This window comes from Staurois parvus, unplaced genomic scaffold (assembly GCF_062004578.1).
Source record: "Staurois parvus isolate SC_StPar_1 unplaced genomic scaffold, SC_StPar_1.0 ptg000536l, whole genome shotgun sequence".
NCBI classification, from domain to species: domain Eukaryota; kingdom Metazoa; phylum Chordata; class Amphibia; order Anura; family Ranidae; genus Staurois; species Staurois parvus.
Window position 1 is genome coordinate 1,796,885 of NW_028318332.1, and position 245,616 is coordinate 2,042,500.

At 40.3% G+C, this 245,616-nt stretch overlaps 1 long non-coding RNA gene across 2 annotated transcripts; it reads left to right on the top strand.

Annotated features, from left to right (window-relative positions):
- The first annotated feature begins 45,104 nt into the window (after window positions 1-45,104).
- On the top strand, window positions 45,105-242,704 carry LOC149451496 (uncharacterized). Of its 2 annotated transcripts, none has more exons than XR_016315027.1 (2): window positions 45,105-45,183; window positions 242,405-242,704. It is a non-coding gene; the product is annotated as an uncharacterized LOC149451496 (long non-coding RNA). The 2 variants fall into 2 exon arrangements; XR_016315026.1 differs by lacking the exon at window positions 45,105-45,183 and adding an exon at window positions 241,870-241,967.
- Window positions 242,705-245,616: the final 2,912 nt, after the last annotated feature.

Here is a 245,616-nt window from a genome sequence, read left to right on the forward strand (position 1 = left end):
ATGCACACAGTATGTATCAATAGTACCAGGTGAGCAAGCCCATTTATCACTTCCATCTTCTTCTGCTGATTCCTAGCATTGCTATATTATGGAATGTCTACACAGAAAACAAAAGTTAACTCCCACTCATTTACTCATCTGCAAACCACTTGTTGTTTGTGAGTGGAGCCAAGAGCTAAGGTACCCAATGCAGAGGGAGAAACACACATACTGACTGAAGAGAGTGAACAGTTCTTATATTTGTAAGAGTAGTATACAGAAGGGTTACTAAAGTACTTATTGCAGCACAGCTGGTTTATCCAGTCTTTACACTTGCAGCAACAATTCCAGTAATTCTAGTAGTCTGAGCAATTATCCCAGCAGTTCACACAGCACCAACACAGATGTGCAGTATATCTTCAGACACACTAAGGCATGTTATAATAAAGGCCTTTTTATCTGGGTCACATCTGCTGGAGGGGATACTCGTTGGCACTTAGCTGATGGTTCAGGGAGGTTAGGTTGGACGTGGCGGGAGCAGCTGATGCTGGTGCTTGAGGGTTGCACAGAGGTATCCCTAAACTTGCCCTCCTCATACTGGAACCTTTCTCTGGCACTAAATCTCTGACCCAAACAAGCAGGTTCCTGTCCCTGCTTTATCCATTCACGAAATGTATGCCAAGCCCGGCATGGCACTGCTATTTATTAGCATTGTCCCAATCAAGATGGCCATAGAAGGTCATTGGGGATAATAGCGTCCAATCAGACAGCTGCTTTCCCTGTGACACCTATGGAGGCTGCAGAGGAACATCATTCCATTGAGTCTCCACTGTATCCACACAGTGGCCAAACTCCCCATACTGGATCTAGTAGGAGCTATACCAGCTTACATGTTGGTATAACAGTTTCTACAACACAATTAAGAGACATCTAGCTCCCTCCATCAACTTATGGAGGGAAGTTTGGTGCATGCAACTTCAACTTGAGGAGTAGCAAAGGCAAGGGGCAATAGCTGTCTTTCACAGCCCATTTGGACAATTTTGTTAGCACCAGCCACTAGACAATTTTCTTTGCATTTATCAGTGATGTTCAGTATCTGCTGCAACTTATTTTTTTTTTTCTATTAATTGTGCAATTTTCTAGACCAGTCTTTTTCAACCTTGGTGTCCAGGCACCCTCGGGTGCCTTGAGACTTCTTCAGGGGTGCCCTGGCAAAATATCTAAAAATTGCCCAAAACTTGTATACAAGTCAACGGGTGGAACAAGCCTGCCTTTTAATTACACAAAGCCTCAGGTTTTCATTGTGCACCATTATAGCCGTTGGCATCCAACCAATTGATAGTTGATAAGGAGGATGTTGGTTGCCTGCATATCATCCTTGTTTGACTCTCCCCTACCCTCTCTGTCAGTGCTGGGGTCACATTAGCTCAGCGATGGAGAAAAACTGAGGGAAAAAAGAAAAATTGGAATATTAGTCAGTACCAGTGTGCAAAAGTGTATTTGCTTATAATAAATCCCTTCTAATGTTGGGTGTCCTACATGTGTGGATGTTGCTGTGTTATATAAAACTATTTGAATAGTTTTTTACATTTTAGAAGAAGACTGTCCATAATTATAATCTGTGCCTCAGGACTGTTCATAATCTTAGAGGGTGCCTTGACATTGTCCATAATTCAAAATGGTGCCTTGACTGAAAAACGCTTGAGAAACACTGTTCTAGACAATGGTACAACTAATTTGTAGTGTGGGCAAAATTAATTTGTACCAATTCATTCATTAATATTTATGACCAGATTTTTTCTTCTGCCAGTGCTTTCATTGCTCTCTATATGACGTGTGCATCTTTGACATGACCCGCCAGAACTGTAAATGACCAAATTCTATGGGCTATGCATTTAAAATTGCTGAGCTGTGAATAAAGTCACCACACTAAGAGCCATGCTCAATTCACTGTGATTCTGCCCAATACACTGTGAATGGACCTTGCAATGCCCTTGGTTCAAACAGGCAGGATATGATAAATCATCCCTGTGCAGTTCTATTATTGACAGTAAGCCTGTCAGGGTGCTGTATATAATGAGTGTAGTTTAGCTTTTTCAAGTCCCATTCACATGATGAGTATATGGTAATCGTTTGCACAGTCTCAATCAAATGAAATGGAACTGTGAGTTTGACTTGAAACGTTCGGCTATTATTGATAAACGTGTGTATAATAATATACTTCTCTCCTAATAGAATATGAACCTAGCAGTGTACTACTGCCAAAATATGCTAAAATCGTAAACCTGGTTGCTTTGACTTTTACTAAACAGGAGCTCCAGGTAATACAGTTTAGAATTAAGACAGCTGTAAAATAATGGAATCTAGAAAACATCGCAGCTATGTCTAAGACTGATCATTGTTGACACAATAAAAGCAAAAAGTGCTTCTGAGTCTGGCCATTGTTTGCAATTATTAGCTTTTTTCTTTGCGGCAAGAGAATGATAATAAGCTTCTCTGGTGATTAGAGATTCCTTTCTTTGCTCAGGGAAATTTTCCAGCCAATTACGAGCAGTTTGCAATCCTTTACTCGTTTATAAAAAAAACTAAAGCTGGCCATACATTGATAGATTTTTTTTCATCCTGCCCATGGGCTGAACAAAAGAAATCTAATAGGTTCCTCCATCCATGTTAAACAATACAGGTGGACAAATCTGTATCTGATTGGATGTGAGCACTTTTCTGCAGACCGTTTTCCTTTCTTCCAAAGGGGGAGTGGTGGTGACAGGGCTATCCATGAATCGAATGTTGGCTGCTTCATTAGGAACCTCCTGAAATTTGCAATGTATGGACAACTTTAAGATGGGTACTTGCATACAGCTACTATTGTAAACTACCACAGGAAAGCAATTGGTCATGCTGAACTCTAGGCATATATAACTGTCAATTCAAGCTCTGTAATCATTAATACTTTTATTTCTTTCAATACAAGCAGTGTAAGTACCTGAGCTTGAACTGGCATAAGCCTCTTGTAGTCCTTGACTGGAGTGTGAAAGGAAGAAGCAGTACAAGGAGCCAATCAGTTCATGTGCTGACAAGAAGCATGGAAGAGAAAGCAGAGTGACAAAGAGTTGAGCTTTTCACTGTGCTGCTTCTCCTTTCACTGTCCAGTCACTGGCTGGGGTTGATTCAGGATAATCAGAGCCAGTGGCTTCCCTAGGCAGGTGCAGGGGGTGTGCACCACACCGGGCGACACCTATCGCACGGGGGTGACACCGGACCAGCTCCACGAAAAGGTAAGTTTTAAAGCAAGCCAACGATCCCCGCAGGATGGATCGGATCTGCGGATTGAGCATAATGGATCGGAGTTTATCGGGGTTAACTGATCTCTCCACAAGCTCCAGGAAAAGGTAAGTTTTAAAGCAAGTTGACGATCCCCACAGGATGGATCGGATCTTCAGATTGAGCATAAAGGATCGGAGTCCGATCCATTATGTTCCCCATTCCGCAGATCCGATCCATCTTGCAGAATCAGACTCCGATCCATTGTGCTCAATCTGCAGATCTGATCCATCCTGCGGGGATCGTCGGAGGGGTGACAACAAGTGTTACCGCACCAGGTGACACCAACCCTAGGGACACCCCTGATGAGAGCTCAGTGGAAATGGCTTGAATGATGCTGGCCATCAAACTGAGGACATCTAGTGGGAAAAAGTAATGCAGAGGAATTCTGTGACTTAGAGGTACTGTAAATATTGCAGAAAAGCTGTTTCTGTTATTTTACCTGTTAGGCTCAGTTCACACTACTGAAAAGCGCTTTTGATGCAATTTTCAATCCAATCAGGGGCGGACTGACCATTTGGAAACTTGGGCACTGCCCGAGGGCCCGGGGTCAGTAGGGGGCGCCATGAGATGCCCCTAGTACCTTTTTCTTAGGCCTTTTTGAGTTTGGGCAAGGACACAGGGGCCCCATGATGCCCTATTGCCCGGGGGCCCCATGAGTTGTCAGTCCGCCCCTGAATGCAATTATTTAGTGTGATTTTGGATGTGCTTAGTATATTCTATGGTGCCAGACTGCATTGAAATAACACCAAAGTAGCACAGGAACCTTTCCCAAATTGCACCGCACAGAATCACATTGATGTGAACAGGTGAACAAGCACCATTGAAAATAATGCGATTTCTCTTGTCACAAGACTCATGTCGCATCAGTGTGAACCAGCACTGGGCTATTTATTTTCTTATTTTTGGTTGCTATAAAGTACATGTAAACTCAAACACTAAAATTGCATATGCTTTAAAATGTTAATGCGATTAAAAGTCATTTTTAAATCTCCAGCCTTCACTAATATAATACTTATTGAGCCTACCATTAAAGTTATTGTTCTGACACTTCGTCTTAGAGGGTGACGGAAACAACACAGTGACAATGCTCTGTCCCTAAATCAAATACTGGTGAAGCGCTTCCAATATGTAAGAGTCCCATACACCAACCAATCTTCAATAGATATATTGATTCTTGTCAGAACAGCAATATGACTTTCTTCAGCATGAACAAAAACCACCGTGCCCTTCACCACACCTCATGGGTAACTCCGCACCTTATATCATGAACCCCACTGCAAATTGAGGGTCAATTGTGCTCTTATATTAGATACCACAATCTTCTTCAGCATTCACCTGGTCAGGAAGCAAAGAAACATCCAATAGTGCAGACTGCTGGTTTATTTCCATAACAAAGTTAAAATTCCATTCCCATGTTAAAACGTTCATAGAGGCATGTCACAGGCTATTAGCATACTCGACTTTCCAAAATTGCATCTAATCTTCGTCCAGCGTGATGAGGTTACTGCTCGGCTGACGTGTTGCTCCCCAGTCAGCTTTCTTAAACTTTGGGCAGATCTGTCTGTTTTTCAAGGTGGACCCAATTTAATCCTCCAGTCTCCTCTATGGAGCGTTGGGTGTAAATGGACATGTATCTGTTTACACCCGCCTACACCTGATCCTATCTGCTAGAAAACAGATGGATGGGGATATGTTACCTATCCATCTGGAAAAATGGATCGGATGGCAGTCAGGTGTAAACGGACAGGACAACATAGAGGACCAGCCATCTGCCTGCTCAGCGGGGATCAGTGGACACATCCCCTGATGGACATGCAGACTCCAATGGACCCCGTCCCGTGTAGAAAGGGGTCTTAAAGTAGATTTGAATATTTGTATATCAATAGAATACCTTTTGTTTTATATATTGCTTTTTCTTTTTTATCTGCAGCTATCATTTGTTGTTTTTTTTTTTCCGGAACAAACCTCCAAAGTAGCTTTCAGATATACGGTATATTAAATAAACATAAGTACACATTTACCAATAACACATTTTCTGCTCTGTTAATAATTACATTCATACCATAAATAACACAAACAGAAAAAAAAACTGAAAAATAAAAGGGACAGTGGTAAGTTCAATAGAATAAAGTGGTTATTTAAGACACATATGTCTGGCTCCATCGCTGCCTTTCTCTTCAGCGTTTGTCTCCTTTCCAAAGCGAGCATGTTATTCCCTGACGCCATTTGCCTGGAAGAGAAGGTGTCTGAGCTATGAAAATAGGATCACAGGGATAGCTGTGTGCAGGCCCCGGTCATGCTGACGGCAAGGCTGATCGATCAATACTCTGTGTGACACTTTAAGGATTCATTGGAAATGATGCCCTTTTTGAATGACTCTCGCATTTTATCGAGGGCAGACACTGCAGAAAGGCACCAAGTGTGTTTTTATAGATATGTTTTGCTGGTTGTAAAGTTTACTGGGGAGGATCTCAGAGTTGGAAGATATGTTTTCTCCTTTTGAACAAAGCCGAGATTTAATCTTTAAATAGCTTTGCAGTTTGACATTTCGATGCCTGAGCTTGTTCTTGTTTAATAGAGCCCTTGGCCACATGCAAAAAACACTGATCTATTTTAAGTTTGTCTAATCTGCCATGTTACAGAATTTACACAAAGCTGAGTTAAAAAACATATCACATATTTCTTTTTGGAACAATGTTTTATCATCAGCAGCAAGAGTACTGGTTTAATAGGCAATACAGGCAATGGTCCTTGGCCAAATGTAATTTTATTAAAACATTTTCTTTCTTAATCATCATCCTATCCAGTCATACTATCAAACAGCTTTTGTTTTCTTATTACTCCAAATTGTATTACTTCCTTAGGTTTAATTTTTTTTTTTATTGAGACGTATTTATATTTATTATTTCTGGGTTGTTAAAAGAATAAAATCTTGTATCTCTTGGATGATGTTGGCAGAGTTATATACAAAAATGACCCACTTCTTCCATGTTTGCGTGAACAAAAGAATATCATGAAAAGTGCCATTGACATAGTCTTCCACAAAAGCGATATATTTCGCTGTTTTTCACTTTAACCTGTGCTCATTCTTTAGGATGGACCTTTCCTTTTCATCTTGGTAGTGTTACAAAACAAGCAACCTTTTGTTTGGTTTCTTCATCTTTTTCTACCGGATAAATTCTGCACTATAGTGAATTACTTATTTTTATTATAAACAGGAGGCCTTATCAATTGCAGCACTCTTGTCTATAAACACTGGTATCATTTTTCTTTTGCTAAGGACAGAAGAATAAAATTGAGACTTTTCACTTTTCTGAAATTTCAATAAAAATCTAGACATTTCAGTGAAATTTCACCATCTGAAGAAATGCAATAGAGTCAATAAGGAGAGTGAAATTAAAGTGGTTGTAGACCCCTACATGTACCCAGTGAAGTGACTGGCCTCAGGTGACACACAGAGATTAAACAAATCCTTGTACATTAGTTGTACCATATTGTCTGCGGTGTTTTCTTCTCTACATCAGTTCAGAGTGCAGAATTTATAAAGCTTGCCTGAGAGTTTAGAAAAAAGGGTGAGAGCTAAAGTTACAATCTGCAGAGCTCAACGAGGAGAGTTCTGAGAGCTAATTGGACAGAAGAGTCACACCCTCTTCACACAGCTCACAGGAACAGAGCTGAGGCTATCAATCTGCTGAAGATCCCTCCCCGTCACCAATTTTCTCTTGGTGTAACCCCTTAGTGCTCCTAATTGAGACATGTACACACTATAGAGGGTTATGCTTTGTTTCATATTTAACATCCGAGGTTTAATACCCATTTAAGGTGGATTTTGGTATATTTTTAGTGTTCCCCAGGATTATGCAAACCCTTTCAACTATCCTTGACCTTTCCTTGTGCCAAAAAATGCCCCCTGTATTACCTGGAAACACATGGTAGATGTTTAAGTAAGCATGGCATATTGTAATGATTGCCCATTTGCTGTTGTCTGTGTTTCATCATAATAGAGGTGATTGTAGCCATATCATAATTGATTACTTCTTGACTGTGTATTTTCACAATTGCCCTTTTGTTGTCCACATAATTCCACATTGCGTAATGGCACAATTACTTATTTCTTGCCCATGTATTTTCATTATTGCCTGTTTCTTTCCTTCATATTGTAATGATTGCTCTATTTTCCACGTATTTTAATGATTGTTTATTTGTTGCCCATGTATTGTCACAATTGCCCATTTATTGCCCACAAATTGTAATGAGTGCTTGTTTGTTGCCAAAAAATGTTAAAGACAAATGATGGTTTACTCCCAAAAGTCACCCAGCCAAACCGTTATGGCCATTAGGTGTATTTTGAATTGTATAAAAATAAAATGCAGTATATGTACTGATATTTATTTGATTTGATTTTACAGATATTATCTGTTTATCATCCATAAATACTGTCATTATTGCCTGTTTCTTTCCTTCATATTGTAAAGATTGCTCTCTTTTCCACGTATTTTAATGATTGTTTATTTGTTGCCCATGTATTGTCCTAATTGTCCATTTATTGCCCACAAATTGTAATGAGTGCTTGTTTGTTGACAAAAAATGTTAAAGACAAATGAATGTTTATGCCCAAAAGTCACCCAGCCAAACCGTTATGGCCATTAGGAGTATTTTGAATTGTATAAAAATAAATGCAGTATATGTACTGATATTTATTTGATTTGATTTTACAGTTATTATCTGTTTATCATCCATAAATACTTAAAACATTGTTCTCATGTGAAACAGGTCAGTATAATCAAATATGCTCAATATATGTGTATGGAATGCCTTTTATTGCCATGTGAAATGTAGATTTCTTAGAAAGAGTAAAAGTGATAGCATTAAAGGAGTGTGATCATTAGTACTATATCATCTGTCACCTATGGGTGATAATTAGAAAAGAAAGTCAATACAGATAGTACGTTGGACTTCTTTACCAAGCTTTAAACATGTTGTTTTGTTGTTGAACATCTATTGATGAGTTTGAGGTGCCACAGGCTAATGAGTACAAAGAGCAACATTGATGTGAGGTATTTCAGCTTTTCATTATTAATTTGAAGTGGTTTGTTTGTTGATGTTACAAAATATTATTTATAATTTAGTGATATAATGAAATGAATGAAATTGCATCAGTATAATTAGAACATGGCACAAAAGTAGATTACCCTATTGAGGAATAAAACACATTTTGTTGCATTTGTTCTTCAACAATCTTTTTTAAGCGATTACAGAGATTAAACAAAAGATCCATAATAAGGCACATTTGTCATGCAGCTGCCATAAGCCTAGGTTTAAATTATTGTGGGTCCTGCATTGCTTCATTTGCACAGGCACAGCAATGTATTCATTTCAATAGGCTGCTGTACTTGCAGTAAACATGCAGGCATTTCCCTAATTCATGGTACACCAACATAACCAACATTAACCAGATAGTGTTTGGATAAAGAAAATACAGCACTTTAGACACTAAAGGTCCTGAGTAACATAGGGGTAGTCAAAGGGTGGTCAGGTTATTCACTGAAAATGACTGAAGATTGAGAAAGTTAATTTTTGTACTTGAACTCTTGCACCTCTAGGACCTAACACATTATATATAGCCAGGGAAGGGATTCTTCCTTCTCCTCAATAACAGAAAGGAATTATTGGTTATGAGAAGACTTTCCAACATTTTTGCAAATCTATGTCTGTAATAACATAACATAACAAGTACTTAAGATGTGTTGACATAAAAATTCATATATATATATATATATATATAATATATATATAATTAATATATATATATAATATATATATTTGTCTCTGTTTTCAAGTTAGCGCACGAAAATGTAGCCTGTTCTTTATTTGCTCTGAAATACATAGTGATCCTACAAGCTCCTTTTCTTTCCTGATTTATTCTGACCATTCCAAGCACAAAAGCAGATCTGTGCTGATTGGTCAGTTTGCATATATGTTCTTCTTCCTAAGAGTTACAGATACAGTGGCAATGTACAGCATGCCTGTATCTTATATGGTAAATTTAGCCACAACACAACATGGTCAGCCCTGCTGTACAGATTGACAATGACCATGCTGTGGATTGCAAAGCTGACACCCTTCTGGCATACAGTGCATATAGATAGGGAACTTACTTCTCTACTACATGTGACATAATACAATATGAGGAAGATGGACATGAATGAGGCTGTGTGGTTATATGGCCACCAAATAAAACCTAAGAAAAAAGTAAATAACTTTTTTTTAAACAAAATAAATACAATTAGTGTCAAAAATACCCTTTGCTTTACAATGGTCTTTTAAATTAGTGTGTCCATAAATACTGTAGGGCATTGAAAAGTGCTTATTGTTGTTCACCTGAACATGGACCTCAAATTATCACATTTCTTGTATTTCTACACCCAGGTTTGGCTAGCTAAAATTGAAATTGAAGGAATAATTGTAGAAGATGATATTTGGGTAGTTGAAATATTGTTATGCCACCAGCAACATTGTCATGATCGATTGCAAATGTATAAATGTATCAATTAATCACTTCCATATTTAATTAACCATAGCTCTTCCATAAGCATTCATCTTTGCATGTATGCTAACTTGTTGTGTACTTTGCAAAAGTCTTAAACTTTATATAAATTAAGCATGTCTTACAAAAATGCATGTATAGATGCCAAACCTTTCCCATCCTATGTATATTTTAGCTACCCAAATTACAGACCAATACAGAATCTCAGTCATTCATTTATTAACACTAATGTACCTTTAAATGTAATAAAATGGACTGAAAATGGTAAGAAAATTAAATGGAATGGTCAGAAAAATCTTGACATGTTACTGATTTACTAGGCCATAAATTAGGAACCAAACTAATCTTCAGAATAATATTTATTGGCAAATAAGTTAGACAACAAGGAAGCTGGTACATCCAAAAAACCCAATACCCAAACACAAGCAATGTAGTGTACTGTAGTAAGGAATGCAAAAACCTGTACATGTAGGAAACAAAACAATCTCTCAGCAAATGAATGGCCCAACATAGGAGGGCAAAGAGGTGTAAAAGTGTTCATCTACATCATATTCGAACAGCCTCCCATAAACAGGGGTGGGGGCCTTCAACATCATCTGTCTTCTCCATAAATTGACATTTTATATACAATGTATTATATCCTTAATGTAACATGAATAAAACTTTGAATTTTTGAAATTGTTATCTTTAAAACTGAAAAAAGGTTATTCTACTTAGAAGACATATGATGAGTTGTGAAAAAAAAAGATCTGTAGAACTGAGTAATTTTTGTTTCTGCACTGAAATTTGTTGACATGCTTAGAAATCCATCTTATATTAAATGTGCTAGGGATCTGTGAAAGGACTGGAGTTTCCTTATGTCTGGTAAAGACAGTGTGAATTAAAGGTTCTAGAAGATTACGTTAATCCTTGTACATTTGAAGATTCAGCTTGCCATCAAAAGATACTCTTGAGTTGAAGAGATGAAAATAATCTTAGTGCCTGAGCTGTTAAGAGGCCCTTAATAAAATGCTGGAGAGCAAGCTTGAAGAAAATGGATCCAGAATCCTTTCATCTACTGTATTCAGATTTTCTTTTAATCAATCTTCCAAGTCCTGCACATGCTTCTGACAAAAATGAAAAAGGTTCAGCACTGTTGAAGACCACAAACTTTTAATGCACAACATATAGACCTAACATCAGGCTGTCACTTTATATCAGTGCATTGACAAAATCTATAGAAAATGTTTCACCGTATGAAAATGCCATATGCTAATAACATCGATGGACAGATCATTGATTATGTTGGAGAAGAGTTCTTTCTGAAATCACTCAATCAAATGACTCTTTATCTTTGGTAGTGCATACAATACAAGGTCCATAAACATGTTGCACAAACTCTGGTTGCTGCAAAGAATGTTTTAGTTTGGTTTATCATTTAAAAGGATAGGGTTCAGTCATGTAGGATTCACATAAACTTTCAGCATTCCCTGTTTGGCAGATAGGTGAACTAAACAAGGTGTTCATCTGTCTACTGAAGCAAACCTCCAGCTGTCCTTAAAGCCGGCCATACACAGACGAGATCCAAACCAGCCTGCTGGATTTTACATGCAAATATCGCTAGTAGCTATTATAGCCGCTAGAAATAATTATTGTCTTCTCCTGGTGGGGACAACTTTCCCTGCCCCCCACCCCCGACACAGGGAGAGCACAATGGCTAGCCGGGAGAGATTCCCCTGTCAACACTGCCTGGCATCCCGTGGTTGCAGGAAACAAATTTGCACTGTCTATGGCCTGCCTTAGATACAGTTACACTCAATTAGTCTGGCTGAAAAAAGACAAAAGTCCATCCAGTTCAACTATAAAAAAAAATTATAATCCTACACCCACAGTTGATCCAGAGGAAGACAAAAACCAGCAAAGCATGTATCAAGTTGCTCCTGCAAGAGAAAAAAAATAATTTGTGATCCCCTGAGAGGCACTCAGATATTCCCTGGATCAACTTTCTCTATAAATGTTAGTAACTAGTTATATTCTGTGTATCCAAGAAATAATCCAGGCCTTTTTTGTGGCATTACTACTGTTCCTGAAGGACAGCTTGCCCCTGTGGGGGTACAAACTTCTTTAGTTGCTAGGACACAAGCAAGCAGCCATCTGGATCCTAGCAACCGAAGATGATGAGATGATGATCAGTCTAGCAACTTGATGATGTCATTGGTTGCTATGATGCCAGTGGCCACATAGTTATTGGTTGTTACTAGAGATGAGCGAAGTATTCAAAAATTCGATTCGACTGATTCGGCGAATTCGTGGAAAAATTTCGATTCGAGTCGAATATATTCGCTGTGAATTTAACTTAAAAAAGGGTGTTTCTAGGCTTCAGAGAGACTTAATATTAGTGCTGAACACTGTACCTTTAATTTAAATGCCCTTGGAGTCTGCTGGGGAAGAGAAATAATACTGTCAGGCAGTATGACATGCAGATGAGTGCCGTCGATCTTAGAATCACCGCACACTTCACTCATTTGGCCAGTCACGGGGCCAAAACCAGAGTGTGGAGCCACAGTGTGGCGGTGGAGGCAGCAGCAATGGGAGGCCATACAGCACCCTATGACAAAAATGGAAACCACCAGCAGTGTGAGGAGACCTGAAAGTGGCACATGGCAGAGTGTGGCGATAGAGACAGCAGCAATGGGAGGCCGTACAGGGACCCATGACACACTCTGGACCTGGCAGCAGCATGAGGAGGCGGTACAGGGGCCCATGGCAGATTACGGGCCTGGCAGCAGCATGAGGAGTCGGTACGGGGGCCCATGGCAGATTACAGGCCTGGCAGCAGCAATGGGAGGCCGTACAGGGACCCATGACACAATCTGGACCTGGCAGCAGCATGGGGAGGCGGTACAGGGGCCCATGACAGATTACGGGCCTGGCAGCAGCATTTGGAGTCGGTACGGGGGCCCATGACACACTCTGGACCTGGCAGCAGCATGAGGAGGCGGTACAGGGGCGCATGACAGATTACGAGCCTTGCAGCAGCAACTTGGACAGGAGGACGTTCAGTTTCTGCACCGTCTGGTGCGTGCTCGCAAACTGTTGTCTCTTGGAAACGGATTCCAAGAAAGACTGCTGACGGAATCCGTGAAGAGGAGTAGCAGGAGAAGGAGCATCTGAACGAGCGGAATATGCCAACAAGCGACAACAGGGGCCCATGACAGATTACGGGCCTGGCAGCAGCATGAGGAGTCGGTACGGGGGCCCATGGCAGATTAGGGGCCTGGCAGCAGCTATGGGAGGCCCGTAATCTGCCAGCACCCTATGACAAAAAATGGAACCCACCAGCAGTGTGAGGAGACCTGAAAGTGGCACATGGCAGAGTGTGGCGATGGAGACAGCAGCAATGGGAGGCCGTACATGGACCCATGAGAGACTCTGGACCTGGCAGCAGCATGAGGAGGCGGTATAGGGGCCCATGGCAGATTAGGGGCCTGGCAGCAGCTATGGGAGGCCCGTAATCTGCCAGCACCCTATGACAAAAAATGGAATACACCAGCAGTGTGAGGAGACCTGAAAGTGGCACATGGCAGAGTGTGGCGATGGAGACAGCAGCAATGGGAGGTCGTACAGGGACCCATGAGAGACTCTGGACTTGGCAGCAGCATGAGGAGGCGGTATAGGGGCCCATGGCAGATTAGGGGCCTGGCAGCAGCTATGGGAGGCCCGTAATCTGCCAGCACCCTATGACAAAAAATGGAACACACCAGCAGTGTGAGGAGACCTGAAAGTGGCACATGTTTGGGGCATGATTCATGGCGGATTTAGTCAGTTGTGTCAGGAACTGGTGGTTTGAAATCCAGACTAATCCACGCCTGATTCATTTTCACAAACGTCAGTCTCTCCACACTTTGGGTGGACAGTCGTGTCCTCCGCGGAGTTGCAATACCTCCTGCCGCACTAAACACGCGCTCCGATGCCACGCTACTGGCCGGGCATGACAGCCTTTCAAGGGCAAATTCAGCTAGTTGGGGCCAAAGGTCAAGTTTCGTTGCCCAGTAGTCAAGGGGATTGTCTACCTCGGTTGGCAGGGTGCTGTCCAAGTAGGCCTAAGCCTGTTGTTTGAGGTCCTGCTCCAGGTCCGCCTGATGCTGCTGCTGCTGCTGCTGCTGCGGCTGGTTAGTAGTTTCCTCACTGCGCTGGTGAAGAAAGCTACTCATCATCGACTGCAGACTGAGGCAGCCGCTGCTGGTGGAGCTGCCACTGCTCCTACCACCCCACCCCTCCCCTGCTGCCATGGCAGCGGAACGCGAGCGCACAGGGCCCACAGTGTCTGAGGATGGACGTTGGCGCAGACAGGCAGAGACCAGCTGACTACATAGGTGGTTTTTATAGTACGTTATTTTGGCCTCCCTCTCAGCAGGTGTGAAAAAGGCCACCATTTTTGAACGGTAGCGAGGGTCCAACAAGGTGGACAGCCAAAAGTCATCCCTCTGTCTGATGGTTATTATTCGGCTGTCGCTACGCAAGCAACCGAGCATGCTATGGGCCATTTGTGCCAAGGAATGCGAGGGACTCCCTGCCTCCATCTCCACAGCATACTGCCACGGTGCGTCTGGGTCCTCTGTCTCCTCCTCCTCCTCCTCTACCAGATGCTCCTGCTCCTCCACTCCTGTCCGCTGAGTGGAAAAACCACCCATTTCACTCAATAATTCCTGAGCACCAATGTCCTCCTCTACCTCCTCCTCTTCTTCCTGTCCTGCCCCCACAGGGGTCATGTGGCGTTGAGATCTGTGTGCCACGTCTACCGCACCCTGACCAGCCATTGTTAACAGCATTTGTTCCAGGACGTGCAACAGAGGAATGACGTCGTTCATCCCATAGTCCTGCCGACTCACGAATAGCGTGGCCTCCTCAAAGGGCCTGAGCAAGCGCAGGTGTCACGCATGAGCTGCCAATGGCTGACATCTAAGTTACACAGGGAGTACCTTTATCCGCTTTTAACATCAGGAAATCGGTGATGGCCTTTTGCTGTTCGTAAAGGCGGTCTAACATATGTAGGGTTGAATTCCACCTTGTTGCAACGTCACAGCATGAGGAGTCGGTACGGGGGCCCATGGCAGATTACGTGCCTGGCAGCAGCAATGGGAGGCCCGTAATCTGCCAGCACCCTATGTCAAAAAATTCAACACACCAGCAGTGTGAGGAGACCTGAAAGTGGCACATGGCAGAGTGTGGCTATGGAGACAGCAGCAATGGGAGGCCGTACAGGGACCCATGAGAGACTCTGGACTTGGCAGCAGCATGAGGAGGCGGTATAGGGGCCCATGGCAGATTAGGGGCCTGGCAGCAGCAATGGGAGGCCCGTAATCTGCCAGCACCCTATGTCAAAAAATTCTACACACCAGCAGTGTGAGGAGACCTGAAAGTGGCACATGGCAGAGTGTGGCGATGGAGACAGCAGCAATGGGAGGCCGTACAGGGACCCATGACAGACTCTGGACCTGGCAGCAGCATGAGGAGGCGGTATATAGGGGCCTATGGCAGATTAGGGGCCTGGCAGCAGCTATAGGAGGCCCGTAATCTGCCAACACCCTATGTCAAAAAATTCTACACACCAGCAGTGTGAGGAGACCTGAAAGTGGCACATGGCAGAGTGTGGCGATGGAGACAGCAGCAATGGGAGGCCGTACAGGGACCCATGAGAGACTCTGGACCTGGCAGCAGCATGAGGAGGCGGTATATAGGGGCCTATGGCAGATTAGGGGCCTGGCAGCAGCTATGGGAGGCCCGTAATCTGCCAGCACCCTATGTCAAAAAATTCTACACACCAGCAGTGTGAGGAGACCTGAAAGTGGCACATGGCAGAGTGTGGCGATGGAGACAGCAGCAATGGGAGGCCGTACAGGGACCCATGACAGACTCTGGACCTGGCAGCAGCATGAGGAGGCGGTATATAGGGGCCTATGGCAGATTAGGGGCCTGGCAGCAGCTATAGGAGGCCCGTAATCTGCCAGCACCCTATGTCAAAAAATTCTACACACCAGCAGTGTGAGGAGACCTGAAAGTGGCACATGGCAGAGTGTGGCGATGGAGACAGCAGCAATGGGAGGCCGTACAGGGACCCATGACAGACTCTGGACCTGGCAGCAGCATGAGGAGGCGGTATATAGGGGCCTATGGCAGATTAGGGGCCTGGCAGCAGCTATGGGAGGCCCGTAATCTGCCAGCACCCTATGTCAAAAAATTCTACACACCAGCAGTGTGAGGAGACCTGAAAGTGGCACATGGCAGAGTGTGGCGATGGAGACAGCAGCAATGGGAGGCCGTACAGGGACCCATGAGAGACTCTGGACCTGGCAGCAGCATGAGGAGGCGGTATATAGGGGCCTATGGCAGATTAGGGGCCTGGCAGCAGCTATAGGAGGCCCATAATCTGCCAGCACCCTATGTCAAAAAATTCAACACACCAGCAGTGTGAAGAGACCTGAAAGTGGCACATGGCATGAGACACTGTGGACCTGGCAGCAGCATGAGGAGGCGGTATATAGGGGCCCATGGCAGATTAGGGGCCTGGCAGCAGCTATGGGAGGCCCGTAATCTGCCAGCACCCTATGTCAAAAAATTCTACACACCAGCAGTGTGTGAGGAGACCTGAAAGTGGCACATGGCAGAGTGTGGCGATGGAGACAGCAGCAATGGGAGGCCGTACAGGGACCCATGAGAGACTCTGGACCTGGCAGCAGCATGAGGAGGCGGTATATAGGGGCCTATGGCAGATTAGGGGCCTGGCAGCAGCTATGGGAGGCCCGTAATCTGCCAGCACCCTATGTCAAAAAATTCTACACACCAGCAGTGTGTGAGGAGACCTGAAAGTGGCACATGGCAGAGTGTGGCGATGGAGACAGCAGCAATGGGAGGCCGTACAGGGACCCATGAGAGACTCTAGACCTGGCAGCAGCATGAGGAGGCGGTATATAGGGGCCTATGGCAGATTAGGGGCCTGGCAGCAGCTATAGGAGGCCCGTAATCTGCCAGCACCCTATGTCAAAAAATTCTACACACCAGCAGTGTGTGAGGAGACCTGAAAGTGGCACATGGCAGAGTGTGGCGATGGAGACAGCAGCAATGGGAGGCCGTACAGGGACCCATGAGAGACTCTGGACCTGGCAGCAGCATGAGGAGGCGGTATATAGGGGCCTATGGCAGATTAGGGGCCTGGCAGCAGCTATAGGAGGCCCGTAATCTGCCAGCACCCTATGTCAAAAAATTCTACACACCAGCAGTGTGAGGAGACCTGAAAGTGGCACATGGCAGAGTGTGGCGATGGAGACAGCAGCAATGGGAGGCCGTACAGGGACCCATGAGAGACTCTGGACCTGGCAGCAGCATGAGGAGGCGGTATATAGGGGCCTATGGCAGATTAGGGGCCAGGCAGCAGCTATGGGAGGCCCGTAATCTGCCAGCACCCTATGTCAAAACATTCTACACACCAGCAGTGTGTGAGGAGACCTGAAAGTGGCACATGGCAGAGTGTGGCGATGGAGACAGCAGCAATGGGAGGCCGTACAGGGAACCATGAGAGACTCTGGACCTGGCAGCAGCATGAGGAGGCGGTATATAGGGGCCTATGGCAGATTAGGGGCCTGGCAGCAGCTATAGGAGGCCCATAATCTGCCAGCACCCTATGTCAAAAAATTCAACACACCAGCAGTGTGAGGAGACCTGAAAGTGGCACATGGCATGAGACACTGTGGACCTGGCAGCAGCATGAGGAGGCGGTATATAGGGGCCTATGGCAGATTAGGGGCCTGGCAGCAGCAATGGGAGGCCCGTAATCTGCCAGCACCCTATGTCAAAAAATTCTACACACCAGCAGTGTGTGAGGAGACCTGAAAGTGGCACATGGCAGAGTGTGGCGATGGAGACAGCAGCAATGGGAGGCCGTACAGGGACCCATGAGAGACTCTGGACCTGGCAGCAGCATGAGGAGGCGGTATATAGGGGCCTATGGCAGATTAGGGGCCTGGCAGCAGCTATGGGAGGCCCGTAATCTGCCAGCACCCTATGTCAAAAAATTCTACACACCAGCAGTGTGTGAGGAGACCTGAAAGTGGCACATGGCAGAGTGTGGCGATGGAGACAGCAGCAATGGGAGGCCGTACAGGGACCCATGACAGACTCTGGACCTGGCAGCAGCATGAGGAGGCGGTATATAGGGGCCTATGGCAGATTAGGGGCCTGGCAGCAGCAATGGGAGGCCCGTAATCTGCCAGCACCCTATGTCAAAAAATTCAACACACCAGCAGTGTGTGAGGAGACCTGAAAGTGGCACATGGCAGAGTGTGGCGATGGAGACAGCAGCAATGGGAGGCCGTACAGGGACCCATGAGAGACTCTGGACCTGGCAGCAGCATGAGGAGGCGGTATATAGGGGCCTATGGCAGATTAGGGGCCTGGCAGCAGCTATGGGAGGCCCGTAATCTGCCAGCACCCTATGTCAAAAAATTCTACACACCAGCAGTGTGTGAGGAGACCTGAAAGTGGCACATGGCAGAGTGTGGCGATGGAGACAGCAGCAATGGGAGGCCGTACAGGGAACCATGAGAGACTCTGGACCTGGCAGCAGCATGAGGAGGCGGTATATAGGGGCCTATGGCAGATTAGGGGCCTGGCAGCAGCTATAGGAGGCCCATAATCTGCCAGCACCCTATGTCAAAAAATTCAACACACCAGCAGTGTGAGGAGACCTGAAAGTGGCACATGGCATGAGACACTGTGGACCTGGCAGCAGCATGAGGAGGCGGTATATAGGGGCCTATGGCAGATTAGGGGCCTGGCAGCAGCAATGGGAGGCCCGTAATCTGCCAGCACCCTATGTCAAAAAATTCTACACACCAGCAGTGTGTGAGGAGACCTGAAAGTGGCACATGGCAGAGTGTGGCGATGGAGACAGCAGCAATGGGAGGCCGTACAGGGACCCATGAGAGACTCTGGACCTGGCAGCAGCATGAGGAGGCGGTATATAGGGGCCTATGGCAGATTAGGGGCCTGGCAGCAGCTATGGGAGGCCCGTAATCTGCCAGCACCCTATGTCAAAAAATTCTACACACCAGCAGTGTGTGAGGAGACCTGAAAGTGGCACATGGCAGAGTGTGGCGATGGAGACAGCAGCAATGGGAGGCCGTACAGGGACCCATGACAGACTCTGGACCTGGCAGCAGCATGAGGAGGCGGTATATAGGGGCCTATGGCAGATTAGGGGCCTGGCAGCAGCAATGGGAGGCCCGTAATCTGCCAGCACCCTATGTCAAAAAATTCAACACACCAGCAGTGTGTGAGGAGACCTGAAAGTGGCACATGGCAGAGTGTGGCGATGGAGACAGCAGCAATGGGAGGCCGTACAGGGACCCATGAGAGACTCTGGACCTGGCAGCAGCATGAGGAGGCGGTATATAGGGGCCTATGGCAGATTAGGGGCCTGGCAGCAGCTATGGGAGGCCCGTAATCTGCCAGCACCCTATGTCAAAAAATTCTACACACCAGCAGTGTGTGAGGAGACCTGAAAGTGGCACATGGCAGAGTGTGGCGATGGAGACAGCAGCAATGGGAGGCCGTACAGGGACCCATGAGAGACTCTGGACCTGGCAGCAGCATGAGGAGGCGGTATATAGGGGCCTATGGCAGATTAGGGGCCTGGCAGCAGCTATAGGAGGCCCGTAATCTGCCAGCACCCTATGTCAAAAAATTCTACACACCAGCAGTGTGTGAGGAGACCTGAAAGTGGCACATGGCAGAGTGTGGCGATGGAGACAGCAGCAATGGGAGGCCGTACAGGGACCCATGAGAGACTCTGGACCTGGCAGCAGCATGAGGAGGCGGTATATAGGGGCCTATGGCAGATTAGGGGCCTGGCAGCAGCTATGGGAGGCCCGTAATCTGCCAGCACCCTATGTCAAAAAATTCTACACACCAGCAGTGTGTGAGGAGACCTGAAAGTGGCACATGGCAGAGTGTGGCGATGGAGACAGCAGCAATGGGAGGCCGTACAGGGAACCATGAGAGACTCTGGACCTGGCAGCAGCATGAGGAGGCGGTATATAGGGGCCTATGGCAGATTAGGGGCCTGGCAGCAGCTATAGGAGGCCCATAATCTGCCAGCACCCTATGTCAAAAAATTCTACACACCAGCAGTGTGAGGAGACCTGAAAGTGGCACATGGCAGAGTGTGGCGATGGAGACAGCAGCAATGGGAGGCCGTACAGGGACCCATGAGAGACTCTGGACCTGGCAGCAGCATGAGGAGGCGGTATATAGGGGCCTATGGCAGATTAGGGGCCTGGCAGCAGCTATGGGAGGCCCGTAATCTGCCAGCACCCTATGTCAAAAAATTCTACACACCAGCAGTGTGTGAGGAGACCTGAAAGTGGCACATGGCAGAGTGTGGCGATGGAGACAGCAGCAATGGGAGGCCGTACAGGGAACCATGAGAGACTCTGGACCTGGCAGCAGCATGAGGAGGCGGTATATAGGGGCCTATGGCAGATTAGGGGCCTGGCAGCAGCTATAGGAGGCCCATAATCTGCCAGCACCCTATGTCAAAAAATTCAACACACCAGCAGTGTGAGGAGACCTGAAAGTGGCACATGGCATGAGACACTGTGGACCTGGCAGCAGCATGAGGAGGCGGTATATAGGGGCCCATGGCAGATTAGGGGCCTGGCAGCAGCAATGGGAGACCCGTAATCTGCCAACACCCTATGTCAAAAAATTCTACACACCAGCAGTGTGTGAGGAGACCTGAAAGTGGCACATGGCAGAGTGTGGCGATGGAGACAGCAGCAATGGGAGGCCGTACAGGGACCCATGAGAGACTCTGGACCTGGCAGCAGCATGAGGAGGCGGTATATAGGGGCCTATGGCAGATTAGGGGCCTGGCAGCAGCTATGGGAGGCCCGTAATCTGCCAGCACCCTATGTCAAAAAATTCTACACACCAGCAGTGTGTGAGGAGACCTCAAAGTGGCACATGTTTGAGGCATGATTCATGGCGGATTTAGTCAGTTGTGTCAGGAACTGGTGGTTTGAAATCCAGACTAATCCACGCCTGATTCATTTTCACAAACGTGAGTCTCTCCACACTTTGGGTGGACAGTCGTGTCCTCCGCGGAGTTACAATACCTCCTGCCGCACTAAACACGCGCTCCGATGCCACGCTACTGGCCGGGCATGACAGCCTTTCAAGGGCAAATTCAGCTAGTTGGGGCCAAAGGTCAAGTTTCGTTGACCAGTAGTCAAGGGGATTGTCTACCTCGGTTGGCAGGGTGCTGTCCAAGTAGGCCCAAGCCTGTTGTTTGAGCTCCTGCTCCAGGTCCACCTGATGCTGCTGCTGCTGCTGCTGCGGCTGGTTAGTAGTTTCCTCACTGCGCTGGTGAAGAAAGCTACTCATCATCGACTGCAGACTGAGGCAGCCGCTGCTGGTGGAGCTGCCACTGCTCCTACCACCCCACCCCTCCCCTGCTGCCATGGCAGCGGAACGCGAGCGCACAGGGCCCACAGTGTCTGAGGATGGACGTTGGCGCACAAAGGCAGAGACCAACTGACTACATAGGTGGTTTTTATAGTACGTTATTTTGGCCTCCCTCTCAGCAGGTGTGAAAAAGGCCACCATTTTGGAACGGTAGCGAGGGTCCAACAAGGTGGACAGCCAAAAGTCATCCCTCTGTCTGATGGTTATTATTCGGCTGTCGCTACGCAAGCAACCGAGCATGCTATGGGCCATTTGTGCCAAGGAATGCGAGGGACTCCCTGCCTCCATCTCCACAGCATACTGCCACGGTGCGTCTGGGTCCTCTGTCTCCTCCTCCTCCTCCTCTACCAGATGCTCCTGCTCCTCCACTCCTGTCCGCTGAGTGGAAAAACCACCCATTTCACTCAATAATTCCTGAGCACAAATGTCCTCCTCTACCTCCTCCTCTTCTTCCTGTCCTGCCCCCACAGGGGTCATGTGGCGTTGAGATCTGTGCGCCACGTCTACCGCACCCTGACCAGCCATTGTTAACAGCATTTGTTCAAGGACGTGCAACAGAGGAATGACGTCGTTCATCCCATAGTCCTGCCGACTCACGAATAGCGTGGCCTCCTCAAAGGGCCTGAGCAAGCGGCAGGTGTCACGCATGAGCTGCCAATGGCTGACATCGAAGTTACACAGGGGAGTACCTTTATCCGCTTGTAACATCAGGAAATCGGTGATGGCCTTTCGCTGTTCGTAAAGGCGGTCTAACATGTGTAGGGTTGAATTCCACCTTGTTGCAACGTCGCAGATCAGGCGATGCTGTGGAATTCCGTTCTGCCGCTGCAGCTCAAGGAGGGTGTGCTTTGCGGTGTAGGAATGGCTGAAATGCATGCAAAGCTTACGTGACATTTTAAGGATGTCTTGCAGTGGGATGGTGGATTTTAGGAACCGCTTGACAACCAGATTGGACACGTGAGCCATGCATGGCGCATGGCACAACCTTCCTTGACGCAGAGCAGACACCATGTTCTTTCCGTTGTCGGTCAACATGGTTCCGATTTTCAGTTTGCGCGGAGACAGCCATCTGTCGATTTCTCTGTTCATTACACTCAGAAGTTCCTCCCCTGTGTGACTACGTTCGCCAAGGCATACCAGGTGCAGAACAGCGTGACACCGTTGCGCCCTGCACATGTGATATGCCGGTCGGGTAATGGGACTTGGCACGGGGGTGGCGGCTGAGGACACGGCGGAAGAAGAGGTGGTAGAGGCGGACATCTTTGCCGGACCAAGGACGTGCAAACGTGGAGGCAAAAGCGGCGTGACCTGTCCAAGTTGCTGGTGCGGCTGTGACGGCACCACGTTCACCCAGTGGGCCGTAAATGACATGTACTGTCCCTGACCGTAGTTACAGCTCCACACGTCGGCGCTGCCGTGCACTTTGGCAGAGACCGACATGCTCAAAGACTGGCCCACCATGTCTTCTACATGTGAATGCAGGGCTGGCACTGCCTTTTTGGCGAAGAAATGACGGCTTGGCACTCTCCACCGCGGCGCGGCACAAGCCATCATTTCTCTGAAAGGTGCTGAGTCCACCACTTGGAAAGGGAGGGACTGCAGCACCAGCAACTTGGACAGGAGGACGTTCAGCTTTTGCACCGTCGGGTGCGTGCTCGCAAACTGTTGTCTCTTGGAAACAGATTCCAAGAAAGACTGCTGACGGAATCCGTGAAGAGGAGTAGCAGGAGAAGGAGCATCTGAACGAGCGGAAGATGCCAACGAGCGACAACTCCCCTCAGCAGAGGTGTTGGAGCCTTGACTGGCTGATGGAGGGCGATTGACGTCGGGTGACGGAGCAAGTAACGGAGCGGGTGATGGAGCGGGGGCTGGGGCGGGCAGAACCGCCGTATCTTTATCACGGTTTTCCCAGGCCACCAAATGGCGACGCTGCATATGCTGCCGCAACGCTGTAGTCCCAACATGGGCCCCCTGGCCACGCTTGACTTTCTGGCCACATAGTCGACATACGGCTACGTTTACTTCCTCGGGCGGCTTGACGAAAAATTGCCACACCGCCGAGTAGGAAACTTTGCCCCCGATACTCCTCACTGGCTGACTGCTGCTTCCTCCGTGCACACCGGCACCACTACTGGCCGTGGTGGTAGGCTGCAGTGGAGCTGGTGCTCTACTCCGTGGCCGTTTGGCTCCACTGACACTGCTTCCACTGACACTGCTGCGACCCTGCTGCTGTCTCCTGGGCAACCCACCGACTGTTTCGCTCACTGCCAAGCTGCCACCCTCTTCTCCTGATGATGCGGAAGAAATTGCCTGATGACGACGAGGCTGCCAAGTGCGATCAACCTCCTCATCATCAAGTAGGGTCTCCGCCTCACTACTAGCCCCCTCGGCTGCGTCTGGGTCAGGAGACAGACCTGTCTCTAGACCGGCTACCGGGCCACTCTCCTCGCCACTACTTCTTCGCCTAGCTGCTGAAAAGGCGGATGTCTCCCCCCGTTCCTGACCGCCCTCTGTTAGCTCTTCCTCACTGTACAGTGGGGCTGAGCCCACAGCATGCGATACTTCGCTTGGTGAGGGAACACCAAAGGACAGGGGCAGGTAGAGGACACGTGATTTCAGTGGGCTTGGTCCCGGGCCATGCCAACTAACGGTTGTGTCTGACGTACCCACCGACCGTTGGCTGTAGGTGTCAGAGGTGACCTGGGAAGAGGAAGACGACCGAGCCAACCAATCGATGACGGCAGGGTTGTCGGTGGAGACACGACCGCTGGATGACACCGGGAGCACTGGCCTCTGGCTGCGAATAGTGCTGCCTCGACCCCTTCCTCTGCTGCCACGTCTGCTCGCTCCTAAAACATTGCCTCCTCTGCCACTCCTCTGCATGTTGTCTGACATACTCTTTAATTAAACGATTATGTGTCCCTGAGTAACAATTCTGTGTCCCTGAGTAACAATTCTGTGTCTGTGCGAGTAACAATTCTGTGGCCCTAAGTAACAGTTCTGTGGCCCTCAGTAACAATTCTGTGTCCCTGATTAACGTTTCTGTGGCCCCAAGTAACAGTTCTGTGGCCCTCAGTAACAATTCTGTGTCTGTGCGAGTAACAATTCTGTGTCTGTGCGAGAAACAATTCTGTGGCCCTAAGTAACAGTTCTGTGGCCCTCAGTAACAGTTCTGTTTCCCTGAGTAACAATTCTGTGTCTGTGCGAGTAAGAATTCTGTGTCTGTGCGAGTAATAATTCTGTGGCCCTAAGTAACAGTTCTGTGGCCCTCAGTAACAGTTCTGTGTCCCTGAGTAACAATTCTGTGTCTGTGCGAGTAACAATTCTGTGTCTGTGCGAGTAACAATTCTGTCTGTGCGAGTAACAATTCTGTGGCCCTAAGTAACGGTTCTGTGGCCCTCAGTAACAGTTCTGTGTCCCTGTGTAACAATTCTGTGTCTGTGCGAGTAACAATTCTGTGGCCCTAAGTAACAGTTCTGTGGCCCTTAGTAACAATTCTGTGTCCCTGATTAACGTTTCTGTGGCCCCAAGTAACAGTTCTGTGGCCCTCAGTAACAATTCTGTGTCTGTGCGAGTAACAATTCTGTGTCTGTGCGAGTAACAATTCTGTGGCCCTAAGTAACGGTTCTGTGGCCCTCAGTAACAGTTCTGTGTCCCTGTGTAACAATTCTGTGTCTGTGCGAGTAACAATTCTGTGGCCCTAAGTAACAGTTCTGTGGTCCTCAGTAACAATTCTGTGTCTGTGCGAGTAACAATTCTGTGGCCCTAAGTAACAGTTCTGTGGCCCTCAGTAACAATTCTGTGTCTGTCCCTGAGTAACAATTCTGTGGCCCTAATAACGTTTCTGTGGCCCTAAGTAACAATTATCTGGCACTCAGTAACAATTCTGTCTGTCCCTGAGTAACAATTCTCTGGCACTCAGTAACAATTCTGTCTGTCCCTGAGTAAAAATTCTGTGGCCCTAAGTAAAGTTTCTGTGGCCGTGAGTAACAATTCTCTGGCACTCCGTAACAATTCTGTCTGTCCCTGAGTAACAATTCTCTGGCACTCAGTAACAATTCTGTCTGTCCCTGAGTAAAAATTCTGTGGCCCTAAGTAAAGTTTCTGTGGCCCTGAGTAACAATTCTCTGGCACTCCGTAACAATTCTGTCTGTCCCTGAGTAACAATTCTCTGGCACTCAGTAACAATTCTGTCTGTCCCTGAGTAAAAATTCTGTGGCCCTAATTAAAGTTTCTGTGGCCCTAAGTAACAATTCTCTGGCACTCAGTAACAATTCTGTCTGTCCCTGAGTAACAATTCTCTGGCACTCCGTAACAATTCTGTCTGTCCCTGAGTAACAATTCTCTGGCACTCAGTAACAATTCTGTCTGTCCCTGAGTAAAAATTCTGTGGCCCTAAGTAAAGTTTCTGTGGCCCTGAGTAACAATTCTCTGGCACTCCGTAACAATTCTGTCTGTCCCTGAGTATGAATTCTGTGGCCCTAACTAGCGTTTCTTTGTCCCTAAGTAACAGTTCTGTGGCCCTGAGTAACAATTCTGTGTCTGTGCGAGTAACAATTCTGTGGCCCTAAGTAACAGTTCTGTGGCCCTCAGTAACAGTTCTGTGTCTGTGCGAGTAACAATTCTGTGTCTGTGCGAGTAACAATTCTGTGGCCCTAAGTAACAGTTCTGTGGCCTTCAGTAACAATTCTGTGTCTGTGCGAGTAACAATTCTGTGTCTGTGCGAGTAACAATTCTGTGGCCCTAAGTAAAGTTTCTGTGGCCCTAAGTAACAATTCTCTGGCACTCAGTAACAATTCTGTCTGTCCCTGAGTAACAATTCTCTGGCACTCAGTAACAATTCTGTCTGTCCCTGAGTAAAAATTCTGTGGCCCTAAGTAAAGTTTCTGGGGCCCTGAGTAACAATTCTCTGGCACTCAGTAACAATTCTGTCTGTCCCTGAGTAACAATTCTCTGGCACTCAGTAACAATTCTGTCTGTCCCTGAGTAAAAATTCTGTGGCCCTAAGTAAAGTTTCTGTGGCCCTAAGTAACAATTCTCTGGCACTCAGTAACAATTCTGTCTGTCCCTGAGTAACAATTCTCTGGCACTCAGTAACAATTCTGTCTGTCCCTGAGTAAAAATTCTGTGGCCCTAATTAAAGTTTCTGTGGCCCTAAGTAACAATTCTCTGGCACTCAGTAACAATTCTGTCTGTCCCTGAGTAACAATTCTCTGGCACTCAGTAACAATTCTGTCTGTCCCTGAGTAAAAATTCTGTGGCCCTAATAACGTTTCTGTGGCCCTAAGTAACAATTCTCTGGCACTGAGCAACAATTCTGTCTGTCCCTGATTATGAATTCTGTGGCCCTAACTAGCGTTTCTTTGTCCCTAAATAACGATTCTGTGGCCCTCATTAACAAGTCTGTGTCCCTGAGTAATGGTTCTCTGTTCCTAAGTAACTTTTCTCTGTCCCCAATTATCGTTTCTGTGGCCCTAACTCTCTCCCTGTCCCTAGTACAGAGCGGTCTGCCTCTGTTCAATAACTGCAGGCAAATGAAGAATTCCAAAATGGCCGCTATTTATAGCTCGACCATTACACAGTGCTGGCTGGCTGGCTGCTGATTGGCTGATGCGATCACATGTAGTTGAGGAATGCATTATGGGTCAGCGCGCCTTGTCTGCGCGCCTTCCCAGACATCCCCGCTCCGTCGCCGCACATGTCAGCCGCCATTTTCTGAAAAATTTCGATTCGCGCGTCCGAATTAGGCTATTTTTCGGATTCGGCACGAATCGAAATTTTTCCGATATTCGACTCGAATTCCACTTCGGATACTTCGATTCGCTCATCTCTAGTTGTTACTGTGAAATAAACCTACAATAGAACATAGCAGTGATCTATTGCTGCTGGGAGAGGAGAGACAACAGCTTGGTCCTGACTTCTATACTAAATTGGAGTGGCCTGAGGACACTTGTGATGTCACAACACTTCTGATATAAACAGAATGAAGAAGCATTCTGTTTACTGATACGTTTATAGCACACTTCTAAAGAGAAATATTTTCATGCATCAGAAGTCCAGGAGCTATCAGTTCCTGGGATTAGTGCAGCATGCCAGCTGCCACTGGCAGAAGTCAGTTCTGGCCTGTACCCCTGCTGAGACCCACGGGTGTTGTGAGGCCAGGTACCAGTTTAAAATAGCATTGTTACAAATAGCTACTATCCCAGTAACATTTAAAAATTACTTTGGGGACCAAGTGGTAAAAGAATTGGATATTTTAACGTTGGCCTTTAAGCCTTGTTGAAAGGACTGCTCCCGACTAAAGAGCATGTTTTACTTTTATTTTTACATAGATACATGTTTCCTGTGGCAGTGTCCTGCTCCTTGTGCCCTTTCTTTGATAATCTCCTTCCTATTAGCCTTAAAAATGGAAAGAATTGTTTTTCCTGATTTGACTTTTATTGACTTTAATGGGGTTCAAATTAATATTTGCAATCGAACTCAAACAGATTCACTCATCACTAATAATTCACATTACAGAACATCAGGCTTTGTATAACTTTATACAATCAGCCCCGAAGGCACTGCACAACCACAAGAGTTCAATATTTTTAATTAGGAACAATCTATAATTGTTTATTAGATCATTAATGAAGAAACATTCAGTGTAAAAACGAGTGAGTATCGCAAGGATACATTGACATAAACAACAACCAGGTGCAAAAACTATCACCAACTTTAAAAAAAAAAAAATTGCAGGCAAAAGCACAGAAAACTCCTACTTGCAACATTTTACTTTCTGCACTCTATTTTATATTCAATTCAATGTGAATTTGAACTTGCTAGCTAAGCTGACTTCTTTGTGAAGAGTCAAATTCCTAGCACAATTATAGCCCCCTTACTCTCTCAGTGTCATAGCCCTCACTTCTAGGGATGTTTTACTACTTCCTGTGTCAGCTGAGATCCATCCCGCCCCTCACCTCCCTACATAACGCTTATATCCACTTCAGCTCCCGGAAGGTTTTACCCCCTCCAGGACCAGTATTGCTATTTAGCACTACGCTACTTTAACTGGTAATTGCGCAGTCATTCGTTGCTGTACCCAATAAAATGTATCTAATTTTTTTCACACAGATAGAGCTTTTCAAGTGGTATTTGATCACCATTTGTTTTTTTATTTTTTATTATAAAAACAAAAAAAGACCAAAAATTTAAAAAAAGTAACCTCGATATTTTCTACTTTCTTTTATAAAACATATCCAATAAAAAAATAAAAAAATTAAATTTCTACATAAATTTAGGCCAAAATGTATTCTGCTATATGTCTTTGATAAAAAAAATACCAATAAATATGTTGTTTGGTTTGTGTGAAAGTTATAGCATCTGCAAGCGATGGTGTATATACTAGATTTTTTTTTCTTATACTAGTAGTGGCAGTGATCAGCAACTCATAGTGTGGCAGGCACTCTGATACTAATTGACACTGGTTGGAAACTGAATAACTGACACTGACATCATCATTGACACTAATACAGTGATCAGTGATAATACTATACACTGTCACTGTACTAATAATGCTAGCTGGGAAGGAGTTAACATCTTGGGGTAATCAAGGGGTTAAGTGTGTAGCTAACAAATGTTAATGTGTGTAATATGTGCTGCTTTTTACTAAAATCTCTTTGTTCCTTCTCCCAGCTTTGCAGGAAGAAGAAACAAAAAGATTGTTTTCCACTGTACTTTTGTGTTGTTTGTCAACACAGGGCTCTGGGCTGATCAGTAGGTCCCAGCCGTGAATCATTGGCTGGGACCTGCTGAAAAAGTCCTGCTGTGTCTAATCCCAGAGGGAATCAGAGGGCGGGGGAACGCACCCTGTACCCGGAAGAGGCCAGCAACATACAGAAACGTGCCTATAGGAGCTGCCTGTCCACAGTACAATGCGGGAAGGGGGTCCTGAAGTGGATATAGCTGCTAAGGAGAGAACCATAGTGACAGCTCTGAATCTCCTGGGGCTGCTGACATCACTTCCGAGATGATGGCACACAACAGAAGTCTCAGACCTTTTGGATGCCTATACAAGGGAGGCTAGTACAGGCAAATAACATGCATACAATACATTAAATGCCCATATAATCTTATGGGAAGATTGTTGCTGAATTGAAAGGTTTAGTAACAGGTACTTTTTTTTTATTTAAAATGATAACTGCACATACAAATACATTTGCTCCTTTCATTTACTCAGTGGTATCAACTAATTTATAAAAGGTTTTATAGGCTTTTCTTTTCCAATGCTTTGCAAGCTTTCATCAGATGCCCTGGTCACTGTAAACCATGCATATGTTACATTTACCTTGTCTGCATTGTACTGTAGCTGAATGCAATGACAGCTGACAAGAAAGGGGTTTATTGACAACACATTATGATTTTATATTATGCTGCACTCATGTAATCGTTGGAGAAGAAAAATTGCTAGAAGCAGGCAGCCTCCACATAGGTCATGTCATCACAGAGTCACTTTTATATCATAGCACCACCTTGAAAAGAAATGACATACTTACTTTCTGGATGTTCATATATTGATAAGCCACAACTTCTCTGCTCCCCATCAGCTGGAAATACTCAAATGGTTTCATATGTCCAGTACTTGCTCCCCCTAATATATGCTTTGGTTCCACCCATTGGCTCACATGTTCTGTAGTAGCATACAAGTCAGCAGATGGGAGCAAATATTCTACACGCCATGAAGTCTAAAATAAATGCAGCAAAAATTGCATAATGAATAGCCAATATTACTAACCAGCATCCAAAATGTGTAAGTGGGATTTATTCTAAGGCCCTTTTCACACAAGTGTTCAGTCTGGATCCATCTGTCAGTTTTCAGATGGAAAGACAATACATTTCTATGGGCAAGTAGATAGAAACCACTTGAGCTCTGGAAGGTTTTACCCCCTTCATGAACAGGCCATTTTTTGCTACACTGCGCTGTGCTACTTTAACTGGTATTTGTGCAGTCCAGCAATGCTGTATCCAAATGAAATTTATATCTTTTTTCACACAAATAGAGCTTTATTTTGGTGGTATTTGATCACCACTGGGTTTTTTTATTTTTTGAAAAAAAAACAATATTTTTATTTTTTCACCAGTGACATTAATACAGTGACCAGTGATAATATTATACACTGTGACTGTACTAGTGACACTAGCTGCGAAGGGGTAACATATAAGGCAATCAATGGGTTAAATGTGTGCCAAAGTATTTTTAAAAATTGAATTTATTTATAAATTTATTACAAAATGTATTCTGCTACATGTGTTTGATAAAGGAAATCCCAATAAGTGCATATTGATTACTTTACATGAAAGTTATAGCACCTACAAACTATGGTATATATGCTGGAATTTTTTTTTACTAATAGAGGTGGATCAGTGGCTTATATGGGGCTGTGATAGTGCGGTAGGAAATCTGACACTAACTGATGCTGAGGGGAACATAAAAAGATGTAAACTGATGTTGTTCATGTCTTGCTTTTGCAAAAAATACATGTATTTTTGTTTATTTTTCATGTATGTACAAAACAAGTGTGAAAAATAGATGTAAACTCGTGCAAACTAAGCTGAACATACTGAACTGAACAGACATTAGATGTGAAAACTGATGCTATCTGATGTAAATTGATTAAGTATTTATCGTTTTTTTAACAGGGCTGAACTGATGATGCTCCTTTAAAAGGAACCTGATTTCTATACTTGTTTATACAGTATGTCAGTTAACAAATCTTATATTAGCAATTTGCAGAATGATTGTCATCAATAAAATCTACTGACCGAAATCATCAAAATAATTTAATGCAACTACACATCAATTTATGTTACATGTACACCTTTTTTTGTTTTATGGACCTGTAGACATTACAAATAGTGACATAGTAATGTGAATTATGGGTTGTGCATTGACATTTTTCAATCAGCAAATGTAGCACCGATCCAGACATACTCCTGAGAAAAGAAATAGATGCATGTAAAAATTATGTTTTACGTCTGTGTGTTTCATTTGACATCATAAAACACTTGAAGTGTGTAGGGTCACAATGGGACCAGACTCTGCTTTTATCAGCATTTATTAAACAAAAATCTCTTTAAAGCTGAATTCCAGGCTCCCCTGTCCCCCTAACCCCCATAAAGCTGGCCATACACAGTTCAGTTTTTTTCGTTAAACCAGCAGACTGAGCAAAAAAGAAACTGAACCAACTCCCCACACATTCGAGATGGCTGCATGAATCCTTCCCCACTATCAGAATACACTAATAAGCACTGAATAGATTGGCTGCAAGTGCTGATCACATGGAAATTTTCCAGCAGGACCATTCACGAGAAGGTGTCAGAAAAGGATAAGTTTGCCTTTGGAACATGTTACATGTTCCACCAGTTTAGGGCGGAACATGTAACATGTTTCCATAGCTGAAGCCATGTCCGCCACCCTACCTCCCTCTGACAGATGGCACGGGTAGAAGTTTCCCCCTACTATCTGTCAGATAGTCACGGTGGTCTATGAATGAGTGCCTACAAGTCCCAGCATCCTTAGCGGCTGTCAGCTTGTACTTTTCAATGAACTACCACAGTGCTGTGGAGCGCTATGTAGGATGGGATATACCACCAATATAAGGTGACACAGTGACCACCAAAGTAAGGGGACACACTGAGCATTGACCACAAAGATAGGATGGGATGCTGAACACTGACCACTAATGTAATAGTCTACACTGAGCGCTGACCATCGATATTAGGATACATGTTGTTACTGACCAGTTAAGTAAGGGTGCACACTGAGCATTGACTACCAATGTAAGAGTGCACGCTGAGCACTGATCCCCAGTGTAAGGGGGCATGCAGAGTACTGATCCCCAGTGTAAAGAGGCACACTGAGCACTGATCCCCAGTGTAAGGGGGGCATGCTGAGCACTGATCCCCAGTGTAAGGGGGCATGCTGAGTACTGATCCCCAGTGTAAGGGGGGCATGCTGAGCACTTATCCCCAGAGTAAAGGGGCATGCTAAGCACTGATCCCCAGTGTAAAGAGGCACGCTGAGCACTGATCCCCAGTGTAAGGGGGGCATGCTGAGCACTGATCCCCAGTGTAAGGGGGCATGCTGAGCACTGATCCCCCGAGTAAGGGGGCATGCTAAGCACTGATCCCCAATGTAAAGGGGCACGCTGAGCACTGATCCCCAGTGTAAGGGGGGCATGCTGAGCACTGATCCCCAGTGTAAGGGGGCACGCTGGGCACTGATCCCCAGTGTAAGGGGGCATGCTGAGCACTGATCCCCAGTGTAAAGGGGCACGCTGAGCACTGATCCCCAGTGTAAAGGGGCATGCTGAGCACTGATCCCCAGTTTAAGGGGGCATGCTGAGTACTGATCCCCAGTGTAAGGGGACATGCTAAGCACTGATCCCCAGTGTAAGGGGGCATGCTGAGTACTGATCCCCAGTGTAAGGGGGCATGCTGAGCAATGATCCCCAGTGTAAGGGGGCATGCTGAGCACTGATCTCCAGTGTAAAGGGGCACACTGAGCACTGATCCCCAGTGTAAGGTGGTATGCTGAGCACTGATCTCCAGTGTAAGGGGGCATGCTGAGTACTGATCCCCAATGCAAGGGGGCATGCTGAGCACTGATCCCCAGTGTAAGGGGGCATGCTGAGCACTGATCCCCAGTGTAAAGGGGCACGCTGAGCACTGATTCCCAGTGTAAGGGGACATGCTGAGTTCTGTTCCCCAGTGTCAGGGGGCATGCTGAGTACTGATCCCCAGTGTAAGGGTGGATGCTGAGTAGTGATCCCCAGTGTAAGGGTGCATGCTGAGCACTGATTCCCAGTGTAAGGGGGCATGCTGAGTACTGATCCCCAGTGTAAGGGGACATGCTGAGTTCTGATCCCCAGTGTAAGGGGGCATGCTGAGTACTGATCCCCAGTGTAAGGGGGAATGTTGAGTACTGATAACCAGTGTAAGGGGCATGATGAGTACTGATCCCCAGTGTAAGGGGGCATGCTGAATACTGATCCCCAGTGTAAGGGTACATGCTGAGTTCTGATCCCCAATGTAAGGGGACATGCTGAGTACTGATCCCCAATGTAAGGGGACATGCTGAGTACTGATCCCCAGTGTAAGAAACTACACAGAGCACTGGCCACAACTGTAAGGGTTCACATTGAGCACTGACTGCCAGTGGAAGTGCTAACTACTAGTTTAAGGGGGTACACGGACCACTTGTGTAAGAGAGCGCACTGAACACTAAGAAAACAAGGTCGCTTACTCCTGTACCCACTGTGCAAGCTGTTCTGTGCGGGGGCAGACTTACCATTTGGAAACTCAGGCACTGCCCGAGGGCCCGGGGTCAGTAGGGGGCCCCATGAGATGCCCCTGGTACCTTTTTCATAAGCTTTTTTGAGTTTGGACAAGAACACAGGGGCCCCATGATCCCTTATTGCCCATGAGTTGTCAGTCCGCCCCTGGTCCTGACCCTTACACTCTGAAAGTTATACTATCTAGGCTTTACTATACATTATATAGTCTTAGATGCTTCACTGTATACTTTAAAGAGTCATGGTTGCTGCACTAGTCATGTACTGCATTGTACTTTTAATGCTACATTGCATACTTCTGAAGAAGGCACTCTATGCGCTTTGTTGTGTATTACATAAGCCTGGCCACTGTACTCTGCAGGTTGTGTTGTGTATTACATAGTCCTTATCACTCTCTCTGTATGTTGTATGTTGCATAGTCCTGACTGCCATACTGTATACTCTAGATAGTCCTGACCACAACTGCTTTGTTGTACCTTATGTTGCTTATAAGCCTGAATGCTACACTTTATATGCTACATTATATGCTACAGTGCTTATTTCGCTGTTGGCTTTTTTTTTTTTATCTTTTACAATGAGCTTAGTTTACAAACAGCAATCTCATTCATTTCTGTTGAAAGAAAAAAGCTTCTTTTAGGGCTTCTTTCAGGTAATTTTGGCATGCTTTTTTTATAGACCTGCTTTTACCATATGTTTGCTGTCCTTGCTTTGCTGGTTACTGACCAATTTATATTAATAGGACTTAAGTGATCACACATATTACAGTAATGTAAAATTGGCCAGCTGTAGGATATTGAGGGACAATTCACACCTCAAAAACGTACTCTGGATGAGTTCCAGATACGTTTTTGCTTACAGTTCACACCACACTCCATTCCAGTGTGGTTTTTATGTGTTTTGCTATGTTCCAGTATAGTTCTGTGCAGAAAAATGCAGCATGTTCTACTTTTTTTTTCTACACCAAAGACTGACTGGAACTGACTGCACTGGTGTGAACTAGGGTCATTGGAATACATGGAAAACACTATGCATGCATTTTTCTATGCAGAAAAAAATGCACTGGACTGCATCTGGTGTGAACCAGCCCTTAGGGAGAATTGTCCAAAATGTACTAGATAAAAAGAGTACAGGCAGGCAGAGTACAGGCAGGTGTTTTTACAGGATCAAGGAACAGCAGACCCAAATACTTCTGACCTTAAGGATGGGTTCAATGAAGATTATGACCACATTGCGGATGTCCTGGAATGTGCACTCCTTGCTGCCTTCAGAGGACTGGGTAAGTCCAAATGTACTGAATAGAGAAATAGCAAACAGAGGGCGCACCAGCCTAGTGCATTACCTAAAAGCATTTCTTCAAGTGATAAAAGTAGGTATTGTACTCACAAATGACAATACAGTCAAAGGCACATCATAAAAGAACAGCTCTGTCCAATCCACACTATGTGTAGAACCACAATGGGAACCCTGGACTTCCAACAGGCTACCACGTTTCGAGGACTTGCCTCTTCCTCAGAGCCCACAAATGACACAGTAATATAAAACTGGCTAGCAGTAGGATCATATTAAATTGCAAGGCAAAAAGGATCAGGACAAACGACCTGGACTTTACCATAAAGATACTGCAGGAGGTACATCATTGTAAAACAATGGAAACTCCTGATTCCTGCAGCTGTTTCTATCACCTGTACATGGCTAGCTGACAAGCCCTCTACAATTCAATGACATGTTGGTGGTGGATCCAGCTATCCGTGGCTGTCTGCCCAGCCAGCGATTACCTACTGGATGCACTTTGTGTGCTTGAAGTGTAGAAGGCTTGGTGGCCACAGTTAGCCACTCACAGGTGGCAGAAACAGCTGTAGGAATCAGGAGATTCCTGCTGTTGTAATTCGCATTGCTGCTGGTCACTGGTGCAAATGTAGCCTACTAAGAATAAAGAAAACAATTTTCAGTATAGGGGAAGCTTGCCCAAAGAGCTAGCAATCAGGATAAAAGTACAGTTTCCTAACTGCCTTAATCTCCCCCTATTGAGTTGGCCAGATTTCCCTACAGCAGTTTTTATTACACTGACACAATGACAGTTCTGTGCCCCCCCCTTTTATAGTGAAGGTACTGGCCTAATAAAAGGCCCCCTTATTGGCCCTTCTGTGCATGCTGTCCATAGTTCAAAGGCCATGTGGTGCATTATGTTAAAAAGTCTCCTGGAAGAATCTGCACATAAATTTGACAGGGCCCCGAATCTGAAACCTCAAACCAAGGACCAACCCAAACCTGATCCATAATAGTAGACACAGCTATAAAATGCCATGTGGACTGACATACTTGAAGAATCCTAAGAACAGGATGTGATATCATTTATATCATGGGCAATCACAGGATCTTCCCACTGTTGTCACATATCACATCTGCTCCAAATGTAATCACACAGCCAAGGGAGCACTGATTCTTTCTTTAACTTCTGGTTTATTTTTGTTGCCATATTACTTTGTAAGCTTCAGTGAACAGTTAAACAGAATAGTTTTAAAAATTTATATTTTAGCAACTTAGTGAGAGGCCAAAGTCCTTAAGGCAGAACTAGTTGTGCAGATTTCTGTTTCTATTAGATAAGGGCTACTACACCTAGAGGCCTTCCTCATTATATTTAATTTTCCAATTCATAATTCCAGGTCCTGTAGTGCAGAGGTGTCTAGTTAACCATGTCCTCAGGTCCTGGAGGGAGAGGGTGCAGCTGGACAAGAAGAGCTTTTTGGCTCAGGCTGATTATGTGACCTGTCCGAAATAGGCTCATGGGACCTCTGCTGTTCAGCAAATTAGAGTGCTCCTGGTCTAAAAGTCAATAGCCATTCTCTAGTAATCAGTTCAGCCATCCAAGCCCTTAGCCCTGGAGATGCAGCCTAATAGCAAAATATTTCTTCTCATAGAAAAGCTTTTTAAAAACTATTGATGCCAAGTCCTAAAAATAATATGTAAAGTCTCTCATGTGACGTAATTTCTTTTCACTAGACACCAGATCAGCTGAAATCTCTACTCATAAAATATGAAACAGTTATTTCATATTATATGGTGTATTAATGTCCTGGGGTTATACATAATTATAAGAAACCTGGCATTAATATGAGCAATCCATTTGTCATTTTGATCCCAATCCACGTGACACTGTTTCCAAACACACAGAAGCTTTTCTAACCAGCAAGAAGAAGAAGAAAATAGGCAATTGTTAGTAGTAAAACTAGTAGCACACATGGGAAAGTCATTACTGAACTGCATTTCTGTATCTGCTCCATGCAGATTTTCCTTAAAGAGAACCAGGCATTGACACCTCCAGGCAAAATAACAAGTTCACTTTAACCACTTGCCCTCTGGAAGATTTACCCCCCTTCCTAACCAGGCCATTTTTTGCGATACGGCACTGCATTACTTTAACTGACAATTGCACGGTCATGTAACACTGCACCCAAATAAAATTGATGTCATTTTTTCCCCCAAATAGACCTTTCTTTTGGTGGTATTTGATCACCACTGCATTTATTATTTTTTGCGCTATAAACAAAAAATGACAAACAATTGAAAAAAAAAACAATATTTTTTCATTTCTGCTATAAAACATATCCAATTTAAAAAAATTAATTCATATTTTTGGTAAAAAAAATCCCAATAAGCATATATGGAATGGTTTGCGCAAAAGTTATAGCATCTACAAATTATGGTATATAATATATATATATATATATATACTGTATAGTTTATTTATTTATTTTTATACTAGTAATGGCAGAGTGACTTATAGCGGGACTGCAATATTGCGGCAGACAATCTAACACTATCTGACTCTTTGTGGGAACCAGTGACACTAATACAGTGATCATTGTATTAATGACACTGGCTGGGAAGGGGTTAAACATCTAGGGTGATCAAAGGGTTATCTATGTGCCTAGCCAGTGTTTTATGTACAGAGTAATGTGATTTTACTAGGCAATCTGCCTACAGTAGCACGTCCAAACTTTATGTGTATGCCCTTGTTAACTTTGCCAAATACAGTTACCAAACCCAACCAGAGATCACCCAAAGGTACAAAAAGTCTATATCTAAAGTCCTATTACTTTTTCTGCTGAGGACACATATAGCAATCATAGCAACCTCACAGCTAGTAACTAATGTTTTGCATAAAGCATGCATGATATAATGTGGATGTGTTTTATTGTCTTTATCTTTTATTAATCTTTAAAGTGATTGTAAAGGGTTCCTTTTTTAAGTAATAAACAAGTTATACTTAACTGTTCTGTGCAATTTTATTGCGATCCTCCTCTTCTGGTGTCCTACGCTGACTCTCTAGGCAGGACATCTAGAGTACCTCACAATCTAAAAAGGAGGATCAATTGATACAAAAAGTAATAACTGTCGGGATGAGCTGATGAAGAAAATAAATAGGTTTTCAGGGATTGTCTAAATGTAGACAGAGTAGGACACAGTTGGACAGATTGGGGTAGGGAATTTCATAGAATGGGAAAGACTCGGGAAAGTCCTGGAGGCGAGCATGGAAAGAAGTGACAAGGGAGCTAGAGCGCAGGAGGTCTTGGGAGGAACGAAGAGAATGATTTAACTGGTATTTTGAGACTAGAGTAGTGATGTAGCTGGGTGCCAAGTTGTGAATGGCTTTGTAAGTTGTTGTTAGTATTTTGAATTGAATTTGTTGGATGAGTGGAAGCCAGTGGAGGGATTGGTAGAGAGGAGTAGCAGAGTCTGAACAGTTGGTAAGGTGTATGAGTCTGGCAGCAGCACTCATGATGGACTGAAGAGGGGATAGCCCATGTAAAGGTAATCCAATGAGGACATATTTGCAGTAGTCAAGGCAAAAGATGACCAGGAAGTGAATTAGAAGCTTTGCGGTTTCATTGGTTATGAAGGGTGTATTTTGGAGATGTTGCATAGGTTGAAGCGGCAAGCTTTGTACAGTGACTGAATGTGGGGCCAAAAGGATGGTTCAGAGTCCATGATAACACCTAGCACTTTTCATTGCGGGGATGGGTTGATTGTTGTACTTTCAATCTTGATAGAGAAGTCAGGGGAAGAGGCACGTGGGTTATTATGAGGTCAGTTTTGGATAGATGGAGTTTGAGGAAGTGGTGTGACATCCAGGCTGATATGTCTGTTAGTAGATTAGTGATGCATGTGCAGACTGATGGCGCGAACTGTGGGGTAGAGAGATAAATTTGGGTGTCAGTGTAAAAATTGTATTGGAAGCCATGAGAGGTTATCAACTGACCCAGGGAGGAGGTATGGATCGAGAACAGGAGAGGTCCCAGAACAGAACCTTGAGGGACTCCGACTGGCAAAGGAAGAGGCAAGGAGGAAGTGAGATTGTAATTGACTTTGACTCCAATGGAGTGGAGTTTGTTGACGAGGAGGGTGTGGTCCACTGTAGCAACAGCAGAGAGGTCCATGAGTATCAGTACAGAATAGTATCCATTGGTTTTAGCCATTAGTAGATCGCTTGTGAGTTTTAGAACAGTTTCTGTGCAGTGCTGAAAGCGAAATACAGAATGAAAGGGATCAAGAAGGTTATTTTCAGTGAGATGGTCCTGCAGTTGGTTGTAGACTAGACACTCAAGAAGTTTGGAGGAAAAGGGGAGCAAGAAGATGCGGCATAGGGTAGGACTGGTGGAGTCCAGTGAGGGCTTTTTAAGAATGAGGGGGACTAGTGCATATTTTAGAGAGTTGGGGAAGATGCCAAAAGAGAGGGAGTGATTGAAAATGTGAGTTAGAGGCTTTACGATAGAGCCAGGGGGTGATTGTAGCATTTGCAAGGGAACAGGGTCCAGGGGGCAAGCGGTTAAATGGGCATTAGAAAAATGTTTAGCAACCTCGTCTATAGTAGCGGGGTTGAATAAGGGAAGTAATGAGTGTACCTGTAGACATGGAGTGATAAGGGGAAGATGTCTGTATAGTGGAGATCTCATAATGAATGGTATCGATCTTATTTTTTAAGTGATTGGCATTCTCCTGGGCAGTGACTGAGGTAGTGAGTGGAGGCAGTGGAGGATGAAGTAGAGAGTCGGAGGTAGAGAAGAGTTAATGGGGACTGGATGAGAAGGTGTTAATGAGAGTGATGAAATAGGTCTGCTTGGCAAGAATAGTCTTTTTGAAGGACAGATCTATATTGGTTGAAATGTTGCTGGGACTTAGTCTTGTGCCACAGGAACTCAAGAGCACAGCTCCATTTTTTCAGATGTCTAGTGTTATCTGTTTGCCAAGGTTGTAGGGGTTGGGGCCTTATTTTGTGTGTAGTGAGGGGGGCAATTGTGTCTAGGACAGACGACCATAAACTATTGTAGACAGAAGTGGCTAGGTTGGGGCAGGACAGGGGTGAGATTTTGGTCAGTACCAGAGTAAAGAAGAGAAGGGTTAAGGTCGTGGAGGTTTCTGTGAGTAACTGTTAGGCAGTTGGAGGGAGAAGAGGAAGAAAACACGAAGACAGCAAAACTAATAAGGTAATGATCAGACAGAGGGAAAGGATTGTTGGTGAGGTTGCACAGAGTGCATAGGTAGGAGAAAACAAGGTCAAGGGTGTTGCCGTCAGAGTGAGTAGAAGCATGTATCCATTGCATCAGGTAAAAAGAGAAAATTTAGAAGTAGCAGCAGTGTTTGCATTCACAGGGATGTTAAAATCTCCAAGAATAATTGTGGGAATTTTAGTAAGGCAGCCAGGCAGACAAGACATCAAGCAAGGTTGATACCGATCCAGGAAGCTGGTAGACCACAGCAATTCAAGAAACTGGAGAAAATAAATGAATGCAATGTGCCTCAAATGAAGAGTGTGACAGAGAGGGAGGAATGTGAAGTTCCTGAAAGGTGCCGTGTGGGAATAGAAGGATTCCCACTCCACCTCGCTCCGTCCACTGGGTCTAGGGGAGTGAGTCCAGAGAAGGCTGCCGTGGAAGAGGGAAGCAGGAGTAGTGTCAGAATCATAAAGCCAGGTTTCAGTGATGACAAGAAGATTAAAGGAGTTGGTGATAAAGAGGTTGTGGAGAGAGGTGTGTTGGGGCAGTTTTAACTGCTTCAAAATGCTTCCGACAGTCTTCAGTGTACTGGCCATGCCTGTGCAGTAGCTTTTCATAGAGTTTTATGGGGCCTTCTTATGAACATCTCTATGGGATCTCAGGAGAAGGCCCTATAGAACTCTATATAATAAGCTCACAGATATGGCCCCTGCACTGCTGACAGGCCTTCTGGACTGTAAACAAATAACAGAGGCCGTGGGTATGTGCAAGGTAAGTATGCATCTGAGGAGTAGAACAGTGGGCTAAGTTATCTCAGTGAAGGGGGGCTTTAGTTATCATTCAAATATTGTCTATATTTGTGGATCTTTTAACCCCACTGGTGATGAACACACTACAAAGTAAATCACAACTTAGAATCCAGGAGAATTTTATTTATTGGGCTTTCAATCACAAGCTTTAAAAATATAAGGTTGTTTCAACTGGAAGGCATTATGTCTGAAATGGTTATGTTAGTTTTTGGATAACATCTTTCATTCTTGAGAGCAAATTTATCATTTTTGTCAAAACAGCCTGAGTACACAAATCCATTTTGTGATCTTTTTTGCCTAGGGGCTTAAAATTAGGTGGGAAGGATTTATTAGTCTTGCTGCACGTGTCTCGAGCAGTGGTATTTTTACTTTTCTCAAGGCTACAATGTATATATATTAAACAAAAGCACGATTAGAGACTTTTTTAGGATGGATGTTGAAGAAGGTAATTTACAATGTACAATAAAATATAATATTTAAATACTGTGCAGCAAGAGTATGAATTGGGTGGGATTTGAAAGGGAAAATTTTGTATATTTTCAGTGAGTACACCTTTTGAGTTGTTACATTAAACTTATTTTTAATTTGGTTTGGGGGTTTTTACATACATCCTTCAGCTGCACCAAACTTCTGTATTTTCCTTACAGGAGATATCAGTATTTCACAGCAGAGATAGACAGTAGCAGCAACAATCTTTACTGCAGCTACTGCCTCCAGATAAAAAGAATTACATAGTTACATAGTTGGTAAGGTTGAATAACGACACTAATCCATCCAGTGCAGCCTGTATGGTTGTGTTTGTGTTCATGTCAACAATCATATCCTATATCCCTGTATATTGTGTTCGCTAAGATGCCCATACAAGAGTTTTTTTAAACTATCAATATTTCCCGCAGACACCACCGATTGTGGAAGCGAGATCCACATCCCTACTGCTCTAACAGTGAAAAAAACCCCTACGCAGTTTAAGATTAAACCGCTTCTCCTCCAATTCCCATAAGTGGACCCTTGTCTTCTTATACTCCCTGAGACTGAATAGTTTTTTCCCTATGTTAGAATCACCATTGAGGTATATGTATATTGCTATCATATCTCCTCTCAAGCATTTCTTCTCCAGAAAGAATAAGTTTAATGTTTGTATTCTTTCCTCATAAATGAGGTCCTCCAGTCCCCTTATTTACTTTGTTGCCATTCTCTGGACTTTCTCCAGCTCAAGCACATCCTTCCTGAGGACTGGTGTCCAGAACTGGACGGCATACTCCAGTGGTGACCAGAGTTTTAGAAGAATTGAAGATATTTCCAGGAAAAGTTTACATAGACTTGGTACACTGGCTAGGCTTCAGTATCATAGTCTTGATGCTCTTAACAGTATAAAATACAGTAACTGCAATTCTACTACAGGGATCAGTTTTTTCTGTCTGTTTAGTCTCTGATATTGCTATCATTCACAGATTTTCTGGCCTGGTATACTGTAACTTGAGTGCACTCATTGTTCGCTTCCAAAATGTCTGCTGCTATGGAGGTCTTCCAAGGCCATCTTCCACATCAAAGGCTAGAACATACTGTTTAAGTCCCCATGTATAACCACTGTTTCAGTGAGCGTTTAAATGGACTCCCCTACTATAATATTGCCCCACTAAGGTCCTTTCCTTACTGGACAAAGCTTCAGTAGACAGTAGAGAACATTTATGAGGGAGAATGTTTTTATTTCACAAAATGTTTTGTGAAAATGTTGGCACATTTTTTCAATTTTGGCAAAAAGTATTGGAGTCAATGGGGAATGGAATTTTTTTTTGCAGTTTTTAAGGGTATATAAACAGCTCCTGAGGATTTCAAAAGCTCATTTCATCTATTCTGCATTGGTTTTTGAGTCAAAAAAGTTCCATCATTCGTTGAATTACTTTTTTTTTTCACAGAAGAAACGGTGCAAAAATTAAAGACAAATGACTAAACAAAAATAAATCACAGCATATGTAATGAGTTAACATGGCTGTCCCCATGTGCATAAGCATATCTATAAGATGATCTTATAGAATATCTATAATAAGGCTCGGCAAATTCTTTAGTGTGATTTAGGTGTGAAGTCACAGTGGGATTCTTCTGTACCAAGTGTGATACTAATGCGAATTTGTGAGGTGATTGCTCACAGGTGCCATTTTATGTCTGGCCAAATTATGTAAAAATCTAGAAAAAAAGCTGGATTTGCAGTAATGTGAATGGGGGAATTCAAATTAAGGTGTCCGTTTATGAACCAGCGGTAATAGATCGCTGCTCAGTTCTCCAGCATTCTCAGAGAACACAGTTCTCCTGTGAATGCAGTTTATGAAGCAGTTCTCCGAACAAAGGGAGAACGGTCTTCACACGTTGGAGAACGGTCTACAAACTCTGGAAAACGGCTGATTTTACTATAATCTCGCGAGATTACAGTAAAAGATCAGTTTACTAAGCAGAGGTAAATTATCTCTGCTTAGTTTGCGGTCCCTCTGATTCTCCAGCTCTGGGCTGGAGAATCTGGAGGGAGAACACAGATCTCCAGTGAAGGGCTGACATGATCTCCTGAGTGTTATAAACTGTGAATGACCAGAGAATAGCTGAGATCCGTTGTATCACAGCTATTCTCTGTGTCATAAACGGACACCATAATCCAGTCCTATTGAGGTCTATGGAGCTGAATTTGCACCACACTGGATCAAACTCGCACTTGACCCTTTTTTTTGGCACATCAGAATCACACTGCATCGATGTGAACAGCCTTCATTGACAGCAATGTTATTCCTGATGAAATGTGAATCTATGCATTCGCATTAGGTCATAATTGCATCAGAATTCGCATCAGTGTGCCTGAGGGGTGATAGTTGATTAGAACCAGGCTTATATTTAAAGCCCTGGACTAGAAAAAAAATCAGACTGTAGAAGATATATAGATAGATAGATAGATAGATAGATAGATAGATAGATAGATAGATAGATAGATAGATAGAGTATTATTTTTGGTAAGTCTTTAATCGCTTGCTGTTGTAACCAAGGAAGCCACTAAAGATGCAAAAGATTCACCAAAAGTAATACACGTCTCTTGATAAAAAGGATTTGGATACTTTCATTTGGAATTATCATATATTAATTATCAGGACTTTTTAAACTATTATTGTATGCATATTTTATTTTGTTTTATTTATAGCTCACTAGTTTGTACAGTGTATTTTATAGCACTTTTTATACTTGCTGGCACTTTTACAGTTTAAGACATTTTTAACCTTTCACTTTTACTTTGAATGACTTATCGGTGGTTGGGTAATATAATGGAAGTGCTGGCTGGCCCACTTAAAACTAGAGATAGATAGATAGATAGATAGATAGATAGATAGATAGATAGATAGATGATAGATAGATAGATAGATAGATAGATAGATAGATAGATAGATAGATAGATAGAGTATTCCTTTTAGTGAATCATCTTTAGTGTCTTACTGTTGTAATACATACCCAGGAAGTCAATAAAGATGCTAAAGAATTACCAAAACTAATACACATCTCTTAACAAAAAGGATTTGGATACTTTCATTTGAAATTATCATATATTGATTATCTGGACTTTTTAAGCTATTATTGTATGAAAATGTTATTTTATTTATAACTCACTGGTTTACATGGTGTACTTTATAGCATTTTTGTACTTTTTTTGCACTTTCACAATTTAAGATTTTGTTTTCTCAATAAGGTGTTTATTGAAATTTTCGGAAAAGAAAATATACCTGTTTAACAAGTATATTAAGAAAAGAGTTTCAACAAAATAAAACCTAGTTATCAATAACAAGAATTAATGGCAGACATTATTAACATAGACATAGATCATTTAAAAAATCTTTAACACTGTGCTGATTCTTTGAATTAATCCGTGGTTAGGTAATACATTGGAGTGCTGGCTGGCCCACTTTAAATTAGATAGATAGATACCTGCAGATAAGCATGCAAATCTCTTTGTAGCATGAATCTCTGCCAAAGCAGTTGGGGAAAGCCGCTATATAAATACTTGATCCATCCCACACATGATTATTCTAATGAAAAGTTGATTGATTCTTAAAGAATAATGTGAGATGTAGCAGAGCTGCTGAGCCTTCTCTGGCTAACATTTCTCTGACGGAGCTGCTCACAGAGACACTGAATTCTGTGTTGGAAAGGACTAAAGGGAGAAAATGGTAGGTTTGAGATGCATGGGTAGGGCAGCGATCAGTCTATGGTCTCTGTGTGATGTTGGAGAGTGTGCGGTCTCTTCTATTTGACTTTGCTGTAAGGCAGGCAGAGTGCTTACAGGTCATCTGTTTTTGTTAGATTAATTTGATTCAGCATTTAGAAAGAGAAGGCTGATGCTGTGCACGCTAATGGCTCACTGCAGGTGACATTGCAGTTGGTCAATGCATGCTCCCACCCCTCCATTAAAAATATAAAAAAAAAAATCCCAAGCTTTCATCTCGTTTTAAAAGAGTATCCTTTTCCTCTGTTATTACATGTTATTCTGACTCCCCATGTGAGACAGTCACCAGGGCTTCCTGCTAAAGCACCACTATAATAGAGAGATATTTGAAATAATTTAATTGTAAAACCTACTGCTTACAGCAAGGTCAGGGTGCCTAGGCAGTACTATGCTAAGTGGCTCATATGGCGACAACATTCTTTTTAGAGTATGTGACAAAAATGTGGCAATTCAGGTGCAGCTCTAGTGCAACTATATAGAAAACAGCTATCCAATATTAAGAGTGTCTATAAATCTTTTTTTAACTCACATTTTTCTTGTTTTTTTGTATATTTTATGACTGTCTGTATATTTAACTTTGTAGATTCTTGGCGCATACCAAGTAGTGTAATTATGCATCCTTGCTGAACAACAGCTGCACTAAAAACAGATAGCCACACAGAGATCCCACTGTTTTCAGTCACTCTGGGGTAGATTTACTAAAACTGGTGCACTCAGAATCTGGTGCAGCTGTGCATAATAACCAATCAGCTTCTAACTTAAGCTTTGATAGAAAAAAAATGGAAGCTGATTGGTTTCTATGCAGGGCTGCACCCGATTTTGCACCCTCCAGTAAATCAACCCCTTTGATACATTTGGCTGTCTATATGTAAAAGTCAGCATGAAGCTTAGAGAGCTTGTTCAGTTAAGCTTTAGCAATAAAACCTGGAAGCTGATTGGGTTCTATACAGAGCTGCACCAGATTTAGTAAATAAACCTCTCTTTGTTCGCTGATAGACTCTCACTGAAGTCACATTAATTGAAGCTGATTTAATAAAGGAGATAAGAATCTTTACTCAATCAATTGTGTGAAGACTCACTTTAGTCATCCAGTCATAAAACATGCATTCCTATTTATTTTATCTGCACAGGATTATATAGTTGGAGTGAATTTTTCAGTTTTTTGAGTGAAGATTCTCAGCTCCTTTAGTAAATCAGCCTCATTAGGTAGCATGCCATACCTTATGCAGGCCATAGACGTGGGGAAAATTGGCCGTTTTTTTTTTTTTTAAAAGTCATAAATCGGTCGTTCAGACGGCCGACGTTGCCACTAATTAAAAAAAAAAGTCGGCGGGTTTTAGTCCCGTCTACGGCTGTTAATTAATATAATAGCGGTGTCCCTGCATAGAGACCCGCTATTATATTTGACAGAAGAAATAGATTATGCAGAAGAAGAAGAAGAAGAGAAACAACATTGTATCGATTTGTACTTGAATAGAAACATCGGTATCCGAAATGCATACAAATAGATACAATGTTGCAACTTTTTTTCTTCTCCGTCTTCTTCTGCAAAATCTATTTCATCTCCTTTTTTCTTCTATTCTTCTTCTTGATATTCTATTTCTTCTTCTCCTGCAAAATCTATTTCTTCTATTTCTTCTTTTTCTTTTTTTCTAGTCAATTTATTGTCAAATCGGCCAGAAGAACGGCCGATTTGACCATAAATTACCGCGAAAATCGTCCGATCTAACAAATCGTCCCAGGGTTTTCTAGCTTGGACGATTTTCAAAATCTCTTAAAATTAAGAAAAACGGCCAACATTTTTCCCCACTAAGGGTACGAATATCAGGCGATTTTTTTATCGGCCGGTAATTCGGCAAGAAAATCGGAAATCTATGGCTTCCTTTAGTCTGTATGTTTACACTAAGGTCAATTAAGGAGGTGATGTAGGAGCTGGTCAGGGGAACCACAGATCTCATCAAGACCATGAATCCAACATTCCTAGTTTGGCTTGATTCTGAAAATTCTTTGGGAGGCAGACATTCATTATGTAATTATGTGATCACTAATTAAAGCTTTGGACCCATTTTGGAGGTCCATGATGTGCTGGAGACATTCATTCGCTCTGTCTTCAGTTCTAGCCGATAGTCACTGCAGCACCAATTTACACACACAGCCATTGCTCCTGGAACGTATGCATTGGGAATAATATCCACTTAAGGACCAAGCTTTTTCTCGCACTTTTTGTTTAAATGTAACAATCAGGGTTTTTTTGCTAGAAAATTACTTAGAACCCCCAAGCATTGCATTTTTTTAAAGCAGAGGCCCTAGGGAAAAAATTAGTGGGATTTTACATTTTGTATGTCACAAGATATTTGCGCAGCAGTTTTTCAAATGCAATTTTTTTGGAAAACATACATTACTTTGAATTTTAATGCAAAAAAAAAACAAAATGCATAACCCAATTTCTTTGTAAAACATAAAATATGATGTTACACTGAATATATAGATACCAAACATGTAATACTTTAAAATGTGTGCAATGACAACAAATGACGTAAAATTTACTGTCCATAGGCGATACTTTAAAAGCGTTTACAGGATACCACTTTAGATTGACAGAGCAGGTCTGGTACTAGAATTACTACCTATGATCTGACATTTGTGGTGATACCTCACATGTGTGGGATGATTGCTGTTTGCCTGCATGCCGGACTGACACATGCGTTTGCCTTTGCACACAAGCATGGGGTAAAAGGGGCACTTTATTTTTTATTATACTGTCAAAAATCACTTTTATTGCTGTCACAAAGAATTTAAATATCCCTTGTGACAGCAATAGGCCTGTGACAGGTTCTCTTTATGGAAGGATCTGGGGTTCAACAAGACCCTAAATTCCTCCTCTGCCCTTAAAAGCATTCAATCACACCAAGATCAGTGTGATTGAATACTTTTATTTTTTTTTAAATGGCACTGTGTATATCTAAGTAAACAGGGAGTGATGTCAAGTCATTGTTTCCAGTTTGCTATTTAAGAAAGCCGAACAAAGCTGATCCAGCTGGTCAACTGGGACTCCCGGTGGAATGGGAGATCCCTTTAAAGCAGTGGAAGGCTGCGGGGTGTCAATCGACTAGTTAGTGGCTCCAATTTCTATTACGAGAAACCTAATCGTTGGCACTAAATGACAGTATCTGGGCGATGCCTGCAGCTACAGGCATTATCCCAGTACAGCCACTGGTGTGGAAGACTGGTGATGTGCCAGGTACATGACTGGTCAGCAAGTAGATATACTGTTATCTTTATAAATGGCACACAGCAATAAGGTATTTCAAACTTACACATTTTAATAAGATTGTTTACCTTAAAGTGACTCTATCACTGAAATAAATATGTAAAATCAAGTCCCCCCTGCATAGAAGATACTCATCTTTCCCATGGCCCATGATGCTATACTCTGTTGTAATGAAAAGAAACCACCACCTTATGGATCTGACATTTCTGGGTGTGTTGAATTGCTGGTCCCCCGCTGTGCTCAGCAGTTTGATCCACTATGTCACTACTGTGTCTAGAGGTGATGTAGGGGCTGGTCAGAGGAACCACAGAGCTCATCATGAGACCAGGAATCCAACATTCCTAGCAGTGCTCAATTCTGTGAATTCTTTGGAAAGCAGTTACTCATTATTACAGGAAAGCTAGGCAGCATGGGTAGCAGGAGAGGTGTTTTTCTATCTTATTTGCAGAAAGGATGTTATTTTATACATTTATGTGGGTCCAGCTTAGAAGATCCTAACAAACAGCTCAGCAGCTTCATTGATAATATCTAGTTGGTTTAAAGGAGAAGAATGGCCAAAGTTCTTTTGGATCTACTTCTCCTGTGGATCACAGGAGTGCACTTTGTTCTGCACTCCTGTGACCCATTTTCAGCCGACAGCAGGCTAAAGCCTGCTGTCGGCTGACATCACAGAGCTGGTCCAGTGTCTAGAAAGATTTTGACATTGGGATCCACCAAGATACCTGATCAGCAGCTGGTTCTGCCTTTCAGCATGCCGCTGAGAGTCTGAGTCAGCCACTCCCCAACCCCCCCCCCCCTGCACAGCCCGGAGCTCAAGTGAGCACTGGAGAGGCAGAGTGTAGAGCCAGTCACTGACAGTCACCGGCTCTCTGCTCACTGAAAACCAAGAACTGAGCGATCATCGGTGATTGATGTCTCAATTTGTAGTCTTAGAAGCAGCGGAAGACAGATGCAGCGCTGGACCAATGCTGCATCCACCCAGGTGAGCATGAATTGTTTTTTTTTTTACAATCCTGAATGTATTGTTTAAGGGTAGGTAAGTTTAATATTTTTATGGGGAATATTGGACAGTACAATATAAGTTTAACATTTTAATGGCTATGTCCTTACCCTATGTGGCAGAACTGGTGTCTGGTGATTGGCCACACCAGTGCACCCAGTAGTGCATCATACCAGGAAGTGAACTGAACTGCATGGTCTCTGTACCTGGAAGTAGTATTTCTTTTCATTGCTGGTGGCCAAAGAGTGGTGAGGGAATGAATGGAAGGTATGTATGCAACTGGAGAAAGCAGCAATAGCAGCCTGCACAGGCAAACCACAGGTTCCCATAGAAATTAACATTTTCATCCTTGCTAAAGCTTCAAAACTAACAAAAGGTGTCTGTTTTTTTGTTGACCCCCTTCAATGCTCTATTGAAGATCTTCAACATATTCTCTCTGTAAGGCCTATACTTTTCTGACTGGGTCCGAAGCTAAGCCCAATGCACCTGCTATACTGCTGTCCAAAAATGGTGTCATTATTGGTTGCTGTAGTGGATGGTGGGATCATGCTGGATGGGTCTCTTGCAGACGGGGCATTGCTCCCTTTGAAAATAGAGGCCTTACAAACAGAGTACGCCAGGTAGCTACTGTCAGTCTGCTGAAGAGTCAGTTTAAAAGAACTTATGATAGATTCATACAATTATTGTTAATTTCTTTATCTAAAATTTCTAGTTGCTTTATGTCTGTGCTGATGGCTTTAATACTTTTTGCTAAGCCAACCCAGAGCAAATATCCAATTCAGGGCTTCTGACTTCTTACCAACTATACCTGCTATATACTTGTTCTGAGCCATTGACTGATGTCCAATACAAAACCTGGCAATTAGCATTTTCATTGAAGGCTAGCAATGGTAGCCTACACGTTTTTAAATTGTCTTTTAGTTCTCATGTTGCAGAAAGCAAACACCTTTTGTTTCATCTTGTTTTTCAGTCTGCTTAACACTGGACATACCTCACTACTTTACAATCTCTTCTTTTAAGCGCTTTTCATATATCTTTATGGTTATATTGTAGATATTTTACATTTTTGCAGTGTTTAACCTAACTTTTTTTGAGATTTTGTAAATTGTGAAAACTGATTTTAACATGTCAGCTTAAAGTATATGTAACCACAAATCTATTTTACAGCATATCTGGCATCATTTCTCAATGTATTCAGTTTTCTTAACCACCTCAATAAGGTGTACGTATATATACGGCCTCATATTGAGGTGTTTACACCAAGATCATGGCTGCAGCTACAGTCTTGGTTCTGGTATGTTTGTTAGAACTGGAGATTCTCTATCTCTTATCCAGCTATACAGCTGCTTGATCGCTTTTACAGGTAGTAGAAGGGCCCCCGACCACCACTCGCTGCCTTTACCGGGCTCTCCTGTCCCACCACAGAGCCCTGTACCAACATGGTATCAGATGCACTGCACAAAGTGAGAGTAACCTCCATTGTTCCTCTCCCTCTGTGACATCAGAAGCTGGAAGCAACAAGAATTTTGTCCATTCCAGTTTCAGTTTGTTTATTTACAAGCAGTAAAAATACATTTAAATAAAATAAATAATAAAATATATATTTTTAAAAATTTTAAGCACCCCTGTCCCCCCATTCTTACATGCAAACTCGAAAGCGCACATAGGTAAACGGAAATAGCACCACATAGGTATCACTGCAAATTTCAGAGCAACAGCAATACTTCTAGCACTAGACCTACTGTGTAACTCTAAACTGGAACCTTGTAAATGCTTTTAAAGCATAGCCTATGGATAATTTAATGTACAATGCCATGGGCGTACGCAATTTTAAAGCATGAGATGTATGTTATCTATTTACTCAGGATAATCTTTTATTGGGTTTTATATTATGTTTGTGATCACTAAGATTCATTAAAGTGCATTTTTTCCTGAAAATGTGCTTTTGATAAACTGAGCAAATATTGCTTGACATAAAAAATTTCAACACCCACCATTTTATTGTCCATGGACTTTTCTTTTGGAAAATATATACTATTGTTTGGGGGTTCAAAGTAATTTTCTGTCAAAAAAGGCAGCTATTTATTTGTATGTGAGAAATATCAGAAGTGTTACGATTTTGAAATGATTAAGCAAATAATTTTTGTTGATCTATTACAACGTTTCTTATCTGGAGATACTGTGTCACAGCCACTAGCAGCAGTGTTGTAAACCTGCAGAGTCACCTGCTTTGATTGGCTATTGGGCTGCCTTTCAAGTCCATATAGGCAGCCCAACAGCCAACTAAAGGAGCTCACTTGGCAGGTTGATAACACCTAATGCTAATTGAAAGGCAGTAGATTAGTGTTGTCAGCCTGGAAGTGCAGTTATTGGCAGCATTTCCAGGCAAGAAACTTAGCAACAAATTCACAAAAAATAATTTGCTTAAGAAAACTATATACATGAAACACTGCATGCAAGACAAAGATATGTTTTGGAAAATCCATTTATTGACCAATTTTTAAAGCAGGAGATATTTTTCAAAATAACTCTCTAAGCTTCCTGCTGACTCTTATATATAGACAGCCACATGTATCAAATGGGTTGATTGACTAAAACTGGATGGCGCAAAATCGGATGCAGCCCTGCATAGAAACCAATCAGCTGCTATTTTTTTTATCAAAGCTTAATTGAACAAGCTGAAGTTAGAAGCTGATTGGCTACCATTTACAGCTGCATCAGATTTTGAACTCAGTTTTAGTAAATCAACCCCATAGTGTCAGTATTAAAACAAAATACAGCAAGCAACCCCCCGCCCCCCCCATCTCCTGGGAAACTGTTGCCAATTGTAACCCACATAAATTAAAAGCAATTCCTTCCTAATGACCCATTGGTGGCTGGATCAATATCCTGTATCAAAATATTGCTCTCTAAGCCTTAAGTAATTATCACTTTGGATATAATTAGCTATTTTAAAATTATGCAGTCTTTAAAATTCTGCTATTGATTGTCATTACTACCTCGTGTAATAAACCATTCCACAGCTTAACCACTCTTTCTGTAAATATCCCCTTCTTAACCTTACAGGGCAATCTTCTTTCTTCCATATGACCCTGATGTCCCATTGTCCTATGTACAGTACTTGGGATAAAAATGTGTATCTTTCAAATCTTTATACTGGCCTTGAATATACTTAATCAAGTCACCTCTAAGACATCTTATATTCCCAAACTAACAATATCCGGTTTTCAATGTTTTACTAAAATACAGGTGCTAATTCCTTTTACTATTTAGTGATACTTTTCAGCAACTTTTATGTTCTGTTCCCAGTGTGGTGTTAAAAGCTTGAACCCATATTATAGATGTGTTCCTACAAGTGATCTATACAGATGCAATGCTATATTAGTATCACACGCTTGCATCTCCCTATACATTCATGTTTTTGTTTGGTTTTGCAGCTGTTGTTTGGCAGTGAGTGACACTGCAAAATTTATTTTTAAGCTTGGTATTGGTGGCAACTATTCCCAAATCCTTTTCTGTCTCTCTTTTGCCCAACAGACTCATAAAAAGAAATATTCCATACATGTCTGCTGAAAATCAGGATATTTTTGAACTTTTCAGTTCAAATGCCTATGTAGAACTAACCTGAAAAGAAACCTGTCATAAAGTAAAACACCTTTCTCAGAAGCCTCAGGAGAATATGCCATTCTCTGGCATCTGGGTTATATAGTTGCAGTAATTACACCCTAAAAGAACTGACCACTTTTCTTCACAAATAAATTAGAGGGGTGAGGTTTATTTACTATATTTACTAAAGCTGGAGAGTGCAAAATCGGGCCCACTTCTGCACAGAAACCGATCAGCTTCCAGGTTGTATTGACAAAGCTTAATTGAGCAAGCCGAGGTTAGAAGCTGATTGGTTTCTATGCAGAAGTGAACCTGATTTTGGACTCTCCAGCTTTAGTAAATAACCCCCAGTGTTTCTCAACCACCAGGCTGCCAAATCCCTCCAGCTGGACCACAGCTTGACAGCCAGTTTATATGTACCTACTATACCTGCTAAGTACTGTTGAAATATTTTCCTTTCTGATAAGCTGCAGCTTGACAGCTACTGTCATAGATTTTGCAGAGCCAGTACTTATTGTTTATATCCAATTTGGTAGGCAGTTGATATCTACCTCACAGGCATTCCTAGCTACTAAAAATCAGGTCAAGTTCTGCAGTAGTAGGGGGTGTTGGCATCCTAAAATCCTAATGCTCAAGGGGAAGCATTAAAAATATGGGGGTTGGGAGTGTTCTTCTGTGATTTACAAGTTGCTGAGTTTGCAAGGATTACATTTATGGTGTATGGTGCTGGTGTGATTATTGGGGTTTACTGGAGAACGGTATTGAAAAGGGTGGATCTATTGGGTGCTAGTCTATATACATAATTTAAAATTGAAATAACCAGTAAAATATTCTGCTGCATTACATAATTTACTCTTGTGATATATAAAATGCAGTGTGGTGCTATTTTAGACCCTTGTAAGACTTGCCATTCGGTCACTGGAAGCAATTGACCAGTGAAAGGATCCTTAGACTAAGGGACAAATGAAGCCACTTATCTGCTTCTATCCTTATGACATAATTACCTCAGTGGCCAAGCCAGCAAGATTTCTTTCCATTGGTGTTCCTTTATTGGCATTAACGACTCTACTGAATTCCAGGTAGTGGTATGTAGTATAGGTTGTGTTCTATTTAGCAATCCTAATGCTGGCAAGTTACCACCAGTGGCAGGATCATAGTGTGTCTAGGGTCATATCATATGAGCATAAACATTTTTTTCTTACTGTTGGGACATGGAAGGTTTTGGAAGAATTTTACTCTCTCATTAAGGGTGCACACACACTGGAGTGGGATAAACTGAACCATGCCTGAGTTTGATTCTCCTCTCTTCCCATTCACCACTGGTCTGCACTCACACTCGACTAAGTGTAAGTGTTCCACAGGAAAACTTACAAGTGTTCTGAGGTACACTCCTCTGTGTACACTCCTCTGCTAATTGTTCCAGTGATCAATGCTTCTGGTACATTGTCATCTATGGACAGAGCTATACTCTAGCATGGTTTGCACTCACACTGATACAAACCATACTGGACTACAAGTGAACAGCATCTGGGACCACCTCTTCCAAGTGGTCCTGGTGCACTACACTTAACCAATCCCGGGCACAGTTTGGAACATTCACATTATACAAATTAAGTGGCCCAAGAAGCCCGTTCACAGTGCTAATGTGAGTGCACCTTAAGTTTGAGAACCACTTAAGTAAAGGGCCCATAGTCATGATTATTATTATTATTATATAATTATACAGGATTTATATAGCGCCAACAGTTTGCTCAGCGCTTTACAATATAACGGTAGACAATACAGCAACAATACAGTTCAATACAAGAGGGATCGGAGGGCCCTGCTCCTTGGAGCTTACAATCTAGGAGGGAGGGGCTAGTGGTACCAAAGGTAGTAACTGTGGGGGATGGACTGGTTGGAAGAGTAGAAGATTACATTATTAGCTGAGGGCAGGATAGGCTTCCCTGAGCAGATAAGTTTTCAGAGATCGCCTAAAAGTGAGCAGAGTGGGCGATAGTCTGATAAATTGGGGTAGAGGATGGGGGAAGCTCTGGAGAAGTCCTGGAAATGAGCATGGGAGGAGGAGACAAGGGAGATAGAGAGTAGGAGGTCTTGCAAGGAGCGGAGAGTATGGTTTGGGTGATAGTTAGAGACAAGATCGGTGATGTAATTTGGGGCAGAGTTATAAATGGATTTATACGTTATTGTTAATGTTTTGAATTTAATCCGTTGGGCAATGGGAAGCCAGTGGAGGGATTGGCAGAGAGGGGTGGCAGATACAGAACAGTTAGTAAGGTGGATGAGTCTGGCAGCAGCATTCATGATAGACTGAAGAGGGGATAGCCTGTGATTAGGTAGGGCAATGAGGAGGGAGTTACAATAGTCAAGGCGAGATATAACAAGGGAGTGAATAACTTGCTTAGTGGTTTCCGAGGTTAGGAACGGGTGTATCTTGGAGATGTTGCGGAGGTGAAGTCTACAAGATTTGGACAGTGATTGGATTTGAGGCTGAAAGGACAGATGGGAGTCTAGGATTACACCTAGTACCCTGGCATGAGGGGAGGGACTGATGATTGTGTTATTGATCTTGATGGAGAAGTCAGGGGAGGGGTACGGGCTGGGGGGAATACTAAGAGCTCAGTTTTGGAAAGATTGAGTTTGAGGAAGTGGAGTGATATCCATGCCGATATGTCACTTAGTAGGTTAGTAATGCGAGAGGAGACTGAAGGGGTGAGGTGAGGGGTAGAAAGATAGATTTGTGTGTCATCAGAATAGAGATGGTACCTAAAGCCATGGGAGTTTATCAAGTGACCAAGGGAGGAGGCGTAGATGGAGAAGAGAAGGGGTCCAAGGACAGAACCTTGAGGGACCCCTACAGAAAGAGGGAGTGAAGAGGAGGAGGCAGCGTTATAGGTAACACTAAAGGAGCACTGCGATAGGTAGGACCAGGAGAAAGCAGAGTCTCTGAGGCCAAGAGAGTGGAGTTTTTTGAGGAGGAGGGGATGGTCAACCATATCAAAAGCCGCAGGGAGGTCAAGTAGTAAGAGTATGGAGTAGTGGCTTTTGGTTTTAGCAGTTAGTAGATCATTAGTGAGTTTTAGTAGGGCAGTTTCAGTGGAGTGGAGTGAGCGTTCTAGGAGTTTAGAGGTAAATGGCAGCAGGGAGTTGGGTTTTAAGTTGTTCAGGTTGGTGGGGTCCAGGGAGGGCTTTTTAAGTATGGGAGTGATGTGTGCATGCTTTAGAGGCGAAGGCACCAGTAGAGAGGGAAAGATTGAACATGTGAGTGAGGGAGCATAGGATGGAAGAAGAGGGTGACCGTAGTAGTTGTGTAGGAGACAGGATCCAGGGGGCAGGTAGTGAGATGGGCTTCTGAGAAAACCTTAGTGACCTATTCGGTAGTAGCAAGGTCAAAAAAGGAAAGTGTTGAGGGAGGTTTAGTATAAGGTATGCTAAGTGGGATGGATGTCTGTACAGTGGCGATGCCCCTACGAATTGCGTCAATCTTGTTTTTGAAATGATTTGCAATCTCGTGAGCAGTGAGTGAGGTACTGGGTGGAGGTGGAGAAAGTAGAGAGTTAAAAGCAGAGAAGAGACGACGAGGACTGGATGACAAGGTATTAATAAGAGTGACAAAGTAGGCTTATTTGGCAGCATGTAGGGAGGAATTGTGTTAAGAAAGCAGATTTATATAGGATGAATGCTTGTTGAGATTTGGTTTTATGCCACAATAGCTCCAGCGCATGACTATGTCATTTAATATTTCTGGTGTCGTCAGTCTGCCAAGGTTGTAATGGTCGGGGCCTGATGCTTCGTGTTGTTAGAGGAGCAAGTGAGTCTAATGTGGATGAAAGCGAACTGTTGTAGACAGCAGTGGCCAGGTCAGGGCAGGACAGGGGAGAGATTCTGTCGTAGAGTTGGTCAGTTGATGAGTGGAAAGGAGCAGGGATCAAGTTGTGAAGGTTTCTGCGGGTAATTGTTTGCTGCTTGGAGGGATAGGTGTTTGAAGATGAGGACACTGTGAAGGTGATGAGATTGTGATCAGAGAGAGGAAAGGGGGTGTTTGTGAGGTTGTAGGGAGTGCAAAGATGGGAGAAAACAAGGTCTAATGTATTCCCATCAGAGTGAGTGGAGGACTGTATACATTGTGCTAATGCAAAGATGAGGTTAGGTTGAAGAGTTGGGATGTAGCCGGGCTGTTGACATTAATAGGGTTGTTAAAATCTCCGAGAATGATAGTGGGTAGTTCAGAGGAGAGAAAGTAGGGTAGCCAGGCGGAGAAATCATCAAGAAAGTGGGACACCGGTCCAGGAGGCTGATAGATCACTGCAATCCTCAGAGAAATGGGAGAAAACAGCCGGATGCAGTAAGTCTCAAAAGAAGAGAAGGATAGAGAGGGAGGGTTAGGGAGGACTTGAAAGGTGCTCAGTGGGGATAGAATCAAACCAACTCCACCACCTTTCCGACCACTGGGTCTGGGTGAGTGGGTCCAGAGAAGACCTCCATAGGAAAGTTTCTTCCTCCATATCTCTGTTTCTTCAGTTGATTACCAACTTGTTTTGGGTTACAGTACACGCTAGGCATTAAAAGCAGAGCAATGGTAACATTTGGTTGTTATACATTACAACAAAATTTTGGGGTTGATTCACCAAAGGTACACAGGCTGTTTGCTTTGCAAGGGTATTGTCACTTTGTAAGAGAATTTTCCCTCAGCTTAGTGACTGCTGTGAACATTTCCTTTGCAAAGAATACCCAATCATGTGCAAGGAGAAAAATTATTTTTTTTTCTTGCACATGATTGGATGGCGGACTTCAGCAGAGTTTCAGATCATTCACTAAGCTAAGGGCATATACTGTACCCTTGCAAAATAAAGTATCCATTAAGCAGTACAGTATTTGCCTTCAGTAAACCAACCCCTTCAATTAATTTTGTAACCCACACTGGAATAAAGGCTGGCATTTTTTACTTGCTCCAATTTTTATATGTTTTTCAAAGGGAATTAAAGCATATCCAAACTCAAGAACAAAAATATAACATATTTCAACTTACCTGCCATCAGATGTAGTGACTGCAATCTTTCTCTTTTTTTCTTTTGTTTTTAGACTTCTTTTTTTTCATTTGTTTGCATGGTTATTCATCATACTGTATCTATGAAGGGACAGTATGAACAGGAAGTGTGTTATGACAACTGAAGAAGGTATTCTGTAGTCCACAGAGGTGAATTGGGCTGGACTGATAACACTGCTTGAGATAACACTGCAGAGGGAACAGGAACTTTCTAGCTCACCATATTTTGGGCAGGAAAAACAGGTACATTTTTGCACACGTCCAATGTTATACTTAACAGACCAAAAGGAGCAAATGAAAGCTGTTGATTGCTATGGTTTTCATATCCTTTAACATAAACAGCCTGCATCAAACAAATGTCAGTGGACTGTGCGTATCCCTGCTACCACCATCTAATAAGGATTGTTCACTAATCTTGAATATTTGAAAACCACATCTAAATAATTGTATTTACATTTATTATCATTACTGCTGTCATTATATTCTCATCCTATTAATGAAGCTCATCTAGTCTTTTATAAGTAACCCAGCATGCCTGTACCACATAATAAAAATACAATAATTTTTAAGTCATAAAAAAACTATTGGTCACTTACAGAACAGTGTAACGTCATATAGCGAATCATAAAAAAATATATATATTCTCCCATGACTCTTCGTTATTTTCACTGCATATATCACAGGGAATTAATAATACTCAAAAGCCACAGGTCAACGCCAGCAAACACCCTGATTCAAACAATGTAAAGAAAGACCAATGCATACTAGAAATAATCAGTACGGATTCCAACTGTAGCATATAAGTATTACTCCCACTTGTTCTAAATGCCCTCCAAGCTTTGTATTTCCATGGGTAATTGCAAGGTTTTTTTTAGCCCAGAGCAGTGTCCGCTACTGTGCAACACTATTGCTGAGCAGTCAATTTCTTCCCTCTGCCATTTCCCTTGCTCACATCGTGCTGACCATGTTGGCTTAGACTGCCTGAGGTTTAGTGCGGCATTGATTTTTTTTCCTCTTTCACAATACTGACAAAACCATAGATCCAAGGCAAATACAGAGGCACATTCAGCAGTGATATAATATCTATCACTTAGGTTGAGCAGCATCAAAGATCACCTCTGTTTTTATGCATCGGCAAATCCCAAATGTTTAAAAATGCATTCCAATTTTCCTAGAACTAATATACCCTTCAAAATAATATTTTAAAGAAGAATGAGACATATTAAAAATGTATATCCATAAGAGGATCTTTTGAATTTATGACCATCAAAGATTAAGCTGAAAAAAGGAACCCATGTAGGAATTTCTTGACACTATTCTGCAACAAAGAGGCATGTCATAGTATGTCAAGAACTAAAAAATGTTCCTCCATGGCAAGAGTTAAAAAAAATGTAATTCAAATAAGTATGCTAATTTTTTCATTATTATTTTTTGCAAATACTATCAAGTTTCATATGTGCCTCGTAACATCTGATTTTGTTTTTGATAAATATAAATGTTGTACCAAATAATTTATATACAAAAAAATTAACTGTCCATAACATATATTCCAGACAAGTATGTTAAAATTTTTCTAAACTAAAATATATACTCGTTTTTATTTTACAACCACAGAATAGGAATAACTCCAAATATTTAATTTTTTATATAAAAAAAATAGTTCAGAAAATGTTGCAGTTTTAAATTCTCAACAAATGCAAGAAGACAGCAAAGCTATTTAACAATAGATGTGAGGGTCCGTGCTGGTCAGGAAACCTTCAAGCCCCCAATGGGTGGTAGAGAAATCTGAAAAATTGATTATTCTTGATTCTCTAGAATGAAAGAAATCTGCTGATTTAAAGTCTTCTATATTGTAAATGATGTACTCATGTTTGAAATTGAAATACTGTTTCACCTTGGGGTGTCTTACTTTTTCTTCTTTTGTCCCATTTTACCCCTCCTTCTCATTTTCCTTTCCTTCTCATTATCTTCCTACCCTCTTCTTTTTTTCTCTTTTTTTTTCTCTTTGTACTATCACTCTAATACAAGTTTTTAGTACTTCACTAAAGTGCTTAACAAATATTTTTCCCTAATCTAAGAAGTTTTATAGATGTGGCATTTACGTTGTTACAAGCCAATTATCTATGAGATTATTTTTTGTAACTAATCATAATTTCCTTTTTAAGGGCTGATCTTTATTACTTAATAATATCATGAATATAAAGTCAATATGCTCTACTTTAGTGTAGTCTCCTACTAGCTTTTACATGAACTAATTATTTATTGAGGAATGTTTGAATCCATATGTCTTTATAGCACAGTTATTGGTTATCCTACATTCGGGTAGACATGGATGTATTAAAAAAGTAAATGTTATCATGCAGTTCAGTGGCCGGTTTAAAACACTGGCCTTCTCTTGTGGTGTTTGGCATCCTTTAATCGGGGGAGAATAATTGGATAGATAGATAGATAGATAGATAGATAGATAGATAGATAGATAGATAGATAGATAGATAGATATTCTGTGTTGTTAGCAGTAGCAGTCAATATTCCGATAAAAATCTGGCACAGAAAAAACCATACTTAGGTTTTTTCCCACCTCAATCGCCATGATCCTATGCTGTATATTTTTAGATATTTCTTTAATGTAAAATGTTTATGAATACAAACAAAAATTAAATACTTTCTTAGCTGCAAAAAAGACGTTAACATCTATTTACCTAATAGTCCCCAAGGGTGTCTTTGTTTTGAATAGACTAAAAAATCTTTGCAAAATAAGCAGGCAATTTCAATCAATATAGCTTGAGGATTCTATTGATTACAAGGACTCCATTCTTTAGTGATTAACTATATGTTTTCTGCAGTCTAAAATTTAAAAGCAGATAGGCACTAGTACGGCACAGTATTTAGGCAATGCCATATATCACAATGCAGGCCTCTCTTATACAGCAAATAGTTAATGTTTAGCATATCTTTTAAAATTCTAGGGGAGGATTTGTTTTTTGGGGTTTTGCCTCATTTACTTCTATAACTGACGCCGCAGTATTTGTTTGGGGAATCTAACAGCAATGTAATACTGATACCATGAGTAGAATTTATGAAACAATGTCTGAAGCATACAATATGTAAGCATAGAACTTTTGTTTTAATTCATTTTAAGTAAATAAAAAAAAATGGAATGAAAAAAAAAAAATAAGGAAGTTTACAAGAATTATTTATAGACATGTCACTTCTCTAAAGGACATTTTGGTCAAAAATTAATATAGAAGAGCTAATAAATATAAAAAAAATGCAAAGGCTTTAGGAACTGTGGTAATTGGGAAAAATGTCCTTTTGTTCAGGAAGGTGTTAGCGTCAGATTGATAACTGGGTATGTTTAAAGTGCTAAATATCTGCTGCATCTAATAATGAGTAATTTGTATTTTCTTTTGTGGTCGCTGAGCATATATAGGGCAAGGAAAACACAGAAAATGTTTAGGCAGAGACATTAGGGTTGATTAACAAAGGCAAATAGACAGTTCACTTTGCAAGGGAATTTTCCCCTGCTGCTGACCTCCATTATCATTCGTATACAAACAAAAACACTGTCTTTTTGTTTTCCTTGCTTGTGACTAGGTTGCTAAGTGACTTTTCACTAAGCTAAGGGAAAATGTCCCTATTTGTCTTTTGTAAATCAACCCTTTATCAGCACAATTTGATGTCCCCAGTAGCCTCTAATTATGCAGGTAACACTACAGGGTTACATATTTGGGTAATTGATGGAATCTCTGAGCATGACAGAAGTGGACAAGTTGATAAACTGCTATTGCAAAAAGAAAGCAGATGGAAATAACAATTAACAGCTACCTATTGCCTGAGTATTACTTATGTCTGTTTAGCAACAATTTGAAACCATCCCAACTGTGTTCCCAGAAGGCTCCATAAATGTTTATACCAGGGTTGGACAAAATTGTGGAAACACCAGGTAAAAGAATAAAATTGTTACCTAATATGGAGTTAGATTGCCTTTGTCATCCCAGATGGCCTGAATTCTCATGGGAACTGACAAATATAAGTCTTGGATGGTGGATAATGGAATCTAAAACCACTCTTCATGCAAAAATCATTCCATTTCTTGCAGAGATTTTGGAAGCAGAAAACAAGCCCGAACTTTGTTCTCCAAAATTGAACATAGTGATGCTATTATATTGAGGTCCGGTGATTGCAGCACCCAGGGAAGGTGCAAGACTTCATCTACATGTTCGTCAAACCACAATTTGACAACACCAGCTGTGTGAATTAGAGCATTATCATCTTGGTTAATTGTGCGGTCCTCGGGCAACAATGTCTGCACCATGGGGTGCACATGGCCAGCCAAAATTTGTACATAATCGCTGGCAGTGATTCTACTTTTAAGGTGATGATGGGGCCTGCAGAATACCAAGATATGGCTGCCCAAACAATGATTGCACCACCACCATGCTTTACCGTTGGCACAAGACAGTCCTGGTCATAAGCTTAGCATGGTGTTTGCCACACATAAACACATCCGGTAGTTGGGAACAGTGTGAAGCTCGATTCATTGGACCATACTACAGTTTTCCATTCCATCGATAGTCCACGATTTATGGGTGTTCCACCACTCTCTCCTCTTCTGAGCATTATTATTGGTCTTTTACCCAACATTCAAACTCCTTTGGACTATATGAGGCACCAATACAACATTCTTTGCAATCCAAATATATATGGGGGGCTGGAAGTATACACCATACTAGCGGCAGATTCCATTCTAGGAAAATGGAAAACATTTTAGTAGGGTTATCTTCTGAGAGGAAAGAGGATCAATGTTGAAAATAAATGAATTATGCTAACCAGCTTACATCATCTGTTTGATCCATGGATTCTGTACACAATTTAAAGTCAGTTTCTAGTACTTGGATGAATTACATATTGGGATTGACAGTATATGTGATCAGTTACTATTTCTACAGAGGACTGACCTGACCAAAGGTGTTCTACCCCTCTTTGAATCATTTTACAGCATTACTCAACATTGATATACTTCTGCAATATTTCAAATATAAACTGATGGATGTTGCTATATCATTATAACATTTAGTTTTCCAATACTTAGCTGTCTATGTAGGTTATGAAATGGAATTGAATACTTAGGGTAGTGTTTTAAAATGATTAGAATTTTGGATTCTAGGAATTATGCTGTAGGCATAGCTGAAATGGTTCTTAAATTATTTTAGGTGGCTTGTTGCTTTTTGTAAAAACAAAATTGTATATTATATTTCAATTTGAAGTTTTACCTGATTATTTTTTTAATCTGTATGTTATATATTTTGTATACTCTTAAAAATATTTTTCATAATATTTGATAATTGTGAATTCTTTAATCATCTGCGGTAGTCACACAAAGAGATTTTGGTTGTAATTTTTTTTGGAAAATTTAATTTATTATATTTGTTTTAGTAATCCTGCAGGTGTGTGTTTGAATTTGAAGGAAGATTATTTTTATGTATTGTTTCAGAACTACTAAGGGCATGAGGATATTTTTAAATTTAGACATTTTTATTATAAAAGCTGTTTCAACATTGGTTTGAATTGGCAAGCTTTTTCTCAGTAACAATTGAGCTTTTTGTGTTTCCATTGTTCTGTGTGATAGCCTCTTCAATTTTTTTTAACAAGAGATTACTTCCAGTATTTACTTTGTACAACTGATGTATAAAACCATTATAAGGTCACTTAAGAATGATTAACAAGTACAGATGTTAGTTATTCTGTTTAATAGTTATACAGCTTAGTCTTATGCATTTATTGTTTTGCTTTGGCTCATGTTAAATAAAATACAAATTTAAAGAATATTTTTACTAGTAATTTTAGTCAGGTAAATTTGAAATATTGCGTATTTTTTACTAGGCAACAGGTGGGACTTGTAGCTTCTATGGTTTGATTGGTTTCTGTGCAGAAGAGAGCCTGATTTTTCACTCTCCAGCTTTAGTAAATATACCCCACTATGTAGAACTGTGGGAGCTGCCACAGACTATCATCAACAGTGCCCAACAATGTCCACTCTTTACTCCCAGCTGCTCCATTCATAAAAGCCAGTACGACGGCTTCTATTAATGAAAAAGATCTAGGAGTGGAGGGACCTTTCTATCATCCATCCATCATCCATTCATAGATCCTGTTTCATTCATAGAAGTAGTATGGGATTTTTAATGGATTATTATATCTTTTTCCAAATACCATCAAATTTTATATTTGTATTATAAAGCTTGATTTTGTTCTTGATATATATAATTTTGTTTAACATACAGTGTATGCACAAACTATTTAACAGCCCATAACATTTATTCCAGACAAATATATTAACATTTTTCTAAAACTAAACTATAAACTCATTTGTGTTTTATAACCTCAGAACAGGAATAGCCCAAATATTAAATTTGTTATACAAATAAAACAGAGTTCAGAAAATGTTGCAGCTTTAAATTCAATTCAATCCAAGAAGACAGCAAAATAATTTTTCAATTCTTTATTTAATATTTTTCAGACAAAAATTACAGAAAAACGAAATCACGCTTCATGAGAGCAAGACAATAGAAATTAACCACAAAAGGTTTGGAAGGCAAAGCACACACTATTTAAGACAGTGAATCTTCCAGTGGGAGCGTGCCCAGTGACATAGTCCATGCGTGTAGTTTGGTCTTGTCTATATTCCCATTGCACACTTTCCTGGAAGCAAGACACATCATAGCACACCACGGTATGCCAGCAAATATGTGCATTGCTGCGAGTGGGTTAGCATGGCATCATAATTAACAGAACAACATGCTGAAATGTTTTACAGCAACCATTGCTCCAGTGTTCTTGCAGATTAGCCTAGTCTGGCCCACTGTTATTAGAAAATCCAAACCAAAGCAAAAAAAAAGGGGTGGGGGGAAACAAGGCAGCAATAGCCCGAGTCAGGGACCATGGCAAAAACCAGCAAGTGAGATCAAGCTTGGGAGCCTACCAATGCACTATATTTGGGGGAGCATGTGAATACGGTCCAATTGAATCTAGTTTTATTAAAATGTTATTCAGTGTGATTGGCCGCAACCAGCTAGAATTCTTGCTATATGTGTCGCCCTGTGATATTTAAAAACATCTCGGAGGCCAATGCCTCAGGAGCTATTAAGGGATTCTTTATGCCTACCCTGCCCACAAAAACCCATCAGTTGTTTCAAAAAATCAGTTGGGAATATTTTTTGGCAGGGTCTGAAATAGATATAACAGGTGGGGTAGGGTGGTCATTTTAAGTGCACTACTTCTGTCAAACCAGGACCGCAGTTTGGTCAACCATAAACTCAAATCTGTTCTAACCTGTGCCTGGAATGGTAAGAAATTGGTGGCAAATAGGTCACTGACTTTGGGGGTAAAAAGTACCCCTAAATATGAAAGCTGCATTAAATTCTATTTGAATGGAGACCAGGCCCAAAGTGCAGTCACCGCACTGCTAGGTAAGTTCACATTTATAACCTCTGATTTTCGTAGATTGATTTTGACATTTGAAAGCTCTCTATAGGATTGGTGTTCGGCTAACAGGTTTGGTAAGGTGGTGAGTGGCTGAGTGATAAAAACAGTAAGTCGTCTGCATAGCCTGCCTCCTTGTGTTCACCTAATTTTGTGGAGACACCTTTAATATTAGGGTTATTACAAATGCAGCTTAAAAGAGATTCTAATGACAGTATGAAAAGTAAGGGGGAAAGAGGGCAGCCCTGTCGAGTGACTTTATGTAAATCGAAAGGCGCAGAGAGGAAGCCATTTACTTTTATATCCATGTGCGTTACTTTATATTTGTAATCCACTTGAGGAAATCCCACACACACACACAGAAATTCAAGAACTGCTATTAAACAGGGTCAGTCAATGTGGTCAAAAGCCTTTTCGGCATCTGCCAAGAAGACAATAGTCAAAGTATTTGAGGCATGTGCCCAGTGTATGATGTTGATTGCTCTGGTTATATTATCTTTTGTTTCCCTCTGCAGCATGAAGCCAACTTAGTTGGATGGATGAGTTTTTGAGTTAGGGGTTGGAGTTTGGTCGCCAGGATTTTAGTGAACAACTTAAAGTCCACATTTAGTAGAGAAATTGGGAGATAATTGCTACAGTGCATTAGATCTTTCCTAGCTTTAGGAATTACTGTAATAGTGGCCCTCAGTGTGTCTGTTGGGAAGGAACCTTCCTCTAGAATGGAATGAAAGCTGTCTGTAAACGGTTTACCTAGGATATGAGTGAATGACTTATAGTAGGGAACGAGTGTCCTCTCCTTGCTGGTCTCTGCCTTCACAAGATCGAGAACTCAGCACAAGTGATGTATGATATAGATCGGCATCACTTCAGTAATGCTGTAGTTATATAGGTAAGTCTGCTGACAGCTGATTATTGTTCTGCTCTATTCACAGCACCTAGCTTGCGAATTGCTGTTTACAGGGTTTTACATGAGGATGTTTCCTGGTCCACATTGCCACTTTAGGCTGCAGGATTCCTAGGATTTTTAATGTTAACCCCTTCCTACCAGTTTTCTCCAGTTTTATCACAAATCCTGTGCTGTAAACAGAGCTGACATAGTCACTTGCACCAGTGTATTCCCCTGAATGCACTCAGAAGACATGCTCCCAGGCATACCAGATACCAGATAGCTGGGCACTTTCTTGAGCCGAAGCCGGAGGGTGTGTATAACTCAGGGATTGTGTGACATTACATCTCCGCCTACAATTCTATGGTCCTAAGCCATGCCCACAGACCAGCAGTTTTTGGAGGGCTGAGATAAGCTAAGGGAGCATTTTTCTGAGGTACACTCACAGCTGTATGTATGCTTACATTAAATGCATTAATTTATGGCAAAAAGTAATTTTTTTTATATTTGGGTTTACAACCACTTTAAGTCTTTAATGTTGTAAATTATCTTTCAATTATCTGTCAGTCCTCCATTCCTAGATCTTGTTTCATTCATAGACACTGTAATACAGTGTCTATGAATGTAGCAGGAAGACAGAAAGACAGGTATAGTTGGCAATCTTGATGAGAGCTGTGATAGCTCCCATAGTTCTATTAACTTCCCACTGCATTGGAAGATTGTGATGGCAAGGTGGGGCATTGACGGAGGAGGATTTCACCTAACAGAAGGCACAAGAGGCATAAGAGGCACAAGGGACACATCCTACTGGCTCTAAGTTATGTCCCTTGTGATGATTTTTGTACTTTTCATTTTGGATACATTTGGGCTTTAAATTAAAAGTAAGTGTTTAATGAAAAATGAAACTATACAAAATATCCATGACAATTCCTAAAACAGAGTGAAATTAATAATAATTCATATATATGCATTCAAAATTAATAACAATCATGTGTGAAGTGATTCTACCACACATTTATTTATAAGAAACTTCAATCTTTTTCCACCATCAGCATGTGTTAAAAACAAATTATCTCTAATATGCCACCCCATAGGAGTACAGCTTACCATTTATTTGGCCCCTGAATTTAGAAAGATCAAAATCAGCTCAGTCTGAACTACAGGATGTAAGGATAAGGCCCATGCTGTCATCAACATGTGGACACAGTGGTTTGCAATGGGGAGAGGCTTTACTGTTCCCTCTCAGGCAAGGCACCTTGCCAATGTTGAGGGCATGTGGCCTGGTTTGGTTTAGGAGGTGGGCCACATACTCAATGGCTTATTTTCCTGCAAAAAATTGCACTGTGCCTTTAAGGAATAAAACAGCATGCCCCCCCCACAATCTATACCAGGCCAGTCCTATTATGTAAATGTTGTTCATCTATATAGATCCAGCGTCAATCACAATTAGTAACATCCAATAGCCCATTGACATGACAATGCTGCCATGGTGCTACTCTCCTTGCAAACGACAGGTCCCTAATACTGCTAGAATGGCTATGGCCATTTTTGGTAAGTGCTATCACTCAGGATCCCTGCCAGCTTGTTTATAATTGAAACAGAAACAGGTGGGAATCTGCCATTTAGTCCTCATGCACACTGGACATTTTGATAATGCTGGTAACATTAGCTGTGTAAAGTCACGTTAAAAACGTGAGTTTTTCAGCTTTTTTAGCATTTTTGCATTAGCGTTTAGTGGTTTTTTGCCACATTTAGCGGAATTTTTCCGCGTTTGCGTCTTTTAGCAATTTTTTAGCAAAAAACATTTTTTTGGTCAAAAAAAAGTCCAAGCGCCAGTTTGAGGCGTTTTTCCACCTTAGACCGTTCTTACAGCTAAAAAAATCCTCTAGAAACCCACTAGTCCTGTTTTTTTTTCCAGCCAAAAAACGTCCCAGGCAAAAAACGTTGTGCATGGCCACATAGGATAACATGCTGGGAGGTTTACTAGCTGTAAAAAGAAACGTCAAAAACAGCCGCTGTAAAAATGTTAAGTGTGCATGAGGACTTAGAGGTAGCAATGCTACTGCTGCTAAACAACAGACTTCTGGCTGCATCAGCTGCAGGTTTATTTGGGTGTTTAAATTATCCATGTCTGGCCAGTTTGTTTCCCTGTTCCACAAATTGTGAATAGGCTGGGATTGGGTCAAACTTATATTCAACCCAATCCGAAAGCTCATCTCAGATATTGATTTAGGAGACTTCTATTTTTGTTCCAATGAAGAATCCAGGAAACTGATAGTCATTACAGAATCAGAGCACAAAAGAGGCAACTGAAGTGTTGGGATTTTTCTGCCTTTACCAATAAAAAAACAGTGTTAATAAGTGCAATCAATCAAAATTCATTCTGCTCAGTCAGACCAGTACATGATATATTCTGTTTAGTTCCTATGGTATAATGCACTTTTTAGTACTCTTTATTGTAAAAGACTGCATGTGACACTGGTCAGAGGAAGGCTGCACTGGCACTCTAAAAGTGAGTAATAGTCATGTGCAAATTAATAGATCATATTTTAAAGAATTCATATCAGCGATTTTTTGGGAAGGGTGGGGGATTTTCACTTTGCTCATTTGGTGCAGCAGGGTATGGTGGAGCATGTGACTTTTTCTAGGAGCAATGTTCCAGCATGAGCAGTCAATTAACATGCTTGAACACTATCACCTGAGCAGGAGGACAAAGATGTTAACCACTTGCCCTTCAGAGGGCACCCACATGAAATGTATGTCCTTTTTTCTCACAAATAGAGCTTTCTTTTGGTGGTATTTGATCACCTGTGCAGTTTTAAATTTTTGTGCTATTAACAAAAAAAGACAATTTTGGAAAAAAACAACATTTTTGGTGTTTTGCTATAAACATATCCAATTAAAAAATTTAAAAAATCTAATTTTGTCATAAATTTAGACCAAAATGTATTCTACATGTCTTTGCTAAAAAAAATCCCAATACGTGTAAATTAATTGGTCTACGTGAAAGTTATAGCTTCTACAAATGGAGGTGTATATATACTGGAATTTGTATTTTTTTTATACTAGTAATGGCGGTGATCAGCGACTTATAACGGGATTGCGGCGGGCATTCTGACACTGGAGGGAACTAACATCCCCATGCTGACATCCCCAGTGACATTAATACAGTGATCAATGCTGATAAAAAGCACTAACACTGTACTAATGACACTGGACAGGAAGGGGTTAACATCTGGGGCGATCAAAGGGTTAACTGTGTGTTGTGGGCTGATTTACATAATGTGCTGTGTGTGTTTTACTTGGGAAACATGAATAAGTAAAAGTGCAGCGCTAAACGATCTATCTAAGATGTCAAGTAAAACACATGAATAAATTAATGAATAATTACAAAGTGCTACAGTGCCAATGATCAACGTAAATGAAATTATAAATAAGTGTACATGCAACTGTGACAATCCGTATTCAGGTGATCATCAATCTTATGCAATGTGCTGATAGATTATTCAGTGATGTGCCAAAGGTGTGGTAAAAATATGCACTCACCAGATGCGTATTTTAAATAGACCTATAAGTAATACAGCCAGAGGTCCCCTTAAAGGCGGAATGGATGAAGCAAGGCGGATACGGAATCTCCTTCCTCTGGATACTAAGCAGTCCTGCAGTTGTCTTCCAAATGTATAAGGTGTATTCCTGCCAGAGGTCCCCTTAAGGTGGGATGGATGATACAGCCTGGAATGGAATCTCCCTCCTCTGGATCCTATGCAGTACTGCAGCTATCTTCCAAGCTAGGCTCTGATAATTAATAGCTCAGTGTAGAGTCAGACAAAAAGGTGCCCATAGTGTAGTATTTCAAATGTATTAAAGGTTTATTAGTAATCCACGTGGTAAGTAAGCAGGTAAGTTAAAACGAATATAATGCAGTGTCTAAGTGGATAAGGACTAAGCAAGATGGCCATGAGGCCATGAGTCATGCCTTCATGAGGCTCCGGCGGCATGACATCACGGCGTATTGGCTCCTCCTTGACGCGTTTCGTGCCACGCACTTCTTCAGAAGGGGTATGCCAAGGACATCAGGCAGTTCAGTTAGAGGACTTCAAAATAGTTCAAATGCCAAACCCGAACCCTGCTGAAATCATTGGAAGACAAATCTATCAAAAAATGCCCTTTTCTGGGCTAATAGGCAAAGGGTTAAAAAAAAATAAGATGGGGGTGGGCAATGCCCTGGGGAATATGTAGTATATCAATGAAAAGCAATGGTTTTTAAATCCCTGTTGTTTATAAAGGAAAAATGGCTTTAAATTGCCAGCAGAGGACATTTCCCTTTTTTTTTCTGTCTTATAAAAACAGGCATAGAGACCCCTATGAAGTACCTTTGTACTTTGCAGGGGTTTGTGTGATGTTTTTATTTAAAAAAAAAAAAAAGAAGTCAGCAATGAAATGTACAGGTAATGTGTCTTTGTAAATGTCATTTTGCTATTGCACATCTTACAACAAGAATAACAAAAATGATTGTATGGAGCCCCCCCTCAAAATGCATACCAGACCCTACGTATCTGGTATGGATTTAAAGGGGGTACCCCACACAAAACAAATGTGTGAGGTTCCCCCGAAAGTCCATACCAGACCCTTTAGGTCTGGTATGGGTTTTAGGGGGAACCCTCATCCAAAAATGCATACCAGCTACCTAATCCAAGTATGCAGTTTGACTGGTTAGGAAAGAAAGGAGGGGAGGTAAGCATGCAGATAAAATGAAAAACCCAACAGACCCAGCATGCTTGACCAATCCTGACAGCATTGCTTGCTGAATGACAGTTCCCCATTCTTGCTAATGTCCAAACACCAAAGTTCAGTCTGAACATAGATGCATCCCTATTCACAGTACTTTTATACACAGTGACCCCTCAATAGGGAAAACTACAAGTTGTTTCATGTAAAAAGCCTTAGAATTCACAGGTACTAAATATGTTTCACAAAATAAATGAGCATCAGAAAGATAAATATTACTTTATTGCAGTGATTACATATCTATTTTAAGGCTCCTTCATACCATTTATGTCAGACTGCACTGGGCAGTCCCAATGCAAAGACAAGGCAATTTGCCTTGTTTTCTATGGTGTCAGTTCCCACCTCTGCATTGCAGTGGTGTGCATTGAAAAAAGTACTAACAGCTGTACATTTTTTCCACCACAGTGTGTTTGTAATGCATGTAATGCAAAATAGGGCATTATAGCACAGCTTGTAAATAGAGCTGAATTAAATGTCACTTGTGACTGTAGCCCACCTGTATGAGCCACTGCTGAATGCAGTTCTATTTCCCCACTTAGTGCACACACAGCCAGACACCCAGCATTTTCCTCACTCTTCCACTGGCTCCAAAGAACAGTCTAGGGCAGGTCCCATCATGCCTCTGCCTTTGGAAGTCATGCTTGTAACTGTCAGTTTTGCAATGCCTCATGGGACTTGTAGTTCTACAACAGCTGGAGGGCCACAGTTACCCACCCCTGGTCTAGGGGTTTCTTTTTGGGGATTTTTACTGGGAATATGGGTAGGGAGTGGGAATATGGGATACCCCAATAAGGTATAGTAGAACTGAATGACTTGAGGACTTTCCGCCTGCACTGTATAATGAGAAATGTCCCACAGGATATCTATGCTGACGGTGACTAATATTCCTTCCAGAGTTTAAATGCTACACACAGTCACTAACTCTTCAGCACTGGGGTCGCTTGCTCACAGGATCATTGGTTGCCTCCTGCCAATATCCACCAGGTTCTTCCTAGTGAGGGAGATGAAGACACACCACCATAGGATAGCTGAACTCTTTCCCAGCAACTTCCTCCTGACTCTCTCCAGTGAACTTCTCCAGGCTCATCTTCATCCCTGGACTCAAACTTGTGAATAGCCCAAGCCCCCCCCCCCTCCCCCTCCCCAGCTAAGCCTAGCTGGGGCATCAGTGTCTTCCTAACAGTTTCTTCTAGAAATCTGCTCCAGAGCAGGGGTCTCCTCTAGAAGGACTGAACCTGGGAACCCTGCAGATTGCTGCCCTGGCCTCAGACTATTTATGGGGTTTTTTCACCACCAACTGAGCACACCTCCCCAGGTATTGGCTGGAATCCCATAAATATTCAGGCTGTAAGCCCTGTTCTTCTTCCTACTATGATTCTAGAAGACATGGGGGAAGTAAAAGAGCAGCAGCCTAGGAGACACTGAGCAGCCCTAATTAACCAACCCCTGCTTCTCTGATTACAGTGCAGCCAATTAAATTTGCCTAGCAGCCCACTCTGCTCTAGGAGGGTGCTACATGACATTTCAAAAAGGTCTAACAAAAAGGAAAAAGTAAACGGCAATGAATAGGATTGGCGAATCAGCACTGGTTCTTCCCAGCGCGCACCAGCATACGTTTGATCAGAACGGCTGCTGGTGTAAAAGAGCCCTTAATGTAATGCTGATATCAAAGACGCTTACCATTTACTTAGCTGGAAAATTTTACACTTTAAAAAATTAATAGTATTGGTAATATAGAGTAAAATTACCCTGCCATTAGGCAAGTCCTATTGTGCCTGAACAAAAGTATGTCTAGGTGCACATTCTGGGAGAGAGGAGAGGAAACTGCCAGGAGTCAAGGATACTTTGTTAGCATGACTGACCTCTTCACAAAGACTGCATGTGTACAGACCCCAGAAACTTATCTCTGCATTAGGCAGTCTCCAGAGTTCTCTCTACAGTGTAAAACAACCAGATTACAACTGTGATAGCAAATGCCTTCTTTAGAAATGCAGCATATATACTGTATATTTGTCTGTTATTTCACTCCGGAAGCCTTTTAGGGTAACAAATAGACCAATCATTTCCAGCATTTCTTTAAATCTGCCATAAAGTCAATGACTGTATCAATCTTCTTTACTTTCTGCAAAAATAGCAATACTGAGTATACATAATTTATAAGCGATAACAGAAAATAACCCTTAATTATAATGATATGAGTCTAATTCAGTGTTTATAGAGTTCCTGGCAGGCTGTGTGCATTATGCCACAAATCTTCCAGCTATAATTACAGGGCACAGTAATATTATAAAAAGATGGATTCATAAAGTTTAATTGTATTCCGTATTTCACAACAGAGCTGAATGATATATACAAGGTTTAAACAGTGCTGAAGAAATATGTGCCTTAAACTGGCCTAGGGTTGCCACCTCATCCCTTTAAAACCAAACACATATTAATGACACAGGTTCTGTGGCTGATTAAGGTGCCAATGAAACTCATTTAATGCCTTATCTGCATGAAATTGGCCACAGAACCTGTGTCATTAATATGTGTTCTGTTTTAAAGGGATGAGGTGGCAACCCTAAGCTGGCCATACTTGGCTCAGTTTTTTTTTTCATTCAGCAGGAGGGCTGAATGAAAAAAAAAACAAAACTGATTCTGCCTTCTATTGTGTTATTGTTAACGGAACTCAGAATACGCTGATCAAGGCAGCAGCAGATTGGCTGCATGCACTGAATGAAGCAAAATTTTCCAACAACCTGGTTCATGAGAAGTTGGATCAACCAGTTGGATAGATGGATTGAAATCAGCTGGTTCAATAGATCAACTTCTCATGAACAGGAACAGCCATAGATGGATCGAAATGCAACTGGTTCTTGCTGAAGCGACTGAATTTCAATCCATGTATTGCAACTTTACTCCAGCTCAGAAAATGTATTTTTTCTTTAACCACTTTAGTACTACACTATAGCCAAAAGATGACTACAGCCTGGTTCTTTAGTTCTGGGAGGGTGTCCATGGATGTCCTCCCAGAACCCCGCCCTGTGCGCGCCCCCTGTGGTGCGCATTGGGCGTGTTCTGTGAGCTGATCAAGGGCCAATCACAGTAACCCTTTACCATGTGATCAGCAGTGTCCAATCACAGCTGAACTCATGTAAACAGACTTGCCGGTTATTGACACTCTTTTCCTCATATGCTGAGTCTGTGTGAGGAAAGGACAGCCGATACCCAGCAAGGCTGTCAGTACTTTATTTACACTAATAATCATACACTATGCTTATCAGTGCCCATCAGTGCAGCTTATTAATGCCCATCAGTGCAGCGTATCTGTGCCAATGAGTGCCACCTATCAGTGCCCATCAGTGCAGCCTCATCAGTGCCCATCAGTACACCTTATCTGTGCCTATCAGTGCCGCCTCATCAGTGCCACCTCATCAGTGCCCATTAGTGAATATCAGTGCAGCTTATCAGTGCCCATCAGTGCCACCTATCAGTGCCCATCAGTGCAGCCTCATCAGTGCCCATCAGTAGAGCTTATCAGTGTCCATCAGTACCACCTCATCAGTGCAGCCTCATCAGTGCCCATCAGTGAATATCAGTGCAACATCATCAGTGCCCATCTGTGCTGCCTCATCAGTGGAGCCTCATCAGCACACATCAGCGAAGAAGAAAAAATTGCTTATTTGTTAAATTTTATAACAGTAGCTAAGAAAAACTTTTTTTTCAAAATTTTCTTTTTTTTTTGTTTGTTTAGGAAAAAAATACAAAAACAAAAGAAATCTATATCTGTTTAAAAAAATTATAAAAATGTCATATGATTACAGTGTTTCATGTCTGCAAAATTGTCATTCAAAGTGCTACAGCAATGAAAGCTGAAAACTGTCCTGAGCAGAAAGTGGGTGAAAGTGCCCAGTACTGAAGTGGTTAAGGTGTTACTATATCTGGTCTCCCACAGTACACAGAACATGGAAGTGCAATTATTTTAGTAAATAAAAACTGCTAAATACATTTTCTCATCAGCAGTTAGAGCAGTCTTGGGACTTCAGCAGAGCACTGGATAAAGCTTGTAGGAAGAGTTTTCTTTCTGCTCTTGGAGGGTGTAGAACCCCTGACCTCTGTCTGGACAGTGCTAATCGGCCCTGTGCTGATCACATGCACTCTCCCAAGGAAAAAAAAACCTCTCTAGCAATACACACTAAACTGGGCATGTGATGGGTTCAGTCTGTCTTATCAGGAGATAAGACATGGACATTTGAACAAGAGGAGGGGCAGAGAAGAAGGATCAAATGGCCTTTTTACACAATGCAGAGGATTAACCCCTTAGGTTCCACATTGAGTATAACAAGCATGCTTGACTGCATATACAGACTGATTTTACTTTTGTGGGTTTAGTAACACTTTAATAGTGTTTTACAGATGAACTACCAGGTGTTGCATGTTTCAGAAATTAATTTCATATAGATAAACAAAATAATTCTATAAAGCCAAATGCAATGGGGCATTAGGGAGAACTGTATTCTTAAAGTGGACCTTTCATTATTATTGTTATACAGGATTTATATAGCGCCAACAGTTTGCTCAGTGCTTTACAATATAAAGGGAGACAATACAGCAACAATACAGTTCAATACAAGAGGGATAGGAGGGCCTGATCCTTGGAGCTTACAATCTAAGAGATGTTATATGAATACCTTCCTGGTATGCCACAATATACAGCAACAGGACCATTTCGCAGAAAAGCTCTACCTTTTATTAGTTAAGCACAGTCTTTGCACACCAGGGAAGTGACTGCCTAGCTTGAAATGAAATATCATCAGTCTGATGCAGGCAGGAGAAAGCATTTCCCTTTTCACTTCTCCTCCAGTGATCAGACTACAGTGATTGGAACTACTGTATGTATCAAGTCACAAAGTGAGAGGCTGCAACAAGGGTTGATCTCTTTATGACCTTTGTAAACACAGTCAAGAGCTGCACAGGCATCAGGATTGATATGATCATCTCATCTTTGTGCCAGTATTCCGGATGTAGATGCTGACTCTGAATGTGCCTGAACAAAGATGGCTCCATCCTTCTAAAGAGAAAGTCAGATGTAGGCGTTGTCAGGAGGTATGCTGTGACGAGATCGGTGATAAGTACTTTTCATTAAAAAATAAATGTATTGCTAGGTCCACTTTAAAGGAGTCTACTGTTAAGTTCCTTAACCATTTGCCGACCACCCCATAGTAGATATACTGCTAGAGGGCGGCAATACTGTGCAGAATCACGTATATAAATGTGATTCTGCACTTCCTGGTCACGGTTGTGCATGCGCACTGCTGGCATGACACTTCTGCTATGATTGGTTACAGCAAAAGCTGATTAGTGAGTGCTGGCCAATGGATGAGCGCTGGCACCCGTCGATCGTCTAGGACAGTGGTGGGCAACCTTTTTTTTCAACTGAGCCAAATCTCGCCAAAACCACGATTGATATTTATTTTGAGAGCCACATTTTTAAAACTGAAAATACATCTCCCATATAGTAATTCATCCCCTAGAGTAATTCATCCCCCATAGTAATTCGTACCCCATATAGTAATTCATCCCCCATAGTAATTCATCCCCCATATAGTAATTCATCCCCCATAGTAATTGATCCCCCATAGTAATTCATCCCCCATAGTAATTAATCCCCCATATAGTAATTCATCCCCCATATAGTAATTCATCCCCCATAGTAATTCATCCCCCATATAGTAATTCATCCCCCATAGTAATTCATCCCCCATAGTAATTAATCCCCCATATAGTAATTCATCCCCCATATAGTAATTCATCCCCCATAGTAATTCATCCCCCATATAGTAATTCATCCCCCATAGTATTTCATCCCCCATAGTAATTCACCCCCATATAGTAATTCATCCTCCATATAGTAATTCATCCCCCATAGTAATTAATCCCCCATATAGTAATTCATCCCCCATAGTAATTCATCCCCCATAGTAATTCATACCCCCTATAGTAATTCATCCCCCATAGTAATTCATCCCCCATATAGTAATTCATCCCCCATATAGTAATTCATCCCCCATAATAATTCATCCCCCATATAGTAATTCATCCCCCATAGTAATTCATCCCCTATATAGTAATTAATCCCCCATAGTAATTCATCCCCCATATAGTAATTCATCCCCCATATAGTAATTCATCCCCCCTATAGTAATTCATCCCCCCTATAGTAATTCATCCCCCATAGTAATTCATCCCCCATATAGTAATTCATCCCCCATAGTAATTCATCCCCCATATAGTAATTCATCCCCCATACAGTAATTCATCCCCCATAGTAATTCATCCCTCGTATAGTAATTCATCCCCCATATAGTAATTCATCCCCCCTATAGTAATTCATCCCCCCTATAGTAATTCATCCCCCATAGTAATTCATCCCCCATAGTAATTCATCCCCCCTATAGTAATTCATCCCCCATAGTAATTCATCCCCCATATAGTAATTCATCCCCCCTATAGTAATTCATCCCCCTATAGTAATTCATTCCCCATATAGTAATTCATCCCCCATATAGTAATTCATCCCCCATAGTAATTCATCCCCCATATAGTAATTCATCCCCCATATAGTAATTCATCCCCCATATAGTAATTCATCCCCCCCATAGTAATTCATCCTCCCTATAGTAATTCATCCCCCATATAGTAATTCATCCCCCCTATAGTAATTAATCCCCCATATAGTAATTCATCCCCCATATAGTAATTCATTCCCCATATAGTAATTCATCCCCCATAGTAATTCATCCCCTATAGTAATTCATCCCCCATATAGTAAGTCCCCCCTATAGTAATTCATCCCCCATATAGTAATTCATCCCCCATAGTAATTCATCTCCCATATAGTAAGTCCTCCCTGTGTCAATTCACTTACCTTTGCTCCGCGCGTTCCTCTCGCCGTATTCCCACGCCGTTCTGGTCTTCAGGGCGGACTGTGAGAGGAGAGGAGTTTGTCACGCTGCCCCGCCTACATCCTGGCTGCCCCGCCTACATCCTGACAGCTGCAGAGTCCTGACTTTTGGGGCGGCCGCTCGAGAGGAGGGAGGGTGGCGGCCACCCGAAAGGAGGGAGGGGAGCGGGCGCACGGCACACAGAAGAGCAGCATTTAAGTTTGTAGAGAGCCGCATGTGGCTCGCGAGCCGCGGCTTGCCGACCACTGGTCTAGGAGACTGACAGAACATAGCTCTGCCTATGTAAACAAGGCAGAGCTGTGTTCTGTCAATAGCAATGTGCTGGATTCTCTTTCCCTGCAAGCAGGGAATAGAATCCAGCACATTACCTAGTGAAAACAGCACACATAGTAAACATTGCACGCAGTTAACCCCTTTATCACCCTAGATGTTTAACCCCTTCCCAGGCTGTAAGTAGTACAGTGTCAGTGTATTTTTAGCACTGATCACTGTATTAGTGTCACCTGTTCCCACAAAGTGCCAGTTAGTGTCAGCTAGTGTCCGACTGTCTGCTGCAATATCACAGTCCCACTATAAGTCATTGATCACCGCCATTACTAGTATAAAAAAATAATAAAATAAAAATTCCAGGATATATACTGCCATTTGTAGATGCTATAACTTTTGTGCAAACCAATCAATATATGCTTATTGGGATTTTTTACCAAAAATATGTAGCAGAATACATATTGGCCTAAATTTTTGAAGCAATTTTAAATAATGTTTATTTTTTCAAACTTTTTTTGTTTAGAGCACAAAAAATAAAAAACCTGGAGGTGATCAAACACCATTGAAAGAAATTTAATTTATGTACAGCATTGCATGACCACGCAATAGTCAGTTAAAATAATGCAGTGCCGTATTGCAAAAAATTGCCTGATCAGGAAGGGGGGTACATCTTCCAGAGCTCTAGCGGTTAATTATGAGAACAGGAATGAGCCTTGGATTTGGATCATCCATGAATTCAATCTGAACCCAAGTTGTTTGCAGTTCACCAAAAAGGCAAGCCAGATTTGGCCAGTTCACCACTCACCTGATCCTTTGGCTGCTGCTGCCATAAGTCATCCATTCAGTAGCAGTATTTGGTGGTGTGGGGGGAAGCCACACCATTTTTCTTTTGTGTGGGGTCCCCCTTAAAAGTCCATACCAGTCTGGTATAGAATTTGAGGGAATACATGCCATTTTTATAATTTGCTTGTTTCCAGCAGGGAATGTGGCCTGGTATGTTTCAGGGAGAGATGCCCATGCTCACTGTCCCCTTCTTTCCTGGTCATCCTGGCTGCATGCCTGTATTAGGATCTAGTGTGGATTTTGTGCCAAAAAATGTCATGAGATCCATCTTCAGTCACATTGAGTGATGCCTTAACAACCTGAAAACATGACAACCCATGTCACAACTACCACTAATGACAGTTCCTTGGCAACTACTGAATGTCAACAAACCAGCCAGGGATGCTGGCTGATGTCATTGACCACATATGGTCATGACCACATGTGGTCAGTGACATCACCTGGGATCCTTCAGCTGCTATGTTAAATAAAAAAATAGCAGTAATACTTTTTAAATGTCATTTTTGCTGGAGTACATCCTACAGGTTAATTTCTTCATATGCAGGTTTATTGCATTCCCCAAGCATGTTATTTACCAAATGCTTGCAAATTGGCTGTGAAAAAGGCCAGAAAAAAACGTATGTTGTACTTCAGTGGGGCTCAGTTGCTATGTTCAGGGTTTTCATATTTCTTCAAGTGTTCATCCAACATCCAGAGAACCACTCTGCTCAATTCGCTCATCGCTATATGAGAAATACTATAACTCTTCTGTCCTCATGATTAGAGATGAGCGAATTATTCAAAAATTCGATTCGGCTGATTCGCCGAATTTGAGGAAGAAATTCGATTCGATGCGAATTTATTCGCTACGAATTTAACTTATAAAAAGGGTTTCTAGGCTTCAGAGAGCCTTTAAATTAGTGCAGAACACTGTACCTTTAATTTAAATGCCCTTGGAGATGAGGAAGGAGAAGGAGAAGGATGAGAAGAAGGAGAAGGAGAAGGATGAGAAGAAGGAGAAGGATGAGAAGAAGGAGAAGGATGAGAAGAAGGAGAAGGATGAGAAGAAGGAGAAGGAGAAGGAGAAGGATGAGAAGAAGGAGAAGGATGAGAAGAAGGAGAAGGAGAAGGATGAGAAGAAGGAGAAGGAGAAGGATGAGAAGAAGGAGAAGGAGAAGGATGAGAAGAAGGAGAAGGATGAGAAGAAGGAGAAGGATGAGAAGAAGGATGAGAAGAAGGAGAAGGATGAGAAGAAGGATGAGAAGAAGGAGAAGGATGAGAAGAAGAAGAAGGATGAGAAGAAGGAGAAGGATGAGAAGAAGAAGAAGGATGAGAAGAAGAAGAAGGATGAGAAGAAGAAGAAGGATGAGAAGAAGGAGAAGGATGAGAAGAAGAAGAAGGATGAGAAGAAGAAGAAGGATGAGAAGAAGGAGAAGGATGAGAAGAAGAAGAAGAATGAGAAGAAGAAGAAGGATGAGAAGAAGGAGAATTCCAAGCCGGCAAAAAGTGTATCTGCAGAGCTCCGCTATTTCTTAGCGGAGCTCTGCAGATACACTTAGAGGAGCTCTGCAGATACACTTTTTGCCGGCTTGGAATTCTTCTTATTTTCATCCTACTTCTTCTTCATCCTCATCCTCTTCTTCTGAGGATGAGGATGAGGATGAAGAAGAAGAAGAAGAAGTAGGATGAAAATAAGAAGAATTCCAAACCGGCAAAAAGTGTATCTGCAGAGCTCCGCTAAGTGTATCTGCAGAGCTCCTCTATTTCTGACAGTTCTCTGACATTCACATTTACAGCGGTTGAAACATTGTATCTATTTGTTTCCATAAATGCAGATACACTTTTTGCCGGCTTGGAATTCTTCTTATTTTCATCCTACTTCTTTTTCTTCTTCTTCATCCTCATCCTCATCCTCTTCTTCTTCTTCTGAAGTAGGATGAAAATAAGAAGAATTCCAAGCCGGCAAAAAGTGTATCTGCAGAGCTCCGCTAAGTGTATCTGCAGAGCTCCGCTATTTCTGACAGTTCTCTGACATTCACTCCATACAGCGGTTGAAACATTGTATCTATTTGTTTCCATAAATGGAAACAAATAGATACAATGTTTCAACCGCTGTATGGAATGAATGTCAGAGAACTGTCAGAAATAGGCTATTTCTGACAGTTCTCTGACATTCACTCCTCAAACGCTGTATGGAGTGAATGTCAGAGAACTGTCAGAAATAGCCTATTTCTGACAGTTCTCCGACATTCACTCCATACAGCGGTTGAAACATTGTATCTATTTGTTTCCATTTATGGAAACAAATAGATACAATGTTTCAACCGCTGTATGGAGTGAATGTCAGAGAACTGTCAGAAATAGGCTATTTCTGACAGTTCTCTGACATTCACTCCTCAACCGCTGTATGGAGTGAATGTCAGAGAACTGTCAGAAATAGCCTATTTCTGACAGTTCTCTGACATTCACTCCATACAGCGGTTGAAACATTGTATCTATTTGTTTCCATAAATGGAAACAAATAGATACAATGTTTCAACCGCTGAGCTCTGCAGATACACTTAGCGGAGCTCTGCAGATACACTTAGCGGAGCTCTGCAGATACACTTTTTGCCGGCTTGGAATTCTTCTTATTTTCATCCTACTTCTTCTTCTTCTTCATCCTCATCCTCATCCTCAGAAGAAGAAGAGGATGAGGATGAAGAGGAAGAAGAAGAAGAAGTAGGATGAAAATAAGAAGAATTCCAAACCGGCAAAAAGTGTATCTGCAGAGCTCCGCTAAGTGTATCTGCAGAGCTCCTCTATTTCTGACAGTTCTCTGACATTCACATTTACAGCGGTTGAAACATTGTATCTATTTGTTTCCATAAATGGAAACAAATAGATACAATGTTTCAACCGCTGAGCTCTGCAGATACACTTAGCGGAGCTCTGCAGATACACTTAGCGGAGCTCTGCAGATACACTTTTTGCCGGCTTGGAATTCTTCTTATTTTCATCCTACTTCTTCTTCTTCTTCTTCATCCTCATCCTCAGAAGAAGAAGAAGAATGAAAAGAAGAAGAATGAAAAGAAGAATGAAAAGAAGAAGAAGAATGAAAAGAAGAAGAAGAAGAATGAAAAGAAGAATGAGAAGAATGAAAAGATTCTTCTTCTTCTTTTCATTCTTCTTTTCATTCTTCTTCTTCTTTTCATTCTTCTTCTTCTTCTTTTCATTCTTCTTTTCATTCTTCTCATTCTTCTTTTCATTTTTCTCATTCTTCTTCTCATTCTTCTTTTCATTCTTCTTCTCATTCTTCTTTTCATTCTTCTTCTTCTTTTCATTCTTCTTTTCATTCTTCTCATTCTTCTCATTCTTCTTTTCATTCTTCTTTTCATTCTTCTTCTCATTCTTCTTTTCATTCTTCTTCTTTTCATTCTTCTTTTCATTCATTCTTCTTCTTCTTTTCATTCTTCTTCTTTTCATTCTTCTTTTCATTCTTCTCATTCTTCTTTTCATTCTTCTTTTCATTCTTCTTCTCATTCTTCTTTTCATTCTTCTTCTTTTCATTCTTCTTTTCATTCATTCTTCTTCTTCTTTTCATTCTTCTTCTTCTTCTTTTCATTCTTCTTTTCATTCTTCTCATTCTTCTTCTCATTCTTCTTCTCATTCTTCTTTTCATTCTTCTTCTCATTCTTATTTTCATTCTTCTTCTTCTTTTCATTCTTCTTTTCATTCTTCTCATTCTTCTTTTCATTCTTCTTCTCATTCTTCTTTTCATTCTTCTTCTTCTTTTCATTCTTCTTTTCATTCTTCTTCTCATTCTTCTTTTCATGAAGAAGAAAAGAAGAATGAGAAGAATGAAAAGAAGAAGAAGAAGAATGAAAAGAAGAATGAGAAGAAGAATGAAAAGAAGAATGAGAAGAAAGAAAAGAAGAATGAGAAGAATGAAAAGAAGAAGAAGAAGAATGAAAAGAAGAAGAAGAATGAAAAGAAGAAGAAGAAGAATGAAAAGAAGAAGAATGAAAAGAAGAATGAAAAGAAGAAGAAGAATGAAAAGAAGAAGAAGAATGAAAAGAAGAATGAAAAGAAGAAGAAGAATGAAAAGAAGAAGAAGAAGAATGAAAAGAAGAATGAAAAGAAGAATGAGAAGAATGAAAAGATTCTTCTTCTTCTTCTTTTCATTCTTCTTTTCATTCTTCTTCTTCTTTTCATTCTTCTTCTTCTTCTTTTCATTCTTCTTTTCATTCTTCTCATTCTTCTTTTCATTCTTCTCATTCTTCTTCTCATTCTTCTTTTCATTCTTCTTCTTCTTTTCATTCTTCTTTTCATTCTTCTCATTCTTCTTTTCATTCTTCTTCTCATTCTTCTTTTCATTCTTCTTCTTCTTTTCATTCTTCTTTTCATTCTTCTTCTCATTCTTCTTTTCATGAAGAAGAAAAGAAGAATGAGAAGAATGAAAAGAAGAAGAATGAAAAGAAGAATGAGAAGAAGAATGAAAAGAAGAATGAGAAGAATGAAAAGAAGAATGAAAAGAAGAAGTATTCCAGTACAGCAAAAAGTGTATCTGCAGAGAGCTCCGCTATTTCTGACAGTTCTCTGACAGTTCCTTCACATTTACAGCGGTTGAAACATTGTATCTGTTTCCGAATAAAAACATCTGTATCCTAAATGGAAACAAATAGATACAATGTTTCAACCGCTGTACATGTGAAGGAACTGTCAGAGAACTGTCAGAAATAGCGGAGCTCACTGCAGGGACACTTTTGCCGGCTGATCGGGAAAAATCCGATTCGCGCACCCGAAGTATGCTAATATTCGGATTCGACGCGAATCAAATTTTTCCTGAAATTCGAAACGAATTCCACTTCGCCTGGTTCGATTCGCTCATCTCTACTCATGATCATCCTTATCTTTTTCAGTCTACTTAGAATATGTAAGAACTGCCAGATTCCCCTTGTTTGTCCACATACGTAGGCTCCACACCCACAATTTTCATAAAATGGTTAAAGAGAACTCTCTTGTGACTGCAAATATCCTTCCATTTTACATTAAAGTGTAGTGTATACTTTGTCAATAATTGTGGTATGCTAACCGTCACTCCTTTTTGTCATCTGTATGACTTCACATTGCTTTGCATAGTTTGACTGCTATAACTGTTGATGTTCATTTGATGGTTACCTATGGCACTGTACCATGTTACCTTTGGGCATTTATGCTGTTATGTGCATTTGACTTCAATAAAACACAAAAAAAGTGTAGTGTATATGTATATGTTTACCTATGTGACCCTCCATCCTAAGCTTCAATATAGAAATTGTTAGTAGTATATGTTAAGATCCAAACTTACCAGACTTTTCAACTCTATGTCCTTGAAACATATTGAGATGTTTGATCTATCCACATTATGCAGTTCTGTTGTTGGAGGCTGCCCAACCACTTATATCTTTGCTATAATGTCGCACAATCTATTTAAGATAATAGAATTTCATGAACCTTTTAGTGCCACCATGATAACAACATGGTTTACAGCAATAAACAAGGTAAGGTATTTCCAAATATAATTATGCATTAAGCCAGAGCATCTTCAAACTTCAAGGGCTCATGTCTGCAATATACAGTAGATTAACCTGTAGACCAACAAGGAGAATGGGTCTTTGGCATGTCCTCAGTATAAGTTAGACTATATACTATTTTCTGTGCATTTGTTAAAGTCTAGATGTAAATCAGATGTAGATAAAATACATGAAAACTACAACTATATTATATAAAAGAGCACTTTAAGGCATACATATAAAAATAAGATTTAAGCAAAGATTACACTTATGACTGGATCTAATCCTATTTACCCTAACAACCTTTCTTGCAACAATCATGCGCCACCTGATAAATATGCCCATTTTTATGAAGTTTTAGGACAATATTGGAGTTTAAAATAATTATTGCAAGGTGCATCATTTCCTATGCACAGTTGAGCAGTAAACCTATTGGAAACCTTGGTATCCTTTAGCCTAAGACACAGCAAGATAGGAAAAATCTAATTATTTTACAAATTCAACAAGATTAGCAGTGAAACATGTTTATGTAAGCGTACTTTTCCCAGGAAAACCTAGGTGAGACTACAGATGGGTGATAGAAGAGTTTGTAATGATGGTAGACCAAAGATACTGCTAACAAAAGCAGTAAAGCTATCAGTAGCACAGGGGGATGCTTGAGGCTTGCTTATAGTCCATAAAATATTGAAAATATTTATTGATGGCCTTGATCGCACAGCAAAATCAAAGACTGGTCTTTCAGGTTGGGGAATGGCATTGGCTTGATTGATCTACCCCAGAAAACATGATATTGTCCAGAATTTCACACATAGTAAAAGCAAGACAGAGAAACAACAAGGGATTTGGCATGTTAATAGAATTTGGTCAAGAATATGGAATGTACTAAGATGTCCTTTTATCATGCAGCGGTAAATGACCACTGCTCAGTTCTCTGGCATTCTCAGAGGAGACAGTTCCCCTCTGAATGCATGTTCATGAAGTGTGTAGATCGCTTCTCCTAATGAGGAGAGAAGCGATCTACAAACGCTTTGAACTCTAGAAAACTGCTGCTGTTACTGTAATCTCGTGAGATTACAGTAAGAGATCAGTCAAACACACAGTTTACTAAGAAGCGGTAAATTACAGCTGCTTCGTTTGCGGCTCCCCCGATTCTCCACCTCTGGGCTGGAGAATGTGGAGGGAGAATTTTCACACAGATCGCCATTGAAGGGCTGACATTGCTCCTTCATACACTGGCCATTTCTGACAGATTCTCTTTGTGTTGAGAAGACCAACGGAGAATATGTTCTCCGCTGATCATCTCTGTTTCCTAAACCACTAATGATCTGAAATCAGGAACGATCCTTAGGATCGCCACTGATCTCAGTTTAAAAGGACACCTTAGTATGAAAAGATTAGAAGCACTGAGACAACTGAAGTATTGAAGACATAAAATGTGCATTCAGTTCTGACTATATTTGATGTAAAGAAGGGAATAATTAAATCAGGAGAACAGTCAGTATTGCACATTACAGACCATGAATGTACTTCTAGCACAGGTTTTAGAGTCATGTCACCCAATAGATTTGTATCAGGTCTGTGACTGCTACAAATCGCTAGGAGTAGCAATTTATAGTGATTTGTTGGTAGCTGCAGAATCGCTAGTGTCATGTGTTCCAGCACAGCATCCTCATCGTGACACTGCTACAAATCGTTTATCATTAGTGATTTACAGCTACACAAAAGGAGAGGATTGCCAGCAATGGTGTTGCAAGCAGGAAACGTTCCAAAAATGAAATCATTAAGCAAAGAAACTATAAGTTCCTAGAAACGGTACCACTAAAATACAGCATAAAATATAACTGACCATTTTTTGATAACATCACTATTAAAAGAAATACAGTTATTTTTATGCAATTACTTAATAATGTAATGTGGCTCTTGTAGTACATGAGGATTATAAATCGTCAACTATTCACTTCAATACTGTCCATTCTGCCATTCAGGATACATACTTTTAGAATTAATAAAATTTTTAAAAAAATCTACATGATAACTAGAATGGAAATTGGAATAAGTAGTCTTAGATTTGAAAAGAACATATATAGAAAAGTATGTGTAATCCAAATAGATCATGTAACCTGATTTGTGGTTTGCATGAGGCAGATATCCAAGCACATCAGATCGTAGAGGAACCTGCAACAAAAGGTATCAGTCTGTTTCAGGTTATGAAAATGCCTATTTGCCGAAATTACGTTCTCTGGCTCGGCGCTATCTGATATTTGCCGCTATCTGACATTTGCCAGTCAGATGTAAACAATTGTGCTGTGATTGGTGTGATTGGCCAAAGCATTGCACCTGACCTGTAGTCAGGTGCATTGCTTTGGCCAGTCACAATGCACTGTCAGAGCGTAGTGCATTGCGGGGCATGGTGGGCGAATAGCCCGCCGAATGCCATAACCATTCGTGTTTTCGCCAAACACACGAACGGCGGACTCAAACATCAAAGACATCGCTAATCACTCCTAGTGCTGTAAAGGCTTTGAGGCACAGTCTCTGGTCACAGAACAGGAAGATGGTACCCATAACCCTCTTCCATGCTCTAACCCAGTGGATTCTGCCAAGCCTCAGCTTCTGTCCTTGTTTTCCATGGGACAACTGGCTGGGACATGTAGTGCTACCTTCCAGAAAGCATTGCAGACTGACCCAAGTCTGGAGAAGCTCAAAAGCCTACCTTCCTGCCCTCCTGCAGAGTAAGAGGAATAAAAAAGTTTACTGGAACACAGTACGGGGAGGCAGACTGACGGCAGAGTGGCAGAAATGGTCAAAAGGCAACTCATTGTAGCCAGACAATTTAGGGGACACTTGGTAAAGCTAGTGTATAAATTCCCCTGTAAGGTTACTGGGAAATTTCTAGGTCGAGAGCCCTAGCAATGCAACCTATTTTTTTTACCTAACATGCTTACAGACATAGCCAACTATTGTTGGTCCTGTGTCACCTGCCAGTGGGTTAGCAAGGCAGGAGATGTCCACAGGGCTCTATGACATCCTTTGCCTATAATTGATGAACCATTTAAGAGCGTGTGGTAGATATAATTGGGCTACTAGCCATCCTCTAGTAGTTCGGGCAACTGATACTTCCTGACAATACTGGATTATGCTACCCCATACCCAAAGGCTGTGGCATTATCCTCATGCAGGGGGACTAGGTTGCTGACACGTTGCTGGGAATGTTTACAGCAGCTGGGTTCCTTGCAGACCTGTTGTAGGCTCTCTGTTAAAAATATTAATGACGCATTTCAGTAGGACCTTGAAACAAATGCTGAGGGTGTTTATGGAGTCACCTATAAGTACTAGACATCTATCATGTCTATCTGACATTTATCAGGTTTGACTGATTCAAATGAATTGAAGGAGGCACCCTAAGACCAGAGACCAGGAAGGTGGAGGCCTTCGTGGCCTGGCCTTCCCTTTCAACCAAGTAGCAGATTATGTCATTCTTGGGATAGCGGGCTAATATAATAATTGTGTGTCTAACTACAGTACCTTCGCTAAACTCTCAAAAGTACAACAATATCTGTATAGCTACAGCTTTACACTGATCACCAACCACATTCCATGCAGTGGAATAAACCATGTAGCTAGGAAGTCTGTCCCTAGCAAGAAAAGCCAGCAAAAGTTGGTTGTGTTGGATAGGAAATTGTAATACTTTCCTCCTAAGGTGGGAAGTGTGATGATAATGAGGTCTGAAAGACCCCAAACTGAAGGGAATGAGAAAGTCATACTGAACACAGTACCACCGTCATTTACTAAAATCCTCAAGTCAATTACAGAAACAATCAGATTTAAATATCATGTCTGTGCTAAGCTGACAGGATAATGTAGCACATGGGAATGCCCAAAGACCTGCACATGTGCATAGTGTAGCTCGTGGACCAGTGCATTGAATCAAGGCTGTGCATGCATCTATGCATGAATTAGCATGTCCAGCATTGGCTTTTCCCAACCAGTGGCCTATTTAAAACACAGCAGAACTAAAGAATTGCTGAGTCTTTGTCAGCTTCTGGGACTCATGACTACACCTGTATCCTATTATCCTGTGTTTAACCTGACTTGCCTCCTGCCTCTGCTGTATCCTGATCTACTGTTGCTGACCTTGGCTTGTATTCTGACTTTATCCTCTATCTGCTGTTTTTGTACTTTGGCTGTCTGTGTGATATTGACCCCAGCCTGACGTCTGACCTTCCTCTTGCCTTCTAAATCAGTATCTATGCTGCCCTGTTGTTGCTTACTTTGGCTCATCTTTACTATGGCTTTGATTCTGGCACCTGTAAGTTCCTGTGCTCCATCTATGGGCCATTATTCTACACAAGTTCCAGTCTGAGCATCCACAGCATCCCAACTGTATCCAGACTGCGATCTGAATACCCACTGTCGGGACCTATCATAAACACCCGTGCCACTCCTTATCCTATTACACCCTGTCAACAACTCCAAGGGGTATTGGACAGGAGATGTAACAGACGGACTCTGATCAGCACGGCCTCTATCAGGTACATGACAAAGGCATTTATGGGAATAATATATTTGACAAAAGAAAACCAGCCTGGCCTAAGACACATTGAAAGTAAAAAGAAAATTGATCAGCTAGAAAGGAATGCAGAACATCCTAAATCCTATTTAGCCCAGGATCTGCTAAGACTCATTTTGGGGCCAGGTTCTAGAGGGCTATCATAAGCCAGGCATCTAGAAGCAAACACAAATCTGAGAAATGGAAATACAACACAAGTCTAAATGTTCACAATTACTTAAAGGCACATAACTGAAAGATCACAATACTAAAATTAAAAGGAAGAAAGCACACAGGTGGCGCAAACACCTAGCACATTATCCACGGTTTATTAAAATGTATAAAAGGACAAAAAAAATACTCAGAAACTAAGAGCATATATAAAGCCTGAAAGACCACAGAGATGGCCAAAATGATGGCAGAGTGTCCAACTACTGGTATGGTCATGTTATAGCTCTGAGGAAAGGGGCATGTCCACGAAACTCATCAGCAGGTCGACCATACCAGCAGTCGGGCACTCTGCCATCATTTCGGGCATCTCTGTGGTCTTACAGGCTTTATATATGAACTTAGTATATGAGCACTTTTTTTGTCCTTTTATACTTTTTATTAAACCGTAGATAATGCGCTAGGTGTTTGTGCCACCTGTGTGCTTTCTTGTAGTTCATTGATCTCCCCATCTGAGGAGGGCGGCATCTCCGGGACTTTATCCATAGGTCATTAATACACCTGATCCCCTTGCCTCTCCCTGGTATTGACACCTTCGAGGCGCTGGAGAGATAGTACTTTTGTCCAAATACTATAATTAAAATACATTAAAAAACTGGAAGTGATACTGTATATGAGAATAACATAACTTAAAATAATATGAAAAATTGTAGTCTGCACCCATCACAGGAGGTAAGTAGTACTGAAAATAAATATATGATATATATAAAATTATAAAAAAAATTGATATCAAATGTAAGCAGGAAACTAAATTGCTGAATACCAATAATCCAATCAATTTTAACATATTGAAATGATACATTTTTTAAAAAATCATTACTTAATAAATTAAAGTAAGTCCCTCCAATATTAACTATCCTACTAGAACCATTATATGTCTATATATAGTAAACATTAGAGGAAAAAATATATATATATATATATATATATATAAAATATTTAAAAGTTAAAGAAATAAAAAATAAAAAAAAGACAAATAACCAACAATAAAATCCCACAAGCCACATCTGTGGACCCTGGTTGTGGAAAGCAGAAAAACCAAAGGAAACAGAATGGATGTGAGCACCTCATTTAGATGACAGTGGGTATATTTACACTCACCAGCCACTTTATTAGGTACACCTTGCTAGTACCGGGCTGGACTCCCTTTTGCCTTATTAACTGCCTTAATTCTTTGTGGCATAGGTTCAGCAAGGTGTTGGAAACATTCTTAAGAGATTTTGGTCCATATTGACATTATAGCAACACGCAGTTGCTGCAGATTTATCGGATGCACATCCATGAACTGTTGATACAAGGCATGATGGATTAATGCTTTCATGTTGTTTACGACAAATTCTGATCCTACTATCTACAGTTGTGTTCAAAATAATAGCAGTCAGACATCACTAACCTGATCAATCACAGTTTTTGGTAGAAATTATATTTCTACATGGCAAATAATTTACTAGCAGGAGTAGCAAAATAATAGAAATCCAACAGACCCAACAGTTATGACATGCATGCTGCTGATTCTGTGTAATTGAATCACTAATTGAAAGGGGCATGTTCAAAATAATAGCAGTGTGGAGTTCTATTAGTGAGGTCATTCATTCTTTGAAAAACAGGTGGCAATTATTGCCCTTATTTAAGGAAGGAAGGCAGCAAATGTTGTACATGCTGGTTACAGTGCATTTCTCTCTGAAATTCTGAGGAAAATGTGTCGTTCCAGACATTGTTCAGAAGAACAGCGTACCTTGATTAAAAAGTTGATTGGAGAGGGGAAAACATATAAAGAAGTGCAGAAAATTATAGGCTGCTCGGCTAAAATGATCGCAAATGCTTTAAAATGGCAACCAAAACCTGAAAGACGTGGAAGAAAGTGAAAAACTACCATTCGAGTGGATAGAAGAATAGCCAATTGGCAAGGACTCAGCCAACAATCATCTCCAGGAAGATCAAAGAAGGTCTAAAGTTCCCTGTGAGTACTGTTACAATTAGAAGACGCCTATGTGAAGACAAGCCATCTGCAAGAAGCCCCCGCAAAGTCCCACTGTTGAAGAAAAGACGTGCTGAAGAGGTTACAATTTGCCAAAGAGCACATTGACTGGCCTAAAGAGAAATGGCGCAACATTTTGTGGACTGATGAAAGTAAGATTGTTCTTTTTGGGTCTAGTGGCTGGATACAGTTTGTCAGACGACCCCCAAACACTGAATTCAAGCCACAGTACACTGTGAAAACAGTGAAGCATGGTTGCGCAAGCATCATGATATGGGGATGTTTCTCATACTACGTTGTTGGGCCTATTTATCGCATACCAGGGAACATGGATCAGTTTGAATACAACAGAATACTTGAAGAGGTCATGCTGCCTTATGCTGAAGAGGAAATGCCCTTGAAATGGGTGTTCCAACAAGACAACGACCCTAAACACACCAGTAAACGTACAACATCTTGGTTCCAGACCAATAAGATTGACGTTATGGAGTGGCCAGCCCAATCCCCGGATCTTAATCCAATAGAAAACTTGTGGGGTGACATGAAAAATTAAGTTTCTGAGACAAAACCAAGAAATAGAGAAGAACTGTGGAATGTAGTCCAATCATCCTGGACTGGAATACCTGTTCACAGGTGCCAGACATTGGTTGACTCCATACAACACAGATGTACAGCAGTTCTCAGAAACAGTGCTTATACAGCTAAATATTAATTAAGTGATCCAAAGGAAAGCAAAATCTTCAAACTTTTTCAGTTTATATATTGAATGTTTGAGTTTGTAAAGAAGAATACAAACACTGCTATTTTTTTGAACAGTCTAATATTCACTTTTCTTCAATGTTTTTAGAGGAACAACACAAATTTGATATATTTTTCTTCATGTTTTGATTTGGAATAGAATGTGTAGTGTTCCCAATGCATTTGTGTGTATGGAAATAAAAGCTATTAGAGGGATTTTGAGCTTTATTCGCTTTTTTCAACACACTGCTATTATTTTAAACACAACTGTAAATGTTGCAGCTGAAATCGAGACTCATCAGACCAGGCAACATTTTTCCAATTCTCTATTGACCAATTTTGGTGAGCCTGTGCGAATTGTAGCCTCCATTTCCTGTTCTTAACTGACCGGGGTTGCACCTGGTGTGGTCTTCCTCTACTGTAGCCCATCTGCTTCAAATTCGACGTGTTGTGCATTCAGAGATGGTATTCTGCATACCTTGGTGGTAACAAGTGGTTATTTGAGTTATTGCTGCCCTTCTATCATCTTGAACCCATCTGCCCATTCTACTTTGTCTTCTGACATCAATAAGGCATTTTGGTCCACACAACTGCCACTCACTGGATATTCTCTTTTTCAGACCATTCTCTGTAAACCCTAGAGATGGTTGTGCGTGAAAATCCCAGTAGATGAGCAGTTTTTTAAATACTCAGACCAGCCCAGCTGGCACCAACAACCACGCCACATTCAAAGTCACTTAAATCCCCTTTCTTCCCTATTCTGATGCTAAGTTTTAACTTCAGCAAGTCATCTTCGCTATGTCTACATGCCTAAATGTATTAAGTTGCTGCCATGTTATTGGCTGATTAGCAATTTGTGTAACCAAGTAATTTAACAGATGTACCTAATAAAGTGACTGGTGACTGTATGTCCCCGTTTAATACATTAGGACTAATGCAGGCCATAGATGGGGAGAAAAACGGCAGATTTTTCTTTTAAAAAACGAAAATTCGATCGTTCAAGCGGCTGACGTTGCCATCAATGGTAAAAAAAATCGGCCGATTTTCATCCCTTCTACAGCCAGCAAAAAGTGTCCCTGAAGAGAGCTCTGCTATTTCTGACAGTTCCTTGACATTTACAGCGGTTGAAACATTGTATCTATTTATTTCCATTTAGGATACAGATGTTTTTATTCGGAAACAAATAGATACAATGTTTCAACCGCTGTAAATGTCAAGGAACTGTCAGAGAACTGTCAGAAATAGCGGAGCTCTCTGCAGAGACACTTTTTGCTGGACTGGAATTATTCTTATTTTCATCCTACTTCTTCTTCTTCTTCTTCTTCTTCTTCTTCTTCATCCTCATCCTCTTCTTCTTCTTCTTCTTCATCCTCATCCTCTTCTTCATCCTCATCCTCTTCTTCATCCTCATCTTCTTCTTCTTCATCCTCATCCTCTTCTTCTTCTTTTTCATCCTCATCCTCTTCTTCATCCTCATCCTCTTCTTCATCATCATCCTCTTCTTCTTCTTCATCATCATCCTCTTCTTCTTCTTCTTCATCATCCTCATCCTCTTCTTCTTCTTCATCCTCATCCTCTTCTTCTTCATCCTCTTCTTCTTCATCATCCTCATCCTCTTCTTCTTCTTCATCCTCATCTTCTTCTTGCTCATCCTCATCCTCTTCTTCTTCTTCTTCATCATCCTCATCCTCTTCTTCATCATCCTCATCCTCCTCCTCTTCTTCTTCTTCTTCTTCATCATCCTCATCCTCTTCTTCATCCTCATCCTCTTCTTCATCATCATCATCCTCATCCTCTTCTTCTTCATCCTCTTCTTCTTCTTCATCCTCATCCTCTTCTTCTTCTTCTTCATCCTCATCCTCTTCTTCTTCATCCTCATCCTCTTCTTCTTCATCCTCTTCTTCTTCCTCTTCTTCATCCTCTTCTTCATCCTCTTCCTCTTCTTCTTTTTCTTCTTTTTGTCTTCCTTTTGCAGGTCACTGCTCATGCGCAGTTTTTTTATCGGTAAAAAATCGGCCGATTCGCCCACTAATTGCCGCGAAAATCGGCCGATCGGCAAAATCGGCCGATTTTTTTCCAACTTTACCGAAAAAAAAAACGGCCAAAATACCGAAAATCGGCCGACCAAATCGCCCACTAACGATCCGAAAATCGGCCGATTTTATTTTCGGCCGAAAAATCGGCCGATTTTCGACCCATCTATGGCTTGCATAAGGGTATGTAGCCTATGGATCCGAAATGTTTCACATCCTACATTTCATTCTACTCACAAATAGAATTTTGCATGGACATTGCAATATGTGTATTACATACTCGTTGAACAGGTAATGAATTGACAAATGGAATAATTTGTATCTTTGTGGAAAAACACAGATTGTCAATGTTCCATGAATTGAAACGTGAGACACCCACGTTTTTTACATTGATACATACCCACCTTGTTGTCAAAGAATCCACATAAACCAGATCGTGGTCTGTTATAACTGACCAATTTGCTGGGGGCAATCATATTTTTCACTGTTCTAGCTCTCCTAAACACAACATCAGGGGTTTTTGGTAAGGAGGGACCTAAAAGGGAATCTGAGAATCTGGTTGCTGATCTACCAGAGCCAAATTCTGTACATAATCCATAATTCCTTCTGTGATGGAGATCCATTAACAAAACATGTGTACACTAAGGCTCCATTCACATTAAGGCGTTTTAAAACACGGGCGGAATCGCCTCGATTCTGGCCGGGATTTGAAAACACAGTGTGACAATGTGAAAATGTGCCATCACGTTTTGAAGCACCTTTCAATAGCACCTGAAAATGCAGGGAGTTTTTGCCGCGACTGCGCAAGCAAGATCCCGGAACACGCGTTGCCCAAAAATTGTTCCGGAACCTTTTTTGGGCATCGTGCGTCCCATGATTTTGCTTGCACGCTCGTGGCGTATTTATCACATGGAAAAATGTGCCACGATCACAGAAAAAACACCCCACATTTTCAGGTGCCATTGAGATGGCATTTTCACATTTTCACACCACATTTTCAAAAAGTAGATTCCAGACTGGGCATAAAAACCCTAAATAAGTGACAAAAATAATCCTTATGAATGGGGTTATCACACTGGTAGTAATTTACCACCAAATAAACTGAAAAACATGAAAAGCAAAGTGTAAAGGGGGTGCAGATAAATACCTGGATGAATAAACATTTATCATTCTTAAACATAAAAAATGTACATCAAAAACAGTAAACACCAGGCTGAGCACCCCACCCAAACCGTGACATTAATAAATATTGTGAATGCAATAGGCAAATGCAGTCCCAGTATGTAATAAGAGGTACATAGTTCAAACAGTCTATAATCCCAGAATCTTCAAATCTTTACATAAATTCACCAGTGACATTCAGATTGACATAATCACCAATTGTGCTCCTCCACCTTCTAGCATGAGGCGTAGCAAGATGGTGGCTGCCTTCCTTAATCGTAACTGCTGTCACCGAACATGTCTATATTACAAGGTGCAGAAGGTTGACGGGGCCCATTACACGCCTAAGAGAAAACTATATAGCATCTTTGAAGACAGCCATCATATTTCAAACTCTGTTACATTCCTGTCTGGGAGTGACAGCGAGTGATACCTATGTTTCATATAAAAGATCAGAATTACAACAGCAGTTGCCATGAATGGTACTTGTTTACATTAAAACACATGGTGATGGATGTAATGTGGGTGTGTGTAGGGTTAGCTATGGAGTTAAAACACGAAGTAAAACATATAATGTCATTTTCTTGCATATACGGTATGTCCTTTTTCATTTTATCCAACCTATGTTTAGCTTGACTTCTATATTTTCACTTATTGATTTATTTATGTTTTAATGAACAGACTTAAAAAGTAAAACATTGTAACTTAAATACTGGTTTCACCATTTTCATTTTAAGTTTGCCTTCAGTTTACCTGTTTTAGCATGTAGATGACTAAACCTTATCTGATCTCATAAAACATTCTCCTACATAAAAAAGGAGCAATTTTTCATTATTGACAAACTGTAGTGTCATAATATCATGGCCTTTCAGGTCATCATCTTTGAAAGTCATCCATGACAATATCACACTGATAATCAGAACAAATGGTTATAATTTATTCATGTAAAGGTAGCCAATCAACAAATGTAGTTTTATATGTACACTGACATGACTAATACCTAAATCAAATAAATAGTACAGGCGAGAAAGGACACATATGCATGTAACTTATCAATCACAAAAATGAGGATAGATTAGTATTACATTAAAATGGAGTGGACAGTCATAAACTGAATACAATGCTGTAAAAGGCATTAAAGAGTGGAAAACCATACAAAACAATGATAGCACTGTGTTGTAACAAAGACAAAAGCACTGACTTTGTTTTTTTTTTCATGCTTAGCAGGTTGAAGCCAATAATAAAAATATGTGAATGTGGGATCCCAAAATATCATATAAATTAAATAAATGTGACAGTGTTAAAAATATTAATAGGTGCTCATCAAATAATACCATCAACACAAATATAATAGATAGCTCCAAACATGTGAAAAAACATATGAAAAAAACATATCCATATATATATGCATAAAACAAACCTACACATATATATGATATAATCACACGTGCCTGTTGTGAAGTGAAATAACCATAATAATGGTACAAACGAAAATGTATCTCAAAGTCCAAAAATTATTATTGGTGACAAAACAGTAAACGGTGCTCCCGGAAAAGTTGTAGTATCAATCTCTCAAATGAGACAAAGGAATCCTCCCATAGTGCAGTATATTTAATTATATCATAGGGACAGATAACACTTTAGCAATAAGACTTACATAGCAGCCAGTCCAAGAAAACCTCATGCTTTCAGATGAGGATATATCTGTTTGGGTGTACAGCTGGATACACAGGTGTACCAAGATGGCCGCTACGCCAGAAATACGTCACCACGTCGAGCCGACGCGTTGCGTCACAGTATCATGTGACTTCCTCAGGGCTGTCAATCACAGTGACGATCTCGCTTTAAATACCCATCCTGTTGAGAGGAACCACCCTCATGGGAGGGGTTTTCCTCATCATCATTCCACCACTACTTCCCGCGGCCATAACACTGAAGACCACTGGGGACTCCTATGTCAATACTAAATGCTAGTAACTATAGCGGGCACATATATACAGGGATCCACTGAACACTGTATAATGATGCACCTACTATAATCTATATACCTTATGCCTATAGAAAACATATATAAACTTACTGCCCTTATATCAAATCATATAGCCTCCATTTTAATGGATAAAAACAAAATTTTATTCTATATATATAAAAATCAAAAATATATTGTTTATTAAAGTAAATTTAAAAAATATATAAAATATAATAAATATAAAAAACCATCTCTCCCATAATTCCATAAACTATTCTCAATCATTCCAATATTATATATCAGCATATGATCTCCTATCATATATAAGGAATCTATAAAAAATATTTTTTAAATAAATATCTGGAAAGACATATATACATGTGCACATAAAAATAACGCACATATACACACATATTCCTGCCCTCAATAAAGTATATTATCTCCAAAAAATTATCTCCAACAAATTAGAATAAAAAAATAAAAAAGGATGATCTAAAAATATTAAAATTATTTTTATTAAAACTATATATATTTTATCCCCCCCCTTCACCAGCTATAACGGACCTACTCTGAAAAAAACTCACACACACATATCCTATCCAAAAGCATGAGTTTACATAATCAATGCATATTAAAAATATTAAATAGTATATGTATATATATCTATAGCACCATCTCAAATACCCTCAAAAATCAGAAATAAAACAATTTAAATCAAACTCAATGTTCAATCCATTGGGGAAATACGTATGCATGTTATAAATCCATTTTGACTCTAATTTGCTCAAAGAACGCACCTTATGGCCTCCTCGCCAATGTCTCTTATATTTAGTGATACCCCAAAATTTCAAATCACTAGGGTCTTTGTTGTGAAATTTGGCAAAATGCTTTGAAACGCTATGCTTCGGGAACCCCTTCTTTATAAATAATAATAATAATAATAATAATATAAGAGACATTGGCGAGGTAGCCATAAGGTGCGTTCTTTGAGCAAATTAGAGTCAAAATGGATTTATAACATGCATACGTATTTCCCCAATGGATTGAACATTGAGTTTGATTTAAATTGTTTTATTTCTGATTTTTGAGGGTATTTGAGATGGTGCTATAGATATATATACATATACTATTTAATATTTTTAATATGCATTGATTATGTAAACTCATGCTTTTGGATAGGATATGTGTGTGTGAGTTTTTTTCGGAGTAGGTCCGTTATAGCTGGTGAAGGGGGGGGGATAAAATATATATAGTTTTAATAAAAATAATTTTAATATTTTTAGATCATCCTTTTTTATTTTTTTATTCTAATTTGTTGGAGATAATTTTTTGGAGATAATATACTTTATTGAGGGCAGGAATATGTGTGTATATGTGCGTTATTTTTATGTGCACATGTATATATGTCTTTCCAGATATTTATTTAAAAAATATTTTTTATAGATTCCTTATATTTGATAAGAGATCATATGCTGATATATAATATTGGAATGATTGAGAATAGTTTATGGAATTATGGGAGAGATGGTTTTTTATATTTTTTATATTTATATATTTTTTAAATTTACTTTAATAAACAATATATTTTTGATTTTTATATATATGGAATAAAATTTCGTTTTTATCAATTAAAATGGAGGCTATATGATTTGATATAAGGGCAGTAAGTTTATATATGTTTTCTATAGGCATAAGGTATATAGATTGTAGTAGGTGCATCATTATACAGTGTTCGGTGGATCCCTGTATATGTGCCCGCTATAGTTACTAGCATTTAGTATTGACATAGGAGTCCCCAGTGGTCTTCAGTGTTATGGCCGCGGGAAGTAGTGGTGGAATGATGATGAGGAAAACCCCTCCCATGAGGGTGGTTCCTCTCAACAGGATGGGTATTTAAAGCGAGATCGTCACTGTGATTGACAGCCCTGAGGAAGTCACATGATACTGTGACGCAACGCGTCGGCTCGACGTGGTGACGTATTTCCGGCGTAGCGGCCATCTTGGTACACCTGTGTATCCAGCTGTACACCCAAACAGATATATCCTCATCTGAAAGCATGAGGTTTTCTTGGACTGGCTGCTATGTAAGTCTTATTGCTAAAGTGTTATCTGTCCCTATGATATAATTAAATATACTGCACTATGGGAGGATTCCTTTGTCTCATTTGAGAGATTGATACTACAACTTTTCCGGGAGAAGAGCCAGAGTGGGAATACTAAATTCTGAGAAAACTGCCTTTGGAGTGATTTGGTGCTTGGAGGATCCGTGAGAGGGATCCACTACTGCTCTTTGACCCGCAAGGGTCGAAGGGATGAGGTGAGAGGCTAATCCAGATGGTGGTTGGATTCTCAGATTTGTACACACTCAGAAATCTGTACGAGTTTCACCTGTGGTCACTAACAGCATTATTTGGAAGCACCGTTTACTGTTTTGTCACCAATAATAATTTTTGGACTTTGAGATACATTTTCGTTTGTACCATTATTATGGTTATTTCACTTCACAACAGGCACGTGTGATTATATCATATATATGTGTAGGTTTGTTTTATGCATATATATATGGATATGTTTTTTTTCATATGTTTTTTCACATGTTTGGAGCTATCTATTATATTTGTGTTGATGGTATTATTTGATGAGCACCTATTAATATTTTTAACACTGTCACATTTATTTAATTTATATGATATTTTGGGATCCCACATTCACATATTTTTATGATTTGAATGTAGCGCTGCATTCCTTATTACTTTTATCTATTATAATCACTGGTATATGATTTAATGTTAGCAGCTCCCTTTGGGATTTATACACATATTTAGTTTAGTTAAAAACACTTGGGAGCGCAGGAGGTTCACACCATTAAGGTTGAAGCCAATGTCTACAGACATACAGTCAGGTCCATAAATATTGGGACATCGACACAATTCTAACATTTTTGGCTCTATACACCACCACAATGGATTTGAAATGAAACGAACAAGATGTGCTTTAACTGCAGACTGTCAGCTTTAATTTGAGGGTATTTACATCCAAATCAGGTGAACGGTGTAGGAATTACAACAGTTTGCATATGTGCCTCCCACTTGTTAAGGGACCAAAAGTAATGGGACAGAATAATAATCATAAATCAAACTTTCACTTTTTAATACTTGGTTGCAAATCCTTTGAAGTCAATTACAGCCTGAAGTCTGGAACGCATAGACATCACCAGACGCTGGGTTTCATCCCTGGTGATGCTCTGCCAGGCCTCTACTGCAACTGTCTTCAGTTCCTGCTTGTTCTTGGGGCATTTTCCCTTCAGTTTTGTCTTCAGCAAGTGAAATGCATGCTCAATCGGATTCAGGTCAGGTGATTGACTTGGCCATTGCATAACATTCCGCTTCTTTCCCTTAAAAAACTCTTTGGTTGCTTTTGCAGTATGCTTTGGGTCATTGTCCATCTGCACTGTGAAGCGGCGTCCAATGAGTTCTGAAGCATTTGGCTGAATATGAGCAGATAATATTGCCCGAAACACTTCAGAATTCATCCTGCTGCTTTTGTCAGCAGTCACATCATCAATAAATACAAGAGAACCAGTTCCATTGGCAGCCATACATGCCCACGCCATGACACTACCACCACCATGCTTCACTGATGAGGTGGTATGCTTAGGATCATGAGCAGTTCCTTTCCTTCTCCATACTCTTCTCTTCCCATCACTCTGGTACAAGTTGATCTTGGTCTCATCTGTCCATACGATGTTGTTCCAGAACTGTGAAGGCTTTTTTACATGTCGTTTGGCAAACTCTAATCTGGCCTTCCTGTTTTTGAGGCTCACCAATGGTTTCCATCTTGTGATGAACCCTCTGTATTCACTCTGGTGAAGTCTTCTCTTGATTGTTGACTTTGACACACATACACCTACCTCCTGGAGAGTGTTCTTGATCTGGCCAACTGTTGTGAAGGGTGTTTTCTTCACCAGGGAAATAATTCTTCGGTCATCCACCACAGCTGTTTTCCGTGGTCTTCCGGGTCTTTTGGTGTTGCTGAGCTCACAGGTGCGTTCCTTTTTTTTAAGAATGTTTCAAACAGTTGTTGTGGCCACGCCTAATGTTTTTGCATCTCTCTGATGGATTTGTTTTGTTTTTTCAGCCTAATGATGGCTTGCTTCACTGATAGTGACAGCTCTTTGGATCTCATCTTGAGAGTTGACAGCAAAAGATTCCAAATGCAAATAGCACACTTGAAATGAACTCTGGACCTTTTATCTGCTCATTGTAATTGGAATAATGAAGGAATAACACACAGCTGGCCATGGAACGGCTGAGAAGCCAATTGTCCCATTACTTTTGGTCCCTTAACAAGTGGGAGGCACATATGCAAACTGTTGTCATTCCTTCACCGTTCACCTGATTTGGATGTAAATACCCTCAATTAAAGCTGACAGTCTGCAGTTAAAGCACATCTTGTTCGTTTCATTTCAAATCCATTGTGGTGGTGTATAGAGCCAAAAATGTTAGAATTGTGTCAATATCCCAATATTTATGGACCTGACTGTAAGTATGCACATAAAGATCCATTATATCAGAATTTACCTGCCAGCAGTGATGCATGTAATATGTGACTTTGTAGCTTCTGATCCAGTCATATTGTAGTGCTGAAGGTCAGAAAACCCTTCCAGAAACCTCACAGAGGGGGTTGATGTAAGTACATTTTATGTACAGTAACTCTGTCATGAAAAAAGAATGGGGATTGCCATTACTGACCTCTTCTTTGAGAATGCCAGTTTTTCGCGTGTTTGTTTCTCTCTGTGATCCAAAAATATTGAAGCAAGCCAGAACCAGACAGCTAGCATTTTCAAAAGAGGGCCATCAATGGATGCACCTATACTCTTCTCATGATAGAATAACTTTTGTAGCGCAGGCCCCTGACAAGCCCTGAAGGTCCTCTTCCCTACTGGGGGTAAAGGGCAGGGAATGCTTTTGTAAGGTGTAATACTCTATTAACTTGGTTGGGATGCAGGGTGGGCTTTAGGATACTCTGAATGTAGAGCACAAAGTAACAGAGGACACTCTTTGCCTTGGCTCCTTTCTTCAGTACAGTTCTCCTCTTTTCAGGCAATAGGAGAACAAGCAACTCAGGATCTCCAAGCGCAGGAAATGTTCCAATTCAGCAACACTGGAGCAGATGCTCAAAGGGTTAAAGCAGCAAATGGTCACTAAGATTCCTCACTCGGGCCTATACTCACTAAGTCCCCATATACTTCAATGCCTCCTTTCAATATCGGCCAGGCACTCCAGCTGTAAACTCCCAGGCCAGATCCTCAGTGAGCCCCCTTTGATGTGGCTCCAGCTCCTCTCAGAAAAAACGCCCCCAGCTGCCACTGAGCTGGAACCTCTAAGAACTCCTGCAGACTTCAGCTACTCTGCCCAAAAGGGCAGCAGCCCTTCAGGCTGGGGTCTTCTCCTCCTGGACAAGATCCCTGCTGCTCCAGGCCCCAGACTTAAGCTCTCATCAACCACCTCAGGGATTTTCCAATAGCACATGAATATTCAAGCCCAAGGTCTGCCTCTTGCAACCCACTACCTTCCAGAAGCCACCAGAAGGCAGGGGGAGGCAGTTGAGCCTGCAGTCAGTGAGACCCAGAACAGCAAAAAATAATCATACACAGCTCCAATGATCACAGAGGATTTAAAGAACTAAATTTACCTGAACCTCTCTAGCAACCTATTCTAGGAGGGTACTACACTATGATTTGAGAATCTACATTGAAATATGTTTTTTCTGGGGGGTTTTTAACATTAAAGTTTATTAGGAAATACTGTATGTAGTCATACAGAAAATGTCAACCAGTCGTGCCAATGAGAATTTTTTTTTGCTGAGAATAAATATCCAGACAAGACCAATTCCCAAACAGCAATGAGAGTATATATCTTAAGCACATGGAAAAATGGGCAATCTTTTTATTAGGAAAGATTGGCTGGGGTCCAAATCTAACCTGGTAATCTTTACTTTTGTTTACAGGAATTATTTTTGTTCTCTGCCACATCTGAAATAATTTGAGCAGCAAGGTTTGAGGTATGTATGGAATCTGTGAGTCCATGTAAACCAGGAAAATAAGCACTTTTGGGGGCTACGTAGGGTGACCTCTACTTTGCAATGAAAATCATTTAATCGTATCTCCATACAGCACACAATAACAAAGTATCTTAACCTCCTTGGCGGTATGATTCTTTCCGATTTTTTGTGCTGAAAGCGGTACCATTTTTTTGCATGGAAATATGTAGTTTTTTATTGTAGGCTGTAATTTTTAGGAATAACTCACTGAAATCTGTCCGAACAAGAGTCTATTAAACATTCCGGATATGATCAAATTTGAAACACAAAATCATAAATTATAATTTAATAAATAATCATAAAAAATAATAATATAATAATATTAAATTTAATTCAATAATATAATCAAGCCAAAAACACTGAAATTTGAAATACAGAGGCAAATTCGCACATCGCTGAGCAACGTCACAAAATCGTTTTCAGTGTCTGATGACGAATTTCCCCACGAATCATTATCACTCAATTCTGCAAGTGGTTATGATTTACTATCGCTGTTCTAAAACCGCTTTTGACGTAAAGGGATGCTTTTTGGACGCCATGAACTTTTCTAAGTTTCCAGGCAGAAAGAACATTCAAAATGCAGGCAGGGCACAGGACAAAGCAGTAGGGACAAAATGTATGTGAAATGCATTGAAATAGCAATGACAGCAAAAATGACATTTTTTAAAAAATTCTAATTTCCCGCCCGTTCCGGCGCCTGTACGTCCCGACGTCACAGGGACCGGAACACAGAAGCCGGATGCCGGCATCGGCCGGAGGAGATGGCTGGGGACGCTGGAGGGGACACATCGCGGGAGCGAAGGACAAGGTAAGTGCTGCAGGGACCCCCAGAGCAGCGCCGCATGGTAAGCCCGAGTGTAGCTCGGGGTTACCGCTTTTGGTATAGAAATATTACCCCGAGCTACACTCGGGAACACCGCTAAGGAGGTTAATGCGCTACATATTCACATTATATAGTATAATGTTCTGTCCCCTGCAGAAATCGGGGGCTTACATGGGGCAGTGCAGTGCAAAGTTCCGCCTGCTGTTCTTTTCGCCCTTTCTTCTCTTACAGGTTGTTATTGACTACAGCTGAAGCAACAGGCTGCTTATTGGACAATTTAGGTGTTAAATCTTTGCGCCTCTGGCTCTGCTTTATTTAAGCCGGATCCCATGCTGCTTCTACAGCCACCTGAGGAGGAACTTTCAGTGCTCCCAACCCTCTCTCTTTTTGTTTTTGTTTATTATTTCCATGTCTCAGTGTTATTTAGTGGGGGTTTGTCGTTCAGTCTAATTCTGGAGGAACATTGTCTTTGAGTCAGTATGTTGAGTTTGAATTTAAGAGTTTAATTTTTAGTATTAAAATTGTTCAACATCCTGTTACCCCTGGAAGGAGAAGTACAGCCAAAACCCTTTTGTGAGAGTTGTTCTTTTTGACTAGAAGGGCCATTCCCTCTATGCGTTTAGGTCTAATGTTTTTATGTTACAGTCATTTCTTTCTTGCTCTGCCATATTTATGAATACTACCGATGTTTACCTATCCTTGTACTAGAGGTAGCACATGACATCTTTGGTTCTCGTTTCAGTAGTTTTTGCAACTGGCTATATTCTAGGCATATGGACTCTATTATATTAGCTCGCACTTACTTCTATGTACAGTCTGTAACTAGAGCTCTTATTTCATGTCTTTAATGACTTTTTGAACTTACTAATAATCTGTAAAACATATTTCCATTGTATATGCTATATTAAGGAAACCTTGTATTACTTATAATTTTTACAGAATATTTACAACAGAGGTACATGTATTTGCATATATTGATGTTTTTAATATATGCCCTTCACTACCAATAAATACAGTAGTGCATTACAAAAATGAAAAATAAAATAGAAAAATTAAAACATTTCCTCCACAGTACATTTTTCTGACACTAGATGTTCTCATTCTAATGGTCACAATCTTTTAATCAAATTTTGCTACGCCCAGTCTGTCCCAGACCCACCCCAGCTTGTGACTGGGTAGTGAGAGGAGAGGCAGCATACTATGGTGATGTGCTTATCTGTCACCCTTCTTTCTCTTCCTATCAGCATGCATCTTGTCAGCACATGAACTGGTTGCTTTGGCTGCTTCTTCCTTTCATACTCCAGACTTAGTGTCAGGACCGACCCAGCAACCTCTGTTGTATCTGGCAATGTCTCTTCTTGCTGAGCCTCCTGGAATGCTGGACAGCTCCCAGGACAATTCCTTGAATGATCCTAACTTGAACCTTTTTGTCTTGAACCCTTTTGCTCCTCCAATGAACTTCCTATTAAAGCCATGTCTTTGCACTTTAAATTTGCCAGATTATTTTGCTCTCTTCAGCCAATATCTCGATCTTGTCACTCCTGCTGCCATCTGTATCTTCGCTACCACTGGTTACAGACCCTTGGCATGTTCTTTGACTATGCTTCTGCCTGATCCCAACCTAGATCCACTTATTACCTACCCTTTGGCTGGCTATGCTTCTGCTTAGCCCTACCTGCTATATCTGCTACTGGACCCCAGCTTGCTTACCTCCTTGTGGGGTTATCCTGAGAACCGTGACCTGTTACTAACACACAGCAAAACCCATCTCCACTATCAGGAGCTCTGGTGAACATCAGTTAGTGCTTAGACTCCACACCTCATGAGAGCTCATGTCATCCTCCAAAGTGACCTGCTTCTATAAGTATCCAGCTGGTTGGTGGGTGTCTCACTACTGCTAGAGCTACTGGCCTCTGAGCCTGACCTCTGACTGTGACACATTGGGGAGATTTACTACAATTGGAGCAGTTGGAATTTGGTGCAGCTGTGCATGGTAGTCAGCTTATAACTTCAGCTTGTTCAAGCAAGCTTTGACAATAAAATTTGGAAGCTGATTGGTTTCTATGCACAGCTGCACAAGATTTTACATGCTCCAGTTTTGGTAAATCTCCCCCTTAGTGTACAGGGACTGACTGATAAAAGGTCAAATTCAGGTACTAACACTGCTTGCATTAAAACAATATATAATGTATTATGTATTAATGTTTATAGAGCTGCATTTGTAAAACAGATCAGGGAAATTTGACATGTGTCTTCGTATCAGCAAAATGTTAGTGGCCTGTTAAGACTTTTTACACTATGGGGTCTGTTTGTTAAAAAAAATGCTGCATGAATGCCTGAGCTTTCACACAGCCAACTTGAATAATCCCCATAATGTGTCTAATATGTTTAGTTCCTATGATAAATACAGCAGTCAGGAAAATACTGCACTATTGGCATGAAGATAATTTCTTTAGGCTGCATGAATGCTCAGGAATTCACACATCAAATTATTTTTTTATACTTTGACCCCTTACTGATACAAAGCTAAGCAAAAGAACTGGACAATAAGATATTTGCATTTGTTGAACCTTTTCAATTCAGAAGATAGATAACCATGCTATGAATGTGGTTCACAAATATGAAGCATACTCATAGAGATATGATACAATAGGACATGGCTCATTCTAATTTATAAGTGACTAGTTATCTTTTACAGTAAGCATCTTCCCAAGAAATGTATACATTTTTAAATATAGCCCCACTTTTTATCATCAACTATTATAAGACACAAGTGTATGTGTGTTGGTTCACTTTAAAGTGATTCTAAAAGTTTGTTTGTTTTTTTTTCTAAAACAAACATGATATACTTACCTGCTCTGTGCAATGGTTTTGCACAGATCAGCCCCGATCCTCTTCTTCTTGCGTCCCCCGAAGACACTTCTGGCTCCTCCCCCTTGACCAGTGCTCCCAATAGCAAGCTGATTGCTATGGAGGCATTGGTGCATGCTTGGCCCCGCTTGGCCCCGCTTTCTTTTCATTATCTCACTGGCTGTGATTGACAGTGGTGGGAGCCAATGGCTCCCAATGCTGTGTCTTAGCCAATGAGAAGAGAGTGAGACTCAGGAAAGCCGAGTCTCCATTACACATCATTGGATCGAGATCAGGCTCAGGTGAGTATAAGGGAAGGGGTTGTGGGGGGAGCAGCACACAGAAGGTTTTTTTTACCATCATTCATAGAACGCGTGATGATAAAAAAACCTTTAAAGCCACTGTAAGCTTTCCACCCATGATACAACCTGATTGCACAATTTTAGTACAGTCTCCAAGAGATTTACCAAAATTTTATAAGTAAAAGCTTACTTAAAATACCCATTTAATTTATGTCTAGTCAGGCAGGCCTTTTTACTATATTATTAATGGATAGAATGAATATTGTACATGTTTGTAATGTGCATGATCAGATTTGATGGATCTTTTCATGGCTCAATTATTTCCAGATAGAAAAAACAAATTGAATTTTCTGGTAATCTTTATTCTGAATAAAATAGTACATCTTTTGGAAGAGACTGACAAAAGGTACTATACCAGCATCAAATTGCAATTAGTGTATGTGCATGTACAGTATTGATAGAGACGTTATTTCTAGAAACACTTGAGGTTACTGTTAACACCACATAAAGTAAAATCTGGTTGGGAATTCACTTTGAAGATAGGCAGATCTTTTATCCATTGTTCCATTTTATAGAGTCTGTTTGCCATTGGCAACAGATAGAGGCTTGTGAGACTTGCCTTGCTTCAACTGTGACCTCTAATCTCTTGTAATATGTAACAACCCTGCTTAGGCTACCTACCTATGGTTTGTTTGTTCTCAGCTGGGCTTCTGTGAGGCCATGGAGCCACTTCAGATAACGCTAGATGTCCTCCTCATTTCAGTGACAGCCACTCTGTATGTTATAAAAAGATAAACCCTTCTTATTCATGTAGCAGAATGGTTACACAGAGTTCTAAACTGCAAAATGTCAAGTATTTGCATGCAGTTGTTTGGTATACTGTGGCTCACTCTTTTGAACCCCTGACAAGCATGAAACTCTGTGTAGTGTAGGATGTTGCTTCTCTACTTGTAATACATGAATTGCAATATCCTTTGGGTATGCTAACGTATCTCCTACGCTTTTATTTTCAGTATATTTACACCTATTTATGGATAATTATTTTTTCTTGAAACCATGCAGAAATATATGGGAAAGAAAAGAAGTTGTTAACTTTTCATGCTAAGAAAAAGATTATACCACGATGATGGACTTTAAACTATGCATTCAATAGCTGTTGATTTCCCTAGAACCTAGAGCAATAGTTTGAAAGCGTCAGTCCATCCAGCAAGCTTAGCTTTCCTTTTTCTGCCACAAATTTGCAATAAAGAATGCCTTTCTAAGGCATACATAATATTAGAATTGCAGAAAATGCATTTTCATGGCCTGGGAGCCTCACAGTAATATATTTGTAACCACTATAATTTTTTTAATACTCATTTTATTTATTTACAATTTTATGCTTTTTATTTACATTTATCATTTGTTTTCCTTGTAAAGCCTTTGCTGCCTCAGTTAAGCCAGCATGGTCAGGGACAGAAATGTACACTGGGTAAAAAATATGGTTAGCTGGGAAAGATGCTAGAAAAGCAACCTAATTGGATTTGATGGGTAGAGTCCTTTCAATGCCCCTTCAGTCCCCCTCAGCCTTTTCTTGTAAGTCTTTCTCCAGTGACAAGAGGGGAAGGGCAGGCAGCAGAAAAAATGAAGCATGCAACCCTATTGCCATAGGCTGCTAGTCTTTTCACACAGTGAAGCCTTGAAACTCAAAACAGCACTCACCAACACCCAATAACCTCCAGTAACAACCTTTCAATGCCAGGTTTGCCGGTCCCGGATTGCTGTATTAGAAGAAAAAATGTATCACCCCAGGATGTCCAGCACCTGAATGCAAGATGCTTGACACTTCAACTGCTTCTTTACCAGATGGGGAAAACTGCCTGTTTCCTTTAGTTCATGGCATTGATGGCCCCACATCAACATATTTACAGCTGCCAAAACCTTTATATGTTTTATTTTTGTTAAACATTATTTACCAATTAACTTTTTTTTCCTCATAAGCCTGTACCAGCTCTAGTCAAATAAACATGGGCAGGGAAGATGGAAGACAGGGCTCTAAAAAAAATGGACAACTGGATGTCAAGGATGTGCCAGTGGGCTGAAGGTGACCCAATATGTGCTTAAGGTAAGAGGCTGCCCTGCTGCACATGTCATGTCAGAGTGGGCCTTCAGTGTAGCAAATAAGACTGTGACTTAGAAACTTTTATTAAATTGAATTCAGCCTATATCACAGAAGACCACCAAACACCCAGATGTTACTGGTGAAAGCAATACATTTATTTTATATCTATTTAACTCTATTTAACTAAATTTTCTTTAAGAAAAGACAACTTTTCCCTCTTATTGTTGTTGCTGCCACTGATGCCAACATTGTCTCCTGGCACCTTCCTTCCTTCTTCCCCTCATCCTTCTGTTTGCCCAAAAACAAAAGTCCTGTTAAGATCCAAATAGAACTAAATTTCAAATTATTTTGAAAGAAAACTCTGCATGCCTTCTTTCTCAACATTTGGCCTTGTTCATATGGTTTTGTGTTTCCACATTTAGATCTGTGCTTGTTTTACAGATGTGGTGCAAGAGTTGCCAATCTGCTCAAGACCTGAAGCACAAAGTCTAAGTAGCTGACTGAACAGCTTTCAAGTTGTCAGTACATTAAGAACATATTCATATTTTTAATTTATTTATTATATTTTCACACAAAAAAACACAGATGGTGGACCAATAGCTCTCAGTTAAGAAATATTCATAAAGATAATTTACCTGCAGTGAATATTTTGTAAAAGTCAGATTATAAATATTCCCATTAAGGATCTAAGCACACTGGGCTTAAAAAAATTCCAGCTCTCTCAGCAGAAACAAATGCTCAAATAGAACATTTTTGTACAGGAGGTTAGGAGAGTATGGGAGCTTCTAGAACAGTTTAGGAGCATTCAGTGGGTTTTTTTTGTGCCAGAAAACTGCTCTCAAAAAAGCAAACCAGAAGCTTAAAATATGCCTCTAAACATCCTAATGTGCATTGATACGTTGGATAACATTGAGCTGCTTCTACAGGCAAAATGCAAAACTCCTGTAGAAGCAGCGTTTTTTAAGCCAGTGTGCCTGGACCCTAATAGTCTGTAATATTTTCTTTGCCTTCGAAAAAAAAAAACATGGTTACCAAAAAAAACAATCCTGACTTTATACCAATTTTGTTTTTCACAACGGTATCTGAATTTTTCTTGTACAAACCTGCTTTGTTTGTGTTTGCACAATTTCAGCTATTATTGGATACGTTAAACTACTACCTTACAAATGGTCATTTTTCTGACATGGCTGTGGGGCAGACATTTTATTTTCAGCATAACAAAACAGCTGCCTGTTGTCCAAGCCCTATTCAATCCATTCACAAAGCAGCTCTACTTCTAGTCTGTTTTTTGGAAGTGTGTCTGAGATGATACACTTGTATTGAGTGTTTTTTGCAAAACACCTGTCTTGTTTTTGTGTTTCCACATTTTAACTTATTTTACTTGGTCACGTTCTTCTATTGTCCTGTTGCTGGCCATTTTTTACCAAACCATGCCTAATTTCCAATATGTGTGAAAAATTGGGTATATGCGGACATAGTGGGAGGGGTGCAGTTAATCTGGGGTGAGGATGTGTGGTGTTCTATGTGCACAGTGTTTTTAATTTTTTTTTTAAAGGATGCAGTGAGATGCTGTGAAAAAGGCAGCTCTTGAATGGACTGGCAGTGCCTGTAAGCCGTACACCAATCTCTCCCTCTGCAGTTTGTCACTACTACTCCTTTTGCTTTACTTATCACAGATATCCAAAAGCTCACTTAATTATTCTAAGCCAGCTGATTTAGATTCAAAGGCCAGACTGTGCATTTTAGTTACAAGGAATTTGGTCTTGTGAATTTCCATATTAATTAACAGGGACTGCAAATTTCCAACCTGCAGAAGCAGCCATGAACCCGTTGTAGTGGTGAACATGAACCTCATGCCCAAGGGGCACCATTCCCCTCACTGCCCCAGGGGCACCATTCCTCCCATTGACACAGAGGTACAATTCTTCCCACTGACACAGGGACACCATTTCTCCTACTGAGCACTGACCTAGGGCCCTTTATTATTCCCACTGACTACTGACACCATATAATGTAATACTTCTACTGACCACTGATGCAGTGGCATTTATTACTCTGCTAACCATTGACATAGGAGTATTTTTTCTTTCACTAACTAACAATGTAGGGCCACCAACCACAGACACTGGGACAATCTGTACTCCTATGTACCACCAATGCAGAGGCATTTTCGCTCCAACTGACCTCCAATAGTGGAACTTTTTTTTACTAGTACATATCATGATCAGGCCCACAAACAGTGTGATAGACAGTGAACTGTTTGTTTAAAAAATTGTTTGAGGACCCCTGCCCTAGGGAGTAAAAAGAGATGAAAACTCTAGGAAAATGCCATGAGCCCTAAAAGTTAAACCTGTCTCGAGAGAAATATGTAGACTACAATTGCTGACCTACTTCTTAAAATGCTAGTTAAATGCTGTTTTGCCGACCCACTATTTCTTTTTACCTGTAAGTCACTAACCTAGGACATATGTGACGAGAAACTTTGGGAGAAAATTTGCAGTATCTGCAGTTGTGTATTTAGGTTTTGAGCTGCCCTAGGCAACACAAAAATCAGACCCCCCCCCCTCCCCGGCAGAGAGAGAGCCTCACACCGACCAACACCAGAAACACACACCCCACCCCCACGGAGAGAACCTGACAGTGACCAACATAACCCTTGCCCCATCCCCCCAAGGAGGGCCTTCCACTAACATCCCCCCCTTCCCCCATGGCGACAGACAGAAAGACACTCACCTTCACAGCTCTGGACATCCCTGGATACGACAGTTGGGCTCTGCATACACCATCAAGCAGCCCCCAGCCTCTCTTGGATCCCACCTGGTCCCCATGCCTTCTTCCAGGGGCAGTGCTACCGCCTAAAAAATGCCGCCCTAGGCAAATGCCTTGTTTTCCTTGTGGTAAATACACCCCTAACTATCTGCATACTTGCTTCAGGTCAGTTACTTAAGTAAAAAGATCACCATTAAAGCCATAAAACAAGCATTGACAGGAGGCCAGTAATAGCAACTCACATGTTTTTAAAACAACAAGTTTACATTAAATCAAACCTGTCAGCTGGGAAATTTTAATGCTATAGACAAAAGAGTAGGTGCCCTGGGCCACTAGTATAGGTGGTAAACCAGATCTAGTTTCCACTCCTTGGCTAGTTACCATTAGCCCAAGGTTGACTGGTTTTGGAGGTCCGGAAAATAATTTATTTTAATAGTCTGGTGTGTAAGTATGTGTAATATCCTGCCTTCCTGGTCACTTGACCTCAGATCTTGACAACCCAGTGACACATATGTGCAAGCAATCCGGCACCGAATTTCAGAGTGGAAAATTGCATCTTTGTTGTTCACGCAGCAATTGTTGTATGACAGTCTTTATATCAGTTCATTGAGATCTGGGGTCTTCTAAAGTGGCCAATTGTCACAAGTATTTAAAAAAAAAACATTGCGGCACCAGCCTTTGAAATATATGCAGCACATTAAGTATACACTGGGGTTGATTTACTAAAACTAGAGAGTGCAAAATCTGGTGCAGCTGTCCATGGTAGCCAATCAGCTTCTAACTCCAGTTTGTTCAATTAAGCTTTGACAATAAAATCTGGAAGCTGATTGGTTTCTATGCAAAGCTGCACCAGATTTTGCAATCTCCAATTTTAGTAAATCAACCCCACTGTACATACTTCTTTGGATTACAACATTACTTTATGAATCTTTAATAAGTACCTCTCTGGATAGTTGCAAGAAAATCACCCAGTCAAAAAAAAGTATAGAAAGACTACCGAATTTATATGTAATGACATCAATGTGCAAAATTGTTTAGCATTGCTACACAGTAGTTGCGAACAAATAAAATTGTCACAAGCAGAAGACTACTTTTTTAATGACCTTATATGTACAATTTGATGGCAATTCTTGACAACTGTTACAAAATGAAGCTCCTGTGCTGTCAAATTTTGGCAAACAATCACACACAATTCTAAATAAATAAAATGAAACAAAGCTCTCTCAAAGGTTGCCTGCCCTATCCTATCTTACACATGTGATTATTGGCCAGTAAATAGGGACAGATTTACATCTCAGGAGCCTACAGGTACAGAAAATCTGCTACCTTAAAGCAGATTTTCCTTGGTGCTCCAAAGCTCACGGTGTTTTCCTGGCACTCTAAACAGTATAAGGTGAAGAGTCGGTAACTCATTCTTTATTAATAAAGGATACAGTGTGCAAGTCACAGTAGCTTATGCGTTTCGGTAAAAAAAAAAACCTTATTCCTAGAAAACACACCCCTGTTGTGCTGTTTAAAAGGTAACTCCACTTTTGTTGAGAAAAACCATTCCCATCTGAATGATCTATGTACATTGCAGGGATTTTAACAAACCTTGTGGCAGATTCCTACTTTTTGTTATTTTGAAGAAATAACTGTTTGTTTGTCTGTGTCCAAAATTAAGGTGAATGGGAGGGATTCTATAATTACCACTCAGCTGCTGCTGCTTAAATGGTTCTAATGAGGAAAGTTGCAGGGTCTGCATCCCTTTACATGTGATTTCCCCTTGTGAGTATCTCACCAAAAAATTATATTTTTGTTGCAGGGGATGCCCAAAATCTGACTTCTTACTGAAGATTTATGAGAAAATCAGTAAGTCAATCACACAGGCAGGAAATTACATTTCTGGGAAGCTTTTTGTACACCAACTGTTTAGAGAATGCCTCCAGATTGCTATATTGGATTGCATTTTACAGAAATTTACAGCGCTACAGATTGAAAAGGAAAGGTAAAGTTTAATAACATTCCATTGCGATATGACTTGCATAGTTACTGCATATGCTATATTATTTTTTTATTTGCTATTTTTCCCCACTACAGTGGAGTTATCCTTTAAAACATTTGTTTTTCCTAATTTCCATAAATAGTGTGCAGGAAAAGAAAATTTTGAAAAAAGAAGTTACAAATTTCTTTCTTCAAAAATATGTATTACTGAATTCTAGCTTTTAAATATAAATGTGGTTAAGCAGGTTTTAACATCATTTAATCAGGCTTTCAGAATAGAAGTAGAAAAATAAGGAGCATAATTGTAAAGTGACTGGCAGAATTTAATGAATAAAACTACATGTAAATATTTGCCATACATTGTTGATTTTGTTAGGATTGGTTTTATTACTATTCTAAGTACATGCGCTGTATAATACACTTCAAAACACAATGATGAGGTACATTGGACCTGGATGTTGGAGTTGTTAAGTCTTCTTTTTCTTCCAGGGGTCAGTGGGTTTACAGATCTCCTTTAAAGGTTGGAGAACTAATTACTAAACGCAAGGAGTGGAAAAGTGACAGAAGGTCAGCTTTTAGGAAAAAAAAGGGTGTATCCTCAAGAGGGTCGTGCACAGTTGCTTTGCATTATATTCCAGTTCCTGTCTTATTTGAAAGCTCCACATGAGCACATTACACGTTTATTAACCTTCCTGCCTTAGATTTGTATAATGCTTCTTCTAAGAGCATCAGCAGACAATGCCTTCCAAAGATGGATGTTATCCTCAAAAGCAGGAGAAAGTTAAATAATAAAAGCCTGTCTTAGTGTAGGTTCACTACAGAAAAAAAAGCTGGGTCTTATACAAATAATTGCCTGTGTTCATTTACTAAAATGAACATGTTCTCTTGCTAATGAATTAATTCTCACAAAAGGCACACTCCGCTAGCCAGGGGGATAGTTGCAGAACCACGTGAAGCTTTCCTTTAAGGGCTAGTCTGGGAAAATTTGCTTTTTCTTCTGTCAGAGAGAAAAAAAAAAGAACTGTGAAGGTCTACAGTGATTTCTAGACAACAAGCAATAAAGCGCGTTTGCACCCACACACTTACTGCCTAACACCCCATCTGGTAAAATTTCCACGTCTCTCAGAAAGAAATCAATAGCAATAATCTGTGAGGGCCCTTGTAGGGTGTATATTTTTTATCACACTGCTATTTGAGATTTTGTTCTGTCTACTTACAGCAATAGGCTATTTGGTATGTTGGCTAACATTGAAGGTTTGGAACAATTACTAAAAAAAAAATCTGCAATACGTTTAGCTTAAAATAACAGATACTAAATGCTCCTGCTGAATATCAGAAGAGGGTTTTTCAGCTGCAGTAGGGACCAACAAATTAAAAGCATAGATGCTTGTGCATTCGACAGTTGATATCCATGCATTTCAAAGTAGAGGATTAAGCCTGCATTTGATATTTATATTTACAATGAATATATGCATTTTAAAGGTTTCCTGTAGGAAATATATTTTCTTTACAAAAAAAACAGGGCAACAGTTGGGCTGTCAGCATTGGTTTTCTGAGAAGAGAGAAAATATGATGCTTTGTTATTGGTATTATTTATTGCAGACCTTGTCTGGCATCTAGTATTGAAGCTGTAGTTGATGAGTGGCTGCCTTGAACTTTTCCACTGATCAATGAGAGAGCTGGGGCAGCATGAAAGAATAACTATCCTGAAGGGAGCCTATCATATGGGAAACCAGCTACACAGTAGCCTGAAAAGGATGCAGTAATCTTGTATGCTTAAGTCACAAAATACATCTCCCTGAAAGAAATGGAGGTGCCGAGTGAATGGTTTAAATGGCCACGTCACAGTTGAAGGAAGGTCAAGAGCAACATGAGAGGCTGTTATTCAGTCGAAGAAGGCAGGTCTCTGAATGTACATGTTATAGATAACACAGATACATTGGTTGAAAAAAAGACATATGCTCATTGAGTTAAAATGCATCTTCAAAAACCCTTTTTAATCCAGAGAAAAGAAAAAAACATTATAATTGTAACCTAATGCAAAGTGCTTTAACGGGGAAAAAATGTGACCCTGAATGGAAATCAGAATCATCCCTGGATCATCATTCTACTATTTATTTTAGTAGTCATAAGTAACCTTTTATGTTTTGTGCTCTAAGCCATCTAAACCTTTTTCACATTATCAACAATGTTTGTTGAAACCATACCCTGAAGAAAACTGTTTCACATATTTACTGGTTTTAGGGCAAAGACCCCCCTGTGCAGCTGGTGATTAAACACTTTCAGTGGTGTCACACTTTGAGTGACAATTACTTCATTTAGGTACATTCAACACTGTACCCAAATTAAGCTTTTTGATTTTTTTCACCCAAATACAGTGTTCTTTTGGTGGTATTTAATCACCACTGTGTTTTTTATTTTTTGCTAAATAAAAGAAAAAACTTTGAAACAAACTATTTGTTTCTGTTATAACATTTTGCAAACAAATAATGTTTCTTCTTTAGGTCAAAATATAAACTGCTACATTTCTTTGGTGAAAATAACCCAAATCATTGTATATTATTTAGTCAGTAGGAAAGGTCTAGAGTCCAAAAACTATGGTATATATATAAAAAAATCAATCAATCCTGATGTACTGATGGCTTATCTCATTTAATGAAGCCCACGAACACCAGGACAGTAGAAAATGTCCCCCAAATTACCCTTTTTGGAAAGTAGATAGTCCAGGTAGTAAAAGACATGGTGAGTTTTCTTTTATTTCTTGAAAATGAGGAAATTAAAAAATTGGTGCAGTACAGCATCATCATATAAATGGTGTGCCGGTGATCAGGGATACTGACAGGTGACAGTATGTAAAAAAACAAAGAAAAAGTTTTTATTTTATATTACAATTTTTTTACATACTGTGACCAGAGCAGTATAGTATTATCATAGTGACACTGTACTACCCAGGGGAGGTGATCAGGTTTTTTGTTTACACATTTTGATTGCTTATAACAGTGATAATCACTGTTAAATAGCAACCATTTTTAAATGAATGGCATTCATTCATCCAGTGTGTACTATTGTGCTGCTATTATTGGCTACAAGTATCACATGGTACAGATTATCTGTGATTAGCCCTGTATGTACCATGTGATCACTGTAACCAATCACAGATATCAACACAAAAGTACACAAGAATGGCTATAAATGGAAGCCATTCTTTTTGTACAATAGCCATGTTATCTGTTGTGCTTGGTCATACCGACAGCGGCACGGTACACTGATTTGTCATATACTGTGTCCAGTGAACAAAGCGGGTGACAGATCACTTTGTAGAGTGGTCCATGGGGCATGCACAAGGTGTGATTCTGAGAGGACGTCATATTACGTCTATCCAGATGGCAGCACTCACCATTGGCCATCATTTTAATGTAAAACACAACATTGTGTGTTTTCTAGTGACTTAAAACTGTGCCGTTTTCAAAGAAATACAGTGAGGAACAGAAGTATTTAAACACCCTGCGATTTTGCAAGTTCTCCCACTTAGAAATCATGGAGGGGTCTGAAATTCACATTGCAGGTGCATTCCCACTCTGAAAGACAGAATTTAAAAAAAAAATTCAGGAAATCACGTTGTATGATTTTTAAAGAATTTATTTGTCTTGCACTGCTGAACATAAGTATTTGAACACCTGAGAAAATCAGTGTTAATATTTGGTACAGAAGCCTTTGTTTGCAATTACAGAGGTCAAACGTTTCCTGTAGTTCTTGACCAGGTTTGCACACACTGCAACAGGGATTTTGGCCCACTGCTCCACACAGATCTCCTCTAGATCTGTCAGGTTTCGGGGCTGTCGCTGACCAACACGGAGTTTCAGCTCCCTCCAAAGATGTTCTATTGGATTTAGGTCTGGAAACTGGCTATGCCACTCCAGAACCTTGATATGCTTCTTACGGAGCCACTCCTTGGTTATCCTGGCTGTGTGCTTCGGGTCGTTGTCATGTTGGAAGACCCAGCCTTGACCCATCTTCAATGCTCTGACTGAGGGAAGAAGGATGTTGCTCAAAATCTCACAATAAATGGCCCCATTCATCCTCTCCTTAATACAGTGCAGTCGTCCTGTCCCCTTCGCAGAAAAGCACCCCCAAAGCATGTTGTTACCAACCCCATGCTTCACAGTAAGGATGGTGTTCTTGGGATGCAACTCATCCTTCTTTTTCCTCCAAACAAGTGAACTTTAGACCAAAAAGTTCTACTTTGGTCTCATCTGACCACATGACTTTCTCCCATGCCTCCTCTGGATCATCCAGATGGTCATTGGCAAACTTCAGATGGGCCTGGACATGTAATGGCTTGAGCAGGGGAACCTTCCGTGCAATGCATGATTTGAAACCATGACGGCTTAGTGTTCTACTGACAGTGACCTTTGAAACTGTGGTCCCAGCTCTCTTCATGTCATTGACCAGCTCCTCCCTTGTAGTTCTGGGCTGATTCCTCACCTTTCTTATCATCAGTGATACCCCACGAGGTGAGATCTTGCATGGAGCCCCAGTCTGAGGGAGACTGACAGTCGTCTTTAGCCTCTTCCATTTTCTAACAATTGCTCCAACAGTTGATCTATTTTCACCAAGCTGCTTGGCAATTACCCCGTAGTCCTTTCCAGCCTTGTGGAGGTCCACAATTTTTTCTCTAGTGTCTTTTGACAGCTCTTTGGTCTTGCCCATGGTAGTAGTTGGCGTCTGACTGACTGTGGGGTGGACAGGTGTCTTTAAAGAGTTCAGACAGGTGCTACTAAGTTAGATTAATGAGTGGAGTAGAGGTGGACTTTTTAAAGGCACAGTAACAGGTCTTTGAGAGCAAGAATTCTTTTTGTTTCTTAGGTGTTCAAATACTTATGTTCAGCAGTGCAAGACAAATAAATTCTTTAAAAATCATACAATGTGATTTCCTGAATTTTTTTTTTTAATTATGTCTCTCAGAGTGGGAGAACTTGCAAAATCGCAGGGTGTTCAGATACTTCTGTTCCTCACTGTATGTTATATAGGATATGTATGTATTTATTAGATGAGCATATCCTCCTTTGTTGCCACATCTCAAGGGTAGAAACATACAGTTCATTAAGTTAGCATTTTGTGGCTGTTACCCTTTTACATGCTCTTCTATGCAATATATTGACTTCCAATTCCTTCTGTGGATTAATTTTGTGATTAGGCACCCAAACTTGTACTTCATATTTTTTTCTTTCTAACAAATGTATCCAATAATTTTTATTTACATCCGACAGCATCCCTTAATAATGCTCATACTGTATATTTTAAGTAATTACATTAATAAACAATTAATAAATAAATAAAAATACATTTTTACTTTGAGTTAACTCATAGATTGCTCAAACTATTAAAAGTATCTCCACCAGATCTGGAGTAAAGTCTATAAACTATTCCCATCTATAGAAAAGTTGATTTGCTGATTCAAGAGTTCCACACTTAGCATTAATTCTGCCACCATAGGAGAGGTACTAGTATCCAGTGCCTCAAAATGGTTTTCCGAGTTGTCAATAAACATACTGTACATGTATTAGAACAGTGCAGCGCTAAATATGATAATATATAAACAAATGTCATTCAGAAAAAGGTGAAAATAAAGCAAAACAAATTCCCCCAAAAAACACCTCCAATGAAAAGTCCTCTGCAGGTGAAAAGAAAGAAAGTCCAATATAAATAAAGTAGATAATAGCCCTCCAAAAGATCCCACCAACGTGAATCTGTTACAATCCACCCCTGAATTCACCAAAGAAATCAGCAACTTACCAGAAGGGATATGACCATTACCTGTCCAGAAAATGGTCAATAAGCACTTGTCAGGTCAATCAGGACCACCCTCCGTCTGTAGGTTCAACTCTGCTCCACACAACTGGGCTGCAATATCACTCACAAAAGAAGAGAAGGAAGCGCTTCCATAGTATGAAACCCAATAAAAAGTTATTCATAAAAGCAGATAAAACACTTACAATCTATCCGAACAAGTTCGCTTTGTATTGCATCAGAGGTGCATAGTCCACTGCCATGGATTCATATTCATGTTCAAGCCATATTGTTTGCGACTAATTTATATCTACAGTACACCTCAATGTAATTTATAATACAAAGTATCTTCCAGCTGTAGAAAACTGGAAAAGGGCCTCTGTAAGGTTTTCCTGCCCTCACTGAGGAAAGTTCCCCTCATTTCCTTTACCAGGAAGTGACAAGCGATCAGAGGAACAGAGAGTGATGGGAAATATATCCATTGGGGAGATTGCAACAAAGGCTGTTTTTGTAATAAAGTAGGGGAGAGTTAAAAGTTCTGTTGGGTCTTTTTTTTGGTATCTTCCTGGCACAGTGACATTTGTTACAAGTTGTTACAGAACAAAAAGTGAGGGGAATTTCCTTAAAGGGTTTCTAGCAATCAGTTCAGTGTTGCCTTTTTAGGAGTGCCCCAATATTGCTTTCCCTAAAATTATACTTACAGTATTTCTTATGCTTTTTTTTATTTGTCTTAACTTCAGCAACCTGCATTTGTCTTAACTTCAGCAAATCTATGCATTTTTGCAAATCAGATGTTTTTTGTAGCTTTTACTGTATTGTTTGCAAACTTTAATTATTCCTTTAAGGTCATACTTATTTGCATGAAAACCTTAGTTTTCATTGTTTTATGTTTTTCTTTTTTTCATCTGCAACTGGCTTTGCAATGCATGGAGCGAATATTGTACTGGGAGTACAGGAACCCATAGTTTAAAGCAGTGAAAGAAGATTGATTTGTCTGCTCGGTTAACTGTGCTTTGCAGACTCAATTAAAAGTGACAAATCTGTTTTATTGTACTAGAAGAATAGATTTGAAGAATCAAAACCACCAGTTTAATTATGTGATAATGACATGAGATTGCGTATCTTCTGTTGTAGAAGTCTTTATTATACAAATTTGTCCGTATTTACTTGTTTCTGTGAGACACAGAAATGTAACGAAAATAAACTAAAAAGCAAATTGTCTTCACATAAGATTTTTTTCCACATCATTTTCACTTTTGATGGATCTTCTTCTTCTGGTTTATTCAGAAAGATCATTACCTTGAGTGTAAATATCTCAGACCCAGTCCAAAATGCTGATTGAACCATGGATCTCTATGATTGTACATATTCCAAGTGTAAAGAACACGTTTAACTCAACTAAACTTGTTTAATGCAGAGATATTAAGAAAATTTCACTTTTTTTACTTTCTCCTGCATTCTTTAGGAGTTTCAGTGAAAATTTTATTTGCTTTGCCGTTTCAATTTTCTTACCTAATGACCAATGAAGACATCTGAGGATGTAAAAGAAAGCATCATTGGTATCCATGTATATATATGTGCTCCTGGTCTTCAAACCTCTGTATGTATGCAATACGTAAGCATATTAAAGTATTTCCAGAGATGCCTCCTTCACACAACTATATATTACATGATATTTGCCGATCCTCACCTTCCTTCAGGGCTTCCTAATTACCTATACTACTGTAAACCAATGCTATTTCTTCAAATTCTTTGACCATAGAAATGATAATTTTAGGAAAGTAAGCGACTAACAATGGGTGAACCAGTTAAAATATAAACAACGTAACAGTTATTATTATTATTATTATACAGGATTTATATAGCGCCAACAGTTTGCTCAGTGCTTTGCAATATAACAGGATACAGGATACAGAGGTTTAGGAGGACCTGATCCTTGGAGCTTACAATCTAAGAGATGTTATATGAATACCTTCCTGGTATGTCACAATATACATGAACAGGACCATTTCGCAGAAAAGCTCTACCTTTTATTAGTTAAGCACAGTCTTTGCACACCAGGGAAGTGACTGCCTAGCTTGAAATGAAATATCATCAGTCTGATGCAGGCAGGAGAAAGCATTTCCCTTTTCACTTCTCCTCCAGTGATCAGACTACAGTGATTGGAACTACTGTATGTATCAAGTCACAAAGTGAGAGGCTGCAGCAAGGGTTGATCTCTTTATGACATTTGTAAACACAGTCAAGAGCTGCACAGGCATCAGGATTGATATGATCATCTCATCTTTGTGCCAGTATTCCGGATGTAGATGCTGTCTCTGAATGTGCCTGAACAAAGATGGCTCCATCCTTCTAAAGAGAAAGTCAGATGTAGGAGTTATCAGGAGGTATGCTGTGACGAGAGAGGTGATAAGTACTTTTCATTAAAAAATAAATCTATTGCTAGGTCCACTTTAAAGGAGTCTACTGTTAAGTTCCTTAACCATTTGCTTACCGCCCCATAGTAGATATACTGCTAGAGGGCAGCAATACTGTGCAGAATCACGTATATAAATGTGATTCTGCACTTCCTGGTCACGGTTGTGTATGCTTACCGCTGGCACAACACTTCTGCTAAGATTGGTTACAGCAAAAGCTGATTATCAGGTGCTGGCCAATGGATGAGCACTGGCACCCGCCGATCGTCTAGGAGACTGACAGAACATAGCTCTACCTATGTAAACAAGGCCTGCTCCTTGGAGCTTACAATCTAAGAGATTAATCCTAATGTGTATCCTAAAGTTTATTTTATTTTTAAACTGGTTGTAAACCCTTACCCAGTGAAGTGACTGGCCTCAGGTGATACACAGAGATGAAACTCATTCTATATGAGTTGTACCTATTTATCTGCTGTCTTCTATTCTTTACATCTGTTCAAAGTACAGAATTTATACGGCTAATCTGAGCTTTTAGAAAGCAGGGGGCAGGGAGCTGAAGTTAGACACTGCAGAGCTCAGTGAGGAAAGCTCTGAGAGCTGATTGGAGGGAAGGGATACACCCCCCTTCACACAGCACATAGGAAGATAGCTGAGGCTTTTAATTCCAGTCTGTGTGCTGGAGCTCCCTCCCCTGTCACCTTTTTTCTCTTGGTGTCAGAAAAACTTATCAGAAGTGACTTGTCAGAAGTGAGGATTACAACCACTTTAATGACTGTATCAAGTCTTAAAAAATAACTCTACCAGCATATTGTTTGCTTTGCATATATATGAAATGGCCTACTTATGCCTTTAGCAACACTTGGCTGTCTCATTGCAATTCTTCCAAAATAGAAACTTGCAGATGTGGCGAGTAGGTCTTGAGCTTCAAAACACTGTAGGAGAGTGTCCCTTGACTCACTATACTTAGATACAAGCATGGGCTTCTTTAACTGCTGTTGCCAAATACCTTGGGTTACCATAATCCCCTAGGTTCCCACAAGCCCCTGGTCTCCTGGACACACTCAAAGGATATGTTTCCATTTTTTCTGCCCTCTGCAGCTCAGGGAAACAACATCTAATGAGGCAGAGATGGCTGGACATGTGATCTGGATCCAACTGCTGCGGAAGACTCAACCATGGTCTCCAGCCTCTCACCTGTGGTACCAGCTCTGGGATTCCTCCAGTACTCACCTGTGGTACCACTCCAGAGATCCCTCCAGTTATTCACCTATGTTCCGAGACCTACCTTAGATTTCACTGTGAGAAACTTTGTCATAGAGGCTAAGCACAAGTAGTTATTCATTTACTGTACTTAGCAGCTCCTGTTCATACAGTGTCATAATCAGTTTAACATTTTTTGATACAGTATGCACATTGTTTTGCCATTTTTACTACTATTTACATACTATTTAATATTAAGAAGTACCTGTTTAGTATAGTAGAAGTTAAAGATACTCTCTGATCATTCGATCCTGCTACCTGTTATAGAACTCCTGGTGGTGTTCCTTTACTACAACAAAAGTCATACTATAACATTTTATTTATCACAGGTACTTATATAGTGCCATCACTTTTGCAGCCATTTACATATATTTTGTACATTCACATCAGTCCCTAACCTTCAATGAGTTTACAATCTGAGGTCCCTAACTCAAATTCATGCATACACATACTAAAGCCAACTTAGATAAGAGCCAATTAACCTACTAGTATGTCTTTGGAGTGTTGGAGGAAATCGGAGTACCCAGAGGAACTCCACGTAGGCACAGGGAAAACATGCAAACTCCAAGCAGGTAGTGCTGTGGTTGGGATTCAAACCAACAACCCCAGTTCTGCTAGGTGGAAGTGCTATCCACTTCTGTATAACTCATACAGTATATGTAGATTTATGCATAGACTTTGGCCATCAATTTTTGTGTGATCCACTCTAATATTTCTTTAAACAATTTTGCATAAATGTGCCTTTTTATTTTGTTTCTTTATACACTCACTGGCCACTTTTTTCAGTAAACCTTGCTAGTGCAAAAAAATATCCCCCACAGCCTTAACCATTGATACAAGAAAGGATGGATCCAAGCTTTGATGTTGTTTACGCCAAATTCTGTCCCTACTATCTGAATGTCGCAGCAACTAGTCTTCCCATTCTACTCTGACCTCTGACATCAACAAGGCATTTTCGTACATACAGCTGCCGGTCACTGGATATTTTCTCTTTTTCAGGCCATTCTCAGTAAACCCTAGAGGTGGTTGTGCGTGAAAATCCCAGTAGATCAGCAGCGATTGAAATACTGAGACCATCCTGTCTGGCACCATCCTGTCTGGCATACTGAGACCATCCTGTCTGGCATTCACTTAAATCCCCTTTCTTCAGCAAGTCATCTTCACCACATCTAGATGCGTAAATGCATTGAGTTCCTGCCATGTGATTGGCTGATTAGCAATTTGTGTTAACAAGCAATTGAACAGGTATACTTCATAAAGTGGCCGGCGAGTGTACATTTTTCACATTTAAAGCTCTCTTAAACCCCAAATCAAGAATGTAATACAGTGGGGCAAAAAAGTATTTAGTCAGCCACCAATTGTGCAAGTTCTCCCACTTAAAAAGATGAGAGAGGCCTGTAATTGGCATCATAGGTAGACCTCAACTATCAGAGACAAAATGAGAAAAAAAATCCAGACAATCACATTGGCTGATTTGGAAAGAATTTATTTGCAAATTATGGTGGAAAATAAGTATTTGGTCACCTACAAACAAGCAAGATTTCTGGCTCTCACAGACTTGTACCTTCTTCTTTAAGAGGCTCCTCTGTCCAGCACTCATTACCTGTATCAATGGCACCTGTTTGAACTTGTTATCAGTATAAAAGACACCTGTCCACAACCTCAAACAGTCACACTCCAAACTCCACTATGGTGAAGACCAAAGAGCTGTCGAAGGACACCAGAAACAAAATTGTAGACCTGCACCAGGCTGGGAAGACTGAATCTGCAATAGGCAAGCAGCTTGGTGTGAACAAATCAACTGTGGGAGCAATAATTAGAAAATGGAAGACATACAAGACCACTGATAATCTCCCTCGATCTGGGGCTCCACGCAAGATCTCACCACGTGGGGTCAAAATGATCCCAAGAACAGTGAGCAAAAATCCCAGGACCACACGGGGGGACCTAGTGAATGACCTGCAGAGAGCTGGGACCAACGTAACAAAGGCTACCATCAGTAACACACTACGCCGCCAGGGACTCAGATCCTGCAGTGCCAGACCTGTCCCCCTGCTTAAGCCAGTACATGTCCGGGCCCGTCTGAAGTTTGCTAGAGAGCATTTGGACGATCCAGAAGAGGATTGGGAGAATGTCATATGGTCAGATGAAACCAAAATAGAACTGTTTGGTAGAAACACAACTCGTCGTGTTTGGAGGAGAGAGAATGCTGAGTTGCATCCAAAGAACACCATACCTACTGTGAAGCATGGGGGTGGCAACCTCATGCTTTGGGGCTGTTTCTCCACAAAGGGACCAGGATGACTGATCCATGTACAGGACAAAATGAATGGGGCCATGTATCGTGAGATTTTGAGTGCAAACCTCCTTCCATCAGCAAGGGCATTGAAGATGAAATGTGGCTGGGTCTTCCAACATGACAATGATCCCAAACATACCGCCCGGGCAATGAAGGAGTGGCTTCATAAGAAGCATTTCAAGGTCCTGGAGTGGCCTAGCCAGTCTCTAGATCTCAACCCCATAGAAAACCTTTGGAGGGAGTTGAAAGTCCGTGTTGCCCAGCGACAGCCCCAAAACATCACTGCTCTAGAGGAGATCTGCATGGAGGATGGGCCAACATACCAGCAACAGTGTGTGCCAACCTTGTGAAGACTTACAGGAAACGTTTGACCTCTGTCATTGCCAACAAAGGATATATAACAAAGTATTGAGATGAACTTTTGATGTTGACCAAATACTTATTTTCTACCATAATTTGCAAATAAATTCTTTCCAAATCAGCCAATGGGATTGTCTGGATTTTTTTTCTCATTTTGTCTCTCATATTTGAGGTCTACCTATGATGCCAATTACAGGCCTCTCATCTTTTTAAGTGGGAGAACTTACACAATTGGTGGCTGACTAAATACTTTTTTGCCCCACTGTATATTGCAGGTTACCAACCACTAGACATAGTGGCTGCATTATTTCTCTTTTTTAGGCTTTTTTTCCCCTCTATTTTCACCTGGTGATCTGAGCAGTAACACCCTTCCTGTATTAGAGTGGGGGAAGGTGCACAGAGACACCTTTGGCACAAGGACACCTTACTGGCTGGATCACCAGGTGAAAATAAAGGAAAGAAACCCTAAAAAAGAAAACTAATGCTATCATCACATCTAAGAATTGGTAAGCTGCAATATAATACATTTTTGCTTTTGGGTTTAATACCGCTTTAAAAGAAGTCATGAAAGAAACATGGAGGCTGCCATTTCACCCTTTCATTTCATAAATACTAGTTGCCTGGCAGTCATACTGTCCCTCCTATTTCAGTGATTTGAGCCACTGACCAGGAACTAGTATGTAAATAAGATAGTGAAGCCAGTGAATCGCACAAGAACCAAGTCACTAGCATTTCTAGAAGATTAGCAATGGAAGCCCTCATATTGGGATGACTTGAGATGAGGTTTACATTAGATGATGGTAAGTGAATGTTATTATTATAATTTGCATATTGTTTGACATGGCAATAAAATCTAGTATTAATGACTATATTAATGTCAGTATGTTTATGGTTTACATGGAAGCCTTTCTGTTCTTTGCTCTGTGGTATTATATGTGTCGTACCTCCATGTCCTCATAAATTGATTATTTATAATGGAACCATTATCATAATACTTTTCTTCTGGATGTACAACAGCTACTGAAGTGTCCTTTCTGCAGTTTTTTGAGTTGATTATAACCAGCATTCTCACACAGCATATTCTCATCCACAGCATATGTACACTTCTAAAATGATGGCAATCTGAACATTATCATAGTTTTAAATTCAATTTCATTAAAAGCTAAAGCAGTTGTCTCAGATGGCATCTTGCAATCTCCCGTTACTTTTCACAGCAGAAATAACTCCATCACAAACCATCTCAATGCTCAAGAGGCCTTGATTGATACCTCAAATGCATTGCAGTGTTATAGTGGCCGGTTAATTAAAATTAGGCTGTTGTGATATCCCATTTTGATAGCAAAAATTGGTGCAGCAGTAAAATGACTTCATAAAGCATTATTTTCCTTGCTGGAGTTGATGTCTACAAGCTCTGCTGTCAATGCAAGAGATTATACATCCCAGTGGTGATTCGTGCAATATTTTGTCATTCTGATTGAAATGTGTGATGTCTAGTCCCCATAGTTTAATTTAGAACAATTAAGGTTCAGAGTACACGAGCTGGCAAAGCACATTACAAACAATGACTGCAGAATATACTGCAAATCAATCCCCACTAAATCACACTGAAAATCCCTGCTAACACAACAAAGACATTCAAAGACCTGCTCCAGTATTATCACCGCCTCTCTTCCAAGGCATTGCAAGCACCCTCTCTTCACTCTATCCCCTACTGATCAGAGAAAAACAGCTTGTAAAACCTATGGCAATTCCATATTTTAAGAAATTAGAAGTAGAAGAAAAATTGCTTAACTGTCAGCTGGCAGTGGTGTCAAAAAACTGTCTTGCTTTAAACGTGGATGAATAGATTTCATTTTAGTTGATGCTGATTTTTCCAAGCACGCGGTTTGCTTTGTGCACATAAAAACAATTGATTTTGTTTTTTATTGTTTTATGCCCACTTAGGTTAACCTTTTATGGTTTGAGCTAAGGAATCGTGATCAGTTTAAATAATGTATCTTGGCCTTTTCTGATGTCATAGTTTAAAGTGTAAAATCATGAAGAAGCATCAGATGTGTATGGGATTAAGCAATATGACCCAGTGGTGATCATATTGATGTATTTGGAGCACTGTTGTGGGTCTGCTTAACATATCAGGTTCTTAATTCTATAGTAATCTCATTAATGCTTATCTAAACCCAAAACAAAAAGCATAATACATCACTGATTACTAGTACTTAAAAGTGTTGGCTCCATTTGTTTTTTATTTTTAGGCTTTTTTCTTTATTTTCTACTGGTAACACCATTCCAGTCTTGGGGTGACAGCACTCAGTAGCCCTTTTATGTCAGGAAAAAAAAGATAGGACTACGGGACACTGCCCCCCTCTTTTTGTTTATGGCAGGGGTCTCTAAACATTCCAAACAAAGAGCCAGTTTATTGTCCTTCAGAATCTGAGGGGACCGAATTGTGGCCAGTGTGAGTAAAAAATGCCCTGGGAGTAAACAATGCCCCATCATTGGTATCAGTGGTACGAATAGTGCCCCATTCTTGGTATCAGGGTAAGGAATAGTGCTTCCTTATTGGAATCAGTGGGAAGAATAGAGTCCCTTCGCTGGTGTCAGTGGGAGGAATGGTGCCCCATTGTTGGTGTCAGTGGGAGGAACAATGCCCTCCTGTTGGTGTCAGCGGGGGAATAGTGCCTCAAATCAGTGGCAGTAATAGTGTCTCAGGGGCTGGATAAAGGCAGACAAAGGGCATATCCGGCCCCTGGGCCATAGTTTGGAGACCACTGGTTTATGACATAGAAGGGCATTCTGCAGTCATCAGAGAACAATGTAATTGTTCAGCCTAGGCAGATAGCACAAGAAATTATCAGCTTATGAGATTTCCAGCAAAATCAACAGGTATTTTTTTTTTTTATTTATTAGGTGGATATAACGAGCTCATTAAATGAAACATTTAAAATGAAGGCATTTTTCTTAATTAAAAGAAAAAAGATGCTACACTTACCTGCTCTGTGCAATTGTATTGCAAAGAACGGTCTCTTGCCTCCTCTTCTGAAGTCCCCCAGTGGGGCTGTCTGCTCCTGCCTGCTTTCCTGTGAGTACCCCTTCAGCAAGCTATGTGCTGAGGGGGCCTATGTGGTGCATGCCCGAGCTACGCTGTGTGCATCCATAGGCTCACGTAGATCGGCTTAGTCACATCCTCACTCTTTCCTCACAGCTGTTGACTGACAGCAATGAGAGCCATACGTTTCTTGCTCCTGCTCTCAGTGTCTCCTATGAAAGCAGAAAGCGAGAGCAATGGCACTGCCAGCAATACAGTGCTGGATCAAGAGAGGGGCCAGGTAAGTGTTTAAGAACTTGCGGGGAGCAAGTAGTGGGGAGTTTTTTTTTAACTTAAATCTAAAAAAATACTTCTTTGCTATGAAACTTTAACAGATTAAAAGGGACCAAATTATTAATGTTAACATACATTTTAAAACATAACAATACTGTTTAAAATCTTAATTCTTTGTATTTTAGGGCTCACTTAGAAAAACATTGTTTTCCTGCTTTGGACATGTGCAGTGGATGACAGTTCAGAGGCTGAATTTGACCTGCTTTGCATATCTTTGAACACAGCAGGTCCAATTGAGGTACATTTGCATTAGAGGCAAAACAGTTCAAACAAAGTATTTTACTGCATTTTGGTTTAAATGTTTGCATGTGAGCAGTACTGTGTTTGAGGGAAAAGGTAGCGTTTGACAGTATCACTATTACTTATGAGTCCTTAGTAGGGTGGTAAAGCATTCCAGTTAGACTGGCTTGGCCACTGAGATATACACTATATTGCCAAAAGTATTGAGACGCCTGCCTTTACACGCACATGAACTTTAATGGCATCCCAGTCTTAGTCCGTAGGGTTCGATATTGAGTTGGCCCACCCTTTGCAGCTATAACAGCTTCACCTCTTCTGGGAAGACTGTCCGCAAGGATTAGGAGTGTGTCTATGGAAATGTTTTACCATTCTTCCAGAAGTGCATTTGTGAGGTCAGGCACTGATGTCGGACGAAAAGGCCTGGCTCGCAGACTCTGCTATAATGCATCCCAAAGGTTTTCTATTGGGTTGAGGTCAGGACTCTGTGCAGGTCAGTCAAGTTCCTCCACCCCAAACTCACTCATCCATGTCTTTATGGACCTTGCTTTGTGCACTGGAGCGTGTAATTTTGGATCAGGAAGGGGCCATCCCCAAACTGTTCCCGCAAAGTTGGGAGCAAGAAATTGTCCAAAATGTCTTGGTATGCTGATGCTTTAGAATTTCCCTTCACTGAAGCCCAACCCCTGAAAAACAACTCTACACCATAATCCCTCCTCCACCAAACTTTACACTTGGCACAATGCAGTCAGGCAAGCCCTGTTCGCCTAGCAACCTCCAAACCCAGATAGGTCCATCAGATTACCAGACAGAGAAGCACGAGTCATCACTCCAAAGAACACGTCTCCACTGCTCTGGAGTACAGTGGAGGTGTGCTTTACACCACTGCATCCGACGCTTTGCATTGCACTTGGTAATGTAAGGCTTGGATGCAGCTGCTCGGCCATGGAAACCCATTCCATGAAGCTCTCTATGCACTGTTGTTGTGCTAATCTGGAAGTCTTTAGCTATTGACGCTGCAGACAGTTGCCGACTTATGCTCACTGTGCAGTTCAGTATGCACTGACCCCGATCTATTATTTTACGTGGCCTACTACTTTGTGGCTGAGTTGCTGTTGTTTCCAGTTGTTTCCACTTTGATACAATACCACTAACAATTGACCGTGGAATATTTAGTAGCAAGGAAATTTCACAGATGGACTCATTGCACAGGTGGCAACCTATCACGCTTGAATTTACTAAGCTCCTGAGAGCGACCCATTCTTTCACAAATGTTTGTAGAAGCAGTCTGCATGCCTAGGTGCTTGATTTTATACACCTGTGACCATGGAGGTGATTGGAACACCTGAATCCAATGTGTAAGGGATTTCCGGCAAGACGAATTGCAATTGGAAATGAGCATAGGAATTCCCGCAGGAGAATTGCCGGTTGTGCACATGCGCGCAAAAATGCGCACATGCACGTGCATACGCACGGCGAACATTGGCACCAGACAGCCTATTTAAGGAGTGTCTCTGCTCATGTTCAGTGCTGACTGGTCTTCAGCTCCTCTGTGTCCTGCTTGTTCCTGTGTGATTCCTTTGTTGCTGACCCGGCTTGTTCCTCACCTGACTCTGATTGCTCTCCTGATTGATACTGGTTCCTGACTTCGGCTCTGCTCCTGACCTTGGCTTTCCCTTCTGATTCTGTACCATGCTGCCCGACTGTTGATGACCCTGGCTATCCCATGACACTGCTCCTGTCTCTTGTCCTCACTACCTGCCTTGCTCTGGTGCACGCCTGGCAATCTACAAAACCTGCTCTGCCTACTACTACTGTGCCAAAATCAGAGGATCATCAGCCTTCCAAGGTCATCATCTGCAAGAGCTGCAAACAACAACTACTGGCGCTCTTGTTCCCCTGGGTCCTAGACTCCCTCTGTTCCAACTCCAGCGGGAACACTCCTCCAAATCATCAGGTACGTGACACAATGATTTGGAGTAGTGTCCTAATTTTTTGGCCATATAGTGTATAATGACTGTAATAATCAATTTGTCCATGTTTTGCAATACATATTTATTATGTAGCAGTGTCTGCTACCCCTCTCTGCCAATCCCTCCACTGTCTTCCATTCGCCCAACGAAAAAAATTCAAAATACTAACAACAACTTACAAAGCCATCTACAACTCTGCCCCCAGCTACATCACCAACCCGGTCTCAAAATATCAACCAAAACAGCTCTCTTCGATCCTCCCAAGACCTTCTGCTTTCTAGTTACCATGTCACCTCCTCCCATGCTCCCCTCTAGGACTTCTCCCGAGCTTCTCCTATCCTAAGGAATTCCCTACCCTAATCTGTCCGACTACCTACTAACCTATCCACCTTCAGACAATTCCTGAAAACCGTTCTCTTTAAAGAAGCCTATCCTGCTTCTAACAAGTAAACTGCCTTTTATTTCCTCCATCAACTCATCCCCCACAGCTATTACCTTTTGTATCACTCAACCCTTCCTCCTAGATTGCAAGCTCTAATGAGCAGGGCCCTCTGTTTCCTCTTGTACCAAATTGTATTGTAACTGTAATGTCTACTTTCATTTTGTAAAGCGCTATATAAATCCTGTATAATAATAATATAACAACAATAATTATTATTTTAAAAAATTCTTCTTTGAAAATGTTTAGATACTAGCCAGAATTTTTTCAGCACCTTGGCTAGAAAGAGCTAGAATTCTGTGCATTTCATCATTGAAAAATTCTTCCTGTTTGCCGATTTATGTTAATGAATGTGAAGAAAAGCAATACCTTATTTAATGCCACAAGAATGTATTATAGCAATAAATATAGAGCAGGATAAGGGGACCAGGCAGGTTAATGTTGAATTATATAAAGCACATATAGCATTAGCTCAGCCTCATAAAATGGACACAGTAAAAGAGCTGATAAATCAAAGGTGTGGGTGCAAACACAATATAAACAGGAAATGCAAATACACAGTGTACATCATCTAATTCTATTGTTAAAAAAACTGTAGTACAGTTTCATAAGGTTCTTGTCCATGCAAACTGTCAAACTCGAATGCACTTTCCTGATTAAAGCAATTTAAATTCTTGCAAATGCTTGAGTTTAAAGGTAAGGTTATTTTTTAGCAGAATTTTATTTTTTGCAATTAAATTAAGCCTTTGTTATGGTCCTTTTTGCTCAAGCAATTTCTATTTTAGTTACCCCCTCCAAATCTGCCCCTCTCTGTTCTGAATTTCAAAAGATGTGCCTCACATAACAATCCAGGGAACAGCAGTCGAACTAAGTACATACCTAAATACTGTGCATACATATCTTGCAATGCACTGCATTACTGAAATGCCAAATAGGGAGTTTTTTGCCAGTGGGGACCATGCCTCCCGTATTACATCACCACCACTGTTTTGTCCTGCTGAAGATCTTCCTCCTGTGGTGCAAGTATGTGGAGGGGGTGGGCAGAAACACTCTGCCTATAATACATTTGGCCTAGCTAGAGGGAGGAGGTTAGTGGGAACACTGGCCAAGAGCAGTTGACAGGAGCTGTGGGTGGGAGCAGTGGCCAAGAGTGGTGTAGGAGAACGGTAGAGTTGAATTTATACTTACAGCAGTATCCTTATTACCACATCACAAACAGAAGGAAGAGATTTTTTGGACCCTGCCAACGTTCAGGCCAGCCTGCTTTATGCACAGGAGACCTGATTGGTTCTCTGTAGGAACAGAAGGAGACTAAAAGCTATGATGGGCCTGGTCCAGCACCTAGGGGTTTCCTTTCAGGCCTCTTTATTTCCATTTCTCATACCTTTCTGGCTTCCTGATTATTCCCAGAGAATATAAATTCCTCCTCTCCCCAAACTCAAGAGCTCACAGAGGCCACACCTGCTCAGGTATAGGTAGCTGGGCAAGTCATCCACAGCCAGATGAGAGACTCTCCACTACCAGAACTGGTGTGCGGGCAGCTTCATTGGTAGCCCAATAGCACACAGCTTCGCGAGAAGATCTATTGTGGAAAGCCTCTTCCTTATTGCTACCAGAGAACTCCAGTTCCAGTGGTGTGGGACTTCATCCTCAGGCTTTGGATCCCCCAGCTGTTCACCTGTATTACCAGAGTTCCCCTGGACTTCACTGAGAGGGACATTGTTTATGAGGATAATCAAAAGTAGCTTTTTGTGTTTTGAACTGTTTTTCTGAAGTAGTGATTCCCAGATTGACTCTCTGTTATTATAGAATTCTATAGAGGCTATGCATTGCAGCCACATGTTACCCTGATTGTAGTGGAACCTCACTCGCTCAATCAACATGGACTAGTTTTAGTCTTTATGCTGCTAGCATTAGTAAATACATAAGAAAATATATTATATTTACTTGTTTTAAACTTTTTTTTACATTTGTTCAGTTGCTTCCTGGTTTCTATGCCTAGGCAAATTATGTCATACATACCAGCAGTCTCCAGGAGAGGAGGGAGGGTTTTCAATTCAGCCTATGCCTGAGCTAAGGGCAGATGGATTCCAGGAAGTAAATTACACATGAATCATCTGCCCTTACTCAGGATGGCCACTGCCAGAAATGTCAGGGGATGTTTTTCAAAATGATTTCTCAGCAAAACAAAGCAATGGAGACATATATGGATGGGGGAGATGGCTCTGAATTGTAAAAATTAATGAAATGGCATTTTTGGTTTGCAGTGCTGAGTTGCTGTGCAGTTCCACTTTAAGTCTGCTGTGAAGAGTCCATGTTTGTGCAGCTTTCATAATCACGCTCTGCAGTGTATGCATGCTGTTTGCCATGCAGAACCTGTTTTTAATTACTAATTCTAACTTTGCACCTGTTTAGTGAACCACAAGTAAAAGTTACTCCCCGTCTGATCATTTGGCCAATGCCCATAACCTATACTGTTAAAGTATTACATTTGTATATTGGGGCATAGTTAAGCTGTAAATCACTAGGTAGTGGACAGCAGAGCCAGGATTGTGACCTAGCTTTACTCTACTGTAGCTAAGCAATATAGTTAGGTCACCTCCCTGCTCTCAGTTTGTGCATGAACAATGAACAAGCAGCATCAAACTAATGAGCTCATCCCTCATGTTCTCTCCTTCTGTCACAAAGTTACTTGTTAGCATATTTTCATGCAGCACAGATGATTGGTTCCTAGTGCTGCCCTTCCCTCTCACAGACAGAAATATACTGTGCAGGGAATACATGAGGCAGATATCAAGTCATATTTAGGTATAACATTAGCTGTATTTTAAAAAATAAAATATTACCTATAGCACATAAAGCCATTTAAAGCTCCTCCCCAAACTACATCACCAATTGTGTCTCCAAATATCACCCAAACCGTCCTCTCCCCTCCTCCTGCTCTCTATCTCCCTTGTCTCTTCTTCTCATGCTCATCTCCAGGACTTCTCCAGAGCCTCTCCCATCCTCTGGAACTCTCTACCCTATTTGGTCTGACTATCTCCTAGTCAGGGAAGCCTATCCTGCCTTCAGCTAATAAATTAATCTTCTATTTCTCCCATCAGTTCATCCCCCAGTTATTATATTTTGTTCAACCAGCCCCCTCCCCATATTAGATTGTAAGCTCCCAGGAGAAGGGCCCTTCTAACCCTCTTGTTTAGCATTGTATCATTGCTGTATTGTTTCCCTTTAAATTGTAAAGCACTGAGCAAACTGTTGGCACTATATAATTCCTGTATTATAATAATAATACTACTAGTAATAATAATAAGCTGTATTTTAAAAAAATATTTCCTGTTTTTATTGAATATTCTGCTGAATGCATTGGTTTTCTTTTAAATCCTGCATAAAATTAAGTTTTAAGCTACTTATAGATTTTAAGGTGGTTAGACACACACAATCCAACTGTTTTCAGGATAGTAAATTCTGCAAATGTTGTATACACTTTTAGGATCAGCTCTTTGTACCTAATATGGTTATGTCACCCTAAAGCAGAGAAGTAATGAGGATAGTTGCATAGGAAAATGCTGATTGTGGTACTTATCTCTGAGGAGAGAAATAATGATAAGGATAGGAAACCTACTCAATCAATGTTCCCCTGTTGGGTTCCTGCTTTCATTAAAAGAAATGTAATTTTTACCCAGTATGACAATCTCAAGTCTAGGAGATATTTAGACTTAAGAATATGTGCTGAAAAATGAAAGTCACAGACCTAAGGAGAAATAAAAAAAAAATTTACTGTAGTGAGTACAAGTCTTTTAGAAATGAAATTCCTAAGAATAAAAGAAAGTGAATATGAAAGCTTTAGATATGATTAAAGGAAAAGTATTGACAAAGCTCTTTAGGAACTACTTCTCCTGTGGGTGACAGGAGTACACTTCATTCTTCACTCCCATGACCCATATTCAGCTTTAGCCCACTATTTGCTGATATCACTGAGCTGATCCAAGCTCTGGAGGGATTCTGACTTTAATGTCGGGATACACCCAGATTCCTGACCAGCAGCTGGCTCAGCCACCCAGCATGCCTCTGAGAGCCTAAGCCAGCCGCATCCACCCCCTCTACAGCCTAGTGCTGCAGTGAGTGCTGGAGGGGCAGAGCACAGAGTGGTGACTGACAGTCCCCGGCTCTCTGCTCCGTGAAGACCAAGAACTTAGCAATCAGTGGTCTTTGATCACTCAGTTCTTGGTCTTGGAGGCATCGAGGGAGAGATACAGCATTGGATTGATGTGGCAGCCACGTAGGTGAGCATGTGTGTTTGTTTTCTTGAAAAGCGATGAAAATGATGAGGATATAAATACACTAAAAACTGAGCATGTGCACTAGCTGCCAGCACTGCTCTGCAAAATCCCCAACTGCATTGGGGACCTGGACCGGAGGTGGAGACAGAGAACAGCAGGATCAACCAGTTTTTTTCAGCATACAGAAAATGAATCCCATAGTGACTGTGTGTGTATGAAAAGCATGCAATACAGCATTCATTCTTAGTTTTTATTGATGTGGGTTTAATGACACTTTAAGTGTTTGGGTAGATTAAAAGTACGTTCTTTTTTGCCAGGTGCTTTATTGTATAGAATACATTCTACATTATGCTCCCTAATTTTCAGCACTGAGAATAAATATATATTGCAAATTAATTGGACAAAATCAATTCCATTGGGTTTAGATAAACAAGCTCAGTTATTTGCTTCTAATGCTATCCCAATACAATGAGGGTGGGTCATTTAAATATATGGGTATAATAATAAGACTTCATGCTCACTTGGTATTTATTAATCACCCCATTTGCTGTTGTCTTTAAAATTAATCAATGAGCATGGGAAAATGTGTCTTTTGCTGAAAGCATTAGTACAGGTTTTTGTATAGATCCCACCTGCTGTGTTGGTTCTCTACTCTTGCTCTCATCACCACAGATATCTTATTAAAAAAAGTCAGATTTGGGGCAACACAAAAATCAGTTTTGGTGAGCTACTCCTAAAAAGCTTAATCACTTCTTAAGGAATGCAGCCACAAAAAAGAAAAAGCTAATCCCAACCATAATTGGCTCTGCACAAGACATGATCTAACAAAGACTTATTGTATTTCGTCAGAGCAAAAACAAGTAGGACTCTGCAAAAATGTTTGTTAAAATCCTGCAATGTTCATTGATCAACCAGAGGGGATTTTGTTTTTTCTCAACAAAGGTGGAGTTACTCTCTAAGTTCAGTAAGTTTCAAGCTGCCAACAAAAATGTCTCCTATTATACCTGTTAATATAAGGATACGAATATTTTTGTTAGTCCAAAAATTGTTATACACAAAGAGAATGAACGATAATAGGATCAAGACAAACAAATAAGTATGTACATAATAGTGTAAGGACTATATGCCCACCAAGAATCAACGTTACTCAGTATGCATAGATGTTTGTGATCAGCTGTGGCCAGCAACTTGTACAACTCAATGACACACTGACAGGCACAGCGGCTGTTTGAAAGTAATTGCACATCTGAGCAGTTACCTATGATTAGGGACAGATGAGCAGGTTCAGACACAAACTGTCTGCTTGAATGTACAGTTACATGAGAAGTTTTGTGTCTTCTTTGCTTCTACACTCTCCATGTGCTGATTGCGAATGACGCCGGATTAACCAGAGGCAAAATGAAAGGTGGGGCATACATGTTATGAGAAGGGCAAAGCTTGTCCAACCATCCTATACCCACATATAAAGAAAAAGAAAATGTGCCCCCCCCTACATGAAAACACTGTGCCTGGGGCATGTGCCCCTCCTGCCCCCCTCTTGTCCTGGTCCTGCTCCATATAATTGGTTTCCTGAGGAGATCCTCTTCTCTTAGCCCACTAATGCCCTTTTAGATGCATAATATTCACCCTTTGATTATGTTTTTATTATCTACATATGCACTGCCATCACAGCATTGCCCAGGAGGCCCAACAAGTAGGGCTTATTGTTACAGTATTTTATAGCTGACACTTCTGGAACATTAGAGGAATGTTTCTGGACATTAACATTTTATGCAGAGTCAAAGGTCAGCATTTCACCTTTCTTTGGACTTCTCAGAAAGCACAAAATTTTAGTGACGCCAAAAATATGACACAATTAATTAATTATCAGAAAATGGCCTGGCTGGCTTCAGGCATTACTGCACACAAAAACAAGTTACAGTATATCAGAATGTTGTTACACAGATATGATCACTAGCTCCTGAATTATGAGATTATGTCAAACTACCATCACATATTTAAGGCAGAAAAGCTACTACTCACCTCCCATTGATGAACAAGTTTGTGGTATGGAGCTTTCTGTCCTTAGTAAAGAAAATCAACATGCCAATAACATAACCAGGCAAAGTTCAAATTCTGCTTGGTGAGATGTACCAATGCCTGGGCAAAATGTTTACGTTTATCCTAATGAATTCCATCCATTGTCCTACAAATTCTGGATGCCCTGGATGTCATCCTTGTTAAAACCCTTGCCTGTGTTTCAGTTCCAGTTGTTTGACTTCTGCCTGCCCAGACCTTCAATCTCTCTGCCTGACTTCTGTCTCTTAAAACTATACTTTTGTATTTCAGTTTTATACTATGCTTTAGTAGCTTTTCAGTTCATAAGCTTTTACTAGGGGCACAAACCAAAAATTAGTATGTAACACAGCAAATACCATGCTTCCTTACCAGAGTTACTGGTGGGCATCTTCATAAAAGGATAAAAACACTCTGCTCTCTGGAATATTTTGGTGAATTATTGAAAGGCCTCAGATGAACCTAGCTATGCTTTTTTCTGCTTTTTTTCAAATCTTGCAAATATGGGACAATAGGCATGGCTTTTCTGCACACTAACTTTGACTCAGGTGGGACAATAAAGCTCTAGTGAGCATTTTCTGCCAGGCCTCTTAGAATTAATTACAAATGTACTTGATAGATGAACTTTTCCTTCTGCCCTACCTGAGTTGGCATCCTTTTGTTCTAAAGTGACCTAAACTTCCAAATACTGATAATGCTTTATCTGGAGGATTGTTTGCTGGTAAGTTATATGAGGCTGCTTCTATGTTTTTAAATTACATTCATCATAGCAGATGGGAGCTTAACTGTACCATGGTGTGGGACTAAAAGTGGTTATACATGGTCTGATGAACTTAACCAAGACCAGCACTGCATGTGGCAATGCAGAGAGTAGAGAGATGTAAGGCCTAATTAGGGATGGTGCATTGAAAAATCAAGTCATTTAATATAAAGGTTTTGCAACCTGCTGTAAAGTTCTTTTTCTGCGACGAGTCAAAAAAATTGCGACATGTCCCAGTAGCATGGCAAAATATTGGAGCATGAATGACTATCTTACTGCCCATTGTTCTGGTTGAGACATCTGCCTGTCTGTGGTCTGCCTTAGTCTAGGAAGCAGAAACCACAGCAGGGAGAAGTTGTAGCTTTTGTTATAGGTAACTGTGGGTGGGGGTGCCTTCTGTTTCACTGTTCAGAGGGCTGCTGAAAAATAAATTTTTAATCCAGCTAAGCAATTACAAAAGTTTAATTTTGTTTTATTGAGTCTGACACCTTAGAACTTTATTCTCCACAATGCTTCATTTTGGCTAATGAAAGGCCTATGTATAGACCGGATGTTTTGTTATGACATTTTACTTCAAGTACTTTTCTTGAAAAGCTGCTTTTCTGATGAAAGTCATCCTTGTATATTTCCTGATATAATCAATACATAAAAAAGGACTCCATGAGGACAGGCTCTATAGGAGAGGTGGTTACTAAAAGGCACCACTTTAATCATAAGTGCAACAAGAAATGTGAGAGACTGAAAGCTTACTCCAGATGACTAACCCACAGAACAAGTTTGCAGAGAGTAGATTTACATTAGAGTCGTATGTGGCCATTTGGAGCCTTTCTGACTTTAAGAAAAGAGCCTGGAGTATTGATCTTCCGTGGATTTTTGCAAAGCCTCCCTTTCAATCTGATGACAATGAGCTATTCCTGACAATCACAGGTCTGCTGGAAAAGAATTATGAGGCTAAAGCTGAAGACATTGAGCCATATGACTATTTCTGACTCATTTTTATCAGCTTAGCATTGTAATATTAGAAAGAAAAAGTGTACAGAAAATTGCCTAATAATTCTATGTATATAGCACATAAAATATACTAAGTATATAAATCATACTAAGTAACTTTGTGTATATATGTTAAGTGAGTTGCTCCTGACATTTCAAGTACCCTCAGTAACTAAGTACAATTCATTTTATGGCTCCGTGTTGGACCATTTTATATTTCTGCTGATTTTAGACATACAGTTTTTGGTGCCCAATACAGCACCTCCCAGCTCAGGTCACCTCCTTTTATACAGAATATTTTCTTGTTTTACTGGTCTTACCATGGCTTAGAAGGTTATGCAATGTGTAAATAAGGGATTCGTTTTTTTTATAATATTGAGAAAAAATATATGTGGCAAATAACTGCACTGGGAAAAGCAGCCTGATCACCAGCTATAGGTAACAGGTTTACTAAATTTAGTAAATCTTGCATTGGCTCCACACATACAAGCAATAGGGTTTATTTAATAAGGACAAATAGACTGTGAACTTTGCAAAATGCAGTTGCTCCAGAGCTTAGTAATTAGCTTCAGTTCCCAATTCGCAATTAAGTGCAAGGAAAATAAAAAAAAAAACATTTTTTGCAAGCACATGATTGAATGATGGAAGTCAGCAGAGCTTCTGCTCATTTACTAAGCTCTGGAGCAACCGCACTTTCAGAGTGCAACTGCACTTTACAAAGTACACAGTCCTTTTGCCTTTATTAAATCAACTTTCAGCTATGCGTTTAGAAAAGTACCCTTTCTACACTCCAGCAGTATCTTCCATTTCTCTTTCCACCAATTATTGCTGCTTGTTTTATGAGTTAAGCCTAAGTAAAAATGTAACAGGGTTAGGCTCTTTAAAAGAGAAGTAGGAGTTTGGATTTTTACCCCAATTATACTTACCTAGGTGGATGCAGCATTGGTCCAATGCTGCATCTGTCCCCTGCTGGCTCTAAGTGTGAGAACTCATCGATCACATGACCGCTGATTGCTGAGTTCTCACCGTCACTGCGAGTAGAGACTGATGACTGTCAGTCACCACTCTCTGCTCTGCTTCCCAGTGCTCACTGAAACGCTGGGCTGTGGAGGGGGAGGCAGTGGCTGGCTCAGACTCTCACCAGCTCGCTGACAAGATGAGCTAGGTGCCACTCCAGACTCCCATCTTAAAAGTTGGGACTTTCCCCAGTCTGGACCTGCTGAGTGACATCAGTCGACAGTGGGCCTCAGCTCGCTGTCAGCTGAAAAGGGATCACAGGAGGGCAGAATGAACTGCCCTGCTGTAATCCACAGGAGAAGTACAGCCAAAAGAGCTTTGGCTGTGCTTCTCCTTTAAGTCAGTCTCTTACCAAGTTATAGCTTTGCCACTTCCCTTTCCTATGTATCCTACTATGCAAATTATGTAGGCAGGATGGGGAAGGATTGGGAAGTCTGCCTAGGATCGTGTTAGCATCTCCATTTGTTAGTTTAACTTCTATAGTTGTGAAGATACTGGAGAGTTTAATAAAAGACCACATAGATGTGTTCTTGCTGGAAAAAAATATTTTAAGCAACAGACAGCATGGATTCATGGAAGACAGAAGTTGTCAAACAAATCTGATTTCTTTTTATGAGGAGGTGAGCAAACCCTTGGACAGAGGGGTGGCGGTGGACGTGGTTTACTTGGATTTTGCAAAAGCGTTTGACACAATTCCCCACACATGGATAATGTGTAAGGTAAAGTCCATGGTCTTGGAATAATCCGTATGTAATTGGATAGAGAACAGGCTAAAAGATTGTATTCAGAGAGTATTGGTTAATAATTCATACTCTGAATGGTCTAGGGTTGTTAGTGGTGTACCCCAAGCTTCAGTGTTGGGACCCTTACTTTTTAATATATTTATAAACGATATAGGATGAGGGATTAAAAATCCTATTTCAGTCTTTGCAGATGACACCAAGCTGTGCAGTGGAATAACGTCCTTACAGGAAGTCTCCAATTTACAAGCCGACCTCAATGCACTGTTTAATTGGGCAACTATGTGGCGAATGAGTTATAATGTTGATAAATGTAAATGTATGCACTTGAGGGCTAAGAATATGTATGCATCATACATACTGGTGGGGGTACAACTGGGGGAAGTTTAATAATGGCATGCAATGCCAAGCTGCGGTTTCTAAAGTGAGCAAAATCCTCTCTTGTATTAAAAGAGGTATAGATTCCAGAGAGAGAGATATAATTTTACCCCTGTACAAATCATTAGTAAGACCTCATCTGGAATATGCAGTTCAGTTTTGGGCACCGATTCACAAAAAGAACATTGGGGAACTGGAGAAAGTACAGAGAAGGACAACCAAACTGATAAGAGGCATGGAGGAGCTCAGCTTCGAGGAAAGATTAGAGGAACTGAATTTATTCTCCCTTGAGAAGAGGAGATTAAGGGGGGATATGATCAACATGTATAAATACATCAGTGGTTCATATAGTGAACATGGTGTAGAGTTATTCACCCTTAGGTCATCACAGAGGACAAGGGGGCACTCTTTACATCTGGAGGAAAAGAGATTTAATCTCCAAATATGGAAAGGTTTCTTCATAGTAAGAGCTGTGAAATAGACTCCCTCAAGCAGACCCGGGTCGGTAAGATCGTGCACGCACCTCATTTCAGTGTTGGCGTATTGAGTACTGAGTCCAGGCCTATAGTTAGTTAGTTAGGGTCTCTGTTTGTGTCAGGCCACAGGTGTTGTTACTGATTATTAGAAGGACTCCACAACTTAAAGTGACATTTCACATTGGAGAGCTGATAAAATCCTACAAACTCAAGCCAGACTGGCGTTTTGCTCAGAAGGAATACTCAGGCACGTGCTACAGGACCAGTTATGGGAGAGGGAATACTGTAGATTTGTGTAAGATTGTAAGCTGTTGTGCTGCACCGCAGGCTAGCCCATACCGTACACCCATGCACTAATTCTTGCTCTTTTAGGGTAATAACAGGTAAGGTGTGGCAGCTTATTTGTGCCCCCCAGTAGGTAAATTACTTCACTTTCTACCTTCATCCATCAGGAGGCGCCGTGCTGTGCAGCACAAGGGTCTCAGCCTTTGGGCTGGGTGTATGTAAATTTATTGTATGTTTCCAGCATTCGTGGTTGTGCTTATTTGCCACATCTAAGTAAAATTCTGTTGTGGCAAAAGCTGGTGTTGGGGTTGCTTTCCTCATTTGTGACTTCACTGTATACTGGGGAGCCCACCCTGGTACATGGCTTACAAACCGTTCAGTTAAACGTTCCACAAAGTAATAGCACACCAATCAGGAACAATTCGCACGTTTCTGTATATTACTGTCTATATAGTGTAAAAACTGGGGGAGGAGTAAGGGTGGTAAATTTGGCTATAATAATAAGAATATATATGTGAGATAACAGTAAGTGGTCTTGCCATGCAAGAACATTTAATAAGAAAAGTAGTGGTAGGAGGTGGTAGATGATGAAGTTGTTAAGAGAACATGAGTTTAAGGCTTGACCACTGTAGCAATGTAAGGGAGAAGATGAGAACAAAGTTGCACAGCAGCAACATGCTGGGAAACAGAGCAGAGAGCCCAAAAACAAGAGCCGAAGGCAATGCGAATCAGATAGCAGTTGGATTCTGCTGTCAGCTGACGTATGCACTGTACAACTGCAGCCTACTGCTAGACCCTTGCTCACTCTTTTCTGTTATCGCTGTTCTTCAAATAAATCATTACACATTAAAATAAATACTAAAAGATTACAAGTATTGCAATAAACACTTAACCAGTTCTGCGCCGCCCTATAGCAGAAATACTGCTACAGGGCGGCACGGGTGCGTGAAATCATGTAATATATTCGTGATTTTGCAGTTGGGGTGATCACCGAGTATCTCCCACGGGGGAGAAACCTGTATGTAAACAATACAGATCTCTCCCTGTCAGCTCCTGCACACTGCTTTATATGGCTCTGCATACAAAGCAGTGTGCTTACAGTGAAACACACAGCCCCCATAGTGAAACAGCACACAATTAACCCTTTGATCGCCCCACATGTTAACCCCTTCATGCCCAGTGCCATTAGTACAGTGTCAGTGCTTTTTATTAACACTGATCACTGTATTGATGTCACTGGGGATGTCAGTAACACCAAGTCAGTTCTCCCCAGTGTCAGAATGCCTGCAGCAGTCCCGTAATCCTGCTATAAGTCGTTGATCACCGCCATTACTAGTAAAAAAAAAAAAAAATTCCAGTATATATGCCGCCATTTGTAAACGCTATAACTTTCACGTAAAGCAATTCATTCACATGTATTGGGATTTTTTTTTAGCAAAGACATGTAGCAGAATACATTTTGGCCTAAATTTATGATGAAATTTGATTCTTTAAACTTTTTTGCTGGATATGTTTAATACTAAAAAGTAAAAAAATATTGATTTTTTTCTCAAAATTGTCCATCTTTTTTTATTTATAGCACCGAAAATTAAAACCGCACAGGTGATCAAATACCACCAAAACAAAGCTCTATTTGTGGGAAAAAAAGGACATAAATTTAATTTTGGTGCAGGGTTGCATGACTGCGCACATGTCAGTTAAAGTAACACAGCAGCGTATCGCAAAAAATGGCCTGGTCAGTAAGGGGGGTAAATCCTCCGGAGGGCAAGTGGTTAAAAATTGAAAAGTTTATAATGATACAGGTGAAACTCGAAAAATTAGAATATCGTGCAAACGTTCATTTGTACTGAGTACATATGCATGCTTATACTTTTCAGAGGTCCGCTATTGTTCTATGTACAATCCTTGTTTTATTGATTCCATGTAATATTCTAATTTTCTGAGATTGTGGATTTGGGGTTTTCATGAGCTGTAAGCCATAATCACCACAATTATGACAAATCACGGCTTGAACTATCTTGCTTTGCATGTAATAAGTCTATCTCATATATTAGTTTCACCTTTTAAGTTGCATTACTGAAATAAATGAACTTTTGCACAATATTCTAATTTTTTGAGCTTCACCTGTATAATAAAAGATTACAAATACAACAGTATTCTAAGACATTCTTAAGAAAAACATGACTTTAGGCAGATCTTTTTGGCTGTAATACAGCTTCAGAGCTTCCAAAAGACCAAGCATACCTGCCATTTAGTAATCTTAAATATATAGAGTAGGCACACCACATACCAAAAATGCTTTAGCAATAAAGCTTTATTAGGAATATACTTACAGTTATACAAAAGGTACAAATGTCCAAGTATGTCATGTCACATCAAGCATAATACAACATACTGTAGGTATCCACTCCACTGTTAAATCCAACCAGTAAAAATACATACATGTACTGTATATAGGTACAAGAAGAACCACTTACACCATATGGCAGCTTATGTTCAGAAATACATACAGGAATAAATACATACAACTTCCTTGACAAAAGGGGTTTTTACACTCTGAAACATTGGGTTTTTACTCTTCCTCCTCTCTCTGTTCACTTGGCATTGGCTATCCTTTTCATTATTCTATTCTGGGTATTGAATTACTGTAAGTATTTCTGAACATCAGCTGCCACATGGTTTAAGTGGTGCTCATTGTACCTGTAGCACTACCCCCTTCGGAGTTGTTGAGTTATGGGTCCCCCTAAAGCTCTGCACAGCCAGACAACACACATTTGCTTCCACACTTTGCACACTGGATGGGGTCTAGGGGTGTATGGGATGCCCAAGGAAACTGCAAACTTAGAGCAACTATGTACAAAAATGTGGACAAAATAGTCTGTCCTCTAAGAGCACCCAAGGCTCTTTGGTATACCTCCTCAGACCCCAGATGAGCCCTCCTCTTCCCCCAGCTGTCTGAGGCTATTCCCTGGGAAAGGGGGCCCAAGAGCTGTAGATTGAGAACAGTTCCGGATGAAGACTAATTAGGTATTGCACCTGACTTCCCTCTCCGCTTATCTGGCCCAGGGGGTGTAAGAGTACTCGCACTGTCTTTTCCTGTTAGATTGGTGGGTTGGTGGCTGCCTTCAGGCCTTATGCTGGGCTTGCTCCTTCCCTGCTACACAGGCTGTCCTTTCTGGGAGATGTGGAGATCCTCTCTTCCAGCAACTTGCCTGTAGGTGGGTGTCAGAGGTAATAACGAGGAAGCCCGGGCAAATGTGCCAATGCACAATATGGCCACGCCAATGCGCATGCGCATAGGCGGGCGACACGTAATAATGCATTCCTGTGCACGAAAACGCACCAGCACACGCAGGGTGCACTAATTGCTGACACTCAGTGGCCTTTATAAGGACTGCAGCTCTGCTCAGTGATTGCTGGATTATCGTCAGCCCCTCCCGGTCCTGTGTTCCTGAGTCTCCTGCTGATTACCCATTACCAACCCGGTTTGATCCTGACCTTGCTTCTGTCTGCTGCTACTCTGTGTATGACCCTGGCTTGATCCTGACATTGCTCTTGTCTGCTGTTCCATTTTGATCCTGGCTCTGACTACTGATTACTCTACCCATCCTCCAGCATCCACGTGTTCTCTGGAGAAACTCCTCTTGCAACTGGAGCACCCACGGGTTCCATCTCATCAGGCATTTCCAAGCAGCAACACCACTGGCAAACTGTGCTTCTTTGGGCACTCCACCTCCTATTCCCACCTCCAGGGGCGTACAGCACTTACCCGTAAGAAGAGCCCTCTCTCTATTGCAGCCTCTGGTCAGGTACGTAACAGTGGACTCCCCTGCCTGGGTCCCCTCCCAGGCTCCACACTCCACTCTTCCTCAGTCCATGTTCCACTCAGGGGCGGACTGACCATTTGGAAACTCGGGCACTACCCGAGGGCCCGGGGTCAGTAGGAGGCTCCATGAGATGCCCCTGGTACCTTTTTCATAGGCTTTTTTGAGTTTGGGCAAGGACACAGGGGCCCCATGATCCCCTATTGCACGGGGGCCTCATGAGTTGTCAGTCCGCCCCTGCTTCCACACTGCATGCCTCCCCCCAGGCTCTGCCACATTTGAGGGTTGCCCTGGTCACCATGCCCAGACTCCTGCCAGAGGATTGGCCAAAGTCCCTCAAACATGCACATCTGGGCCTCGTCCCCTCCTCCACACCTGTTCCAGAAAACTCCCAGGGTTCTGGAAAGGTGGGAGGGCTGCAGAAGCCCCGACCTGTTAGAGCCTCCCAGCCTGTACTGAGGTAACCTCACTATCTCACTCCCCAGGCTGACTCATTCCCAGGCTGCTACTCAACCTCTGTCTAAAAAAAACCTGGAGGGCATTACATACCTATATACACACATGTATTTTTGTTGGTTGGATTTAACAGTGGAGTGAATACGTATGCTATGTTATGCTGGATGTGACATGAAATACTTTGATATTTGTACCTTTTATATATTTATATGTATATACCTTATACAACTTCATTGCTAAAGCATTTTTTGTCTGAGATTGATACACTGTTGGTGGGGGGGGGTTAAGTACCCAAAAATAATCTATCATTAGTTGCTAAATGGTGTAGATAATAATGCTGTGCAAAACACTTTTGCTAATTGCAGTATACCTACCATTTATTACCCATAGTGTTGGCTGTCCCTTTCAACCACAACCTATTGAAACGTTAGTGGAGTGGATGAACCAGCACCTCAAACCACCACTTTCTCCTCTTGCTCCCAGATGCAAAGCAACCAGTAACGAAATTTTACTGCTATGTAGGGGAATTTTTTTAGGTCTTCTGCATTTGCACTGATACTGGGTCACTTTTTTAACAAATAAGATTTTTAATAATAATAATTTTTATAAGACAAATATATTATTTTCCTCTACAGATACTAAGGCATTACACTGTGACTTTTTTTGCTATCTCTCTTCTTTAAACAAAACACTAAAGTGTTAAAAAAAAATTACATGAAATATTAAAATTAAAATATTTTGAAGGCAGAGGCGAGTGATTCAGCATAGGTCACCTACCTCTGTCTCCTCCTTGTCCTCCTCTTTTGAGTCCTTTTTTCTAGGACGCTTGTTTTTTAACACCTTTTAGACCTCCAAAGCCACAGGGCCCAAGTGGGCAGGCTTGGCCCCAGGTAGCACTCACCCCTGGCGGGTTCTACCATAATAATAGGGTAAAATGAAAAATAAAAACATTAAAAAATGAATGTATAAAACAAAGGTATACAATGCAAAAATGCTGCATTTTTAGAGACAGTTTCAAAGGTCTTCTGCCTCTGATCTGAGGCCTGTCTCATTTTTGAGAATGACCTCTCCAAGTGCCTCCTTCCCTAACCCATGCTACAAGACCAAAATGACCAATTGCCCACCAAACAAGAAGGAAGACAAAATGCGTCACCATAAGGAAGCACTATAGTGCTTGTACAAATCCTTTTCCCAACGACAGCAGGGAAGCAGTGCTACCAACAGTACATGTCTAACAAACTTTCTTCAAGCAGCTGGCAGGCATGGCCCCAGGTAGCACTCATAGGCACAGCTGGGTAAACTCCAAATGAGGCCTGTGGTAAATGGTCTGTAGTAAATAGTTTATAAGAGCAGGTTAAAACAGTACATACCCTGTCTGTTTTTTTAACTACAGAGCAAAACTTCATAATTGATATTTCCTGCTGTGGTGGAGTTATAGTACCATCATAAAAAAGGGTAATATTAATGCATGGGAAGGTGGAAATCAGTTATACACCAAACATGCCTTTACTGAAAGGTCCAGAAGGTGAATGGGACACATCAGTCCTCCTAAGATAAATGTACATAATATCTATATCATATTTCATATCTAACACATTAATTCTGCTAAACATACTGGTTGTAAGTTTTGTGAAATCTTGCTGGATGTAAATTTAGAAGTAGTTAGCATAGTTGGTGTTAAGGGGGTCCACTGGAGCATAATGAACCACTGCAGCACACCTTCAACACACTACTTGGACCTTTTGATTAGATATAGTAATTCTGTAAAGCCCCCCCACAATAGATTTTGACAGTCACTTTTTCTGTGGCCAGTGACTCTTGGAAACACCAGCTTGGAACCAAAGAACAAGCAAACTTTACTTATGCTTACTTAAATAAATATATTGATTAAGAAATGCATCAAGAACATATAAAACAAAAAAGCTACATTTTAAAATTTTAAAACTTAGAAAATGTTAAATCTTTTCTTGGAAGACACATATACACATACACACACAGACCATCCACCTTAAAATTATGACCACCCACCTAATAATGAGTAGGTCCCCTTTTGCTGGCAAAATAGCCCTGACCCATAAAGGCACTAGACAAAGCATCAAACTGCCCCTGCCAGCTTGCCTTTTTCCCGTAAAACCTGATGTCACCTTTTCCCCAGGTAAGCGATGTACGCCTGGGCAACCACATTATGCAAAAAAACATGATTCATGAGACCAAGAAACCTCCTTCCTTGGCTCAGTGTTCCAGTTCTGATGCTCACATGCCCATTGTAGGTGCTTTTGGCTGTGGACATAAGTCAGCATGGGCAGCCTGACCAGTCTGTGACTACGCAACCCCATACACAATAAACTGTGATGCAATGTATGACTGCTTTCTATTGGAACCAGCATTAAAATTTTCAGCAGTTTGAGCACTAGACTGGCTGTCCCCAATATTAACCTGTATCATATTCAGGCAGTACTGCAACAGACACTTGCTACTTACTCTATGGCATACCAGCAGTTTTTATGAAGTACCAATTGACCCTAGGAGTCTACTGCAAGTAATTCTGGTCGCCGCAGAAAGGGCCTTTAGGTACTTACACAAATTTTGTAAACCAACTATGCCACACATTAAAGCAATGTACTATTGGACTGAAGAAAGATTCCCAAAGAACTTTATCATCTAGGATTAACTGTTATACATCTGTCCCACAAGCATTTGGCAGATTGTGATACAAGCAAGCCTGAGTATGCCAAAGCGGCAACATAAAAAAATGCCTAAATAAACACTCAGATATCTGATCAACACAAAGCTCATCCAAGTGGCTTTAAAGGAGAGAAACCGCCAATGGCTACACCTGTAAGTCAAGCCTCTCAGCAACTAGCACCTGCAGCTCCTGATAACAAGCCAGCACTAGCTTATAGTCACTGATAATTTACCTGTGCTATACTTGTGGCAACCCCAGATACATCAGGAACATCTGTCCTGAGCAGAAGAAGTAAACTTTACCTGGCCAGTGGGAAAATAACACAACACAGAAATTGGAGTTCTTCAAAAAGACTGTATGTGAACACACTGCAAAATATATTCCCATGGGCAACAAGTTTAAAAGGCTAAACATCAAACCTTGGCTTACAGCCAAAGTTAAAAAAGCTATAAATGATAAGAAAAGAGCTTTTAGTAAATATAAAAATGAAGGAACGCTATTATCATTTAAACATTACAAAGAATATAACAGAATATGTAAAAAGGAAAGCAAGGACACAAATATTGAAAATGAATGACAGATTGCAAAAGATAGCAGGACAAACCCCCAAAAAATACTTCAAATACAGTATATTAATGGTAAAAAGGTCCAGTCCGAGCATGTAGGCCCTTTACAAAATAATCTAGAGTGGGTGACAAAGAGAAGGCAAATGTACAGTATTCTTATACCTTCTTCAGCTCTGTGTATACAAAGGAGCATGGGGGAGCTCTTGTCCATAACGGGCATGGTATTGACACAGCACCAGATGATCCACATTGGCTCACAAATAATATGATCCGGAAATATTTAGACAGAATAAAGGTGATTAAAGCACCTGGAGCGGATGGCATACACACATGGGTCCTTAAATAATTGAGCTCTGTAATTTCAAAGCCATTGTTTCTAATTTTTAGGGACTCTTTAATGACTGGCATAATAGCACTAGATTGGTGTAAGGCCAATGTGGTGCCTAAATTTAAAAAGGGATCAAAATCTTTACCAAGTAAATATAGACCTGTTAGTTTAACATCTATAGTTGGGAAGATACTGGAGAGTTTAATAAAAGACCACATAGATGAGTTCTTACTGGAAAAAAATATTTTAAGCAACAGACAGCATGGATTCATGAAAGACAGAAGTTGTCAAACAAATCTGATTTCTTTTTATGAGGAGGTGAGCAAAACCTCGGACAGAGGGGTGGTGGTGGACGTGGTATACTTGGATTTTGCAAAAGCATTTGACACAGTTCCCCACAAACGGCTTATGTGTAAGGTGAAGTCTACAGGCTTAGAAAAATCTGTATGTAAATGGATAGAAAACTGGCTAAAAGATGGTATTCAGAGAGTAGTGGTTAATGGTTCATACTCTGAATGGTCTAGGGTTGTCAGCGTTGGGACCCTTACTTTTTAATATATTTATAAATGATATAGGGTCTGGGATTAAAAATACTTTTTCTGTTTTTGCAGATGACTCCAAGCTTTGCAGTGGAATTTCATCCTTACAGGATGTCTCCAATTTACAAGCTGACCTCAATGCACTGTTTAATTGGACAACTGAAGTTTAATGTTTGATAACTGTAAGGTTAAGAATATGCATGCATCATACATACTAGGGGGGTACAACTGGGGAAATCAATGGTGGAGAAGGATCTGGGGGTTCTGGTAGATCACAAACTTAATAATGACATGCAATGCCAAGCTGCAGTTTCTAAAGCAAGCAAAATCCTCTCTTGTATTAAAAGAGGTATAGACTCCAGAGAGAGATATCATATTACCCCGGTACAAATCATTAGTAACACCTCATCTGGAATATGCAGTTCAGTTTTGGGCACCAATTCACAAAAAGAACATTGGGGAACTGGACAACGTGCAGAGAAGGGCAACCAAACTGATAAGAGGCATGGAGGAGCTCAGCTACGAGGAAAGATTAGAGGAACTGAATTTATTCTCTCTTGAGAAGAGGAGATTAAGGGGGGATATGATCAACATGTATAAATACATCAGTGGTTCACATATTGAACTCGGTGTAAAGTTATTCACCCTGAGGTCATCACAGAGGACAAGGGTTGCACTCTTTACATCTGGAGGAAAAGAGATTTAATTTCCAAATATGGAAAGGTTTCTTCACAGTAAGCGCTGTAAAAATGTATAATAGACTCCCTCAAGAGTTGGTTCTGGCCAGCTCAGTGGATTGCTTTAAAAAAGGCCTGGATTCTTTCCTAGATACACATAATATAACTGGATACTAACATTTATAGGTAAAGTTGATCCAGGGAATATCCAATTGTCTCTTGGGAGATCAGGAAGGAGATTTTTCCCCTGCGGGAGCAAATTGGATCGTGCTTTGCTGGGGTTTTATTTTCCTTCCTCTGGATCAACTGTGGGTGTAGGATTATAACTTTTTTGTTTGAACTGGATGGACTTTTGTCTTTTTTTAGCCAGCCTAACTACGTAACCTACAGTCTGTCATTGTGGGTAACCAAACTTTTACTTGCTTTGACGACACCAGTGCAGAAGTTATACTAGTTTGCCCTTAGCTGGTGGACAAAAGGGACATCGTCTTAGAGAAATTCATTGTGCTTACTAGTGTTGGGGGAACTTGCTTACATGCACCCTGTGCATGGATTTCTATCAACTGCAAGGTGGAGAGCAGAATGAGAGAGTTTGCAGTTCCAGATGAGATTCCCACATTTGTGCTGCTAGGGGCAAATCTGGAAACTTTAATTTCATACTATTTGTCTTCTGATGACACACACAACTCATCAACCAGACCTTCTGGACATACCAAGGTACTGTGTGAACTTGTGGGTATGACATATGGGCAACTTGGGAATGGACAGGGAGGGGAGTGGGTTGGAGACATACAGTTCTCCTAGCAAAGGAGACAGAATAACCTTCTTGTGTGCAGTTACCCAATATGTGTATTTCTGATGCAGAAAAAGTAATTGTTGAATATGATGACAATGTATTACCAGTCACTTGTAGTGCCGAAAAGGCTGCCAGGGCACAGTCTCTGATTACAGAATCAGGGGAATGGTTCCAATAACCCATTTCCTTGTTCTGACCTAAAAGACACGTGTTGTTTACTAAAGGCAAACAGAATGTGTACTTTGCCAGGTGCAGTTGCACTCTGCAAGTGCAGTTGCTCCAGAGCTTAGTAAATGAGGTAAGAGCTTACTAAATGAGGTAAAAATGAGTCCTAGTTGGCTGGGTCTTGTATTTCTCCCTTTGAGCAAGCACTGCAGAATGACCCAAGACTGGATCAGTTTAGAAGCCTAGTTTATGTGGAGAGGGTGTGTGCAATCATTTGGTTAGAGCAACGGGGCAAAAATAATAAATGCACTTTGCCTGAGAGTGCACTCATTCTGAGTGTTGCAAAGTAAAGAAATACATTTCTCACAACCTACATAAATTGCAAACCAAACTCCACTTCTATAGTTTTGATGATATTTTGCAAAATAATTTGCATGTTGTACCATTAAATTTATACATACTAAATTGTGTGCAGCTTTACTGTGTTCCCACTCTACATCTTGGGGCAGATTTAGTAAAACTTGTGTTCTTGGTATCTGGTAGCCAGTCAGTTTCTAACTTCAGCTTGTTCGGTTAAGCTTTGACAATAAAACCTAGAAGCTGATTTGTGTCTATGCAGAGCTGCACCAGATTTTGCACACTCTTGTTATAGTAAATAACTCCCCTTATGTCTACTAAGTTCAGACTGAAATATCTTATAATAAAAATTGCAAAAGTAAATTAAAAATATAACATATTGTAATGTATGTGGCCAACTCTGCTATATGCTTGGGGCTGTTTGACAATTACCTACCATATCCAATCACTATATTGGGGAAGACCTAGAAATTTTAGCCTGGAGAGGCAAACAATGCCAAATGGCCCTTTCACAGAAGGTCCAACCTAAATGCAGGGCTTACTGATGTGCAAACATGTCAAAGCAATTTGAAAAAATGAGATGGTGTGGAACAGGAAATATACAGTAAAGTGTACAGAATCGAGTGATGTAGAACAAGAAATGTACAGAACAGCTCATGGAATATGACAATTTAGGGAATGTACAGCATTGCATACAGAATGGAATAGCGTTGAATAGAGGAAATACAGCACAGCCGGCATAATGAGGGAACATACAGTAAAATGTATAGAATGAAGCACTGTGAAAAAAGGAATGTACAGCCCAATGCATGGAATAGGAAGGTTTGGTTTGGAATAGGGAACGTATAGTACAGCATATAGAATAAGAAATAAAAAATGTTCATGCTCACATGTGGCAGGATCTGGCTCTGTTAATGGAGGAAGGCACCTTCACAGTCCATTATATCAGTGGGTGTCAGTGGAAGTACAACAAACCCTATTATCAGTGTCAGTGTCAATCAACACACCTCATCTTCAGAATATTTATTTGCTAAGGGTGCTTTGATTAGGTACAGTGCTAATAGGGTTGGGCATAGCTCCTCACTATGCACCAAGGTCATTGCTGGAAAAACAATGGGATGAGTCCTCCAGGAGCATGTTACATACTGTATATCAGGGCAAACTGTATCCCATTGCAGATTAGTGTTACTTAAAGCCAAAACAAACTTTCAGTTTAAATTTGTTAAACAGATTTTAGGTGAATCAAAACAACACTTGACCAAAGTCTTAAAGCTCATTTTCTTTAGGAAGCAGCTCTAAACAGAGTATAAAAGACTTTCCCATTCCAGTATGCTTTAGAGAAGGACCCTTGCTCCCTATGTAAGCAGTGGTCTCTTTGTACAGGTCACAACCCATCACGGAGTCTGAGCTAGAGCTCCCTAATCAGCAGGGAGTTTAAGCTTTGTTTATGTTAAAACTGGTTTGTAAAAAGGTCTATGGGAACGCAAGTGTGCAATCAGTCAACATAGATTGGAGACAGGGGCATACATACAGGGGTTGGAGGGGTCACGATTGCCCGTGTGGCCCCCTATACACCTGGATAGGAGGGGTGGCAAGAGTGGCGACATGTAGAAAAACCAATCCCTCTATGCAGACACTGAATGCTCACTTCTCCTCCTGCAGACATTCAGCGGTTGCAGGAGGCAAGTGGAGGGGATTGGCTCCTCCACATGTCACCCCTCCACCTCCCTAACCCTGTTCTGCTGCTCTGAGCCCCTGTGTGCTCCACTGGCCCCCTCACAATTACCCCCCTCTCCCCATCTGCAGCATCGGTTACTGTTGATATACTGGGATACGGATCACTGACCCTGGTTTTTTTTTTTGTTTGTTTGTTTTTTTATTCATTCATAGCTGAGGCATAATAAACTGTGTTTACTATGCATCAGTTTATGAATGAATGGGAAGCTCTGTACAGAGCTATTCCTGTTCATTCATTCTCTGCTGATGAGCCTGCAGAGATGGAGATTGATGTGTCCTCAATTTCCTTTCTCTGCCTCAAAGTTGAAACATCATCTGTTTGGACCCCTGATATCTCACTAAAGCCCCCCAATGGGGGTCCTAAAAACATAAAAAATAATAAAAAATTAAAATAAGAAAGCTACTGACACCAGTAGCAGAACTACCAAGGTCGCAAAGGTAGCACTTGCGACCGAGCCCTAGTGTTCTGCTACCTCAGGGGAACCCCAGGACGGCAGGAAGAGGGCCCACTGTGGGACCATAATAAAGAGTACCACAATGAGAGTAAAGGGCCCCGGGATCTGTGGGAAAGGCCCCATCCAGTTCTTGTTATGTCTCTGACTGGAGATGTTCAGGAGATGGCTGTATACAGTTTTATGAAGGTTCACAGACCAGATGAGACCAAAGCTTAAGAAGATTTTGGCCAAAGGATATAAACATTGATACAGGCCAAAGCAGTCCTACACAGCTAAGCAAGCAGAATATTTTTTTGTATTTTAGTTTAGGTCAGGAGGACTTGTCAGAGAGGGTTTTATATCGTGTCTGAATATGCACTTACTCTTTATATTCAAACAAAATGTTAACAAGAAAAATCATATAACTAAAAAAAATTGTGCAGACTTAATGGACCATTTGGGTTTTTTTCTACTGTCACTTTTTTATATTTCTGTGTCTTCATTAGGTGACTCTGAATTCCTCCTACAGCTGCACTACTCTCTCAGAGAGTTGCTAAGGGAAGCAATGAAATCAATAGTCAGCTACAGTCAAAACACTGCACCCAATGTTTAGGCCACCACACAAAATCACCCTACCCACTGACTCTTATCATGTGTACTATCTGGTCACAGCCATCTGCAAAGCAGCCACTTACAAGACCAATGGGAACAAGGACTAATTGTGGTCTAGAACCCTAGATGTATTGCCCTTTAATCATGGCTGATGAATATGCAACATGTTAAATAACAGAAGACAGAAATACACAAAACAAAAAAGTATTATTATTTGTTATTATTAGTATGAATATAATTACTGTATCAACAAGACTTGTGCTAGTAGTTCTTCATGTACTACTTCATGTATTGTCATTATACTGTAGATATATTTTTATTACTATATATTTATATACTGGATATAAATTTTTCTGACAAATCTAAAGCTTATAAATTGAAAGCATATAAATTTACAAATTTTGAGTCCCCAAATCTGACAGAGTAACTCCTTTTTCTTTTTTTTTTTTAACAAAGAACAGTTGCTCAAGAATTTGAAAATTACTACCAACAATTTCAGTCCCATGTATTGTCATTGGAAATATTAGATGTGTCCTGTGCCCTTGGTTATATTGCATTGTTTAGCTTTTTTCTCCTTGACATTGGAAGTGATGGTACCAGTAAAAGTCATTTTACTACTATTGACTGACATTTGTACTCTATTTGATAATTTATATCTTCTCTTATTTGAAGTGAGTCTCAATCATTTTTTTTCCATCAGTACTCTTATAAACTGCTCTATATGGCTGCTAATAAAAGCAGTACTTCACCATTAGAAGGTACATTTTATGATGCATAACCCCATAATCTGAGTGGATCTGGCCCTGGGAAATTGACCTTTCTGTGGTTGTTCGTCTTGTAAAAAAAACCCAATACCTGGAGTTCTAGTATTGTAGCTGGTAAACTAGTCCTCTAATTTGAGTGTTCCAAATATTAGATTTTTAGTCATCATCATCAATGCTTCACTAAGTAGCAAAACTTGAACATTTGTAGTTAAGAAAAGATGGAGGAAGTTATATAGTTACATAGTTAGTCTGGTTAAAAAAAGGCAAAAGTCCATCCAGTTCAACCATTAAAAAAAAAAAAGTTATAATCCTATACCCATAGTTGATCCAGAGGATGGCAAAAAAAACCAGCAAAAGCATGATCCAATTTGCTGCTGCTAGAAAAAAATTCCTTCCTGATCCCCCGAGAGGCAATCGGATATTCCCTGGATCAACTTTACCTATAAATGTTAGTGTCCAGTTATATTATGTGTATCTAGGAAAGAATCCAGGCCTTTTTTGAAGCAATCCACTGAGCTGGCCAGAACCAACTCTTGAGGGAGTCTATTCCACATTTTCACAGCTCTTACTGTGAAGAAACCTTTCCGTGTTTGGAGATTACATTTCTTTTCCTCCAGACATAAAGAGTGCCCCCTTGTCCTCTGTGATGACCTCAGGGTGAATAGCTCTACATTGAGTTCACTATATGAACCACTGATGTATTTATACATGTTGATCATATCCCCCCTTAATCTCCTCTTCTCGAGAGAGAATAAATTTAGTTCCTCTAATCTTTCCTCATAGCTGATCTCCTCCATGCCTCTTATCAGTTTGGTTGCCCTTCTCTGCACGTTGTCCAGTTCCCCAATGTTCTTTTTGTGAATTGGTGCCCAAAACTGAACTGCATATTCCAGATGAGGTCTTATTAATGATTTGTACAGGGGTGAAATGATATCTCTCTCTGGAGTCTATAAGTTTGTGATCTACCAGAACTCCCAGATCCTTCTCCACCATTGATTTCCCCAGTTGTACTCCCCATAGTATGTATGATGCATGCATATTCTTAATCCCCAAGTGCAGAACCTTACATTTATCAACATTAAACCTCATTTGCCACATAGTTGCCCAATTACACAGTGCATTGAGATTGGCTTGTAAGTTGGAGACATCCTGTAAGGACATTATTCCACTGCACAGCTTGGTGTCATCTGCAAAGACTGAAATGGGATTTTTAATCCTGGACCCTATATCATTTATAAGTATGTTAAAAAGTAAGGGTCCCAACACTGAATCTTGGGGTACACCACTGACAACCCTAGACCATTCAGAGTATGAATCATTAACCACTACTCTTTGAATACAATCTTTTAGCCAGTTTTCTATCCATTTACATACGGATTTTTCCAAGCCTGTAGACTTTACCTTACACATTAGCTGTGTGTGGGGAACTGTGTCAAACGCTTTTGCAAAATCCAAGTACACCACGTCTACCGCCACCCCTCTGTCCAAGGTTTTGCTCACCCCCTCATAAAAAGAAATCAGATTTGTTTGACAACTTCTGTCTTTCATGAATCCACGCTCTCTGTTGCTTAAAATATTTTTTTCCAGCAAGAACTCATCTATGGTGTCTTTTATTAAACTCTCCAGTATCTTCCCAACTATAGAAGTTAAACTAACAGTTCTATAATTACTTGGTAAAGATTTTGATCCCTTTTTAAATATAGGTACCACAATGGCCTTATGCCAATCCAGTGGTTCTATGCCAGTCATTAAAGAGTCCCTAACAATTAGAAACAATGGCTTTGAAATGACAGAGCTCAATACTTTAAGGACCTGTGGGTGTATGCCATCCAATCCAGGTGCTTTATTTACCTTTATTCTGTCTAAATATTTTTGGATCATATCAATTGCGAGCCAATATGGATCACCTGGAGCTGTGTCAATACCCTGCCCATTATGGACAAGAGCTCCCCCATGCTCCTTTGTATACACAGAGCTGAAGAAGGTATTTAATAAATTTGCCTTCTCTTTGTCCCCAGTCACCCACTCTAGATTATTTTGTAAAGGGCCTACATGCTCGGACAGGACCTTTTTACTATTAATATATTTGAAGAATTTGATGGGGTTGGTCCTGCTATCTTTTGCAATCTGTCATTCATTTTCAATTTTTGCGGCCTTTATTTTGTTTTTGCATATTCTGTTATATTCTTTGTAATGTTTAAACGATGATAGCATTCCTTCATTTTTATATTTAATAAAAGCTCATTTCTTATTATCTATAGCTTTTTTTAACTTTGGCCGTAAGCCACATAGGTTTGATTTTTAGCCTTTTAAACGTGTTGCCCATGGGAATATATTTTGCAGTGTGTTCACATACAGTCTTTTTGAAGAACTCACGTTTCTGTGTTGTGTTCATCGATGCCAATATTCCCTCCCAGTCCAAGTCTTGGAGAGTAGCTCTCAGCCTTGGAAAATTAGCTCTCTTGAAATTGAGCATTTTCATTTTTCCCGTATGTGCTCTCTGTTTACAGCTAACAATAAATGAAATCGTGTTATGGTAACTGCTACCCAGATGTTCTTTTATATGGACATTTGTAATACATGGTTTGAGATTACCAGGTCCAGCAGAGCATCATTTCTAGTAGGGGCCTCTATGAACTGTATTATAAAATTGTCCTGTAGTAGGTTTAAACATTTTTGCCCTTTAACTATTCCTGCAGTACCATTACTCCAGTCAATTTCCAGGTAGTTAAAATCCCCCATTATTATCACTGTTGCAGCCCTTGCAGCCCTTTCGAACTGTGCAAGGAGCTGAGTTTCCACCTCCTCATTAACACTGGGAGGCCTATAACAAACTCCAATGATTACCTTTGTAGCATGCACCCCCATGTGCAGTTCCACCCATAATACTTCAGCCTCATCACACTCTCCATCAACTAGGTCCTCTTTCACACTCGCTCTGAGATCACTTCTCACATAGAGACAGACACCACCACCTTTCCTATTTACTCTGTCTCTCCGAAAGAGAACATAGCCAGGAATATTAATGGCCCAGTCATGTGAAGAATGAAGCCAAGATTCAGCAATACCAAATAAATCATAGTTCTGTTCATGCACTAAAGCTTCCAACTCACCTATTTTCCTTGGCAGACGTCTGGCATTGGTGAAAAAACACTTTAATCAGTTGACACCTTGTTCCCACGTATTTTGCATATTTTTTATTTTCATACAAATGGTACCAATTCCACTGGTTGTTTGTAATATAGGAACCTTCTTATCATCTGTCATAATCTTTCCCCCATTTTTCTCCATTCCACCCACTAATAAGTACTAACCCCTGTCTGATCTGTCTACCCCTTTATAATCTAATTCTCCCTCCACCCTCGATCCTAGTTTAAATACTCCTGCAGCCTTCCCATAAACCTCTCCCCTAGCACAGCAGACCCCCTTCCATTTTTTATTTAACTTCACAAGTGGGATTTTTGTTCTTATATTTAGGAGACCTTTCAAAGATAGGTCTTTGCATTATGCACCTTCGGTGTCAATAATGTGCCAATTCATTGACTGACTATTGACTTTTTTTTTCACTATAAATATAGTGTGATTTTTGTGAGTTCTTCAATGGATGTTACTTTAGTGGAGGCAGCATCATTGGTTATGCCAGTGGCTGCTGCTCCAAGCAGAGTGGGATGTTGCAGTGAGTACAAAGATGGCCATCAGCCCAGAGGGTTGCTATGTTTAATCTGCGGGATCATATTAGTTTGGCCATATTGCGTTGGCCATTATTACAGGGAGCACTGAAAATCTTCAGTCTGGAGGGCTGGATGTACAGTAATAAGTCTCCACCCACGGCAGGCAGTCAGTTTTAGAGGAGTGCAAGTGTGGTGTAAGCAGGGTATGACAGCCAGCCCAATGTGTGGAATACCAAAAATGGGTAGGGTGTTGTAGGTGGTTTAGATCAGCCTTGCTAAACCTTTTCAACAAGAAAGAACCCTTGAAATAACTATTCAGGCTCAGGGAACATCTGCTAATAATTAGTTCATGGTAGATCGGCGTAATTATCAGTGGGAAGGATGCTCCTTACATTTGTGGCCTTGGCAAAGAATCTTATCCTATATATCCTTTATCCTTTAATCTTATCCTTTATATTATCTAGTAATCCAGTCTTCCATCCACTTGAACGTGGATCCTCTACTATCATTTTTCTTGACAAACCATTAGGAAAAACAATTAATATATTATGTATTCCCTTTTTTAATATTCATTTATCTTTATGTTTCTTACACCTTTCTGCCTTTAGTGGGAAACTCCTATGGTGTCCTTTGTGCTTCAGTGGCTTTGAACCTTACTGGTCTATGGGACAGGCTGCTCCCTCCCCTAATGAAAAATATGTTAAAATGTAACTCTTGATCCTGCAAGTCATTGTCTGTGACCAAGCCTCGGTGAGTGGGGCAAAATATGTTGGGGGTGTGTGGCTGGAGCGGCACTGGCTGAGGCCAAATTCATCTACATACTAATGTACTAATATAATGTTAATGCTCTTACACCTCTGAATAGTGCACTGACACCAGCTCCCTTCATTGCAACCAGCGGGGAGATCGTTGTCTCAGCTTAGAGCAGGACTGAAAGTTTCATTTGGATCATTGTCTTTTGCGTCATGCATTGGTTTTGGTTGTTCTTTTTTATGCTGGTTATGTGACCAATATGCTTGTATTATAGAATACACAACTAGGATACACATCCCCCTGATGAGGATTCATACCAAGAATGGAAATGCATTGGGGTTTATATATATGATTATCTCACTGTGATTTCATGTATATAAATATGGACTAATCTTTAATATTTTTTTATATGCATTTTGTTTTGCATTTTTAATGAATTAGGATAAAAAACTTTTTTGTTTTAACTCTTTTTGTTTATTTGGTGCTTTTAAAGTCCCTTATTTCTTGCCAGTCTGCCTTTGAATGTCACAGCTCTTAATTTACTACTGAACGTAGCAGCTATGCTTTATAAGGTTTTCATACTAAATCTCTGTGTAGATCAATGTTCTCTGCATTTTAAAGATGCTAAATGCACACGACGAAAATATTAAGAAATGTTACTTCTGTTTTTCTAACATGAATCTGTACTTAAAAAATGCTCATTCTTTTGTGGATTTATTGAAAACAAACTGCATCAGAATGAGTTATGATGTAATTATGAACTGTTCTATGCATGTACTCCAAGACTGGGCAGCCTGCCACAACAACCATTTTGCAAAACGCACTGTAGCTACTGAACTTATGCATGTCCGTTGCCAAAATTATCCCAGCTGTAATATTGAAATAACACTGTTCATGACATTTTCTATACAACAAATAATTAAATGAATGGAATTAGTGATGTAAAGTATAGTACGGACAACAAAATTACAAGGCAGAGGGGCATAAGGAAACTATTAAACATAGAAAGAATGGGTTGAAGAAAGTTTAACACAAAAATCGAGTCAGTAATGATATAAATAGCCTTGTGTTTAACAATTTAAAAATCATGATGGATCAGCTGTCAAATAAATTGCCTAAAATGTAGGTCAACCAATATTAAGGACAAGACCAAAGAGAGAAAACTTTTTTAAAGGCATTCTTAAGAGAAAACTAAAAAAAAAAAAGAGACAGGATTTGACATGAGTAATTAAAGAAATTACCATAGTTTATTTTTTTAATATTTATTTATTACACATACAGTATATTGTACATTCACATCAGTCCCTAACCCTCAAGGAGTGTACAATCTAAGGTCCCTAACTCACATTCATACATACACACACATATTAGGTTCAATTTAGACAAGAATTTATTAACTACTTCAGCTCCGCCACGTAGCAGAAATACTGCTACAGGGCAGAAGCTGTGCGCAACATCGCATATATAAACGTGATTTTGCATCCTTGGGTAGGGGGCGCACGTGAGGCAATGTCAGTGACATCAAGTCAGTTCCCCTCAAGTCAGTTCAGAATGCCCGCTGCAGTCCCACAGTCCCGCTATAAGTCACTGATCGCTGCCATTACTAGTAAAAAAAATTTAAAAAGCACAGTATATATACTGCCATTTGTAAACACTATAACGTTCACGTAAACCAATTAATTTACACGTATTGGGATTTTTTTTAGCAAAGACATGTAGCAGAATACATTTTGGCCTAAATTTATGAGGAATTTTTTTTTTTTTTACTGGACATGTTTAATAGCAAAAAATATTTAAAAAATTGTTTTTTTCTCAAAATTGTCCGCCTTTTTTTTTCATAGCACAAAAAATTAAAAATGCACAGGCAGTCAAATACCACCAAAAGAAATATCTATTCATCGGAGAAAAGGATGTAAATTTCATTTGGGTGTAGCATTGCATGACAATTGTCAGTTAAAGTAACACAGTTCTGTAACACAAAAAATGGCCTGGTCAGGAAGGGGGGTAAATCTTCTGGAGGGCAAGTGGTCAACCTACCAGCAGTTAGCATAATCTGAAAAAAATAACCAAAAATCAACATATCACATATCACAAATGGTTATGCAACCTATGATACAACATAGGGTCCAGCGAGGTTACAGAAGATTCTGAGTTCTCTAGTTTTAACCAATCTCCCCCATTGTGTATTTATTACTGAACTAATGGCTGGTCAGTTCAGAACCTGTTAGGCTTCCAAACATATAGAACTTGAGACTAAGAAGCCCGCAGCAGTTGCAAGTTTCAAAGCTCCCATTTATGGAAACATTTCCAGCATATGTAATAAGGGGCTTGGAATGAAAGTACATCTGTCTGTAGTATATCTGTAAAGCGTTCAGCTATGGTTTACCAAACTATGAAGAGTTCTGCCTAGCCTAGGGATTCAGTACAATCTTTCAAACCCAATTTGTAAGATTTCGGTTTACATGGATTGAGAATCAATAATGACACTGTGAGTAATTACTGAATCCCAAAGAAACTTAGAAAGCACATCAAGTATTAAAAGACTTATTTTCTATGGGTTGACAAGTTAATCTATTGTTAGCCATAATATCATAGCAAAGAAGCTTTTCCTATTGCATACCAAGAAATTTGCACTACATTGGAAACAGGCACTCACAAAGCTGTAGTAGAATAATAAAACTGCTTTTACATTTTATCCAGTAAGGATGTTAGCAACCTTTGTATAACTGACTAACCCAGATATTCCTTTCTCTGCTAGTAGAGAGGGAAGAAAGTGATTCCCTCCTTCAAGTCAGTCAGCAGTCTATATCATTTAATCTATTCTACTTCTACCCAGGGGCAGACTGACAACTCATGGGGCCCCCCCGGGCAATAGGGGATCATGGGACCCCTGTGCCCTTGCCATACTTAAAAAAGCCTATAAAAAAGGTACAAGGGGCATCTCATGGGACCCCCTACTGACCCCGGGCCCTCGGGCAGTGCCCGAGTGCTCGAATGGTCAGTCCGCTCCTGCTTCTACCTCTTCAAGTTAATTTCCCAACATCAGCTAATTTAAGAGCATATAGAAATCTGCAGTTCTGCTTGCAGTTCACCACTTTATGGCTGCAAATGGTAAATAAAATGTTTTTATGTAATATCTAACTAAATAAAAGAAATAAAAATGCATTAAAAATAATTTAGTATTGAAGATAATTAAAAAAAATACACAAACTATACATTTATATTTAAACACAGCAACAGATCACCCTATAATGACCCAGAAAAGTTATCCACCTCCACCCTTGAAGGCTAGTTAAACAAAATAATAAAACTTTTCCCTAAAACAAATAAATAACAATAAAATAAACAAAAAGATAAAATAAAACCCACATAAAGACATGAAACCATAAAAAATTTTGTCCCAAATATCCAAAATTCAAAAAGTACAAAAATAATAGATAATCCAAAAAAATAATCATCCAAAAAAATAATAATCCAAAAAAATAATCCCCACAGGTGTAAATAATAATTTTCTTTCTTCTTTCATCAAACACTCCTTCTCAATATCCGCAAATCCTGATGACAGTACACCTCAAAAAGAAAAAACTAGACATAGTGTCATACCTTTTACATAATACAACATACGTGCCACGCAGCATGCAAAATCCTTTATAAATGTGTATACTCTATAGAGGAGTATCTATACACATGCAAATATTCTATAGTGAATATAGATATAAGTGAAACACACTCATATAAAAAAGTGTCAAAAAACACCATGTGTAAAAACAACTCCCAATTAACACTGCAAGTGTGTATCTCAGTGATCCCCTGAAACCAAAACAACACTCTCCAACTCATATGCTGATGGGTAATTACCCTATATCAAAAACATCAGGGCAGGACACCACTCTGGGTTAATTTCTCTTCAAACCGATTATATCCAAATGCTAGGGTTTTTCTTCCATTCTCAAGAAAATCCACAGTCACAGATAGTCTATAACATATCCTCCTTTATTAGTAACTCACATAAAATCTGGGTGAAAACAGCTCCTCCTCACAGGGATACAAGTGTGGACAGATTCAGGGAAACATTGGCCATTTGTTCCCACTTCCAAGATGGCCGCGATCGCACTTCCGGTCAACGTCTATACGTCTGACGTCACGTGTCTGACGCGCTTCGTCACTTCCTATGACTTTTTCAGAAGGGTAAGGACGTCTGCGCATCGACTCCTTATGTACCGCCCTTCATACACTAACGGCACCTCTAAACGCCATCTTGGAAGCTGGAAAACGCCGCCCTCACTTATCTACATAATGCCTTACTACAACAAATGATCTAAAGGCTATTCACATAAACTATACATTTATTGACCTACAGTATCTTAAAGCGGTGTTTCACTCAAAAGCAGGTTTTGCTTATTTGCCTCCTCCCCCCTCCACTGCCATATTTGGCACCTTTGGGGAGGAGGGGGGAGCGGATACTTGTTTTTGACAGGTACCCGCTGCCACTCCCGGCTCAGTTCGAAGAGGCGAAGTGAGCCGGAAGTTCGGCCCCCTCCTTCCTCCTGCAATCTCCTGGGAAATTTCACTGGTCCCAGAAGACTGCCGGACCAATCAGGAGGTGCAGCGCGACTCACACATGTGCAGTGGGCACCAGGCTGTGAAGCCGCAAGCTGTCACAGCCTGGTGACCACAGTTGAGATGTCGGCGCCATGGAGGAGAGGAGAAAAGGGACAGCGTGGGTGAGTACATCGCTGGACCCTGGGACAGGTAAGTTTGTGTTTATTAAAAGTCAGCAGCTACAGTTTTTGTAGCTACTGACTTTTAATAAACACAAAAATGGCTGGAACTCTGCTTTAAGCTTCCACAAAGCAGGCTGATGCAGCTGGAAAAATTATGAAGAAATTTCTAAACAGTTCTGTGAAGCAGATGGCATGTTGTGTTCAGTCCTAGTCAGTCCTAGTCTGCATATTTTTACACTCTACACTGTACAATGCAGACTTAAGACTGAAGTCAATTACAGATTACATACTGCAACTGCCTGGGACAGTCATTGAATCTCTCAAAGCACAGGGAGAGAAACGGCAGACAAAAATATATACATGCAAAGTTTGCAAGGTGGTGCAGGCTAGCTGGGGTAGGTGGATGGTCCTTCCTCCATGTTCCCCTCCTTGTTAGGTGCCAAGTCTGGGTAACATTGCAGGACTACCCCTGGGGTGGGTTCTTCTGGGCTACACTAGGCACCTTGAATAGGGTCACTCTCTCTTACACATAGGATACCTTTACTTGTGCCCTATCCATCACTGCCTGATGCCACTTTCAGGGATACCTCAATCTTCAGGCGGGCCTCCAACTTTAGAGATGGCCATACACCATGTACATAAAGAGTAAACAGGTGGCGCACACACCTAGTGCCTTATCCAAGGTTTATTCAAAGGTATAAAAGACAAAAACATACTCACAGATGAAGCATGTATATAAAAAGCTTTTGCATTAAGAAGATGGCCACAACGGCAAGCAAGGTGTTCCAACTGTCAGTGTGGTCAAACGGCTGACACGTTTCGGGGATGAGCCCCTTTCCTCAGAGCTGCTGACCAGCCTCTTAGACTGGTACAGATGTGTAGTGGATAAGGAGGACCGATGCTTTGAACAACATTGCTGCTGTACCATCTACACTTGAACAATAAACAGTCCTCCAGTTAATTCTCTCCATGTTAAAGTACACCTTTTCCATCTCAGACTGCATTTAGGAGGAACATGCTAAGCCAATGCCCCCTCCACCTGTCCAGCGTATTTCCGTTACCTCACTCCCAGTAATGGAATTGAGGTTTGCATTGTAGCTAGCGTGGGCTCCATGCGTGCACTAACTTAACTCTTCCTCTTCCATACCTCATGTCCAAGGTATGGACCTTGTGGTACTTGCTTCATGACAGGCTGCTTGCTAGACCTCTGTTACCCGTGGTAACCTCGTGCTGTCTTCATACCCCAAAGTGCATAGTGATCCAAACTGGAGACCATGTGTGTTTTAGATACTTGCATACACCCCTTTAGTAACTTCAGACCATACAAAGGCAAAGTTTCAAAGCTTTACCAAAAGAATAGTTACAAAATTAATCTGGTTTAAAAAAGACATCCAGTTCTACATACACACAAATAGAAAACCTCCATATACCCTATCCATTACCCACAGTTTATCCAGAAGAAAGCAAAAAATCAAATAAAGCATGATCCAATTTGCTACAGCAGAGAAAATAAATCCTTCCTGATCCCCCAAAAGGCAATCGGATATTCCCTGGATCAACTTTACCTATAGCTATTAGTATCCAGTTATACAGTATTATGTGCATTTAGGAAAGATCCAGGCCTGTCTTACAACTACTGAGCTGGCTAGAATTAGCTCTTGAAGTATTCTTACTGTGAAGAAGCCTTTCCATATTTGGAGATTAAATCTCTTTTCCTCCAGATGTAAAGAGTGCCTTGTCCTCTGTGATGACCTTAAAGTGTATAACTCTACACCAAGTTCACTATATGGATCACTGATATATTTATACAGGTTGATCATATCTCCCCTTAATCTCCTCTTATCAAGAGAGAATAATCTAGTTCAGTTAATCCTTCCTCAAAGCTGAGCTCCTACATGCCTCTTATAATTTTGGTTGCCCTTCTCTTCACTTTCTCCAGTTCTCTAATATCCTTTTTGTGAATTGGTGCCCAGAACTGAACTGCATATTCTTTTCGTCTGGAGGAAAAGAGATTTAATCTACAAACACGGAAAGGTTTCTTCACAGTAAGAGCTGTGAAAATGTGGAATAGACTCCCTCAAGAGTTGGTTCTGCCCAGCTCAGTGGATTACTTTAAAAAAGGCCTGGATTGTTTCTTAGATACACAGAATATAACTGGATACTAACATTTATAGGTAACGCTGATCCAGGGAATATCTGATTGCCTCTCAAGGGATCTAGAAGGAATGTCTTCCCCTACAGCTGTAAATTGAATCATGCTTTGCTGGGTTTTTTTGCCTTCCTCTGAATCTTCTGTGGGTATACGATTATAACTTGTGTTTTTTTTTAATGGTCGAACTGGATGGACTTATGTCTTTTTTTAGCCAGACTAACTATGTAACTATATATGTAACTATGAGGTCTTATTAATAATTTGCACAGGGGCAAAACAATATCTCTCTCTCTGCAGTCCATGACTCTACAAGAAAGGATTTTGCTCACTCTGGAAACTGCAGCTTAGCATTGTATGCTATTATTAAGTTTATGATCTACCAGAACACCCAGATTCTTTTTCACCATTGATTCTGCCAGTTGGTCTCCCTGGACATTTCTGAACATACAGTTCCAAATAAGGTGCAGTCTCTTCCCAACCTAATCCCTAAATCAGGATTGTGGCTGCCCCAGCGTACTTGACCAAGCAAGAGTCCATTCCTGACTGACCCATGTTAGCGGTATCCAGCAGCTGATGTCTTCAGGACAGACTACAGGTCCCAGCAGTCTACCTACATGTTGGAAGGCTCCAGGAAGCAGGCAAACATATGGAGACAAGAATGGGACCTAACAGCAGGACTCCTGGAATCACGAGGGGTTAGTACTCAAGACCTGGACCCAAGTCCCTTTTATAGTCACACAGGACTAGTGCGTCAGGCCCAGAAATTCCCAGAAGAAAGACCCAGGAAATGGCAGCACAGTGTTAATTCTATCCCTCCCGGCCCGGGGCAACATATGAACTAACTGGTAATAGGCAGCCTGCCTACAAGTTGAAAAAAAGAATTTGGGTACATAGAGCTACATTTGTTTTTTAAAATATATAAATATACTTTAAACAAATTATACATTCTATCTTAATATACATACAGTATCTGTTTCAAGGCAATCAGTACCAGGAGCAACAAATTATTATTTTAGAAACTATACTGTTCATGTAATCACTGGAGAAACAGATCACAAACTGCTGGAAAAAGACAGCCACTGCATACTGTATTGCTAAACCCTGTCAACCTCCCAAGCATCCACCCACCTATGTGAATGCAAGCAACTAATTGTGAAATACAGTCATGTTGCTCTCTGCTCCAGTGTAATTTGTAGACAAGTTGTTTACATTGGCAGCGACCAAAGCACCAGGAAAGAAAAGTAGGTTCAAGAGCTTACATTTGCATAGTTATTCACTACCCTGAGATATAGAAAAATAGCTTATGTATTTTAAAATGAATAATCCTACCACAATTCATTGTCAGTCACTAAAAATAAAAGCTGAACTTCAGGCAGCTAAAAAAAGCACACATTAATGCCACATAAATAAATGCATTTACATAAATAACTGCATTTTAATGTACACAATAGAAGCATTTAAATTTAGATTTTTATTGTACATTATCTAAAACAGAGCACAGGGAGAGGAAAGGAGATGCAACACAAGGAGCCAGTAAGGTGTGCTGCAGTGCAAGAGCATGCTGATAGGAGGAGAGAGAAAAGTGGCAAAGAGATGGGCTGATCAGTGTGCTGCTTCTCTTATGGTCCAGTCACAGGGTGGGGGTGTGGACAATACCCATAAGTAAAAGTGCAACTACAGCAAAGAATAATAGGGTCCCCTTCCCTGCTAGACATGGATATGCTGTGGGGTAGAGCTGTTTAAATCCCAGGACTGGATGAGCAGAAATGCAAATCCTTTGGCAGGTAAAACAGCCCCCATATATAACCGCTGTGTATTTAGCTGTTTACTTGAAGTTCAGCTCTAAGTCTGCTATATTGTGAAATCCTTAAAATCAAATCCTTTAAAAAATGAGGCTACTGAGCTCTATAAGTGATAATAAACGCATTTTTTTAACTATATAGCATTTGCTTTGTCAATTTATTGAAACAATAATATCCAACCAACTCAATTATAAGGTATTTCTTGTTTGATATTTTTCATACTTATATAGTAAATAGTGTATCAGTTTTCTGGTTGCCTAATGAGGTGATTTCCAATACCATATTCTCCCCAATTCTGGCAATGAATTTATTTTGTGTTGTGCTAAAGAAAAAAAAATAGATCGATGAAAGTGCAAATAAAAACAGAGGGAAATCAGTTTATGTTACGTAGGTGAATTGTAGCAGTAAAGTCATTGCAGTTTGTACAAAAAGGGTCATTGAACAGAAGGTCAAGCAGATGGCTATTTCCATTTCAAAGATGCTATCAAAAGGCCAAGAGTCAGTTGATCCAGCAGCCCTTTAGCAAACACGATTTGCTGTCTGCCCATTTAAGATATATTTGGTATGCTAAAATAGTTTTCAGAGCACTATTAGTCAATTACCTATCTTTCTATAAGTAGGTTAAGTGGGCGTGACAAAATACTCTTGACGAAAAACGCCTGAAACAAGCTGTCTTTGAGTTCAATTTTTGAACAGCAGGTCAGTGTGCAATGATATTGACATATCTTTGATATCACTGTGATCAATCCTACCATTTATATGGAGACTTGTGAAAGTATATCCAAAACATTACATGAGAGATAGATAGACAGATAGACAGTATATCCTCTGTTCCTAGTAGATTATATGAAGGTTCTAGGTAGAAGTAAGCCTATGTTTAATATGTATGATAGAGTGGTAATACCTATTCAGCTATAGGCAGGAAAAAAGCCAAGTCCTCGAGGGGCAATTACCCTAGGTTCACACCTAAGCATTTTCCGCAGCGTTTTGCATTTTCCAGAAACGCACTACAGCCCATTTAACATGATTTCTTATGGGACACGTTCACACCTTCGCGTTTTCACCCGGTGCGTTTTTTGGAAAGGGTCAGGGACTTTTTTTAAAGCAAAAAGTTGTGTTTTTGGTTCTATAGAATTCTATGGAAGTGCTGCAGAAATACATGTAGTCTGTTTTTGATGCATTTTGCATTTTAAATCTACCTAGCAACAAGAAAAAAAATGCACAATGCGTAAAAAACTAGTATGAAAAAACACAATGCAAAACACACTGCAGAAACAGATTAAACGCAAACTGCAGAAACAGATCAAACACAAACTGCATAGGGGTGAACCTAGCCTAAATGGTTAACAACAGCAATTTCGCAGGATGGGAAAAGTTTTTCACAGGCACAAGAAACATTCACTGGGTTCAGCAGCTCCAGCCAAACAAGGGCTACCCATAGAACTACAGCAATGACAGTAAACAGAGAAATAGTACACATATCTTGTGCAATAAATTGATGTAACAGTTATAAAGTTAAAGTAGAAATGTAGGCAAAACTTTTTTTTCCATTTTGGATAGAGCAAGGGAGGGTTATAACCCCTGTCAGCTTTTTTGCCATCTGTGTCCCATTGTAGAGATTTCCCTTCACTTTCTGTCCCATAGCCAAACAGGTGTGAGGGGAAATCCCTGAAAATTAAGAGAATTCCTTGGGGACCCCCATGTTTATCTGAACTGGTGTCCCCATTGGAAGATTTCCCCTCTATTACTTATCTGGGGACAACCCAAAATTTGGGATTTTCTTTTACATTCACTGATAAGGGTACACAGGACAAATAGAGAGGGGGGATCTCCATAATGGGGACACAGACAGCAATAAAAACTGACAAGTGTACTAATCCCTCTCCACTCTATCCAAAACTAAAAAAAAAAAGTTTTGCCTTTAGTTATACTTTAAAACAAGATGGCAACTCATACTTTTTCCATTTGCAATCAGTGCACATCAGGCCAGAGGTGAACAGCCTGGCCTAACCTTTCTTAACCTTTCTAGCCCAGAAGAACCCCTAAAATCATTTTCAAGCCTCGAAGAATCCCTTACTAAAACCAATTAATTGGAAGTCAAGGTCCTCTTTCATCCGTGGTTGGCAGAAATAATGCAACCCTTTCAAGCCCTAGAAAAATATAATCGTGATGATCACTTTGCTAATTTTTATTGGTCCCTGAAACTGTGTAGGCACCATCAAAAGGAAGGGCAATTAGCCACAGCTCAGGGAACCAGTGGCAATCTCTGGAGGAACCTTAGGTTGCCAGAGAACCCTGCTTGAGAATGGCTGGTCTAGCTGCAGCCCACACACCATGGCCTCTGGTGAGGCTGAGGAGAATTGTCACGTCTGCAGCTGGGACTTACTACACAGTTCTCAAGGATGCCAGTGTCCACACTCAAGATTGGAGTCAAGGTGGCAAAGTGGCAATACATGTTGCCTTTGGTCACCTCTAGCAAATCCACTTAATACTTACTGTATGTTTAATAATGATCCAAGTATAAACCTTCATTTTTTTCTATGCAAGGTCTGAGTGGCAAAGAGCATACATAGGATACAGAGCAAAGTAAACAGATTATGAAACTGTGCAAACAGGAACCCCTCAGAGTAACATCTCTGCAGCTCACACAGGGCACTAAATGAAAGCATGACACAGTGTCTATGAGGTTCTAGCAAGTGAGACTGGAGAAAAATGACTACTTTAGTGGACAGTGCAGTACACAAACAGCTACCTTCACAGACAGCTTCCCTAACAGGGTCCCTTACATTGAAATCCAGGTCTAGTAACACAGGCAATTAGCTTGAGGGATCTCAGGGTAGGTAACACAGATGAGTCCCTACTTGAACTGCCATAGCAATTAGAGAAGTACTCTCTGTAATGGCTTCCATAGAATATGCATACTTTTAGGCTCTGACCTGGCTCCTGCATGCCAGGACTAACAGTGAAGAACCATAAAAATGGCTGCAGATCACATGCCTAGCCACCTCCACCTGTCAGGAACTGAATCAACTACTGGTGGCACCGTGGTTCCCAGAATAGAAGATTGTAGTCCACCAGGGGATGTCTGTCAGCAGCCAGCAGATCTCAGTAATCAGTCGCCACCTGATGCTGGCTGCTGTGAGGGTATTTAGTTCCTCCTCTACCAGTACCTCTCGCTTCAGTTTTTGCTCTGCTAGCCAAATACTGCTTGCCATTTATTCATGATTCAAGCCCCTGCCCCCTCCTTCTTCTTCCCTCTTCAGTATTACTTTGTTAGGCTTTCTGTTGCCTAATTAGGTTGCTAGTTAGGTATTTTGTTAGTTATGGTGCACTTGTATCTTCATGATTGTCGTGGTTCCTGTTTGCTGGTGTTTGGATGTTTTTTTTTTCTATTAATAAACTTACTTTACTATATAAAGTGCTGTGAAAAAAGTATTTGCCCCCTTCCTGATTTTTTTTTTACATATTTGTCACACCTAAATGACTAAATGATTCATTTCATCAAAGAAATTTTGCTATAACACAAAGATAACCTAGTAAATACAAAATACAGTTTATAAATTCTGATTTCATTTATTAAAGGATAAGTTCACCTTTGGAACCCGTTTTTAGGTTAACAGGCCTCATCATTCATTCACAGACTTCCGTGAATTAATGAACTGCAAGTCCTGAAAGCCTTAGTGGCTGTGGGCTTGTAGTTTTCAATGAAGTTCACTGAAGCTTCCTGTCAGTATATCTGCTTGCCCATACATCCTGTACGGCAAGCAGATACAGTATTCTGACAGGTCTGCAGGTGACCTGCATGGCATCAGCAATATACTGATCGCTGGTGCAATGCTTTCCAGGCTCCTTTGGACAAAAATAATAAATGCACATTTATTTACCTGCAAAAAAATGTGCATTTATTATTTTTGTCCAAAAGTTTAATTTATCCTTTAAGGGAAAAAAGCTGCCCAAACCTGCCTGGCCCTGTGTGAAAAAGTAATTGCCTCCTAAACCTAATAACTGGTTGTGCTACCCTTGGCTGCAACAACTACAATTGAGTGTTTGCGATAACTGGCAATAATTCTTTCATATCGCTGTGGAGGAATTTTTGCCCGCTCTTCTTTGCAGAATTGTTTTATTTCAGCCATATTGGAAGGTTTTTGAACATGAACGGCCAGTTTAAGGTTATGCCAGGACATGTCAATCAAATTTAAGTCCGGACTTTGACTAGGCCACTCCATAACCTTAATTTTGTTTTTTGAGCCATTCAGAGGTTGACTTGCTGGTGTGTTTTGGATCAATGTCCTGCTGCAAAACCAAAGTGCTTGGGGTCATAAACTGATAGCCAGACATTCTCCTTCAGGATTGTCTGGTAGAGTGCAGAATTCATGGTTCCATCAATTAAGTCGTCCAGGTCCTGAAGCTGAAAACCAGCCCCAGACCATCACACTACCACACTACCACCACCATGTTTGATTTTTGGTATGATGTTCTTTTTATGAAATGCTGTGTTAGTTTTATGCCAGATGTAACGGGATGCACACCTTCCAAAAAGTTAAATTTTTGTCTCTTTAGTCCACAGAATATTTGCCCAGAAGTCTTGGGGATAATCAAGATGTTTTTTGGCCAGTGTGAGAGGAGCCTTTTTTCTTTTGTTCAGCAGTGGCTTTCACCTTTGCACTCTATCATGAATGTCATTTTTGCCCAGTCTCTTTTTTATTTTTGAACCATGAACACTGACCTTAACTGAGGCAAGTGAGGTCTGCAGTTCATTAGATGTTGTTCTGGGTTCTTTTATGACCTCCTGGATGAGTCATTGCTGTGCTCTTGGAGTAATTTTGGTAAGCCAGCCACTCCTGGGAAGCTTCACCACTGTTCCAAGTTTTCTCCATTTGTGGATAATGGTTCTCACAGTGGTTCGCTGGAGTCCCAAAGTTTTAGAAATGGCTTTGTAACCTTTACCAGACTGAAACAAGTCAATTACTTTGTTTCTCATCTGTTCTTGAAATTCTTTGGATGTGTTTGCATGAAGTGTTGCTTTTTTAGATCTTTTACCATGCTTCACTTTACCAGACAGCTTCTATTTAAGTGATTTCTTGATTCAACAGGTCTGTCAGTAATCAGACCTGGGTAATGCAAGTGAAATTTAACTCAGCTTTCCAAAAAATGTGGTTATTTACAGTTCATTCATGATTTGGCAAAGAGGGCAATTACTGTTTCACATAGGACCAGGCAGGTTTGGAGAACTTTTTTCCCTTAATATCTGAGACCATCATTTAAAAACTGCATTTTGTAATTACTCAGGTTATCTTTGTGTTATTACAAAATTTGTTTGATGATCTGAATCATTTAAGCATGACAAATATGCAAAAATAAAAAAATCAGGAAGGGGCAAATACTTTTTCACAGCATTGGTCTCAGTTTCCGAAGTGTAGCTACACAGATTTGGCCATCCCTGCTGCTGATCCCTGACACTACCTCATCAGGTCTCTGAGCTGTTGAGGGAAGGAAACAGGGAAACTTAAATACCTTGGGTATGTCCAGGAGTCCAGGGAATTTTGGGAACTCAAGGGATTGTGGATCGGAAGTCCACGCCTGCATCGAAGCATGGTGAGCAAAGAAGCACTCTGCTACATTCTCTTTCTAGGGCCTGTTCACACTAGCCTGCCTCACACCTCCCTTTTTTTTCATAAACTTTATGCAAAGCGCACAAAGTGACACTTCCTTCATGTCACTGCACCTCAGAGTGGTGCACTGTGCTTGATGTGCAGTGACATGGAGGGCCATCCAAAGAGGTATGATATTATGCAAACATGGTGTATAATATCACACAGCTGTGTAGTAAATCACTGCATTCTGATGTCAACATGACACATAGAAAACTATTGTTTTCTGTATGTCATTGCAGTTACCTGCATTTATCCATGTGGAAAAAATGTAAGTAACTAACCATACTATGAGCAAGCCCTTTAGCAAGTTTAAGAATATTTGTGGCCACAGCAGGTGCCCTTATCATTAGCAGATTTTTTTTTTTCATAAAGCCTTATACTGTATTAACGTAATTGTAAATATAGCCAGATTTTGATCAGCTTTTTGATCATGAAGGCAACTCCTAAAATATGTTGGTGGTAGTAAACTGTTTTGCTGCATTCAGCTGTTTGTGCGATCAAAAGTATTATGAAAGTATGCTTAAAGCCTAACTCCAGTCAACTTTTTGTACATTTTGGATAGAGTGGGGAGAAATAAAAATTTCTCTCAGTTTTAATTTCTATCTGTGATCCCACTGGCAATCTTTTTGTATTAATTCCTGTCCCTATGAGACCGCTACAGAACATGGGGAAAGCAGTTGTCACTTGTCAGAAATACAGAAATGGCAGAAGTTGTAACCCTTTCCCACTATATGCGTTTTTATTTTTGTCTGTGTTCTTGTTAGCCAGCTTTCCTATCTCTTTGTGTCCTGAAAGGAAGAGAGGGAAAATCTCCCCAGTAGGGAAACAGAAATAAAAACCTGCTCTATCCAAAATTAAATAAAAAGCTTAGCAAGAGTTGGGCTTTAGGGCCATTTCATACTGATGTGGTGCACTAATACATATTATATGAGTTGGTGCAATGGGGTGCCATTCATTTTGAATGCCGCCCCAATGTACTAAGGCAATGCACCTTCACTGCAACGTGCCACAATGCACTTTAATGAATTAACAGGCATAACAGGTATTAATATGTATGTGTTACCACACTCCACTGATGTGGCATTAACCACTTGCCCTTCTGAGGATTTACCCCCCTGACCAAACCATTTTTTTCATTATGGCGCTGCGTTACTTTAACTGACAATTGCACGGGCATGCAACTCTGCACCCAAATTAAATTTACGTCCTTTTTTTTCCCACAAATTGAGCTTTCTTTTGGTGGTATTTGATCGCCTGTGTGTTTTTAATTTTTTCTGCTATAAAAAAAAAGACTGGCAAGACTTTTTTGAGAAAAAATCTATATTTTGTACTTTTTGCTATTAACCACTCGCCTACCTGGGACTTATACCCCCTTCCTGTCCAGGCCAATTTTCAGCTTTCAGTGCTGTTGCACTTTGAATGACAATTGCGTGGTCATGCAACATTGTACCCATATGAAATTGGTATACTTTTTTTCACACAAATAGAGCTTTCTTTTGGTGGTGTTTATTCTCCACTGGGTGTTTTATTTTTTGTGCTATAAACAAAAAAAGAGCAAAAAATTTGAAAAAAAAAAGTTTTTCTTTGTTTCTATTATAAAATTTTGCAAACAGGTATTTTTTTTCTCCTTCACTAATGTGTGTTAATGAGGCTGCACTGATAGGCAGCACTGATGGGCACTGATAGGCAGCACTGATGGGAACTGATAAGCAGCACTGATGGGCACTGGCGAGGTGGCACAGATAGGCAGCACTGATCGGCAATAATAGGCAGCACTGATAGGTGGAACTGATAGCTGCGCTGATGATGCTGCACTGATAGGTGGCACTGATGATGCTGCACTGATATGCAGAAATGATGGGCACTGATAGGCGGCACTGATGGGCACTGATAGGTGGCACTGACTGGCGGCACTGATGAGCACTGACGGCAGCACTGATGGGCACTGATGGGCGAAACTGATGGGCAGCAATGATGGGTGGCACTGCATCATATGACGCCCTCCCAGAACTGGACAACCGCGATGTAGCCATCATTCAGCTATAGCGTGGTTGCCAAGTGGTTAAACATGTCCAGTAATTTTAAAAATCTAATTTCGGCATAAATTTAGGTCAAAATGTATTCTGCTACATGTCTTTGCTAAAAAAAAATCCCAATACGTGTAAATTAATTGGTTTATGTGAAAGTTATAGCGTTTAAAAATGGTGGTATATATACTGAAATTATTTTTTTTTACTAGTAATGGCAGCAATCAGCAACTTATAGCAGGACTGCGGGACTGCGGCAGGCATTCTGACACTGGGGGGAACTGACTTGGTGTCACTGACATCCCCAGTGACACCAATACAGTGATCAGTGCTAAAAAAGCACTGACACTGTACTAATGGCACTGAGCAAGAAGGGGCGATCAAAGGGTTAATTGTGTGCTGTGTGCTGTTTTACTAAGTGCTGTGTTCTTGTGCTTCACTGTAAGCACACTGCTTTGCATGGTTGTGCTCTGCACAGCTATCCAAAGCAGTGTGCACGAGCTGACAAGGAGGAGAACTGTTTTGTTTACAAACAGTTCTCCTTTCTGTTGGAGATGCTCGGCAATCACCGGGCGGGACCCAGTTATTGACAGCCATGGCCTCAAATGGCGGCGCGGGTAGGGCGTGCACCGCGCGCACCCCCTACCTGGAGATGCAAAATCATGTATATATTTATTTTGTGCACCCATGCCACCCTGTAGCAGTATTTCTGCTATAAGGCGGTCATGAAGCGGTTTCTATCACCAGCATATGGGTTATCAAGAAACAGGCCTAAAATAACAAACCTATCTACTGTATATAAATTACAGAAATTACCTTTTTACAGCAAAAAGCATTTATGTGCTTCTGCTGTAAAGCTCTAATGTTTGAGAAACTCCAATCAAAAATAAGACTACTGTGTCAGTTCATGTAGGATCTGAGATATTTATGTAATTGTTCACCACTAAGCATGAGCCAAATTGAGAGTTTTCATTAGATTTTGGCAACATTTTGCCATTTTGGTCACGATTCTAGCTTTGTGCTCTGGCGGGAGTGCCTGGATCACAAAACTGGCTGAAAAGACGTTCCCATATATGTATTTTAACCATGTTTGTCTGGAGTATAGTTTTAATATGACACCACACCAGAAGCATCACAAGTCTAATAGATGGTAAAACCTGCTACGTTTTTGCAAAGAGATATAGAAATAAGGGCCATGATATTCAGAGGACAAGAGATAACAGTGGGCTGATGTTGTGTTGAAGAGCTGAAAATAATCTCAACAAAAAGAAAAAATGAGATGTTCAGCAGCAGCTAACTAAGACCCTGGACAATCCAGATCAAATGTTTTAACTTCAGGTACAAAGCATATGCTGTACAGAAAGATCAAACAAGATGCAATAGTTTTATTTCTGAGATGGTTCCTTGTACTCACATGGAAGAAAAATATATTTTAAAAATAGTCTTCCCAAATATATTGACATATATTTGAAATACTCAATTTTGTCCATATTCAATATATTTCAATATATATTTTTATATATATATATATTTATTTATTTTTTTTACATATATTTGTAAATACATTCCAAAAATGTAGATTAAATGTATATTTAAGGACATGCACTATATTTGAAAATGTATTTTTTTAAATATTTTTCTTATCTTTTGTAATAAAAATGCATTTCAACATACAGTATATATATATATATATATATATATACAGTCAGGTCCATAAATATTGGGACAATGTACTAAGGCAATGCACCTTCACTGCAACGTGCCACAATGCACTTTAATGAATTAACAGGCATAACAGGTATTAATATGTATGTGTTACCACACTCCACTGATGTGGCATTAACCACTTGCCCTTCTGAGGATTTACCCCCCTGACCAAACCATTTTTTTCATTATGGCGCTGCGTTACTTTAACTGACAATTGCACGGGCATGCAACTCTGCACCCAAATTAAATTTACGTCCTTTTTTTTCCCACAAATTGAGCTTTCTTTTGGTGGTATTTGATCGCCTGTGTGTTTTTAATTTTTTCTGCTATAAAAAAAAAGACTGGCAAGACTTTTTTGAGAAAAAATCTATATTTTGTACTTTTTGCTATTAACCACTCGCCTACCTGGGACTTATACCCCCTTCCTGTCCAGGCCAATTTTCAGCTTTCAGTGCTGTTGCACTTTGAATGACAATTGCGTGGTCATGCAACATTGTACCCATATGAAATTGGTATACTTTTTTTCACACAAATAGAGCTTTCTTTTGGTGGTGTTTATTCTCCACTGGGTGTTTTATTTTTTGTGCTATAAACAAAAAAAGAGCAAAAAATTTGAAAAAAAAAAGTTTTTCTTTGTTTCTATTATAAAATTTTGCAAACAGGTATTTTTTTTCTCCTTCACTAATGTGTGTTAATGAGGCTGCACTGATAGGCAGCACTGATGGGCACTGATAGGCAGCACTGATGGGAACTGATAAGCAGCACTGATGGGCACTGGCGAGGTGGCACAGATAGGCAGCACTGATCGGCAATAATAGGCAGCACTGATAGGTGGAACTGATAGCTGCGCTGATGATGCTGCACTGATAGGTGGCACTGATGATGCTGCACTGATATGCAGAAATGATGGGCACTGATAGGCGGCACTGATGGGCACTGATAGGTGGCACTGACTGGCGGCACTGATGAGCACTGACGGCAGCACTGATGGGCACTGATGGGCGAAACTGATGGGCAGCAATGATGGGTGGCACTGCATCATATGACGCCCTCCCAGAACTGGACAACCGCGATGTAGCCATCATTCAGCTATAGCGTGGTTGCCAAGTGGTTAAACATGTCCAGTAATTTTAAAAATCTAATTTCGGCATAAATTTAGGTCAAAATGTATTCTGCTACATGTCTTTGCTAAAAAAAAATCCCAATACGTGTAAATTAATTGGTTTATGTGAAAGTTATAGCGTTTAAAAATGGTGGTATATATACTGAAATTATTTTTTTTTACTAGTAATGGCAGCAATCAGCAACTTATAGCAGGACTGCGGGACTGCGGCAGGCATTCTGACACTGGGGGGAACTGACTTGGTGTCACTGACATCCCCAGTGACACCAATACAGTGATCAGTGCTAAAAAAGCACTGACACTGTACTAATGGCACTGAGCAAGAAGGGGCGATCAAAGGGTTAATTGTGTGCTGTGTGCTGTTTTACTAAGTGCTGTGTTCTTGTGCTTCACTGTAAGCACACTGCTTTGCATGGTTGTGCTCTGCACAGCTATCCAAAGCAGTGTGCACGAGCTGACAAGGAGGAGAACTGTTTTGTTTACAAACAGTTCTCCTTTCTGTTGGAGATGCTCGGCAATCACCGGGCGGGACCCAGTTATTGACAGCCATGGCCTCAAATGGCGGCGCGGGTAGGGCGTGCACCGCGCGCACCCCCTACCTGGAGATGCAAAATCATGTATATATTTATTTTGTGCACCCATGCCACCCTGTAGCAGTATTTCTGCTATAAGGCGGTCATGAAGCGGTTTCTATCACCAGCATATGGGTTATCAAGAAACAGGCCTAAAATAACAAACCTATCTACTGTATATAAATTACAGAAATTACCTTTTTACAGCAAAAAGCATTTATGTGCTTCTGCTGTAAAGCTCTAATGTTTGAGAAACTCCAATCAAAAATAAGACTACTGTGTCAGTTCATGTAGGATCTGAGATATTTATGTAATTGTTCACCACTAAGCATGAGCCAAATTGAGAGTTTTCATTAGATTTTGGCAACATTTTGCCATTTTGGTCACGATTCTAGCTTTGTGCTCTGGCGGGAGTGCCTGGATCACAAAACTGGCTGAAAAGACGTTCCCATATATGTATTTTAACCATGTTTGTCTGGAGTATAGTTTTAATATGACACCACACCAGAAGCATCACAAGTCTAATAGATGGTAAAACCTGCTACGTTTTTGCAAAGAGATATAGAAATAAGGGCCATGATATTCAGAGGACAAGAGATAACAGTGGGCTGATGTTGTGTTGAAGAGCTGAAAATAATCTCAACAAAAAGAAAAAATGAGATGTTCAGCAGCAGCTAACTAAGACCCTGGACAATCCAGATCAAATGTTTTAACTTCAGGTACAAAGCATATGCTGTACAGAAAGATCAAACAAGATGCAATAGTTTTATTTCTGAGATGGTTCCTTGTACTCACATGGAAGAAAAATATATTTTAAAAATAGTCTTCCCAAATATATTGACATATATTTGAAATACTCAATTTTGTCCATATTCAATATATTTCAATATATATTTTTATATATATATATATTTATTTATTTTTTTTACATATATTTGTAAATACATTCCAAAAATGTAGATTAAATGTATATTTAAGGACATGCACTATATTTGAAAATGTATTTTTTTAAATATTTTTCTTATCTTTTGTAATAAAAATGCATTTCAACATACAGTATATATATATATATATATATATATACAGTCAGGTCCATAAATATTGGGACATCAACATAATTCTAACATTTTTGGCTCTTTACACCACCATAATGGATTTAAAATGAAAAGAACAAGATGTGCTTTAACTGCAGACTGTCAGCTTTAATTTGAGGGTATTTACATCCAAATCAGGTGAACGGTGTAGGAATTACAACAGTTTGCATATGTGCCTCCCACTTCTTAGGGGACCAAAAGTAATGGGACAGAATAATAATCATAAATCAAACTTTCACTTTTTCATACTTGGTTGCAAATCCTTTGCAGTCAATTACAGCCTGAAGTCTGGAACACATAGACATCACCAGACGCTGGGTTTCATCCCTGGTGATGCTCTGCCAGGCCTCTACTGCAACTGTCTTCAGTTCCTGCTTGTTCTTGGGGCATTTTGCCTTCAGTTTTGTCTTCAGCAAGTGAAATGCATGCTCAATCGGATTCAGGTCAGGTGATTGACTTCGCCATTGCATAACATTCCACTTTTTTCCCTTAAAAAACTCTTTGGTTGCTTTTGCAGTATGCTTTGGGTCATTGTCCATCTGCACTGTGAAGCGGCGTCCAATGAGTTCTCAAGCATTTGGCTGAATATGAGCAGATAATATTGCCCGAAACACTTCAGAATTCATCCTGCTGCTTTTGTCAGCAGTCACATCATCAATAAATACAAGAGAACCAGTTCCATTGGCAGCCATACATGCCCACGCCATGACACTACCACCACCATGCTTCACTGATGAGGTGGTATGCTTAGGATCATGAGCAGTTCCTTTCCTTCTCCATACTCTTCTCTTCCCATCACTCTGGTACAAGTTGATCTCGGTCTCATCTGTCCATAAGATGTTGTTCCAGAACTGTAAAGGCTTTTTTACATGTCGTTTGGCAAACTCTAATCTGGCCTTCCTGTTTTTGAGGCTCACCAATTGTTTACATCTTGTGGTGAACCCTCTGTATTCACTCTGGTGGAGTCTTCTCTTGATTGGTGACTTTGACACACATACACCTACCTCCTGGAGAGTGTTCTTGATCTGGCCAACTGTTGTGAAGTGTGTTTTCTTCACCAGGGAAAGAATACTTCAGTCATCCACCACAGTTGTTTTCCGTGGTCTTCCGGGTCTTTTGGTGTTGCTGAGCTCACCGGTGCGTTCTTTCTTTTTAAGAATTTTCCAAACAGTTGTTTTGGCCACGCCTAATGTTTTTGCTATCTCTCTGATGGGTTTGTTTTGTTTTTTCAGCCTAATGATGGCTTGCTTCACTGATAGTGACAGCTCTTTGGATCTCATCTTGAGAGTTGACAGCAACAGATTCCAAATGCAAATAGCACACTTGAAATGAACTCTGGACCTTTTATCTGCTCATTGTAATTGGGATAATGAGGGAATAACACACACCTGGCCTTGGAACAGCTGAGAAGACAATTGTCCCATTACTTTTGGTCCCTTAAGACGTGGGACGCACATATGCAAACTGTTGTAATTCCTACACCGTTCACCTGATTTGGATGTAAATACCCTCAAATTAAAGCTGACAGTCTGCAGTTAAAGCACATCTTGTTCGTTTCATTTCAAATCCATTGTGGTGGTGTATAGAGCCAAAAATTTTAGAATTGTGTCGATGTCCCAATATTTATGGACCTGACTGTATATATATATATATATATATATAATTTTATTTTTTTCTAATTTTATTTTTTAAATATATTTTGAAATATATTGAATACGGCCAAAATTTTAGTATTTCAAATATATGTCAATATATTTGGGAAGAATATTTTTAAAATATATTCAAAGTATATTTTTCTCTTACGTTCGTACTGTTACATAATCAGTCAGTTAATATGTCTCCTGTTATCAGCATTACTTTCATTATTAGCAAAATCTTAAATTAGTAAATGGTTTCATAATACAGGTCAACGTATAATTTAATTTGTGATTTCAGCATTTCAAGGTGAAGCCTTTGGGACTGCGGATGAGAGCCATTTCTTATTTAGTATCTTCAGACTCGCTAGCCATGCAGAATAATTTCAGGATAATTACTACTTTTCCTTGTACTATCATTCAAGAGAGGAGGAGATGTACTGGCAGCCAGCCAGCTAGCTGTAGTGATTGTGCTGTGCCTAGCCAACCATAGCATTGAAACTGATCTATTTTTACACCTACATCATTGACATAACATGTATGTGAAGAATGGACTTATAATTGCTATATTACCAAGCCACTACATTCAAAATACGTACACATGTGTATATCTCTCTGCTGGAGTGTGCTACATTTCAGGTCATGGGTTCTTCATTAACTGAACCATAAATTTATCAAAATTAAAGGTCATTGTAGAGCCTCACATAAGAATGTAAAAATGTGGAAATAAAAGAGGAAATAGAAGAGGAACCTGTAAAATGTAAACACATATTTATAAATGTATAAATACATTTATAACAGCTGACAGACAGCTTTTCCATTTAAAGGATAAGTTCACAAAAAAAAAATAATAATAATAAATGCACGTTTTCACAGGCAAAAAAAAATGTTCACAGGTGCAATCTCAAGCTCCAGCAGACTGTTAGTGTTGCCATCTGCCTGTGCTTCGTACAGGCATTTACTAAAAGAAGCATACTTCCCACTGACCATTGTGCTAATGTACCATGAGCTATAGATATAGTAATTATTAGTATGGGTTCCCTGAGATCAGAAAGTTCTTTCAAGGGTTGCTTGATGTTAAAAAGGTTGAGAAAGGATGATTTAGAGTCTGTACAGTGCAAGACTGAGCCAAACAGTCAAGTTGTATGGTAAGTTTGTGTTATGGCCAAACTGTTGAGTAGGCAAAGGAGTAGACAAGGATTAGGGCACTAAAATTTAAAAAAAAACTTTCTTGTGTCCCATATCTCAAACTGCTGTGTACATTTCCAGAAATGTTATTTTTATTCCTTTTTTGGATTTTTATCATCTTCAGTACAACATAGCTGAGCCAATCTGAACCTAGAAAAAATGTTTTCAGACAGCTTCAAATTTTGAAATCTGGTTATTAAAACTAGCACTATATGGTGCTAAAATATACTGCCACTTTAAAAGTCCATCTGTTCACAGTGCCATTTTCACAAGGTAGGTTTTATCAGGTAAATAAAACAAAAAGTGTATTATTTCATAGAGAATAGCCAGAGATATTGTAAAAACTAAATTACCAATATGTATACAGTGTCAGTTTATAACAAGGGAGACCAGGCAGGTTTTATAAAAATTAGAGTGTATTATGCTTAGACAATAGCCAATATATTGTACAGACTCACTGCACGATATGTAGCCTTTTTTTTTTTGTTACTAGGCAACAAATTAAGAGGCAGCGGCAGGTTTTATGTTGAATTTGATATTAAAGTGTATAATTTAAGAGCTAACACCCAGAACAATTGAACAATTGTACAGACAGCACAGCACAGCATGCAAGTCTGTTTTTATTAGGCTGCAATTTAAGAGGGAGAGATGAGGCAGGTTTTATCATAAACTAAAAATGAGAGCACATAATTTCAGAGACAACAGCCAGAAATATTGTTCAGACTCAATGCACAGCATGTAAGCTTTTTTACTAGGCCACAATTTAAGAGGGAGATTGTGTGTAATAAATTTTACACACACAAAAACACAATATGGTACCTATTTGTTTAGCCTAGCTACAAGCATCAGCCTGGTATAACTATTTCAACCTCAAGATGTCCCATTACGTTGCTGGGGCTGAAGTGGATAAGTGACAACAACCAAAAATATTGTACAGCTTACGCATGTAAGCTGTTTTACTAAGCAGCAATCTAAGATGAAGAGACGGACAGGTTTTAACATAAAGTAAAAATTAAAGCATATTGTTTCAGAGAGAAAAGCCAAAAATATTGTATAAACCCAATGCACATTATGTTAGCAGCTTTACTAGGACCCAGTTTCATAGAGAAAAGAATTCAGGCAGGTTTTTTTTAATGAAATAAGAAGTATGAGTGTATAATTTTAGAGACAAGAGCCAAAAATATTGGCAGATTTGATATATAGTATGTAAACCTGTTTAATAGGGAATAGGCAGGCTTTTTACTAGGCTTCAATTTAGGAGGGAAAGATGAGGCAGGTTTTAATATGAGATAAAATTAGGGTGTATTATTTCAAAGACAAAAAAATAAATATTGTATACATAAATAGAGTATGTAAGCAGCTTGATTGTCCACAATGTAGGAGGGATAGACAGTGCAGTTTTTACTAATAAATCACAATTAGAGTGCATTATTTCAGAGAAATATACACAAATATACATTTTTAGTCAAATAAATGTTTATTCAAAATATTACAATGAACAAAAAAGCATTCCGTAGTATAAAGTCATGGAGCACAACAGAGGTAGCAGGAGCTGGTAATGGTGGCAGGCCAACACAGGTGCAATGACCTGGTAATGGTGGCAGGTCAGCAGAGGTGGCTGGAGCTGGTAGTAGTGGCAGGCCAGCAGAAGTGGCAGCAGCTGGTAATGGTGTCAGGCCAGCAAAGGTGACAGCAGCCAGTAATGGTGACAGGCTAGTTGCAGTAGATCTAGTAATTGTGTAGGGCTGAATTTTATGAGCAAGCAAGTTGGTAGCTTCAGTGTAGCTTCAGTTTAGTCAGCAGCATCAGTGAGTAAGACAGTCTGTCAGAATTGTGTCAGAGGAGAGATTCTGCCACTGGACCACCTGCTGCACTGAGTACCCTTTCATAGAGCACATTTGCTGTCTGGCCAGTGGTCCAGTGATTGGTGGTATGTTGGGCATGAGAGGGGTCCAGAGAAACATGCCAGGAACAGTTCTTCAGCAGTACCTCCTCTAAGTGGTACATTTTTTACTCCATCTGAGTTGGTAGTATGACATCTGTGATTTTCCTTTTGCACTGGGGATTCAAAATGGTGGCCAACCAATAATGGCCATTCTCCCTCATGGCCTTAATGCTGAGGTCCTTAATGCATTAAAAATTAAAATCACTCATTCACTGCAACTGAGTAATCAGTGTTGCTGAGGAAAACAGTTCTCAATGATTTAACCCTATCCACATAAAACTCCCAGGGTTTGGGAGGGTCTGCCTTTTCCTCACATGGGGGCGCAATATCTAGATGCCCCCTTCTTGGTAAAGGTAACTTCCAAATTCTAATAAGCCCCTGTCCACAAATGCCCAATAGGTGCTTGTCCCCCCTTCCTGTTCTGAAAAGGGTAAAACTTTTGAGAGGGACCTCATGTTTTTTTTTCTCGATATTTGCATGGGATTCCCCCATAAGATCCATACTTGATTTGAAAGGTCTGGTATAGAATTTGTGAGAGACCTTACAAACCAGTGACAATGGACACTTGTGTTACAATACAGTTGTTAAATGAAACAACTCCAGATGGTGTCATAGCGAAACTTCTCTTATCACAGTAGACAAGGGATTGCTTGTCATTCATGGTTTCAACTTGTTTCACAGTTGTGCTTCATCAGGATTCCAAATAATTTACCAAAACACAGTTCTGCCAATCTTCACGAAAGCCTCTGGAGATCCCAGAACTACCGAGGAGGGAAATTCCCTCCTCCCCCTGGGAACCCCCGCAACACCCACAAATGGAAGAGCAAACAGTGGACAGCAGAAGGGGAAAAGGTAGCATGTAAAAATAGTAAGAGAGTAATGTAGAAGTAACCACAAGGGGGCACCTGAATCCCAACTGAAGCCACTTCCCTTGAAAGCCATCTGACCACAGTTCAAAGACCAGGAAGACCTTCAATGGTTATTGGTTGCTGTAGCTGCAAATGGCCACACTAGTTTAACATTTTCCAAAACTGCAAACAACTTGGGTTTGGGTCAAACTCATGTTCATCCTGAGCCAAAAGTTCATTCCAAGTTAAATAATTTTACTAAATATTGGTCTATTTGTTTGTGGCTGTATCTTTGCGTATTTTTCTTCTAACAAAACCAATCAAAAAGACAAATTCAACCATCTACTTGGTTTTACATTAAGAGCCAACAGTTCCTATGTAACGACCAGTATTAAATATTATGCCAACAAAAGTAGATGAAGAATGTACATTTTGAGCAGTGTTGCTATTATATTTATTGTTCATTACCTGGCACAGCATGCTATGTGAAGGCAACAGCCACTGTGTTGCTTATTCTAAAGAGATTAATAGCCATCACACAACCAAGAACTCTGGCATCCACCAAGTTCTAAAGCTCATTTGCAAACTGGGAAAATGAGAGTCTGCAATGTATATGCTATTTGTGATTGAATAAACAAAGTGTAGACCATCAAGATGGTGGTGACTGCAAAAATGCAAAAGTTCCCTTTTGTTGAAATGAATTAAAGTCAAACTTCCTCAGTAGCAACTATTTCTTTTTCTCAGAATCGAATACCCGTCAAGCAGGCTTTTTTCTATATCCTGCAAATGTGCTTGTTTACATCCCTGGATTAGTATAACAGGTCTCATAGACCACAGCACTGTGGTCATGTCTCCACCCCCTCTGCTCCTGGCTGTTCATGAAACTAATTCTGGAGCTGTGTGTTTTCTGACTGGTCAGGAAGAGAGAGAGTGGAAATAAAAATGCAGCACTGCCCATATGGAAGAAAAATATATTTTAAATCTATTTTAAAAATATTATTCCCAAATATATTGCCATATATTTGAAATGCTACAATTTTGGCCATATTCAATATATTTCAAAATATATTTATATATACTTATATATCAAATATAGTGTATGTCTTTAAAAATACAAATCTACATTTTTGGAATGCATTTTACAAATATATGTAAAAATATATGTTAAAATTACTTTTTTATATGTTAAAAAAACTATATATTTTTAAAAACATATTTTTTAAAATATATTCTGCAGATTTTTTTAACATATAAAAAAGTAATTTTAACATATATTTTTACATATTGTTGTAAATGCATTCCAAAAATGTAGATTTGCATTTTTAAAGACATACAGTATATTTGAAATGTATTTTTAAAAATATTTTTCATATATTTTGTAATAACAACGCATTTCTACATGCAATATATATATATATATATATATATATATTGAATATGGCCAAAATTGTGGCATTTCAAATATATGGTAATATATTTGGGAAGAATATTGTTTAGATATATTTCAAATATTTTTTTTTTCCATATGGGTTATTCTGAGCACTGTATATACCATAGTTTATGGACTCTATATCCTTCATGCAGACTAAATAATAAACACTGATTTGGGTTATTTTCACCAAAGAAATGTAGCAGTATACATTTTGGCCTAACTTTATGAAGAACAATTATTTATTTGAAAACATTTTTAACAGAAAACTTGCGTTTTTCTTTCAAAATTTTGGTCTTTTTTAATTTATTTAGCAAAAAATTAAAACAACTTAAATGCAACCAATAGAAATCTCTATTAGTGTAAAAAATGCTAAACATTTCATATGGGTACAGTGTTCCATGACCGCACAATTGTCATTCAAAGTGTGATAGTGCTGAAAGATGAAAATTGGCCTGGACAGGAAGGAGGTGAAAGTGCCCAGTATTGAAGTGGTTAAGTTAGTTTACGATTTTGTGTTGGGCTGCATTTATAGCCTTCTTGGACTGCATGCAACTCATGGGCCACAGGTTGGAGACCCCTGCCTTACACAAAGACCCGTTAAGAATGAGCCCAGGTAAAGACAGTATTGGACTCCTGGACCTGTTTAATAAACTTCAGAAGCTACAGTATTTGTAGCTGCTGACATTTAATATTTTATAGATGATCGTAGTTCCTCTTTAATAGAAAAGAAAAACGCTATACTTGATCATTAAAAGATATGTGAAAGTGTACATCTACCACCATGACTACTCTACAGTCTATACAGTACATACATATTTGATGTCTGGTCCTAGATGATAGCATTTACAAGACTACATTCTGTCCAAAAAAATCTAAATCTGCTTAACATTTATAGTAATAAAGAAAGGCAGCTCTTGTGTCAACTGTAAAAGGTGTACAGGATAGGGAGCCCTTATGAAAAGAAAGGCAATATTAAAGTGCTTTCTCCATCCCCACCCTCCCTTCCTGATGGCATACCCAAAAGACAACAGCATTTAGAAAATATTCAAAATAATTGTGTTCATTCAAATTAGATTTTCAGGTGCCACACTGCAATTAAAATTCTGGCTGGATGTTGCCCATTTTTAGTTTGCATGCTAATAAAATGACTGCCATGATTGTATTTAGGATTTTTCCGTTTTGTAAGGGAAGCCAAAATGTTAGACAGCATACTTAAATATAGTTACTAATATTTCTCTAATATAGTGCATATAAAGGCATACAGTGAAATAATACACCTTCTACAGGATGGAGCTCAGTGTTTTAGCTCAACTCAGCCACTAAATCCAGCAATGTAACAGATATCGGGCTCAGTAATAGCATTAGTCAGTAAATTAGTACCATTTGAGACTGTGTACTGTATCATATTCCATTGTTTTAGTTTATAGAAGGAATCATTGTTGGCTTTACAGATACATTGAAAGTAATTGCTTCTGATACCATATGAACTCTAGCAGTCTGATTATCTTTGTTCCATTTATGTACTCTACTTGTATCAATTGCTGGTGTGTATATTTTTCCAGAAAGTTACATTTGTAGTTCTATCAAAATATTTTGGAACACTATTTTTTAACATTGACATTCTTTTTAGGTGTATTACCAAACATAAAGGGAAATATTTATACACTCCAATACATGGCAAATTCAGACACATTACTATGCTGGAGTTTCTGGGATTGATTTAGTAAAGCAGTAAAGAATGTTCACTTTGCTTTGTGAATATAATAAAGGTGTTTTTTACTTTGAACACCCAATCATTTACAAAGAGAGTAAAAAAACAAACAGGATTCTTGCTTGCATATGATTGCGTGATTCAATATAGTACGTATATTCTATTCTCCGTTCGTAAATCAACCACACTTGCACACATTCACTGGCACCATTTGTAATTTATTAAACAGTGAGGCTGATTTTATTAAAGGCTAACTTTACTTTTTAAAACATGTTACATGTTGTATACTGCACATATTTACAGTGTAACAATGTACCAATTGGATTCCCCCACCTTAGTCACAATTGCAATGCTTTGCAGGCTCATTTGTAATATATATATATATATATATATATATATAAATATATATATCACTTTTTGCTGCAAATATACTGTATGTGTTTATGTATTTTTTTTTTTTCAAGTGAGCCTGCAAATAATTAAGTGTTCATGCATGGCAAGACCACTTACTGTTATCTCACATATATATTCTTATTATTATAGCCAAATTTACCACCCTAACTCCTCCCACAGTTTTTACACTACATAGACAGTAATATACCGAAATGTGCGGATTGTTCCCGATTGGTGTTCTATTACTTTGTGGAACGTTTCGCCGAATGGTTCATGAAATATCTGCGTTTTTGTGGTGAAACTGGTCCCCTAGGAATGAATGGCGGAATGTTCAAAACTAGAGTGGGAGCTGACAAAAGCTAGAGTGTGAGCTGAAAAATCAGGACATGATTTCTAAACTGCCATCACTCCCTCATTTTCAAGCCCACCTACACAAATCTTATATCAAAACATTCAGCTATCCCTGCTACCACTATAAATGTCCACGGCTAAGCCATAGTTCTGATAGTTTTCACAATATGACCATTTGTTTGCAACTCACGCCGCCCATTGACATTCATTGAAACTCCACTCTAGCCACCTCAAATTTGAAGGGCAATTTCTAAACTGCGACTGTGCCTTCATTTTTAATATTTCAGAGACATACTATGCATCAAAATGGAGGTCTGGATCTTGTGATTCTCGCAATATAAAGCTCTTTGGTGTAGGATTTATAATTTTTAAACTACAACCGTTTGAAGATGGCAACTGCCAGTGAAGTGAGCAAGTTGGAGCAGTTTGTTTTTAGCCACTCTTCTCTGCCCTTGCTGTAGAGTGAGTTGCCATAGGAACCCAGGTGTGTGAGCAGGCAGCAGAGTGACAAGCCACTCCACCCAGTTACTCCGCCCACTCCAGTTGTAGACTACTGGTGGAGGCAAAAACACTTCACACAATTTCCCCAGAAATTGTAGCTTTTCTAGTTGCAATTGCAATCTGGAGGGTGGATTTAGCCTTAGACTTTAACTTCCTTGGCGGTATTCCCGAGTGTAGCTCGGGGTAACATTTCAGTACCAAAAGCGGTAACCCCGAGCTACACTCGGGAATACCATGCGGCACTGCTCCAGCATGTGTTCTTCACTTACCTTACCCTGCGCTCCCACGATGTGTCCCCTGCAGCATCCCCGGCCATCTCCTCTGGCCGATGCCGGCATCCGGCTTCTGTGTCCTGTCCCTGTGACATCGGGACGTACGGGCGCCGCCGCCGCCACCGGCGGCGGGAAATTTAAAAATTTTAAAAAATGTCATTTTTTTTTTTTTTTCATTTTACACAGTAAAACATTGCTGTTTCAACCTATTTCACATACATATTGCCCCTAGTGCTTTGTCCTGCGCCCTGCCTGCATTTTGTCTGTTCTTTCTGCCTGGAAACTGAGAAATGTCTATGGCGTCCAAAAAGTGTCCCTTTAGGTCAAAAGCGGTTTAGATCAGCTAGAGAACAGCGATAGTAAATCAGAACCACTTACAGAATTGAGTGATAATGATTCGTGGGGGAAATTCGTCATCAGAAACTGAAAACGATTTTGCGACTGAGCTCAGCAATGTGCGAACTTGGCGCTATATTTCACATTTCAGTGTTTTTGGTTTGATTATATTATTGAATTAAATTTTTTATTATTTTTATATTATTTTTATGATTATTTATTAAATTATAATTTATGATTTTGTGTTTCAAATTTTATCATACCCGGGATGTTTACTAGACTCTTGTTCGGACAGATTTCAGTGAGTTTTTCCTAAAAATTACAGCCTACAATAAAAAAAATACATATTTCCATGCAAAAAAATGGTACCGCTTTCAGCACCAAAAATCTGAAATAATCATACCGCCAGGGAGGTTAAGGTGGGCCTCAAAATGCAAGATTCACTTACTACCCATAGAAAAAAAATCACACAATAGGAGAGAAATAATATACTTTAATTACTTACCTCCTGCATGGAGCAGGACTGTCTCCTTTGGGATCCCTTCCCAGGATCTCACCCAAGGACCCTTGAGGTCACCCTCACCTAAGTGATATGAGAGCTGGGGTGTAAGGCATTTTTAAAATGTTTTTCCTAATGTGTAGTTTTGTTTTTTTTAAGTATAATATTGTGTTTTTACATTCATGGGGGGGCACTAATTTATAGGTGGTCCTTGCATGTTTGAGCCAAGATTGATCCTCTCTAAGTGTTCTGATGACCAACTGGCTTTGGGCTTGTGTTGATGCCATCAGTTGGAATCACTGCTGAGATCATTCAGAATTTATTGTCCGGAATGTTTGACCTGCAATTGACTTCCTTCCTACCTGCATTTGACATTCTTCAAGGGAGTTTGCATTTCCATAGATGTTTATGAGATTGCAAAACCTGTTTGATGCAAACTAAAACCCTCTGACACCGGTCCTTACACTTACAGTTGTGCTCAAAAGTTTACATACCTGGCAGAAATTGTGAAATTTTGGCATGGATATTGAAAATATGACTGATCACGCCAAAAATGCTCTTTTATTGAAGGATGATGATCATATGAAGTAATTTATTATCAAATTGTTGTTTGGCTCCTTTTTAAATCATAATAAACCCAAAGTCCAATAAAAGTCCAAAACCAGAAAAAATATGCCAAATAAGTCCACAATCTTGAAGAATACACACTGATTCCGATGATCGATGATAAATCCCAAAAATCTTCGTGTACCTCAAACAGAAAAAAACCTCGACAGTGTATTATCTTAGGTCTCAAAAAAGTGCCACACGTGCAACATGCAAACGCTACAGTGCCACAGCAATCATGAGAGATTCAAAATAAGCACAGTTTACACCACTGAAAATAATATAATAAAAGTGCATAATTACCCTAAAATAAATAGAACCAACATGTAATCCATAGTTAGGAATGGAGTTTCTTCAAAATGACATCATCTTCTCCAGACACTTCCCATAGACCAGCTGTCTGATGACACTCTTCTGCTCTTTGCACTGGCTCAGCACCACTCTGCAGCTGCTACAACTTCTGGATCCCGCACACCGCCAGCACAGTGTTCACATCACCACTTTCCACATGGGGAAGAGGAGGCTGCATGTCCGTGTCAGCACATTCATCACACAAAGGTAAACAAACAGCACGCTGCCTGCTGTACTGGGCGGAGCTCTCACATCTGTGGCTTTTTGAATTGCAATTAGTGTCAGTGTATAAATAGTCAATGAGTTTGTTTGCTCTTACGTGGAAGCACAGACTAGGCTAGATACTGAGCCATGGGGATCAGAAAAGAACTGTTAAAAGTTCTGCGTACCAAGGTAATAGAACTATATAAAGATGGAAAAGGACATAAAAAGATGTCCAAAGCCTTGAATATGCCAATCAGTACTGTTAAATCACCTATTAAGAAGTGGAAAGTTCGGGGATCTCTTGATACCAAGCCAAGTACAGGCAGACCAAGAAAGATTGCAGCCATAACTGACAGAAGAATTGTCTGTGATTTAAAGAAAAACCCACAGGCAACCTCAAAAGAAATACAAGCTGCTCTGGAAAAAGATGGTGTGGTTGTTTTTAAGGAGTACAATACGGTTATACTTGAACAAAAATGAGCTGTTTGGTCGAGGTGCCAGAAAGAAGCATTTACTGCACCAATGCCACAAAAAGGCCCAGTTACAATATGCCTGACAACACCTTGACATGCCTAACCAGGCCTATTTGTGTCATTGATGCAGTAAAGGCTTCTTTCTGGCACCTTGACCATGCAGCTCATTTTTGTTCAAGTGTCATCACATTGTGCTCCTTCAAAACAACCACACTGTCTTTTTCCAGAGCAGCCTGTATTTTTCTTGTGTTTACCTATGGGTTTCCCTTTGTATCCCGAACAAATATTCTGGCAGTTGTGGCTGCAATCTTTCTTGGTCTACCTGTACTTGGCTTGGTATCAAGAGGTCCCTGAATTTTCTACTTAGTGGAAGTGATGACTGACATATTCAAGGCTTTGGACATCTTTTTATGTCCTTTTCCATCTTTATAAAGTTCCATTACCTTGTTACGCAGGACTTTTGACAGTTGTTTTCTGATCCCCATGGCTCAGTATCTAGCCTAGTCAGTGCTTCCACGTAAGAGCTAACAAACTCATTGACTATTTATACACTGACACTAATTGCAATTTAAAAAGCCACAGATGTGGGACATTAACCTCTAATTGGCATTTTAAATCGTGTTTCTTGCCTTGTGTGTCTGTACCAAGGCCAAACATTCCAGGGTATGTAACCTTTTGATTATGGCCATTTGTGGGATTTCTGTTATCATTATGTTTCAAACAGGAGCCAAACAACTATTTGATAATAAATGGCTTCATATGATCATCATCCTTCAATAAAAGAGCATTTTTTGGCGTGATCAGTCATATTTTCAATATCATTGCCAAAATTTCACAATTTCTGCCAGAGTATACAAACTTTTGAGCACAACTGTATTTGTATACATATTACCCTCTTACATTGAACATGATACCCTAACCTAATTCTTAAAATGAACCCTAAACAGTTAACCTAACCTCAAAATTTCTGAATTTCCCAACTCCTAAAATTAACCCTCCATCTCCCTAACCTAGCCTATAAAATTGATTCTTAATGTAAGCCTTATCCTAACTCTTAACTGTCTCTCTTCTTCAAATCTTAAACTTTTTTTATAATGGTACATTTTAAAATAGTTGATTGGCAGGGAGTTATTTACCCAGTTCCATTTATAAATGTCACTGGATAAATATCTTAAAACAGTCGCTCTTCCTGCTAATCACTCAATCCCAGCATATTTTTTTCTGTTGCAAAAAATCAGTCATCTGGAATTTTTTTGTACTGTCCTGGCATTTTTATTTGCTATGTCTCGTAACAGAAAGTAAGGGAAATAGTTTTTGGTTTTTTAAATGTTTGTTTTTTAGTGAAAAAAAACCTCTCGGTGGCTATTAAATATAAAAAAAGAAAGATGTATCTGTCTCAAAAGAATGGTATACAATTAATTAGGCGACTGAGTAATTACCAGTCAAACTATCACAGCATAGAAAACTGAAAAATGCTAATGCAGGGGTTTTAACAGACTGGTACAGAAGTGGTTAAATGAAATCTGCATTGTGATGAATATGAAGATTGTCAATGAAAATTGAAATTGCTAGTTACATGGCTGTCCCTGGCTTCATAACCTAGAGACAGTCAGGTAAAACTTGCTGCCACTTTTCCTCTTACTCTGTGGTTTTAGCAAGCTGCTTACATACTGTCCAGCCACTATACAATATGTGCGGCTATTTTTTGCTTATACATGTGCTCACATGGAGCTTAACAACTTCCCGCCCAGCCTATAGCAGATTGACGGCGGGGCGGGCACTCGCCATTGTGACTGGGTGTCATATGACGTCCTGTCAAAATGACCCGCTCGCGCAGTGGCATGATCTGTCACCGGCTGTGTCCACAGGACACCCATTGCCAGTGTCATGTGACCGCTGTGACCAATCACAGCAGATCACATGTCAATTGTATACAATGGATGGCTTCCTGTCATGCCATCCATACAATTATGTTGTTAGTTGTGACTGGTCAAGGCAGTCACATGATACAGACAGGGCCAATCACAGCCCATCTGTATCATGTGATCAGCTTTGCCCAATCACAGCGAATCACAATAAAAGACTGAATTAATCTGTTTCATTCAGTAACAATGATTGCAAATATCAATTAAATACATTGGTAATAGCAATCATAATATGTTGAAAAAAAAAATCCTGATCACTTGCCCAGAGTATTTCAATGTTACTATGTATTTCTTTGGTCACAGTATGCTGAAAAATAAAATAGTAAAAAAAAGAAAAAATTTAATAAAAAATAAAAAAAAAGAAACATTTGGAAAAAAAATACAAATTCAATTACTATTATTATTATTATTATTTTCATCAAAGGAATGTAGCAGAATACATTTTGACCTAAATTTATGAATACATTTTATTTATTTGCAAAATTTTATAACCGAACTGAAGAAAAGTGTGTTTTTTTTTCAAAAGTTTCAGGTTTTTTTTGTTTTATTTAGCAAAAAATAAAAAACTCAGTGGTGATTAAATACCACCAAAAGAAAGCTCTATTTGTGTGAAACAAATGATAAAAATTTAATATGGGTACAGTGTTGCATGGCCGCGCAATTGTCATTCAAAGTGTAAGAGCGCTGAAAGCTGAAAATTGGCCTGGGCAGGAAGGGGGTATAAGTGCCCTGTATTAAAGTGGTTAAAGGCATATCTCTAGCATGCATTTTTTTGCATTGGTACATGTGTTTTGTGGCATTGCCCAGCTTCCCATTCTTTTTTTGACAATTCCTTCCTATTAGCTTTGAAAATGGCCAGAACTGCTTATTAGGATTCATGAACAGGAGCCAGGCGCTGTGTAGTTTTGTGATAGAAATAATACACCTTGTATGGAGGTGTGTCTTTAATAAGTCATATGGTAAAACAATAATAAATAACCAGCCTGTGGCTTTAGGAAGCCAGGTTCCAAGATGGACGGCCCGTCCGCTCAGAGGGAAGCAGTGGAGTAGAATGCCTGTCAGTGCAGGGACCACGTTTACCCGACGTCCCAGCGTCCTGGATGACGTCACCACGATGTGGAGAGACAGAGGGGGGGAACTCTTGCTGGAGCCGCAGCTTTAGAAGGAAGAGGCCGGTTGCTGGGACAACATGTTTCGCGCGCATGCGCTTTGTCAAGTCCTTGACAAAGCGCATGCGCGCCAAACATGGTGGCGTCATCCAGGACGCTGGGACGTCGGGTAAACGTGGTCCCTGCACTGACAGGCATTCTACTCCACTGCTTCCCTCTGAGCGGACGGGCCGTCCATCTTGGAACCTGGCTTTCTAAAGCCACAGGCTGGTTATTTATTATTGTTTTACCATATGACTTATTAAAGACACACCTCCATACAAGGTGTATTATTTCTATCACAAAACTACACAGCGCCTGGCTCCTGTTCATACCTCCCACAAACCGATGTGTTTTTACCATGGCAGCAGTGAGTTTTTTCCCCACCAATCATAGTTGACATATACCATTCACTTATTTCCTTTGGGACACATCTGTGCGCTTTTATCCAGACCATTCTTCCAGCTTATTAGGATTCACCCACAAACTGCAAAGGGATTCAATTTAAAGTTCAGAATTATCAATATTTATGCACCATTTAATAACAACACTAACCGAACCCGTGCATACTCACTAATCCCTAATTTCCCCAATGGTAGTTGTCTCTAAATGCCTTCTGTTATACCTGCCAGCAGCTTTTTTTTATGTTCTTAAAGTGACAGAATTACTATAACCACTATGAGCAGAAGGAATGGGTCAAAGAAGCATGTCTTATATGGCAAAAGTATCAGGGTACGAGTCCCAATCCAATTCCTGCGTTCACATAGCAACTCCAGGAATTCAAAGATCTATGCCTGCTGTATGTTTGTGCATTTTGCAGTTGTGACACATTCTGTTATGGTGCATTAACCATACCACTGAATATTTTATGTCTTTTTTTATGTCCTTTATAGAAATACGTCAGATCTTTGATCAAAATGCCGTTCATAATATAATGTATACACTGTCAGAAAAGCGAATACCAAATAGCTCATACCCTGAGCTAAGCAAGACGTATGAATTGGTTATAGAACTGACTATCACTGCAGGGTGCCCAGCAATATCATAAGAAATCTGAATTGCTGAAAGGACTCCTCTAGATTTGGTCTGCTAACAATCGGGCAGATACCTGCTGAGTTCAGTGTGAAGAATTATATATGCTTTGGTTTTCTGCATGTTGACATTTGTAACAGTTATGCATATTTCACCTTGTGAACTTTTCTATGACATTTACCTCTACTCCATGTAGCTCACAGTCACATTACATATTTAGACCTCCACTCCTCTTTAAGTTTCTGCCTGAGAAAAGATAAGCATTACTACTGCTCAGCATTAATCATGGAACTAATCAATGAAGTGCTGTTTCACTGTACCAGCATGATATGACTAGTTACTTGGAGACAGAAACTCAAAGGCCAGCAACTCAAAGTTCTGTTGCAAAGGGTGGGTGAATGTCAATGTTAAAAAAAATCAGTAGGATGTTATGTTCATAGGAGCACAATGTAGCGAGCCTGCATAATCCATATTTTATAATTTGTACAGACTATTTATGGAAATTGTTTTTTTTTTTTCCTTTCCTGCATATTTGTTATGCCTCTCATTTGATGTGGGTTCCAAGAAAAGAAAAGAAGAAAACAAAAGGTATATTAATCATCAATGATATTGAACGCTAATCAAGCTTTCATGATTAATTATAGCGCACAATAATGGAGCACCATAGTAAAATATCATCACACAGTATTCTTAAGAAAAATGTCACTATCTCTGTCAATAAACCTCTCACTTTCCTAGTGTTGCATATAAACCACACTGGGATTGATTTACTAAATAGGTAAAGAATTAACTTAGCCCGGTGACCCTGTGATCACTTCAAATATCCAGTCACTTGCAGGAGAATTTACAAAAAATCTCCTGATTGTGGATAATTGAAGTAAACACAGCTTCACTGAGCTAGGTGGACATTCTTAGGCAGGCCATAGACAAAGCAAATTCATTCGATTCTCACAGACACAGTGTTGACAGGGGAATTCCTCCCTCTGAGACATTGGGGTTTATTTACTAAAGCTTGTTCACTCAGAATATTGTGCACTTCTGCATAGAACCCAATCAGCTTCCAGGTTTTATTGCTAAAGCTTAATTGAACAAGGCTGAGGTTGGAAGCTGACTGGATACCATCCACAGTTGTAGGACATTCTGAGTGAACCAGCTTTGGTAAATAAACCCCACTGTGTTCTCCCCACGGAAAAAACTGTTCCTGCTGTGAAAACACAGTGATTATTATTGCTAGTGGCTATAACAGCCGATAGCAATAATCACATGTAAAATCTGTCATGCTGGTTGTACCCAAATTGATCGATCTGGGGTAGATTCAGCCTGCCCATACACGGTTCAAATCTTGGCCTGTTCCTGCTGAACTGGCCAAGATTTGAACTGTCTATGGGTGGCCTTACACCTTTACTAATCCAACCACATTGTGCTTAGCAAGTTTAACACTTTTTTCCTAACTAGAGTAATTTTCTAGCCTACATACAGTATCTGAACTTAAGATCTTATCAATGTAGTACCCTCTTAGATAGGCTGCTAGTTCTGTCAGGTAAATTTAGTCCTTTTGGCTCCACTGTAATCAGGGGAGCAGCTTGCAATTACTTTGGGCTGCTCTAGGTTTCACTGATTGTCGTTTTGACTGCTTCCCCTGTCTTTTGGAGGATTCTGGAATGTAGTAGGCTCGGAGACTCAAATTCACAGCCTGAATATTTATGTGGTCCTAGCCAAACACTGAGGAGGTGCCACTAGGTGGCTGGGGGAATGCGGAAATAGTTGGAGGACTGGGACAGAGGTGTTCTTGTCCAAGAGGAGAAGTTCCCAGCCTGTAGAACAGTCCAGCTGAGTTTCTACACTTGTTCTTGGAGGTTCCAGCTATGCTTAAACTGCGGGGTTTGCTCTAGTGCTCATTGAGGTACCAGCTGTGTTAGAGCTGGGGGGCCTATTCTAATGAACTCTGCTAGAACTGGCTGAGGGATTTCACTAGGGATCTGGTCTGGAGAGTTCACAGGAGACATGTCTGACTGACATTGGAAGGAGGCACCTAAGTATCTAGGGATCTTTTTGAGTACAGACCTATGTGTGAGATCCTAGTGACTGTGTGCTGCTGCTATCCCTTGTGCTTCAGTGCCAGCTCTCGTTCCAATTTGGATATTTCTTATGGCGTCCTAGTGTAGCTCAGTCTGTTAGTTGCTGCTGCAAAGATTGTGCTAAAAAGCTTTAAGAAAATGTGAAGGGTCCTCAAGTTTCTTCTTTGTGTTACTAGAATATTCCACAGTTTCCACCTGCACCCCATTCAAGTTCAATTTATAATAAAGCATCAAATAGGATACCACTAGACTATTCAATGAATAAGTTGAGTGATTGAGACTGTGTGCCTGGCTGCTGATACATTAGTTTGGGAAAGAACCTTGGGACTAGTCAGCATTACATCAGGACAAATATAACTTCTTTGTTAACAAGGCCTTTTTTATTAATATACTTATTTTGCTTAGTTCAAATAGAAATCATTGCTAGCACTGGTAACAGTAATTACATGACAAGAACTACTATTTCTATCTCACGCCTTGCCCACAGTTGCCTATACCATGTAGGTACACCATGATTACAATCCCTAGGAGGACACTTTAAGCATGTACAAAGAATTAAAACATAATTACTTTCTGTGAAAAATGTAAAAGTATTCACCTTGCATAATCAATGCAGATATCCCTGGAGCAGTTCACCTGCATGGGCAGGAGCAGAGAAGGATCACAGGTGTCCAAAACGTCCCTCTAGATCAAACCAATTGATTAACAAGTTGAGACTAGTAGAAATTAAAACAAAACAACTTTTATTGGGACTTTTATGGTGATACCTTAAACTAGCAATGCTAAACACCAAATTTTGTTAAGAAATGTACCATATTTATTCAAAATCATGCATAAAAACCATTAAAAAGATGTCATATGATTCCATAATCTTCCATTTGCATGACACTAAAATGTATAAGACATCATATACAAACCTATGAAGTGCAATAAAACAACATCCGGACGTCCAGGAAGAAAATATGTGTTACAAAAAACCAGCACAGACAAGTGGCCACTTCAAAATCAATCAATTAAAGTCTAGCTGGCAATGCACCCCATATATGTATCAGGGCTTATTAGTATTAGTTAAATATAACCGACCAGTCGATGAAAATGCCTACATATATCTAAATACCAGTACTGGTCCTGTAACTTGCTAAGGTGGGACCTATAGTCCATCCACTGTATTACTAAGGTAGTTTGCAATCTACAGTAATTTCTTCTAGAAAATATGTTCTCTAGGCATTATGATCGACTGGTCAGTTATATTTAACTAATACAAATAATCCCTGGGGCATATATGTGGTGTGTTGCCAGCTAGACCTTAATTGATTGATTTTTTACAAGTGGCCGCTTGTCCATGCTGGTTTTGTGTAACACATATGTTTCCCTACTAATAGATGATGTTGTTTGAATGCACTTCATAGGTGTGTTTGTATTATGTTTGTATTATGGTGAACCAAGCACCGTGTTTATGTATTTTATGAGTAACTTTTTGATATATTCTATTTACACTTTTTGATACTATAATAAAACTTTGATATTTAAAACAGTAGGTGTCGGATGCCGTAATACTAACCACTTTCTACCCATCTATGGGGCTTTACCCATTTGGTGGGTATAATTTTTTCCTTACCTACATACTACTTACCCTGGCCAGAACTGGCAGACAGCCAGGCTAGCATTGAAGCTAGCCAGGCCTAAAACTAATCAAGCAAGTCACCTTCCAGTTGTTTTGCCTTCATGGTGGACTCCTGCATCAGCCCTGTGAGGGTGACCAGCTACTCCCCGAACATGAAAAAGATTATGAATGAAAGTGAATGCCACGTGATGCTATTTTTTAAGGTAGTCTAAGTTTATATTTTAAAACTGTATTTGTCTAAGTTTTCTTTATGCCAACCTTAGTTTTTACTAGGGGCTTGCTAGTTAATTTCTTTAACTGCTTCCATGCCACCCTATAGCCTCGGCTGTCAATCACCAGGTCCCTGTGGCACCCAGCGATCTCCAAGAATTACCGAAGGGGGAGAGACCTGTGTATAAACAACACAGATCTCTCAATCTGTGAGCTCCAGCACACTGCTTTGTATGGCTCTGCATAGCAGAGCTATACGACGCAGTGTGCTTACAGTGTGCTGACAGTGAAACACACACACAGCCCACATAGGGAAACAGCACACATTTAAGCCTTTGATTGCCCCACATGGTAACCCCTTCCTGCCCAGTGCCATTAGTACAGTGTCAGTGCTTTTTATTAGTACTGATCACTGTATTGGTGTCACTGGGGATGTCTGTGACACCAAGTCAGTTCCCCCCATTGTCAGAATGCCCACCGCAGTTCCGCTATAAGTTGATGATCACCGCCATTACCATTAAAAAAAAATTAAATTCCAGTATATACATCGCCATTTGTAAACACTATCACTTTCATGTAAACCAATTAATTTACACGTATTGGGATTATTTTTAGCAAAGACATGTAGCAGAATACATTTTGTCCTAAATTTATGAAGAACATTTTTTTTTAATTTTTTTTTTACTGGACATGTTTAACCGCTTGCCTACAGGGCACTTATACCCCCTTCCTGCCCAGGCCAATTTCCAGCTCTCAACGCTGTCACACTTTGAATGACAATTGCGCGGTCATGCAACACTGTACCCATATGAAATTTTTATCATTTTTTTGTGACAGATAGAGCTTTATTTTGGTGGTATTTAATCACCTCTGGGTTTTTTATTTTTTCTTAAACAAACCAAAAACCACTGAAAATTTTGAAACAAAAATGTTTTTTCTTAGTTTTTGTTATAAAATTTTGTAAATAAGTGATTTTTCTCCTTCACTGATGTGCGCTAATGAGGCTGTAGTGACGAGCACTGATATGATGCACTGATGGATACTGATAGGTGGCACTGATGGGCACTGATGAGGAGGCACTGGTAGGTGGCACTGATGGGCATTGACAGGCATCACTGTTGAGCACTGAAAGGCAGCACTGATATATGGCACTGATAGGCGGCACTGACTGACACTGATAGGCGGCAGTGATTGGCACTGTTATGTGGCACTGTTAGGTGGCACTGACTAGCACTGATAGGCGGCACTGACTGGGCACTGATAGGCGGCACTGATGCGCACTGATAGGCGGCACTGACTGGCACTGATAGGCAGCACTGACTGGCACTGATAGGTGGCACTGATTGGCAGCACTGATAGGTGGCACTGATTGGCATTGATAGGTAGCACTGACTGGCACTGATGGGTGATACTGAAGAGCAGCTCAGATGGGCACTGATATGTGGCATTGATGTGCACTGGTAGGCACTGATATGTGGCATTGATGTGGCACTGATGCTCATTGGCACGTGGCACTGCTCAGCACTGACAGCTGGCACTGATGGACACTGACAGGTGGCACTTCTGGGGCCACAATGATCATCAGGGCACACTGATCATCAGTGCCCTCATGATCAGTGTACATGTCCCCTCCGCGGAATGCCAATTACCAGCTCTCCTCTCGTCTGTCAGCGTGACAGCTCGAGATGAGAGAAATGCCGATAACCGACATTTCCGTGTTTACCTGTGATCAGCTGTGATTGGACACAGCTGATCACATGACCGAGCCGACATCTTCGGCTCTTTCCGTGGATCGGTGATCCACTGTGTCCGAGGGACACAGAGCACTGTTTGCTGGTGATCTTTGAACTTTTCCATGTTGTCAAGGTAGAGTTTCACCTCTCAAAGGTTGCCTACCCCTGCCCTATAAGATAGAAAATCTTCACTTTTGAGTTCAGGTCCACTTTCTGTGCAGTAATTAGATTCACTGGATTACACTGTTCAACAAATTTTTATTTTTTGCCAGTTTTGGAAACAAAAGGATCCATTTCTTAATGAATTTCACATTGTGAGTTCAAATATAACAATGAAATTTGTCAATTGGCTCTAGTTTTTCTGTAAACGGAAAGTTTTCTACTATAGGCGTAATGACTACATAATGCACAATAATTATATAGATAGATGTCTTTCCACAAATATAAAGCAAGTGATATTGACTACATAACAAAGCCTAAATGGCATAATATATTGCATAGGATTACCAAGAAAAATTATAGCCATAAGCTAAGTTGAATCATTTTAATACTTAGGATTCTCACTAGTTTTGTCTTCAGTTTGTGTCGGTTTTGCTTCTCTTGGCTTTTCTCTTGTATTCGAGGAAAGGGCTATCTCTTACAACTGCACGTGACTACACGCTTCAGGTTCTTCCTCACTTGACTCAACCACGAAGGATTCTGGTGCTTTAGGAATTGGTAGCCCCTCTCCATGAGGAACTGGACGTATTGCCGATGGAATATTTGGATAGTGCACAGATAACTTTTTCTTCTTATTTAGCCCTTTTACAATTGGAGGCACCATACAAAAGTAACAATTACTAACATGATCTGTTGGCTCTCTCCAAATCATTGGCACAGCGAAAGGCATAGATGCCTTTTTTCCATTCAACCATTGCTCCAGTGCCGTCCCACAAGAATTGCAGCATATATGTGGTGCCCAGCTCTTGTCCTGGTCTCCTATCTTGCAGCCAAAATACAAGTTGTAGGCTTTCTTAATCATTCCTGTTATCCTCCTTTTTTGTTAGATAAAAGTTATTTCACCGCAGATATAGCAGAAATTATCTGCTTTATTCACACAAGTTCGAGGCATTACTGAGTAGCCTATATAAGCATAAAACGAAATGTAAAGACGCTGTCGAACTACAATCAGCTACAGATACTGCAGCTTTTATGCAGTGAAGTGATGCAATTAAAGGCTAATATTGCATCATCTCAGTATACATGCAATTTTCTATTGGTCACCAGTATCAATTGCACAATATGCAGCTGAAGTTGCATCATAATTTTGAATGGCTTACGTCATTAGATGGGTGAATATATCATGGAAACTAGAGCCAATCAACATTTTTTAGGGTCATTTTCGTTTTCAGCACCCCAAAATTATGTAAGATTAGCTAATTTTATGCCCAAAACTTTTTACCTGTTGAACAGTGTTATAGAAATCTCTTGATGGATCTCTTGCAATACCTATATCCTGGTAAAGTATCAATGATCATAGTAAATAGAAAAGCTAATTTCAGAACAATTTCACAGATAATATTGATATCATAAGTAAATGTAAAGCATGACATCTTTAAAGAGAACTTTAAAGAGACTTTCCACGTTAACATTTGTATTAGTACAGTTTTGCCTCTCAGTGACTACTTGATTTTTGATTATATATTTTTGTCTTATGCCATCAGATTGGATGTGTCATGCCGTAAGTTGGTCCCATCACTTGCTTCATCACAGTACTGATGACATTCACACAAAAGATTCAATGTAGGAAAGGTGCTTTGAAGAATTTGGTTAATTGACAGTTTTACCCTCTTTATGGAGCTTACATTAAATGCCAATAATCAGCCCTGAGCTAAGGCAGAAAACAGGTCAACATCAATGGGGGCCTTACAGCCACACACTGAGCTGCCATTTCTGCTCTGACAAGAAAAGATTACCAGTAAATGACAGAACTCCTACTTATCCCTGAGTGGTAACCCTGCCTAGTTATAGTATAATATACATTCAGATACATACAATGGCCACTCCTGACTGGTTTTCTTTAAGACAGAAGTAATCATACCTATGGCAACTAGTGATGTATGATGATGATGATGATGATGATATATGTAAATGTCTACTTTATCTAAAATTTATAATTCTATAATTTAATAAACCCTGGATGGAATAATATCATGCAAAATCAGCCTTGAAATGTTATAAATTCACACGCTCATCCATAGGGCATCACCTGGAAGTGCATGTCATGTATTCACAAGGATCAGGAGTTTATTCTACTGTAAACACAAAATTATCCCTGCATGCAGAGATCAATAGAACATAAAAAAATAACTGTCATTCTTCTCTTTTTTTGTGACAATACAATGTACAATGTGTATGAGCGTGTGTGAGGATTTTTATCTACATGAGTTTAGAATATGCAAGATATGTAGGTCACTGAATTCTAAAAAGCAAAGATTTACCTCTAGTCTTAAACAAAATATATTAAAGAACGAAGCAAGCTTACACCTAAAAATGTGTGTAACTATTTTTTAAGCTTCTAAGATCCTAAAAAAAAATGCTGCCAATTAAAAAATTTGTAAAATTGGAATAAAAATGTCAAGTCGGAGGTTTGGCAATGTAATGGAGTGTCCACTTAGTTACTATGCTCAGATGCAAGTTCAGGCCCCCTTTAATTTTTTTCTCACAACATCCTGCATTCTTGGACACACCTAGAAAAGATATGTTTCTCTGCTTCCCTCCCAGTTAAGAAAGACCACACCTGAGAGGGCAGAGGTAGCTGGGCAAGTGATCTGCAGCCAGGTAAGAGGCCCTCCATTGTCAGATTTGTCGTGAGGGTAGCCAGGCCACAGCCTAATAGCATGCAGCTCCTCCAAAAGACACAGCTATTGGGGGAATCTTGCCCCAGTTGCTGCCAAAAGACTCCAGCTCCTATGGGGTGGCCCTTTGTCTTGAACCTTGAATCCCTTCATTTGCTTGCCTTTGTATTTATAGAGGTTATGCTAATCATTACTCTGATTGATCCACAGAGTAATTGCTGTGAAGAGTCTATGTTTCTAATCCATTTGTATTTGCAGTACATGTATGTTCTTTGCCATCCTGAACCTGTTTTGGCCCAGGATACCAAATGCAACAGTTTATTCTTGAACCTGAACAGGGTGTCACAGAGTAAACTCCATCTAGTTTCCGAGGGGTGTGTTAGGTGTGCTGAAGAATATTTTATTATGCTCAGAAGACACACCTTAATGCCAATTCTACTGGGTAAATCTATATTTCTGTATGACAAGGTTTCATAATCTGCCAACCAGCATATTGTATAGCAGAATTAAATTACAACTTGTTAGATACTAAATGTGATATAGAGTGTTGTCTTCTTATACATTAATGTAGCCTCTTTTTTCAAAATCAGTTATGGAATATTAATTGGGGTTGAGAGTTTGAAATGTATGAAAGATGAGTTCAAAGTCAATATACCAGATTCGCTAATCTGTATTCATTAAAGCACTATTAATACCAAAAGCAAACATTATTATATTGCAACTTACCAATTCTTAGATGTAATGGTTGCATTCGTTTTCTTTTACCAGTAAGTCTGCTTTTCAACAGGACAAGCTCTCCTGAAAATGTATCAGTTAGCGTTGAGACAAACCATTTACCACTGACAGGGGTGCTTACAATGATCAGTGTTTATTTATTCATGTAAACATTTATCCCAAAAGAAAAAGAACAGTTGCTGTAACTGCTTGTGTAACTGTAGTGTGAGTTGGAGTTCAGATTCACTTGGTTACCGTTTCTAAATCTGCTAGTATATCTATCACTCCCCTCCCCCCAGATTGACAATGCTGCTGTGCCTCTGTGCTCCTTTATCCAGAGTGGAGGCACTCTAATACATGAGGTGTGTTACTGGCCAGATCACCAAGTGAAAAAAGAGGGAGGAAAGCCTAAAAAAATGAAAACTAATGCAGCCACCATTTCTGATGATTGATAAACTGCAGCATATTGCATTTTTAGTATTAGGCTTAATACTGCATTATATTTTACATTAGAACAGTTTCACTTCATTTCAGCAGCCCAGCTCAATCTGCTCTCCCCTCCCAGCAATTAGTTGGAAGTTGTTAAGCCTTTGAGCTTCTAATATAAACACAGAGGAGGGATGCAATAAGAGAGAGAGAGAGATCAAAGAGCTGAGACCTGACTTGAATGACTTCACTGCATCTCTAGTGAAAGTTGAGAATGCATTACCCCACAATCCTGCAGCTACAGAGATCAGTATAGCCTGTTTTAAAGCCGATTTACTGCTTAGTAAAGATTGCATAAATATTTGAATGTCCATAGCCCGGGCAGAGTTGTACTTTAAAAAGCTTGATCCTTATGGAAATATAGATCCAAAATTTAGTACCAACTCAAACTTCATAATAGCCATAAAAATTCCTGCTCTTAAATGCCTTTTTCCTTTGTAGGCAGACAGTAATCTGAAGAGAAATGATTGCACTTAAAATGAACTGTTTAGATTAAATAGAATTGTTAAATGCATTTTGATGAGCTTACTTTGACCTAATCAAGGTTCTTCTAAACTAATCACAGCTATTAAATATATGTTTCAAGTACGCCCATTACAAGTAAATTGCAGACCAAAACTACTCAGCAGTAAAGACTGGGCTCTAATTGTGGTCACACGCTGGCTCCAGTCAGTCAAATGTTCTGTAGGCGGCTTATATACTGCAAAAAATAAGATGTTTCATTTATTGTGTGCTTGTTTTATGTCATTGAGAAAAAAATCACCTGTTTTTACCTAAAACATGGCACTAATTAACTTTTCCCCTCAAAGCTATCACTTTATGTCTTTCACTTGTTAAATCAATGCATGAAACAAGCTTGTTTATGTTAAACGTGGTTGTTCAATTCTACATGCATTATTTTTAATATTATGGCATTTTAGCATATAGATACTGATCAGGACTGTGACAAGGGGTGGATAGGAGGGGCAGCCACCCAGGTCGCAGCAATAGGGAGGAGCAAACCTTCACCACAAGCTCCAAATCAGTGGCTAGCAACCTCCGGGCTGCTTTGGCAGCAACTGCTGTCACAATGTGCTCCAACATACCCAATCTCTGCCCACAATGAAAATCACACTGCGCATTAGCATCTGATGAGTAGTGGATATATTTTTTTTGTGTACTGGTAGTGGGTGTCCTGTAAGCAGTAATCAGCAAAGGGAGACACTACAGGTGAAACTCGAAAAATTAGAATATCGTGCAAAAGTTCATTTATTTCAGTAATGCAACTTAAAAGGTGAAACTAATATATGAGATAGACTCATTACATGCAAAGCAAGATAGTTCAAGCCGTGATTTGTCATAATTGTGATGATTATGGCTTACAGCTCATGAAAACCCCAAATCCGCAATCTCAGAAATTAGAATATTGTGAAAAGGTTGTGCAATATTCTAGGCTCAAAGTGTCCCACTCTAATCAGCTAATTAAGCCATAACACCTGCAAAGGGTTCCTGAGCCTTTAAATGGTCTCTCAGTCTGGTTCAGTAGGAGTCACAATCATGGGAAAGACTGCTGACCTGACAGTTGTGCAGAAAACCATCATTGACACCCTCCATAAGGAGGGAAAGCCTCAAAAGGTAATTGCAAAAGAAGTTGGATGTTCCCAAAGTGCTGTATCAAAGCACATTAACCTCCTTGGCGGTATGATTCTTTCCGATTTTTGGTGCTGAAAGCGGTACCATTTTTTTGCATGGAAATATGTATTTTTTTTATTTTAGACCTGTAATTCTTAGGAATAACTCACTGAAATCTGTCCGAACAAGAGTCTAGTAAACATCCCGGGTAGGATAAAATTTGAAACACGTAATCATAAATTATAATTTAATAAATAATCATAAAAAATAATAATATAATAATAATACATTTAATTCAATAATATAATCAAACCAAAAACACTGAAATTTGAAATAGAGCGCCAAGTTCGCACATTGCTGAGCAAAGTCGCAGAATCGTTTTCAGTGTCTGATGACGATTTTCCCCACAAATCATTATCACTCAATTCTGCAAGTGGTTCTGATTTACTATCGCTGTTCTCCTAGCTGATCTAAACCGCTTTTGACCTAAAGGGACACTTTTTGGACGCCATAGACATTTCTCAGTTTCCAGGCAGAAAGAACAGACAAAATGCAGGCAGGGCGCCGGACAAAGCACTCGGGACAAAATGTATGTGAAATTGATTGAAAGAGCAATGTTTTACTATGGAAAATGTAAAAAAAAAAAAAAGACATTTTTTAAAATTTTTAAATTTCCCGCCGCCAGCGGCGCCCGTACGTCCTGACGTCACAGGGACAGGACACAGAAGCCGGATGCCGGCATCGGCCGGAGGAGATGGCCGGGGATGCTGCAGGGGACACATCGTGGGAGCGCAGGGTAAGGTAAGTGAAGAACAAATGCCGGAGCAGCGCCGCATGGTGTTCCCGAGTGTAGCTCGGGGTTACCGTTTGTGGTACTGAAATGTTACCCCGAGCTACACTCGGGAATACCGCCAAGGAGGTTAATAGAAAGTTATGTGGAAGGGAAAAGTGTGGAAGAAAAAGGTGCACAAGCAGCAGGGATGACTGTAGCCTGGAGAGGATTGTCAGGAAAAGGCCATTCTAAAGTGTTGGGGACTTTCACAAGGAGTGGGCTGAGGCTGGAGTCAGTGCATCAAGAGCCACCACACACAGACGGATCCTGGACATGGGCTTCAAATGTCGTATTCCTCTTGTCAAGCCGCTCCTGAACATCAAAGTCAGAAGCGTCTTACCTGGGCTAAAGATAAACAGACCTGGTCTGTTACTCAGTGGCCCAAAGTCCTCTTTTCTGATGAGAGCAACTTTTGCATCTCATTTGGAAACCAAGGACCCAGAGTATGGAGGAAGAATGGAGAGGCACACACTGCAAGATGCATGAAGTCCAGTGTGAAGTTTCCACAGTTGATTTGGGGAGAAATGTCATTTGCTGGTGTTGGTCCACTGTGCTTCATTAAGTCCAGGGTCAACGCAGCCGTCTACCAGGAGATTTTGGAGCACTTCATGCTTCTTCTGCAGACGAGCTTTATGGGGATGCTGACTTCATTTTCCAGCAGAACTTGGCACCTACCCACACCGCCAAAAGCACCAAAACCTGGTTCAATGACCGTTGGATTACTGTGCTTGATTGGCCAGCAAACTCGCCTGATCTGAACCCCATATGGGGCATTGCCAAGAGAAAGATGAGAGACATAAGACCGAACAATGCAGAAGAGCTGAAGGCCGCTATTGAAGCATCTTGGTCCTCCATAACACCTCAGCAGTGCCATAGGCTGATAGCTTCCATGCCACGCCGCATTGAGGCAGTAATTGCTGCAAAAGGGGCCCAAACCAAGTACTGAGTACATATGCATGCTTATAGTTTTCAGAGGTCCGATATTGTTCTATGTACAATCCGTGTTTTATTGATTGCATGTAATATTCTAATTTTCTGATATTGTGGATTTGGGGTTTTCATGAGCTGTAAGCCATAATCATCACAATTATGACAAATCACGGCTTGAACTATCTTGCTTTGCATGTAATGAGTCTATCTCATATATTAGTTTCACCTTTTAAGTTTCATTACTGAAATAAATGAACTTTTGCACGATATTCTAATTTTTCGAGTTTCACCTGTACATACTGGGGATTGGGGAGTCCATTTGCAAGTTTTACTGGGAAAGCTGTAGAACATTGTAGAGAGCATAGTACACGCAATGGGTAGTTTTTCTATCACCATGGTAAGATGAAACTGGGAAAACCTAGGCAGTTTTTTGCTTGCTTTGCCATGGATCATCATAATACGACATCAACACAAAAAACTATTTACCAAGAAAACACCAAGTCTTACTGAAAAGGGGTATTTTTTGGATTTGGACTACATTATCCAGGTTTGGAAGACAGGACTGTGGTGGTTTTCTAATCATACAATTAATCTTTCTTGTCAATATCTGTAAAATATTATACATCTCACACACCTCGGCTGTGTACTGAAATATAACTTCTCTCATGGAAGTGATACAGAAAAAGAATATCACTTTTGATGCCTGAGCCCTGCAGAGATTAGATAAATTGCATAGGATCACTCCAAGTTGACACTGCTTCAAAAGCATGTGTGTTTCTTCTGCAGAGAGAAATGGGAGGTTGGAAGGGTCATAAAAATAAGGATCTTGACTTATATTTCCAACAGCAGCATCACTTGAAGCAATCAAGATAATTAAGATCTAAGCTCTGAAAAAATGACTCCAGCTCTTACAGTGAACTATACTCTTTATCTCAAGCCTTAGATGATCTAACCTTTCCTTGGACTCCGTGCTGTTCTGGTGCTACCAGTTATGGGCAAAGCGCTGTTATGTTACACAGAACAGGTAACTCTTCTGATAAGTAATACATGTACTAGGAGAAATATGAAGTCCTTATAATTGTTATCCCCACAAAGGTACTTGTTAGCTATATACAGGATAAAGGAAATAAATGTGTTTGCTTGGTGCGCTGCAATGTTTAAACAAACAGGTAAACAACACATTTAACAGGCTTTCCACTCTAGCTCAGTCATTAAATGGATTTTACAAACAAGTTATAATGTTTTCAAGACCATATTACTGTAAAATAGTTTTTGAGTACATTTATCGAAATATATATAGCAGTTTCAGCTAATAGCATGTGGCCTTCTTTTGTTTAAATAACAAGGAAGGTTGGCAACAAATAGCCTAAAATTAGCTATTAATTTTGAGCTTCTGCTTGCCGTAATCAAATATTTTAGATTTCTTGGTGAGGGTAGTAACAAGTACCTTCCACTGGTTTGGATTTCCTCATAGTCAGCATAGGCTGTAGGGCTGGCACTCAGCCATGCACATGATTTAGCTGACTGTCAGTAACAAATTCCTCTGTTTAATATAAGGTTAAAGGCTGCTGTTGTACCTTCTGTCCCTGCAGAGTTTGTACAGTTTTGTTGGTGGAATAGTGTACTGTGTAGGTCACCAATTCTAGGTCTATACTTCTAGAGGCAAATGATGATCAGAGTAGGATGCACATTGTCCCTACTATTCTAGTCAACAGTTCTACAAGTACTTACACAGACTGGACAAACTGTCTCTTTCGGCTTCTCTGTCCCCAGTCTCAGCATTTCTTTGTGACTATGAGATCTGGTTTGACAGCTCATATGACAGCTCACATGACTGGCTTGCGACTATCCAGGGGTAGCAACTGTACTAGAGGAACAGAGCAGATAGAAGAAGGGGAGGGGTGAGCTTTTAAGCTTTTATGTAAAGAACAATTTGATAGTGAGTTTGAGGAATGCCATTTTTAATGGGACTGGTGAGAAGGTAGAGTGTTTGTGACTGGAGCTTCAAAGGGGCAAAACAAGCAGTAAGTTAATTTGTGGGTGTATGCTATAAATCCTCTAACATTAAGGTGGAGGAGGAGACCTATCTACTTTCACAGTTATAGATGGCGGGGTGGCAGGGTAATGTTATAATCGTGAGGGACTTTAACTACCCTGATTTTGATTGGGCAGAACTGCTCTCTCAATCAAGGGACATCATTTATTGAATGTAATGCCTCACAATTACCAAAGAGCTGATTGCAGATCAGGAAGTAAGGAATCATTTAGGTAATAGTGATCACAGAGTAATTACATTTGCCATAAATTATAGGAAAAGGACACATGAGGGTAGAACAAGAACACTAAATTTTAAAAGCACCAACTTTCGCACCAACAAATCGATTACAAAAGACACATTGTTGAGGAGAGTAAAAATATCCCAAAAATGTTTTACAATATATTAATAGTTAAAAACTAGGTCAGAACATATTGGCCCCATAAAAAATGATTAGGGTAGTTGGTCTCAAGTGATAGAGAAAATAAATACATTATTTTTTTATTAAATACATTATTTTCCTCAGTTTATATGAAAGGAAAGGAGGGGTATAATAAACAACACAGTAATGTTAATACCATTATATTGAATGTACCATTTTGGCTGACAGAGACAAGTGTTAAAAAAAAGACTAGAAAAACCTAATGTGAATAAATCACCAGGTTCACAGCTGAGAGTGCTCAAAGAACATGTCATAACCAGACCTTTATTCCTAATCTTAGCGGACATCATACTGACTGGAGTTGATTGTCAAAAAGCAAACGTGGTACCAATATTCAAAAAAGGGCTGAAATATATACCTACCGTGTTTCCCCGAAAATAAAAAATCCTCCGAAAATAAAACCTACTTACAGGTTTCCTTCTGGGTGAAATATAAGGCATCCCCCAAAAATAAGGCCCCCCTAGGCTCTGTCTCGGAATGAAAATTAATTTACTGTAAACTGGTTGCTAGGGCCGCCCCGACTGGCGTCTAGCAACCAGTGACGTTACGCGGAGTCCTGACGTCACTGCTGTGTAGAAGCGGAGCGGAGGTCGGAGTGAGCGGTGAACGCGGGGCGGGAGAGAGGAGGAGACTTTCGCAGATGCGTGTAGAAGAACAGGAGGATCAGAGCGGATGGGACGCGGCGAAGGTGGTGAGTGCTGGTCTGTCTCTGGTGACACTGCCTGTTATGATGATTGTTATGATGATGTTCCAGAAGATGATGACATGATTGTCATTGAATAAATGAGTTAAGTCTTGATACTGTAGGATTCACAGATTGTCTGGTTTGTGTTGACAACTACTGTACTACCGTACCGTATACAGGTAATAAATTTCTTTTATTTTCATTTAACAATAAATGTGTACCGTATTCTTCTTCATGGAAAAATAAGACATCCCCTGAAAATAAGACCTAGCGCATCTTTGGGAGCAAAAATTAATATAAGACACTGTCTTATTTTCGGGGAAACACGGTAGTACCTATAAACAAGTCAGCCTAACATTAATAGTATGTAAACTATTGGAAGGAATGATAGGAGACCATATACAAGAACTTGTTGACAAAATTTAGCATAAATATTAGCAACCAACATGGATTTATGAAGAACCATTCCTGGCAGACCAACAATGCGCGGTCTGGCAACTGGTTGAACAGATTGCCACAGACGTGCACATATGCACACGCATGACCAGGCATGCACCTGTCAAAATACTGTCGCTAAACAGGCTATTTAAACAAGGCTTCAGCACTGGTTAACTGCTGTTTGGTCTACAGCTTTGTGTGCTTTGTTCCTGATTTCTGTGCCTGACCTCTGATTTTTACCCGTTTGTTCCTGACCACACTTGTATGCTACCTGCCCTGATCTTGATTTGTCACCAGATTCTGCTTTTGCCTCCTGTTTCTGCCTAATCTGCCTTACTACTGCTGACACTGGCTTGTGACTCGACTACTCCTCTGCCTGCCGTTAATGCTTGATCTGCCTGACTGTTACAGACCCAGCTTGTCTGACTCTGCATCCTGCACATCCAGCCTGCTACAACTCTTTACGTCCAGTACAAGCACATCTGTCTCCAGCTCCTTGCTGCACAACCACAGTCTGCCATTAGCCAAGCATAGTGCCAGCTCATCTGCCACCTGCCTGTCCTGCTGCCACATCTGCCTGCTGACAGCTGCTCTATTTCCGGGCATTCCTCCAGAAGATGCAGACTACTCAGGGGCCACTAATACTGATCACAGGCACTCACAGGCATCTGATCACAGGCACTCATACCTCGCATTGCTCTCGTGGTTGCTGTGTCACTATCAGTGGCTCCCAAGCTGAAGCAGTTTGAGAGGCCTTCCTCTTCACGACTAACCAGGAACATGAAACCTACAAACCATTAATCTACAAATTAAGGTCTTATGGTGTTGATGGCATGGTATGCACTTGGATAGGAAACTGGTTGCAGGACTGCGTCAAGAGGGTGGTGATTAAAGGCATATTTTTTGAATGGTGTGTCCCACGGCTCTGTCCTGGGACCAATTCTATTTAACCTGTTCATAAATAATTCAGAGGTTGGAATAAATAGTTAAATCTCAGCATTTGCTAATGATACAAAGCTAAGCAGAACAATAATATCACAACAGGATATAACAACTTTACAAGAAGACCCCAATAAAATAAAGGGGTGGACAGCTACAGTATATGGTAGATGAGGTTCAATGTAGGAAAATGTAAAGTAATGCACTTGAGAGCTAAAAATATACAGTACATACAAGACACACGCTAAGGGGAGAACCTCTGGGGGATGGAAAATAATCTGGGGGTCCTAGTAAATGACAGACTCAGCAATAGCATGCAATGCCAAGCTGCAGCAAGCAAGGCCAGAAGATTATTAGCAAACATTAAAGAGGGTATTTACTCATGAGACAAAACTACAATTCTACAACTTTACAAAACTCTAGGTTGGCCATATATGGAGTATACAGTACAGTTCTGGTCACCAATCTTCAAGAAGGATTTGTTTGAACTGGAGAAAGTCCAAAGAAGGTAAACAAAGCTAATAAGGGGGGACCTCAGTTATGAGGAACAACTACAAACAGTAAACTTATTCTCCCTGGAAAAAGGCACCAAAGAGGAGATATGTTAGCAATAAACATATCCTTGAATGGTGACTCCAGCATTGAGAGGAAACTCTTTAATCCTAGGTATCTAAAAAGTCACAATGAATTTGGATAAGAAACAGTTCATTCTTAAACTGCATAAATGGCTATTTACTGTTAGAGCAGTGACGATGTGTAACTCCCTTCCACAGTTGGTGGTCAAAAAACCTTTAGATGTGTTTCTTAGCAAACACAATGTACATGGATATGGAAAACAGTAGTCACACACATACACACTCACACATTCTCAAGTTGAACTGGATGAACTGTTGTCTTTATTCAACCTCACCAACTATGTAACTATTTAGTATATAACTATGTAACATCTGATCATGTTGATGTGATACTAAGATTACTGAGTGACTGGGATAAAAGTACAGAAAGCATACATTTGGACCTAAGCTATCAGGTCCCAAAATGCTCCTTTTCGTATGTCGTGTTTTTGTAAGTTATTTGTGCAATCTTGCCTCCCTGTCACTGCCAAGCAAGAATAACTGTGCGTCCCAGAACCCCAATGACTCATATAAGTGGGGTCTGATATTTTCCCATCTGTCATTCTCAGGAAAATATCTGACCATGTATGACCACCCTGACACAAAGCAATAGGTTGCACTGTGCACAATCAAATGTCTTAATTTTATGTAGGTGTAAGTTCTATTACATACACAGCTTTGAATAATATTATAATTAGTTCAAATTATGTAATTTACAGTATGTACCTCATTTGTTTCAAGTTTGTTCAGTTTATAGTTTTTGTTTTCAAGGAATATACAGTATATTCAAATTATTATTATAAAATTAGTGAAGTGTTTTTTTTATTTTGCCTTCATATTTTACACATTTTTGGCTTCATATTTTTATATTCTACATTCTATACATATTGGTAGAATTCAACTCTGCACAACACCTACTAATTTTGCAGGATAAGCCACCTTAGCACAATCGTTTTGTTTTATTTCAGTAATTCTGACCACATGGATAAACTTGCAGAAAGTCAGAGAACTGAAAAAATAATTATTCTGCAGCATTACTAAAAAGGTAGCAGAGACTGCACATTAAATTAACTAATATAGCTTCTGCAAGAGGTCCATGAAAATGACCCTGGTGGCAGAGATGTAACTAAAACTGAGTGCCCCGGTGCAAGAAACCATGAAGGGCCCCCTTGCCCCCCCCCCTCCATCTGTCCGGGGGCCCTTCCCTCTTGTCCCAGGGCCCTTTCCACTGATCCCAAGGCCCATTGCTCCCATTTTTAAATCAAAAAAACAGGAGTGCAGGATTCCATTAAAAATGAATAGTATTTATTGGTACAAAAAATATAGCACACTTACATTCAAGCAGCTCTATATCAGCATGGATGGAAGGAACTGAGATGTGCACACATGAAGGTAGGGCTGTATGAAGCAGAAGCAACTGATGCCAACATAGGGGGACCCACTCAGTTTATCAGTGTCCACCTCAAGCAGTGTTACCCGTTGAGGTTCCACCTCGTGGCCATTTTCTGTGTCTATCTAGGAGGCAGTAACGCATTTCAAAGGTGTTACTTCTTTCTCACATACCTTTATTATGGTCCCACAACAGAACCCTTCCTGCTGTCTTGCTGCCCCCCCACGGAGTCAGAATGCGAGGGAGCAGTCTCAAGCGCGACCTCTGCAGCCCTGGTAGGTCCGCCACTGCCTGGTGGTCACCTGGACCTGCAAATTTTTTAGTCTAAGGGAAAACACTACAGACATGACCCTACAATGTATTATCATGGACAGTTTCCTTGTGAATCGTGCAATTTCAAATATGAGCCAGAAAGCAGTGCTAGTCAGAAAAAGGGACGAGAAAGTTCTCTGTGACAAGAAGTCACACAGGTCATTAGAAGATAATGTCAGTGAAGAATGGCTATTCACTAAACTGTTCTCAACAAGGCATGTGCAAGAATGAAAGTAAAGAGAGGCTGCAGAATATGTTCTGTACACTGGAAAAGAGTAGAGATTGCTCATCTCTGCTTACTATAGAAAGAGTATGGAGGTTCTTCTCTGCATACTGTCAGGGTTGGTTTTTCTTCTGTACATACTGTGAAAAGAAAGTGTGGCATTCGCCCACACTGGCAGGGGTTGATAGCTTTCTAAAGGCCTTGAAGGCCCTATACTTCAGTGGAATGGATATCTTTTTCTGTTTACTGACGGTTGGTGTCCTTCAAGCAAAGAGGGGAGTCATTATACACTTTGGGGGGTTCTGCTCTCTGAAGAAGTTCATCTCCAAACTGGAGGTAGGTGAGTCTATTTGCTAGCTTCACTAAGAATGTTGTAACATGTTGCGGACAACATGATGCACATAATGGGTAGTTTTTTTAATATCAGGTTGGCTAGGAACCTGCGTTTAGCAGTACCCCAATTGATACGTAAAGAAACTCAGACAGTTTGTACTTGTTTTGCAATGGACCATCATAGTATGACATCAACACATGCTAACTATTTACCGAGCAAACTCTGAGTCTTACCAAAAATAGTGATGTTTTGGATTTGGACTAGATTCTTTAGGTATAGGAGACAGAACTGTTGTGGTTTCCTAATCATACAATTAATCTTTCTTGTCAATATCTGTAAAATATTGTACATCTCACATACCTCAGCTGTGTACTGCAATATAACTTTTCCCGTGAAAGCAGTACAGAAAAAAATATCACTTTTGATGTCTGAGCCCTGCAGAGATTAGATAAATTGCATAGGATCACTCCAAGTTGACACTGCTTCAAAAGCAAGTGTGTCTACTGCAGAGAGAAATGGGTGGTTGGAAGGGTCATAAAAATAAGGATCTTGACTTATATTTTTAACAGCAGCATCACTTGAAGAAATCAAGATAATTAAGATTTAAGCCCTGCAAAAAATGACTCCAGCTCTTACAGTGAACTATACACTTTATTTCAAGCCTTTAGAAGATCTAACCTTTCCTTGGACTTTGTGCCATTCTGGTGTTACTAGTTATGGGCAAAGCACTGATATGTTACACAGAATAGGTAGCTCTTACATAGTTACATAATTAGTCTGGCTGAAAAAAGACAAAAGTCCATCCAGTTCAAGGGAGGGGGGCTCTTCTATTAAGTAATACATATACTGGGGGTATGTGGAGTCCCTATGTTTAACGGTTATCTCCACCAATCTATTGGTTAGATACTGTACTCTGGGTGAGCCATAATGAGTAAATAAACAGGCAAAACGTACATTTAACAGAGATTTTCCACTCTTGCTCAACTCAGTTAATTATGTTTTGAAAACCAGAACACTACAAAATAGATTTGATATGATTTATGGGAAAATATATAAGAGTTTCAGCTATCAGAATGTGGCCCTTTTTTAAATAACAACCAATATTATCCATAAATGCCCTAATAATTGCTTCTTACATTGAGCATAGGGTTACCATAATCAAGCATCTTAGATGTCTTGATGAGGGCAGTGACAACCTTCTATTGGTTTCCTTATAGCCATAGGCTGGCACACAGCCATGCACATGATTTAGTTGACTGTCAGTAACACATTCCTCTGTATAATAAAAAACTATGGGCTGCATTTTGTTGATATAATAGTAGTGTGTAGGTGTAGGGCCCTCTTAGTTAGCTAGGGGGAGTTAGAGTCCTGATTATTAGAGAGGAGGGCTGAGTAGCAGCCTGGGTGTAATAGTCAGGAGGTCAAATTGTGGTCAGGAGCTGAAAGACTCTGCAGGCCAGGCCCACTGGAATTTCCCCCTGCTCTAGAGCTTTGGAGGAAGGCCTACAGCCAGTGGGTGGATCTGAGGAGTGTCTGGCTTGTACTCTTGAAGGATTCTAGCCAATCCCTAACAGGAGGCTTGGCAAGGTACTAGGACAACCCTTAAAAGTAAAGCGAGTCTGGGGGGAGAGTTCAGGTGGAAGACAGTGAGGAAGATGTGAGGCTGAAGGCAGAAGCCTGGGGTGGACCCAGATAGAGAGATGGGCCTATCTTCAGGCAGCAGAGCTGGAAAAGGAAGAATGCTCAGAACGTCACTGGCCCCCAGAGCAAGGACCACCTGTACAGCAGAGAAGGAGCGACCCAGCTAAAAGGCCTGGTAGCAGCCACCAACCCATCAGTGTACAGGAGAGGATCTGAGTGAGTACCCCTGCAACCCCTGGGCAGGAAACCAGATTATCCACCTATCTGGAACTGTCCATTTCTTAAAGCAACAGGAACTAGATCCACTGTTCAGGGATTCCTCCAGATTGCTGGGTAAAGGAAGAGGAATTTATTCAGGTCTGGAGCTGTATATTAGGAGATGCTGGCTGGCTCTCCAATAGAGACTGCGTTGCAGTGAATGCTTGTAAATAGTTCCAGGAAGTGGTCCTCATTTCATCAGTTCCCTTGGGCATCCTGTACACCCCCAACCCTATCCTAGTTCAAATTCCCTAAATAAAAATAACAAAACCAAAGCTCTAGGACTGATTTCTGACTCTAGATGCAAGTCTATGTGAAGATGTGTGTTGTCTAGCTATGCAGGACAATAGGGGGACCCAAATCTCCCCCCTAAGGGGGGAGTGCAACAACATAGGTCACCTACTTTAGGTCTGTACCTCTAAAACCAAATGATGTTCAGAGTAGGGTGAGAGTTGGCACTGCTTAGGGGCAGACTGGGGCTCTGAGGCTCCTGGGGGAATTTAAGGTCTGGGGGACCTGGGTGGGCAACCTGACAAATTTTTCAACACAATTACAGACTTTATCCAACAATTCTACCTTTGTTTCTAATTCAACAAGTTAACGCAAAAATAATAATTTGCACTGTATTTATTCAAATATAATCATACAAATTATCTGCCTGATTTCTACATTTTTGTTCTCAGTGAACAAGATACAAGATGTGTACAAGAGCGAATAAGCAGATGACAGAAAAAAGTATATACATGGTAGCTGGTCAAGCTTTGTGTTGCTAGGTAAGAGAAGAATAACCATTGGTACTGAAATCATTGTATTTCCCAGTCCTCAATGTTGACATCAGTTATGTTGACTTTAGCCACATATCATAGAAACACAGAAAAGTGACAGCAGAAAAAGACAGAGTGGTCTTTTTTAGGGGGGGGGGGGGGGGTATTTTTGTTGTTTTTTTTGTTTTGGGTTTTTTGGGGGGGGGGTCTGGGGTTTTTTGTTTGATTTAATTTTTTTGATTTTGGTTTTTGTTTTTTTTTTACTTTTTTGTCTGAGTGTAGATCTATGCTTGTCCCAAGCGTGTTAGAAGCTATTTACTGATTTACTGTTGACTGGCTCACTACCTCTCTAGTGAGAGTATAGTATAATAGGTATATTAAACAATGATGTCAGCATAAACTATTCTTTTTAAACAACTTATGCCGTACTGTCACTTTGTTTGATCCATCTTAACTGCCAGTGGTCCTAATATGTGTAAATATCAGAAAAAATACTAGCATTACCCAGGCCAGAAGTGAATGATTGCACCCCAAATAATGATATCATTTATACAGTGTCACAGGATATATTTTTGGAATATTGCGCAATGATTGAGATTATTTTAGACTTAAAGTGTTAGTAAAGGCACATTCTATGCATGAAGGTAAAAACCTTCTGTGTGCAGCAGCTCCTCCAGCCCCTTAAAACTTACCTTGGCCCCATCATGATCCAGCAATGTACATGAGAGCCTCGACTCTCTAGGGTTCTCTTCCTTCTCATTGGCTAAGACAGCAATGGGCGCCATTGGCTCTTACTGTTGACAGGCTCACTACCTCTCTAGTGAGAGTATAGTATAATATGTATATTTAACAATGATGTCAGCATAAACTATTCTTTTTAAACAACTTATGCCGTAGTGTCAATTTGTTTGATCTGTCTTAACTGCCAGTGGTCTTAATATGTGTAAATATCTGAAAAAATACTAGCATTACCCAGGCCAGAAGTGAGTGATTACACCCCAAATAATGATATTATTTATACAGTGTCATATTTTTGGAATATTGCGCAATTATTGAGATTAGTTTAGACTTAACGTGTCAGTTAAGGCACATTCTCTGCATGCAGGTAAAAACCTTCTGTGTGCAGCAGCTCCTCCAGCCCCTTAAAACTTACCTTGGCCCCATCGCGATCCAGCAATGTACACGAGAGCCTCGACTCTCAAGGGTTCTCTCCCTCCTCATTGGCTAAGACGGCAATGGGCGCCATTGGCTCTGTGTGTGAATGGACATGCAGCAGCAGCTTAACCCCTAAATAAAATATACTATTATCACTGTTCCTCAGCCACATGATATATTTTTGGATCAAAGTCAGATATTGAGAATAATTTTACTTTTCTGGTTCAGTTACTAAAGGTGGCTTTCCATATCACACAAACCCCCCCCCCCCCCCCCCCCCCGGTAAAATAAAATAGAAACCTGTTCTCCGGATGTATGTTTTTTATTATTATTAAAACAGTTATTGAGATTGGTTTAGGCTTTTTGGTTCACTTATTAAAGAAGATGGCTGCCAAATCACAATTATCCCTGCTTGAGCAGCAAAGAAAAAAGGCAATTTGCCCCACAATTATTTATAGCATTCTTTCTGTGCCACTGGATATAGTTTTAATTATTAATCAGTCAATCATTGAGATTAGTTTAGGCTTTTCTGGTTTACTCACTAAAGGAAAACGCCCAAATCTCACAAATTCCAGCACTATCAGACCAGAAGTGAGAACTAAAACAGAAATAACCTATTACTGTTCCTGACATGCCTACCTTACCCACCAAACCTTTAAATATATCACTCACCACCAGATTGAATAAAACCCAACACAGAGCCTTGTGGTATATCACTAGTGACTGGTCTCTATTGTGAGATAGCCCCATTTATAACCACACTCTGATATCTATCCTCTAGCCGACTGTATATCCACTGAACCACAAAAGGCTTAAGTCCTATCTTCTACAACTTTTGTATGGTTCCATTATTTAATATGCATTCCTGAATGGTGTGATTGATGATGGATGTACATAGTGGGACATGCGTTCTTTTTCTTGACTTGACAAAAACTGTGTATCTCTTTATTTATTATTTACATTTTTTGTGAATGCATGGGGGGTACTATGTACCCCTTATCCTTAACATGAGGGTGCTATATGCAACCTCCTTATTAATAAAAGAGGCCTTCAGATTCCAATACCATTCCTTTGGACTGCAGCATAGTAAGCATGGGGGAGAGAGTTGTTAGATGTACTCGCAGATTTAGATATTCCCACAAATTTAAGTCAAACTCCAGCTAACAATTTTTAAGCAGTACAGCAATAGTTTTCTTCTTTTGGGATAAAGATTTTACATAAATGAAAAAAACCCGATCATTGTAAGCACCCCTGCTGATCATTGTAAGCACCCCTCTCAGCCCCCTGCTGGTCACTCTCCATATTGAGCAGGGTTTGTCTCAACCCTCTAACTGTTATTTTCTGGACAGATAGGTGTGTTGCAAAATAACAGACTTACTGGGTAGATCACTAGGTGAAAATAAACAAAAGAAAGCCTAAAAAAGAAGTAAAGTAGCCACCGCATCTAAAAATTGGTAAGCTGCAATATAATAAGTGTTTGCTGTTGGGTTTAATACTGCTTTAACATTCAGCTCCCATTTACTTCAATGGAGTTCAGATTTGATACCCAAATTTTACTTGTGTTCTGTGAACCTGCCCCATATCAAACCCAAGTACTTTCAGCTCATCCTTACTGCATTACAAATATTGCAAAAAAAAAAATCCTGCAAATAAATTGCAGGAATAAGTTTTGCTGCCTAGAAGCTGATCTTGCTGCAACTAGTCCTTTTTTGCCTGCTTGCAATTTTTTTTTGTGAAGCAGTTTTCTTTTTTTTTCTTGTGATGCACCTCTTTGCTGTTTTCATTTTTGGATGACTTTGTAAAAGAAACCTATCGATAGCACAAAAAATTAATTAAAATGCCTGTGGAAATTGTAGGTGTGCAGGTAAAGAAGCAATTGTTTGGGAATGTTAGGAACCTACCTGGGACTAGGCCTAAAGACTATAAAGACTATCAATGTACTTTTCTTTGTGTTGTGCAGAGCATGCCCTCTGTCTGGAACTTACTTAGGTTTGGGGATCAGTCTTTGAGAAAACAATGAAAATACATACCTAGTTTTTAAGACATGACTTAAGTTTTATCCTCTTTTTAATAACTATTGCTATACTTACCAGTTTGTAACAAAGGGTCCACATTGTCCACTTTTGGACTAGAGGACATCTCTGTGTTGCATCTTGATTAGTAAAACTTGACCTGGGGATGGCATCAGGAATGGGGCATTGCTGCTGATGAATTCACTGTGTTGTAACTTCCTTGGTGTAAGTTGACTTTGTCATGGCATTAGGAATGGGGCAATGTTGCTGGAGAACATTGCTGGGTTGCACCTGGCTTAACCATTGACTTAAAAAATTAAAAAATGAATTTTAGTTAACTGATTATGCAGCTTTGCAGATGTTATTTACACTTTTATGCAACCAGAAGGTAGAGCTCCATGCTCCCTGTGGCTCATTGGGTCCTGTGCTTGTAAATTACATATTCATCCAGCAAGTGGAGATCTCATTTCAGATTGGACGGAAGTGACCCTAAGGTGACAGTGGACCGATGAATAACCCTACTTGTTGGCTTGAGTACTTTTGGAGATTGGGATCTGGTAAGGACTTGGCACTTCCGCATTTTCTGCTGGTCTGGGAGCACTGCATTTGGAACTTTTATTTACAGCATATGTACTGAATGCCCTAAGATGCCTTAATTGGAAACTTTTCATTATTTACATACATATTTACAATTTTTGTTCTGTTTTTACTTATACACAGCTATATGTGTTTTGTGTGTTGTCACTTGACATTTTCAGTTATCACACTTTTATGAATGGGATGATCTGCATAAGGTGTCAAAATGACCAGTTTGTTCATTTATTTTTGGGTTTGTGCACTTTTTGTGTATTATTAATATGTCCATTTTAGCCACTCTGTCTCCAGTCTCAGCATGTCTTTTACGGTTATGATATCTGATCTTGTTGATATGATATTTAGCCAGGTGCTGGCTATATCATTATGCCTTTCAGGGACATTTACAGATAAGACTATGGTTATTCCCTTTCCCCCCTAGTGTCCATTACTGCCCAGGACTGCTACATCACTTCCTGTTAGCAGAGTGGATCCAGTTCTTCTGACAGCAGAGGATCTTGGGACTTGTAGTCATATAGCCAACACTGTATTTCTGTGTACTGACTGAACTACAACTATTATGGAACTGGCAAACCAGAAGGATGCTGAGAGAGCAGATATATTCCACAGCACGGGACTGGCTCGCTATCTTGGCAGGGGTTTCATAGCTGAACACATGGGGACTACCGTTCTCCTCCAGCTTACTGCTGTGGCAATCTGCACATCAGTTCAGCACAGTGGTGATGCCAATTGCCACACCAGGATCACATCAGCTTCTCTGCATCCGGACTGTCACTATCCGGTCTTTACACAGACATCTCTGCATGCTGCACTGACAGGCTGTCAGGTGGCAACTCCACACATCCCTGCAAACAGCCAAGAGACTGTGCAAGAGCTTTGCTCCTAGGAGCCCATGCTATCAGATGGGATTGGCAGGTGGATGCCCTACCTCTTTCTGTCATCATTCTACAGATCCTGCGTGCAGACACATTTACATCTCAGTATCAGGAGATCTTTGCTTTGAGCAGTATCACAGCCTATCTATTTAACTATATTAAATTACCAGTATTCACTACTGTTTATGGGCCCCACCATTGCTAGCAGAAGACAAGGGCTTAAAGGGCTATTGTTATTGAAATTAGGAAATTAATATCTATTATGTCTAAGTATAATTTTACATAATTCTCTGCATCCACCATTGTGGTGGCGGTGGCCTAGAGAGAGCAGATTAGTCAACAAGCCTTTTCTTCCCCCTATTACTGCTGGTGTTGCAATTTAATAGTTGAAGCTTACTACTCATGAGTGTGTAATTTGTTAAACATTGCTAATTGATTATTCCTATTTTACCAGTGTTCTATCTTTATGCATTAACTGGGATTGTATATCCTAAAAGCATTATTCTTGTGGTCTGCTCTTTTGAACAAGACTAATATAGAGGTGTTACTAGAGTACCTAGAAGATTTGATGCTGTTTTGAAGGCAAAGGGCAGTCACACCAAGTATTGATTTGATTTGCATTTTTCTTCTGTTCATTTACTTGCCATTTTGTTAATTGATAAAAATAAACTATTAACATTTCCATTTCTGCAAACATTTTTCATGTACAGCATTATTTGACAAATGTCTGCCCCAGCTATATCACCAACCAGGTCTCAAAATATCAACCAAACCGCTTTCTTCGATCCTCCCAAGACCTTCTACTCTCTAGTTCCTGTGTCACCTCCTCCCATGCTTGCCTCCAGGACTTCTCCCAAGCTTCTCCCATCCTATGGAACTCCCTACCCCAATCTGTCCAGCTGTCTCTTAATCTATCCACCTTTAGACGATCCCTGAAAACCTTTCTCTTTAAAGAAGCCTATCCTGCTTCTACCTAGTAAACCGCCATTTATTTCCTCCATCAGCTCATCCCCCCCACAGCTATTATCTTTTGTATCACTCAACCCTTCCTCCTAGATTGCAAGCTCTAAGGAGCAGGGCCCTCTGTTTCCTCTTGTACCTAATTGTATTGTAACTGTAATGTCTACCTTCATTTTGTAAAGCGCTGCACAAACTGTTGACGCTATATAAATCCTGTATAATAATAATAATGTCTAAAACTTTTGCACAGTACTGTATATTATCCAGGGATGCTTACTGAGCAATATTCATTGCACTTTTTAAGCACTGTAGCAATGTCCCTCTATAAGAATCCCATAAACACTACAGGAAATGTGTGTTAATAGCAGGAACATTGCATGACACACTGTCCATTAGGCATCAGCACAGCCATGACTTGATACAACATTGTTTATTAAGTGAAACCCTACAGAGATTACTTATTTTGAGCTAGAAGAAAATGCTTTCCAAAAGAGCTGATATAGCAGTCAGCTATTAATGGGAAAAGCATTTACTTTAGATTAAGAACCGTGTAAAGGAGAAAGGGCCCTGCATAGATGGCTATTAGGGATGTTAGTTAAATATTTATAATGTCTAAATTAGCATAGTGAAAGCCCAATTCATCAATTTGTTCTGGTTTGTTTGCAAGACAGAAAAAAAAATCTCTTAGTGGCCCTGGAAAAAAGGCCGGTGGTCAGCAACAAGGATCCGATCCATAGCGTGTTATCATTCCTCTACTATATTTAGTGTGGATCTGAATAAAGAAACTTGTTACACCAATTTACTTTGCAGCCAAGGTCAATAGTAATAAAATATGTACTGCTGCTTGATACCTACACTGGTTGTAGATAGATGATGATTATGATGGTGGTGTCAATGCAGCTTGTGATAAAGTGCGTAATAAAAAGAGATTGATTCAAATATAGACACTTGATAGGTGTAGAACATACATCATATTTGTTTCATCTTATAAATACAACAAGCCTGGTCAACAACGGTATTGAGTGCTATTTAACTCTGGGTAGATATTGGATGTGGACCTTGCGGTGATTGAACTCTTCTAGGGAATCCTGCTATGTGTACTAAAACTACCTCCACCAAATTGGACCATCCTATTCAAAGTGGTTGTTTTTGTTTACTTTTAATTGTATGCATGCATGGTAACTCATTACAATGGATCTAATTCATATAAGCTATAAAGTGATACTAAACCCAGGACCCTGCATTCACTATATCTGGTCTCCCACAGTACACAGAGCATGGAAATTACATTATTTTAGTAATTATAAACTGCTAAATACCTTTTCTCATTAGCAGTTAGAGCGGTCTTGTGACTGGTTAAAGCTTGTAGGAGGAGTTTTCTTTCTTCTCTAGGAGGATGTGAAACCCCTGACCCTCTGTCTGGACAGTCCTGATTGGTCCTGTGCTGATCACATGCATTCTCCGAAGAAAAGGAAAAAAACCTCTCTAGCAATACACACCAAACTGAGCATGTGCATGTGACTATGGATTCAGTCTGTATCAGGTGGTTATATCAACAAGAGGAGGGGCAGATAAGAAAGGATCAAATATAATTTTTACACAATGCAGAGGATTAACCCCTTAGGTTCCACAGTGAGTATAACAAGCATGCTTTACTGCATATACAGACTGATTTTACTGTTGTGGGTTTAGTAACACTTTAAGTAAACTGTGGCCGCAGTGCAGGTGTACACATGGATTTTGTGCAATTAACCCAGAGTTTCCTATAGATTTTCCATTAAATTGAGCATTTTTGGTGCGTTTTCTGAAAGTGCACCAAAAACACAGCATGCAGGGCTTTTGGTGCGCTTTCAAAGAGTGCAAGAAAAATGTGCAATGTAATAGAAAGTCTGGGAACCACACAAAAACCATGGGTACACTTGTGCTGCATCCAAACTGCAGTGCATTAGTGTGAAACTGGCCCTAAAATAACAAAGTAGCTGAAATAATTTGTACACATGCCATGAACGCAGCAAAAATGATATCCCCTGTTGCATTCAGCATGCAGTACGTCTACCGATTGTGACCCATTCAAGTGGATGGTGGCTCATGGTTGCAACATGGTAGTTCCATTCAAAAATCCTGTTAAGCAGCCAAAAGGAGAAAATAGCTGTTAATCCTTGCAGTGGGAGCACATAGAAACATCCTATTTAGTTTTGCTGGAGTTGAGCTTTAACAGACCAGTGTCTAAAAAGCAATCAGGGGTGGATTGCTTTTCATAGCACAGTACAGGACAGGTATTCAGGAGGAAATACTGCCACCTCCTGAATGCCTGTCCTGTACTGTGCTATGAAAATCAATCCACCCCCAATCGCTTTTTAGACACTGGTCTGTTAAAACTCAACTCCAGCAAGACTAAAAGTTATGTTTCTATGCTAGGGTTAACTGCTGTTTAGACTAGGGGACAATAGGAGCACTGTTACTTAGCAGATCATCCACTCCTCCAGCAAACTGCAAATTTCTCTGCTCCAGCGGTGGCCTGTTCCTTGGCATCTTCACGTTCATTGCATGGCTATGGTCCCTGCATTGGTTGTGATGACATCAGAGAACCTTAGACCAATGGAAGCTGCTGGGGCTTGTCTAGAAGCATAAAGGAGCCTGCAGGAGCAGAGGATCAGGTAAATAAAGTTGCTTTTCCTGGTCTCCCAGTCTCAGTCAGCCCCTTCAGTACAAGTGCAGCCCCACTGCAGGGAATGCTTTTAGTTTTCCCAGAGTTCAGCTTTAAATATATAATTGAAAGCATTTTATTATATTTATTTGACAAGCGCAAACAAAAATTCTATTTTCAAGCAAGAAATCTTGTTCCCTGGACTGCAAAACACCTCCCCCTGTTGTGGAAGATAGAGAAGGAGTTGTTATATAGTCCTAACACAGGGTTAGGTAGTCCCAGCACACTCCCTGTCCTAGAGTGACAACACTGCTCAGTACGGTTGTCACTATAGAACAGGAACGTGTTAAAAGAGAAGTATGGCCAAAGCTTTTTTGGTCACACTTCTCTAGACGGTCACAAAAGTGCACTCACTTTTGCTTTCCAAGACCCAGAATCAGTCAACAGCAGGCTAACGTCCACTGTCACCTGACATCCCAGAGCCACTCCAGGCTCTGGAAGGATCCAGACAATAATGTTGGTATCCACCTAGATGCCTGATCGCCAGCTGGCTCATCCTCTCAGTTTACCACTAAGAGCCAGAGTCAGACGCTCCCACCCCCTCTCCAGCAGCGCTCCAGTGAGTGCTGGAGGGGCAGAGCAGACAGCCACTGATTGACAGTCACCACTTTCTGCTCAGAGCTGATTTATATTTGAGCGATCAGCAGTCATGTGATCACTCTTCAGCTTAGGGGCAGTGGGGGACAGTATATATGTTTGTTTGTTTCATAACCCTAAGCTTTTTCTTCAATGGCAGGATTACAAGGTTAAAATAAAGGAAAAAATATTTAAAAAGATAAATAATGCAGCCACCATCTGAAGACCAGTAAGCTGCAATGTTATCAATTTTTGTTCTTGGGATTAGAAACGCTTTAAGGAAAAGGATTTGCCTTTGTTATCCAAAGCAACCGACCAGATTCCATTTGTGACTATGCAGTGGAAATTTAAAAAATGAAAAGAGGTTCTGGTTGCTGCGTACACATACGCCTCTCTCTTCTGGTTTTACAATTCAGTTCAAAGCCTATTGCAAAATGCAGAAACCTATAGTAAACAGTTTTAGTTTTTCAGTCTGTGGTTCAGAACAGCTGGAACAGCCAAAGATGATTGCCATTGGTTTCTATGGGACTGTGCAGCTTGTATCTGCCATGTGCCTAGAATGACAGTGTCTGTAGCAAAGCAGAATCACAAGGAGAAAGTAACCCCTGCTGCCCCAGAAGACTTCATTTTTAAAATGATTCATCATGAAATGTTTGGGAGAGTTAATATTTATAAGACACATTAGGGGTGTGACACCATTAACAATTCATGATCAGTGTAATTTATTTAAAGTTTGCTGTGGAAGTGGCATTGTTTCCCGATCTCATTTAGTCCTGGAAGGCTCTTGTACACAGAAACAGAAAAATAACAGCAGAAAAAGATCGAGTGGTCCATCAAATCTGCTGGTTCTTTGGGTTTTTTTGTTTTTCTGTTTTTTTCCTTTTCCTTTTTTTGTTCTGTTTTTTTTTTAATCTCTGAACCTATATATGGTTATTTCATATATATATATATATATATATATATATATATATATATATATATATATGAAATAGCCATCACGTTTTTTATGGTGGCCATTCACTCTTCAGTTTTAATTGAAATTAACAAATTGGCGCACAACTGAATAGGTGTAACTTTCCCTCCAATCGATTTAGATTAGATTTAAATTGCAGTCATAGACTCTGTTTAGATTGGATTCATAGATTCGATTTAGAATGGATTCGATCAAACTGAGGCCATTGGCCAGACAGAAAACTATTGATGGTTTTGCGTACATCGGTAGCACTGAGATACTTTGTTCATAAATGAGATCATATTTCAATCAATCAAATTTTGAATTTGCATGGTAGAAGCAGAGATGCGATTAATAACTTACGACTGTATCTTTGAACTATCGATTCAACACCAATTCTCCGTGTGTGGAATATAAATCGATTGGCTTGCTGACTATAGATCATTAATTCTGATTGGGAGGGATCGATCGGAAAAAAAAATCAATCACTTATTGAAGTGTGTATGGCCACCATTAGTGTTCAATAGACAAACAAGGCATGCATCCTTCCACCCAGAGAAGTGAATCCTAGAGATTTCCAGAGCACTGTGTTTGTTTCTTCTAATTGCCATCACCCTGTTTGGAAAGCACACGTAATGGATTTAATCCTCATCCTGCAGCAGCAGAGTGGGGACTGCTCCTAGGAGGGATGCTGAGTGCTAATGACTGAAGCCCCTGTTGGTCTCTTATAAGATGTGCTTAGTCCGAGCCAAACCCAATGACAGAGGCAGCCTCATCCTAGTGTAGAACATTTAACATTTGCACTTCTCTGTTAGGAGGCAGCAGGACGTTTTGTCCTGGGGTCACTGACCCTCTGCTCCCCTATCAGATGCCTTGAAACCTTAATTGAATGACAGATGGTCAGCTTAGAGAGCCAGAAGCCCTAAAGTGGCACTTGCCTGTAGCAAAGAACACCCAAATCAGTATTTGTTTCTCCAAAGGGCCAGATCACAATGTATATTTTGGGCTGGCGGACGTTGACCTCTGTAAATGAGGTTTCCTCGAATTGACCCTGGTCTGGAGCATGTGGTCAGGGTGCAGCATGATATCACCCCCTCGCCTTCCCTTTCCCAATCTTGTTTGCTTAGCCGTGACCAAGACATCTGATGAAGCACAATGCCATTAAGCCCTGTTTTCATTAATAGCAGAGATTGTCAACCTTAGGAGAGATCATTTTTCCGACGTCATTGGATTTTCTTAATTCGCTTTTTTATAGAACATTAAATATAATTTATCTTGCTGATACAGATCATGGCTGCCATAAATTCATCCATGTCATTATTGCTGCCAAATAACCCCTTGGTGACTCCCAATAACAATCACTACTTATATGACATTTTTCTTCTATAGTATAATCCATAGCCTACCATACTATGCTTTATTATATGCTGGGTATGCCGGGCTTGATTTAGATCATCATTGTAAATGTGAAAATTTCCATACACAATAAAACATATAATCTGATTGTACAACCTCTCTATACTCTCCTTTAGCTTTACCAAATCTATGTAATAGGAAGACAAACCTAATCAATGCATTCAATCAGTATCAAACCAGGTAGGCCATTGCACTATAGACTAAACTAATCTATATCCAGCCTGGAGGACCCTTGTACTACATACTGTACAGTAGATGTTATTAGATCTAAAGGAGATTGTACAATCAGATTGTGTATGTATCTATGTATGCAGACTGACAACTCATGGGGCCCCCGGCAATAGGGGATCATGGGGCCCCTGTGTCCTTGCCCAAACTCAAAAAAGCCAATGAAAAAGGTACCAGCGGCATCTCATGGGGCCCACTACTGACCCCGAGCCCTCAGGCAGAGCCCGAGTTTCCAAATGGTCAGTCCGCCCCTGGTATGTATATATATATATATATATATATATATATATATATATATATATATATGGTTTTTTGTTTACATAACAAACATGTTATATTTACCTGCTCTGTGTAATGGCTTTGCACAGAGCAACCCTAATCATTCTCTTCTCGGGTCTCCCGCCAGCGCTCCTGGCTCCTTCCCTCTGCAGAGTGCCACCAGAGAAAGCCACTTGCTATGGGGTACTCCTGCAGGCTCACTCCTGAGCTGGTTCTGTGTATCCATTGACACACAGAGTGCAGCTCACTCAGCTCCGCCCCCTGTTCCCTCCTTACTGGCTTTGATTGACAGCAGTGGCATCAAATGGCTCCTGCTGCTGTCTCTGAGCCAATGAGGAGGGTGAGAGGGGCCTGAAAGAACAGCTGCTCTTGTGCACACCACTGGATCAAGATCAGGCTCAAGTAAGTATAAGGAAGACTGGGGACAGGGGGATCCTGGACACAGAAAGTTTTTTTGGCTTTTTGCTGAGAATGCATATATGTAAAAAAACAATGCAGCCTTTACAACCACTTTAAGGTCACCATACACATTACAATCTGACCATACAATCTTTGTACAATGTAACATAAGGACCTTCCCAAACTAATCTATATCCAGTCCGGTAGACCCTTGTACTATATTGTTGTTGGTAGATCTAAAGAAGATTGTACAATCAGATTGTATAATGTATGGTCAGTTTTAAACTGGTAAGAAAGCTAAAATTTTGAATATTCTAATACATCTCAAGATATTATCATATGTATCAATATTGCATGCTTGTAGTTATATAAATCACATAGGCAAGACATAAGCCATAAAAGTCATATCACCACTGTATGCCAAAAAGGTTCATTGGTATCATTTATACCTCTTCCCTTTAAGCAGTATTTTACAGATATTCAGATTTATAGCTGAAGGGCTACATTCAGCATTATTAATATTATAACATACACATATGAACCTGTACATGATATATATATATATATACAGTGGGGCAAAAAAGAATTTAGTCAGCCACCAATTGTGCAAGTTCTCCCACTTAAAAAGATGAGAGAGGCCTGTAATTGGCATCATAGGTAGACCTCAACTATGAGAGACAAAATGAGAAAAAAAAATCCAGACAATCACATTGGCTGATTTGGAAAGAATTTAATTGCAAATTATGGTGGAAAATAAGTATTTGGTCAATATCAGAAGTTCATCTCAATACTTTGTTATATATCCTTTGTTGGCAATGACAGATGTCAAACGTTTCCTGTAAGTCTTCACAAGGTTGGCACACACTGTTGCTGGTATGTTGGCCCATTCCTCCATGCAGATCTCCTCTAGAGCAGTGATGTTTTGGGGCTGTCGCTGGGCAACACGGACTTTCAACTCCCTCCAAAGGTTTTCTATGGGGTTGAGATCTGGAGACTGGCTAGGCCACTCCAGGACCTTGAAATGCTTCTTACGAAGCCACTCCTTCATTGCCCGGGCGGTATGTTTGGGATCATTGTCATGTTTGAAGAACCAGCCACGTTTCATCTTCAATGCCCTTGCTGATGGAAGGAGGTTTGCACTCAAAATCTCACGATACATGGCCCCATTCATTCTGTCCCGTACATGGATCAGTCGTCCTGGTCCCTTTGTGGAGAAACAGCCCCAAAGCATGATGTTGCCACCCCCATGCTTCACAGTAGGTATGGTGTTCTTTGGATGCAACTCAGCATTCTCTCTCCTCCAAACACGACGAGTTGTGTTTCTACCAAACAGTTCTATTTTGGTTTCATCTGACAATATGACATTCTCCCAATCCTCTTCTGGATCATCCAAATGCTCTCTAGAAAACTTCATGTACTGGCTTAAGCAGGGGGACACGTCTGGCACTGCAGGATCTGAGTCCCTGGTGGCGTAGTGCGTTACTGATGGTAGCCTTTGTTACGTTGGTCCCAGCTCTCTGCAGGTCATTCACTAGGTCCCCCCGTGTGGTCCTGGGATTTTTGCTCACCGTTCTTGTGATCATTTTGACCCCAGGGGTGAGATCTTGCGTGGAGCCCCAGATCGAGGGAGATTATCAGTGTCTTGTATGTCTTCCATTTTCTAATTATTGCTCCCACAGTTGATTTGTTCACACCAAGCTGCTTGCCTATTGCAGATTCAGTCTTCCCAGCCTGGTACAGGTCTACAATTTTGTTTCTGGTGTCCTTCGACAGCTATCTGGTCTTCACCATAGTGGAGTTTGGAGTGTGACTGTTTGAGGTTGTGGACAGGTGTCTTTTATACTGATAACAAGTTCAAACAGGTGCCATTGATACAGGTAATGAGTGCAGGACAGAGGAGCCTCTTAACCTCCCTGGCGGTATGATTATTTCAGATTTTTGGTGCTGAAAGCGGTACCATTTTTTTTGCATGGAAATATGTATTTTTTTTATTGTAGGCTGTAATTTTTAGGAAAAACTCACTGAAATCTGTCCGAACAAGAGTCTAGTAAACATCCCGGGTATGATAAAATTTGAAACACAAAATCATAAATTATAATTTAATAAATAATCATAAAAATAATATAAAAATAATAAAAAATTTAATTCAATAATATAATCAAACCAAAAACACTGAAATGTGAAATAGAGCGCCAAGTTCGCACATCGCTGAGCTCAGTCGCAAAATCGTTTTCAGTTTCTGATGACGAATTTCCCCCACGAATCATTATCACTCAATTCTGCAAGTGGTTCTGATTTACTATCGCTGTTCTCTAGCTGATCTAAACCGCTTTTGACCTAAGGGGACACTTTTTGGACGCCATGGACATTTCTCAGTTTCCAGGCAGAAAGAACAGACAAAATGCAGGCAGGGCGCAGGACAAAGCACTCGGGACAATATGTATGTGAAATAGGTTGAAACAGCAATGTTTTACTGTGTAAAATGAAAAAAAAAAAAAATGACATTTTTTAAAATTTTTAAATTTCCCGCCGCCGCCACCGGCGGCGGCGCCCGTACGTCCCGACGTCACAGGGACAGGACACAGAAGCCGGATGCCGGCATCGGCCGGAGGAGATGGCCGGGGACGCTGCAGGGGACACATCGTGGGAGCGCAGGGTAAGGTAAGTGAAGAACACATGCCGGAGCAGTGCCGCATGGTATTCCCGAGTGTAGCTCGGGGTTACCGCTTTTGGTACTGAAATGTTACCCCGAGCTACACTCGGGAATACCGCCAGGGAGGTTAAAGAAGAAGGTACAGGTCTGTGAGAGCCAGAAATCTTGCTTGTTTGTAGGTGACCAAATACTTATTTTCCACCATAATTTGCAAATAAATTCTTTCCAAATCAGTCAATGTGATTTTTTTTTCTCATTTTGTCTCTCATAGTTGAGGTCTACCTATGATGCCAATTACAGGCCTCTCTCATGTTTTTAAGTGGGAGAACTTGCACAATTGGTGCCTGACTAAATACTTTTTTGCCCCACTGTATATACGGTATATATATATATATATATATATATATATATATATATATGTGTGTGTGTGTGTGTGTAGACACATAACACACACACACACACATATATATATATATATTTATATATATATATGCTGTATATGGATATAAAATATCGTATTTCTTTAGACATGGGCTGTTGAGCTACTGAATAAATAAACAGGGAACAGAATATGTCTTCTATAGCCCAATATGCCCTCTACATACAGCATATCATCTAATAAACCAGAAACATGAAGCTTTACTATTTATCAAGAGCTAAGTAATGTAATAGACCCTGCTATCTATTGGATTATTGCTGATTTCACTTCTGTGCCTAAATGTTAATTGGCAATAATGATGAGCAATATTATTGGAAGAATTATGGTTATTTGTTGGAATGTTTGTAAGAAGAAGAAGGATCTGAGAATATCGCTCTCCTGGATAGAGATCTTGTTCTGCTTAGATATTGCTTATGCATTTTGACTATAGGATGTGGCCATGAAAGGGTCATTCTGGGGGAACTAGTTCTTAATAGAAACGTGCAATTTATTCATGGTCTCCTCACCTCTGGACACTAGGTTACATTTATGAATTAGCTTTGGAAAGGTCACAGGGGTCAGCCAGCTGATATGGCTGGAGATCCGAAAGGTCGCTGCCTTATCAGTTCAATTTTTTTTGGCCTATTGTGTTGTTTTTAATGTCCGAAATGGCATGATTCTTCAAGACAATAAAAAAGGTGATATTGATGGATACCACTAATTAAAAGTCAGCTAAAGACAATGAAGTGGATGGGCCCCACAATTCCCATTTAATTACATGTATTATACATTGCTCTGCTCCAACTGGGGTTCTGCTGTTCCCATGAAATGCTTTGTGCCATTTAACCTCTACCCTTACCAAAAAGCTTACATACAATCTTATACATATATATATATATATACACACACATACATTTTAAATATCTATACAGGGTTTTTTTCTCAGAGACTAGGTACAGATACTCCCCCGTTCTGTGTTACCACTTGTCTCCACTCCCTCTCCATCTATGAGCATGGTTCCTTGGTTCCACCCCCTACCTACCTCTTAGTGCCACCCCTATTAAAGAAAACAGAACCAAGTATCATTTTATGAAGTAATTTGTATGGCACTTGGTAAGGATAACAAGAAAAGCAGTAATATAGATCCCCCCCAGCCAGCAACAATAGATCCCCCAGCAACAATGGATCACCCAGCAGCCAGCATTAAAAGACCCACAGCAGCCAGCAACAATAGACCCCTCCCTCAACTGTATATCCCTTCCCGCAACATCTGAGCCCACATCAACATAAGAAACCCCCCCTTTCCCCCAGCGACAATAGATCCCCCCGTAGCCAGCATCACTTAACCCTCCGGCACACCCCAGCACCCCTTGCCATTAAATACCTTCATTGCTGGAGGTGCTGCGTTCCCCCGTGTTCCCGCTGAAAAAAAAGCTCTGCATGTAAATGCTCATATATCTAATGTCTAAAAAACAGATCAAATACCAAAATTCTAAAATCTGAATCCTATATTCTAGGCACCTAAAGTCTAGATTCCTAAATGCTAAATACCTAAATACTTAACTACCTAGATCTGTGTTTCTCAACCGTTTTTTAAGTCAAGGCACACTTTAAAATTCTGCACAATCTTGAGGCACCCATTGCAAAATGTAAAAACCTAAACAAATAGTTTTACAGAATGCAGCAACATCTGTACATGTAGGACACCTAATGGTAGAGGTGATTTGTTCTTCCAAATCAAATACACCTTTGCACACTGGTACTGACTAGTATTCCAATGTTTCTCTTCTCCCTCAGTTTCTCTCTAGCTCAGATAATGTGACCCCAGTGCTGACAGAGAGAGCAGGAGAGAGGCAAGCAAGGATGCTGTGTTGGTGCCCGATGTCCTTCTTATCAACTGATGACATCATTGGTTGTAATGTCACCGGCAGCTAGAAAGTTGTAATGGTGCACAATGAAAACCTCTGGCTTTGTGTAATTAAAAGGCAGGCTTGGTCCACCTGCTGGCTTTTATACAGTTTTTGGGCAATTGTTAGGCTTTTTGCCAAAGCACCTCTAAAGAAACCCAAAGGCACCCCAGGGTGCCTGGGCAGCCTGGTTGAAAAATGCTGACCTAGATACCTCATTTTTAGGCACCTGAAGTCTAGATTCGTAAATGTTAAATACTGAAATATCTAGATACCTCAATTCTAGGTACCTAAAGCCTAAATAGCTTAATACTAACTAAATGCCTAAATATTATGATGACTTGATACCTTAAAATGCAAAATGCATAGGTGCAGTATTGCTTATAAGCCTAGACACTAACAGAGCATTTTTAGAACTAGCAAAAGTACGAGGCTTGCATGCTATTAACCTATATGGTTGTCTATTTTATAAAATTACAAATTGTACAAATGTCAGGTGGGTGAGAAAGGCAGAGAGAAAAAGACATAGACAAATATAGTGCAAACATATGTGTGTGTGTGTGTGTGTGTGTATAGATAGAGAGACAGAGAGAGATACTTATAAATAGAGAAAGAGAGATATACATACATATAAAGAGAGAGAGAGAGAGAGAGAGAGAGATACATACTTATAAAGAAAGGGAGAGCGAGAGGGTATACATACATATAAAGAACAAGAGAGGGAGAAAGAGGGATATATATACATGTAAAAGAGAGAGAGAGAGAGAGGGGGGGAGAGAGATGGAAAGAGAGAAGAGAGAAAGGGATATACATACATATAAAGAAAGGGAAAGAGGGATATATACATATGAAGGGAGATAGATAGATAGATAGATAGATAGATAGATAGATAGATAGATAGATAGATAGATAGATAGATAGATAGAGAGATAGAAAGAGAGAGAGATAGAGAAAGAGGGATATACATACATATAAAGAAAGAAAAAGATGGACATATACATACAAAGGGAGAGATAGAGGGATATACATACATATAAAGAGAAAATAAGAAGGATATAAATACATATAAAGAGACAGAGAAAAAGGGATATATATACATATAAAGAAAGAGAGAGGGAGAGAGAAAGAGGGATATACATATATATATATATATAAAGAAAGAGGAATATATACATATAAAGGAAGAGAGATAGAGGATATACATACATATGAAGAGAAAGTAAGAGTGATATACATATACATATAAGAGAGAAAGAGAGAGAAAGAGGGATGTAAACACATATGAAGAAAGAGAAAGAGGGATATATACATATAAAGAGAGAGAGATAGAGGGATATACATACATATAAAGAGAAAGTAAGAAGGATATATACATGTAAAGGGAGAGAAAGAGGGATATACATACATATAAAGAAAGAGAGTGAGAAAGAGGGATATATTACATATATACAGAGAGAGAGAAAGAGTGATATTGAGAAAATCTTAAGATTTTCAAGTGCAGCAATCCTCTTTCCTTTTTCTATATATGGCTTCTTTGGATGGCATGATTGCTATGCACTGTGATTAATGACTGTTGTACACCTCACCTATGTGATTTTATATGTTTTTTTTATTTTGCATTATTTATTTTTTTTTAATAGATGGACAGACATATGTGTGTGTATATATATTTATTTGCTTGGCATGTGTATTGACCAGTGCTACATGTAAGCCCTATACTGAATCTGATTATACATACACTGGAATATGATCATACATTTGGAGGGTTTGGTAAATCGATGCAGTATATATCATCCACAAAATGTGCTTTGTAAATCCCAGTAATACTGGCCTACACAAGCTGTCTTTGAGCTCTCCACAGCCTTGTCTGCGGTGCACATTGGCATACTAAAGCCTGCTATCCCTTTAAAAAAATAAGAGCTGTGATTCCTGCAATCACTGGTGTTACAGTAAAAGCATATTGATCCACAGCCCATATTGCATGAGCAGGAGGACTCAGGCAGCAAACCTAATCAACTTATTTCAGTGTAAGCATTTAACCATTTATAAATGTTTTATTTCTGCAGAACCACTAACACCTGCTGCCTAATAAATACCATGTAATGTAATCTATCCACACCCAGGCTAAATGATAAGCAGCATCCATAGCGTCCTGGCTTTAATTAGAGCCTAAGATGTTGCTCAGGCAAGAAGGCCCAGCTGAAGGAGGCACAGGCAAGCCTTATGCAGAGATAGCTGACATCAACTTCCGCAGCAAGTCCAGATCGAACCTTTCGATTGTAACTGAAACAATTTGCATAGTGATTCTCTTTCATTGCCTTCCAGATCCATAACAAGGCAAGCCAGCTATTCAAATGCAAGAAGCATCCTTTAAATGCAAGGCAGGAGCTGCACACAGACACTGGCTAGGAAATAGCTCGCTGCTTATTGCTGATTTCCTAATTTTATTTTTTACTGGATACAGGTTGCTTATGGCTACAAAAAGCACAAGACATGAATCCTTGGCTGGAGAACAGGAGGATGGGGATGCTGAGACATGGAACAAGATGTTGTTTGGAAATGGATACTGCATACATCTGCTAAGGAGGGACAGGAGCCACCAGCTGCAAAGGGATAAGGATGAGGATGCGGATGATGATGATGATGGTGATGATGATGGTACAATTTCTGAGCAAGACGGGAGAGGAGGGAGAGCTCCATTATTGTGTATGAGATTTTTTTCTCTTTTTTTTTAACCATGAATAAAGTGAATCTACATTCCTGATGTTTGGTGTTTTGAATGGACTGATCACCACTCCAGGCGTTGTCTTTTCCCTTCTATCATTTGAAATTATGCAGATAGATTTTTTTCTTCTCTCTTTCTTCCTAGGGGTAAAAATCTAAGAGGCAAACCTGCCCGGGATGTCAAAAAGGCAACTTGCCATGAAATCTGCTAATGTGCTGCGGATCACAGGGGTAAGCGGATCTAAGTGGAAGAGCTAGCGCTGGGAATACAACCCACACCTACAATGGACTGCGGGTGGAAGAGAGAAGAGGGGGCATTCTGCTCAGTTTAAAGGGGGCATGCAAACAAGGTGCAATGGTCTGCACAGGTCAGAGTCATGGGCTCACCTCTGTCCTGCCATCTTCTCTGTGCTGGGTCTGGGGGTCATTCTCTGTACATAACTCTGCTACTGCCATGCTGCTACAGACAGACAGACAGACAGATAGATAGATAGATAGATAGATAGATAGATAGATAGATAGATAGATAGATAGATAGATAGTGCATATGAGCAGAATGTATATGTCACTGTCAAGCTGCTACATGTCTATATATATATATATCTCAAAGAACAAAATGTGTATATTTCATAGAATAATCACTGCCAGGATGATAGATAGATAGATAGATAGATAGATAGATAGATAGATAGATAGATAGATAGATAGATATCACTATGCGTGCACATTTGTGTGTGCAGATAGCTCTTTCTCTCTTTTTCTCTTTCTTTATTTCCTTTTCTGTCTATCTCTTTCTTTCTCACGCTCCTTTTCTCTCTGTTTTTTTCTTTCTCTCTTTGTCTCTCTTTTTATCTCTCTCTCTCTCTCTCTCTCTCTCTCTCTCTCTCTCTCTCTCTCTCTCTCCCTCTCCCTCTCCCTCTCTCTCTCTCTCTCCCTCTCTTTTCTTTCTTTCTTTCTTTCTTTCTTTCCTTCCTTCCTTCCTTCCTTCCTTCCTCCCTTCCTTCTTTCTTTCTTTCTTTCTTTCTTCTTTTTCTTCTTTCCTTCTTTCTTTTTTTACGTCTTTCTTTCTTTTCTGTCTATCTCTCTCTTCCTTACTCTCTTTTTCTCGTTTTTTCTCTCCCCCCCCTTTCTACCCTCTCTATCTCTCTTTTCTTTCTTTCTTTCTTTCTTTCTTTCTTTCTTTCTTTCTTTCTTTCTTTCTCTCTCTCTTTAGATAGATAGATCACTGTGTGTGTGTCTGTATGTTTTGTGTGTGTGTGTGTTTTATGTGTATCTAAATGTTTTTACAGCAGCTAAAATAAAAAGAGAGATTTTTAGCTGGACAGACACACACCCAGCAGCAGATATTCCCGAGGACATTGCCCTGTGTGTCTGATCTCTGGGCACCAGTGACATAAAGGAGGTGGCTCCTGCACAACAGAAAGTAAAATAACGTCCAGTGGACAGAGAGTGCCCTGACGTGTGCAGTGTATGTGACATCTTCCAGCATATATAAATACAGAGAGACAGGTATGCTGCGCACACCTCTGTGTTGGGGGGCTGCACTGTGCCCAGATATCAGAGCAGGCTACAACCAATTATAGCTGCGGTACGAACGTTTTTCTTCCAAAAGCCTAGCCAGGATTGTGTGCGATTCGAAAAAGATAGCTGTCTGCTGATGTGAATGCTGGACAGCCGACAGTAGCTGGAAAACACAGTCCTATTAACGTATTAACAAATCTCTATTATAATGCTGGAAAATACATCAGATTAATTTGTTTATTACATACTAATATATATATATGTCGGATACATATATGGTATATATATATATATATATATATATATATATATATATATATATATATATATATATATATAAATGTTATATAGTATCCGAGATATATATATATATATATATATATATATATACATACAGATACACATATATATAGAGATGCTTCAAATCTATATATTTATCACCCTCCATTTCCTGTTTGTCTCTGATAAATGTGAAAATTCTGTGCAAAAAATCCTTCATCGATCCTTTCTCAGTAATAGATCATGTGGATCACAAGTGTCATATCCCTGCCTGTAGATAGGATAGATCGTGTGTGTACATGTTTATTCATGTTTTTAGTATGTATTTATTTTATTGTATTTATTAATTGTTAAACATCCATTCCACACTGATTTGGAAGATGTCAGTGCCCTCTGTGTATTCGGTTCTATAGGATCGAAGTTAACTCTTTTGTTGCTGGCAGGGCCATGTTGTCACAGCCAAGAAGTTTGATGATCCCATTATAGTGCAGCTGTCAGGCTGAAATAATTTGGGAGAAACGGAAGTAGCGTTTAATCAGTTTGCTCCCCCCATATTTTTTTTTGGCGGGGGGTGTATTTTATTTTATTTTATTGTATTTGGATCTTACAGAGGATGATTTTCCAGGACTCATTGTCTCTGTTCATTTCACATAGACATGATTAGGTTCATGGAAGAATCCTGCCTGGTATATACTGTATGTGCCCTTTGTAGTGGACACAGGCTAGGGAAAGATGACTTGTTTAGGAAATAAGTTTACAATGTACAGGGGTGATGTAGCAATATGGGCTCTATAGGTTATACTATACACAACTGGGTATTCTCTGTCTTATAGACCTGTAGATACAAAATGATCTGGTAATATGGCGATAAGAGAATCTGTGGTGTGGCTTGACATGGCAATCAATAGATTGTTTAGGCAATTCAGCATGCTAGGTGAAGGCAAGGATTTAAACTTCATGCATTCATTAGGGAGGGTGGATCCTGTATAATTCTGTATTAGATTGGTATCCCATTATTTACATATGACGCTTTCTCTGACACCTGTCTAGCTGACACCTTTGTAAATCAGTGATTACTGCTACATAAGGAAATACTTGTTATGCTAGTAAAACCATACAGGTAACGTGCAAATAATGAGATAGGTTTAAATA